A 284,492-nucleotide genomic window follows, 5' to 3' on the forward strand; every position below is an offset into this window, starting at 1 on the left:
GAGAATAAGGAAGAAGGGGGAGGAAGCGACTTTTATATAGCAGACATCGGAACGGGGGTTCAGAGTGACAGAGGGGGAGGAGAAACGGGAGGGAGGAAGGAGAGCAAAGGGGAGGGTGTAGGGAAATAGATTTGAGAGAGCGAGAGAGAAGAAGAGAGACAGAGAGAGAGAGAGAGGGAGGGAGGGAAAGCCAGACAGAGAGAGCATGTGAAGCACATTGGCAGTGCTCTCTCGGTAATGCACTGTGAACAGGGACAAGCAAAAGAGCGAGTTTCACACACACACACACACACACACACGCATCCATACATGCTGCCTCTGTCACACACCCTCACACCTTCACACTGTGTCGCTCCTTCATACACACACACACACACGTACACTCCCTCACACGTGTGCGCTGAGGCAGAGAGGTGCCTTCTTCGGGAGATACACACCCCCCTCCGTCTCTCTCGCAGACACACATGGACACACACTGTGCAGCCGGACCCAACAGAACCAGACCGGACCGCTGTCACCCACCGGTGGAGACGACTCTGGCATGAGCAGCGGCAATACAGCGCCTACCTACCGTAAGACTACCTGCCAGCCCTCCCCTCCCCTTTTCCCCTTAACCTCATCCCCACTCTCTCTCTCTCTCTCTCTCTCTCTCTCTCTCTCTCTCTCTGTCTCTCTCTGTCTGTCTCCGTTCATTCATCCCCCATTCTCCCATCTGCGAGGCAGCGTGCGTGGCTGAAGGACACATAGCGCTGCGCTCAGCTGTGGTGTAGTGCGCTGCTGAGAGAGTTGGAGAGCCCGATGCGATAGGGGGGACAGATAGACTCCCTCCCTCCCCTCTCTCCCCTCGTTCTTTCTGTGTCCCTGTCTGTCTCTCGATCCCCGCACTCTGTCGTTGATGAATGTCACCTCTATCTCTGGGAAATGCTGGATTTATCAAGCCCCCCTTGCCTTTCTCCCTTCTCCTCTCAGGGTGTGGGTGAACGAGGGTGACTCCGGGAGAGCTTGAAAGACAGCAAGGGAACAAGCCGCACTTGGTCCAGCACCGTCCATCCGCACCCCCTCATCCTCGTCCCAGCTGGCGGAGCTGATACCTCAGGTCGGACACTCTCTACTTCTTCTACTTCTCTTGCTCCGACATTGTTTCGGATGGAGGAATTTTGCAGGTGAGGGACCAAAAGAAAAGGAGCAGTGTCACTCCTGTTATTTTGGAGAGTTGACATTCAGGCGTTTTTCATCCCACTGAAAAGGTTCAGGCGTCTGAGCTGCAGGATTGAGTGGGTTAAGAGGACTAAATGTGATTTTCTTTTCTTTTTTCTGGGGGGTCTGGATTCATCATGCATCGAATGGTTCTGTGGATGAGTCTTTTCGGACAGGGTTGAGTCAAACTTAATTGGAGCTCTAGGAGGAGGGTAAGGGTACACTCAGATTGGGACAGAGGCACCAGGGCGCATTGCTGGGCTACAGTGCACTGGTTTTTGGGTGGATAACAACATGACTTGTCCCGATAGAGGAACAGTGACGTATGAAGACTTCACCTGAACCTCACTCGCTACCAGAGAACATACAACTGGAAGGACAAGGCAAACGCTCTTCGATCCGAACCTCAACGAGCCCCACTTTTCTGTTTTGGGTGGGCCTTTGAGGGATCCACCCTTATTTCCTCCATCTCTTTTTCTGCCCTTCTCCCAGCTGCTTCAGTCCATCCTCAGAAGCCCCCTCCTCCACTCTGCACCCCTCCATCCGCGGTGCTCCGTCGCCCTGGGTGAGCGGGCAGGGGGGTGGCCCACGGTACCCCCCGACACCTGGGCGCCGCCGAGCCGCCAGAGGCTGGTGAGGCGCCGGCAGGGTCAGCGCTGGGAAGATGGCCGCTCTCGCCAGCTCCCTTATTCGCCAGCGCAGGGAGGTCAAGGACCCCCAGGCAAACAGGCAGATCGCCAGCAAGCGCAAGCCCTGCCCAAAGAGCAACAAGTCGCTCTGCCAGAAGCAAATCCTCATATTAATATCGAAGGTTCGACTATGTGGCAGTCGAGGGAGAAAATTGGAAAAAAGACCAGGTGAGTTCCCTCCGGCCTTCCTATCAAACTCTCCTGTTTTACAGTCTATTCCTATTTCCTACACCTCGCTCATCTTTGCTCCATATTCTGCCTGTACTGGGTAACTGGATTTTGATGGTTGACTTGCCAGACTACGGATTAATCCTCAACTGTAAAGCCTCAATAGAGAACATCCCCAGCCTGTAATTTCTAGTGCAGGACTTAATCAGAATCTGGGAAACATCCCAGCACATCTTCCTGGTAGCTGTACACAACATGTCATGTACGTCGGGTTGGACAGGAAATGGACAGAGTCAAATCCGGCTTAATACACACAGATTTGCACCACTGACCAGAGGCACAACCTAGCCCTGTGATGTGACTGTTGTTATGACTCTGTTGAGGCGCATGTCAACACATCCCATCACACGCTGGTAATCTGCAAGCACAAGCTAGCGAGCCAGCTCCTACATACGGTGATTTACTGTCATGTAAAAATGTCAAGAGGCGCCTCATTTACAATTCTGCCGGCCATTACTCTCTTTGTGCTTCCCTCAAGGCAAGTGAAACACAGTGCGGCCTAATTTGTCTTGGGTGTTTGCATGTTAAATGTAATTGCAAAATTATTCATTGAAGCTAAATGAGACACTGACACTGTGTTAGTGCGATGAGTGTGCCTGTGCTACGTATGGTGACGGTTATTGACATGACGAGCCGTAGATGAATGGAAAAACAATGCTGGCAAAATGTCGATGCCTTTTCAGAGGTTCCGTCATCTGGGGGAAATGTGGATCTATGTGGAAATACATTTCTAAATGTAGATAAGAAGGCAGGGCTGAACAGTACAATCACACACTCACACGAGTGGACCGTCCACGAACAAATTGTACTTTTGTAGGTCAGACCACTTCTGTGCCGAGGTTTGATTTAATATTAATAATACTATAATATACTTTGAGCATTTGTCTGATATCAAATGCTCAATGGAGTAAATGATTGAATAGTAAAAAGTGAGTAGTTGGCTTTTCAGAGGAAGGTGTATTGTCTTTGATTTGATTTCAGGAAGTTATGAATAGTTTTTTAGTCTTTTTTTTAATTGAAAAAATCTATCAGTTTGTTCCGCTGTCTACCTTCTAATTGTTTGGTAAACACTGTACTATATTTGACAAAGATCTCTTATCCCTCTATACGTGTGTGTATCTTCATTTGAGCGTTCCCTCAATGAGCTTCCCCTCGCCTCAGCAGTCTGCATGTTTTCCTTTTCCCCACACCTACCTCCCTTCACTTCCATGCGCTGTGTGTGTGTGTGTGTGTGTGTGTGTGTGTGTGTGTCCGTGTCCTTGTCCGCCCCGTGCAAGTGTGCTCGTGTGTTCTGTGATATTTATTACCTCGGTGTGCCAAGTTCATCATGGTAATTACGTGGGGAACCTCTAGCGTGGGAAGTAACATCTGCCATAGAGGCGGCTGCTCTCGATATTGTAATTACGGTAGTAAAGTACGTTGGACAGGTCGTGGCATTGCCAGCTCTTTGGGAAAAGGCCACACGTGCGCCAAGCCCATTGTTGGAAACCATTTCTTTCCCAAATGGTTCCAGTGCTTCTCACACTCTGATGGATTTATTATGGTAATCGTGGGTACTGTGGTTCGAGACGCATTACCAGCTTCACCATTTCAGGTCGTGATTTACAGTGGTCCGTGATAAGTACCATGTGTGGCAGTGTGTGTCATCATCATTCTCTACGTGTGTGTGTGTGTGTGTGTGTGTGTGTGTGTGGTCAGCATAGGGAGGAAACTGCCCCTAGTAGGGCCGTCACGGTGGAGGAATTGTCCTGTGGTGATAATGATTGGCTCAACAGTGCGATATGCAGTATTATTGCCTTTTTGCAAATGACTTAATTTGCCCTGATTTTAGTGCTTTATCAATAGGCTTTGTTGTTGGGCTGTTATTAGGTGTATTGATGCTTTTGACAAACATGACAGTTTTAAAACTAATACTTGTTTATTGTTAAATGCAGAGTGTGTGGTTACTATGATATCCGCAGAAGTAAAAATGTCGGCACAAGGTACACAAGAGATCCGCTGGTCTGTGTGTGTTCATTTCTCCTCCCTTGTACTTGTTGTCCAGCACTCGTAGGACGTGGGGGTTGGTCTCTGTGGTATTTGTCCCGCCCCTCCTCCATTGTGATTGGACGGCTGGGGGAAAAAAGCGACAGTGATAGAGAGCAGCGTTTTACCCAAAGTTTAACTTTTATCAGCTCACGGAGATGAGAAGAAAAAGACCAAATGTGAAGTGCTCGACGCCTCGTGGCGCTGCTGGTGTTTAGCATTGTGTAAACATGCTGCGCTCACTTAGCAAAGAATTCAAAAAAAGAAAAAACCCAAACATAGCTGTTGTGGCGGCTGCCTGCAGTTAGCTCGTCAATAGCACGTTATTGCAATATTGAAGTTATTGCGACAGCCCTAACCCCGGGCCGTGTGTGTGTGTGTGTGTGGCTGCTCTATGTGAGTGTGTATTCTCATCATGTGTGAGTTTCTCCCTCCTTCTCTGAGCTTCAGCCCGAGGCCACAGTTGACCCCTGGCCAGGAATAAACGACTGGAATATTCCTGAGCTGTAGCCTCCTCCTCCCCCTCTTCCTCCTCCTCTTCCTCACGCTGGCAGCGCTTCAGAGCATCACTTTGCCTCCAACTGGCTTCTATTGTTTCTACTGGCATCCTTTGGCTGCTATTGGCTTATTCTGCTTCCTGTTGCTTATAGTCTCTTGCATTGTCTTGGATTTTGGTTGGTTCCCATTGTTTTCTGATGGCTTCCATTGTCACATTGGCTTCATTTGGTTTCTCTGGACTTTTATCAAGCAGAGAATCACCATTTTCATTTCTCATATGCACACACTTGAAAATAAAGGGCCGATAAATTTCTAACAAGTACCTCAGGCTTTTAGATGAATTCCACCCAGGATTCACTTCAGACAACTGATAAGAGTGTGACATATTACAGCATTAGTACTTGTACAGTCTTATAACTTACGGATGCAGCCATTAACAATCATTATCATGTTTGCATCTAGCTTGGGTGTCAAATGACATCACCGACAACCTATGCCGTCCCGCCCAAGTCAGTGTTTGTTTACTGGGCAGGCAGAGAACACACAAGTGTCACCGCCGGGTTGCAGTAGTGTGCAAAGTGTCACCAGAGGCCCGATGGTGTAACATCAGACATGTACCAGCTGTAACCTAACCTGTCCTGTGGCTTTATTGTTTTTTCCATTGTGGTTGTTTGCTGAAACAAAAAGTTGATGGAAAAAAATATGCTGATTCAAATTTCAATTTGCTTGATTTTAGAATTATTTATACAACATTTTAATGGAAGTAATATTACTGTAACTATAAGATGAAATACTGAAGTGTCAGGTTTTTCCCCACATACTTCACCTCATTGTTGTTTCTATGGGGTCCCATATATGAAGTCCAGCATGTTGTGACACTATCCACAGTTGGACTAATGGCACCTGAAACATTCAGCGTTGCTGTGTGGTGTCAATGTTGTCATGCATCGAACACAGTCTTCTTGTGCATCACTGCATTTTGACCGGATAGTTCAGGTTCCGTTCCCTTTGTGCTGCAGAACGCCATCTGAGGATATTGTAGGAGAGGAGGAGTTGTACTTAAGATCGAATACCGTGTGTGCGTGTGTGTGTGTGTGTGTGTCATGAAACATGTGCTACCTTCTTCTAAGTGACGGATGGTGAGGAGTGACGTTTTGTTTGTGTGTCCTGGCCTAACCCTAACCCCCCCATCCCCCCCACCTTCCTCCTCTTACCTCTTCTCTTATACTGTCGTCCCCCATCTCTCCCCACTCTGTCACCCCCTCACCTCTACACACATACACACCCTCTAACCCTCACCTAACCCATACTAATGATGCCCCAGCACTACAGCCCACTCAGCTTATAACAAGGTCAGCTTGCCCTGCACACACACACACACACACACACACACACACACACACACACACACACACACACACACACACACACTCAAGAGCCAGCCTTAGTAGACACCAGCATTTTCAAGTGCAGATATACACAAGTATCTATAATTACACACACTTGCATCAACATAAAAACGCGCCCACACACAGTCAGACAAACTAATAAATCAACACAAACACCAACAAAAGATAAGACTTGATAATGTAAGTAGTGAGTGTGGGAGAGAGATCATTTTGCCGCGGCTTTGCGCATGTGTGCGTTTGTGTGCGATGAGCGTGCGTGTTCGGGGCCGATATGATCTAATGACCATGTTAAGCCGCCTATTTGATATCAAAGAGAAAACCAAAATAGCTCTTGCTGTCCTCTGACTGCCTGCTGGAGCTGACTGTGGAAGCCCTCCTCTTCTGTTAACAGGGTAGAATAACACTTGGAGTTGTAACTGCAGCACGGGGCCAAGTGTTCATCCAGCCACTGCAAATTGGTTTGTGTGTGTGTGTGTGTGTGTGTGTGTGTGTGTGTGTGTGTGTGTGTGTGCGGGAGAGCGGGAAAATGCGTGCACTTTTGGGTCAGAGACAAACCACAAATGACAGTGTTCGACACACACCTCAGCCAGACCCTACGATTGTGGCCACATCAGCTCCTCTCATTAACACACTGATTTATCAATAGTGTGCGGCTGCGTTTGGAGAGCACACATTGAATGGGGCCTCGTAGACCGGACACTCCGGACAAGCTACGCCAGAGAGCTCCCTCTTTCTCTCCCTCTGTTCACATCTCTCCCTTTTATCAGCTTCCTCTCATTCCATCCTCCAACCGGCTTTTCTTCTCCTCCACAGCCTCGATCACCCCCCCCCACACCACTCACTTATCTTCTCAAGGACATCCGGCTTGCTTCTAACCGTCTCTCCCTCAGTGCGTGCCTGTCTCTCTCTTCACCCGCCGTATTTCCCCACTGTGTCTAATCATGTTGTCTTCGGGCCAGTCAGTTAGTCACTGGATGCTACAATGGCAGAGATACTGTAGGTATTGTGCCGCCATGTTACGTAACCCTGGTTCTATTGTGAATGGATCAGCAGCAAGCGTGACTCACGTCTTAATTTATGGAGTTTGTTTGCTGTTGTGCTCCTTCCCTCTCGGTGTATACGTGATGCAGCTTCGTTTTGCTATGGAGGTATCAAGGGTGTAGGTTATTTTCCAAATTGCTGTATTATTAATACACCAACATACTGACGGCTGCTACAGATTTTACCTGAGGGGTCTGGATGGGGCTGAACGTCTGCCAGATTGATCGTCGGTTGACGCTCGGTTTGAGGGGACCGGTGACGCCTGATTAATTGCCTGAGCGATCAATGATCTGGTCGTCAGATGGTCGGATGCACTTTGAGCAGGTTTGTCCAGTCTGTTTGTCCACAGGGCTGCTGTCCATCTATCTATTCTACACTCTTTTACTCAAGTAGTACTTTAAATGTTGTGACTGTTGTTCTCAGTCTGTGCCTGGATAGAAGTTAAACTGAAGTCCTCAGCAGAACAGACAAACCATATTGGCTGCATCTTAAATTCATCTGCAGTTCCATATTTTTATTTTATTTTGCTTTCTGTTAGTAGTAGATTTGCACAAAATCACGCTGCCTTTTTTTTCTTTTTTTCAGCAGTTTTCTGTAAAAGGCAAATAAGAAATGCACGCGCTTCATACACTAACCTGAACGAGTACTTCTATGCAACGGCAATTCTATGAGAGCAACCGTCCTGTTTTCTTTGCAGACTTATGGGCCTGCAAAGCCTTTCTAGATGACAGACTGTGATTTGAGGCTCTAGCTAGCTGTGGCCGTCTGCACAGCAGAAGACAGCATGACTCTCCATCGTGCAGATTTGTATCTTTTTTTTTTTTTTTTTTTTTTAACTTCCGGCCAAAACAATTTGCTGAAATGTTCCTATTTACATCTCTTGATCGCATGATGAGAACCCTGCTGATAAATACAAATGAGTATACAAATACAACTGATCCATTAAATCGATTAAAACTGACATTGTGTACTATTAAAGCATTTTTTAATGCCTCATTGATGCGGCTTTCATATCCTCAGAACACTGATACTCCCCTCTATCCATTCATAATCAAGCATATTTAGTACTTACAAACCAATTGCTATCTAAGGAATAAAGTAGTAATTGTACCATAATCCTGTAGATATTTAGAGTGAAAACAAACAGAATCAGTTCAAAGTGTTAAAGATCCCTTGAAACAGAGCAGTGAAGATGCAGAAGTGAACAGCTGTACAGTAAAACAAAGTCACTAACCTGCTACAAGCCAGTGGGCATTTTAAATTGCTTCATTACATCGTTGTTTCTGAGAGGATGCTCATGAAAGGATTTTGACCATATTCTCACTGTGGAGGTCTATAAAGATGTCCCCCATTGTATCATGTAACACCTCTGCTCTGAACCCTGCACTGCCCCTTTACTGCTGTAACATCCACAGATGACAAACAGCAGGCTGATCACACAACATGAGTGTTTAGGAGGCAATATTAGACAATATCCCAACGTAAATCATCCTGTAGTCCCAAGATACTTCCTTAATATTTTAAATAGTGCAGGCTCTTACATCTTTAGCTCATTAGCTACAGACAACAATCGATCACCAAACAGGACATGTCGCCACATGCTTTAAAGAGCGCAGCCGTCGGCCTCCGTTGTTTAGTAACGGGCTCCGCCCTCCGTCTCTGCCAGTGTGGCAGGTGTTGTGTATGAAACGGTGCCCGCAATAAATGATTTGGAGATGCTGACATTTGGCCCTGTGTGATGATCAATGTGGGCTTTCAGTGCCGCCCCTCCCAACCAATTGATTTATGGAGCGGACCACCGTTTGTTTCTGATGCGGAGCGTTTTTGTTTTTGGGATGGGCATCAATCATCATTATCAGACAAAATAGAATATTTCTGGCGCATGTGCATATGGGTGTGTTACTTGTTGTATTTCAGTGTGGCATAACAGTTTGCGTGTGTGTGAGTGCTGGTGAGGACATGTTGGGTTTAAAAAAAGGCTGCAGTGTGCCCTGGTAGGAATGAGGTGAGCTGCTTGTACTCAGCGTGGCACATTCTTGGCACGGCACGGCACCAACATGTAAAGGGAGCAGGGCAAGGATGCCGAAGGGTTTAAGATCTGGATACTCTGCTCTTCAAATGACCTCCACCTGAGACGCACACACACACACACACACACACACACACAGTGATGCATGTCTGCATGCATGCAAATATGCTCGCATTTATCTACAGCAGCGCTCAACATCTTATTTTGCATCAAACAATTTCCACTCCGCTGGGATTCACCGTCTTGAGAGCCCAAGTAACAAATGACCGGCAAGCGTCGAGTCAGCATCTCGCGCATCCCTCCCACCACCAACACAACCTTGCTTTCCTCAATGTCAAGACACCCACAGAAACAGCGCGCTGTCCCTTTTAATCAATGCCCGTAGTTAAATCGAAAAATTAACATGCTGAGGACAGTAAAGCCAGCATTAGCATTTTTGTATGCAATCAATTTGCCGCATGGTTTGTGTGCAGAGCCAACATGTGTCACATGGAGATGGCAGTTTAGGGATCCAGGACACACACACACACACACACACACACATAAACAGACACACAACAGTAAGGGAAACGGCATGAAAGCCTTCAGGCTAGAAAGGCACAGGGAGAGCCACACACACACAAAAAAAAATACACACACACACACACACACACACACACACACACACTGGTCATGCGTGGGGAGTCTGATCTCTCTCTCAGCTCAAACACAGTGTCCCTGACCGACGTGACATTGTCTCAAAGAAAGCTCAATAAATCATGTGTCATTTTAATCCACGACGCTCTCTTTCTCCGCGTATGTGTTCACCTCACACACTCACACTCACACTCACACACACATCTTTGAGAATAAATCGGCCTTGCGGGAAAAGCCCATGTGTGCATCCTTTACTGCTTGCGTCTGTATCTGATTATGTGTTCATTTACTTTGATCACAGAGTCTGTGGCACCCAAGGGTGGTGTAGGATTTACTGACAGGTGCTGTGGACCAACAGATCAGCTAACAGCAGCACAGCTGAGGCTGCACTCTGAATTGCCATTGAGTTAATATTATTTTTCTAATTTAGAGGTGATGGACAAGATAAAGTAAAGCAGTTATATGACTGAAAGTGTTCAGTAGAATTATTTAGCTACAGTGGGACTATTTTCTTCCAAAATGTATAAAAAGTTTCCAGTGAGGTCTGTGGATTATCCAGAGCTACTGGGAGATGAACCGTTTAGATTTTTTAGTCAAAGTTAAGCTCACTGCGACCTCGCGTTAGTCCCATTCTGGTGAACGCAATGTCTCCGGTACTTCTAGAGAGGGCTGCAGGAAGCAGTTCTAGAACCTGGGAATGAGTCGGCATTCTTTCACTTCCGGTTCCCTTGTCTCAGATCCCAAGATGGAAAAGCATGTCCGAAAGTACACCACTTATCCAAGCCAGAAGCTGTAAAAAACGTCATCAGATTTTCATCTTTCCGATGGTCCTTGAACACATTATGTGTGACAAATGCTTCTTTAAAAAAAAAGCAATCACAGCGAAGCCTAAAATTGTGACATTTCATCGAAAACATTTTAGTCTCATTAAAATCTCGCCCCAACTAAACCTTTTGCTTTAACCGGTTCCTGTAAGAAACATTAAGTTCTGCACTCCTCAGTGTAACTGGAAGCTGTGATTGACTCGACTGAGACCGACGGTCACGTGACAAAAATTCTGTGAAACTTCGACTGAAGTGCAGGTTGCTGAACACGGTGCGTTGAGGAGAGGAGAGCCTCCATTTGTATCCAACTTTAGTTACACTTGTGGCAACTTGAAAACTTGTATTGATAGATTCCATTGATTGCCAATTTTTGGAAAAAGAAATTATCAAAGAAATTCAACGTGTTTTTTTCTTTTTTATGATTCATGACATTGTTATCCTGCACAAAAGACATTTGTCTCTACTTCTAGCCATGGTTCTGCTGTTTCCATAGAGGTGCAGGACTTATAGGCTGTGTATAAAAATCTGCGTGACGTCACCCATTGGTTTGTGGACTGCTGCAATGAAGCATCGAGTTCGTCGCCATCTTGACATTTTGCAACCAACGAACAGAAGTTATCATATTTGGAATGTGGAGGACTGATGTAGAGACGCCGTATACGTCTCTGGTAGCGGCGGTGGCAAATCACACAGACAGGCAAGCACTTTACATTTGCAGTTGCTCACTGTGACACACACACACACACACACACACACACACACACACACACACACACACAAACATGGGTAATAAAAGGGGACACGGTGCACACACAGCTCTGATCTATACTGCATCAACCCCCCTGCAGGCATCGTGTGTGCTCTCTAAAGCACATGTGTGGATGATATGTGTTCTTTGTGTAAGGATTTGGCATCTGTTGGTTCCCTTTGAAAAAACACAATATACAAGTCAGACTGTTTACACGTCTGTGTGTGTGTGTGTGTGTGTGTGTGTGTGTGTGTGTGTGTGTGTGTGTGGGGCACCTTGCTGAATGCAGCACCCTGTCTACCTGTATGTCGTCGGTCCCCCCCGTGGTACACAAGCACAGGTGCGTGACGCGTCCTTCACTTTAATGTGCCATCAATACGTAAAGCTGGAGACGAGGCCAGAGCGCAGCCTCCCCAGTCCCCCCTGCACGGTCGCACAGCTACACACATCTGCACACATCTGCACAGTGCGTGTACTCTCCAGCGGTTCGCTGTGCTCTCATAAGAGATTCTGCGTGCAGATGAGAGGAGAACTTTCCTCCAAGTCTGGGGCTTTACCCCTGCCATTAAATTATCCATCATGCAATTAGACTCTGCAGAGAAGGGAGGGAGAGAGCGATAAAGACAGACGGAGCTCTCCCAGCCGTTCATTAAGTCAAGCAACGAGTCTAGGTAGAAAAAAGAAGCAAAACACAGTACAAAGAGACCACAAACTTTCAGACCCCTTAAGAAAAGCAGATGGACGGGCTGTGTGTGAGGTGCATGTGTCGTTTTCTGTGAATCTCTCGTCTTCCTATGGTGGAAATGACAGAATTAATATCCATGGAAATGCTATTGCTGCAAAAATGACAGCAATATGGGGTTTGCTATAATGAAAATGTACTTGTAGAACCACGAAGAACATTCATTTTGTGTTGATTTTCATCTTTGGTGGTAAATATACACATGTGTGTGTATATTTACTGAATATCGGTAGTTATCCTGTACGTATTTCTCTTACTGCACAGCCCTTGATAGAAGTCATGTTCACTGCTTATCCTCGAGATGAAAGTCCTGTGGGTTGGCGGGTGGAGTCAGTAAAAATAATTTTCATCCATTAATGTCAAACTCCGAAGATCACGGTTCCATTGCTGAATGTGTGAATCGCAGCAGCTAAAGAGCAGCGGAGAGAGAGAGAGAGAGAGGCGATGGAGCGCTGCTTGACATCCTTGCAAGTTTAGTCGCCGTAAGCCCCTTAAGGCCGTAGGGCCATGAAGGACAGCCATTCGCAGATATTTATCATCATTATTTTTAAACCGTCTCCGCTTTATTAGACGTTTTGAAGCGGTAGGTGATGGGATAGAGCGGCGGCCCGGGCGCTGACATTCACAAAGGTCCCGAGACCGGTTCCAATCCACGATGCCGTCTACCGATTGAATCAGACTGATGACATGTAGTCTACGGAACATGTACGGCTCTCTGCTTTAATTGATGTCCCGGGCATTAATGGTTACATTAACATATGTCGTCATGTTCAGTGTGTCTCGTGTGTTGTATCGAAGGGATGCTGGGATTGAAGGTGGAATTGAAGGTGGAAGCCTTAAAGCCTTATCATGAAACCAGACATTATAACTAATTCCACTCGGTTTTCATCACACATTCATGTCACACCCTTAAATCAAGGCTCTTCATTTCAGTATGTCTTATTGCAGACGATCTCATTCCAGCACTGTGTACATCAGGCTTTGTATAGTGCAGCATATCTGAGTGAAAACCATTTATATATGTTCCTCTAAAGCACTCATCATAAAACTATATGTATCAAAGTCGAATGTGGAACATGGGTCCGTGGTAGAACATGGAAGTTGGCAGCTAACGATGTAGCTGGAATGGGATGTGACAGAGAACAAGCTGGATTCAGAGAGCTGAATCACAATTAGACAGGTCCGTCACTGTAAAGGGTGTGATTCGGGTTTGTACGTTCACGGCTCATGATCTCACCGTGAGCCGCCGGCCCCGGGATGGACCAAACTCTGCCAAAGCCTCAGCCGCTCGCTCCGGAGAACACAGACTTTGTGGCAGGACGCCATCTTAGCACCCCAGCACCGACACACAGAGAGAGAGAGAGAGAGAGAGAGATCTATTTAAGCAATTGCTTGCGTCCATTCGTTTAAATTGCTTTCATTATTTGCACCTGCATCCAATTAAATCTTCGTCCAATTTCTTTTGTATTTTGGCGGTTTGCAATCAGTTTTCTTTAAATAAGCAAACTGAAACAACTCTATTCAGGCGGAACTAAAATAAAATGTTTTATACTAATGCCACAAAACATTGGACTTGGGAGATTTTTTTTCTAAGCTGCCTAGATCAGAAACATGTGATTCAACAAGCCAATCAGATTTGGCTCCCCTTCCTCTGTCACATGCAGGCTCATTGACATATACCGTCCAGGGCTTCAGAACTACCTTTGCAAAGGTGAACCCTATTTCACAAGCCAATCAGAGCAGACTGGGCTTTTCTTTAGGGAGGGGGCCTTAAAGAGACAGGCGCTAAAACGGACCGCTTCAGACAGAGGGTGAATACAGGTATATTCAGACAGACGGTATGAGTAAAAGAAAGTGTTTTTCAATGTTAAAGCATAAAATAAGGTTCTAGAAGACACCAACAATATAAGTAGGCACCTGCAAATGAGCTTAAATTCCCCTTTAAATCCCAAGCTCTGTAGACTACAACATTATAATAGTGGGTTTACCTATACATACATAAGCGAACACTATTAATGGTTTAACACAGCAGAATCTCTATGTTTAGTCATACGCAATAGAGAAACAATGGACAAAGCTAGCTTCCTACACGGCTAGCTAGTTACCTGCTGCATCCATGAGAACAATAGCAACACAAATAAATGTGTGCTTTGAGGTGAAGCATCCCCCCCCCCTCCCTCTCTCTGGGACTGAAAGTGAATTGGGAGATGGTGTGATTAGAGCAGACAAGGACAGACTGAAGCCTGACCTCTAGCTGGAGGTAACCAAGAGGAAGGAGGAGGATAGATGGAGAGAGATTTAAGTGGGATGGGTCTGTGGAAGAGAAAGAAAAGACATCATGCTAGTGTTTTTAATCTTCGTACATTACGTGACGTGTCTCCACTTTTTAGGATCACTTCGACGAGCAGGAAGTGGACAGTCTGGAGTATTTCATCGGTCAGAGGAAAAATGATTTTGGTTGTAGCTCGCCGTGTCTGGATTCCCTTGTTCTGAAGTGTGAGTGAGGGTATTGACTTTTTGTCAGGCCTTGTTCAACCAAAGAGTTTTGAAGGGGTTTTCACTTTAGACAGCTGTGATACCAGGACGTCTCTTTTTGGCTTCGGAGACTTGAAAGCATACCCAGAGCAACAGTGTGTATTCTTATCAAAACTGTCCTGAGAAAGTTTGGTCATATATGTTCACATAGCTGCTGTGATTATTCAGTGGGTGAACAGTGTGTGTGTGCATATGTTTGTACTGTATCCCTGATTATTACCTGTGTGGATATACAGTGAAGAGAATGTTAAACTGTGTATAGTGTATAAAAGTACACCTTAATACAGTCGGTTAATTAACTAATTACATTTTAAGACAGATGTTCATGGTAGAGGAAAAAGCAGATGTTTTGAACTACCTTATGCAATTTGACTGAAAAAGAAAAGGCTATCAGGACTGGTACAGCTCTGCAGGAGCTGATGAGTCAGGTGGATAGAGAATAAAGGGAGGTAAGGAGGTAAGGAAGGAAGGAGGGAGCGCACCGATATATCTTGGAAAGCCAGAGAGAGATGGACAGATAGGGGAAGAGGAGGCAGGAACTAAAAGCAGCTCTAAATTGGCGAGGAAGAGATGGTGTGATAGAGAGATGGAGGGATAAAGAGGAGAGGAGGTATGTGAGGGGTGGAAGCACGCAGGGAGGTAAAGGGGGTCACAAGCAGCGAGGAGAGATGGACCGATAGAGGAAGAAGGAAGGAATGGAGAGATGGAGGGAGGAAGATAATTGAAAAAAAACATATACCGGGACACGGTAAAGAGCGATGGAGGCGAGAGGGAGGGAAGAGATGGGCCTCGGAAAGACGAAGCTAAAAAAAGAAGTAAATTCATGACTCTCATCGGGGTCTTCATCAGATAATTTAGTCTGAAAAACACTGGTAAGTGTGTGTGTGTGTGTGTGTGTTTGAAATGAAGATTCCAGCGCTGGGTGGGAGATGCACTTAAGTTATGTGTAGAGAGTGCGTGAGAAGAGATTTATGTAAATATGTACATACTTCATGTGAGCGTAACTGAAATTGGAGTCTGGGGGCAGTGCCGGTGCTTTAGAAGAAGATAAGCAGACATAATTAAGAGGCCATTAATAAATTTGTTAATGAGTAACAGAGAGAGGGGGGGGGGGGGGGATCATGTGTAATTGTGCGCCTGCATGTGTGTGAAGCAGAGAGGGGAGGACACACTCACTGTGTGTGTGTCTCTCTCATATTGCGTATCAGGCGTATCTGCTGGCTGAGATAAGTTATCATTATGAGATATGTCCTGCCTGTGACACATACTCACTGTCATCGCCGCTCCATTTGCATAAAGAGGGCTTTTAGCGATGCCCTTGTACCCTCAATGACAGTATCTCTGCATTAGTCAATGCACGCACACACACACACACTTACCGCATCCCCACACAGGCGCATACACACACAAGCATTATGTATTAATAGCTCAACATATAGCTGTGTTTTAATGAAAGGATTTGAAAATGCAACATGAGGCCTAAATAAATAGCCTGTTTATTTGTGATAAAATAGTCTGAACTCAAGATTCACTTATAGGTTTTTCTGAAGCTTTCTACCAAGTGGTCACTTATGGTGAAGACCTCCTACACGGTGGGATGCTCCATGTCAACATGAGTCAGTGAACCCTGATTCAAGTTTGTTCGGAATTATATATTTTGACATTTGTACATGATCATCATCCCTGCTGGATTTCTGAATTTCATTTTCGGTTTAAATTGACCCCCAGACTGAAGTTAGATCATTATAGACTTTCTACCTCATCATTATTTCTCTTGCATCAAAGTCATTTCTGTTTGGAAACTTTGAAATTGTTCCAAATTATGATGTGTTTGAGGTCATAGGCATTGACTTGAATCTATAATTCCTTACTTACTTATTTTTATTGCTGGTTCTACAGGAACATATACGATTAGAAACCGTAGTTCATAGTTAATAATAATAATTATAATTCAGAGTCAGATTTGGGTGGAAAGTTGGAAAGAACTTTCAGGTAACTAAAGCAACAAAGCACAATAACCCTGCAGTCCCAATCTGTTCTCAAAGATCGGTATCGGCTATTGAGCCATGATTCTGTGTTTTCCGTCAGCTGTCATCAGGTGTTTTTACTCACGAAGCAACACAAAGAGTGTAGCTGCCGTCAACTCTCCGCAGTCCTTCTCTCCTCCACTCAGCTGAGATGTGCGTGTGTGTGTGTAAGAGCAGGGTCTGAGCCCCGCCTATGACGAAACATCACACACCATAAAACGCATTATAAGACGGTTTATTTATGCTATTTACCTTATTTACGTGCTCATTTATTTTCAGTTCAGGTAAACCAGGCAAAGGCTTCACCGAAACTACAAACACTTTTAAAAGAAGAAAGAAATTCCCTCGAGACCTCGAGGCCAAACAGATTTCTGAGAGTTTATTTTGTACTTTGTTATTTTGTAAAAAACACCATGAAGGAGCAGCTTGGATGCAGGCAAGTTTTCCTTCATGCAATGACCAAGCATAAACATCGGATTGATTTTTAAAACTTTAATGTACTTGAAGTATACGCACTGTGCAGCTGTATTATCTAGGGAAATATAAGTATTATGTCAGGACTCCTTTTTTGGCAGATACTCGATATTAAATGAGTCGGATCGGTTTCAGGGGAAAGAGACATTTAGATGCCCAATGAACGACTCAGATCCGGTCACAAAAACATGACTGTATTAAGTTAAATCTGTCTCTTTTCCTTGCATGTAGTTGTCCCCCCATGTATGACTTATAGACGTATACATTGAATATAACCTTGGGAGTAAAAATGTTTTTATATCTTAGTCATCGCTGTTCTTGCAAAACTGGAGCTTAATAAGCAGTGTCACATAAAATGAAGCCACCTTAAAGTATACCTATTACACAGCAGTATAAGCTGGGTGTAACTTATAGAGTGAGTGCTCATCCGCCTACTACATGTCAAGGTAAAGTGAACACTCTTAGAAATAGATTCAAATATTAACCAGCTTACACACACACACACACACACACACACACACACACACACACACACACACACACACACACACACACACACACACACACACACAGTTACCCTGAGGGTGGTGTTGTGTTATGTGCAGCTTTCAGCGGAAGTATAAATGTTAGATTAATGTCAGTCAGGGAGACGGGAAGTGCTTATGTCAGAGAAGGATGTGACATAGAAAGTTGAAGTGTGTGTATGTGTGTGGATCACAGTTTACATTCCAGCACGTGTCAAGTGCAGTAAGTGAAGCACTGGGACCGGGGGGGGGGGGGGGTTGCGTGCAAGGAGTCACCCGGGGAAACACTGACTGGGCAGTAAAGAAGAGGAGAGTTTACTGCTGTGAATTTATTCTGCCTCCACGGAGAGCGATTGATCCTTCCTGCGCTGCTCCATACTCAGCTACTCAGTACAGCAGCTGCCTTAAATCACAGTGTTCTTTCAAATGAAAGTTACCTTCAGCTTTTGTGGACCACAATGCCCGGGAAGTCGAAGCGGACACATGCGACTAAAAAACGTGCCGTGGAAATTGATTTTCACACTGACGCGTTTAATTTTGGTCGAATCCTTTTTAAAAGGGATTGGCATTCAATTTGAGAACACTCCCGGGTTTAACTTATAGCCTGGGACACTCCTCTGTGGAAGCCTGATGCTGCAGCGCCCATACTGTAATCTGTGATGTCAACATGATGTACAGCCTGGAGCTAGTCCACTGACAATGACTTTGTGGACTCACACAATGTTTCTCTGAATTTATACATCCAGACAGGCTTTCGGCTGTGCTATTGTAACCAGACCAAAAGCACAAGCACTTCTCACAGAGCACTGCCAGAGTCCTCCCGCCCGGCGCCAGACAGTCCAAAGAATAAATATATACATTGATAATGCAAAATGTATCTTGGCGTCCTACCCTAAATGTCCCCTATGTGTAGACTATACATTCACCGTTTTATTTGTCAGTGTGCCAGCCCACGTGTAGACAATCCACCAAAGCAAAAAAACACGAGTCGATAAGGTACACATTAAAGGAAATGTAGCAACTGGGATGCTAGTTTTTTGTTCCGTGGAGAAGAACTTAATCCTTGAAGCCCCCGCTTTGAATGTTATCGGCCATTTGAATGGCTGTAGGTGCACATGGTTTATCACGATACGAGTACAAGATGACGAAATTAGGTGCCGACCTCTAGTGGCTGTGAGAGTTATGACGGGAGCAAAGGAGGAAGTCAGGCGACGTTGAATAAAGAGAGACAAAGGCCGCGCAGGTCGGAGGTCAAGGTGGATGAAGGGGTCAAACAAACACAGGACTGTCACCCAGGTGACCGCTGTTTGTGTCCCGTGTGAAAGGCAACCCACTGTTGCTGAGTGTTTGCTATATTAGCCTGTTGGCTAGTTAGCCAGATGAAAGCTGTATTAATGTCTACTGGGGACTAATCCACTCATTGGTTTGACACAAGCAGCACTATTCGGATTATTTACCTTCTTGTAACTTTGAGCCGTGTACAGGAGGGGCTTCACTCTATCTCCGCGGCACACCACATGTTTGCTCGGTGTTTTTTTTTAGCTTTCATTCCGCCTTTAAATGTAAGCGTTTAATATCCTTTCCAGTTCCACATTCCTCAGCCTCTCGGCTCTCAATCCTCCTGCAGCCTGAAGGGGCTTTGACTTAACTGTAATTACAGAGACCCTACTCCCACATCAGCAGCAATTAGATACACAACAGAGCTGAGGATTCCTCACCTTCCCTCCTGTTAAAGGAAACGAGAGAAAGAGAGAGAGAGAGCTAAGCAACATGAGAAAGCTGATCACCTTATTGAAAACCTGCTTCTCAGCCCCCCCCCCCCCCCTTCTCCTTACCCCTCTCCTCTCTACCCCTCTAGGAGCCATCATTTATCTACACAGTAAACCTCCCAGGACCTTAGAAGGAAGCAATTAGTCCCTGTTGCATGCCAGTAATGATTGGCCTGACGATAGTCATTATGGCTTTACATGTTGGTGTGGGTTGCCAGGTCCTGTGCATACTCCTCCTTTAAACAGCAATTGAGCCGGCGACTAAAGGAAATCTCTGGATTTCTTTTAGTCTCCCACATATCGTCACATGCTCAGACACTCGCCTGTCAGGATAGATGAAGCCGTGTTAACATTGGGTCACACCAGTATTTTATTCACTTCTTGACGGACGATAATTTCCTCACACACATCACACCAGACCTGTAGGGTTAATCTGGCTAACTTCAAAAGAGCTAGCCTAGCGACACTCAGCCCACAAACGACCCATAACTGATGCTCTCTGTCGACGTCAGTGCTACAAATGTTTAGTCTTTGATTATAAGATAACTTTTTCACTAAAGCAACGTTTGCGTATATATTAAAATTCTCATAGCGAGAAAGTTTTACTGTAAAATGTCCCGAAGATGATTTAGACTTTTAGACCTCTGACTCCGTCGGGTGTGAGTGCTGGCCTGTGTCTAACGGACTCAGCCGGCCGGCTCAGACGTTATGCAGAGCACCGTTGATGGTGAGTCTAGTTGATTGTCCGATGAAGTGTGTGCATGCTTGAATGGCTTTTTTCATATTTCTTTTTTTAAAGTGTGTGTGGGATTCGCATGAATTAAAGGAGAACTGATATTTTCAGCACAATGTGTATGTGCAGTGTAGCAATGCAGGGCTGCAGTAAATCTCATTTTGCACTTGAACATCTCGGTAAATCTCTCACACATAATGTACTCGGGTCTTTCCCTTCTTCAGTAAACCTTGCTCCGTTATTTTCATCCTCCAAGGAAAAGCCTCCCCCTTAAACCCAAACGTAGCTCCGCGTGCCAACTTTTATCTCGGGGGTTCTGTACCCTCGCAGGCAGCCCCGCTCTGCTGCGGCGTAATGGAGATACACGACGGCAATAAATAGAATCACTAGCGCCGAGCCAGACGAGCTGACCCGCCGACAGAGAGGGAAGAAGAGAGGCGCTAAAGGGACGACTGGGAGAAGAAAAACGACAGATGAACAGATGTAGGAGGAGATCACCGGGGCCGGCTGGAGATAACGGGGTTGCCCGGATGGGTTTTAATGGGAGGCCCGTCTCCGTACGCATTAAAGGGAATTATCCCCGTCCAGTTCAATAAAGCAGCGTGTATAATTACAGTGCAGTTTACTAGCTGGAGGGAAATTGAATCCCTCAGAACCAGGGCGAGAACGGTGAGGGAGAAAGAAGGGGGGGGGGGTAGATAAGCAGGTGAACAAAGAGGAAATTATAAAGAGAGGAAGAGCGCGAAAGAGAGCGTACTGTGGCTTCACTTTTTTTATTATTATCTCTGTGCAGCGAATTAGACTCAGAGGCACAGGAGCTAACTGTACAAACCCTGTGTGTGTGTGTGTGTGTGTGTGTGTGTGTGTGTGTGTGTGTGTGTGTGTGTGTGTGTGTGTGTGTGCTTCCTCTTGTTTGCTGTGATTAGCTGCAGTGGGGGTTGAGAAGAAGAAGAAGAATAGAAACCCGCTGCTCTGCGAGGATAACCCCATCCCGCTCGGTTCAATTTCAGCTGACAAATGAACTGCGCGAACAGCGGCCGGCGACGATTTGACTTCAGGAACATTCTGGTTGGCGGTTTATTGTTGTGTGTCACCGATCAAAGAGCGACTGTACTGGAAGGGGAGCAGCTGCTTCAACGAGACCGGGAAATAATTAGGAGTAACATTTTGTGAACTGCGTGGCATTTCAGTTGATTGCAGAGCTGCCAACGAGAACGTAGTGGGATGAGGATATACCGCACGAGTGTGTGTGTGTGTGTGTATGTGTGTGTGTGTTTTGGTATGAGGGCATGAATGAATTGAGGACAGACTGGAAGAGAGAGTCTCGGCAAATCAGTTTAATTAAAGAGTACCGATGCATGAGATTAGATTGGGAGCCTATGGTGTAAAGGATATGATTACACAGTGAGAGAGACACAGATTGGAGATAGAGAGCGGATGGGGAATCATGGCGAGAGATTTGGGGAGAATAACACAAACCCTCGTCGCTGCAGAGGTAGTTGGTGATGCACAACATTCCGGTCCCGTGGCGCTTCTTAGGTTGCCAGGGCACCCGGGGGTGTTTTCCCTGTCTTGACGATGTGGTACCCCCCTCGGAGTGAGGTACGCAGCATGCGCCGTGAAACATCTCAGTCTGTCGCTGAGAGCCTAATTAGTAGCGTCGTTCAGAATCTGGTGACAAGACGGAACACAACTGCTGCGGGACACACCCACACACACACACACACACACACATACACACACACACACACACACACACACACACACACACACACACACACACACACACACACACACACACACACTCTACTGTATGTCCCATGTCCTTCATGAGGACATTGAGTCCCACGTTGCACTCCGAGGACAACATTTCTCAGATCCTCAGGCGCCACTTTTAATGTCATGAAATGAAAAGCATTTGCTGCATGGCCAGCTTACAATCGAGGCATTTTGAGCCAATCATGTTTGGGCTACACTGCTTTTCTGTTAAACAGTGGGTTTACAGTCACTGCTGCCTTGCTTTAACTCAAGTGGAGTGTCAGACTGAAGTTTACCAGCAGCCAGTTTAGATCAATGTCAAGTCAGCTGCAGTAAGATATTATCCTTTGACTTGTCGTGAGGTTTGTTTGCTTGTTTCTTCTTGAAAACCCTGTCCACCCTTCTAAGAAACACTTTACCTCAAAATGTTTTGTTTTCTTTACTTTCAGCATTTCTAACGAATTTGCTTTGTGCCCTTAAAGGAATACTTTGCCCCTGAACTACAGCTCCCATAATTTGGGGGCTTTGGGGTATTTAAACAGAAGGTATAATTCCATAGCCTCTGTTATTTTACATCCACCGATGTACTGACAACTGTCTCAGGATTACTTTGATACCGAAAGAAACTGTAAAGCGTGACGATTCTCAGGCAAGTTTTGGAGACATAAGGAGCATCTTCATTCTACGATTTCGAAGTGGACTTACGAATGTTCATATACGATGGACATCTGAGATAGTAAAAGTATCCTCCCAAATCTCAACTGATGTTTTAACAGCGATCTGAAAGGAAATTTTGGAGTCAGAGAGGCGATCACACTACATCACTGTTATCGTTCAACTTGCAGATGGAAATATCAGCGTCTACAATGTACATGACCGTATTGGGGATATGACCTGAAGGGAAAATAAAGCACTGCTATAGTGGTCGTTGATTTCCTCGTTTGGGAGCCGACTTAAACTATAATAGAGAGACAGAGGACGGGGTTGAGCTAGAGCTAGCGGTGCAACGGATCATAAAGCTCACGGTTCAGATCGGATCACGGATCGGATCGACACAAAATTAAAAACGAAGCAAATATAACTTTTAGAGATCCTGATCACGTTTCTTTGCCGCTGATACTAATTGCCGGTCATTGATGATCCGTATCGGCAGATACAGATCCCTTTGTTGTTTGATTATAGCAGCTGGTCTACAAGGATCCGGACTTTTTTTTTTCTTCATAAAAACACACAATGCAAATGATAAGCAAATAAAATATTGTATTTTAATGGATTAAATCAAATCTTGTCATTTGTAGTTTTAATGATGTATTATAATCTGCTGAGAGCTAGTGTAATAGTGTCATAATTCATCTCTAATATCTATTTATATTAACGTGAAAACATCTTCAAACAACTGGATCTATTCAAGTTTCTCACCAACACTACATTTTACGAGATCACACGTGAACGTTATAATTTCCCTTCAGCCAATACTCATTTTCACTGAGCAGAGCCTGAACACATCCCAATGTAAGTAAACAAAAACCTTCTTTGGTTGACCATAATCTGTGCTTACCAGCTCACCTGTCCATTCAAACACGGATTAGTTGTTTACAGTGTAACATCATCAGAGATCGGAGACTATGATGATGTCCTGGTTCTAAATTTTACAGAATATTTGCGAAAAACGATCGTCAGTAAAACTTTATTTCACACTGTGATGGTTAACGTTTAACTGTATACTTGAGGTGTACAGATCACGGATCGGCAGTGGTCACTAGTTAAGAGGCAAAGTTTGTTTGTTTTTACGGCTCCTGACACTCGTTTGACATGGTTTTCTATCTTGTGTGTGTGTGTGTGTGTGTGTGTGTGTGTGTGTGTGTGTATGTGTGTGTGTGTGTGTGTGTGTGTGTGTGTGTGTGTGTGTGTGTGAGTGAATGAGAGAGGCGTACATACAGCGAGAGCCTGATTAGCATTGTGCTCCATGTTCCACTGCTGTGGCCTGAAGAGAGAGAGAGTGAGAGAGAGCATGAGAGGGAGAGGGATGAAGGAGACAGAAGTGCTGGCTCAGTGATGTGCCAAAGGAAGAAGGAGAAGAAGAGAGGAGGAAGGAGGTGAGGGGTGTTCACTCCATATGTTTAGAGATGAATGAGAGGAGAGAACGATGTTGGAGAAGAGAGGTAATTAGGAGAAGGTAAGATGTCCTCTCTCTCGCTCTCTCATTGTCTAAAGGCCCGTGTACACCTTGTGATTTCACAGAAGAAAGCTGACAGTCGTGAGAGAAACATGCACACACACATAAACACACACACACATAAACATAGTCCCAAAGCTCACAATCTCACTTTCATTTGTCAGTCATTTTCTAAAGCAGTGCGCGTTTGCGTGCGGAAGGACACTAATAGTGATAAGCGTGCTAACCTCGACAACACTCTAACATCAACCTACAGCTTCTTACATGCTGGTCAATAACTTATCTGCAGAGTTGGGTGACAACAGATACATTAACTTATCAGAGTTAACTTGAATGCATCCTTTTTGTGCAAATTTGGTGGTCATGATCCTAACTTCGTCTTCTTCTCTGTGTTTTCTGTGGGTCGCCCAATATACTTTTACGCGTCTATTATTTAAATAAAAATAAAATAATTGGAAATAAGTGTAGAAAACACATCATAACACGACATATGGTGGGATGAAGAATAAATTGATTGCCGAACATTTTGGAATTACAATGTAACGATAAAACTTATCAATATCTGACTTTTATCTAAAAGCCATTGTCAGCCTGAAACACTGTCAAGTCGGAGCCTCGCACCGAGATATCACAATTAATTCTCCAATGACATCCTGACGTTTAAAAGCACCACACGTAGAGCTGTGAAGTGTTTCTGATAATAATGTGAAAGCAAATTGATTCGTCCTCCTCCTATCAGCGACTCTGGATGGGATCCAAGGGAAGAACTGAGCAAAGAGTCCTTCTGGGTTGTTTAACTTCGTCAACGCACGCTCTCACACACACACATACACACACACACCATCTCTTCTTGAGGACGAGAAACCCACCTGTGTGTGTGTGTGTTGCAGGGAGACAGCACTCGGTCATTAACTAATGCACGATGGGGGTACGTGTCTGCCACGACCGGCCTCGCTGAGGTCAGAGGTCGCTGACGCAACAGCACACGAGCCCCTTGTAGGGCCGACTCGGCACCATCCATCTCTGTCAGAGTCTCAGCCAAGAACACGCACAAGCATAAATGCATAGGGACGCATAGACATGCATGTCCTATGACCACACACACACACACAGACAGATGGAGCAACCTCATAGCATCTGGTGTCACTTTCACATGAATTTTGTTTGCAGTCCCATGGGAGACGACTGAAAGAGAATGACAGCAGAAAGTCTCATGACCTATTTTTGTCACGACCTGTGTGTGTGTGTGTGTGTGTGTGTGTGTGTGTGTGTGTGTGTGTGTGTGTGTGTGTTTCTCATCTTTTTTTCTAAACATCCGAGGAGTAACAGGATCTTCAGCCTCAGACTCAGATGAACGTGCACAAGACAAACATCAATAAAACATACGGGACATCTTTCTGACTGTCAGGGTTTTCTGAATACTGGTCCGTCGGAACAATGAGTGGCGTTTGTACTGATCAGAGGGAACATAGGGAACTATGATTTATGTCACAGTTCTTGCACATTCAAGTTAAACAAAAGAGGACCACACTGCATACATCCACCTCCAGTAGGCGCATGCACTAGATGCACTAGGGTTGAAATGATTCATGTATTCAAACCATTGGGGTTCGGGGGCCTTGGTCCAGTGCACGCAGCCTTATTGCAGAACACACAGTGCAGAGCGTGATGTCGTGTGTCGGCATCGCTCCGCCGTTGTAGCTCAACGCACATTCAACGGTATCGCCCAGATGTGGAGATCACAGACGATAAATACTTGGGTGCTTTGAATATTTAGATATAGCAAAGATGGAACTCTAACTTAATGCACAGGTTTTATTTTTATGAATTTTGGTATTTTTAGCTTCACAGCATTAGATGCATCTCAGTTTTATAGCCCATTTGTGTTTGAAATGTTCCTTTTTGTTTATAATGAAAGTAGTTCTTCAAAGTGAGCTAAATGCTACCTCAGTCCCCAGCGAGAGGATTTTGTCTGTCTTATTTCCACTACTGTCTGTTCAAAATACAGAATTTTATCCTTGGGGGGGGGGGGGGGTTCTGCTGTACCGAACTTGCACCGAGCCGTGACTGCTAAACTGGGGTAAGAACCGAACCGTGACTTCTGTGTACCGTTACACACCTAGCATGCACTCTATCCGCTGATCTCACATAAGGCCGGAATGCTAATTCCTCAACATGGCAGTGAGTCCCTGAAGTATCAGGACTCCAAACTCAACTTTTCTGCAAATTCTACACTTTCAGCCAATTAATAACATCAGAGTTGTACACTTTCAGAATTTGGCCAATTTGTGTCTTTTGGGGGGAATTTCTCTCATATTTGATATTTACTTCCTCCACTTGTGTGTTGCTGTGAGTTATGGCATATACTTTAAGTGTCATCTGGAGAGCGTCTATAGACAGGAAATTGGCTTGTATTTGCCTCTAATGGCTCTTAAGGGAATATTCCTATTTATCCCTGTATTGGTCAGCACTTACCAGGAAGAGGAGAAATATAGTCCGGTGTTAAAAAGCGGAACGATGTAAGGCGTCGTTAAGAGAGCAGGAAGTAGAGAGAGATAAACTGAGTGTTCAGGAGGAAGGGGGGGAGGGGTTGGGGGTGTTGAAGAGAGAAGTGTGTGGGTGGAAAGTTTGGTTCCTGGCCATTGACTCTTTTGAGTGTTACAACACCAGGGCCATTGGTGATTGATCTCTCCGCCCGCCTCCCACCCTTTCCTCTCCCTCGGCGATCGCCCTCCATCTCTTGCTGATTCACTCGCTCACTCTCTTCCCCTGCCTCTGCAAACATATTCACACGCTTTCCTTCCTTACTCCCTAAGTCCTTATTATCCCTTTTTCTTGTCTAATTCCTATTCTACTGTCCCCTCTTCCTCCATTCATCCTCTTCCTCCTTCTCTTCCTTCCTTCTTATCTCTTTAACTCCTGTCTGTAATGTCCAGCTTCCACTAACTCTCCACCCGTCGATCCTCCTCCTTCCTTCCTCTTCCCCCTCCCCAGTTTCTTCTCTCTCTCTCTCTCTTGTTCCCCCCTGGCTCATCCAGTCCTTCCTCCCTCCCCCTCAGGTGATATCAGGTCCTGGCCTGGATCCACACTGGGTGGGCGGGGTCTCCCAGCTGATCGTTAATGTAATTAACATCAGTAAAGACGGGTCCTGGGATACTGAAAACCTTTTGATTCGCTCAACTCTCTGTCTTTTCCTCCTTCCACCAGGCCTCTGCAGTGTTATGTTACAATACAAGCTTCATAATGTAAAGATAAAACACAGTTTGTTTACCTTCATGGCCAGAAAACCAGCTGCTTCCACCTTTGTGCAGGTTGACAAATAGAGAGCTGACGTCCTGTATCCCATCAGTCACCAGCTTCTGTGACCATTCAACACTTCCTGCGTTGACACTGAATGTTTGCACTGGACATCAATTATGAGGTGAAGATGTGTCCACTATGGGCATCATCTCTACTTGTACTGGTCCTGAGCTGCTGGGGCCCCATTAAGTCCAAAAACCCTCCACTGGCTTTGCATTGTGTACACCTTTTCTCATGCTTCAATACTACCTGGCCTCATGATTTGCTGCATGGTAATTTCATTTAACACATGATATAAAATAAAAATATTCCACACGTTAGCATACAACTCAAATGGTAAAGATGTTATGGCCCTTATGTCAGTGGATATAGTGCTTTAGTGATGCATACTCTTAAATGTTCAATTATAAAGCAGTCCACTCTTCCCTGGGGTTTACCATCCATACTCAAAGATACACGAGTATGTAGTGCAATCCTTGTTAAAATCATGTGACCACAAGACAGAAATATGAATATATATATATATATATATATATATATATATATATATATATATATAGCACTGACCAATGAAGCCATCTTGCAAGTAGGATGTTGGAAGACCGCAAACCTGTTTTGGACGTCCTGTCGGCACGGTCACGGTATGTTGTAGGGCCGGATCTTTTCTGTACTTCTGGAGCAGGACTCGTAAGTTCAGCTTTCTCTTCGGTGCTTCATACATTTTCTGTCCTCCTGTGTCTCTCTTCCATTCTCTTTTTGACACGAGCTCTCTCGTCCTTGTTTTCTGTCTGTGATCTAAAGCTGTGTTTTTTCTTCCTGTGGTTTGTTCTCTTCCGCTCTGATCCAGGTTAGACCTGTCTCCTTCTCTTTCAGTCATTGCTTTGCTTCTCCTCTCTCTTGGTCTCCACATCTGTCTGTTTGCCTTGTACAAACACAGCCTCCCCTACGGGTATCCTTCTTTCAGCTCTTTCTAAACTGTCGTCTTCCTGTCTTGATTTATGCCCACCGTCTTTGTCTCACCCTCTCTCCTTCTCATCCCATTTTCAATCTTGTTCTTTCTCCCCTTTCACCATCTTCCTCTCCGTATACACTCCCTCTCACTTCGGAGACAGCTGCTTTTGTTTCTGTCTCTCTGTGACTTAATTATTAGGCCATTCATTTAAGCTTTAAATCATTAAGCTTTAGTGCACAGACGGAAAAGTTCACTCGTTTGCTTTTCTAATTAATCCAACGTCTCACTCCCCCTGACCGATACGTGTGTGCCTGCTGTGTCACTTCTACTCTGAGTGTGTCTACTCGCGGACCAATGTCTGGTCCAGGTGTGGTCAGTTTCTCCAGATATCACCACATACTTGTGTATGTTTATAGTAACCAAAATAATAATTAAAAAAAACACATTGGGATGAAATGTTCCATACCAATGAACGTAATTCTGGCAATATCAGTATTGTTCTGTCAGTTGGTTGTATCCTGACAGTTATGTAATCGAAGTATTTTACACCATTGCTGTATTTAGGACTACATTGCTGTATTTAGGATTACATTGCTGTATTTAGGACTACATTGCTGTATTTAGGACTACATTGCTGTATTTAGGATTACATTGCTTTATTTTGGATTACATTGCTGTATTTAGGATTACATTGCTGTATTTAGGACTACATTGCTGTATTTAGGATTACATTGCTGTATTTAGGACTACATTGCTGTATTTAGGACTACATTGCTGTATTTAGGACTACATTTGCTGAAAGTAATTAAGCCTTTGGTCTCTCCTCATTGTAATCGCTTTACATGCATCATATTCATGTTTGTATCATGGCTTCAAAGTTGCCCATACTGTACAGACAACATGGATCAGAGCCACTAGTTTCACAATATGGTAATTGTGAGCCTTGAACATATATTCAGTATTCTTACAGCCAGAGCCCTGAGGTTGACATAAATTAAGACGAATATCCTTTCTGCGTTCCTCCATCTCGCAGCGCCGCCATTACAGCGGAGGAAAGTCGTAGTGACCCGGTGTCTGCTAACCGTGTTAACTGAGGAATCACAGCCGAACAATACGTGGTTGCTTGCAGTAACTAGATAACTAGGCGTAGATAATAAACACAGATGGGTATGTATTTAAAGTTGATTGAAGGCTTTTACGAATACTTCTAGTATTTCCAGAGTTTGTAAAAGGCAGCTCTCTTCTTCTTGTCTCTACAATTTATACTATAGCTGCTGTTTGTGTGGTGCCATTGATCTCTTTTCCAGAATACAGACTTTAATGTGTCAGAATTAGATTTTCACAGGTGTCAACTTGATCTTCCTTTACCAAGCACTTATTTTTATTCTCTACTTAAGCCAATTCCAAAGCCTCTTCTTCTCGGTCAGTCGCAGCGTTGTCAACCACGTGCACACCTTCTGTCATTTCATATTGAGAAAGAGAGAGAAGCAGTTTGTTTTGAAGGCGTCCCGCCCCTTTCTCTCTCCCCCTCCTATGAGGATGAGGCCACTGGCGGTTTGGAGATGATTGATGGGCCTTGTAAATATGGCCATTACCATGTAGGCTCTCCCTGCCTTTATACCCATTATTCACTGTCAACTGGGGCCACTGTGAGACCCTAATTTCATGCAATTTAGCTGTGCACTTAATGTGAATTGGGAAATATGAAAATATGAGAACACATACGGTGCCTTCTCATTGTTTTTTTTTAGCTTTAGAGAAGCAAAAAAAGGCTTTATTGTGGTATGAAAAGGATCTACATAGCATACTCCACTTGTTCTCATTTCAATACAGGATATGTTATTGCTTTTGTGGCATCCGTCAAGAGTTTGGATGCAATAAACGCTGGGAGATGAAATACTAGCGGTTGTAAAATCCATATGTCCGTGGATTAATAGCCTCAGGCCGCTCATGCTAGTGGTGAGAAAGACGATATTGGAGTCAGTGGGGAGTAACAAGCTTATTAACTCCGGAGAAAGCGAGAGGAGTGTTTCTAGGACCAGTGTGCAGAAGCATGGCATGTTAAGTAGCAGAAACCAAGCAGGAATGTGCCCACAGTGCTATATTTGATTAGAGGGAATTATACCGCAATGACCTTTGTCCATCGTCTGAGCAAGGAGCAGATAAAGCTCACAGTTGATTTTTAGTGCACAAGCGTTGTACAGTGGCAACAGTGCAGGCCCGGACTGGAAAGATCCCACTCCTTTACTGCACCAACGGCATGCAACTGTAAATTGCTGCCGCTCGGTTGCTCGGCCTCGAGGAGTAATTACTTGAAAAATTCAACTGTGCTTTGTTTCCATCTGTCAGGCAGCACAAAGGACAATCTGTCAGCCAGTTGACTGAGAGTTTGGTGTTACAATACGCCTGTTCAATTCTCCTCCATGGCCTACGAATGGACGAAAACAGCCTCAGCACCAGCGTTCAGTCTTCTCATGTAATGTGTAAAGTTTGTCCAAATGTTAATCTTTTGATTTTTAGTTTTAGTCTAGTTTGTTTGTCAGTGAAACTTTTTTAACTCGTGCAATTTAAAATTTGACTCACCTCAAAGCATTTTAACATACTCACTCCTTTAAAAAAGCAACAAGAAAGACTGAAAGTAACAGTAACATCACGCCCACACTAGCTCGTTATAACTTGTATAAATGCCTGCGTGTTATGGCAGTTTGTCCCAGCTGTTTTGATGGCGCTTCTTGTCTAATTGCTGGTGGATTGTAGAGGAATTCAGTCTATAAATTGGTTTCGTCCATGAACTGCTTATGCCAGAACATAACTGACAGAGACGGAGCATTATTAAATGTTACCGTTATTAACAGTGCAACAGGTCAAGCAGCCAAATCAACTTCTGAACATGGGATACTTTCAGGCTGTGGAGGACACCGTTGTACTAATCAGTGTGTGAGACCACAGATGCACGCAGGTCGTTGAACACAGGACAAGTCTGGTTTTGTTCTTGGAGAAACGGTCGTCAGTGACACACGCTACACTGGCCTGCTAGATTTGGAAGACTGAACACGGCAGTGGGCAGATCCACAGCTGTGGGAGTCCCTTCATGTTGGAACACGTGAAAGGTGAAGATAAAAAACATGTTGATTTTCAGTATGTCCAAAGGGAAACAAACCCTCTTACATTGATGCAGGGGCAACTTCAAGAAACCGAGTCTATGTCTGAAATCCATACTCCATACAAATATTATGCAGTAGCCTATTTACTGTAATACACTTGTTTTCAGTCTAATTATTAGGTCCATGTAACTAAATCTAATGAGGTCTAATGTAACATCCATGAAATTTGAAACATTGCCTGTAACAGTAGAACTAGTTGTACTTCTTTCTAACTTTCTTCTTCATAAAGTCCAGTACAGACAGGTAACTGCTATTAACTTTTTGTATCCAGTGTTACCTCCTCAACTATACCAGCAGCTCTGTTTGATGCGATTCATTTGGGGGTGCGGTGGTGCACGAAGCTGCCGATTCTCTCCGATGAAGTTTTTCCAGCTTTAACGCTGCCAAACGCTGAGACGGTTAGTGAACTACAATGGCCATAATTCATCAGTGATGTAGCACATCTGTTCTCCCCGGAGTCCGACCGCGTCGGTGCTGACACGGAGCGTTTAAGACGACGTCTCGGCAAACAGATGGAAGTATAATAATCAGCCATTGTCGCAGTGCCATCAGCCTCAAGTGGTTTGACAGACTTCAGCGCCTGGGAAAAATGTGAATTACCGTGTTTGCTAAATGAAACATCAATAACAAGTCATCAGTGTATCCCAGAGCTGCTGAAGTGAACTGACTACCTGTGGGAAACACAGAAAGGCAGAGTCTTCTTTCTTTCATCCATCTCGTCCTCGATGTCTCTATTTCATCACAATTTCCTCCTCATCATCCTCTGAACGACACGCCGCTCATTCAGAGTCTGCTGTTAACAGACGTTTTGTTGACACCACTGTTCTCTCCCGTCACCCTCCTCTGTCCACCCTCTTCTGTGCTGATTGGATCTGCATCTTTGGGATGAGACGGGGAAGAAGAGGGGGAGAGAAACGAGAGGTACTGCACAGCCAGATAAACCTGCTCGGGAGGCTCCGAATGACCCTGACCTCCACACCCATAACGGGCACACTACTTCCATGTCTGGTACTGAATGTTGGCACCGGTCATGGGTTGTGCCCTGCCGAATCGTCCAAATATGGAAGTAATTCTAGTGATACTGGGCTGCTGGACCCTAAATAGTGAGAGTACACTTGAGAGGAAAAGTAAGAAAGAGACGGATGGACAGAGGGAAGTAGACAAGAATATGTCCAATAATGTCTGTGTGTGAGATGACAGCCAGTCCTTGGCAGACCATCTTTGCTTCATCAGCCAAGCCAATTCTTTTGGAGGTGTCCAACACACACACACACACATTAAGTATTGGAGTGTGTGATGGGGGGGGGGGGGGGGATAACACTACTGCTGCCCAGTTGTCATCTGCCATGAAGCACCGGGCAGCCGGAGGGTTCAGGGTGACTTTAATGGTTGAAATTCTTCTGAAGTCAAATTAATCCTGCTCTTTATTAAGGTCACTCTTTAATTGGCATTGAATGTCTGTGGGATTGTGAGCACAAATCCTCATCATGCACGCAGACACACACACACACACACACACACACACACATCACGGTCTTGCGTTGCAGGATAGGATGCGCTCTGATAACAAATATCTTGTCTGTTGACTAATGCTGTGATATTCCCAGCATGCCTTCCAGTGTGAGGGTGTGATTGCAGTCACTACGAGCATGAATTTGTTTCAGCCTCGTGGTTTTAATGTCATTTCAGAGGCTTCTCCACTCTGCCAAGAAGACAACTGCAGGGGAGACTAGCAAAGCATTGTGGTGGTTTTGGAAAGTCAAATCCGTAGCTTTAATCCACAAATGTCAGAAGGAGCTTTCAAAAGCCTCCTTCAGTTAAACCCTATGCTGGATTCAGACTTGAACTGGACCAGCGCTTTAGCTTCCAGCCCCTTAACCCTGGATCAGAGACTTCCCTTCATCTAACCCCCCTGAAAGGGGTTTTGAATCCTACTGATTCAAAGGGCCCACCGCCTTATGAAAATATCATTTGTTCAGATCTCTGTTTCTTTGTGAAGGCTCTGCACATGCACCAGTAGTCCTGCATGTCCGAGCAGCGCGTCTCGGATCACGGCGTTGTTCTCAGACTGGGATGTGCGGAGGCGGAGTCCCGCTAAAGGTCAACCTCAGCCTCTTTCTGTGCGTTTGTTGCTCCGCTCTGTGGCAGATGTGTTGAACAGCACATGGTGTGTGGTCTGAGGCTTAATTTGGGATTAGCACTCGGGCTATTGCAGATTCCTACACTCGACGTTTGACCTGCTGTGCCTAGTCAGCCAGCGATGGATTTTTATCTTTTTAGTAGTTACAGCGACTCGATCTCGCTGCCGAGGCCAGAACCTCCAACGAACAGCTTCCAAACATGTCAGAACCAAAGGGGGGATTACACAGCAGCATTTCCTTGACTAATTCACAGACATCAAGGCTTAACTCAAATCCTAATGAGCTTCAATTCAACAACTTCTTGAGCTTTGCAGAAAGATCTGTTAGCTTTGGAGTAGAATATGTACTCAACAGTCCGTCACCTTCTATTAAAAGTGTAAAGAATCCCGTCAAATTGAGGAGATTAATATGTATGATGGAGAATGTTAAATGTTAATGTTATGCTTGCTGTTAAGGGGATTTAGTACAATAGAATATTAATACAAAATTCAGAGCCATATGGCATTGATTTAGTAAAATACATAATATAAGGCTTTCATTTAAAGGAGCACTCCAGCTGTGTAAGCCATTGAGGTCAATTTGCTGTTCATGGAAAAAGTACCACTGAGTATGTGAAAGCAGTACAATGTCCTCTGGAGGGGACTTCTGAGCGTCACATTGAAAAAGACAGGGAGGGGCTACTAAAGGTGTCAGTATGCTTCAATCAAAGACAACAAATGTGTTGAAACGTCTCACAGCTTCTGAAACTCCCTCACATTTTAATTCAAATACAAATAATCATTTCATATAATCAAAACAGAACGATACACTTTCTATAACTAAGTCTTTGAGGGGGCAAGTAAAAGACTTTACTCAAAGTAAATGACTGTATTTTACCCCGAATGATGGATAAAGACTAACATTACTCAGCAACAGGAAAATATTTCTAACATTATTATAAAATAAAAATGTTTTGAATTTTTTATTCTTATTTTCTTATTTTGTCTACATGTCTTCTAACTTTGCAAGTGCAATTCAGTCCCCTTTAAAGGCTAAATGTGGCTGCGGAATAATTATAGCACGTGTAAGTTTTCCATGTACTTCAGGGAAAATATATTTAAATTTAGGAGTGTAAAAGTTGGGGTGGATACTTTTTGCAGTGCATGTCTGTCTCTCTCTCTCTCTGTCTCACACCCCTGCTGTCAACCAAGGGCCAACTGCCAGCTGCCCCCGTACTTCTCTGTCCTCATCCATATTTGATGCATCTCATTAAAACTTGATCGTGGAAACACTTCAGCATTTTGACATTCCTTCTGATCCACTATTTAGTCTCCCTCAGCACTTCAGAAGGAAACAGCCCCCGTCGGCCCCCCCCCCCCCCCCCCCCCGTGCGGCCTGAGAAAAGAAAACAAGCACAACACAAAACACAAACACGAGGTTTGAGGAAGAAACACCTACTCATCTCTACAGCGATGCTTGGCTTGTTCACCGAGACAAATGGCAGCCTGATGCCTCCGAGTGCACTGAGTAAACGACGACAGTTGGTATTTGAGAGCCGGGTAAACAGACGATAGGAGACGGTTCATTAAACTTTCAGTATGACGGTTAAGTTGTTCTTGTTTGTTTCTTCAGCCTTTGCCATCTTACATGCAGGAAATGGAGCTCTAGATTACGGGGTGCTCGTGGGTTCATGTTTCTAGGTCCACTGATGATCACCTGCTCAGAGAAATAACTAACTTAAACTGGGGCCTGTTCACTTTCAACTATTCCTTTTTAAACTAGAAGAGCATTCGGAGATTCAGACATTTTAATTAGTGAAAAATATTGCCTGTAGCTTGAGCTTCAGCCTTCAAAAAGTCTAGTCTAGTGTGTTTGAAGTGCTCGCCCTAATGTGGAGCGGTGGGCAGCTGCTACAAGCATCCACACACACGTGCATGAGTGTAAACACACACACACACACACTGTACACACATAGTGCAGAAACATCGTGCTTGCCTCAATTGAACCCGTGAAAGATGCTTCTCTTTAGCAGAATCCCATTAATCCTGCTGAAAGCCACACACACACACACACACACATTCAAGCGCACACACTTCACTGTTTGACTATTTCACAGTGCAAATATCAAGACCTGCCACATGTTTAGTCAATGTGCATACTCAAAGGTAAGGGTGCACATTAATAAAGGTGCACTGACAGGTGTGTGTGTGTGTGTGTGTGTGTGTGTGTGTGAGATCCCAGGTTGCTAACGTGTGTTTAACCCTGTGCTTGCTCTGCAGAGCCCCAGCTGAAGGGCATCGTCACACGGCTTTACTGCAGACACGGTTTCTACCTCCAGATGCTGCCGGATGGCACCATGGAAGGCACAAAGGACGAAAGCAGCTCCTTCTGTAAGTGAACGATCAGACGGACAGAGATCAGACGGCTAGTTAGATAAAGGATTGTGTTTCACAGGTCTGTCATGTATACCACCTGCCTCCACGTTAAAGGACATTTAGTCGTATACCTCAACACCTGGACAGAATGCAGCATAACACTGCCACGCTTTCTGGTTTTATAATGATGGCATACTACCTGAATCTGTTTTTCTCCCTCCCCACAATCTCACGTTCACTGTTTTGGGGCGACTATATGCACTCAGCTTGTAACTGCAGTATTTTAAATTCACTTAATGTTAGCAGAGAATCCTCTGAGGATCTGAATCAAGACTTAAAGCTCTACCCATTAGTACAAAAACCTGCTGTGGTCTTCAGATGTACACACACACACACACACACAACAACCATGTGAACACACACTTCACTCTGCGAGGGGGGTCTTCACCCCCCATTACTGACCAAACGCATCAGATCTCCTGGACTCCCTCCAACCCTCCCAAAGAGATCAATACTGTATCAAAGGATATCCCTGATGTGGCAACACAGCATTTTTTCTTTTTCTGTCAAAACACCAGTTTGGATAAAAAAAACATGAAGCTTGCACAATTTTGGATTTATAATCTACAGAGAGGAGCAAAAAGAAATAAAATTACACTTTAGACGTTTCCTCTGTAAAGTTTATATTTCAGCGCGCCGTTGAGATGTCAGAATAGTTGTGACAGCGGTGTTACCAGGTGTGAATAACCTGGATTTAACCTGGAGACATTTGTCCCTGTGAGACAATTATGTTTTATGTGACTTACACATTGCTCGGATTGTGTCTCCTGATTGGAACCTTGCAGTTGTGTTTGTACAAAGTTCTCATTTAGATTCAAACGAGCAAAACATTTTCAAGACGGCTCTCTAACAATCCCTTGAGAAAGAGTATTATCTTGTGAGAGAGAGAGTCCTCAAACAGCTGTTAGTTTGAATTAGGCCCACGACACAGTAACTGATTAGACCTGCTCTCACTTCTCCCTCTTATGTAACAGCGCACCTACACGGAGGCAAACATTGCTGCACTGTGAACTCTAAACCGTCTCATGTCCAATCTGAAATATTCATCCCATAATACCGGAGGGCACATCCAAAGGCGGACGTGGAGACCGCCGTTGCGTAACAGCGCTCCCCGGTGTGTCGGGATAGTTACCATCAGTCAGTGGAGGTCACCCCGCAAAGTGTCTGCGTGGCTTTGACTTCTGCTTCTAACAACTATAAATCCATCAGTCCCAGGATCTGGTTTAATGCCGTCCTGGGCTCTTTGCGTTATCAAGGGGGACAGGGTCGGGGGGCTGTTTGACAGGCAAATCTCGTAAAACTCTTTATCGCACGTTGTATCCAAGTGCGCTTTATTTTATGCAATCACGCAGGAATCGCTGCGTGATTGACATCATTGTAACTGAGTATCAATCAGCAGCACAATCTTCTCCCTGACTGCGTAGAATATTGAAAGGGCAGAAACAGCTGTGTGAGCGTGTACTGTAACACACTCACTGTCGGGCTTATCTTCAGCAGTCTCCCTGGCAGCAGTGAAATGCAAACTGGCCTGGGACCAGATCGCTTTCAATTTCAGTGCATTTCCATTTCCTCTCCTTTCTTTTTTGTGCTTTTTTACAGCCAATAGCAAACATGTTGTGTGAGCTTCACTGACCACTTCCCCCTCTGTTTATTGCATGCATTCTGACCCCACTGCTGGGTGTGAATTTGATTAAATACATTAAGGAAAGTGCACCTTGTAAGCAAGATGTCAGCTTACATGCAGGTCTGAAGACTAGATGGAACACTGAATCCCTTTGTCAAGACAAATTTAAGGTAATAAAACAAGCCCTTATGTCATGTCAGTTAATATCCTGCTTTTATGGTATTCCCATATGCATTTATGATTAATCACATGACCATAAAGTACCACACAGTAAACTCTGGGCTTTTCCAGACCCTTGACATCTGGGACAGTTGGCAATTATCCAGTTGGTAATCCAGCCTTTCACCATGGTTTATTTTTCATCCCCTGTTCAATGACATGTTTAGTTTCATATGATTAGTCTTAAAGGTTTTGATGTGATTGGTATGATAACATCGTACTCACAAGACCAATTGTAAACCAGTCTATCCGGGTCATCTAAACCTTTTTTATTTAGAAGTAAAGCTGAATGTGCACTGCTGCAGCATCCGCTCGCGTGCACAGTGTTTACATTCTGTGGTAGCTCACAGAATCCCAGACGGCTGCTTTTATTTGTCTACCTCACGCAAACTATTGACGGGAAGCTGACACTGGGTCAGTGGACGCTGGATGCATTTTTGAAACAAAATAAGATCCTGAAGCATGCGACCTTAATGCAACGTGTAACCTTCCACACCCCTTCGTCTCCTCAGAATATATGTGTGTGTGCAGACATCACTGCGGTGTTCGCAGAGAAGACCAAAAAAAAAAGGCCAAATCAGCAGTAAAATGGGATAAATAATTAACAGTGTGATTCATATCTGAGGCCCTCGCCCTGATGGAGTTCATGGCTCAATGTGCGGTACTGATCTGAACGAAAAGTGGTGCAACTCAACTTGCGAATACAAAAAATCTCCAAAGTACAGTTGACCTTTTAAAGACTTCGTGCTGGAATCGCAGCCCTCTCCCCCCCCCCCCCTTTCCCCTTTGACCCTGACTGCTCCTGTGACCCGCTGTAGTGACACCAAACGACCGAGCTGCAGGTACATGGTCACACAGGAGGACTTGATACCCCTCTGACCGCCTCTCGTCACCTCCCTTTCTGGGCTACCCGGCATCACAGCAGCTGCCTTCACCTCCGGAGAGGTTGGTGTAGAGACAAAAGTTACAAAGAAGCCCGGAGGGGATGGAGCAGAACAAGAAGTGACGAGTGTTTTTTTGAACTACCTTGCAATACTTCAAAAAAACAACAACTAAGATCCCTTAGGGCTTCCATAACTAGGCGATATAGGAAGTTGTCCCAAAGCTGAAAGCGATTGTATATTAAAGCAAAAACCGACAAAAGGGAAGGAAACGGAGAATAAGAGGATCAGAGCGGAGAAGCAGAAAGAGGGCACGCTGGAATACGTCAGAGAAAACTGAGCCAGCAAGACAAGACGGGCGGGCAGAGGAAGAGAGAGGACGTGAGAGGGAGGGGAGGAATTAGAGGATGACAGAGAGAAAAGGGAGAGAGAAAGAGAGGGGGGGGGGGGGGGGGGAGCAGTAGGAGCAGCTGGCACACAGCTGATGGCTCCTCAATCACTGTGTCTCCCCCCTCTGGTGGGAGGTCAGAGGAGCTGCCACCCCCTCCTCCCGCCCTGCTCCTCTCTCCTTCTCTGCTCTTGGCTCCTCCAAGCTGTTATGTAATGAAGCTGGAAGAGGGAGGAAAGCAGGGAGACGAGGAGTTGAGATTTATATCTATGTATCTATGTATTGGGGCATTAAAGGACTATACTACGTTTGCCCGTTTCAGCACTTAATTTATCCTAAGTACTGTGAAGACTTTTTTTCTTAACACCTAAGCAGCCTTTGGTTTTAAATCATTCCAGTCCATAGTGAAATGCAGCTTTTGAAGACCTAAAAGTAATGGATTCCTCAGTGCGTGCTATATTGACTGAATGTCAGAGTCAGCCAAAACATTGTAAAATGTTTCCTCGTCCATAACATTCTCTGCTCTCATACTTTACATTACATTACATTACAGTCATTTAGCGACTTACAATTCAGATTCTATCACATTCATCCACAGCAACGGGAGCAATTTTGGGGTTAAGTGTCTCAAGGACACGTCGACATGTGGAGCCGGGGATCGAACCGTCGATCCTCTGATTGAAGGACGGCCCTGCTCTCCACTTAGCCACAGTGGCTGGGATGCCCTGTTTGCTGTTGGACATGTAGTCGGGTAGAAACTCTGCACATTGTGTCAGTAAGTTACTTTCATCATTGGAGAATATGGTTAGTGAGGTCCACAAATAAAAGCATGCTTAAAAATACCCAAAATACAGCAATAGGCATTGGAAAATGTTCTGAAAAATGTTGCTTATTTTAAAATTGAATTTCATATTTCAAAAGAATGACAACATAGGGAAATCTGAAAAACAAAAAACTGCTTATCCTGTTATATATTTCCATTTGGCCCCTTTGGAGGTTGGGAATCACAGCATTAAAGCCACTGAAAACTTGGTTTAAAATCTGAAGTTTTTCTCTATAACATTAAATATTTATGACTAAATAAACAACAATGAAAGTTGAAGTTAGGAAAAAATGTCCTTATTTAATATTTATTTTGAGTTTTGAGTGACTGACCTTCATAAGCAGACAACCACATTATGTGATTCAAATGTAGCTAAACTCCAGATGCGTGCGATAGGGCCAAATATTAGCTTAATCAAACACACTACAGATGTAGTGACAACAGCAACAAAGGTGAGTCAAGGACAGAGCAGCGGTTTGGAGGGTTCAGGCTCTAAACACATAGATTAAGAAACACAGGGAAGGAAACAGATTCCAAAGGTGCTGAAGGAAGATTAAAAAATACACAAAAGAAAAGCCCCGAGAGAATAAAGGCACCGAGCGAGCGATGAGGGATGGAGCTGCTGGTGTGATTGTCACTGGATTTGGTCTCTTTCTGAATTGTGTTATTTGTAGAGGAAGAGAGAGAGAGAAACCCAGAATGAGACAGCAAGACGGACAGTTTGACAGAGGAGAAGAAAGGGAGGGAAGAGGCGACAGAGAGGGATGAAAGCTAGTGACTCTCGCTGTGTACATTTGAAGGCCATAAGGAAAAGACTGATTTATCCTCTGTAATTACAATCTCCCACTGTCGGAGGGAAATATAACTTATCTCCTTCTCCGCTCTGGAACAATTCTGCTCTCTCTGTCCGTCTGACTTTCCCCAGTGCTCGATAACGCTCCCTCACAGAGGGCAGAGAGGAGAACAGATTCAAAGACTCCAAAGGCCAGATGAGGGGAAACTTCGCTCTGTGCATTCAAGGAGGAAGAAATGTGAACATCGAAAGCAACCGCTCTCTCAGCCAGATAATGGGGACGGGGGACGGTAAGAGTACCAGAGCCGGCTGGTGAGGATGAGAGGGAGCAGCATGAAGAATACCAAACGGGTGGAGACGCGAGGATGGAGGAGGCAGAGACGAGAAAAGGATGCAGGGTAAAATAGGACAAAGATGAATGGACACTGATGGAGAAGTATCGGCTTCACAGGGCGGGCAGAACGACAGCAGGCGACGAGGGAATTGAAAGGGAACAAATAAGGAAGAAAAATGTAGGAAAAAAACCAGAGTGAGATAAGACAAAGGTTGTTAATTCATGACAAGGGGGGGGGGGGTTAAAAGACAGAAAGCTCCGAGAAAAGAGAGGAGTAGAGGAGACAGATGGACCTAGAGGAAGACAGATAAAGGCTCAGAGGAATCGGCTCTGGAGAGGGAAGCCTGGGGGAGAAGGTGGAAGTTAAATTACAGGAGAGAGAAAGTAGTTGTCTTGTCATCAGAGTCATCGACCACGAGGGAAATCAGGCGTGAAGCTCTTCTACAAGTCGTTTAATCTACTATTGAGTCTCGCGCTCATTTTTTACAACACAAACGACAGTGTGTGAACGGAGAGTGGCTGTTTTATTTGTTGCCAATGCAGAGCAACTCTTTTGTGTTCTGACTGATCCCAGCGCAGTAGTCCGTCCTGTTTCAAGATGTAGATGTTCATTTATATTAAGGGACTGTGATGGGATCAGGGTGATGTAGGTATGAACCATGGATATCTTATATTACCTTTGCAAGCCATGGTTTTTAATATTTTGGATGCTAATTATTTATAGAACATATAGATTAATTAACCATGACGATGGGGGAAAAGGGACAACAAGTCCTCTTTCATTTATATTCATAGACATATATTACATCTTGATAGCCTTTCAATACAGATCATCTTGACATGAGCTTTGTCCCCATTCCATACTACACACTCACAATATAAGCATTCTCAAACTCAAAGTGTGCATACTAAATGGCCTTTGACTTTAAGCTTAAATGGTAGTGGAGGTCAAAGGTTTGATTGACGTTAGTTGGCGGCCATATTGCATTATTTCCCGTTGGTAATGTATGGTCACATAAAATATGTTCTCACTCCCAACTCGTCACATACGGACGCTTGGTCAGGACCCCTGGGAGTCACTTTTCAAACACACTGGGTACGTTTGACGTAATGTTTCATCATGCAGGTAGTCTGGTAGACTGATAGACTGATATGTTACTAATTGGTTAGATTTAGGAAAATCAAACCAATAAATGGGTATGTTTGGTTTAGTTTGAGTTGCTTGTTTGAACTGCGGGTAACAATACGGTGAGGAGGAGGAGGAGGCTACTGATTCCATGATCGACAGCGATCATTCACTTGGTTCAACTTGAGGAGTCTGTGTCGGCTGATGCACTGACCACCCAGTTTACAGGACACTTTCACAAGACACCGAGTCCAATAACTTCATGTTATTTAGCTTATTCGGAGAGCGAAAGACAATTCACCATCACACCACAACGCTTTCGTCCATGTCAGCTCCGTTCCAACAGGAAAGAGAATAAAGGGAACGACTGGTGCCTGTCCAGAAGTGAAACTCTGTGTGGCTTCTCACAGATGACTGTAATCCTCTTCTCATTCCAGCAGAGACCAACTGGGCTCCACACTACAGCCCTGCAGAGCGGCAGCCCAGTGTGCAGGCCTGCAGATGCCCTCTGCACAGCTTAGCTCTGTGTCCTGCTATTGCTTCTCCCCCTCCCCCGTCCTCCCTCTCTCTCGCTCTCACCCCATCTCCACTTTCTCCTTGTTTATTTATTGTGTTGATGATCTCAAGCCTCAAATTGACTCGTGGGATTGATTTGGCAACACCCTCCCCCCTCCCCTTCATTTCCCTCCTCTCCCTCTCCCTCCCTCTGTCTCTCCCTCAAAGGACTTTTGATTAATCCAGCGACCTCCTCTGTGAGTTGCAGAGGAAAAAGAGCGAGTCCAAACTGAAGGACGGAGAGAGAAGGATGAGGGGAAACGGGATCAAAAGAGTGTAGGGCTGTACCGAAAGGGGCCAAAGCTTCCAAGCCTCATTCATAACGTCGACATTGGAATTCAAAATCAACATTCGAATGATGCGGGACTTTCGCTGTTTGTATTTTTACGGGTGATGACGTCTGAAAATATGACAACAGACATTTAAAACATCATCGAAAACCTCAGGACACATTCTGAATGTTACCGAGCTAATAAAGCTAACATTAGTTTCATGGCTTGGTTGAAAGCTGGCTTTTTAATGTTTCCAGCGGACCAGTATGAAAACAAGAACCCTGCGTGTGCGTCTCGGTGTGCAGCAGGTTACGTCGGGTCACCAGCACCACAGCAAGGCTGCTGTAAGAGAGCGAGGGAACAAGAGTGAAGGGAAAGGAGGAGGGAGTCGATGTGTTCACGCCCCGCTCTATTTGTCATCCCGGCCGTGGTCTTTGGTGACACCTTGTTCATTTGCGAAAGCGACTGTTTCAGATGCAGGGATCGATCGAGCAAATAGAAGCAGGGCCCTGAAGATAGAGAGGGGGGCTGGGGGGGCACACATCACCATCTCCACTGTGTTTTGTGTCATTTATACTGCAGTGGTGGCCAGCGAACATCATCCCTGTTTCATGTGTTGAATAAAATAAATTCAACTTTCACTTCTAGACGGTTAACATTAAATTGAAGAACTTTCTTCCCTCTTAGCCCACACATTGCATTAATATAATCCAAGATTGTAAGTATTCCTCAAATACAATGCATGCTTTTTTGAAATAAAGTTTGGTTAAATACTTCACTTCAACACTCAATAGTTCTCAGGTTCTGTCATCATGGCCAGCATTGACTTTCTATCTCGATCTGATAACTTAACTTCCATCCATTATGTTGGCAGAGTTTTTGATTTGAAATTGATTTGTTTAATAGCAGCTCATGGCTCCACGAATCTAAAACATGCTCCTGAGACTTCATTTGTCATCTGTAAAAAAGAGATTCATCATTTTGACAACCCCGCTGTCACTTTAATGCATTCTTGTAATTTGTCATAAGAAAAAAAAAAAAGCATATTAAGCTGCAAACTGCATCACAGTGATGCTGGTTCGGGTATTTCTGACCAGAATTATATTAAAAGCTGATGCAAAGACAGCTTTGTCTGCTAGTGCCTTTAAAAAGTTATGGTAGCCAATTATTTATGATTTTATTATGTTGGAAGTTTGCAAACTTGTGTGTGGAGCTTTCAAACGTACTTCAGGGTCTTCATTGGCAGAGTTTTGTCATGCTCAACCTAGAATATCAAAACTATTGATTTCAAGGTCAAGAATTATTAATACTTTCAAGCTTTTAACCCAACATGTAAAAGGAATAGATGGACATTTCTGGTAACACCATTTCTTGCCGAGCATAATATGCAAAGATTGATGGCGCCCTCGTTTATTTAGCTGTCAATAAGTTAAGCTTAGCATAAACAAGTCAAGTCCTGGAGTCGGTAAAAACAAGTCACCAGAGAAAGGTTTTTACAGCAGATTTAGTCCCAAATAATTTCTTGGCTATAACTAATAAAGATGTTTCCCACAATGTTGAAATATTCCTTTAAATAGTTCAATTGTTGCTGTTCTTCTCCAGCTGTGCTCTGTGAGAGTCTTTCTCATCGCAGATCTAATCCCAGCGCCTCAGGGACTTTAATTGTGGCGCTAGCGTTTGGTCATCATGACAGTGTGACCGCAGAGCAGCTGGTGTTTTGTCAGTATCACTCAACTCCCCGTGTCACATCTTATAAAGCACTTCTGGATGGCACACACTCCAGAGGGCTGAGAGGGATGCGCGTGCACACACACACACACACACACACACACACCGGCGAGCACAGAAGCGTATTTGTACTCACGCGCATGGACGGAGGAGCACCGAACAAATGACATGCAGGCAAACCCGACTTCAGACAACAGATTCAAACACAGTGCGTGTGTGTGCCGCTCCAGTGGCTGAGTTGAAGTTAGTTTATATGGAGAGCTATGCACATAAGAAATCCAAGGTTCCATAGGAAGGGGCTTCAGCAAACTGCTGTTCACTGTGTCGGGACAGAGGGAAATGAATTCTAAGCAGGCTCAGGCGATGTCACTTTCTAATGTACTGAATTGTTAAAGCTCTCTGCTAAGCCGTGCTCTCTCTATCTGCCTCTCTCTCCAACGAGGGACTTCTCCGTACAGTCTCTCCCAGCTTTTGCCTGACCTCCAGTGTACCAGCAACCAGACTTTATACCTCCTAAATCTCCCTCCCCCTAATCCTTCCCTGCCTCGCCCTCCCTCCTTTTCACACGCACTTTCCATTCCCGCCTCTGACAGATATACTGTACAACAGGGAGGATGGAAACGGGAGACAGATGGAAAGCAATTGTCTTTTTATGCCAACGAGGAAGCACTTAGGAGAGAGAATGATCGCTCTAACACCAGTCCTCCCTTTCTGTTTTGTGTTTTTCTTTCCAGTGCAGTTCAACTTGATTCCTGTGGGGCTCAGGATAGTGGCCATCCAGAGCACCAAGACTGGGCTTTACGTTGCCATGAACAGCGAGGGCTACCTCTACACGTCGGTACGGTCAGCGCACTCAGTACAGTAAGGCTGTGAGCCTTTAAAGACTTCCATTGTGATGTGTGGTGACTAGCTCACAGCAGGAGGGAGGATGAAGCCGATATTCTCCATCGTGCGAAGTGTGAGGCCGCTGGGCTAATGCTTCACAATACAAACCACATCACCATTAATACATAGCACACTCTCCCCAGGCTGCATTCACAATACATGTGCAGTGTGTTGTGAGAATTCAAATGAAGCTGTTTAGAAACACCATTAGCTTATTAGCATCCAGATTGTAATCTATTTGGGTTTGTAAAAAAAGTAACATGACTTACAAATGTTGCGTTTTCTCTGCAGTTGTACAGCGCGGCTCTGGTTTTTAATGGTTTGTCAAACTAAACACATTATGTTGGTTTCATAGGTACTTATACATCAGATATCATAATAGCAGCGTATGCAGGTTATGCTGGCTATCACTGGGGACAGTATGAGAGTCCATATACGGTATATATTGTGGAATTCATGTCTCCGTGTACATATTATTCTATTATGTATATGTTTAACTTAACTCAAGGTCCACTTACTATTTTTTTTCTCAAGCTTTCAACCTCATCTGACCGTCTTCCTGTTCTTCTTCCTCTTTTTTTTGTCAATCTACGTTTTTAATTATCAAAATATTTTTTTATTGTAATACTGAGTGAACACTCTAATTTTATTTTGTTAATTGCACCAGGTCATTTTCATTGTCCCCTTACTATAGTATAAAGTCACCCGATGAGCAGTCCATACTAAGTGTAGGCTACTATGCTCACTACACACACAGCGTCACATGACAGGTTGAGAACCTGGTTCCCTTCTGCTCGCACACTTGACGGGCTGAGTCGGTGACGTCTGAAGCTGCTTGCCAGCTTCCCTTCACTTGTGCGCTACAACGGCTCATACGGTGCTTCCACAGAGTTGTTTCGCATTGATGTGCAGAGAGATGAGGCACACATTTGAGAGGTAGATGGAAGAATAGACAAAGACAGAGAGGGTGGATCAGAGTGCACTCTATCAGGATGCAGGGAAAAAGCTCTCTTCTTTTTTTCCAGCCTGTCTCCTCTTGGCACGCTGGCAAAGTGTGCGAGATCTTGTTTGAAGTGCATCACTGCGCTCACTTCAAAGTCCATCTAATGCTGCCTGCATGCACACTGCCAGAGACGAGGAGATACATGGTTTCTATCAGGTGGAACGATGGGAAATGAGCCTGGAAAGAACACACATACACTGGTATACACAAAGTGTGCCGCCGCCGGTACAGTATGCGAACATCATCCTACACACTGCTTAATGTCTGTCCTTAATTCTAGCAGCTTTTACCTTTGCACACCATAAATTGCAGTGAGATGTAGTAGAAGTCTTGATAGTTCAACGCCCTTCTTGTTCCAGAAATCACACAACGTGACTTAAAGTAGTTGGCAAGTCTGGCTTGAACTGAGATCTGGTTCTTGAGGTTTATGTAAGTTTTTTTGTTTCCTCATTAATGTCCAGTCTTTGAGCCTCTGCCAGAAATTCAAAATATATATATATATACATATATATATGTATAACAACAACACAGCGTCTCACAAATTTGAAATAAATCATGTAAATTTATGTTTATTTTTTGTTTAGTGAAGCCTGCTTGGCCCGAATATACAATACAGGAGCAAAGTTTTGTTTATAGTTAATCCCAAAATTGTTAACATACAAAAAGTCTTTAGTAGTGTAGTGTAGTATATTTAGAAGTAACCCCAATCCATATTTTACCTAACTCAAAACCCCAACCCAGAACCAAACGTTCCCCTAATGAGGCCCAGAGAACAGTCCTTGGACACGACTTTTTCAGGGCTCGGGACCCCCCCTAGACAGTAAAAACCTGCACACAGAATATCGAGGTTATACTTACCCAGGCACTCTCCTGACAAAAGAAAGGTGACCCATTTTCACCAAGGGAAATAACTACAGGGGAAAAGAGAGAGAGGAGGGGGGGGTGTTCGAGAAAATCCCTCTGAGATGAGAAAGGAGGGAGGACAAAGTAGAGGAGGAATCCCCCCCCACCCCCTCTCACCTGAAACTTCCTGCTCTGCTATTGTTCTGTGCAATTGTGAGCACCACAGAGAGGAAGAAGCAGAACAGAAATAGAGGCGGAAGGCATGTTTTGCGCTCGCTGCCCTCAGGGTCCGGAGAGAGGCCGAGCAGAGCCTCTAACACTGTTACGCAACCGTTAGCATGTGCAGGGAACAAGGGCCCTGCATCGTCGTCCCCTGAAGGGTGAGGGGGACTTTAGCAAGCTGTCAAAGAAATAACCTCAGTGTAAAATCTTTACTTGGACGTGTAGACATTTTCTGAAAATAGTTTGGTGCCATTTCAGGTCTCGGGGACAAGTTTCTTTTTGCTTTGTGTCGTGAAAGCCGCACATTGGGACTGTGGGAGAAGCGGGAACTCTGTTGTTGTTGTTTAATTTCTTATGTGTGCTTTCTTGAAAGATTTATGAGTCTGCGGGTGGTTTGAGGTCTGAATTGCAGGAAATAGTGGTGAAACGGACCGTAGTTGATCCGTGATCCGTACGGATACCCCCCCTGACAGATCGGAAATGCAATACTCCGGTAACACCGGGGCCTGTTTAATACGGGGTTTCGTAACGCATCCCTGTCTTTAGACAATGCAAAACGTGAAATGCTCTCACCAGAGTCGGTGTCCGTCCTGGGCTGCTGTAGAAACATGGCGGTTCAAGATGGCGGACACACACACACACACACACACACTCTGTAGATATATATGGCATTTTCTAAGCTAATGAAAACACGACGATTCTTAGTTTCAGATGATTATATACTGATTAAAACATAGCTGTGATTAAGGTTCACGAAGACGGTTATCGTCTGATCACATGATCGATCTCCGATACAAATCCAAAAAGACACCGCTGACCTCTAGTGGTCATAAAAAGCATGGCGAGAGCAACGGTGGAAGTTAGGTGACGTAGCATGAGCAGCGACAAAGCCCACGTAGGGAGGAGGTGTATATATATATATATATATATATATATATATATATATATATAAATTATAGCTAAATGATTTGCAAATACTTTCACAATGCTAAATACTTGAATTTATAGTGTTTTCCTGATTATGTTGATTCAAATTCTAATTCAGTCGTATGAAAGTAATTTCTAGTCTGACAGTTACAACCACATTTGCTCTCAGGCTCAAATCAAAGAGTATCTTCCAGCAGAAGGAACCCAAAGACATGTTACCCCGGTGTTTCCTCGTACCCTTTTTGTAGCAATAACAAAAGGCTCACCTTGGCTGCGGCAGTGTTCCAGTGGTTACTCAGCATTAATCTTTCATGGGCTTCTGTGGCAGGCGTATTCCCTCTGCATCCACACACACACACACACACACACACACACACACACACACACACACACACACACACAAGCAGATAATTACAACCCTTATTTAAAGGATTTGAAAATGAAGTACCCTGCAGCTGTACATTTGCCAGTAATGGCTCAGAGGATAGAGGAAAGTAGTTTCCCAGCGTGGCCCTCTTAAGCCCCATCGTTTATCTTTATTCATCAGTTGCATCATTCTCATTTAAAGCTCTTTGTTGTTGTTTTCTTTTTGTGTTATCTTCAGTAGTCTCTGTTTGTTCTTATTTATATTATCTACTCCTCTGCTGCCACTTCCCGAGGGTCACTGGAATTCCATCTAATCACCTAATCTAATTGAATGATGTCACCTTCTATACATATTTGTTGTGACCTCTGTTTATCTTGCGAGCTAATTAAACAACCTGAAACACGGCACATACAGTGTTTTTCCGGGAAATGTGCTTGATCATGTATTCCACTTTTCTTTTGTTGTTAAATCTAGTGTGCTGTAAATGATTCACTAAATATGGCCTCCAGGAAGAAAACAAGTGATTGAAGTCCCTTAAGCAAGATTTTCTTCTCCCTGTTTAATCCATCGGGAGGTCAGAGGTCAGGGAGAGCTACAGAACAGCAGTTCTGGAGATTTAGTTTCTTGCGCAATGACACAGCAAGGTTTTTGAAACCAGGGTCCATTAGTAGAAATATAGTTCTTAGCCTTCCATGAAATGGATGTCCAGTGGCAATCGGTGCTTCCGTTAGCAAGCTGAGGTGACCTACCAAATGCTGACTGATGTATGGGACAGTTGGCCTAAATCGCTAACAGTTGACAGTTAATGTCAGAGTAAGACATGAAGAAGTTAAAGGGCACGTCTTCTAGGAGAGGTCAGTCAACTCCTGCCATGGGAAGCACCCATCCAGAGGCCTGAAGAATTCAAAGAATTAAATTCCAGTTGGAATTAAATACACAGCAAATATCTCTGTACTTCAGTTTACAGTGGTGTTTCCCCTGCAAACACGCGGCATGAATTATTGATAATCCCCAACTCCCCTCTTTGGCTACGTTTAACCAGACACCACACTCAAACCCCCAGACATATTGAACCAGGCTGCAGCGGAAGCAGCTCCTGCCAGGACGAGGGGAAAAGAAATAAACAGGACTTACTTAACTGAAGAGGGATGAACTTTCCTCTCTCTCTCTCTCTCTCTCTCTCTGCCCTCAGTGAAGAAGCAGGCAACCACGCATCCCCGTTTAACCCCCGAGAGGTATTTAAGGATCACCCATGCAACACGTTGGTGCTTCATGGAGCACTCGGGGGAGACGGGGAAAGAAAACAACAAAGTAATCTACCGTAGAGGAAAGAGAACTCACTTCTAACTCCTTAATCTCGTCGTGGATTTGCGGGTTGGTAACTAAAGAGAGGGGAGTGAGCTCTAAATAACGGTGCGAATGTCCTCTTTGTCCTCACACAAGCCTCTTGTTTCGGGAGGATGAAACGAGATGATAATGGAGGCGAGACGGAGAGCGGGGGAGTTAGTCACTGCGAGGCATCCGTTGTTCTCCATGTACATTAAAATGTGAAGGATGGAAATGGACACCCGATGTAAAGCTGCCTCGTGTGTGTGTGTGCATGCAACACGTATATATGTGAATCTGTATTCAAGGCTCCTCAAACTCCTTGAGGATAAGAAGTGGGTGGTGGGACAAAGTGATGGACAGGACAGGCTGCATGTTACCACTATTAATAACAAACGGGGCTGATTGTAGTCGCTGTCTAGAGAGGAGCAGCAAAGGATGCTGGGACAGAGAGAGGGAGAGAAGGATGGCCTGACAGACCCAGACTGGTAGAGAACATAACGTCTCCGCTGGGAGCATGCTCCCCCCCCCCCACACTTGTACAGCTTTTACTCGCCTGTCAGTCTGTCTTGCTCCCCGTTCGGCCATTTGTGTCTGTCGGCCTCTCTGGTGGTTTGTCTTTTTCCTCTCCTCTCCACCATCACTGCTTTCCTCCTCCCTTGCTTTTTTGTGACCCTCTTCTATTCTGAATATATATCCCCGCCTCGCTGTGTCCTTTATCTGCTGCCCCTGTCCTAGCGCTGTCCTCTGCCTCTCTAGTTCTCCTTTCCCCTCTCTCACTTTGTCCTCCGCCTCCTCGTCCTAAACCCTCTCCCCCTTGCTGGCAGCCCCGCCCCTCCCACTATTTTAATTCTTCCCACTCTTTATTCCACCATTCCATTAACTGCATCCTGTCCACCGTCTCTCAACTATAATGGGACTCCATGGCACTCGGCTTGTGGAGCTCAATGGTCTTTCAATCGAAGTTCCGACATGCAACCGATCACAACAAGGTCTGTGGGTCGTCTTCTGGAGAGAGACGTTTGCTGTTGAGTTTTTCAAATGTATTTTATTGCAGTCGAGAGAAGGCCGAGAGAAACTGCTGCCTCGATTGGTTAGTTAGTTTGTGTTATTGTTTGACACACAATAACACAAACCAACCAACCAACAGTAGACCAGCCGCTCCTGTGTTCTGCGAGGTGTAATCACGGTATTTGTCATTGGAGCATGGTGGCTTTAAAGAGAGCATAGACGGATATAGCGGCTTTAGTCCGCCGTAAAGAAACTAAATACAGTGCACACTTACACTGATATTGATTCTGTTAGGTGTCTAAAACACGTTTTCCCTGCTGCCCCTGTTCACAGCAGCACTTCACTTTGCTCCCGTGCTGGTACTCCTGTCTGTTTCTCCAAACTGGGGACATGCCGACCGCCAACAACAGTGGGTAATACACTGACGATGGATGAGTACCTCAAACAACCCCACTTTAAAAAATCCAAACTCTCCCTTTAAAGTTGACCAGACTGGGGACAGCTATAGTGTGAGAGAGGAAAGACTGAGCAGCCTTTCTCTCAGATCCCCACTCAGTCCCTCTGATTGACCTACCGGTACATCTATACACTTAAACATTGCCGCAGTTCAGTGATAGTAATAACTGAAGCCTGACTCTGAGGCGGTAACGTGCAGGAACGGAAACCTTTTCACTGCAGCACTGTTTAGTCCAGCTGTAAGAGGCCAGATGGGATGTGTGTATCCATCTGTCTTCACACATCCCCAACAGCACACTCCTCTTCATCATTGCCTCTGCAGTACCTTTATTCATCTGGTCGCCGTACATTCTTTTCATACCTCACCTTCTGCATTTCTTTTCATCATGCCTGGCGCCCTACAAATCACTAAAGAGCAAATAACAATCGTTTGTGGTCACCAGTCATCTATCCACTTTGTCTCCAGGAAGTCGGGCACAATGAAGGGTCTTTGGAGGTCTCGATATTATTACTACAAGGATAAGGACCAGGTCTATGCAATAGCTGCTCAATGCTCCTGGAGCACCAGGGCACTCGGGAGTAGCTCAGCAGAGGTTAATGGTGGGGGTGGGTAGGGGGGGAGGGGACTCACTGTCATGGCTCCATTGTTTGAGGCGCTGGGACCCGCTTACCTGTGGCTTACCTCCTGAAAATTGCTTTCTGATTAAAAATAGTGCTCAGCCGCGGACCTGGCCCACTTTATTAGCCGTGTGCTCTGGAAAAGCCTGCTGGGTAGAGGGATGGCAGTGGGAGGGGGGATGTGTGGAGGAGGGTTGTGGGGATTGTGTGTTTTTTTTAAAGGTTGCCAAAGGCGTAAAAAAAGTGAACCTGTGGACACACACACACTCTCTCTCCCCTGTGCAATTTAGCCACCCTCCACATCCCCACTAGCACACATGTGCAGCCAGGTATAAACAATCTGACAGAGGCAGGCTGACATAATTGGGCCGGACTCCGATACCCGGGACCAGCTCTGGCCACACTTCACCAAGTTGACAGGGGAAAGTTGGGCAAAGTAGAACTTAAGTCCGCCGGATGACATTGTGGATCTGCACTCAGAGGATAAACAAACACACCTCCACTTACTGAGAATCATTGGTGGGGTGGAAGGGAGGCAGAAATAAAAACCCATTTGCTGCCGGTTTTTTTTGTCTCTTGTCAATTCAGGAGAGAGACAAACACAGCCACAGCAATGTGTATCCAGAGCATGTTGGGATGCCTGAGGAGAGCATTTTTAATGTATAGAATGTTATTTTCCATGTTTGAGGCACACTGATCACCATCAATACATGCAAGCGAAACGCAGGACGGCAATGGGATTTTTCCACTGAATTTTGGATAATTGCAGAAAATAAACTCTGTGGCAAGCAAACGTTTATGAAGCAAGATAATCTTCACAAATGAACTCCACTTTTACGGTTTCTGAAGCTTTAATGCAATCGTTTAAGCTTTTGTTTACCACATACCATATTTAGGGCGTCTAACCAAACACCCCTTCTAAAAACCTAGTGACTTTCAGAGGAGGGAACCGGAAGTGGAAAAATGCTGACTCATTTTCTGGCTTTACGATTGCAGCGGTCTTGAAAGCCGTCTTGGCGATGCTGACCTTTGTGGAAATGGAGAGCTCAAATTGAGTATGCTAGATTACATTTCTTCTTTTTCAATTCATAGTTTGGGTTGTTATATACGTGTTGCACTGTGCGCTTACTGAATCCTCATCTGTCAAGAGAATAAACTGCTTCTTTAAAAGAGGAAAGGTTTATGCAGATAGTTATGAGACAGGAGTTAACTTGTTGTCCCATTAGCAGCAGAGCAAACACGCTAACTGTTAACAAGCCTGTTAGTCCCCGACAGCATTCGTCCTCTTCAATAAAACTTTTTACGGGAAGTAAATGATGTACAATCCCAAGACTGTACAGTCCACAGTAAATGCAGAGGAAACAGAAAGAAGCCCGGGATGCTGTTGTGACTGAATAGTGCTAGCATGTCCCAGCTGGTTAGAGCAGTAACAGTAGTTAACCAACGACTTACATCACCAAGCTCTTCAAATGTAATATTTCCCTCATCACCTTCCTCTTCCATCTATCAAGCTACCAGTTCTCTCTCTAATTTGCTTGTTGTTCAGTCATCCTCCCTCTTCTCCTGCACCATTTGTGGCCTCGTCCATACGCTCTTCACTGGGGACTCCTTTGGGGAGGCACCAGCCGATAAACAGGGAACACCTCTGCTCACATGAGCAACCTCAGAGAGGAGGGGAAGAGGGGAGGGTGGGGGCCAGAGGAACAAGGGAAGGGAGTGATGAGGAAGGAAGGAAAGGGGAACAGGCAAAGGAAGGATGTGGGGCATCGTGAAGGAGGAGAAAGTAGAGGAGGTGAGATGAGACAGGACATCATGTCCACCTTTAAAATGCCGCAGCTACGTCCAGAGCCAACACGGCAGCCTTGCTGCTGTTTGACAAGAGTTACGGCCGGTAGAGCCCCGTACTGCATTGTGATCAGTACTAACAATAACAATCCATTAAGACACAGGGAAGAAAAGCTTCAAGTACACCCCATTCCATTTTTATTTCCCATCGGTGAAGTTGCCCTTTATTCATTTGATGCTGTGCCATTTGGCTGCCATCTTTGACAAAGCCAGTTCTTTGGGTTGGACGATCTTTGGTGGTACAGAAAGTTACCACATCCATCATCACACTGTGTTCTGAAACAGCAAGCAGTTCCTTTCTCTGAGGAGACAGGCAGAGAGGAGGTGTGTGCGTATGGGGATGGTCCCGTCACGGTATTTAGTTCAGCGGTTTTCCTGCAGAGCTATTGTGGACTAAGAGTAGGTCACAGGATTGATGCAGGGCTGAGGATATAGTTGGAGAAGTTAACTTCCCTGTTAACTTAAGAAAACAGACATTCCAAAACATTGAAGTCACATTTGTTCCATCTGTGTCCAATACCCACTCTCTTTTAGCTCTGTTTTGGTCTGCACCGACTGTAGCTGCTACATGCTCTCACTATATCCACCAGTTCGAGTGTTGCTATTGGGCGTGTAGCATGCAGTTGTGCAGCGTAAAACCAGAATAATGAACTGAAACATGCTGTAGAGCTGAGAGGACCTGCAGAGACGTAGCAGTGCACGCTTCAACGAGCAGCGGGACCACCTCCGCCCGCGCCTTGAATGCACGTTCATGAGTTAAGTTAGTTTTGTGCACATAATGTAGGTTACTACTAGTCATGCCAGTGTTATAACATGTTTCTCTAATCATGTGCCAAGAAAATATTGGACGAAATATACCGGCTAGCTAACATTAGCTAACGAGCTAACCTCAGGTTTTCTTTTTCAAACAAACCTCGTACTTGTCTACTACTAGTCTATTGTTAACGTTAATTCGCTTAACTCTAATTTTAAATATGACCCTAACCTCACAGGTTTGTTATCAGATTTAAAGTAAATTTCACCTTATTGTTAGCTGTTCAATTTACAATAGGTGAGTGTGTGTGAGTGAGAGAGTGGAAGTTGAGTAAAATCAGTGTGATCAAACAATAAGGTTTATTAAAATTAGGTTAATAACTTTTAAGCTACACTGGGTACCTTTAAGTTCAGCTAAATGCTTTCTTTTCGAGTCAATTCTAACGCAGGAACAATGAGTTCAAATTTCTGACTGTGAGCACAAGATATAAGTAACAGCAGGTTATTATGAGTACTGACCATCTGGCTTCAAAGCAGCTTCTTATGAAGAGTGCAAGTGACCTGTCCTCAGTTATCACACTGTCATTTCTGTAGATCCAACATTCCCCCATCCCTCACCACACACACACGCGCACACACACACACACACACACACACACACGCCTGACAGGTGGCAAACTGGCAATTAGTCAGTTCCCTCAACAAAGCTTTCAGCAAAGTCTTCTTACAGTATGACCTGAGAGGACCGACTACACGCACACACACACACACACACACACAACTCATCTCCTCTGACCTCCCTCTCCCGCCCATCGAATCAGAAACCGTTTGTCTATTTTTCTCTGAGTCAGCACTATTGTTTCTTTTCCTCCGCTCTCCTTCCTTTTTCTCCCTCTTTTTGCACTTTGAACGACCCCCCACACACACACACACACCTTGCATGCAGACACACGCGGCCTTGAGGAGGGAGATGGGGAGAAATGTGAAGGATGGAGGAAGACGGAGAGGATGCTGAGAGAAAGAGGGGGATGAGGAAAAGAGAGAGAGAGGAAGGGAACACAAGACAGGAAGGAGGATAAATGGAAAATGCAGTGTAGCTGGTTATCTCTGGTTCCCTTTGGAAAATCCCCAAACGCACAGCGAGGGTCTGGCAGTCAAGGTGAGAAGCAGAGGACATCCCCCCCCCCTCCTTCTCTGCTTCTTCCCCCTTGTGCACCCGCCTGCACCCTCTCCAGCTGTTCTCATTACAGTGTGTGTGTGTGTCTGCTTTTTCCCCTCCACTCATTTATCTGCGTGTGTGTTCGTGTCATATGGTTTAATGTATGTGTATGATATCTTGAACATTTGAGTATACATATGTGTTTTGGGATGTTTTTTCCCCTTGCCTTTGTGTGTGCGTGTGTGTGAGATGCCATTTAGTGTGTGTGCGCGTGTGTGTGTGTGTGTGTGTGTGTTTTCTGGACACAGCACATCAGCCCTGGTCGAGCTCCAGCGCTCCTCAGGGCGTCCCTGTAAATGCCAGAATGTTGGCACAGGCGAGGACCCCTCTCCGTCTGAACTGCTAAAAACTTTGTTCTCTTCTCTGTCGGTCAGCAGCTCACAGACACTCATGAGAGTCCACCAGAGCACAAGAGGTGCAACTCAGACAGAGAAAAGACCTTTAAAGGTTGTCGCGAGGTCTGTTTGATTCATGGCGAGCTGGGAGAACTGTCAGATCATTCAAAGATCACTGTTCCCTCAGGAGGAATGTCCAACTTGGAACATATGTTGGCTTACTTTTCAAGCCTATAGACCCAGTGTGTATCTACATTGTTTTAAGCTTGAAATCCACTATTTGGGTTCATGCTTACAGTTCTTCTGTTTATTCCCACACAAAACACCTTGAGGTTCAAAGTTGTTTAGTAGCTAAAGAGCCAAATATTTCCTCATGGGTTGGTGGGAGAGCAAAGCATCTTGGCTTGAAACTTGAGTTTATCTTCAACCTTGGAAAAACCAGTAAACGCTCTCATGAATGCATAATAAATGCATTTGATCTGCCAATGTGATCTCATCAAGAATAAGGGACAGAATAATATTACCGATTCAAGACATTTGTGCTCATCTCTCGAAATATGTTGACATTTTCTTTTTGGAAAATGGTCTTAAAGGCACAATCCCAAATATAACTGAAAACAAAGGGTTCACCAAACATCTCATCTGGATTAGAGGCTGCTGTACTCCCAAAATGATCACACACACGACGGCTACATCCAAGGAATCAATGTTATCTGATGCTGTTCATCTATCATTACTGTAAACAGTCATACATTTCAGATATGATCGATTCTGATCAATACATTTATTTGCAGCGTGCTCTCCTGTAGCAGTACAGCAGACTCACACACGGCTACAGTGAAAATGACGCCGTCGTTTGTCTGTGAACGCTTCCTAAAGGCCCTGCTTACAACTTGTCAACCAGAACAAAATGTTGCTTTTCAAACTCCGGCGAACAGGCTGTGGATGCTGGTGTTACTATTGCACTCGAAAGAGGATTTTTTTTCCCTCAATGGTTGTGGATGTTGTTTTTTTGGTTAGGTTAGCCACCAGAGAATACAATGCTGCCTCGGAAATGGAAGTTTTGATGTAGACAGCTGCTGAGTTCTCTTCCCTAAGTGCTGAGTGATGCTTTTTTTTTGTTTTCTACAAAGCGTTTGAAAAGAGCACGGCTGATGATAACGCGACAGAGAATGCCAGCGGGGCCACATGTTGTGCATAAATTAATACGTGATAATTACTCCTATCTTCAGACAATTCTTTGTGGACGCTGCTGTGATGCTTCCTCAGCTGTTTGTCTTCAATTAAAGTTGTTTTTCTGCTCATTTGCTCTGATAATAATCGCCGTACGCTGGTAAACACACTTTTGTACGGCTAACCTTGCTCTGTGTGCTTTTAGTGCTGATTCATGTCCTGCTGACAAGAGTTGCATCTGCAGGTAAATATGTCATCGTTCACTATGCACGGACAAAAAGGTCCCACTTTATTTCACTGTTATTCTCAGCATTGCAGTGCTTCATATTCAACTTCTAGGTTTATTAATTATACACGAAGAACGACTCACAGCTGTAGCATAACGTAGCATTGCACTCCTATCGACTCATCTCTGATCTTCTCAATGTATAGTTGTGATAGGAATGGCTTTACATAGAATTGCATCATGCCTGCAGTACCATGAAAAATGGTCCCGATCAGTCCAATATATATTTATTAAAACCCCAGCCGTCCCTTACAAAGAAATGTTCCCCGCAGGATACTTTAATGGCCGTTTCTTTTATTGGATGGTGAAATGAAGAGACAGGAGGGACGGGACGGAGACGGGGAGGCTGAAGATGTGATCTGACAGACCGGTCAGACGGTTCACTGACTGGAAGTTGTTGTGTAGCAAACTTTATAACGACAGGACCCTCATCCCCATGAAACAAATACAGAGCATCGCTTGTTAATATGATCTGATGTAAAACACAGATATGTGACTTATAACAAGATTTAACTGATCAATTAACACAAGGACTCTGGAGTATTTAGATATACTTGCATTGAAGAATGTTCATTTTATAGTGTTTCTGGATCAAATCACTCATTACTTTGTTTGTACTTTTAGTATTTTGACTTGAGATCCTCCGCGATGCTTTGAACCAGTCTCACAGGAGCCGATCATGTTGAGCACGTTGGAGGCCAAAGTATTTTGTTCAAGTTTTGGCAACTTTTGCAACAAAGGATGCTCCAACGTCCTTGTCGGCATCCTGAGACCCCTGGGACACGTGGACGCCCCATTTTACTGTTGTAGTTGTTTGAAGTGGACCTAATTTATTAATTTCACATGCTGTGGGGGAGATGCACACCGCATCATATTCTATAAACTCGTGACTGGTTTTCTATAAAACGTATTAATCCCCTGAATGACTAGTAACCAATATTTTCATTTGAAATGTTTAATGTAGCATTGAATGGAAATACTCAAGGAAAGTACTCATACCTCAGTATGGTACTAAAGAACAGTATTTATTGTATCTCTGTATGTACTACATCCCACCACTCCATGCAAACTAGCTCAGAAACGACACATGGGATAAACAACAAGAATACATCGCCATCAATCATTTCTGTAAATCGACTTGGCTATATCAACAAATGACTATAAGAGGCAAGGCCCCTCCCTGTCTGCTGTCCCCCGTGAGACCTTTTATGGGAAAAGATATGTAGGGTAGTCAACAACGAGAGGCAAATCATTTTTTTGATCTCGTTTGAATATGCATATGATGTTTGTCATTTCTGAAACATTTTTTACAAGTCACGAATCCGCAGTTTGTTGCGGGCTAGTCGTACTAGCATTTATTTTTGTGTGTGCTACGACTGCCTTGTGTGTGTCGGTATCAAGACGTCATGGGCCACTGCAAATTGGGACTTGACTCAGGACTTCGTAACACACACATTGTCCCACCTCAGTCTGAATATGTATCTGTCTGGTCCAGCATAAACATCTGGCTCTGGCCTACACAAGCCCATTTAGCTTGAATGAGGCCATCCATCCCCCCAGTTTGCATTTGCTGCCGGTACAACTGCAACAGAAAGCCGGTATTGATCAGGTGTACCTGCTGACACGTGTAACTGCAAACATCACTTACTGAAAGCTGTAAAACACACATCTCCTGTATTGCCCTTGTCATGTACAGTAGAACCACACACGTGAGCAAACACACAGGCCCTCTTCTACGTGTGCTCTGTCGACGATGTGAGATACGTTTGTCCTCTGGAATAAAAACCTAAACCCTCTGGATTAACCTGCAGTCGCATGATCGCGGCTTGTAAATCCTTTTAAATTCTTCATGCTCGGTTATGTCGCCGCGTCCAATCAAAGCTTAATCCGGGTTTTTTTCTGGACTAATGCCTATTGACTTGTCACAGAGGTCTTACATGGAATCAATTCCCCAGCTGGGCGCACTGGAGGCTCAATGGTTAACGGCAGCCGGAGAACGAGGCTGAATGATGTCTTTAAGTGTCAACGGATGGAAATGAGATGATGGTGTGTGTCATTACTGGAGAGTAATCCCGTCTCCTTCCTTACCTCTCATGTCGCCCCCCCCCCCCCCCCCCCTTAAACACACACACACACTTATTTATTTATTTTTCTCCCCTTCCTTTTGTTTCATCCTGCCCCCTCTCTTTCCCTCCATCCCTCTCTTTCTCTCTCCTGTCTCTGGGGGTGAATGATGAGGGAGGCAACCGGTCCATCCGTCACCGTTGATGTGATGCGAGCGTGTGTTTGTGTGTGTGTGTGTGTGTGTGTGTGTGTGTGTGTGTGTGTGTGTATGCATGTCATCTGGCGCCGGGTGGCCTCCCACTGATGTAAGAGGGATCCGTCATGTCTCTCTGTCACAACAGCAGACACGCATGAGTGGATATACACACCCTCACACACACACACACACACACAAAGGATCCTCTTGTCTCCTCTGACATGATCTGTGTGTATCAGAGGATTTTAGTATATTTAGTGTCAAAAAGTGACTGACGCTGACTTGATCTGATTAGTGAGTGTGAGTCTATGTACATATTCTTGTTTTTCTCTTTGTTTTTCTTATCTATTCTAAAAGTATTTGGATGTAAGACTGCTGAGGCCTGCACCTTCATGGAAAACTGTAGCTTTGTGTCGTGGCCAAATGAAATCAGGACCTTCTTATCTTTCTGAAGTCAGTTAAAAAACAGCCTTTTAAACCAGGGAGTCGTGCCGATGCAATGATATGCATACTGTGTCTCTGCATCCTCAATTGTATAATGCAACATGATAGAATGTTTCAGCAGATGCAGCTTAAAATGTAAAAACAACATGGAGTTTGGTGCATAAATAGCAGCACAGAAAGAAGTCCTTGTGTGTGTTTTGTGGCTGCTCTGCTACTCGAGCGGTGTTTAGCGTGCTGAAAGAGGCTCTTTGGGGAGAGCTGGGCATCATGGAGTGGCAAGTAGACACAAGTTCATTTTGGAGCATCAATAGCAGCAGGACCAGCGACAGGAGCCCCGGACTAGCCTGTGTGTTTGGAGCAGCCCCTGCTGGACACAAGAGGGACTGCAGCAGTGACGGTCCAGTCTGGTTTGAGGGGGATGAGAGTTATGGAACTCAGGTGACAGTTAGCTTTCACTGTTTGTTATTTAGACCTCAGTAGATAAAGAGCTGTAAGGAAGTCCATCCTTTACTTTGCGTTAGAGGGGAAATAATGAAGTGTGAGAGCCTGTAGCCTAGTCGGAGTGGACGCTCTGCAGACAGATGTGCGTCTGTCCCCTGTGTGTCTGCTGTGTGAATGATGCCTCGCTATAAATGACTGCTTAATAGAGTGTTATCCTATAAAGCAGCATCACTGACGGCACCCTGAGTGTGTGTTTGTGATTAAGTACATGTGGCCGTGATACATTTTGGTAATACATTTTGATATGCGATGGTTGAAAATTCCGATACAGCATTTGTTCTTCAGATATTTACAAATGTCAGATGAGAAATAAAAGTGTAATGATGAAAGGTTTTGGAAATAATTAGACCATTTTAATCAGACCAACAAAATGAATGGAGGAAATGAGCTCCCTGTATGTTTTACAGAGGGGAGTGTTCTCATGCAACCATGCATGCAAGCTTCAGTCTTTGTTTCCCTCAGAGGGAGTAGCACCATGCTAAGCATTACACTGAGTTTAAGTACATGAAATATTAAAGGAGATCATGAATGAGTGATTCTCTGAAAAGAGAACAGATTTTTGCTCATGTTTGAGGCTTTGCCGCGTCATGTGTACTGACTGGAGGTCATATTTTACCATTTTTTAACCATATCTTACCTCCACGCATGTACGATTAGACATGGATCTGTAAAGTGATGCATCGCATTCTGTCAGCCGTCTGCAAAGACAGCCAGTGTAATGTAATAAATATAAATATTCAAATTGTTTGAATGTTGTTTAATGAGAGCGATTCTACTTAACCCCTGTGTGGGGAAGTCAACACTGTAGACTCAGAGATTAACTAACCGATGAGGATTAGGGGAAATAATACATCAATAAATATGAATAAATACATTTAAAAATACATGTTGAATAAATGAAAACTAAAATCATGATCACATCAATTTAGAAAAATAAATGAATGAATGCCGCCATATTATTATTAATAATATTTATTATATTTAATGGAATATAAATGTATTTAACGAGTCATTTATTTATTATTTTGCTGTCCTCCATAGAGGTCACAGCTCGGCAAAAAATGAAAAATGACGGATAGGTTCATGTGGGTCGGATAGGTTCATTTGGTCATTTGGATGTGAAGCTATGCACAGATACAAATAAATGTGCTTAAGATTTGTATCCCATCTGTGATGAAACATTATAGGGCTCGTTTTCTCATCCAATAGTTAGTTCTGAAATGTAATAGAAAAATTTCGTACAAGTACCTAAAAAAATTGAGTGAACGTTACTCTCCACAGCTGCACCACTGATCTTGCCAATGTGACCTTCTTTAGCCTGTGAAAGGATACGAACACGCAACCTTTTCTATATATGGACTATTGTAGGAGCAGGAAACAGTGCAAATGTCCTCTCAAGGTTTTGTCTTTCGGAAAGTCAGACTTTGCCTGGTGATAGAAATCCAGCCTCTATCTCACTTCTGTTGCTCTCTAATCATGAGATCCTCTTTGCACAAGGTTGGTCATGGATTGGTAATGACACGGCCTCAACACACACTCATTAACACATGACTCATATGGCCTGATTCAGTTTAATTCATGTAATTAATCAATTCATGAACTTAAGCATGTCTTACTGTGTGTGTGTGTGTGTGTGTGTGTGTGTGTGTGTGTGTGTGTGTGCTGGCTATCAGGTTTTACAAAGCAAGTTTTAGTCCTTTAAAGTCTCCCCTCCTCACACACACACACATGCACGGGGAGAGGATGAGATGCAACACACTGCAGTGCAAACATGGTTAATGACGGCAATCTGATTGCACCTTCCAAGAGACTCCAGACCTTTGCATCCCGCTCGGTGCTATAAGAGCTACGTTAATGGGTGGGCGAGGAAATGAATGGCCGCCTAAGTGGATGGATGTGTAATTATGAAATGGGCGATACAGTCAATGTAATTAGCTTGTTTATGTGCGGCACAATGGATGGAGGCAGACGTTGGGGCCCACCGCCTGCGGTGGCAGAGAGAGAAGAGAGGGAAGACGGAGAGCAGGAGGAGAGGGTGAGAAGGGTGAGTGAGAAATGAATGAGAGAGAGAGAGAGAGAGCAAACTCCTTATTCAGGCCTTTTCTGCTCACCCGTCACATCAAGGCTCCGAATCAATCCTGCAAATTGGTTTGTTCCTCAACAAGGTTAACAAATGACGAAGGGATGGGGGGGGGGGATGAAGTGGAGAAGATGAGGCAGAATATGAGATAGAGAGGGGAATATGTGAGCGCTGTAACGAGAGGGAGACGGAGGGTGGGGTGTGTCCCGGTGTTGACGTATTGTCTAATGCTGAGCTATGCGTGTGTGTGTGTGTGTGTGTGTGTGTGTGTGTGTGTGTGTGTGTGTGTGTGTGCATGTGAGGGCTGAAGGCCAACAGTTTAACCAGAGAGGGGGGTGAAGGATCCGGGTGATTGCTGTTTGTTACAGGTAAACCGAATCGGCTGAGTTATGGCGTCCCAGCTCACAAACCACTTTGGGCATGTGGCAAATAGGCTGCTGCGTTGCACATGTTGGGATGAGTTTGTGCGCGTTTGCGCAGCGCGCCGATGCAGACACAGATTGCTCCCACACCGTAACCCCTGTCACGATGAAATGTGGGGCCCATTTCCTCCCGTTCCCAGCTGAGTCCAGGGGAATTGGAGAGTAAATATATAAATAATAGAAGAACGGATAAAGAATGGCAGAGACGCCAAATGTGTTATTCTTCTCCCCTGATCTGTCTCCCTGTGTGTGTGTGTGTCTTTCAGGAACACTTCACGCCGGAGTGTAAGTTTAAGGAGTGCGTGTTCGAGAACTACTACGTCACCTACTCGTCCATCCTGTACAGACAGACCCAGTCGGGTCGGGCGTGGTACATCGGCATCAACCGGGACGGACAGGTCATGAAAGGGAACCGGGTCAAGAAGACAAAGGGGGCTGCGCACTTCCTGCCCAAACTCATTGAAGGTACCACCGCTTAATATGTAGCCCGCTCTGCAAGCTGTACCAGAGGCAGGGGACCAGTGAGCGTTATCCTGGAAGATGCTCAGTGCTTTTTATTTCGTCACCATCTGTCGAGAACGTACAAGTCGACATCAGTTCAGTCAAGTGTTCAGTAATCATCGTGTTATGTAAATTGAAAAGAATAGACTTTGATTTAAGCATGTGGCTGTAGCAACTTGCAGTCAGATAGCGGCTCCGTCTCTGGAGTGGCCGTCTGCTCTCCTCCCGGCTGAATTATCCTAGCGGGGAGCAGCAAGGACCCAGCTCATGTTAGCTCGCTAACTAAAATTAAACAACTTAACGCGTCATCTGCACACTCTTGTCACTGCGTCGGAAAGCACATTGCTATCATTAACACTGATTCATTAGAGTCCGTGATGTGCTGATGGGCCTAATTTCAGAACACAGAAGGAAGAGAACAGACTTGTGCTGTGATGCTACAAAGTGGCGACGGAAAAAGTAAAAGCAATGGATGCGGTGGGGAGAGGCGAGGAGCTGATTCCAGGACGTTGATAATCTTTTATTTCATGATGTAGATTAGTCCCAAACGGTCAACTCCGTCTCCGAATTTGCATTGCAAGATTAGGACAGGTTTAAAACAGTAGATGGGGTTTTAAGACATTTTCAATCATTAAATGCCAGTTTTTATTAAGAATTGTCAATATCAACATCAGCATTGATGTGTTTCATCACAGTACTTTCATGTATTTTAGTTTACAGCTTAATAAACATGTTTAAGTGTGCAGTACCTCTTTAATAAGTCAGTTTTCTTTAGTGTATAATCATCTGAAAATAGAAATCGTTGTGTTTTTTGTCAGAATAAGCCCTTACATCTACATAGGAAGCGCTTGCTCTTCACAGAGTCCGTTATGTAGCACCGGATTCACTATATCTCGTTTGCAAAAGGGACAAAACGCACAATAAGCAAAGTTGATGCATTTGATCTATAGCATTATTTATTTGTCTACAGTTACAGCTCTAATTTACAGTAAACTAAATAAAGTAGTCATCTAAAAAAATGCACCTTATTTAATATTAGAAACATTATATGATAAGTGATATTAACCAAGGTTAATATAACTTCCAACCTTTATTTTAACTAACCAGGCAATGCTTTGAACTAAGTTAAAGCTGCATTCGTTGCTTGTTTTGTTTTTTACCACTTGGGGGCGGTGGAACAAGCTGTCAAAATAAAAGAGATACTGACAAATAAAGCCGACATGCAGCAACTTCTTAGTAGAGCTGACGTGAAGTGAAAAGTTCGAGATAAGCATGCTTTCATCACTATGAACAACCCCATGTTAAATTATGTTTAGTTATTTCATCCATTGCTCATATAAACATAATAATCATTGCACCTTCAAAATAAAAGCTTGGGAGTAATCCAGTGTCAGGGTCCCCATGTTTCCTCGTCTAATTGAAGCTGACTCACATTTTGAATAAATAAGTTCATGTTCACATTGTTGGATTGTGTGTGACTTGTATGACTTTGTTGACCTCCGTTGGTAGTGTCAATAAAGATACAACGGCGTAGGTCATTACTGCATATCCAAAGACACAACAAAGTGCTGAAAGCAACACATAAACTGCACCAAGGATTATCTCATTTTTACCAAAGGGGTTTAAAATGTTTATTTTTATTTATGAACCTGAAAACACCACAAGGCAATTATCCCAAGAACAAACTAAAGCAGCAGAGGAGCCAGTTCTACTGTATCAGCCACACAAGTCTGTTCCTACCCAGTCCTAACTATTGCAACCTTCTCCCTCCTCAGTGGCCATGTACCGGGAGCCCTCTCTACACGACGTCGCGTTGCAGAGTCCGCCCAGGAAAACGCCCAAGACCTCCAGTGACTCGCCCGTGCTCCAGAACGGCAAGAAGGACCCTAAATCCAAAACCAAAACCTCCTCCTCCTAGCGCTCAGAGACACGGGTGGGAGAGGAGAGGGTGGAGGACAGCTGAACGGGGTTGTTAGGGCTACACCCCCCCCGCAAACCTGCAACACTGACCCCACGTGAACTCTGCATACCACAATGCACTGGTGTACAGTTGGAGAAAAAGAAGAAAGTGGAGCTGGTCAATGAGAAGCCCCCTTTACCCTCACAGACCCCCCCATCCAGTCCAGCCCTCCACCTTCTTCCTGTATTAGATTGTGATCATCAAAGCCTGGGATACAAAAGCAATAACTCCATGAAGAGGGGAACAGTCGCCTAGCATTGTATAGCATGTCACCGCAGCGTGTTTAGAACTGGCTGGAAGGAAATCCCACACACACCCTCGAGCCATGATCGGCGACGTCCTTCCAGTCGACCAAATATCAGAGCAAAGTCTTCCTGGTTTCAACCACAACGGGTGCAGTGGTCAAATCGGTCCCTCTGCAGCACATACTTCACATATGGGTTTTCATTTCCCCGCGGGGCTCCATGCTAATGTTAGCCCGACACAGAGCCATGCTAATGCGAGGCTGTTACAGAGACCCTTGCAGACTTTTGTTCTGCAGCCATCTGCTCAGTCCACATCTTCTGTGTGCGTCAGCGACTTTGTGAGATGGCGTGGATACTTGTCAGCCCTGTTTGTGTGTGTGTGTGTGTGCGTGTGTGTGTGGGTGTGTGTGTGTGTGTGTGTGTGTGTGTGTGTGTGTGTGTGTGCGTGTGTGTGTGGGTGTGTGTGTGTGTGTGTGTGTGTTTGTGTGTGTGTTTGTGTGTGTGCGTGCGTGTGTGTGTGTTCCCTTCTTCTTCCATTCACCTTTGGCGCGATTTGATTAGTTTGTGACATGGACTCAATTTTCCACTCGGCGGCACAAGAAAACCCCTCCCGCTCCTCTCTGGCTCTGTTAATGGAGTCTGGGGCTGATCAGAATCGTTCGACCCTTAAACGAGAGGCCATGAGCTCCCTCGACACACTGCATAACCACACACACACACACACACACATATTCATTATTACACTGACATTTACCCACGCACGGAGGTGTGTGTATACTGTGTGCACACACCTTGGCGTCATGATATCCATGAGAGACAAACGCAGAAAATGATCACACGAGTTGTGACATGGCATGCATTGACACGCACACATGTGTGTGTGTGTGTGTGTGTGTGTGTGTGTGTGTGCAGGTTCTGGGAGATGATGAGGAGGTCATCAGTGAGATGGTGTACTGATGGAGCCTGACTCCGTAGCTTGGGATTGCACCGCAATAGCTTTTTTCACTGTGGCTGGCCATGCGTTGCACAAACCCACCCGAGGCCCGCACATTATCTGAGGAGCCTCTATCGCTCAATGTGCTATTCTTGTCTAGAAATACACAAAAAAATTGTTTTTATTTAATTATTCTATTTAATGCAATGTGTATATGATCTGCAGATTCACTGCTACACCCATTGCTGTCCACATGCCAGAAATATTCTGTGTACTGAATGTACAGCTAGTTTTTTAAAGTCAGTTTACAAGTCATGGGGAGTACTACCGAGCTTGGCAAAAACTGTTCCACCGAAGTGGAGGTGTGGAGTACACAGCACCACAAAGGCCTGAAACTGAGACCCAAAACCTGGGCCGTACCCGCATCTTTAAGACACGACCTGACTTAAAGGACCAGTGTGTAGGTGTTAGTGGCATCTAGCCGTAAGGTTGTAGTATGCAACCAACGGAATACCCCTCCGCTCACCCCTCCCTTTCCAAGCGGGTCAGAGAACTACGGTGGCCTTGAGGTAAAGTACAAATGTGAAAGGCCCTCTCTAGCAGCCGTGTTTAGTTTGTCTGCTCTGGGCTACAGTAGAAACATGGCAGACTGGGTCAAGAGGACCCGCTCCCTATAGATATAAAGGACTCATTCTAGGCTCATGAAAACACAACAATTCCTGGTTCCAGATGATTATACACTAGTGAAAACATAGTTATGAATATTATATTCCATTTCTACAAACAGAGCCCCCCTTAATCCTATACACTGGACCTTTAAACTGACTGGTACTGCCGCATGAACAGTCAAAGCCTATGTGTAATGCTAGTAGCGGCTTATTTACCCTCGAGTCGCTAGCCTCAAGCACAGATGAGGTACAACTTTTTGGGGGCCGAAACTGACTCATTGATCGAGTCACTTTATCAGATTAAAAACAGCTTTTTAAACATATGCAGTACTCCCCAAAGACCTGTAAACAGACTTTTTAATGTGTCAAATTGTTGAAGTTCCCAATAAAAAACAAATATATATATATATGAAAATACCCAAATCTGAACGCAACCCAAACCCACAGCTTTACACAACAATATTTATTGGATCTGGAGGCAGAACAATGAAATATGTGGATGCTTACCAGACAAGGAAGGTGTAATGGTGTAATGAAGGATGCCACAACACTGCATTAGAGGAGGAGGGGGGGGGGGGGGGGTGTAATATCAAGTGTCTTTGGAGCTTGGCTAACGTCAGGACATCTCAGCCTCTGCTGCTTTGATTTTCACCATTCTTTTTTTAATCCGTCTCCTGCGAGTCCTCTAACTTTATGAAAGTGCGATATTAAATCACTGGATCGTCCCTTTAAGTCTTCATTTACATCTGGATTAGTCAACTGAGCACCTGTGTTCATGACGTGAAACACCATGCTGACTTGACCGCACGAATCACTCGCTTGCTCAGATTTTTTTACATTTCTTATCTAAATGTTTTTAAACAATTTACCATAAATCTCTCCAGGAGACTTTGGTTATGATGCAAAGGAATTGAAGCCTTCTTTACTCGTCTAATACTACGATTGAAGGTAAATAGATTATGCTTGTCGGGACTGTATATGGCCAAAGTCATATATGAATAATGAGATTGATAGCGGTAGCACAGAAGGACGGCGATTTAAAAAAAAAAAGAGAGAAAATGGACAGATGTGTTATATTTACTTTGATCACAGTTCTTTCCTTGTTTGTCTGACAGACTCTCTCTGTAAAGAAACTATTTGAAATATTTCACAATGCTCGTTCAGGAGTGGGCTTTGTGTGTGTGTGTGTGTGTGTGTGTGTGTGTGTGTGTGTTTCCATTTGTTCTTTCCACTCAACACAGAAAGCAATCATTTTTTTCCTATCAAAGTTTTCCTGGTACAATACGCCCGGCAGGGTAATTGTTTCTGCCTAATGTTTATGTATTGTGGGAAGCGAGGAAGTCCTGCGTTCTTCAGGAGGTATGTGGCGAGGTTAGATTGATGATCAGGGCTCAGCGAGAGGGGCCGACCAAAGAAACCAAAACCTAGAGGGGGAGACATTATTCAGGGGTAAATAATTTGTGGTGACGAGCAGAAGCAAACAGAGTTTTAAGAGGGAATTATGCTAATGTGGACGGTGTTCCCTTAGCAGACACACACACACACACACACACACATTTACACACACTTCTCATTTCATGCATAATCCTCTGCTCCCCTGTAACCTGTGGTTGTAAATAATAATAGCTGATAACCCGCGCAGAATAGAGGCGAGCTGCAGAGCAAATTAATCTGCTACCTGAGACATGAAGCGAGCTTTACCTCTGTTTCCCTGTGTGGAGAAAGAGGACGGATTAGTTTACAGAGAATGAAAAGAGGAAGTTCAAAGAGGGGGGGGGGGGATTACTGAGAAGGACGAGAATTCAACAAACTATACAGGAAGGACTTGTGAGGAGCAGAAGAGAGAAAATCTCAGTTATTCCCATGATTTGTTTTGCTTTATTGAACTTGAGCTACACTTAAAACCTCACGCACACACTAACGACCTTAATTAAACTGTTAAATAGACCCTCGGGTCGGTGTGTCCGACCAGTCACCCCCTGTGGATCGCTAAATCCAGAACACAACGTTTTAAGTATTATTCACAAAGTAATTACACAAATGTTTAATTAAATGAGGCTCCTGCCCAGTAGAACAGGACGAGGACTGTGTGGAACTAGAGAGAGAGAGATGAGAGAGATTAGAGGAGACAGACATAGCCATGACTTCTGAGACAACTACTACTGTGAGTTTTAAGGGCTGGGAAATCTATGTTGCAATATTTTCTTATGTATATGTCATGGTTCTTGTTGTTTTCAGACTTTGAATCAAAAGAAAAAAAGATCTTGAAGGAGAGTTAAGGGCTAGCATTTCAGTTCAAGCCATTAATACGGACGATGGAAGTGATAAAAAAACGATATGTCTGCTGTAATGTAGATGCCATCTAGATTAGAGGTATGGACAATAAGCAATGTGATCATGCACACATGCCTGCATTACACTGGAGGTATACATGGGCATTTAGGAGGCACGGAGGGTCTCATGAAAGATGAATTGCATCATGGGGAATGTAGGATCCAGCGCTTTTGGAGCTCGACTGAAGCGTGACACTCAAAGGCTTATCGTGGCTTCTGCTGATTCAATTCTGACCATTGTCGTGTTACTCTGCCTCTGGCTAGTCCCACAACTTAATGGATGTTTTATACTATATTGCTCGAGAGGCTCTTTAACCCTAAAACAATAAATGCATATTTTCTGTTGATGCCTGTACAGATGCAAAAAAAATAATAGTACATGAGTTGGCATTTTCTAGATAAGAGGATTCAAACTTTAATTTTTTTTTTGATATTTGTAGGGCTACAATCATCTCATTTCCTGCCTCAGACTCTGTGTTAAAGTGACTTTAAAGCAACTCCAGCCAAGATGATTATGAATCCAAGCCATCAGATCTGGTGATAGTCTCCTATTGTTTTCATTCACCTCTCATCTGTAATCTAATTACTGTATTTTTTTCTCCCCAGTAGCTGTAACATAGAGTATTATCTTTTGTAGATTAAACATTAGATGGTACCTGTTATTCATAATATATTCGGGTAAGCAAGTGGGGGTGAAGAGTCTAAAAGAGGAGGCGTGAATATGTGGATCCCACTCTGTTTCACTTTGCATAACGGTAGATAACAGAATCATTTATTGTGTGTGGATGGAAACGTTTGCATGATTGCATGAGTGTGTGTGTGTGTGTGTGTGTGTGCGTCTGTGTATTGCTGCGCTGTGTGTTGTGCGGTGTTCACACGCACCCATTTGTCCCTGCTGTAAGTCCTCTGTGATGACTGAAATCAGCTCCTCTGTTCCAGCCGGCGGCCTTCAGGCTTCACTTCAAACAGGTCTGTGTGAATTACAAGATGTAAAGATTGCCGTTTATCTCGGCGGCCGTCTGTCTTCAGCGCATGTTTGATTAGCGGAGCCCTCTCCGTGGCTTAAATTACTGCTTTTAACTCACTGATGAATGTCTTTGGATTAAGCTCTGAATGTTAAATATTGGCCGTTGGGCTCGGCACATTTCTCTTGAGTATATGAAAGAAAAAAAAGATTGGGAGAGGTGTGTGTATTGATATCGGAGGGGGTTAAATGATGTATATCTGCACGCTTCACACATCACACACACACACACACACACACACTTTGATCCCTGGGGACACCCCTCCCTGCCTTTTCTCCCGAGTCAGGGCCCTCCTCCCTGCTTACTGAGCGCATTACAACTGCAGTCGAGGGTCATCCGGGGTGGTGAAGGACTGGGAGAGAGGGAGAGGGAGGGGGAAAGAGAGAGACAGAGAGAGGGAGGGGGAAAGAGAGAGGGAGAGGGAAAGAGAGAGAGAGAAGCATGTGTCACATATTGTAGTGTAGCTAACTCGTGCCCTCACCGCTTCCTTTTGAAGTTACACTTCCTCTCCCTGATCCCTTTTTCAAACACAACTTCCCTTTAACCTGGAGGCAGTGTGTGTGTGTGTGTGTGTGTGTGTGTGTGTTGGTGTATATACAGTATACGTGTGTGTTCTAGACTCACTCATCAGCTTTGGTCTTTGTGTGTAATCGTTTTGTAACTGTGATTGAATATCTCTGTATGTCCAATATGTGTGAGGGAATAAATTATCGGCAAAGAGAAAGGGAGGATAAATCTGAAGCCGAATCGATAAGTACGAGTCCTTGGGCAGAAAGCAATAAACTCCATTAACAAGGTGCAGCCACATTATCTTGGAGGGTGTGAAAAAAAAGGATTAATATTGATATACAAACCAACCATGTTTTATTAGAGCTTTTATTTTTCTTACACTTTTCCCTTTTTTGTGAGTTGGGTTGCTGTTAAAGTGTGTGTGTGTTTGAGTGTGTGTGCGTGCGTGCGTTACTTTGAGGTGGAGTCCCTTCACCATATCTGCAATGCAGCAGAAAACACAAAAAAGAGAGGGAGGAAGAGAGAGGCTCACGTGACAAAAGAGTGACGCCGTCCTCGGTCAGATTTTCTCTCTCTCTCTTTTTTTTTTTTTTTTTGTAGCTGCTTCATAAAATGTGCTTTTATACTGGAATCCAGAGCACCTAAGGTCACATCCTGTTTAGTGTTAATAACAAAACACTAACCTCATATGTAACAATCTGTCTGTGTTTCATGGAAGCACACCCACAAGGACACATCTGCATTGCACACACACACACACACACACACACACACACAGCACCCTGCACCAAGTCAGCGCAGATGTGTTTAAATGGGGTGACCTTTCCAGACAGATCATGGAGGGACTTCCCCTCTCACAAGCTAATGCACCAATAACGTTTTTGTGGTGACTTTGCAGTGTACACGATGCTAAAAGGTTTTTGTTTATCCCTTTTTTCAAGTGTTTTTTGTTTAAAAAGAAAAAAAGAAAAGTATGGATTGTGTTTCTCAGTGGAAGTACTGTGACTTTTGATGAAATGATACAAGGAATTGTGAATATTGGTATGGATCATTGTAGGTCTGTCCATGTGTGTTTGTTCATCTCGCTGTTTCAGTGCTGTGTCTGTTCTCCCGTCACATGATGTGGGATGTTGAACTCAATCTACGAAGACAGGAAAACTTCAGTAATGACAAGACTGTTAGGTCTCTAACCTCCTGATCCCCCCACGATCCCACAGCACTCGCCTGTCAATCAAAGGCCCACTGACCTTTGACCTCTAAACTCGATTTGAATTGGCCCACCGGCAGCATGTGGACTGCTCACTAACCGTCTGTCTCTCCCTCAAACACACAAACGCATCGTCTACCTGTGTGTGTGTGTCATTCTGTGACCGACCCTTGAGGGATTTTCAACTTTTTTCATGTTTATTTATTTTATTTTTTTGCTCTTCTTCGTACTGCATGGACGATCCAAGTTATTGTGACTTAAGTCTTCCAGAAAAGAAGCTACGGAAATCAGCATAATCTTACTTTCCTTCTTGTCTTCCAAATGCAAAAAGAGTGCTTCAGTCTTCCAGCTAATAAAGCCACAATGACACTATTTTTGTATTCAAACGGGGCAAAAAATATATCTATATATAAGTATATATAAATATATCCATGCAAATGTGGTTGGGGCGCAGTGACTCCCCCTGTTGCAGGCAAAGGTGGAATAACGACTACCGTACGCCATCCGAACCCACGGATCACTTGGAGAAAAGAGCTGAAAAGGACCACGGAGAGCCGGGGACTTGCAGTTTGAAACTCCTGGGTTGAGGTGGAGGATCACAGACGGGCGGGACTACAAGCATGCATGCGCCAATCATTTACTGGACACCTTTAAAGAAACAGTCTTTACCCAATATTTACTCTTTAACCCCTTAAGCCCCCATCCTCAACACTATTATCCCAAACTCTTGTCTCTGCATTTGCAATATGATCTATATTTATTTCTATAATAACTTACACAAAGTCAAGGGAGACGTATTATTGGATAAAATTCAATAAAACAAACTAATATATTTGTATGATTGTAACGCTTGTCTGCTGAGAGTTTTTTTTGGGGGGCTGGATTGTTTTGATGTAATTCCTCCAACAGAAGGCGTCGTACTGAACCAAGTTAACCCAATCTGACTCATCATGATCACATGATCTGTCATGGTTTGTGCTCCGCCCCTTTGGTTGCTGCCACACCTGTAGTTCAGTTGCTATTATTCAAGGGTGGACTCTGTCGGCCCCCCTCGGACAAAATCAACACCAACTGCGGCGTGAGAAGAGTCCTGAGAGGCGCATATATATCTATGATTTCTAGGCAGTTTTAAGAGCGTTTATTTGCGCTATATTTATTCTGATACCCCAGAAATGCGACTCGGAGAAGAAGAAGTGTGGTTTTAAAGTACCTTGAATGCCTTTTTGACAATATAATGCTTCAGACTTAATGGCAACAGTTAAGAAATGGTTTCCCCAGTTCGGTGTGGAATGAGTTGACTGGCCTCCACACACTGAGTCCCAAACCCCATCATCAGGCTTTGACATTAATTGGATTAGCTTGTCTTCCAACATCTGCGGCCTTACAAATGCTCTTGTGGCTGAATGAGAGCAAATCCCTGCAGCCGGGTTCCTAATGAACAAACCTCCCCTGGAGAGCGGATGCATTAAGATTTCCCGTGGTTTGGAACAGGACGTCCGACAGTGTAACATTAGGTTGTTAACATGCTTTGTTACAAACCTTTTGCCCACATCGTTTACTTTGATAACCTCCAATTGACGTCTCAACACTAAATTCAATTGGCAGACTTTTTAATTTGAAATCTCAGATTAGAAGAGGTTTATCTCCGTGGGGTAATTAGGTAGATAAACACTGATTACACTGATTGATTTTCAATACAATTAGTGGAATGACATATAATGAGCACCTCCAACATCGAGGTATGTTACCGCTCTAAACTTGTTTTCCAAATGACATCCACATTTTAGGTAATCTGATTACTACAATACTGTTACATGCTTGTTAACATGTAAATAACAAGTGTGGCTAAGCGATCAATCTAATTTAACTTAATTACCTCTGAATTGCGCAGCAATCTATTAGGGTTGCCCTCGGAGAGATCCCTGAATTTGAGTCGCGGCCAACAAGCTTTATATACACTCCCTCCTGACCACGGATTTGAGGTGCGACTTGACACTTGCGGCTAGCTGTTAATAGTTAGCTTCTATGGTAATTCAATTGGCGGCAGGCCAAATGGCAGTGACAGTGGATCATAAAATAGGGTGGCGCGGACGGCCGATGATTGTGAGCGAGAGCAGAGTGGCATGAAGAAAGGAGGTAATGGGATATACGGAGGATGTGCTTTTACTGCAAGGGGCCTTCGAGAAATAGTGTGGCAGTTAAACCGTTTGATCAACTTAGCGTTACTTAGCGTTTTCATTTTATCTCGTGTTTATTTTGGTAGGGACAAATACATATACATAGAGATTATCCAATGCAGTATTGTTAGCTACTGCTATTTTCTAATGCTTGTCCCCAAGGGCCTTTAAAAGAGAGAGTAATGGCTGCTGTGTCACCTATACGTCCACTCATTACAGTGGGTGACTGTACAAGAAAGCTACATTTTACACAACATTTGACAAACATTATTTCTTTCTCTATTGACGTGTATATATGGCATCACGGTCCGTTTCTTGGCTATAGGCTTTTCATATGGCTTTGCAAGAAAGCTCCATGCAGGCAGTTTATCACTCAAAGGGGGGGAGGGGGTCAGTTCAATGTGGACGTGATTCCTATTGATACTGGGCTGATGAATTGAGCATCTAGCTCAGGGGAATGAACTAAGGTGCCGGAAGGTGTCATGGTCTGGGAGCCATGGTGAGAGAGACTCTATTGTTTCCCTCGTGGTACCTGTGTTGAGAGAGAAGGAGACTGAATGAGGAAAAGGGGCGTGGTCTTTGTGTTGGACCAGTAGCGATGTAACTCCATCTGAAGCTTCACCCCGCGAGAGGGTGAACAGTGACACACACCCTCCTCCCCCCTCCTCAAGGTTGTAATTGGAGCAGACAGCAGTTGGCCAGGCCGGCCTGACTGACAGACAACAACAGTCCACACACCGACCAAACCACAACGTACACTGAGGAGTTCAAGTGAGCTGGAATTGAAAAAGAAGAAGAACCAAAAAAAAAAAGTTTGGAGTTATCGACTAAGTTTCTGCTTTGTGGAGGAGAAACCTGTTTGGTTCGGGAGGGCGCCATGAGAAGCCCGGATCTGTTCCTGCTGGCATGTTGTGTGGGCAGCCTCTGCGCATTGGGAGGTAAGGAACCAGCTGACACAATACACCATGTTATAGAGCTCCATGTCGGGATGTAACAACAGTACTTCTTAAATACTCACATGTCACATGTGGAATGCCACAATGAACAAAGAAAACAGCTGTTAATACCAGCTTTCACTACACAGACACACTATGGGTACATTTAACACATTATAACAAGACTAAAAGTCTTAGCTCTGTGCTTAACTTTAGTTAACATCAACCACTGGCGGGCCGTGCATTATATACCTGGGCCTTCACTGCTGTCCTGCAGCTGAAATACCACCTTATAACCTCATTATGACGCCACAGCTACGGTTATTATTCGTTTCTAGGGCTGTAACAATACACGTATTCGTATTAAACCTTTCGGTACGAGGCTTACAAACCGAACAATACCTTTGAATAATACTTAAATTGTAGTAAATATAATGTTTTCTGCGCTCATGTAGGAGACAACGGTCTGTGTGACCTCTGAACTGGAACAAAAAAAATCACAACAAAAAACTGCTGGAGCTCCACAAGTGTTCTGGGAGGCATATGCTAACGAGCTTAACGGGAAAACAACAGCAGCAACACGCATTCTGCTACACACTCAAGGGCCATTCAGATATTAGATGTAAAAAAACAAACGCAGTTGACTTACCAAACTCCATGCTCCTTTCTTTGTTGACAAAGAGTTTAATCCCAGTTAAATCCCAACTCACAAATCAATTTCTCCTACTTCAGCCATTGAGTGTTAAAAAAACAAAGCTAGGTAAAAATAATAATAACCAAGCAAAATGCAAAAGATTTCATAATTTCTTCCATATCTTTCAATTTGAACTCTCACTACTCCGACTAAGCCTCTGCTGTTAAGTTTCGTTTCACGATAAGTCACGTGCTCGCCCACTGACCAATCACAGCACACGCTGCACCTCACTGCAGAGCTGCACATGGAAACTGAGCTGCAGGTAATGCTGACTTAGTTGTAGGCCAGCTAGAAGTCTCTGACATGTCAAAGGATACGCCCAACATGTTAAACTAAAGATCTGATTGGTTGAAGACTATGACAATCAACAATATCGTCCCCATTCACTTAAACTGCACATGGATGCACGTGTGAGTCTGCAGGCCTCGGGCCTCTGTTCTTACCTAGAGACACAGAGGTGAAATCTGATTGGATAAAAGCTCTACTTAAAACAAGCTGCACTGGAAGCAGAGCAACTGAGGAAGATAGTAGCTGTGCAATGAGAAAATAAGATAATGGGGAAAATATTTTTATAAATTATAATACATTCAAGAAAAATTATTAAATTATAAAATAGCTATAGCTTTGTGATTCTGTTTAGGCCAGCAGAGAAGGCCTTGCAGGCCCTGACGGCCCACCACTGACTTCAACATGCTAACAAGTGTGTGCCAACATGCTAATGTTTACCAGTGTGATAGCATGCTAACATTAGCTAATTAGCACTGAACAGAGAGCACAGCTAATAGGCCCATGCTAATGCAATTTGTTTTTCAGGTATTTGGTCATAAATGACATTAGTAATGTTATTTGAATTGATTCTCTGGGGACCTTAGATATCTGTCGGCATTAAAGGTAAAGTTAGGGGATCTTTAAGGACTTATGTCATCATTCTGTCAACTAGCATGTGAATAAATAACTAACTCCAAAAACGAAATGTCATCAGAGACAGCCATAAACAATCATTATTGATTTGGAGGCCTTCAGAGAATTCAATGTCTTTCTTCTATTTCAGCAAATAATTTGGAAACCGACCATTGGTGCTTGGACCAGTGCAGTGCACCCAACCCCCTCAGAGAAAGATGTATTTCATGTCCTATCACTAATAAACAAGTGCACTCACTGGTGTTGAGTGAAGTTATGGTGCAGGATAACAGCTGGAGGCACATTTTATGTGCCTTTTTTTTAAGTAGGAGGACTTATATATGCTTCTTCTGGCTTTTATCAAAGTGACTTTAAATGGCCATTCAAATTTGCTCTGTATTGTACTGCCGTCAGTTATATTGATGGCAAGCATCCTTCAAGTCGTCTGAACTGGGCAGAGATGGGGAAGAGAATGCAAAATGGTCGCCTCCTACAACCACTTCCCATCAGCAGCCACGCTTGCCTGTGCCCATAGCTAACGGGGGGTGCCTTGCTCGGTGATCGTTGTCATTTATTCCTGTCGGGTCCGATCCCGCTGGGGCCTCGGCTATGCCAAACGTGATGAATGCTGCATCGCCAGAGCTGCTGATTATAAATGTGTCTAACCTTCCAGCACTGAGGAGGAGGAGATGGGTGGAAATGAGGCAGGAGTTATGTATGAAACTGCTGCGGAGTGTAATCGTTTGGGTTTTGGTACGTTCACAGACACTTCTAAAAGTGCTACTTTAAACACGGGGATTATGGTCTAAGGGGAATTTATTACATGGATTTTGACTTTTAATATAGCTTTCATGTGGTGAGCTATATCTGTTGAAGGGCCAGTGTGTAGCATTTGGTGGCATCTTGTGGTTTGGTTGCAGATTGCACGCAGCTAGATACCCCTCCACCCACTCTCCATGTAGATATGAAAGACTCATTTTGAGCTGATCTCAGAACCCATCAGGGGCTTTATGTCTGGGGTTCCAGTGTAGCCAGCGGATATCCGGGCCGAGACTTCCTTTTCTTTGTGTGCTTGTTGTTTACACTCACAAGTAGCCATTTTACAAGCTAATCCTAAACCAATAAAAAGCTAAATCATTGTCAGACCATAGTCGGTGGGTTCCGAGATTGCAATTCAGCCAATGTGTTTCGCCTGTTCCGCTCTCCACATGGACTGTTTACCTGCATTCAAGCGAAGCCTGCTTGAACGTGATTGTTTAATACTCCACAGACTACAAATGGAAACCAGAGCGCCTCTTGCACAAAGGTCTTGCCTACAGTTTCTGCAAATGAATGCAGAATCTGTTTCTGCAAATTGATGTTGGCACATTGTATCCTACAAGGAGAAGGTCTATGGCTGTAATCGGATATTCTTATGTTTTTCCACTGATCAGGAACACTGATACTCTGTGAAAGAACAAAGAAAACCTATTTGCCCCGTATTTGGATTGATCGATGGCTTCACCACAGCAACCTGCAACCTTTGCAGAAAGTCAAACTCGCCCAACTTCCTCCCTCCCAACTCTCCTTTGAGTTGTGTCCCTGTTGCTTTGTCTTTGCAGCCGATGTTAGTGAGTGGGCGGGCGGGGGGGGCTGAAGGGACTCTGTCTAGTTAGGAAGCATCGGGAGGATGTTCCATTGATTCCATTGACTAACACCTAACTTACAGTGGCTACAACTAATCTGGCTAATTCTGGGAAGCATCCACTCACTGTGCTCTTATCGACCACTGAGCTCGACGGTTCTTTTATTTGGTTGCACAACACACCTTGCCTGCCAACCGGTTAGCTTCGTCCTCACTTGTCACCAGAGTGTTGGATTTTGCACACAGCACCCAGCAAACAGTGTTTGAGTTAATTTTATGAATTTTAAGCTCTGAGAGAGACAGACAGCGGTTAATAGAAAAGGAAATTATTATAAAGTAGCCACGTCGTTACTATTATCGTCTGCTGATGGATTATGAACAGCTACCAATAAATGAACGATGGCAGACTAATTTGGCTGACGTCTTTCCTGACTGTTGAATGAAAATACCATAAGCAATGCATTCCTCATAGTCCATTGTTTATGAAGGCATATAAGCCTATTAAGCCTATAACCTATTTGTCCTTCAGGTGCGTCTGAGGTGGAGAAGGCTCTGCTGAAGCAACTCTTTGTCGGCTACAACCTGAAGGTGCGGCCAGCCTCCAGACCTCAAGAGAGGGTGGTGGTTCGTGTGGGTATGGTCCTGTCCTCCTTCGTTGGACTGGTGAGGCACGAGACCCTGACACTTAACGTATATTTACATACATGTACATGCACGACAAGAATGTTCACAAAACAGTGGCAGGTGTACAGGATATGACAAGAAACAGTCCTCCCATCCACCAGCTCTACGACTCTAAAACGCTCAACGCTTGATGTCAATGTTTTTACATTTGGTCAGAGCAAGTGACGTAATATATTGTGCGACCAGTGGGTGGTATAATAACGAGTTTGACCGACTACTCCACTAAGATCGGATGGGAGGGGTTGTGGGCGGGTCAAACAAACAGACTTTCACCCAGGAGACCGCGGTTTGTGTCCCATGTGAAAGGCTTGTTATGTAATATGTTGTTGCGCTTGTTATGAATTGTTACATCAGAAAGTCTGCTATGGGTGGTTGATACGACGCTGCGGTTGTTACGTTGTAGTTTTAAACACAAACCATGTTTTTTCTCACCCTTTCCAAGTAGTTTAGTTGCCTAAACCTAACCAATCCCGTGGTATTTCTGCAATACCACGAGACTGATATGAAAAGTATTTTTGGTTCAGAAACATCTACATTCATTTTATCCCTTGGTTTCCAGAAATGGTTTGGATTTCTGGGGTTTTCACGTGACAGTAAAGACACTTAATAATCTCCTGGGTATCTGCTATTGTATGGGTGTCAATACTGGGGTTCCTATGGCTCTGATAATGTCTCCGTAAAGGTATTAAGCACAGTGGTGGCTCCCCATGCTGAGGACCACTGTATATGACAGGATAACAAAACACATGTAGAGCTAAAGTTTTTAATTTAACACAGTGAATATATCTGAGAGCCATCTGGTTCTGGATTCAGCGCTTGCTGTCCTGCTGAGTCAAATGGCACACAGAGTTATGCTACTGATGCGCAGCACTGATTTCTATTCACCCATGCTGGTAAATAGGGTTTTAGCAGCCTGCACTGACTGGGCTCCTGTCTCTGTGTAACAATTGTGTACACACACACACACACATACACACGGTCACTTTATCTGTTCATTAATTTACCCCGGGCTTTCTTCTCTGTCGCACTGGCCGACACACACATTCACACAGTGTCACATTTACACATTGACTACAGCGAGCACGCTCCTTACACCTCCACTGGTGTCGCTCAGGAGAGGAGGTCACACGGGACCCTTAAGTTCTGGAGTGGAACGGTCTTGAACACTGACCCACTTCGATGCTCTGTCCGCTCATCTGCCCAGAACTAGTCAGCTGGATAACAGCGGTGTTATTATTATTAACAACCCCCCCCCCCCCCCCCCACCTAGAGTTACCTCCGGTAACGGTCACAGGAATAATAGTTGGTAAGTGATAGGTCAGTGATGAGATGTGTTTGTGTGAGGGGGTGAGAGAGAGCGAGATGGCTCAGCCTCCCTCTACGCTCTCCCCCACCCTCCCTGTTTCTGCCCCAGCTGTCTCCCTGACATTCCTCCCAGCGTCTAAAATAGCAGGCCCAGCTCAGGGGAAGCTCCACCTTCCTGCTGGATAGACAATCACACGCACAAATGCGTTCATTCATTGCCTGTAGTGGACATGAGCACGAGCTCTGTGTTGGGTGACTATGAGCTGTTTTGTCTGCGTGAGTTATGTAGCCATAATGTCATTTGTTTCATAGTCATGGTATGATCGTTAAGCAGCGGTACTGAAACTATATGTCTACATATGTACATCAACTGGGCATCAAAAGGGAAATCTGACAAATTATTATGAGCAAGAGTTAATTGTTTGGTATTGAACATATCTCTCAGCTCTGGTTTACTTCCTGAAACAAATTATAAACAAAACTTTCAAATAATCCCAAATAGTTGAGCCAAAAGTGCACGTTGGATGGTCCAGTGAGATGATTATTTAAGAGGACATTAACATTCCTTTATTTTAAAACCTACATTCTAAAGCCCCTGTTAGACATGCAGCCCTTTACATTATTCTGATGGTCTCATGTCTGATGGGGCATCCTGCTCTCTTTTACATAATAATCCCTGACAGTAATCTAGTTACATTTTCACATCCCTTCAATACCATCAGACTGATGTAAAGGCTGCAGCAGCAGAAGAGAAAGAGATACGTGGGTCTTGTTCCGCCTTCTCAGATCACTGTTTAATACCTCATTCATCATCTCTTAAGCACAAAATCTCTTTTAAACAGGAAACACTGTGAAATAGACTTAGGCTTAACTTTAAGTTGTTGAGAAGTTTGATCTTGTCCTATCAGATCAGTCTACAGAAACTATTCCCCTTGTGATGCGACTGGGCCAGAAGCTAATACATCCTCTAATGATAGATATATATTTTCAATTATTAAACAAGAGTCCCAACTAAACGATGGCCAGCACCCCTCACCCTCCCGAAGGTCATTACTGAAGGCATCAACGGAGTGATGTTGCCTGTGAGAGAAGAGAAAACACTCAATGTCCTAGATCTCCCTGCAGTAGAAACAAGGTGTGTGAAATGTTTAATGTAAAACTGAACATTATGAAATGTGGAAAGCTGTAGGATTCTCGCGCTGCTCTCTCCGTAATTCCCAAATGTTCAAAATGTTGGTGGTAAGTGAACATCCTGTAGTCAGAATGGCCAAAAGGATGAGAATAAGACTCTGCGGTAGAAATCATCACATAAAGAAGGAAGATGATTGAATGTGTGTGAATGATCATTTTCACATTTTTGTTCCAGAACATGAAAAATGAAGAGATGAGCACCGTTGTCGTCATGAATCTGGTAAGTGTGTTGAGAGAGACCTCCCTCTTTGTGCCCCTACGGAAACAACCAAGAGGGAACACTAGGAGTAGTCCTAATAAGACGGAGCATGTGCAAAATGAAAAATGATGTAAATGGTATTTTGTTATGCATATAATCCCTGTGGAATCTAATTACAGCAGTGATGAAAAATAAACTGATGAAATGACAAATTGGCTACATGTGTAAATGTAAAGTGCCCCCCCTTGTGTCCCTCTTGCCCTTTATATATATGTACACCACATAAACACAAACTCTTTCTCAACAGGAGTGGACGGATCACCGGTTGTCATGGAAGCCCAAGGAGCATGATGGGATTGAGGTGATGCGTATCCCCGCTGCGAAGGTTTGGCTGCCGGACATAGTCCTCATAAATAAGTGAGCACAAGCGCCGCACTCACGTTGACATGAATTAATCAGCGACAAAGAGTTGGGAGGAGGAACCGTTTGGTCACTTTCCTCCTTTTTAAGACAGAGAATGTGTTTATTTAGTTTGTGTCTAGGATGGGTTCTGCGTTAGGCCCTGGGGGGGCGTTTAGTGTTTACCTTCACATACACATGATGTAGCTGCTGCTCCCTCTGTGGAAAGACAATATGACAAACGTCTCGTGAGGACAAACTTTGGCACAACCTCAATAATTCCTTTTTCTTTTCTGCTGACACAGAGTTATGATCATGTTTGTCTATTTATTCAGTCTGAGTCGAGTTGTGCACTCAAGGTCATAATATTTTAGGTATTTTTAGTCTTTTGTTTGTAAGACAACGTGATGTCGAAGACACTTTAATCTGTTTAAAAGATCTTAACCCCCCGTTTTACCCCCATGACTAGTCTCTGCTGGAGACAATGCTCCAGCTATCATGACTGGAGTATCATTTTAGCAGAGAATCGTGGGATCACATATCACATAATCCATCTCGTCAGGCTGGAAGTTATGCGTTTGTGTCCGGTAAGCCGGTGCACGGACCAATCAGCGTCCCGTGAGGAGGTACTGCCAGCTCTGGCCGTGGTTTAGGTGTGTGTGTGACACAGAGAGACTGCTGTTTGTTCCTTCAAAACAAAAATGGCGGCTCCTAAAGAGGTTAGGATAGATGCTGTAATAACATCAGTTATATCAGAACTGGAGAGTATTTATTCATTGGAAGAGAGAGCAAAGAACGACACTGAAGGCTTTTCTCCATGGAAAAGATTTCCCAATGGACTGGCTTCAGCAGGAGTTTGATTGACAGGTGGTTCATCCAATCACCTGCCAAGTATTTTTGGAAAGTTTCTGCCCTTTCTAGATAGTTTCCAATGTCGGCTTCTCAGGAGGTTCTGTGTAACAAACCATGTGGCGGGGCAGGTTAGCATTTTACCGGAACCTGCTTGCATCTCTGAAGCACGAAATTAATTAGTGAATGTATTTAATTCAATTTAGTGTACATTTTAATAGTTATTGACTTATCTTTATGTATATTTAATTAAATGTTTTTTTCTTAATCCTTCAGAGTGGAGGATAAGGATTGCGACTATTTCCTCCCCACTATTAATATCAACAGAATAAAAACGATATAAGTCATTAAAACAAGTGCAGCCACAGATGATCTGTTACCGTGTTGATGGAGAATCAGCAGCAGATTGTTTGTGGTGTGATGGAGTGAGAGCACCACGCAGCTGCAACCAGTGGACATTAGGTTTAAGACCCAGGTACAGTACAGCACCTCTGTAATGGAAAACTCTCTGTCACAGCATTCAATTACAAACTGAAGATACTTGGAGTCTCTCTTTCTTACGCCCTCGCACACACTCCCATTAACACCGCTGTAAATATCCCCACTGCTCCATTCATCAACACTTTATAGGCAATTAAGCAGCATGGCTCCCTGAAAACTGAGCCGACGGAACCGCTCACACATACACACAAATGCAGAAGTGTGTATATCCTTCTGTGTGTGTGTGTGTGTGTGTGTGTGTGTGTGTGTGTGTGTGTGTGTGTGTGTGTGTGTGTGTGTGTGTGTGCGTGCGTGTGTGTGTGTGTGTGTGTGTGTGTGTGTGTGTGTGATCAATGCTGATCATTTAAGCAGCAGCAGCACCTTCACAAGGACAGGGTTTTAGGAGGGCCCGAAAAGCCTCCCCTTGTTAATGCACCAGGGCCATAAAAGCCAAACACTGCACCCTGACAGACGGCTAAATCTGTGTCTAAATGACTTGATGTCTTTGTTGTGCATCGTGTTATGAGCTTGATGGCCAAAACAGCTCTGTTTACATCCAGCTTTAGTGCTTTACACTTCGAAGTGTCCTGGGAAATGTGCAGAATTCCTCCGTTTCATCCGTGCCAATTAAAATGTTTTAGTGGGGTTCGTGCAGTACGTATCATTTCCGAGAGGCAATTCGTGACGAAGAAATTGTGGGTAAACATAAGGGACAACGTGCAGACTCTGAACAGAAAGAAGCACAACCTCAAGATAGGTCAGAGGTCCCACATGTCGTCGGTCCGCCTGCAGCGAGAGTTCCTCGCCCCCCAGTCTATGCTACCATGCTGTCATGTTTAAGCAGTGAGGCAGTGATTTACAACTATCCAAAGATGGCGCTAACGTATAGGTATAAGGAAAGAAAAGTTTCTAATAGCATTTCATTTGTGTTTGCAGTAATGACGGGGTGTTTCACGTGGCGCTGCATGTCCACGTCCAGGCTTATAGTAATGGCAGAGTAACCTGGACTCCCCCTGCACTCTACTGCAGCTCCTGTGGAGTTAAGGTAAATACATCAACACAAACTTAAACTTGGAGACACTGGGCCTCATGCATGATTCAATCTGAAATTGTGCGTGAATACAATTTAATAACTTTTGTGGCATTCATTAATGCTTGCGACCTTATTATAGATGATTAATTCTGGCCTTTAATGACCGATATGCCCCCAAACACACACACACACACACCTGTCCAATCATTAGTTATGACGTCACACACAATATGTCGGGAGTCTTCACAGTACATCAAGTAGTACGAAGTGGCAACGGCTTATTTTCCTTCTGCTCCATGCGTTGAGAAGTGAGACGATTTTAAAGATGGAGCAGATTTGTTTGCTGAGAGTGACGAGTGGCTCATAAGCCGTTTTTCGATTACCGAGGCAAATTGCCCTGGCATCCGATTTAAGAGCAAACGCAATTCATCTCATATACTCAGGTGGGTGAGAACACATTTGGCCGTTAACTCACGTTTCATGAATCCCAAGTAGGATTTTCATATTTTCCTCCTTATTGCTTTTTGCAAGAACAAACATAAGAGAAAAATAGGAAATCATTCACGAGTGAGGCTCAATGTTCTCCGTCTATTCTCATGCTTTGCATTCAATTGCCTGTTTGTTTGTTTGTTTGTGTCTAGGTCACGTATTTCCCGTTTGACTGGCAGAACTGCACCATGCAGTTCCGCTCCTACACGTACGACTCGACAGAGATCGACGTGCAGTACGCACTGGACTCAAAAGGCAAGGAGATCAAGGAGATCCAGCTGGACGAAGCTTACACTGGTGAGGATTTAGCTGGGAACACATGGATGGATGGATGGATGGATGGAACAGTGAAGGGAATAGGAGGCTTTTAGGAAGCAAGGGAAACGTTTGATGAGACATTAAGTGAGGGGCTGGTATATTCCTTTGCATGATACAGTGAATGACTTCGCTCCTCTTTTTCTAAATGTTCCCTCATTAGGCACTTTTGCATCTGCCTAATATCTGAACCATTAGTCACTAGAGTGTTTTTATGTATTTGCTGTTGGGTTTTTTGGAGATTTGCTGCCGACATTTCGCTGATCAAAGGTTTGTGAAATGTGAATGTTTCCCCAGAGGGCGGCGAGTGGCACATCACACACAAGCCGTGCAGGAAGAACATGAATGACGATCTGTACGAGGACATGACCTTCTACCTCATCATAGAGAGGAAGCCCCTGTACTACGTGTTAAACATCATCCTCCCCTGCATCCTCATCACCATCATCGCCATCTTTAACTTCTACCTGCCTCCTGACGCAGGTATGCAAATGATCCCGATCGTAACGCACACAGATTCCACGTTGATCTAGCTTGGGTTTGGATCATTAGCCTTATCGTCGCTCTCTAAAACTGCTTCTACCATCTCCTAATTGTGTTCGTGGGGTCTGGTTGAATTGGGCAATCACACATTTGTCCAATTACTGTCACAAAGGGATTCCATTTCAGATTAGATAGCTGCTTCCCGTAGAGCAGTGATTCTTAACCACGATGGGGCCGCGAACGCCACCTAGAGGGCCGCAAAAAACTTTCAGTTTTGCACCTGTGGGCCGCGAGGGCCGCGGGACCGCATAGGTTATCAATTGAAGACACCAGAGATATTACTCCATGAGATGCTCAGTTACAATACAGCTTCCCACCACCTGGTGGCGGTAATGCGTCAGTCAGTTGTTTAACAAGCTACAATAAGCAGAAGAAGACACTCAGCTAGCCGCTAGCCCAGGTATGGGCAAACTACGGCCGTTGGGCTTTTTAATCCGGCCCGTCAAATATTGGTACAAAATTGTCCAAACTATAATAAAGACTAGGGATGGGCAGTATACCGGTTTTAATTTCCCGTATGATATGAATTCTTCACACACCATTATACCGGCGCATAGCCAAAACAACTGCTGTCTGCTTTCAACAGGCAGCTAAATATATTATTTGCTGCTAATGCACAGCGGTCAGCGCTAGTTGTCTTATATGTATTGAGAGGGAACCCTAGTCATGGTCATAGCTTTATAAAATCATTTAATGAATCATAAACATTACACGATTTAACCACTAGAGGGCAGCAGTGTTAAATCATTTAATGAAGCATAAACATTACACGATTTAACCAATAGAGGGCAGCAGTGTTAAATCATTTAATGAGTAATAAACATTACACGATTTAACCACTAGAGGGCAGCAGTGTTAAATCATTTAATGAAGCATAAACATTACACGATTTAACCACTAGAGGGCAGCAGTGTTAAATCATTTAATGAGTAATAAACATTACACAATTTAACCACTAGAGGGCAGCAGTGTTAAATCATTTAATGAGTAATAAACATTACACGATTTAACCACTAGAGGGCAGCAGTGTTAAATCATTTAATGAATCATAAACATTACACGATTGAACCACTAGAGGGCAGCAGTGATAAATCATTTAATGAATCATAAACATTATATGATTTAACCACTAGAGGGCAGCAGTGTTACATCATTTAATGAATCATAAACATTATATGATTTAACCACTAGAGGGCAGCAGTGTTACATCATTTAATGAATCATAAACATTACACGATTTAACCACTAGAGGGCAGCAGTGATAAATCATTTAATGAATCATAAACATTACACGATTTAACCACTAGAGGGCAGCAGTGATAAATCATTTAATGAATCATAAACATTATATGATTTAACCACTAGAGGGCAGCAGTGATAAATCATTTAATGAATCATAAACATTATATGATTTAACCACTAGAGGGCAGCAGTGATAAATCATTTAATGAATCATAAACATTATATGATTTAACCACGAGAGGGCAGCAGTGTTACATCATTTAATGAATCATAAACATTATATGATTTAACCACTAGAGGGCAGCAGTGTTACATCATTTAATGAATCATAAACATTACACGATTGAACCACTAGAGGGCAGCAGTGTTACATCATTTAATGAATCATAAACATTATATGATTTAACCACTAGAGGGCAGCAGTGATAAATCATTTAATGAATCATAAACATTACACGATTTAACCACTAGAGGGCAGCAGTGTTAAATCATTGAATGAATCACAAACATTATATGATTTAACCACTAGAGGGCAGCAGTGATAAATCATTTAATGAATCATAAACATTATATGATTTAACCACTAGAGGGCAGCAGTGTTACATCATTTAATGAATCATCAACATTATATGATTTAACCACTAGAGGGCAGCAGTGTTACATCATTTAATGAATCATAAACATTACACGATTGAACCACTAGAGGGCAGCAGTGTTACATCATTTAATGAATCATAAACATTATATGATTTAACCACTAGAGGGCAGCAGTGATAAATCATTTAATGAATCATAAACATTACACGATTTAACCACTAGAGGGCAGCAGTGTTAAATCATTGAATGAATCACAAACATTACATGATTTAACCACTAGAGGGCAGCAGTGTTAAATCATTTAATGAATCATAAACATTACATGATTTAACCACTAGAGGGCAGCAGTGTTAAATCATTTAATGAATCATAAACATTACACGATTTAACCACTAGAGGGCAGCAGTGTTAAATCATTGAATGAATCATAAACATTACACGATTTAACCACTAGAGGGCAGCAGTGTTAAATCATTAAATGAATCATAAACATTACACGATTTAACCACTAGAGGGCAGCAGTGATAAATCATTTAATGAATCATAAACATTACACGATTTAACCACTAGAGGGCAGCAGTGATAAATCATTTAATGAATCATAAACATTATATGATTTAACCACTAGAGGGCAGCAGTGATAAATCATTTAATGAATCATAAACATTATATGATTTAACCACTAGAGGGCAGCAGTGTTACATCATTTAATGAATCATAAACATTATATGATTTAACCACTAGAGGGCAGCAGTGTTACATCATTTAATGAATCATAAACATTACACGATTGAACCACTAGAGGGCAGCAGTGTTACATCATTGAATGAATCACAAACATTACATGATTTAACCACTAGAGGGCAGCAGTGTTAAATCATTTAATGAATCATAAACATTACACGATTTAACCACTAGAGGGCAGCAGTGTTAAATCATTGAATGAATCATAAACATTACACGATTTAACCACTAGAGGGCAGCAGTGTTAAATCATTGAATGAATCATAAACATTACACGATTTAACCACTAGAGGGCAGCAGTGGTAAATCATTTAATGAATCATAAACATTACACGATTTAACCACTAGAGGGCAGCAGTGTTACATCATTTAATGAATCATAAACATTATATGATTTAACCACTAGAGGGCAGCAGTGTTACATCATTTAATGAATCATAAACATTATATGATTTAACCACTAGAGGGCATCAGTGTTACATCATTTAATGAATCATAAACATTACACGATTGAACCACTAGAGGGCAGCAGTGTTACATCATTTAATGAATCATAAACATTATATGATTTAACCACTAGAGGGCAGCAGTGATAAATCATTTAATGAATCATAAACATTACACGATTTAACCACTAGAGGGCAGCAGTGTTACATCATTGAATGAATCACAAACATTACATGATTTAACCACTAGAGGGCAGCAGTGTTAAATCATTTAATGAATCATAAACATTACACGATTTAACCACTAGAGGGCAGTAGTGTTAAATCATTGAATGAATCATAAACATTACACGATTTAACCACTAGAGGGCAGCAGTGTTAAATCATTGAATGAATCATAAACATTACACGATTTAACCACTAGAGGGCAGCAGTGTTAAATCATTGAATGAATCATAAACATTACACGATTTAACCACTAGAGGGCAGCAGTGTTAAATCATTGAATGAATCATAAACATTACATGATTTAACCACTAGAGGGCAGCAGTGTTAAATCATTTAATGAATCATAAACATTACACGATTTAACCACTAGAGGGCAGCAGTGTTACATCATTTAATGGATCATAAACATTACACGATTTAACCACTAGAAAAAATGAAGACGACAGTGGTGTCTTTGTGATCATCACATTGTATCATCTCATTGATTTGACAAGGGTTTTGCCTGTTCAACTCCGCGAGGACGCCGGCGTCCTTCCGTTCCGTTCCTACGGCTTGCTTGCGCAAACTACGTCACAAAACATGGCCGTGTTTGGTATCCCAGCATGCCCAAAACCCTCATCTTTGCAAAGAAATCATCGATTTTCTTTCATTTCATATGGATTTTTCACAAAAGGAGTCCAAACACACACTGTCCAAAGTCGCCATAACCGCTGCAAGTCGGATCTTGCAGCATTTCGACGGAAAAAGACACATTACAGACCCAACAATGTGCTAGCGGATGTTAGCATGGAGCTAGTAGCTTCAGAAAACGCTAGTACTTATACTACAAACCTTATCTTCCTCTTCTTTAAGCCGTCAACCAACGTTTAACCTTGCGTAACTGAGCTACCCTCATACTCGATCGTGCGCTCAGTCGCAGCCATTACGCACAGTAAGTCCGCTACTTACATACCACGTCTTCGACCATATATATATTGTTCTTGCAATTTGCAAAGGCTAAAAATAAAAGGAAAATAATATAATATCAAAATATAAAGGGAGAAACACCTTTAGTGTGTCAGAATATCATTTGGTTACCATGTGTCCATTTGGGTCTCCAAATATCCTTTTAGAGCTCCGCCTGGATCTCTTCATGGAAGAAACACTGTAGAATCGTCTTACTTTGTCCAATCTTCTTCAAATTTGAGGCAGTTGTTCACTGATAGTGTAGTTACAGCCCTATACTGTCATTTACCTGTACAGATACAGCCACAGGCAGTTATACTTTTTTATTTTATGCGGACAAAAATCTTCAATTTTTACTGACTCCAAAGGCCCACTGCTCTGTTTCTATATGACCTACAGGTTTTCTGACACTTTTGATGCATATAGTCACAGTGGTTCAGAAGCTACAGCCATTTTAATTTGGGTATGTCATTTTAGGCGGTTTTGCTCCAAAATAGGGGTGGAGTTGAACAGGTAACAATATAGTTATTGAATACAAATCAAACCAAGAGTGAGATCAATTAGTTAAACTAATAGTGTTAATATTTGAATGGGCCCCGGGACACTTTGTACTTGAAAAGTTGGGCCCCGAGGTCAAAAAGGTTAAGAACCCCTGCCGTAGAGCACAGCCGAATCAATAACCTCTCAAATGTAATTGTAGTAATCAGCTTTAAGACTGTACTTTGTCATGGACTTTGCATTCATTGGCTATTCAGTCTGTAGGTGTTAAACTACTGGCTACAACATACAGTAGAGTTGTGGTTCTGACCATAGCTCACAATACACAGATACTGTGTGGCCAAGAGGCCCAGAAGTGCAGCTCCTTACCACGTATATACCCCCAGGTGGTCTGTGATCAGCTGCAGGGCCGCAGACGCATCAGCAACTTGCACTAGTGGAGGCCCAAAGAATCAGAGGAGCTACACAGGCCATTTCATCCTGCAGTGTGACTCCAATAAGAACCTGCTGAGCCCTTCACACACACACACACACACACACACACACACACACTGCCTGGTGTGAAATGACTCATTTCAGCTCATAGAGGCATATAGAAACCATATAGCCTACAGCTATGGGGAAACGGTAATAACATCAGGAAGAGTTTACATTCTACAATTTCACATAAATAACACTTTTTTAAAGTTGATTCCAATGCTGTTTACATATTATCTTAGATGCTGCTCCATATTATTATTTAATACATTCGTATTTATTTAAATATATATTATATATATATCTATATTTTTACACTGTACCTCCCAGAGATCACCTGTCAACCTAAACTCTCACATTTTGAGCTCGAGGTGAAGAACAAGCCTCTTGTTTTGACAGTTACTCAGTGAGGGAGCATGCACTGCCCGAAATCAGCTTCTCATTACCCACCAACTCCAACCAATCTGTGGTAAACACAGTTTGTAAGTGACCACTAAATACACCTGGGAGGCCCGGCTCTACTGCTCTATCAGGATCACTTAGAATGGGAGATGAGTTTTCTATTAGAGTCATTACTGGTGAATTACATGGACCAGCTGCGGCTAAAATAGTACATCAGCTGAAGGAGCAACAAACCACGTCCTGGTAAAACTAGAAAGGAACGTGTTGTAATTGTAGAATAAGAGTGAAAACTATTAGCAGCCCAGTCCCCAGGAACAAAATGTTGGCATTGTAGGTTTTTGCAAACCACAATGTGTCGTCCTAATTCGTAAGAAAGTCTGCTTTTTTCCCCCCACCAGGAGAGAAGATGGGTCTGTCAATCAACGTGTTGCTCACCCTCACTGTGTTCCTGCTGCTGCTGGCGGATAAGATCCCGGAGACCTCACTGGGGGTCCCTCTCATCGTCAACTACATCATGTTCACCATGATCCTGGTCACATTTTCTGTCATCCTCAGCGTGGTCGTCCTAAACCTGCACCACCGCTCACCCAGCACCCACCTGATGCCCATGTGGGTCCGCAAGGTGAGGTCCCGGATTAGGTTACACCCTTCCTCTCCATAAAGAGACCAGCAAGTCTTTAGAGTATAAGCTTGGTATACAATGTCAAATTTAAAAGCTTTGTTCACCTAACTATATTCAACAAGAAAACCAAGACTGGTTATTAATAACAACAAGACATGAATAGACTCAAGGTAATCCAACTAATTATAGCACGAGTGACATCTAATGCAACCGTGTGCACATGTTATTGTCTTGTAGGGGCCTTCTGATGAGCACGTAAGCATGTGCAGACATGACAACGTGCTCGTGATGAAGAGGAAGAAGTCAATATACCAGAAAAGAAATGAAATAACTTAAGCACAGCATTCATTATGTATGCAGGCAACGCCTCCATCAGGCCTTTAATTAATGAATGTAATGTTAATTACGATGATAATTCTGAGATGTAGGCAATAGTAGTTTCGGTCCAGGCAGTATTAGGTCGGCAGTCCTCAACAACCTGAATGTCATGTTCTACCATTAACCCCCATCAGTGGTTGTTGCCCTCGATGTACATTATGGGAAGCGAATTACAGGCCTGAGCAGCAGCTCTATACTTTGCTCCAAGTTCTGTCACGCCTTCAGGGAATACTCACCTCCGAAAGGCTTGTATTATACACAGGTGGTTCGCATGGTTTACTGAAACTAAACTGCTTGGTACTGGATTGATGGGAGAAAAGAACATGACCGGCTCTGCTTCTTTTCACTCCTCCTCCTTCGGACGATCGGTGCCATGAACTGTGAAAAAGAAAGATTTGTACACAAAACAGACATTTTATGAATGTTCAGGTATGTGTGTATCTTGTTCCTGACCCCGGAACTCATTGTAATCCAAGGCGAAAACAAGCAACAAGTAAGAGATACTATGCACACCTAAATGTACGCTGTTAGACCCAAACCAGAAAAGTGCACTCAGCGGAGTGCAGATCTCCACCAAGTGTGTCTGCAATGACCACTGCTGTAATGGCTACCCCCTGGTTTATTACCACACAGGCTCTCCCTTCACTTTTTGCCCAGGAGATGGGAAGCAAGACACCCTAAGTTTTTGAGTATTTTTGCAGTGTTTATTCGTGGGCAGACTGTAATCTACCCTGTATGTTTACGGCCACTAGACGACCTCACTGCTCACCTTTGCTTCTGCTCCAAATGCCCCCAGCTGTCTGCCATGAGCACAGTCTCACTCTCATGCTCAACCACACACTCGCTGCACACATTTGACCCACAATCATCATGTGCATCAGTGTTGATGGGAGAATAGATCCGTTTATACGACTGATACCTAAGAGCGCAAACTGAAGCAGTTGTTGATCACTGAGAGGAATGAGGAGTCAGCAGTGTATAAAACTCACAATAAAATAGATCAAGACCAGACACTTAATCTATCCACTTTGCGCCTGGTGGGAGATGATAATAATCTCATCTATTCATACTACTAATGCAATAATTATAATCTGAAAAGTAATGGAAACATTGATTTTTCTTCTCTTAGCATTCTTTTATTCCAGGTATTGTACTTTAATGGAATCACTTAAAAGCTGGTGCTGCCATTTTTCAAATTAATCTTCACATCAATGCCAATTATCTTAAATAAGGTAGGAAAACGTCCTGCATTTTGTAATACAATGAAATAAAATGTCTTTCTAGATGAAGGGGAGCTCTCCAGGGGGAAGCCTTATAGTCACGATTAATGATGTGACGAGCTTTGGGAAGTATAGCAGGTGTCACATGGGGTCAGTGAGGAAAATGTATGAAAATGTTTTTATCCTAATGGCTGCTTTTTGTGTTGTTTTTCAATCACGTAGTCACTTCACACTGACAACATTCCCTGGATCCTCTCACAGTTGAGCAGGTGTCACAAGTGGAATATTCCAAAAGCAGAGCCAATGTTGTGGATACTGGAAGGTGCCCTGGCTAACCATTCATCAATCAGATACAATGTGGGGAGAATCACACCTGCCGGGTTCTACCTGCAGCCAGAAATTCCCCAGGCCCACAGCCAGGACTCAAGTCTCAACATCGTTTTTAGTGTTTTAATTCCTCTTTCAAATCTATTATCTCTTTTATCCATTCTTGACCAGTAGGATAGTCTAAATTTAACATGCAGAGTATCCTTTAAAAATATCCATTAAGTGTAGCCACTAGCATCGTATAACACACTCTGATGTCTTGGATCTCCCTCTGTTTGGCAGCTCTTTGTTGCTGTGATCATGTCACATGTGTGACTCACTGCTCTGCTGTCTGAGGGAAATACGACAGGTGTTGCAGTGTGCTGGGAAATGGGAGGATGCAAAGAACGGTCACATAAGGACATGGGCATGTTTGATTCTGAATGACGGCCAAGTCGTGCTTTTTCTTTGAAACGACAATGCAAGTCAAGCGGCTTCAACTCCCGTTACATTCTCCACTGAAGCTGCAGTGCAGTCTGGTCCTCGCCGGTGGGCGATTATTGACATCCATCTGTCAATACAGGCTAGCCAAGAGTTCTTTCAAAAGAAGGATATCCAATCACGTTAAAGTGTAGATAAAAGAGCCGTTAACAGAGCCAAACAGCATTTATGATATTGATCAAAACGAAGATTTGGCTCAATGGTTTAATGCTTTATCTGATTCCATTGAAAAGCAACTTCAAGTCTGACGGCCAGGGAGTACTATATTAAACATTTATCTCTGTTTTAATAACGCGCATCTGGGAGCTGCCCAGTACAACTGAAGTAAAGCTCGGTCTTTGCTGAAGAGCTCCACTGGAGTATCCACACTTAATATTTCCTCCTTTGCTCAAAGACACCTTGAGGGTAGACGTTGAGGAATTGGAAAGCATTAGCGATTAGGTTCCCCCCACCCACATCATTCAGCAGCAACTGCTCTCAAAGGTTATCTCACTGCTAAATTCAGCATTTTCACTCATTCCTCAGCCTTAATAGGCAAATACAGGGCGAGTACATTCCAGCTGTCCAGTAAATCACGAAACGGGAATCCGAACAAATCAGTTTTTATTACCAGACAAGACGATAGCATTTGGAGGTCTGGGAGAGCCAGCAAGCTATTCCCTGGAAGTGGAAACACAGTTAAATAGCACAATCAGAAGAAGTGGAAGCGCTAAGAAACTGATTATATTGTAAGTTGTTGAGCCAACTCTCTGTCTCCCTAGATCTTCATCCACCTGCTGCCTCCTTACCTGGGCATGCTAAGGCCAAAAGTTGAGACCCCCCTATCCCTGGAGATGATGCCCCGTCGAGAGAAAAAGGTGTTCACCATCAGCAAGGCGGCTGATGAATACTTCATCCGCAAGCCCGACTCCTCCATCCTGTTCCCTAAGCCCAACAGGTGAGACCACAACCCGCTGTGGAGCCTCAAGTGTATGCGTTAGTGGCTGTGCATGTGATTGCGCTTGGGTATGTTTTTTTGGTCAATACCATTGTATATGTTCAGGAGTTTTAGCCTCTACACGGCTCTCAACATGGTCATGTCTGAGATGGCAGCTCGCAGCTAACAATGCTAACGGCACTAACAACTGTGAAAGTGCTGACGGAACTAACAGTGTCTACCTGAGGGGGAACCGGAGGGGGAACCGGAGGGGGGGGGGGGCGCTGAGCTTCCATGACGGAGCCTTCGGTCGGAACGCCGTTATTGGCAGTAACTGACGTTTGAGCTCAGTGCAGAGCGGTGGCCGCGAGCTAGCCGCTGGGGCACACTCACATGCACTAACAGCATGCACGGGTAGCCCGGCTATGTAAACAAAGCAGAGAGAAGCTTGGATTACAACACACAAAGAGGGAGAGTGACTTCATGCTCTGCTCGGGTAGACATTACTCCACTATATCTTTACATAGTGAATAGTTGTCTGCTGCTATATTAATGATCTAAATATCGAATTTAGTACCTTTTTTATATATTTTAGAATTACTCAACTCCAGAATATATTGATTTTTTCGTCTTGGTTTAACAAGACAGACGTGTGACATCAAAAAATCGATATGTAATGCCATTAGGGGTGTCCCCGTCGAATTTGATCGATTGACGCTGTTTGTTGTGTGTGGGTGCATGTGTATGTGTGCTGCTGTTCGTTGTACTGAAACAGCAGACAGACAGACAGACAGACAGAACACGGTTTCATAGCCTGCTTGCTTTTCGTGGCTGTAAACGTTTGACCCTTAAACCGTTCATTACATTTCCCCCTATTGGAGCAATCCACAGACTGAAGGTAAACAATGAGTCAACGAAAGAGATGAGAGACGTTTTGCAAGTTGCAATCAGCTGTTTCTTCCCCTGCCGATTTGACAGAAAATCGTTCAATAATTCAAAATATATGAAGTGCTCTGATACTGCTACGTTCTTATCTGAGTAGCCATTCTTTTTTTTGTTATAGAGGACCTTCAGCCATGACCTCCTCTATGACCTCAGCCTATGCAATAGCATCGCACCTAAAAGCTTTAATTCCAGTGCTTATATCCACTTGTAATACATAGTTCATATCCGGATCTCTTCAACATGGGTTGTATGCAAAAGGAGTGACACGGAATGTGTTGGATAGCACTGTGAAATGAAATCCACGCGTTTACATATCGTCTTCTGTGTTCAGGAGTTTCAGGTTGAGGTCTGCGTAGGACGTTATCTTTGAAGTCAGCTGGCCAGCATTTCCTGTTTTCTGAAAGCTTGCATTTTTCTCATGAAATCCAGCTCTCAGTCTACATTAATAAACATTACTAGGCATAGCAGTTACCTCAAATCTGCAAAGACGGGAGGTTTAGTACACAATTCCACACTTCCTGCCTGTACTGCAGTCGGTGTTTAGATTTAGAAATCGAGATGCACGAAGAGCTCTAGGGTTAAGGTTACACTGAGGTCTTTGTGTAAGCACACTTCTCCTTTATGAGTCACATATCACAGGTCCTGTGTGCACATAGCACTGTGTCATGTTTTACAAGTTACAGTGTTGAAGTTATGTCAAAGATGTCTTTGTATTGTGTTGCATAGATGTCAACTGAAATGAGCATGCTAGCTAGTCCCGTCCTGTAATACCACTTGTTCCTCGAGGGGCGATAGTGAGTCACTGTAGCATCCTCGGTCCTCCATGAGAGGACGAAGAAGTGGCGCTGCCCCGAGGGATTATCCATCACGTTGAAGGTACAGGGTCTGTGTATGTTTTGATAGGTTGTTTATTGTATTCAATTCAAAATGGCAGAAACCAGAAAATGACTTCATAAGCCCTCTATCAGCCGAGTCTCTATACCTGGTTCTCAGGTAACGGCTGACCTTGCTCAGGTTAATTTGGTAGAACGAGGAACTGTACTTTCCTGGAAATCAGCGACTATGTGACACCCTTAACTATCCGGCCTCCCTGTTGCTCCATTAATACCTAAAAGCTCCTCCTCACAGTGTGTAGCTGTCGCTCCCTCTCCATCCTTCCCATCCAGAAGGGAAATATGTCTGGAGGGAAAGACGGGAGGCGGCAGAGAATCGTTGCTAAAATAATAATGACCCCTCACAAATCGACTCCGACACATCAGAGCGGGACGCTGCGTGTCTAGGTGAGAGAAGAAGGAGGGGGGGGGGGCTCTATTAGAGCAATTTGATGAGACGGCAGTATCTCTCTTGAGCCCACACATTCACACACTCCTTCTTAATTGGGTTTAGTGCATGTCTTGGCACCAGACGCAGCCAGGTTTAGTTGAATTAGTCTCCTGAATAGTCATTTACTTCTCGCTGATGAAGTGCTACTTTGAGCCACGCAGGAGAAAAAGTGTGGAGGGGTTAAAAGGCCAAATTGGGTCTCTCTCTTCCTCCCTCTCTCATCTCGCTCTCTCTCCATCTGATGAGGCTCCACCTCTCTTAGGTCTCAGCCTCTTCACCTGCCACACTCGCAGCAGCGACGGCAGCGCTGCATTGTAAACCACCAAACTGCTGCACTGAATACCAAACAGCTCCATACTCTGCCCAGTCCGTCAGGTTACCCTTCTTTTAATGGTGTCTAGTGAGAGAGATGGCGCCCTACTGCCCTCTGGTGGTGCTCTGCCGGGCCTGCAACTCATTTTATCTGAGTGTTTTTTTGTAAGGTGTTTAATATTTGAGGTGTTTCATAGGAAAACGGCAGCTGTTCCTGCAAAGAGAATAACGTTAATTGGAGTGTTATGCGTTTGGACAAAGTCGTGGCAAGGACCAAGAGCAGATGAGTTTTTAGTGACTTTATTAATTAAAGCGGAATACTGCTCAAAAAATAGAGCATTATTTATGGTTTGATATTGTTTCATACAACTTTTACAAACAGTATATGCAGGTTGACAATCAATGCCTCATAACTGTATGTGTGTTTATGGCCTAAACTAAACCAACTACAAGTAAAAAGCCACAATTATCCTTTAGCTGGGACGTCCTGCACAGCGAGCCGTGCTGTATTACTTCTTAAACTTCTATTAGAGTGTCTGACGCTCTACTGGAGGCAACCAAAAGGAAATCCATGTGTCATCTCTCAAGGACACCCTGTACGCTTATGACTTTAAATTCAGCAGGGAAATTGCCAGCAGAAAAGGTTAATGAGTGATGCTTTGAGCTTCTTCAACAGCTGCATTGTAAAAGCAAGACTACAAAGATGTTGACACAAGAAATAACTCATCCGTCCTCCTGAAAATGAAAAGTTGAATTCATAAGCAATCAGTTGCCCCTTCGTCCCTGTTCAGTACAGTCGGGGGTTTTAGCTGCTACAAGCCTCACTTGGTCAGGTATGCAAGGTTCTTTGTGATGATTTTGGTAACAAATGAAAACAACTTTTGCCATCTGTTTGACCTGTCGCGTGAAAAGTTGTGAGTGACAGCAGAGCTGCAGAGACACCCACAGCAACCGCTGGCACGCCATCGCAGCTGACGGCTGGTAACTGAGGGCAACAAGTAAACACAGCAGCACGCACACACACTCACACACTCACACACTCGCACACACACTCGCAGGGCTTTGTCAGCCGGAGCTGCCCAGTCAGCAGATGCAGAGCGGCGACTCCCACGCTGGCAGAGCGAGTCCGGGGAGCTCCTCTGACCTTCTCTTTATTCCTCTCTGAACGACAGCAAAGTAGACGTGCAGCCTGCCCCGTAAACGCTTTACTATTCCACAGCTTTTAATTAGTCTGGACCAACATCTGCTCGCGCGTTGCTCCGTTCTCCGATGGCGACACTTCACGTGCACTGACTACATCTCTCCTGTATCTATCCTGAGACCTATTTGTTGCACCAAATGTTGTGCTTTGTGGATGTTTTCCTGTGACATGACTGTTGATGTGTGCCGTCATCTAGGTATCAGCCAGAGGGTATGTGTACAGATATGAGGAAGTTCATCGACGGCCCCAGTAGCTACCTCACGCTACCTGACGAGCTCAAGACAGCCATAGAGGCCATCACATTTATCGCTAAGGCTCTGCAGGCTGCGAAGGACTACGATGCGGTAGGTTTGCCTCTCTGTGTTAGCTGTAATGCTCCTCAGTCTTCTATCGTTCTCACTTCTATTCATTTTGTTTCTTGGTTCTTTGAGGAGCAATCATTCGGTTTCTGAACTCTTCCCTGTTTTCTTTTCATCCCTTTTGTCTTTTCCCCACGCTCCACACCGCTGCTTGCTTATATCCTCACTCACTCACTTCCCATCCTCTCCTTCTTCTCCCCCCCCCATTCTGTTTGTATGTCCTCCCTTTCATCCATCCATCCATGTCCAGCTGAAAGAGGACTGGCAGTATGTGGCCATGGTGGTGGACCGCATGTTCCTCTGGATCTTCGTCGTCTTCACCACTGTGGGCACCTTGGCCATCTTTACTGACGCTAGCTTCAACCACACACCCACCGACCCCTTCAAAGCCCCCTGAAGCAGTGGGACATTTGTTCTCCTTGAGCTATACCCATCCTGATTCACCAACTCAACAAATAGGGCGGAGAAATCACTGTATTCAACTGCCAAAATGAGTCCCTGGGGTGTAGTTCAACATCCGCCAACAATTTAGAACCTCTTATATGTACGTGTTTAAATCTGTCATCAAGCACTGCCAATTTACTTTACTTTCTCTGATCCATAAGTCCTGTGCAACCAGTTCTTGTATTGTCTTCTTCAATACAGCATGATGCTGATTTAGTAACTTATGGTCCCATTTAGAACAAAATAGACGACAAAACTGGAAATGCTTTAGGGCGTGGCTACCATGTGATTGACAGGTCAACACTCAAGAATTCAAAACGGCAGTCCACCAACGGGTGACGTCATGGTGACTGCATCCCTGTTTGTAAACAGCCGATTTGCAAGTAAATGAATAGAATGAATGTCTCACCCTCAGTTCTGTTGCCTTAATCGTATGGACATGGATATTCGGACATATCTCTTGGCATAAATCATTCATTAAACTAAATCCAAACTGCGTTACGTGTATAAAGGCATTGATGATTGCATGAAATATTCTAACCAAGTCAATGTTGGCGCACCTGGCGTGTGTGTAAAGCTAAGCTACTGGTGTGTTGGTTTTGTGTGTGTGTGTGTATTAGCTACAGTAGGAATCTCGGTCTGAGTGTGGAGCCAGAGTTGGATATTCATATGTGGTGTTCACACATAAACACCAAGACAAACCAGACGCTATAACGAGCAAGCTGTATGCCTTTCATTTCCCTCCGTCACAATGTGCCGGAGTGTGGCACATGCTCCGTGGATATTTCTGCAGCCGTAGTAATCCTCTTTGTATTTTCGGCACCGGTGTGTGTATGTGTGCGTTTGCATGGTGGCTATTCTGATGTCAAAGTGCAGAGCAGCGTGCCGACTCGGTTCACCAGCTGCACCAAAAGCCTGTGGAATTCCCAATATATAGGAGACCTGTGTCTCGCTTTCTCACAGCACACGTCCGTTTCATCCCACATGACATAAACACAAACCTGCCCTTTCAATCTTTTGTCTCATTTTTTGTTTATTTAAATAAAGATCTGAAGGGAAGATATCAAAGGCTCCATCTGTTGTCACAATGCTGCCGTGAGAGTTGCGACCCTCTGCTCTGCTATGAATAATCCTACACACACACACACAGACACACTGGTAGTGGTTACCGGACACGGCTGCATGGGCTTCCCTGATATTTCTATGTGTGTAAATACACTCATGCATATATGCAGCGTGAGCTGAGAAAGTCTGCAGTCACTCTCGACAGCTCATTGTGCCGACGGTGCTGATTGAGCCTCGGTATTACAGACCCGGCAGCATTAGCGGCGCCAATTGAATTGCATTTAAATTGCATTTAAATTGCACTCATTTCTATCTTCTATCTAATACTTTGACCTTGCAGGAAACTGTAGCATTGAGAAGACAGATACACAACAACACACATTGGTCATTCTGACTGATAGCTTGCAGGAGAGGATAGTATGACCTCAGAGGCAACAGAAGGAGATAATAGTATTTACTTATCTTGTGTAACAGACAAAATAACTCCACGACCCTCGAAATACAGATATAAGCTTCATAAAAACCAACATGAAGCATCCAAGAAGCAGCAGAATCCAGAGTTCGTTCTCAGGCCTTCACCTCATCGATCATAACACTCGTATTCTTCTCGTCTCAGAACTTCCCTCACCATTTCTATGGCAACATCGTCTCTATTTTTATATCGTATTCAAAATGCTTCTCTTTCCTTGGCTCAAGCTCACCTCAAACTCCAAATCAGCGAGCCTGAGGTGTTCCTCCTCAGCTCAAATCAAGTGAATCCAGTAGGACCTCTTCAGCACTATTGACAACACCTCACTACCAAGAAGTTTAGTATTTCTGGACTCTACTTCGGCAACTTCTTCCTGGAAGTTTTCCCTTCGCAGCATCTGTGGAGCCGAGGCTTTCAGCATCCTTCATTTAAACTCACATAAATATATTGGCTGTAATGGCTTAGAGACATATTGAGTCACACCATGTCAGCTCTGCTCTGCGGAATGATGTCTTTTATGCTCCTGCAATTTCTTATGTTTTTGCTTGCAGCCAATTGCTGCTAGCGTTCTTCGATTTAATGTGACGTGTGATTGGCCAACTACCACAGCTACAACCCATACGGTCTGCGGTGTCGTCTAGGCCGGTGTATTTGACGGGGTTGGCAGTTCCGCATGCTCACCAAAACATTCACCATTATGGTTAGGCTACCACAGTACATACCTGTGGCGTTTGATAGCAATTAATACGGTGGTGGTGGCATTTTACGCAACTAAATGCTTCTGATGGGTATCAGAGGAAGTAGGGAAAAAAGGTATCAAATGAAGTTTTCTATTGGTATCTGTATCACTTAATGGGTACTTACTGTATGTTGGCTATCGTCATTTTTTAAACGATACCAGCACTAATACTTAAGATAACTGTTCTTATAGCTGTATGAAGGACTTCAAAGTGGTAGATTGAGTTCCTTCCGTAAACTAATATGACAATCAAACTCACAACCCATCAACAGCCAATTCTACCCTGAGATATATTACACTGCATGAATTCCAGCATTGTCGCCAGACACAACGCAGCCCATTGGGAATGATGTCACGGCACCAAAGGACCGAGGCAGGAGACCAATGTGTGAAGGGATGAAAGAGGTAGAGGAGCTTTTGATTGAACAGGAACAGAATAGGGGGAGAGGTCAACTACAGGATGAAGAAGCCATGGAAAGTGAAATAAGCAAGAGAACCACCTATTAACCACTTCAGCCCCAAACCGCCTCCAATCGTTTCTTAACCAGACAAAGTCAACCCCTCGGTGAACTCCGCCCACTTGTTCTCCCCCCCTAAAATATCTCCATTGTCACAGCTCATTGACATTCCTCTACCCCGTCCCACCCCCTCCACTACCTCTTCCTCCCACCCACCGTCCCAACAGTGCAAACCGCAGCACCAACAGGTGCTTGCCCCGCAGGCTTCCCAGTACAAACACATTCCGCCCTCTCGTCACTCCCAGCAATGCGCACCCAATCAGGCCGTGCTTTCACCCATGGAGCCATGGCCCCAAAGAGACGACGGGACAGGAGAGGGAGAGCTGAACAGTGTGTGCTGCTGAAGGTGCCAACTAGCTGCAGTCCTACTGAAGGTGTGCGTGTAGCTGAGAGCCAGAAAGGTGTGTCTTTTTAGGACCCATTGAGATTCCAGGTGAGGGCACGGAGGGGTCAAAGGGCCGGTATAGCAGAGAGTGGGGCTTCTGACTGAACATAAAAGTGAAAGATGTCATGACTGTCATGATGGGACAAATAAAGATGAGCACGATCATTCATGCGAGGATGAACGTATTCGTCATCGTATGCAGCTGCCTCTGTCTCACTTTTGCTGGTAAGGACATTTCATGGAATGCTTGCTGCATTTGTGTGGATTTTCCTTCATGTGAATTTGGATGTGAGGCATGTAGCCTTTGCTGGCACTAATATCAACTTCTTTTTAACTGGAAACAAACAGAAATATACTGCTGCTGTGCATTTTGAAGCAAGACGTGCATGAGGAACTGCACAGTGGCAGGGAGAGATGGAGAGAAAGGGGGAGAAAAGAATGAAAATATGTCTCACTGCATTTGACTTTAACTTTTGACCCTATATCGGGCTTGGAGAACTGCCCTGTGCTCGTTGGCTACCTGTCCTCCCATTCCCCTGTCTGTCTGTAAAATCATAATTAGAATCGATTTGGGATGGCTAGTTCTTATCAGATGATGGGCTTCGACTTTGACCTTTCGCCCCCTCAGTGGGAGTGTAAAGGAAAAGCTGCCCTGCACCGGTTGTTGACCTCCACGGGGGTTGTTGTGTATTGTCCCTCTCTGTTCGTGGGGCGATTTTATAACTATTTCCCCAAAGACAAGAGCCAACAGCAACAGAATAGAGAGAAGAAAAACACAGAGGAGAGGGGGGGGGGGGTACCATGGAAGTCCATGTCCTGTCAAAGATGTTTAACTTGATTAGCTGGAAAATCAAAAAAAAAACAAGACCGCCTTATTCCAGAACATTTAATGAATCATATTAGCACACCATTGTTTGTTAATCAGAGTCTATTTCTGTCCCCGATGGAGCCGGTATCCGAGACATGCCTTTGATGCCGTTCCCCTGCTGCATATCAATTACATTAGCTCAGTCACCTTTGCTACCCGTCGTACGCCACCAGCACCTGACCTGCTGACTGCTTCTACTGCGTGTCCTGTCTGTCCTTCTCTGTCTTTTCCACGCGTCGTTTTGTCCCATGTGACAGTCCGTCATCAGTAGGTACTAACACTTTTTTGGAAGCGGATTGCAAAATACCAAATTCTGTTGCTGAGGTTCCTCTGCAAGGTGAACAGATTCACATACTTCACATACTTCATAATTTACATACACATTCTCTTCCACATACCTTCAGTGTTCATTTCCATATCACAAAGTAATATTATATACACTATGCTATTTGCATGACACTATTAGAATCAGTCCACCCATTCTAAGTATACATGAGCATACACAGTATATTTTTAGCAGGCATCATCCCTGTAGGAATTGAACCCCTAACCACTGGAGGCCTGGCCCACTGATCCGCGTGCTCTGGTTGTGCTGCACTTTATCCCATTTTAACAGCGTTGGTCTTTTACCTTCATTTACTCTTGTCATAGCTGTTCTGCTTTAATCCACTTATTCATCAATCAATCAAACTTTATTTGTACAGCAATAATAAGACAATTTGACACGGTAAAGATTTACAATAAAACAATATGAGACACTTGCACACACAAAAAGTAACATTATAGAGATGTAGGATGTGAAATGACAGAGAATTATAAAAAAACTGACAAATACAATATTAACATAAAGACAAGAAAACTGTTTCAGTCCTAAATATATCAGTAAAACCAAACTATAATGTTCTGCTCCACTATTTGGTAGAGCACATTTAGTTTCACTATCTTATGTGTTGAACTGATTCAGCCAACTCTACCACTCAGTTTATGTCACGCAAAAAACATTCCCCTTATTGTTGCTGTGTCTTTAACTAGCGTGCCTTCTCAGTCCTTAGAGGACGGAAACAACAAAAAGTACCTCCAGATATCAGGATTAGTCTCATTTTCAATGATATGTTTTTTTTAACATATCATAGTTTCAGAGGACTTACTAAATAGAATTAATTAACTTCATACAAAACAAAGTCTAAAAAGGGGCAAACTATTTTCTAAATGCATGCTCTAATAAATTGTCCTTTTATGGTAAAGGTAGTAAAGCTAATAGAGTAATTCAAATTGACTAGAGTATTTGCCAATAAATAAAGAAACTTGTGATCATTCATTGTTTATGATACATTTAATGTTATTTCATCATATAGGCCTCATAAATATTATGTTTTACTGTCAATGAACATTGAACGTTTTTAATAGCATATGTTAAATGTTACTCAGTCTGATTTTTCACCATTGCTGAGTTGTTTTCAAAGAAGGTAAATATCTAGAATGAATACATGGGACTAATACTACTTCTGGTCATTTTACTAATTTCATGGCAACAAATTGACATGTTGGTACACCAACATATTACGAGCATAATAACAGTACATGGCTTGTATTTTACTTGTAGTCAAATGTTTTTTTGTACATTTCACATATGAGATGTTATATTTCAATCAAAACAAAGCAAAAATAAGGCTCAGCCTTTCTTCCTTTACTCTTATCAGTTTTTGTTTTTCTATTTCTTTATTGCCTTTCATTTGTTCACTCACCTTCTATTTTACGGGTGGTGGTGGCACTAGATTCATTAGGTATCTCTTTCCTCATCATCATTTCTGTCTCTTTGCGTCGGTCCTCTCATCCAGGAGCCTCAGAAATGGAGAGGAGGCTCCATCAAAAGCTGTTTGAGAACTACAACTTGAAAGTCAGACCAGCTCCTCACTGGGAGGACAAGGTGATGGTTCGAGTGGGGATGACCCTCTCACAGCTCGTCAGCCTGGTAAACACATACACACACACACACACACACACACACACACACACACACACACACACACACACACACTATTGGCCAGATCGCTGCTGGGTGCAATTAGTTTCCATAGAGCAGGATTGAAAGTAACATCACTGTCATATACAACAAGATATGGTGGCATCACTAACATATCTCCTCGTCTCTCTTTCTCTGTCTCTCTCTCTCTCTCTCGCTACAGAACGAGAAGAACGAAGAGATGACAACCAACGTGTTCATGAACCTGGTATGAGGATGAAAACATTCGTCTTCATCACTGAGCCACGCTCTGCCGCTCCAGCTCCTGTCTCCTCTCTCTCTCCGCTGCTCGCTGTCGCTCTGGTCCTCAAATGGACTTGTCACTTTTTATAACCACAAATAATTTCTTGCTTTATCTCTCTTATTCTCGGTCTCGCTCTTTCATTTCTGTCCCTCTCCCTCGCTAATTAGAATTCAGGACTGCTTGGGTGTGTGTGTGTGTGTGTGTGTATGTGACCGCGGTGTGTGAGTGGCTGTCTCGATCAGTGGGATTTAAATTACTTACCAAAGACAAGAGACACTAGGATGTAGATGACGGGGACATCGGGGCACCGTAGTAATGATTTCACCTCTTGTCTGCTCCTCTGTGCCTGTTATTCATTTTGCATGCTCTCTACTCCCTCTCTTCCTTGCTGCCTTTCTTCCGTTCTTCTTTCCTTCCTTCCTAGGCATGGATAGACTACAGGTTGTCATGGAAGCCAGAGGACTATGACAACATTGAAGTTTTGAGGATTCCTCCCAACAAAGTGTGGCGTCCGGACATCTACCTCATAAACAAGTGAGTGTCACACAGTCATCCATGTCATTCATCATGAAGTAACTCACAGAGGGCTTACCAGCAATGCAAACATGCAATAGCAGCGTGTCTCTAGAGATGTCAGTGTCCGTCTGACACTCGGTCACAGTCCAGATTGAAATATTTAAAGGGCCAGTGTGCCGGATTTAGAGGGATCTACTTTAGCAATATCAGGTTTTCACTACACGATTATCGTGTCCTATATAATTCACGTTATAGATAAAATTGCAATATCTATAGAAGACTTTGTTTATTGTGTGTATTGTCTCTTTTTGGGCAATTCAATTACACTTAAAATACGAGTATATGAAAGTGGAGAGAGTCTGGAACCATGCCTGTGTATGAAATGATTTAAGAGGTGCTTGTTATTTACATAATTTTATCATATGTGTATTATTAACATGATATTAATGTTTCATTTTTACATATCACGGTTATAGTCAATAACAGAATTACCGTGACACCCAGAGAACACAATGTGCACTATTATGTCTTCATTAGTGTATAATCACCTGAAGGTAACAGGTGTGTTCTCGTTAGAGTGAGCCCCTCATACCTACAATGGCAGTGGGTGGGACAGAGTCTGCCATTTTGCACCGCCATGTTTCTACAGTAGCCCAGAATGGACAAACCAAACACTGGCTCTCGAGACAGCCTTTCACGAGTAGCAGCTTGAATTTGGCGGCGCTCTTGGAAAGCTTTATTGTTAATTGATGTTCTAACAGCGGGTGATTTGAAACATGGAGGTGGTGACACATCTAACAGACGATCGGCCCAATATGCCCCCGTGTCATTTGCTGTTAACAATGTTAACATGTTTGTGTATGTTCATATCCACATGTATGCCCTGAATAATGTTATCGACAGTGTTCAGAAGTGATTGATTTCACATGACTGACATGTGAAATGTCATGTCACACTAACGTGTCTACAATACGAGCCTTGTCTCTCCCTACAGTAATGACGGTCAGTTCGACGTGGCTCTCTACGTCAACGTCTTGGTTTACAATGATGGGACAGTGAACTGGCTTCCACCAGCTATCTACCGCAGCTCCTGCTCTATAGAGGTAGCCTACTGTCTCTAGTTGTATGGCAAGCTAGGAAGGACAATGTATGGCCCGATTGTACTACTGTTAAATATGCAATAATACCTCAGGTTTAACTTCATCTCATATTTTCATGAAACTTCATCCGGAAGTCCATAAGTGTGAAAATTCCCCTTTCCTAATGTCCACTCCCACAGGTGTCGTACTTCCCATTTGACTGGCAGAACTGCAGCATGGTTTTCCGCTCGTACACCTATGACGCCTCTGAGGTGGAGCTGCAGTACTTTCTGGACGATGAAGGCAAAGAGATTCAGGAGATTGTTATAGACGAGAACGCTTTCACTGGTTGGTGCCTGCATTTGATTTTATCCGGAAGCTATAGCCCTGTTTTTTTTTAAAATGTCTTCATCACCATATTAATGCATGCTCAAAATATTTATAGTAATAATAATAATTCTTAGTATTGTGTCTATTTCTCCACAGAAAACGGAGAATGGGCCATCTGTCACAAACCCTCCAGAAAGAACGTCAAGGAGGACCTGTACGAGGACATCACCTTCTACCTCATCATAGAGAGGAAGCCTCTCTTCTACATCATCAACATCATCGTGCCCTGCATCCTCACCGGCGTGTTGGCTATATTTGTTTTCTACTTGCCTCCTGGAGCAGGTCAGCACATCGGACATGTTCTGATACTGTGACTCCACATCACCACCGAGATGGAATGTAGGAAGGGGCGACTGCCCATTGATACAGTGTCTAATCTCATGTCTAATACAGACTAGGCAGGGCAGCCTTTGCAGGAATGTATTGATATACTACAGATTGAACATTTGAAACATTTTTAAAGACAAAGCCAATTCATCAATTGCCACAGCAAAACGTCTCGTAATCATGTCTTAAAGTTTCCCCTCGTCAACATCAAATAGAAGCCAGCAGAGTAATATTTGCTGCTTCACTGTTCTAATGAATTCTCCCTTTATGTCTGCAGGAGAGAAGATGACTCTCTCCATTTCCGTCCTCATCGCTCTCACTGTTTTCATGCTTCTGCTGGCTGACAGGGTCCCCGAGACTTCCCTTGGCATCCCAATTATTGTCAACTACGTCATGTTCACCATGATCCTGGTCACTTTCTCTGTCATCCTCAGCGTAGTTGTCCTCAATCTGCACCACCGAACGCCCAGCACGCATATCATGCCGACCTGGGTTCGAAAGGTGAGGCTAGGTTTAACAAATTCACTGTGCACCCGTCTTTGAGAAACCTGATGTCTCTGATTTCTTTACCTCAAACGTACAGGTGTTCATTCACTTCCTGCCCAAGTACATCGGCATGGAGAGGCCAAACCCAGAGGAGCCTCTGTTGAAGGAGGAGGAGTCTGGTGATGACTCGCCCATCAGAAGCTTCAATGGCCGGCAGCCTGGAGGAGAGTACTTCTTTCGAAAGATCAACCCTGATCTCGTCATACCCTGGAGGGGCCGGTAGGTCACTCAGCTTAACCATTCGAAGTGTCTCGTTTGATCGAAATGAAAAAAGTACATTGGAAAAGCTGCGAACTGGCAATTTGTTCCGTCGATAAGGTGTTTTCCAATCACTGACTAACTGGGGAAATGTTATTCTGGTCATCTGAGGAAAGAACCAAAAACAAACAGAAGAGAATTTTGCGCGCAACACATAGAATTCTTCCCAAATTGAAACTGTAATAATGGTGTTGTGATTATATCGAACCTCTAAGGCTCCTGAGACCAAGTCTGATTGAAGGCCGTCACACGAACAGAAAGACTACAGCGTGCACAAGGGTGATACGCAGACAGAGATGTAATATAAAATGCATTTTGCTCTGCCTTCGTAAAAGCACTGTAATAAATGTGTCACATTTATTTATCATTTCTTGTGTGCGCAAAGAAAATAAAATCTGTACATAATAAACCACAAAATACTGAGAATGAGCAAAGGCTCCAGAGATGAACCCAGCTCTTGGGTTGAGTTATTGGGAGACGTTAACTGCCACAAAGGTTATCGTGCCTATATTCTTACCTGTCAAGACTGTTAAACACCACAGACCTGAAATAAAACCCATCAGAGTCATTCATCCGGATTCAGCCGCTTTCCACTGCTAAGATGTGCTGATCCTCGTTACACTATCACAAAGCTATTTCTATTAATGCTAATAAAATCCAGCGCCGGGCATGAATCTTCTTTTTAGAGTGCGCCAAAGTGTGAATGTTGTATCCGATGCCAGGTTAGCTATTATAGTAAGGCACACGGTGAGCTAGACTTGGCAGAAATACAGCCATCACCCCAGCAGCTCAGACAATCTGTGAAGACGGTAACAGTACGTGACCTTCCTTCAGCATCACAAATTGAATACAGCCACATGGAAGGTACTCTGACGGATGAGAAAGAAGGTTTAATGATTCAGCTGGATAACACCAGAAAGAAAGTTCATAATTATCGTTTAGAATTATTTATGTTGTTATTAATTTGTTTTGCTGTATTTTTTTCTTTTTAAACAAACCTGTACGCACAAGCGTGACAACAATGTTGGACCGTCATAAGTTGGTTCACCGCTTCTATTATTTGATGGATTGCCCTGACTGAATGATTGTGACTATGCTGTTCTTCTAGCACCACCATGGTGAGGTTGACATTAATGGTTTGGAACGAAATGCTTCAACAATCCAATGGATCATCACCACATTTGGTCCAGCGTGTTTAGTGCCAATAAGCAAATGTTAGCATGCTAACGTGCTAAACATTGCCTGCTAAACATCCGCATGTTTACATTGTCATTGTGAGCATGGTAGCATACTGACATTAGCATTTAGCTCAAAGTGCAGCCGTGCCTAAATGCAGCCCTGCTAGCGAGGTTTTCTTTCTCTTTCTTGAGGCCATTTTTCATGCAATTACCTCTTGTTGCTGTGTTTCTGTTCTGACTGTTTTTCAAGATCGGCTGTTAACTAAGCAGCACGTGCAGGATATCTTTTTTACTATTTTCTGTTCATGGAATTGGAGTTTCTGTAGCTGGTGATCTTTCTTTGTCTGTTCTCAGTTTTCCGCCTTGATATTCTGAACCACAGCCTGGGTGTTTAGATCACCACATAAAGGAACAGTGTACAACATTTAGGGGGATAAATGGGCAGAAATGGAATATAATAGTCATAACTATGTTGTAATCAGTGTACAATCACCTGAACTTTAAGAATCACTAGTTTACGCTTAAAAAACGCCATTTAATTATACATGGAGTATACAAGACGAGTGGGTCATCTTCCACGGGGTCCGCCATGTTGCACTGCCATGTTACTACGGCAGCCCAGAACGGACAAACTGAACACTGGTTTTTACATTATCTGAAGGTAGAGATGTGAACTGAAACCCGGTATCAAACAGGTCTCGGCGTATTGATAAGCCCAGATGTTACTGATGTTTTTATTAGTCCTAGAGCTTCTCCAGCTACGCATACACATACACGAGGCCGTGGTGGAGACAGTCAAGTGAGGATTACTGGAGTTACGGCAACTTCGCTCATTACTGTTTCTGCAATAAAACATTCACGAGTAAAAAGCCAAAACTTTATCAATGCATCTGTTCAACAAGCATGAACATGTAAATGATGGTAAAACCTAATTCAATGGGCTCTGTCCACAGTCTCCTCCACCGCCGCTATGTTTACACAAACACAGCACGCACGCTCGGCTAAACACAACATTTTACCAACAAGCTACAGAAGCTCACTGTCTGTAGTCCAACGGTTTATCTTAGTTTGTTCTTCTCTGCTGGCTGAGACCAAGCAGCCGGGAGAACAGAGGACAGGAGGAATGACTTTTATTAACGTTATTTATTTTATTTAGATTTTAGATTTGTTTCCACTGAGATATTAATGACTTTATATCATGACTCTGCTGTTGTAAACAAATACTGTTGTTGCTTTTTAGACAATATTTAGTTTTATTTAAAATATAAATAAATTCTAATCCTATTCTGAATGTATTAGTTTTTATAGAGTTATATAAATGTTTTTAAAAGCAATTACTTCGTCATGGAAAATAACCAAGTATTGATGAGAGTAGCTCCTTGTAGTAATACAATCCCAAAGATACCGCTCCCTACCTGAAGGCCACCGTAGGGAAAGGAAGGAAAAATAAATCAAGGACAAAGATGTGCAAAAGTATCAACAATAGCTTAAATACATGAGTTTTTGTTGTTGTTTTATTTTTTACTGAAGACTGCTCATATACATGTGCAGTGGTAGACAAGTAAATCCTAGTGAGGTCGACATAGTGCAATAATGCGTTGCTTACCGTGTTGTCCCTCTAACCATGCTGACTTCACTCTGGCTAATCTGCCAGTAGGCTCCAGCCTTGCCACCCAGCGCTGGCATCATAAACGGCTCCACGGTGCTCTGAAGCAGGCCCTTTGCTGGGCATCTCTCATCCCGTTCCAAAGGCATCATATTCAGCCCCAGCTAAGCCCCACACCCGCGTCCACAGTCGCCAGCCACTAAGCCTCTGTTTAGTTTGGACATTAGGGGGTAATCCCGCAGAAAGGAGGTGGAGGGAGCGTGAGCAATAGATAGGGGTAGATGAGTGGAAGGGGAGGCCGGCGATGAGTGATCGGGGCAGAGTCGTTGATTTAGTCATTGTTACTGTGGATGAGATGGTGGTCGGGCAACCATCACTAGTCCGTGTTGTGTACTCTTTACCTTCATTCATCTCTCTTTATCTTGTTATTCTGTCAGAGACCTGGTTAGAAGCCAGGTGATGTCCTTTAAAACACATTTATGAGCATGTTTGTGCGTCTCAATTGGGGCGTATTTAGTTGATATTATGAATTATTCTATTACTCAGTGCACACATGTAAATGTATACACACATATGCAGCAACAGTGCTGTGCATGTGCTGGTGTAAGGGTGTGTGTTTGTGTCGGAGTGAGAGGGGCTCCGTGTATCCGCAGTAATGAAAACAAGCCGTGGAATGTGGGTGGCATGCAGCATGTAGAGCGCCACATAGCTCAGCACTGAGCTGTGGCCACACACACACACACACACACACACACACACACACACACACACACAGCACCATTCCTACGGGAGCTCATCGGTCGCTCACTTTTATTGTGCTGCAGTCCATCTGTTGTCTCGCTGTGACTCTGATAACTTGTCCTGCTTCTTCACTGACGCCTTCCCCTCTCTGCTGACGGAGGTCCTGCGCATTAATAACATCATGCACACCCTGTATACACTACATGCAAGGACTGTAGACGTGCACTGAAGGGCCACTCCGACAGGTGCACCGTGGAGTCTGGCCAGACTCCTTCAGGAGGTGACACACAGAGTTCTATCTGCCTCTAACGTTTTTGTGTCCTTTAAAGCGTCTTGTATATTTTAACCTTGACTTAAAAGAAGGCAATATGTTGTAAAGCCTGCTTTTACTGAAATGTATTTTAAAAATGTAGAAAACTGTATTAGACGGGAACATAGACATGCAAGTGTAACAAATATGATGGATTACTCCGGTTGTAATGTAAAAGACATAAGTACGTAGTATTCAAGAGCTGCAAAACAGCCGAAATCATAGCGACTGGTCCGCTAGTTCTTACTGATCCGGCCACGATGCGAATTAAATGTTTTTAAGTTCAATTTAGTTTTGTTGTGACCAGCGCAGAGTGAAAAAACATGGCTTGCATAAACTTGTAAATCTAATTTGAAAGTACGCAAAAAATGAAGCATGAAACATGTAAAAAGTGGAGATAAAACTTTCTGCTAACACTCAGGGAATGCAAAATGCATCCACGTTTTACAAGAGGTGAGGGGTGAATGGGATGATGGGAAGCACAGGGCAGCAGGATGAAGTGGACTCTGTAAACAATTATCACTCTATTTAAGTGTTTGTTTCAACCTGTGTAACTGTGGTCAGACACCAGTGCCTGTGACCTGACCTGCTGTATAAGAACAGTGTATACTGTTGGGTCAAGGGTGCATGAATAAATAAAGGGTGAGTCTGAAGAATGACCCTTTGAACACAATCTACACACAGGCTACATATATATTCTGTGTTACTCTTTATTTCCACCCGAATTATTAGAAAATATAATTATTTTTATTATTGTTATTGTTATATTTCCACTTTCTGATTTCAAGGATACACAAATGTAGAGGTTCTTTAAATGCCTCGGGTATAATTTCCAAATCATTTATTTACGGTGGAGCAGTTCTGCTCAGAAGCATGAAGGCACTACAAGAATGCTGCCTTGAAGACTCTCACTCCTCGTATGTTTTGCTTTGTGGAGCAGCTGTGTGAGGGGAAGAATGAAGAGGTCAGAGGTCACGGCTTCACATGAATGTTGACCCAGTGTTGTGTCGGTGTCACTCCCTGCGTCAGTGCTGCTGCTGTCACTCAGCGTTCAGAGGAGCTGCATGATCTTGTCGGGACACGTGCTGTCCGCTCAGGAGCGCCGACGCTGACATCTACATCTGTACCGCGTGTCCTCCACCGGACAGCTAATGTCAGCAGGGGGGGTTGTGTCAGCGGAGGTGAACAATGCTGTGCTAGTGACTCCTGACATGCGCAGCATCAATCTGAGCTCAATGAGCATTTGTGAGGGGTGTTCTGTAACTTCTGAGCATTAGTATGACATTCTCAAAGCTCAATTTGCAATTTGTATATTTCTTATATTTTTATTTTTATTTACAGATAATAGTATAAAATACAAAAATACAATAGGATTGATTAAAATAAAAAATTAAAATAATAATAAAATAACGGGATGTAATAAAAGGAGATTTGGTGCAGCGAATGACTCATAGGTTGGCACTTACTAATAAATAATTAAAAGCATAGATGTATTAATTATGAAGTATTGTAATGACGGATGTTGTTAACAGTGATATGTTAAAGCACCAGCACATGGCGTAGGTGTAGAACATTTTTGGGAACTTGGACCGAGGTTTTAAAGACTCATTTCCTCGTTGCCCATCTTTCCACCACTGTCCCACTTGTTTTGTTTCAGGTGCGAGAGCACGGTGCACCTCCAGCGGCTCCCGGACACTGACAGCTACTGTCTGATCCTCCCTCCCAACCTGAAGTCGGCCATCTCTGCCGTGACGTACATGGCCGATCAGCTGAAGAAGCAGGACACGGACGACACGGTGAGAAACGCGCACAAACCCGCCGCGCGCTGTCAGAGCTGCTTGTTGTTCCGTCTGTCTGCAGCTCTCGAGCACAGAGTGTTCCAAACATGCCCCGACAATGTTCATGTGCCATTGCACACATACAGCACATTGCTGACTCAGTGCTTACAGTAAGTGCTTTAGTGTGTGTGTGTGTGTGTGTGTGTTTCTTCCAGATGACAGGGGACTGGCAGTACATCGCCCTCGTGGTGGACCGTCTCTTCCTGTGGTTGTTCGTCATCATCACCACTCTGGGCACCCTGGCCATGTTCTTGGACGCTAGTTTCAACTACACGCCCGACAACCCCTTCCCTTAGAAGACAAAACACAAATACTCAAACTCAGTCGGAGCTTTTGTTTGATCCATTGTTTGCTCGTCACTTCTCTCTTATTGGTGATTTCTGAGATCACCGGATTTGACTTTCCATAACACACCTATTCCATATTTCTGTGGTGAGCGTATGAAATGTTCTGTAAGGTCATATTTGCATAAAGTAGAACCATATACACACAACCTATAACAGAATCCATGTGTAGATTTATAGAAGGTAAATGTGGTGACACTCATTGGTTTTGCATTATTTTTTTTGTCTAAATCATGTATTCAACACATTGTGATACTTGTTTTTGTTTCAGTCTGAAAGCTTGAAATACATTTGTTCTCGTAAGTGACGGTGTTTGTGCCTTCTGTGCTTTGTGGAACATTGTCCTCTGCATGAACAGTGGTTACACTCAGTGGTTGTTATGTTGGGCTGTGGGCAGTAGAGGGCGGTAACATATTCATTCAAAAGAGGAGAACAGTGCTGTTGAAAGGGCTGACAAAGGTAGATATTTCTACCTATACTATATGCAGAGACAGCAATAAGTATTTGGTCAGATGATCGTAAACACCTTGAAGTCTACAATGTTCTTGTATCTTTGGGTCAATATAGCACAGACTAATCCTGGCTTAATTTTACCCAGTGTCCAAAGGTAGAGTCATCTATCAAAGTCAAGTTTGCTGCCCAAACAGCACACATCTCCATGATAGGATGGGGTGAACATCAGATGTTTTTCATCAGATTCAACAGCAGCAGAGAAATCCACAGCATGCTCCTACGATTACAAAGGAAGAGTAAAGAAGTGCAGTTGTGTTGTGTCCCTGCTCATATTGGTGTTAAAGACGATGAACAAGCAAATGCATTGGCAGAGAAGGCTGTGAAAGTATATGACAACAAAATGATTGAAGTAGCTTGTGGTAGGAGCCAAATCATGAATTAGAACAGCCGTGATCAACAGTTGGCAGAAGGAAGGGGATAAGCACAGAGAGGAGCTGGAACACATGATCATGCATTGCAATAAATATAGTTCAGAGATGGAGCATTAAGAAGTATAGAACATGAAACGGGGCAGGAGTAGAGTTTAAAAACATTTCTGAGCACAGGACAGGACTTCAGGGAAACTAGAGGGGGGTTGGTAGTTTATATAATACAGGCAGGGTTAGGAAATAGGGTGGAAGTCTTTCATTCTTAGCCTACTTTACTTACTTAACTTATTTACGTACTTACTTAATAACTTTACTTACTTTACTTACTTAACTTCCTTCCTTACTTAACTTTTCTTTCTTACTTACGTAGGCTACTTACTTACTTACCTTAGTGCCATGACTCTACACCCTCCCATACAGTAGGTGGCGGTATGCAGTTAGTTTGTGATCTAATAAAGACACAGCTGAAGAAGAAGACTAATCAACGCATCAATTGGATACATCCTGAGCTCAATAGGCTTCAGCTAACGACAACAACAACTACTCCTTTGAATACGGAAAAGCGGATAACTAATCAATCACTTGAGACATTTCTTTATTAATATTATGAACTCACTACAGAAGCCCCCGTTGTTCCAGGCTGGGTTATAGAAAGGGGACAACAGCACAGCCAAAATATACAGCCCACATGTCGAAAAAAGTCATAGCAGTAAAATGTAAATTGTGTAATCTTTTCTTCCAATCAGAGCAGTGAAATGTGCCACCCAAACAAAAATAATTTATAGAAAGACTTATTATTATTTGTCTTAACTATTATCCACCAACTAATTCAGTTCAGAACAGTTTTAAGGTCTTAAATCCATCAATTGACTAATTCCCAAACTCAGGTGCAGGTGAGATTTGGGTGTGGCTATAGTTACCACACAGTACACGGGATGCAACATATTAGCATTTGAATATGAATTTGCAAACATAGACAGCTTAACAATGTTAAAAGGATCATTTGTGGAGTAACTTGCAACAGCTTAAACTGTTGTTGTGACTTGTTGCATGTATGATTTATAATATCTGCACAGCAATAGACAAAAACATTTTTTTTTTAACATACAGTGTTGTATCATTACTGCTGATGGGTCATAATGTGTGGAGTTTAGTGAAAACTGTGCCATTGAAAACATGATGAACACTGGAATAGCAAATAGTGAATTCATAAAAGGAGACATTATCTGCCCTTGAGAATAGAACAGAACAGAATAGAATGCTGGATGGAACTGGAACACAGCAGAGTTCTCGAATAAAATAAAATGTTGGGGTGTCAACACAGCAGGGTTCTCGAATATAGGTCTCATCTTGTGTATGAAGCCAGGCGCTTGTGCAAATTAACCTCAGTATCTTCCGAAACTCCCCAGAGGACACCTGGACAGCTCCGAGGCTCTGAGGTAGGCCCCGGCAGAACCACTGGTCATAGCGTCTGCAGACAGTCAGATTTCACTCTGACGACAAAGCATGGCGCTAATGTTTTATAAAGTTATTTTATTCGACTGTGGTCAGGCTTCCTGTGGGGAAGCTCTCCAGCTATCAAGAAGTACAGTCACACGGCGCTGTGAAGTCATGGCCGAGGATTTGACACAGCGGACTGCGAGTGTTTCTCCCTGCAATTGGACGAGTCTACGGACCTAAGTGATGCAGCCCAGTTGTGCATTTTTATTCGGATGATGTTTACAGATATGATTGGAAAAGAAGAGCTGTTAACAATACTGCCCATGAAAGAACACACTCGGGGAGAGGACATTTTTCATTAAGTCCAAACACCGTTCCACCATAACTGATGATCATTTGGAAGTCTGCTTGAGGCGGGCTACCAGCAGCTACTGTCCGGACTATGCAACTCTGGCCAATTCCATTCAGTGCAAGTCATCAGAGTAAGGTAATGACCAAAAATGTACAGAATTGTATTGTGCCATAAGGGTTCATGCAGTTATGCAAGGTACGCCAACATATATTGTAAATATAAAGTATACTCAGTATATATATATAAATTAATAGATATTTAGTATTTTTAATGTTGTAGATCATTTTGACTTGGTCATTTTAAAAGTAGCTCGCAAGCCGAAATAGTGTGGGCACCCCTGATCTAGATCTTCAGCCTGCCCCTACTGTCTTCAACAACTCCACAGAAGACACCTGGAAAGCTCTGAGGCAGGCCGCGGCAAAACCACTGGTCATAGCATCTGCACAGTCAGCATGCTGCGTCTGACGACAAAGCATGGCGCCAATGATTTCTAAAGTTATTTCATTCGACTGTGGTCAGGCTTCCTGGGGGGGCTCCCACCCATCTCAGTTATGCTGGGATGGTGAACTTCTGTTGACGTGAAGGTCTATCATCTGGCTAATTGGCTCTTTGTGCTTTCTCTCCTCACAGGTTTCTATGGATCATTGTTATATCTGGACACTAGAGAGAGAGAGAGAGAGAGAGAGAGAGAGAGAGAGAGAGACAGTCGGGGAGATACAGTCCCCCGACTGTCTCTCGAGAGACAGTCGGCGAGAGTCCTGCACGGTGACATGTCGCTGTGTTGGGCTGCTGTTTCAGTAGTATCAAAAGGGGATGGCCAGTCTTCAAATCATGTGCCAACATGCGTTAGCGGTACTTCCGGTGTCCGATGTAGGATGATGGGGTAATATACTCTCACCAAACTCCTGTCCTGTAAACCAGTAGCATATCTGACCTGTAACTTTGGATTCAGAATAGACTTTGACTGCTACCACTTTTCATAATTTGGCTCAGGATGTTTGGTGCTACCATGATGATTTTAGGATCATCAAATCCCTCCTTGAATATCAAATTGTTAGCATTGATTATTTACTGAGAGTAAAGTACAGTAAAACTTAGAGAGCTTTGCTTAGAGTGATATTTTGAAATATAGTATTTATAATCATACAGTTGTAAATTAATTAACTATGTAAAGTTTACGGATTTACTCTAACCTCCTACATTAGGACAGTCTTTTTATGCTCTCATTCACTCACTCATCTCTCTGGCTCTCGCTCTCTGGCTCCTACTCTATCAGCTGACAGTGGGCGATTTCGCCACGGCCTCCCTCAGCCAATCATATATTTCCCGTCAAACTTTAAAGACCTGTTCTCTTCTGTGCAGTCAGCTGTCATTTCAGTACAAACCGATGTGACCCTCCTCCCCATTCATCATCACATCCGGTGCTCAAGGTTTCTTCCACTGAGCTCAGTGAACTCAGTCCCACTCCACATGCCATCATCGAGATCTTCAGCCGGCCCCTACTGTCTTCAACACCACCACCAGTGTCGACTCTCCAAAATTTTAACTTTACTTTGCACAATTTAATAAATGTATTTGTTCACTGTAAATTAAGTTTCTCCTGATTTAACCTGTGTCTCCCTGTATAAGTCTGTCAATTATCTTCCAGTGGCTTCAGTTCTCCTATTTATTATGTTTTTTGTGATGTATGTTGTTATTTCAAACTAATTTGCAATCATAAGAAGCGTGGTCTTTGTTGGTGAAATGTTTCTTATATACAAAGAACAATTACTTATCGTAAAACTCCAAAAATATAGTAGAGTAAAATCTTTTAGGTGTGTTTTCTATAAACTGCAGGTCTGATGAGGAAAGTGGGAACAGGTGTGTAGGTGGGAGGGGATGTCATGTGACCAGGACTGGCAGGTCTGGGGAGTGAGCAGGGGCTGGAGAGAAGGACAGAGAGCCAGGACGGGCAAAACCACCAACCCACTAGAAAGTCTCTGACCTCCCTCGAACTTCTCAGACAGTTTAAGTGGTTTGTCAACTCTTATCATTTCATAAAGAGGTCATTCTTTACCTTCAGGTTACTTTATAAGTAGTAAATCTCTTGTTGTCGGACTGTGGAGGTCCAGTTTGGTGGATAAGTCACACTCTGTCTGTGTACCTTATCAATTACTTTTTACAATCAGTTCAGTAGTTTACTCATTTAACATTACCACCATCCAGATGAAGAAAGTTGCTATACAATAGAGCGAGGAGTCACTTGGTAGCAGTAGTAAGTCATTCCCCTTAGCTCCTCAACCTCCTGCACCCCAACATCTGCTGCCATCACCCCCGGCTCCTGTGCCTCGGTCTCCAGCCACAGCAGCCTGGCATCAGGGTCTTCATCAGAGAACTGGAGCAGAGACCCTGAGCTCCGCAACACCTTCAAACACTGCTTCAGCACCAGATTGGCCTTCCATTTCCCTTCCTTAGACCTCAACAAGGCGTCTGTGGTGCCCTTATCAACTAAACATCGAACAAAAAGTTCGGAAATTCGTGTTTGGTAGATTATTTCTCTGTTGTAACAATGCTTCTTGGCAATGAATTTTATACCGTTGGAAAGCCTGTTTAGTTACCGTTCAAACGGTGCCCGATTTGTAAGGAACATGCATTTGTGGGATGAGCAGCACAGCTGAGTATGTGGGTTGCGCCCATGAACAATTTGCCAAATCTTCTCTGCCGGTGATTATCTTCACCTGTGGCCTAATTGACAGCGGCACTACGCCCCCAAGTGGTGGGAGGTTGTATGAAACAAAACAATAACAAAATGGCTCTTACAACAATACTTACTCAAACTTTGAGCCCCACATTTGAAAGTAGTGGTGACACTTCTCATTATTCTCATTTCTCACTAAACGCGGAAAGTTTGTCCGAGGTTTACAGTATAATACATTCCACAGCTATACTGTAGCCAATTTCATGCTTACTGAGGCGCAGCATAAAGCCACAGAGTCTGCCATTGTGTCCAACTCTCTTAATATATTTCTACCCTGCATGTAGCACTTGCCAAGCTCTTGGGAGAATAGTGAGTCCACAAGACCAAGAACACAATCTGTTGGTCCCGTCCTGCTGCTGCTGCACAAAAGCCAAGTATTGTTGCATAAGAAGACTAAGGGGGAAAAAGACAGGGGACATGTAGAGAGGGGCGCCATCTCCCTCATTTGTGCACTCAGAGCTTTTCAGGGAAAAGCCGTGGGCCCAGCGTGTTTTATTGCTAATGCCTCAGTGACTTCCAAGGGCACTTTAAGGACTTCAATCATTGGATTTGCACTCCACTCGCTCACTTCAGACCCAGAGGAGGCCTCAGAAATGGGAGGGAGAGCCCCCGAGAGAATGTTGTTAGTGCCCTTCTGTGGGCTGATTTAGCAGTTTTCTTTCTCCAGCTCCGATTGAGTGTTAAGCAACGGCTAAACCAGCAAGACAAATGTCTGTTTACGCTTTAAAAAAAAGAAAGTAATGAAAGGGAGCGGGGGGAAAGAGCAATGTTCTTTTTGTGTTCTTTGCAATCCAGGACCTGGGTGGAAAGGCAGCCAAACGGACATCAGATAAATCAGGTTACCTGTGGCAACAGCACTGGTGGGGCTGGGACTGCCCCTTGATCTTCTTCTTACTCGTCTTCCCGTTCTCACCCAGCGCTTTGTGCTCGCCTTTCTTCATATGTTCTTCCTCGTCGCCTTTCCTTCATCTTTCACATCCTACCTTGATCCTAACAAGTCTTTCAACCCTCACACCATCGCCGTCCTCCTCTTCCTCCTCAACCTCTGCATCAAAGTGAAACAGATTCCCTTGAGCTATGGGGTCACTCCTCCCCAGCAACAAAGGGGCATTTGTTGGCCTCAACGGCTAATGCCTATTACCCAGGCCTGGACACAGTATAGGGGAAAAGAGTTATAGTGAGAGAAGAGGTGGGTGAAGGTGGGGAGGGAGGGCAAGAATGTGAGAACATGAGAGAAGTGAGGGGGTGGAAGAGGAAAAGAGGGGTAACAGACCTGTGAGACTGAAGCCTCATTACATTCTAAATTGGAAAATCCAGCCAGTAGGTGAGCACATTCCCATTAACCTGGCAGTGGGGATAACTTCCACCCGGCTTACGGGTTATTACTTCCTCTTCCATTGCTGTAACACTATTGTTAAGCCACAGTGTGAAGTCACACACACTGCAGCGCTAAAAGGCCTGACCTCTGATGTGAACAATGCTTGCTATTGTCTCGTAGTTTTTGCCCATTCATTGCAGGAAAGGGGCTAATGAAATAAATATATTGTAAATTATTAGTCAGTAAACAAAAGGTATAAAATGCTCCAGACGTTTTGACACATAAAGCATGGATATAATTAAAATAAACAATTTTAGATCGTATGCAACTAAAGAAGTAAGCTCTTTGCATTTCTGCAAATTGTTCCGATGATGTGCGTTTCCGTTTGCACTGCAATTTGTTTTCTGTGTTTTAGATACTTAAAGCATGTTTATTGGTGTTCTTACACTGTGTCATTTGTAAATGCAAATATGTAAACTGAAAATAATGTGGAAAAAGTCACACTTTATTCAAAGTGGTCACGAATCTGCTCAGAGCCAGTGATTGGTGATCTGAGGTAAAAGGACGGTTGGGAGTTTAGTACTTTGTGCTGTGACAGGGACCTGAGTTATAGCATCAATCTGGGTCAGTGACTGTAGACTGCATTGACTATACTGTACACACACACACACACACACACACACACACACACACACACACACACACACATGTTTAAGGTAGAAAAGAAAAACTAAACTAAAGAATATTAAGAGTCACATTTGCTAAAAAGTGATTTTCTTTTTTGTGAGTTCCATAGGACAAAGAAAAACACTTAAAACCTCTTGAACCATAATCTCCCCAAAATGTCATCCTTAAATAGCCTCATAACTTATTTTTCCCTGAATTGTACATATACTGTATTAAAGCCTGTATTTTAAATGTATTTTAAGCCTGTAAATTAAATCCATGTCTTCAATGGTTTTGCAATTAAATTTAAAATGGGCATATATTTTCAGACATGCATATTTGCAGTTATAGGTATACATTTGAAGAGAATTTAAAAAGTACTAGAGAAGGAGCCACTGAAGAGCCCTTCACGGCTGAAAAGGTTAGAAAAATGTGAAAGACAGCATGCTGAGTGGAAAGACGACCTGTTGCTTTGCTGGAAGCAGAGGGAACATTTCCCAGCAGCGACCACAGAGCATTGCAACTCCATGCATCAGCAGGCATGATAATTACACACCCACTTCACACCATTACCCACAACTCGGACGCCCATCCCCGCATGAAGACCCCCGGTACACGATTCAGGACGGACACGGACAACACCAGCGCCTTTCAAAGAGACATTTCTGGAGCTTCGCGGTTTGCAATTAGAGGAGAGAGTAACAGGATCATTTAAGTTCATTTAGGGACTTTATTTGAAAACAATGGCGAACTCCGGTATTCAGCTGCTGGGATTTTTCTTGTCGTTAATTGGCATCGTTGGACTGATCATCGGGACTATTCTGCCGCAGTGGAAGATGTCCGCGTACATCGGCGACAACATCATCACAGCCGTGGCCATGTACCAGGGACTGTGGATGTCGTGCGCTTTCCAGAGCACCGGGCAGCTCCAGTGTAAAATCTACGACTCCATCCTGCAGCTCGACAGTAAGTAGTCCTCCTCCTAACTATGGTGACAGTCATCAGTGGTATTAATGCAGCAGGTGGGGTTGTGCTGCTCTTCGCACAGTGTCTTTGCTCATGCGTCTGCACCTGGAGACCCACCCGGTGCACCTGAGTGAGACCTCAACGGGCCACAGTGTTATCACGGATTACGTTTGCCACCTCAGGGTATTTACCTGCTCATCACGCCGTAATTACTAACATCAGTCACAGTCCACTGTAAGCTGTCACTACAGTGGGACGTTGTCTTCTTCAGGCTGATTCCAGGAGAAAAAAAAGTTTGAAAGAAATTGGAAAGTTTCATCTCCATAACTAAACCCCCCCCCCCCCCCCCCCCCCCCCCCCCCACACACACACACACGCACACGCACACGCAGTTACATTTTCGGAAACCCTCCCCCTCTTAGAATTTCCCAATGCACTCACATTTCAACTCATATACATACAGTAGATGATGCCATATCCAAATTTCAAGAGATGATTTAGTGCTCCTTAATATGAAATCAGGCTTCGTGTCACTATGGTGGCAAAAGGCACAACTCCGCACCTTGTTTTCCCCAGTGTAAAACAAGATCTAGGTGGCTTCATAACTTCGTACGTAGACACGCTTCTGTTCTCTCTTTCGCCACCATGAACTAGAAACTACACCGCAAACACCACAACAGCTGTTTGCTTATTACTAAAGATGTTGCCAAAGTTATCGATTTCAAACCTTCCGAGGAAGGGTGACCATGGTAACTCCAGTGCTGCAATACAGGCATCTGAATATCCTGCTGTACATCACCCAACACACACACACACACACTTTTCCCATGTAGAAATGCACATTAATTCTATGCAAACTGGGAGCTCTGGTTTTAACACGTCAGGGTCGTAGGTAATAGCAGCTGCCCAAGAATCCTGCCGACCTTCGGCCTCATTTAATGACAAATTAGAAAATAGTGTGGCTTGGGCTTTTTAAGCCATCTTTTGTAATGAACAGACACTCTTAAGTTTTATTTTTTTTAAATGTAATTGACATACTGTATCAAGCACGCTGCTGAATATAGAGTAGGCTTAATGCTGAGCTGGATTACTAACCAGTAAACAAACTTGGGCCTCAGACTCCCAGGGGCCCTCAAAGGTGCTATGTGCATCAGTCTGTGATAATGTGCTTGTGTGCACATTTGTTTTGAAACTTACAATAACATCACTGAAGACAAATATTAGTTGAAACAATGAGGGTCTATTTAAAAGAAATAGATCGTTTTACCAAAGAACCACAAACACTTTTATTTGGGACCAACAGGCGATTTACCTCGTGAGCCGTGGCGTACCTGTGGAATCATGATTGCTAAAATATTGTTGATATAGTACAAGTTGCATGTAACTGCAGCTTTACATACAGTATGTCAACATTTGTCAATGTTGTTGCAAAAGCAACAGCCGTCTCTACAACAGGGAAGTATCATAAATATAGTATTTTTAATAAGTATCTTCCTCTACAGGGATGTGCCACCTGTGTGAATCCACTGCAAAGCTGCAATAGACGGCTCAGCAGCAATGAGAGCAGTGTGATATATAACTCCAAGCCAGGATACTGTGCATCCTGCTCTCCATCTGCATTTACTATATAATCCACCTATTGTTCCCTGATGTCGCAATGTTTTATAGAGTCTCTGTCCCTCTACTCTGCACCTGCCTCCCCTCTCTCTCTCTTTCTCTCTACCCGTCCCTGCTGGAGGGTTGTTTGTTTGGGCAGGGCAGGGATGGCCTAGACTGGCACAGACTGGTTCTAGGTGGACAGAAGGGGAGAGACAAAAGAGGGGAACTCACCCTGATGGGTTTATAGGGTGAGGAGAGGGGGGGCACTGACAGATGAGGATCCGCCACGGGGAAACAGAGCGTGTGAGATGAGGTTTTTCTGTCTGTTTGTGTGTTCATGTGTATCCCATGGTTTCTCTTCCAGGAAAAGCTCACATCCAAATGTCCTGACAGGCTTGAGTGTAATTCACAACCTCTGGACACACGCATAAAGCCTCACTGATAGGTCAAGGCCGGTTTGTTAGTCTTTCCTCATCATTTACCAGTTTTTGCTTCAGAGTTTTCACTCTATATGAACTTTTTTGTTGTTGTTTTGAAGCCGCACTCCCACATTCCACAAAACAAAAGGCCGTCTGTTTACTGCCTCCCCACACAGAACCAACACACTTTACCCGTACTCCTCTCATACATAATATTATTTTCCCCCTCTAATCACTTCCCTTCTCTCTGTCTGCCCCAGGTTCACTTCAGGCCACTCGTGCCTTGATGATAGTTGGCATCATTGTGTCCGTCGCAGGTCTGGGTGTGGCTTGCATGGGAATGAAGTGCACCACCTGCGGAGGGAACGAAAAGCTGCGCAAGTCCCGCATCGCCATGACAGGGGGCATCATCCTGCTAGTGGGAGGTGAGGATGACATACGTTGAATTTGATTACATGCAGATGGATGACAAATTAAAGGGAAAACCAACATGAAGGTGTTGTTCCACTGCAGGAACAGCTTCTGCGAGTGGAACTCTACTGGAGGGATCAACAGCATCAAATGATTTTCATCAAACCATTCAAACGACCATAATACTAAAGCATGATCTGTCACTGCACCTCTGTGAGGCTTTAGTTACTTTGAGCAAATACTGTACATTGATAAAAACTGAAAAACTACATTATACTGTATATAATATATAATTTAAGTAAAGTATTACCAGGAAAGTCACTTCAAAACACTAAAACACACAAACTTGGTGTCAGTGAGGGTTTACGGATACATCAACTGGGAACCATGAATGTCTATACAGAATTCTTACCGATCCAACTTTTGCAGTAGATGTGGAGATATTCTATTCAAGGGAAAACTTTAACCTGCCGGTGGCGCTAAATGTCAGGGAATCACCAAAGTCAGGATTCATTTTCTGGGCACAATAGATATCTGTACTAAATGTTATGGCAATACGTCCTCTCTGTGTTGTGATGATTCGGTGTGGACCAACGTTGCCATCCCTAGAATTACTCCATTAGTGTTGCTGAAATGGTAATATACACAAGAAAAGGGTAGTGACCGAATTTCAGTCCAACAATTTCTGCTGAGGGGGTGAAATAGCTCACGCACAATCAACTGAAACTTGGCTGCCCACAAGCCACTGTATGGGACCTATGCTAATCTACATTATTGTCTATACACATTATAATCAATACAGACCCGGTTAGATAACGTTTCATCAAAACTCATCTCATCATCACATTTTTGCTTAGATCTTGTATACATCATACAGTAGGTGGGAGGAAGTTTGATCCCTTGTCCAAAAAGCTCTCCTACCACTCCTCTGCTGCAGCCCTCCAGAGGTCATTAGACTCAAGGAGTCCAGTACTTCTGGCACTGACTCTAACATAAGAGGTCGAACTGGCTCTGAAGAGAACAGAAAACCCTAAAAGCTAATGGTGCTGGAGTCGATAGCTAGCCGCCTGGTGACTATAAAGGGGGTAAAAGCATGTCTGCCCTCTCAGGTTTTGATGATGTGCTGATGGACTGAGTGATCTTTGTTGTTGGCTTTCTCTCCTCTCAGGGCTGTGTGCCATCGTAGCGTGCTCCTGGTTTGCTCATAATGTGATCCGGGCTTTCTATAATCCCTACACTCCAGTCAACACCAAGTAAGTAACCCCCAAAACACAGTGGGTTCAAGTCCCGTAATAGTAATGAAACACACCCTTGATCGATGTAATACACTACAGTCGAACTTGACCAGAAGCTTTTTGAGGCTAATCTTAGCTAATGCTATCAAACTTAAGATAGATATTCCTGTAGTTGACACAACTCTTATACTTCTCCACTTGTGCTACTCTGACATGGCATTTTAGCATTTAGCATTATCCCATATTCGGCACTTTTGTCTACAGTGGCTGCTATTGAGGTACAGCCTCGCTTTAAGTAAAACACCTGAGTACATCTGACCATCAACTAACTGAACGGATGAGATAGAAACATTGTCTTTGCTAAAATGGAGAAATCTAATTTTCCCAGAGGTTCAATTGTCAATGGAACTCCAAATTTGTCACTTTGAAATGACTGCCCAATATACGATGTTGTGTTCCCCAGGTTTGAGTTCGGCGCTGCCATCTTCATCGCCTGGGGCGGCTCCCTCCTAGATGTCCTGGGCGGAGCCATGTTGGCTGCTTCCTGTCCACGAAAGAAACAAGTGTCCAAGTACCCGTCCATGGCCAGTTCTCGCTCCGGTCCGCCGAGCAGCACTAAAGAATATGTCTGAAAGCTCCCCCCCCCCCCCCCCCCTACAGCTCGGGGACACCAACAGAAGCTGACAAAGACGCCCCCTCCTTGTTGCAGCAGTGGCGAGGAGTAAACCGAAGGTGTGAATCATAGAGGCAAAGAATTACTGAAATGGGACTTTCTTTTTTTATTTTCTTCAGGCAGACCTTTGGTAACCCCTTGATTATCATGTGGCACTCTCAATTGTTTCATGAATGATGTCTCTCACCCCGTCCACACATTCTACAATTGTTTACAAGTGATCTTCACAAATACATTATAATTAGATCCCCTGACTTAATAGACAAGCCCTCGGGGTGTAACCTCTTGAATTGTAGCCTAAATGGTGGATTAAAGCCAACCCTTGCACCTCCATGTTAGAACCAGCATCTATTAGTGTTTGCCATGTAATTGAAAATAATCAATTCCAGTTTGATGTCTAGGCTGCGACTCAGGGGCTCTGAACAACAGAGACACAGGGTGACAATACTGTGTTTTATATTAACGGTTGGTGGTTCTAAAATAGACGTTACGATGAGCAAGGTGTGATTTCACACACAGGGCTCAGTGTGTAGGGTGGCCGTATCACACAGGCCTTTTACTACAACACTCACTACAGGCCCTGCAGCTTTTCATACCAGTGTGTTACAAACCCAGCTCCAATATGAAATAGTTTATCATGTAGTCACTGTGCCGTAATCACTCTAATAGCTTCCATATCAGCCACTATGATATCAAACTGCCACTATTTATTTTTGACAAACCTCGGATAAGGTTTTGGCTCCTGTGTAGGTTTATATAGGAAGTAGATCCCTGTGGCCCAGTTCTAGCTCTCAGAGATTATAAAGTCATATTTTTATTAAGATGTGTTGTGCTCTGAACAGTGTCTGCTCTTTTTTTTTAAATGTCATAGTTTTATACACCTGGCTCATCGTGAAAAGTGAACGGATTTTTAACATGTCCAACAGTACTTAAATAATAAAGATATTGCAACATTCTCAATTGTGTGGTGTTCATAGTAACTAATTAGATAGTACTTCTTCTCCATTAACACAAACACTAATACCGAAATTACTTTTGCAAAACTCTCCTTAGAGTCGATAACAATAATTTACTTGTATTTTTAAAAGAGAAAACAGTCAAATCCTCATTCAGGATAGCAAAAGGAAAAACAACAAATGTGTTCATTAAAGGTCCTCTCTACGGCAGTATTGATATAGCAGCAAACAACAGCTATAGTGGAGTAATGTCTACCTGAGCAGAGAATGAAGTCACTCTCCCTCTGTGTGCTTTGTTTACATAGTCAGCCCGGCAGTGCTGGCATTTTATTGCATTTTATTGCATGTGAGCGTGCACCCACTGGAGGTCTCATGGCCGCCGCTCTGCACTGCGTCCATGCAGCAAAGCGCCCACCCGCAGTTCCCCCTCAGTTTAAGATTGATTACCTTTACATGCACACTAATATTCCACTATTATTCTGAATATGACAAAATTCCATATTTAGATTAGTGTCATGTTTGTTTTTGTCTTTGTGAACTCTGTTTTTAAAGGTGCTGTATAAATAAAGTTATTATTATTATTATGTAAACAACATATTCCGTTTGGATTATTTGATGAAGGCCTTATTCTGAATTATTCTGCATTTTCCCATTAAAACGTGGGATATGCCGATATCATTCTGGATTTAGCATTTTATGAACATGTATACAGCGCTTTCGGAATATGCGTATCACTTGTTTTTTTTTATTGCAATTGGCGACACATCTGTTTCTCATCTGTTTCCAGCTCTGTGTGTTGAACACAGACCAGCTAGCCGACAGTTTGCAGAGAGGACCCTGCATTTCTGTCCAGGAAGGAGAAACAAACCTACTCTTAACTATTGTGAAAGACTTGGATATCAACAGTCTTTTGAATATGCACAAATATTGTAACACCCACCTTTTCAAGAAGGTGGTTTGAAGGAATGAAAGAGGGAGGCTGCATTCGCACGGTCAAACAAGTCCGCCATGAATTATGTGTGCACGGCTGCATGTAAATGTTAGTGGGATGATCATTTTCATTAGACACGTAAACAGCTCAGTAGGAATATTGTATTTTTTTTAAAATAATTAATAAACCTGAAAGATCGTGTGCATGTAAATATAGTCACTGTTAGCACTGGTAGCACCGTTAGCCGTCGCCATGCTGAGAGCAGTGTAGAGGCAATAGGCAATATAATTTTAAATGTAGCACTTGTAAAGAGCATCAAAACATAAATAAAATATTTTGTTCGTCAAAAATGTACTTTAATTATTGTTGCTGTACTTGCATCTCTGAGTGCGACACTAGTCTGACACAAGAGAGTCGTTGTCATTCATCTGCTGAAGGAGGAACATTTTTAGTATTGACATACTATATTTATACATAATATGAAGTAATAACATGATGCGACACCTTGAGTACATATAGATAGAGAGAGGACTCTTCAGTAAAGTACTTCAGTAGCATTTTGAAAGAACACATATTTGCATATTCATAGATTCTGGATTTGTAAATGAGGAATCATATTATTTTTAAAAAATATCATATCAGACAAATTATTATTGAAAGCAGAGTGTGTTTTAAAAGATGTCTCTTTTAGCATGCATTATTTAACTCTGTTTACCACTCCATATTTTGCCTTTAATTTGTATTCGGTCACATCACACAACTGTAATGTGCAGCTTAAAATGCTTTAAGTGATAAACCCAGCCTTGGCAGTCGTGGTTTAATAGATAAGTGACCTAATCGGGACACAGCATGGTAAAGCGGGGACAATATTCCACATATAGTGTTTACTTAAACTGATTTAGATTTGTTTAGGTGTCTATAATACATGTTGCTGCTGCCCCCCGTCTACAGCGGTACATTGCTTTGCTCCCCTGCTGCTACTCCATCTCTTTCTCCAAACTCCCTCTAATGAGAGTATTACACTGACAATTATGTAAATGTCTTTTGAAGTTTAGGAACACAAATTGGAAACAAGTGCATCAAAACAATAAACTCCACAGAGATTCCACAAAGATTCATCTTTAATTTTCCCGAGATGCATTATGAAAAGTCGACCATTTCCATGCAAACGGTAGCAAACAACCCCAAAGACAATCTCAGAGTCAGAGAACGGGCTGTGAAATGCAGGTGCTTCCATGACGCAAAAAAAGTTAAAGTGAACGAGTAACAATTTCACAGCCAACTAAGTAACATGACATCAGCATGAGCCTCTACCGACAATAGCATGTCATTTCAAGGTCCACTGCAATCTTTAAAAAAACCAAATAACCCCCCCCCCCCCCCCCTCAAAAAGCATCAGTGTTAAGATTGTCTCAGCAGTGAGAACTAATCATAGAGAGCTGCTTGTTTTCATTATCTCATACTGTAATTGTGAAGTAAAGGTTGACATTATCTTTAAAGAGTTCACTTGAACCCGAAAGACACTCTGACACCATCTGTGTGTAGCTTAAGCAGATTACTGCTGTAAATATGAATACAAAGTAAAGTATTGTTCATCATCACATGTCTGCGTGCCAATCTATTTCAATCATCGATCTGATACAGCGTCAAATATCATTTGGCAATTGATTCAAAAGAACTAGGACTGTACATGTCTTTTATCACAGTTGTCTGGCCAACTAGGAAACCCGTCCCCTTTGAAAGCTAACAAAACCCTCCATGAATCTGTTGTTGTTTACGACATTTTACTGCTGAGTCAGCGGCCCGAGCCAACAATGAGCTCCAGGAAAACGTTGACTCTGCATGATCTAAAGAGCATAACGGTGCTTGCGGTTTTTGAAATACTTCTACATTAGCCCTTAATAACAGGATACCAGTTACATGTTTTGATGCTTTAAACAGACTCCATGCATAGAATTCTGCAACATGTCACTGCACATAACAGGCATTCCCACAAAGTGCACCATTTGGAAAACATATTAAATCTCAGTTATAGATGACTGAAGCAATTTTCCATTCAGAAACGAGTAAAAAACATTTAGAAGCCATAACAACACAACAAAGTGTTTTCTTCTCATTTTTTTTAAACAATAAATATTTAGCAGTAGTTGTATTTTTTCCTTCAGTAAATAGCGAGCTTTCGTCCACTGGATAGTATACACCACTTGCATCGGTGTGAGAGTAGAGAACGATAGTCATTGCACAACCAAAGCTTAACATTTCACCTGTGTGTTAGACACTAACAGGTCTGTGTTCCCTCACACAGCCAACCCACATACTTAGAAACCCTCACCAGAAAACAGGCAGGTGAGAAGCTGCTTTTTACCAAAACCATTTGCTCAGTGCAACTTTAGAAATGTAGCCCTTGTTAAAGAAGCTCTGAAAAATCAAGACACTTCCTTCCCTCAAGTCCTGATAATATACTGCCTACCGAGGTACAGAGTAGAGAGCGATGCAATAAAATCCATTCACAGTCTGACCAAAGGTAAGATAAATAAACACTATGTACAATCAGGGCCTAGGCTTCAGCTGCCGCTAAATGAGGCGGTTTTTTTGTGTCTGGTTTGAGCCATCAGAAGCTTCAGTCGGACACGTGACAGGATCAAGGCCAAGATCACTGACGGGGAGTTTTGGCGTCCTGGGGGATTTCTTTTTTTGGCACTTCTTGGTGAAGTTTAGGAGATGGGCGACATAGATACAGGACACTGCCCGTTGTTGTTCATGATGTCGTCCAAGTCTTCGTCGTCCAAGTCCACTGAGGAGAAAGGGTCAAAGGTCAGGCATGTGTACCTCTCAGTGAATGCGTTGATATAAGATGTTATCACAGGTATAATATGTGACCTTTATGTATTCAAATGACTAAACATAACTATGTTATATATTTTGGGAAGTTGTGGACTTAAATTTTCCCAAATATTTTCCTCCCAAAAAAACCTCCTAAAGAAGCTCCTAACCGGGAGAAGCTGACTGCAATGACGGTAATGGTCGTGAAGACAACAACTCCCATGATCCCATACTTCACGATGTCACCAAACTCTGTCTTCTGGTATTGTTTTGATTAAGAGCAGCAGAAAATTATGTATTTAATGGAATAGTTTGACATTTGAGGTTTTCATTTGATTGGCCAGGCTGTTTCCTGTCGTTTTTTTTATGCTAAGCTAAAAGAGAGCAAACAAGCATATTTCCAAAAATGTCAAACTATTCCTTTAAAGATTGTACGCCTTGTGATTACCATCCGTGCCTCAGAGGCTGGAGTATCTGCGGATCAAGTTTACCCGATACTCAATGTACTTGTACACAGCCTTGCTGACATCTAGGGATGCAACTGTCAGCTACGTTTTCAAAAATCGACCGAATATTCACCAAATATTCTTCAAGAAACTAACAATCAATGTGTGTCTTCTTGCTTTCCGAGGAAAAGCAAAGTATGAAGGTAATAAAAAATTGTGTTATTGTTATATCGTAGAAGTAGTGGTATTGCACTCCGAATGATTAGATCACCACTTCAGCTTTATAACCTTGCATGTGAAGAACTTAAGCTAACATTGAGTGCATCAGTAGGTTAATTCCTGCGTGGTCGGGGTAGATTTTTATTATAATTTTTTTATCCAAGAGGGAGATTTATTTTTACAGCCAGTACTACATAAAGGTTATTCATGGTTCAGCTTCAGAATACAACTAAAGAAGCATCTTCTAAAAATAAACTTTTGAAAGAAAATGAGCTTTTAGTCTTTGTCATTCTAACTGCGTATGTAAAGTGGCCTCGTATTTGTTTGTTCACAGTTAAGTCTGTGTCGATTTTGTTTTTTATTTGATACCATGGCATTCTAATAAATGAAGGAAGTATTTCTATGTGTGTAGCTGTTGTATGTTGTCACTGTCATGTGTCTGAACTAAACAAAGAAAACAAACAGCTTTAAGGAGAAGCCCAGCAGCCACCCACCCACCTTTCTTGGTTCGACCAATCTGTCCCAGCTTGGGTGCCCTCTGTCCGAGTCTCTGGGGATTGGCCCCGCCGCCGTCGCCGCCGTTAACCTGGGGGTGTCCCGGGTTGTACTGCCCTTCCGGACCCGGCTGCCGCGGCGGCCCGCTGGGCTGGATGAGCTCTGGGATACCTGATGCTCCGTACATCTCGAGAAGGCGCCTTCTCCTGATTGGCCGCTAGATGTCCGCACAGCCCAAGCTTTTGTGTCGTGTCGAAAAGCTTCTCACTTCCGCAATGGCATTCAACACACGACGAATGTATGAACAACACACGACAGAATGCTGGAGATAACAGACTGAAAGTCCTCGTAGCCTGTGAAAGAAAGTAAAGACGTCTGTCAGAAATAGCTCTCATGCGTCAGAGAGCGGCCAGCTCTTGGCAAGTGCGCACAAACACTTCCCCGCTGTTTATGCTGAAATAAACGATGCACTCTAATGTGTGTTGTCCCACTCTATTACAACTAGCAGGTGTAGCAAATGCCTTCCTGGGCATTACAACAGCTGAGCAGGACAATAACGTGGCTTCCGTTTGATACACTGTTATAAACTGCGCTTGTCCGCCCGCTTCTAAAATCAGCATTGACAGATCGCTTCCGCTACAATCCTTTAGGAATACTAAACACGATAGATGTGACCTCACCTCTTCTTCACCGAGGCCGCAGTAAAGAGCCCAATCTGGTAAAAGCGGCTTCTGATAAGAACAGTGTTGTTGTTGATGAGATCTCTCCCTCTGTCTGTCTCTCTCTCTCTCTCTTCTCTCTCTTCTCTCTCTCTCCCTCTCTCTCTCGGCACCACACCGAGGAAGCGTCGATTTAAAGGGGCCTCTCGTCGTTTTCTCGGCCTTGGGGATTTCCTCGTATTGTGTCTTGACTCCTAGTGACGCGGACGTCAGCGCGCGCTTGATATAAGTGACAGTGCTGACACTTCGGATTGTACAGCGGAGGTGTGCCAAAGTTTTCGAGGGGCGCAGTGCGTAATTACGCACCTTAGGTAATGAGAGAGTGACTCAGGCGCCAGGCAATGACTAGACCCTGCTTGGTAATCCCCATACACAGCACATGTAATGCTTTATGTCAGAGGCAGCAGATCACGTCAGCTCACTAACTGCAGCTCTCGTCCATATCGAAAAACATAAATATCCAACCCGTGAAGTAGATTAGTGACTTATTGGCTATAGATTATTTGCTCATTCATTCATTAGTTCTTTGTCAACAACTGCTGCTTGTTAATATGAACTCACTCTGTTTCTTCATTCATTTGAGTTCCCCCCTTCTCTGAACCTCCATCCATCCATTTTCCACCGCTTATCCGGGGTCGGGTCGCGGTGGCAGCAGGCCAAGCAGGCCTACCCAGACCTCCCTCTGGGTCGGCCTGAGTCTGAACCTTACCCGCCTAAACCAACCAGCGATCTCTGCAACACCTAACCACGACCTAATGTATCTAGACCACAGGTGGAAGCAAGTCATTTTTTAGTGTCAGCCCTTGGCACTCAAGTCCCAAGTCAGGGCTGACAAATCTTGAGTCTTTCGAAGCTTTCAAAGATACCAAACATTTCTGGCTGAATTTGGGGGAAACACACACATAGAATTCATTCAATGAAGAATAAGCTAACACAGAATTGGCCTAAGTAGAATACTGTCGGACAATGTGGAAATGTGGGATATTTGTACTCCAAAGGGTACTTCTGCAATTATCAGGGAGCTGAAAACAAGGTCTAGTAGTTAAGCTGATTTTGAAAAAAGTATTACAAGTATTACAAATTAGTATGAAGCTGATTTTAGAAGGTTATTGTCACTAAAGTCAGTAACCTTCCACCTACAATAAACCGACTGCAAAAGGATAAAGTCTTGGGTAAAAGTTCAACCCATATTTTGATGTTTTTGTTTGTACCTGTTGGGAATGTGTTATCTCTATTATCCATCACATGACTCCATGCACAGTTGAGAGATTACCTAAAATAAATACCCCCTGAGACTTGCCAAGACTGATCTGCCCGTAGATCAAACTCTGCAGACCCACACGGTTGGTATATATAATTGTCAGTGTGTCTCTTCCACTGTAGAACAATCTAACACTTTGTCGTGAGCGGAGCAAAACCCACCGCCATCATGTCCAGGATCATAAGTCTTACTCTCCTGCTCATCATTCTGGTTGACACCTTTTATGGCAGCACAGGTACATACAAAGAGAATAGATTTTGGATAAATGCATCTTATGATGCATTTATGACATCAGCGACGCAGGAAATAGGATGAGGCGGTTGATGGGTAATGTATTATTGTCGGCCATTAATGATTTCTTGCTGTTTGTCTTTTTCCACTGTGTAAAGCTTCACAAGCCGGATTTCATGTGTCCAAAGTGCACATCCGCAAGTGCAGGTGCAGAGGTGAGTGTCCCCTGGTCTTTCATACATTTTGGTTAAAGATTTGAAATGGTGAAAATCAGCATGGAAAAAGAGTGTGATCACCGGGGCTGTTAGATACTGTTAGATAAGATTGGTTTTCTGTTCTACAATACTGTACAGTCAGCAGAGAACATGGCATTAAGAGGGGTTATGATCCGAGTGTCTATGGTGCTCATTTCAATGACCACCTCTGTTTTCACTGCAGTTTTTGCCAATGGAAAAATAAAGTGTCGCTACCCACTGTTTCCCACAAACCACAAAGAGAAACAGAATCTGATCAAATGCTTCTGCAGCAAAACAAACCAACACAGTGAGTGAACTGACATTGTATGTGGGTGTGAGATGGAGAGATTTATTTTCTCTCTTCTGTGCTACTATTCAGTAAAGATGCTTAATTTGTTTCCATTTTTTTCTCTAAATGTATAGAGTTTCCAGAGTTTAAAGCAGCCTGCAGCACAGGGCTTCCTGGTTTTCCAATCTCCCTGGTATGAATCAATGGATTTCAAAGGGGGAGCAGGAGAGAAGGACCTTGAACACGACTCTTTAGGAATCATATCACAACACACAAGATCAAATCGTCATCACATGATGTCCCATTATGTCAAGTCACATAACTGTCACAACATGACATGACACACAATTAACTCCCTTATGCATCACACATCAACCTTGTAATATACTATAGATATCTGTGACCTCAAATACATTGTAAATAAAGACATTTTCTATTGCAGATACTTTGTTTTTCTCCTTTGTTTGTGTATGTTTGAACGTAAGCGGGGCTTAGCGGTAGTTTGACATTTTGGGAAATACGCTTCTTCACTTTGTAGCTGAGAGTATCGATACAACTCTCATGTCTGTACAGTGAATGTGAAGCTGCAGCCAGCAGTCAATTAGCTTAGCTTAGCACAACGACTGGAAACTGGAAGACAGCTTCACTGTCTCACATTTATGTAATGTGAACAAAAACCAAAGTGTAAAAGCAAAAATGAGCTGTATTATGGGGGTTATGTGCCAGATTACTTCTCAAATGAACTGTTCTGTTTTTTTTTTTGCTGAGCCAAGTTAACTGACTGCTTGCTACGACTTCATTTACCAAACATATGTGAGATTGGTATCAATCTTCTCATCTAACTCTTGGCTAATAAAAGCAACTATTTCCCAAAATATTGAATATTGCCCTAATTCCTTTTTTTGCTGAAACAGGTTTGAAACATTGGTTGAAACATTCATCACACTTTCAGGTATTTGTACAATGTTACATCAAGTTCTGATTGTTTTAAATAATAAATCCCAAGAATTTACTTAATTTAATATTGTAGAAATGTAATTGTCATTGTCAGTTTTGACTGTGAATGATCCGGTTCTGTATTTTTGGGTGGATGCGATACTCTCTCACCCCCCATGAATGTCCCCTTCGTTAATCCTCTGTGTGATCACCTGTGTCAGCTGCAGCCCTTATGGAAGAGGAGGCAGCTCTTGCTTGATAGGGGTAGGATTCACTCCACTGGGCCTTTCCTGTTTCAGAACAATGAGAAATCGGATGTTACAGTGAGGATTTGTTTTTTGTTTTGTTGGGCAGCTTCAAAGAAAACCCTTCTATATGATGCAATTTCAAATGGTGAAATTCCACTGCTTGTGTAAATATTATCATTTGATTTGATGTATTTTTCACCGAGCAGAATCCTAAAAAGAGCAAAATTAGCAGAGCTCACTTAAAAATAAAAATAAATAATAAGAGAATCTGTATGTCCTATTAATATTCTCAATGATATGATACACAGTTTTACCTATAAGTGCTGCGTGATGACATTTTGTGATTTCTTCGTGTCTCTTACTCAACTGGTACAGATCAGGAGTGTCCAGTGGTGTAACTCAGGCATGTTTTCAGACATCAACTTATCTGTCACCTAGGTCTCTGAACAAAACACTACAGGCCAGCAGAGTAAACTGTCATGGGAGCACATTGCCTTGTTTACCCACCTTTCCATATTTACCCCAAAACACTGCAGTCAAGCAAAGAGCACACACACACACACACACACACACACACACACACATGTGAATGTCAAAGTGAGACGAGAGACAGAGAGGAAACGTCTCATAGTACTGAACAAAAGTGGCCCGTACTTGTTTTTCCTGGGATTTTGACAACTAAACCCTCAGACGGGTAAGTCATCTATTCTTTATAAAAAATAACCCTGGTTACATATTTTCGGTTAAACTTCACTGATGTAAATCATTCTTCAGAGTACAGCAGGCTGGCTCTGAGCCACGCATGTACCAGAAAAAGGGAAAGCTCTGGAGGAACCTTGCTCTACTCTGAGTTTGGAGCTGAGGAGCAGAGCTAAAGAATAACTCGGGTCAGGAGACAGAGGCGTTTAATCCGTAGTGAGTGAGGGGCGTGGATGTTCTGAGCAAGCACCTCACTGGTTGGTTGAGCTTAACTTTTGACTGGGATAATAGGTTTCCTGTGGATGTTGGCTTTGGTCAGAATTATGGGTCACGGATGCAGAGTTTGCTGCCTTGTATCCTCTTATTTTTCTAACTGGTGTTAATGTGTAGAGTTATTTAGATCGCAGGGGCCAGATAGCAGCACTGCAGGCCGAGTACTCACTTGGATGCAAACTAGTAGATCAGATAGCAACTGAATCGTATATTAGTAGTATTAACTAATTATTTATTTTGCTAGATATGTTTTGGAGGAAACATAACTGCCTCTTCCTGGCAACCTGGTTTTTCAAAATCAGAAAGTGTCAAACAATCTAAGTGATGCATTCAAATGTACATTCAAAATAATACAATTTTGAGGTATTTGGACTGAACTTGAGGATATCAATTTCTCGCTACTTTATACTTCTCCACTACATTTACCTCCTTTCCTTCAAATGACTAAATAATAATATATTCTTGAGAATTCTAACCAAATTCAATGTATGCTGGGGGGAAATCTAAAAGGCTAACAATGTTAATACTCATTAGTTGGATATTTAGCTCTTCATTTTAAGTTGAATTCAGGGTTACATGCTCTGAATTGTCTCTGAATGTTGCCAATTTAAGACTGATGAATGCATCTAATCACACTGAATTAATGATAAAATGAGTTGATCTAATTTATTTGATTAGAAGAGTCTACAATGTTTAACCCAGAGTGGAATAAGCATTGTACATGAAAAGTACAAAATAAAAGGGCAACTCATTGGTAACTGAGGCTTTTCACAAGTTAGAATGGATGTGTTCTTTATGTGAACAAACAGTAGGAATAGCATCACAACCATAACATAACCCCCCCTCTCCTTCATGGTCGTGGATGGCCAGCTCAGCTATGTCTCGACAGGTGGTCCAGGTCCAGCCGGAGAGCAGGGTTCAGGAGAAAGGTCAATGGAGTACTGGCCTGTGTGAGTGCCATAAAGACATGGGAGACTGTAAGTGTCCAAACATTATACAGTATACAGTATGATATAAAATATGATGAGATGTATACATTTTCTGTCTATGCTGAATGCAAAAAAAATGCTTTCCTGAAATGATAAAACATTAGGTTTTTGTGTACTGTGAGTTAATCTAGTGTGTGTGTGTGTGTGTGTGTGTGTGTGTGTGTGTGTGTGTGTGTGTGTGTGTGTGTTAGGCTGCTTTGCCCTGTGCTGCCTCCCAGTGTTTACCTGTAAGGTGACCAGTGCAGTGGGCTCCTGTCCCTGCCTGCCCCTGCTGGACTGTATCGGCTGCGTACCACCGGCCTCTCTCGCCATGAGGGCGTCTGTCAGGGAACGATACGGCATACCGGTAATACAGCACAGATAGGATTTGACATCTTGTGGGGGGATGTATACCTGATTGAGACCCAAATAGATTTTTAGGCATTCTAATATCACATGGTTTATAAAATAGTGCATGCTGTAAATGGGAAAAACAATCTCAGCGAGTGAGGATGCCCCCAGACCCCCCCCCCCCCCTCCTTGGTTTGGGCTGAGACCTGAATGTTCACACATCTGGCTCCGCCCCTGCCCCCACTGTCTTTTTCCCCTCAACCTTTATGAGGATGCTGCCATCTTGTTTCAAAACTTGATTGGAATTGCCAGTGAACAAAACTGAACTTAGGTGAGGCATTTATGTCACGTTCAATCGATCAGAGAGGGTGAAGAAGAAGTGACTGTGAATAAACGAGTGTTTTGCTGAGACGTTTCTCTGTAGCTGGGGTTGGGAATGTGAGAGTTAAATGTGAGACTAAATTCTTTCAGCCAAGTGGAGTGGCCCCTGTGACTGTGATGTCGTGAACAATGCAGCAGATTGCGTACACTGTGTACCCAGCTCAATAACACAGAGCCGCTGGAGCTTTGGATAATTAGGATTGCTGCTGAGAAGACGAAGACGCTTTAGTGATGAAACACAATAACAACATGCGGGGGAAATAGCTGCAAGATCACGCAGGTGTGCCTAATGACACAGGTTATTACTTAAGCAATGCAAACAATGTTTGGAGTCTGTGACATCAGATGGAGCTAAAATATATGCTGAGGATGCAGTGAAATCAGGACACGTTTATTAAATGTATAAATCTCCTCTAGAGCCATAAATAACTAAATGAATAAACAACTAGCTGTTAGTGCATTTAAGATACAGCAAGCTGCTCAGGCTGCCCACACATGGCTTGTCCACACTAAACACTCACACACCTGCATGCACGACCACAGATCTCAATAGACATCGGGTCACTCATCACTGCACATAACCAATACCGAACAGATGTTTCGACACGCAAACAGCACATGCCGGGGCCAAGTTGTGTGAGTCTGATGTTGGATAAGCGGAGCGTTTCTGGGACAGTGAAGAGAAGAAGAGATAAGGCAGGAGGTGGGAGTGGTTGGAGGCCAGGCAGGCAGAAGCTGGAGCGCTGCCATCGGAGAGAAGGAGGTGGTTGGTAATGTTGGCTTCTCTGGAGGTGGAGTGGGCCGTGGATCGCTGTCAATACCGCAGAGCATGAGCTAGGAAGGTGCCAGAAGTTCTTATGAAAACAAGTCACAGCATGTAGGCTGTTTGTAGCGCAAACTCTCTCATGGATGGAGGGAGACAATGCTGTAACGGTGGTGTATCACGAGAATAAAACTGTGGATTCAGTCAGATTACTTCACTCATTTGCATATTCATTAAAAGTTGTTTAATGAAACAAAATATCTCAACAACTATTGGATGGAATGCCACCAAATCTTACTGATACCAATCTCGCCTCGCAGGTTTCCGTGGATCCTGGTTATACCTGGACCCTGGTCTTGCCTCCTGCCTTGGTTCTGTCATATACATTGAATGTGTTGTAACTCTGTTATGCTGTTCATTCTGTACACATGACATCTATTGCACTTCTGTCCATCCTGGGAGAGGGATATTATATACTTATTACATATTACGTAACAATAATGTTTGGACTTGACAGCGATGATGCAAGAAGTAAAACAGAGAAATCAAAAGTGACAAAAGTTGCAATGCTGAGAAGTCACATGCTGAGGCTGCACATGGATCTGCCTTCTTGGTTGTTTCTCAGACTTTATTGATTTATCAGATCTCACCCACTAACATTTCCATCTTGACATTACTGACAAGCTCTTTGTCCTGGTTGCTGTTGCTGAGAGCAAAGACTTGGCTGCACGAAACTCAGTGTCCTCAGGGAGAGGATATTAACTGAAGCAGAAGAGCTTGATTATTACTGTTACACTGACAAATACATCGCCTTCTATGAACTTCAAGCTGCCGTATTATACATTGCTAATTTTGTGTTTTGAAACATAAAAAATTTATGTTAAACTACAACTAAACTACTATTAAATTATACTCCAGATTATCTTCAAACTAACTTAATGTAATACTGCAAATTACAAAGTGTATCATAGTACAACAGGCAAATGAAACACAGATCTGCTGCATTGCATATCAGTAAAAATGTATTTTCTTTGCACCTAAATGCAAATGTTCACCTTTTGTTCGAGCCTCCCACCTGTGTTCAGGCCGCTCTGCATGTGTCTTACAGGGGGGTGTGTGGAGCGACTGCCTGTATGGATGCTGCTGCTATCCGCTATCTTGGCTCCAGATCTTCAGAGAGCTGAAGAGAAGAGCAGCATCCCACGCCTCCTCCTCTTCCTCAGCCAGATACACCGCTCTGACCTCCCTGCAGGGGGCGCACTTGGTCTAGACCATACATGCAGCACTCCTGTCTTCTGTGCTCTGCTGCAGCTTGCCCTCCAGTGTGCAGGAGTTGATTTAATCACACTTCCTCTAATCTGCAGCCACTCCCTGTTGCCTTTAGAGAATTCAGGGCCCGATCTGTCCCACAGAGAGGAAAGTTCAGATTTTCCCCAAATTAAGTGATGAAAAGTAATTTGAATATTAGACACGAGGCTACTTTCCATGTATTTTTGAGTAGCAGAATGAGCATTATTTCATCGTGGGAATTAATTAAGTACATTTGCTCATGCACTGTAGCTTTATTCTACTTTTCTACTCCTACTCTACTTCATTTCAGAGGGAACTATTGCACTTTTTACTCAGATTGACATTCATCAGATTAACATTTTACATATAAAAATAAACATTCCATTTTATAAAATACAATTCATTGTATGAACCAGTGATTCCCAACTTTTTTGCCCTGTAACATATTACACGAAGCATTGTCTAGTGGAGGCGTTTTTGTTATTATGTCAATGAGTTGTCAGTCATTTGAAAAAGGGATGGAACTTTTTGAGGCCCAAAAAGCTAAAAGATAAGAAAATCATATTGTTCAGAACAAAGCTGAAATTAGACAAAAGTCTGAAAAATGATTACAGATGTGTTTAGCATAATTCAGTTGTTTCTACTTTCTACTCCAATTAATCATCTCATGGCCCCTCAGATGTATCTTGTGACTCCTTGCTGGGGGCCAAACCCCACGCTGGGAACTACTGGATGAACATACCTCAGTACAAGCAACCAGCTAACTCCAATCTAAAAATCTCATATGTAGCTAAATATCTTTCACAGTCGCCAATTGTCGGCAGAATGAGTACTTTTACTTTTGATACTTCAGTATAATACATTTAGTTGATAATACTTCTGTACTTTGACTTCTGGAGGAGTTTGAGTGCACGACTTTTACTTGTAATGAAGTATTTGTTGTTTTATTGATGGTTAAGGCAAGGAACAGTACCACAGCACACTGATGATTACAAACAGTAGCATTACACAAAGTCTATAGAGCCTCCATCTTTAAGTTTGAACTTGCCACATGTTTACAAAGGCAAATTATTGAATGCAACTTTCTAAATATGATTAACACTTGTGCTGCCTTTCTTTTTAAGTATACTTGCTGCTCCTTTACACTTTATTTGTATCGCTACCACACTAAAAGTTGCACAGAGATTCCAAGTCATTCCAAGAATCTTTTAGCCCCCTGCATTATGACAGACGGTCAAAGAACGTGAATTTTATGGAGAAGGAAATATTGATTCTTTTCATAAAACAAAAAACAGGAGAAGTTTCTCTAATGTTATAGCGGATTTGAAATAGTTATTTAAAACAAGCAGATTAATAATGACAGGAATTTAGACATCGTGAATAAAAAAATCCAGCTCTCACTAAACTGAATTGTAACATATGGAATCCTTCAAAAATAAAACTGTAAATTGATGTGATAGTGCAGCATGTTTAAAATATGTAGTACGTCTAAAATATCCTCTTTCAGAAGCAATTTAGCAACTGATTTAGCAAGATTGTAACATAAAGGCACAGAGCTGCTGTGTGTCTCTTTTGTTCTTATCACTCACCTCTGTCTAAGAACAGAGGTGAGTGATAAGCATGTGCATTTTGTGGCACGATGACGTCTGAGATTCAAAAGGATGTGTGACGGTCAGATTATCTGATGTCTGACTGCCAAAGGTATGGACACAAGTCAGACTGGACAGACCGGTCAGTGACATGCATCCTGTGCTGTCCTGTCACGTTCACTGCTCTGCAGCGAGTCTATAAGATGCCACGCTGTTCTGCAAATCCATCCCTTCACTGAATGCCGCTCACAGTAAGGTAAAGATTTCTAATTTATTCCGAATTGTGTCGTACTTTCAGGAAAAGAAGAAACCCTGATAATAATTTACTTATTGAAACAAATTTATCATCATTATCATATGATTTCACTTCAGGAGGATTGTGTGACCTCGAAGCTGTCAGGAAATTCTGCAACCTGACTGGGATTTGTGAAACTTTTCACAGTTGAACTCCAACCTACAGACCTGTTCACGCACAAGTCTGTTTATCTTGTTACCTGAAAAGTCAAAGATATGGGGTGTTTGCTCAATAACAGCAGTGTGTAACTCTCATGACCCTGACCAGTTCAGTTTACTCCTGAGTGTGTACTTCTCTTTCCCAAAACTGAAAACCTTGGCTTAACATCAATGTTTTATGGTATATTTCTTTATCACCACAAAGATTTGGTCTTGACAGTTACTGTAATGTGTGTTTTTTGTCAGAAGCTTAAGCCATGTCTGAAAGGATGGTCATGTCCCAACCCAGGCCCTTCATCATGACCAGTGTATCCAGCCAATGGACCTCTGGCATCTGTGATTGCTTCCAAGACCTGCCGCAGTGTATGTGCCCTTCTTTTTATGCAGTCGCTGTCAGATAATACGAGATATCAAATCTCAAAGATGAAGATCTGAAACATTTTTTTCTGAAGTGCAACAATAATGTGTGTACACCTTTAAGAGGCTTTGCAGCCCAAGAAGAGATGTTTGGCCATGACCTCAGTGACTGATGTTGTCCAGCTGTGAAACCTTTTAGATGAGCACATTCCTACAGTTGAGCTTAACTGGGACTTTTATTTCAGGCTGCCTCGCCTTTTGGTGTCTTCCCTGCTTCAGCTGTAAGACAGCACATGAGGCCGGCGAGTGTGTATGTTTACCTCTGCTGGACACTTTTGGACTTATCCCTCCTATGACCACAGCCCTCAGGGTGTCAGTACGCCAACGCTATGGCATTGAGGTAATTGTATTCTTTATATAGTACTTACAAGCATCGGGTTAACCCTCATAAAAGTCATCATTCATCTGATTTTTTTATGTATACTTTAACGGGATTAATGTCAGTAGCCCAAAAATCAGCTGTATGGTATTATCCGGCCGGTCTCAGATACCGACGCATAAGGTCTTTTAGGTAACTACAATGCAAACTCATCCACGCCAGTAATGGCCGCTCAGAGCAGGTGCTTTTGCAGTTTTGTAACATAGAAGACCAGTGACCAGTAACTACCCAGTGTTAGAAAGTGACACCTAGGGCTCAGTATGTGACAAGCTGGCAATGAGAACAGGTTAGTATTATACAAAACTAGTGCAGTGCTTGGCTCCTGGTATCGCTACTTGCACGTAGAAAGAATTTGTTTTTTTCCTTTCACTGTTGCATGTCTAACCCCTCTTATCTCCTCGCCCAACCGTCCCTAACTGTGTCTCTGTCTCCACAGGGTACCATTTGCAGGGATTGTCTGTACTCCTGCTGCTGCGGGCCCTGCACCTGGTGTCAAATAGCAAGAGAGATGAAAACAAGGAAGAATCCCATCACCTTCGTCAGCATGGCCGCCAGATAAGAACAAAATGCTGAATTCACCACAGCATCATCGCTGCGTGTGATGCATTGCTGGTTCAAGCATGGCTGCCTCTGTGGAATGTCGCTGAGCAACTGATTGAACATCAGCACATGAGGGTCAAAAATGTTGCATCACTTGATGACGGAAAGAAGAGATAAGCACACACTTCACCTTTGTAAAATCCATTAACAGATACAGTATAAACGAGAACTTAACAGTGACAGTAGTGGTATGAACTGAACTGTATTTTATATAGTTTTTGGGTTACTGAGTTTGCACACAGATTTCACACATACATCTTTAAAATTATATAAGGAATGCTTTTGTTTTTTTACTTTTTACTTGTTTTTTTACTTTTTTTACTTTTTTTCCTTCACTTTCAAGATGTTTGTTTCATATGTTCCTTTTGGATAATTGATTACTTTGTCTTGGTATTTGTATTGGTTGTTATCCTTCAGAAGTATGTATATGTTCGTATATGGGCTCATTTTCACTTGTTATATGAAAAGACAAAGACGGCGGCCGTACTGAAACACAGCTCTTCACAAGATATAATGTGTAGGCATGGATTTACAGCCATGCTGGCGGCGTGGGTCAAGGGGTGACAATGTTGAACTCTCGGTCAGTCTCCCATTTTGGTCCAAACCGAGATTTCTCAACAATTATTGCATTGAAATTTGGTAGAGGGATTCATGGTCCTCAAAGGATGGATCCCTCTGACTTTGGTGAACTTCTGACTTCTCCTAAAGCGCCACCACAAGATTGACAATTTATTCTACACTTTTGACCAAATACCTGCAAAATAAATAACATTCCATCAGTCTCAGCTGCAGGCCTACTTTGTTAATATGCTAAATAACAATAGTGAACATGGTAAAACAATTACCTGCTTACAGTAACATCAGCCTGTTAGCATTGTCCCTGTGAGCATGTTAGCATTCTGAGTGTAGCCTTAAGCTCAAAGTGCTCACAGGACTGTACACTCAACACCTAGAGGTGTGCGAAGATCACTTTTCCTGAACGACTGGTTATATTGTGTTACTAACTATTAGAATATACTGTAATTCTTAGTTCCAGGAAGTTGTGCTATGGATGCATTTGTGATAAATCATACATTCTTCTTATTTATGTCCCTGAATCTTTCAGTCTGTTCCTAATATTTTTATCACATACGAGTCAATAGTGCAATAAAACTCAAAGTCTGTCTGAAGTTCAACACAATAAATCTCAGTGTGCTCTATCTTATGCATGGTATCTGCCAAGGTTAATACATGCCTAGAAGTGTTAAATGCCAGCTTTTGAGCCATGCGATCACATCGGTGTCTGACATCAGGCAAGCGTTTATTAAAATAAAGTTAAAATTAAAGAAGTACACACTGTCGCACGAGAAATATAAGAACAATAGGCTTGTAGATGAGGAGGATGTTTTGATATAATAGTGATAGTACATGCTAGGCATGTCAGTAAATGGTGTGAACACTGTCATGAGGACTGACATGAGCCACATCATGACACAGAACAATTGCAGGAAGGAAAGGTTTTGAACCAGCGAGCGTCCCAGGAGAATTGTTTAGATATTTGGGCTCGAGGTCAACTTTGAAAAGGTGCACTGAATGTAGAAAGACTCCCATGAGGGAAAACGGTAATAAATGTTTTCAATCGCAGGCCTTTCCGTCTTTGAGTTATCACCATGGCAATGCATGCATTCATCAGCGACCAGCAGCCTCAGTCTGCGACTCTGAGTGCTGTCCAGCCCAACCAGTGGGGGTGCCAGCATCTGTGGCTGCTTCCATGATTTAGATGTCTCTAAGTCTGTTATGAGGTGTTTTTGTGACACCTCCTGTGTGTTTGCCTTCCACATTGACTTTAAACTTTTGACTAGGGCTGTAGTGAAGATTTAAGTCAACGTCCAACACGAAGCAGCTCTGAGACAAATGTGAGTGAGTTCAAATGGGGTCAATTCAGTTTTTAGACTTTGTAGTCTGTTATGATTACATGTCACACTTGACCTTGCTTAACCTAGCTTCCATAAAGGAGGAGCTTAGGCGCACACAAACACACACACACACACACACACACACACACACACACACACACACACAATTCGTAAAAGATGTAACGTTGAGCGGCGCAACGTTTTGGTTCAGGTTTATACAACTCCACAGAGGCAGAGGAGAGGAGGGAAATGCTGCGGCTCACTGATATGACCGTTGAACTGTGCCTCTTGCTGTTGATGTAATCACCAATGCTCACTTTATTATTCCCTCTGCTGTGTGACCTTGCTGCTTCCTCCTTCCCTCGTTCCCTGCCACTCCCGTCTCACACACTCTGACTGTGTCCAAGTTTGGATTGTTACCCAGTTCTCCCTGAAGTTTCCTCAACAAACCGATTGTACTTGAACTTGCATGTAAGAGAATCTACAAGAAAACTGTCATCCAAAGATGTGAAATGAGCAGCGATCTGGAGCTCAGCGGGAGTAAACTGATGAGTCACTTTGCATTGAGTCACAATATGTCGATTGGGCAAAGAACAGCAATCCATCTGATAACTTTACTTTGCACAGATTTTCTCATGTCAAGAGAAAGACATTAAATGACTTGACACAATTAGGACAAATGCAAAATGTAGGATCACTCAAATTACAAATCCATTAAAATGCACTTTACCATACTTACATCATGCCTTTAAAATTGACCTTTGCTTTAATAACCCAGATACTGGACTTTGACCTGTTAGAATAGGGCCTGTGTGTAGAATTTAAGCTGTGTGGAAACACAGATCTCACACAGTATCCTGGCTCTCAGACGACGTGGAGCTGAAGCCAAACTTCTGGATTTTGATACAACAAGAACTAGGTGAGACATTTGATTAACTTTTAATTTAACAATTTAACAACAAAACACTTTTGCTAAACACATTTTATGCCACTGGCCTATTAGTATTTCATACAGGACAATATACAACATACAGTATATATGTTTCAGCCCAATTTAAAAACCCAGAATTTCCACTGTAAAATAGGTAAATATATAAATATATGAACAAAATGTATTACAAGCTAAAATCAACTCAAGTCTTTTCAGACATTAGTGACACGATGGCCGACATCCACCTTCTCTCACTGCATGTTTAACATAAGCCAAAAACTGTCATATCACAGACTACAAGGTCTGCATAAAACAAAACAAAAAAACACTGGGAAATTGGTGCAAATTACTGTCAATGCATGTGATATTACCAAAAATGTTATATATAACACAAGGTATTTTCTTTTGTTTGTCGCAATCAGGTTTAGACATACACAATATGTGAGATGTACCTTAAAGTTACTGGGTTTTACAAGTCTAATATTTTCTGTCTTGTCCCAGGAAATGTCTGGCGTGATCCCTATATTCCTGACAGGGCTCTGCTTCGTATTGCTCAGGCCCACTTGTTGCAGCGGCAGCAGGATTCTGGTAGTGCCTGTTGATGGCAGCCACTGGATCAACATGGAGTTGATCCTCCGAGAGCTGCACTCCAGAGGCCACAACATCACTGTGCTGCGCTCTGCCAAGAGCTGGTACATCCCCAGCAGTTCTTCGATTTATACCTATATTAATGTGACCATGCTGGAGGATGAGTCGGACATGAACTTCTACAATAAAATGCTACAAAATGTTATGGAATGCCGCCGGTTGCCACATTTTATAAGCACCTTCTGCCAACAGCAGTTGATCACATCCATGTTGGGAAAGGGCCATGAGATCCTTGCTAGAGCAGCTGGTACAATGTTAGATGACCCTGTTTTTATGAAGAAGCTGCAAGATGCCAAGTTTGACTTAATGTTAACGGACCCTGCTTTGACTTTAGGGGTTCTTCTGGGTAGTTATCTCAAGCTGCCGATGGTTTTCAATGTGCGCTGGATTAATAATGGGGAGGGCCATTACACCATAGCTCCCTCTCCTGTCTCCTATGTCCCTGTGTCAGGAAGCGAACTTCATGATCAGATGGATTTTCTGGAACGAACCAAGAATATGTTACATTATCTTTATAGTTCTGTTGAACACCACTTTGTCATTAACCCTCCCTACTCCGATCTGCTCCGGCGGCATTTCCCTCCTGGGACTGACCTGCTGTCGTTGGAGCGGGCAGCTGATATCTGGCTGGTGAGGACGGATTTTGTCTTTGAGTTCCCTCGACCCACCATGCCCAACGTGGTCTACATAGGGGGGTTCCAGTGCAAACAGTCCAGTCCCCTCCCCGTTGAGCTGGAGGCCTTCATGCAGAGCTCTGGGGAGCATGGAGTGGTGGTCATGTCTTTGGGGACGTTCGTCTCGTCCATGCATCGTGAGGCCATAGAGGCCATCGCTGCTGCTTTTGCTCAACTCCCTCAAAAGGTGGTGTGGAGGTTTGTGGGTGAAAGACCTTCATCCCTGGGGAACAACACCCTGCTGGTGGACTGGTTACCTCAAAGAGACCTCCTGGGACACCCCAAGACTCGCGCCTTTGTAGCCCACGGAGGAACCAATGGCATGTACGAGGCCATTTACCACGGCGTTCCCGTTCTGGGCCTGCCCCTGCTCTTTGACCAGTTTGACAACCTAGTCCGGCTAAAGGTACGCGGGGCAGCTCGGGTGGTGGAGGCCAAATCAATCACCAAAGAAGATTTCCTGGAGGCTCTCAAGGACATCATGGAGACTCCCTCATACCGTGACAACATACAGCGTCTCTCACAGCTACACCGCGACCGGCCAATGTCTCCCATGGACACCGCCATCTTTTGGATTGAGTACGTCATCCGGAACAAAGGAGCAGCCCATCTGCAGTCAGCAGGTTTTAATCTTCCTTGGTATTCCTACTTCTGCCTGGATTTGGCAGTTTTAATTATGGCCCTTATTGGAGTCTTTGTCTGGGCTTCAGTCTTCGTCTGTAAGATTCTCTGTTGCCGAAGGTCCCGGAGGAAGATGAAAGCAGAGTAACGGATTGGAACATAAGTCATGCTTAGTGACTACCCAGTGTTTGTTGGGGGAATAAACACTCAAGCATTCTCAAAAAAGACTGATTCTCATTTACAATTTTGAAACCTTTCTGTCTCATATTCTAACTATTTAAAATGAATATTATAAATGATGTTTGTTGGAAATACAGACAATCTTATAATATAAATGCTTTTGTCAGAGATGTCAAATAAATACCTACGAGAAGTCATGGCTTGTTTCAAGGAGATTCATCAGTTCTGGGGATTTATCTGGAACTGTTTTGAAATCATACAAATTTGTATAAAACATTAATCATAGTGGGCCCTTTCAAGCCTTTCTAAGCTAGTTTTCATAAACAACTGAAAAGTCACAGACAGAAATTGTGACAGCTGCTATCTGACAGCCTGATCATGTAGGAAATTTGGGGTTTAGAAGTGTGTTTTAAGAAATTATAATAGAAGTGTTTAATGATTCATAATTAAGAAATCATAATTAGAAGTATGTTGGAATACATAATTAGAAGATTCATAATTAGAAGTGTTTTAGAATTTGTAGTTAGAAGTGTATCTTAGTAGAATTGTAGCACCTTAATATTTGCTTGTGAAACTTGTGAAGGTTTTTGCCAAAAGTTGCAAATCCTAATCTTTATATAGAATGTTTACCAAAGAAGTGTTAAGCCATAAAAGACAGTCATTGAATGTATTAAACTGTGAAGAATAGCCAAGGGAAAGTCAGACTTCTAGACAGACATTTGCAGGTTGTGCCCGCGCGAGGGTTTTCGGAAGCCTGACGCCAGGAGGAGGCAACCGAAATTAGCCAATAGGAATTAAGATGGCCAAAAGGGAGGGGATTTCAAACTGTAAGAGGAAGTGCTGGAAAGGTATTCACTCTCTTGTTACTCGGCTCTCAGCGTGGAAGCATCTGTGTTTTCAGGCTGAGTCGCGAGTGAATAGCTTTTCCGCGCGGATCATATTATTATATATTTTGTTAGTAGTGTACTTCATTCTGTAATTGTATTAGCTTCAGTAGGATTAAATACTTTTAATTGTAAACCAGTTTATGGTAGATTTATTAAGAAGCAACTCTACTGTAAAATAACAGTGGAGCGTGCTCTCCGGCCTTCTCTCGGTGGGGAAGATTCAACCCTCCACAATCACCATGAGTTTCCTCACTTCCTGTATCAAACAAACACTTTGCATTAAGAGGAACCTACTGAGAGCTCACATCATGGACTGTGGAGACAAAATCTAAATCCTGAAGAAAATAATAGCACGCCATATTATCCTTTTTATACTAAATGCTTTTACCTTTTTTTGAATATCTATTCTTTTCTGCAGGGCTTTGCTGACAAAATACTTACAAACGTATGTCAGTTGTGCAATCACATTGGCCAAGAAGTTGCACGTTATAGCAAAAACAGTCTGTGCTAACATACCAACAGGATGTGTACATGATAATGGTCTACAGTCATTTTGTCATCATTCTATGAATGTAAAAAGCATGTATGAAGGGAAATGTCACACACTATACGAATGCTATACAGTACCTTTAAACAGATTGTAATTGCAAACACACATGGAGTCTTATCATGAGATCACTTCAGTGCACACCACAAACAAAATGTGAGATTGTGGTGTACACAATTGTTTTTGTGGCAGCTAAATTTGGCCAGGTCAAACAGAGGGCCTAAACACTGAGGGGGGGGAAATACTTTGATCACTAGACTGTAGCAGAGCTGAAGATCATTCAACACAGTATGGTAAAGTATCTGTTCAGTGATTGGGCAATGTTTGGTGGTGATTCAGAGCTAAAGGGACATGGAAAATGGGCTGCATATTAACATATACAGTATGCCCAGATACTGTAGTTCACACCTTATTCCACTGAGTCACCAACAGGCCCCAGATGTAGTGCTGATAATAGTCATAGTATGGTGATAATGCATTTCAAGAAGGACTAATCAAGTAGATATTAGAGGAAAGAGCAATATGTTCCTGTAGTCCTGTCTCCTGTCACCAGTAAACTGTCTTTTTGAGTGGCAGAAGGATGTTGCAATGAGGTTGCCCGTTTTCTCACTGCAGCTTCCTGTGTGTTTTTTTATTTTGCAGAACTCAGTTCTGGCACCAAGGCTTAAGGATTATTAAACCTTATAGACCCTGTTTGGCTTAGTGAGCCCTACTGGGGTTCTAATAGCCCAATACCTCAGATGGCTTCATCCCCATCTTTCTATGTACAACTCCTTGTTCCATGACAAGATATAATACAACCAGCTGATATCCGTCCCTCCATGTCCAATGTGGTGTATATATAGGAGCAAGGGGACCTTATTAATGTTGAGCTCTGGAGAGCATGAGGTGGTAGTAATGCCCCAAAGGACTGGTCAGTTTATTAGTCACAATCTTGGATTATTTAATAAATCAGGCATTGGTGACATTTTTAAAGGAAACAAAGTGAGTGATTAGACCCTCCTCCCCTTGAAACCATGTGGTAAAAATACTGCCTAACACCCATTGTCTTAACAAACCCATTCTTCCTCAAAACAATTTCAATTGTGTAAGTTTTTTAATTCCCACTGGTGCACAAGCAAAGTTCACCCTGGGTAAATTACACGTATTTACTGTCTATTACGTGGATAAATGAAATAAGTAATTTTCAAGCATTTGATTTTATACATCCACTTTTAGTGCAATGAATGTGTTTTCTTCTACAGGGTTTTTTGTATGGTTCCTCTTTCTGTGGTTCTAATCTTGTCCGTCAATCAACTCTATTCTTGTTTTTTGTCACTTAGGGGAGAGTACTTTGACTTGCATTCATTCTCTGGAGACTAACCATACTGTACTGTAAGTGACAAGCCAAACAAAAGTTGATGGTTCACTCTTTGAATCCCATACACTGACACACATTTAAAGCTAGAGTTGGTAACGTTCTTCAAAAACATTTAGCATCTTGCTTACTCTTGCTTCTGTCTCAAGTTTACCAATCTAAGCTTAAACAAGATGCATAAAATAAACATAAAATGAAATAAACTTCTCTATTCAGTTATGGAAACGAAATCTAAATCTGCTAAATTCAATTTGGAAATACTTACATAGTAAAAACACTATTCATGTGTTGAAAAGCATGTTCAAAGACAGCATAGCATAAGGGTTAATGTGTTTAATGGCACGTAGCCAGCGGCCGACACTATAAAGGGCATTAGAGGACAATACATCAGTTCCCTCCCTCACAGCTCCTGTCCATCTCAATCATCCTGTCTGCTACTGGAGTAAGAGAGCGGGAGACCGAGAGAATGAGAGAGTTTTGTTCTGGGCCAGAAAGGCTCCTGCCTCAGGATGTTGCCTTTAAAGCTGAAGAAATGGGTTTCCTGTGGAGGAAACGATCACAGAATAGACAAGGCTTGGTCGAGACACCGTGTTCCCAACATTTCTTGAACACAGGTCACCCAGCTGCAGAGCGGGCAGCACACTTTTGTGGGACATATTTGGTCTCATAGCCTTCGAGTGGTGAGTAAAAACTTCTTGTTTTGGAATATATGTTTTGCACCTGCTGATGCTAAACCATTTCAGAATGCTCTTGATTTCTGCTCTGCAGGTGTTTGTCTCGCCTGATGGATCCTGGATGCTTTGGAGATTGGTTGACTGACAGCACATAATCTGATCCTGATCTTTTCCACAGGAGAAACCATTTATAAATAATATGGAGTGGACAAATGACAAGTGGAACTAATCAGAGTTTTGCTTTGAGTGAATGAATGGGTATTTCTACACCAACTCATCATCCTGCAACTGTCAATCCATGTCTGAGTAAGGTCACCTGTAGTTTCCCATGTCAGGTGCTTTTACCAACAGAGACATGTCCAATGACAGCTGCAACCTCCCGTTGGACACGGACACGTTTGGCCTGACCTGTATCTATGGCCTGATCTTCTCTTTGGGTCTCCCCAGCAACCTGCTTTCTCTCTGGGGACTGTACCACCTGGGCCGCTCCGGTGTAGGAGGCTGCCAGCTGGTCTACATTCTCAACCTGCTGCTATCAGACCTCCTCCAGCTGCTCACCCTGCCACTGTGGATCCTTTATCTCCAAGGTGGTCACCGCTGGCCTTACAGCCAGATAACTTGCGAGCTGGTGGGCTACGTGTTTTACGTAAACGTCTATGCCAGCGTCATGTTCTTGTGCCTGATAGCGCTGGACCGCTGCCTGGCCATCGTGTACCCGCTTAGCAGCCGCAGAGTACGGACTGTCCGGGTGGCAGCGTTGTCTGGCGTGGCAGTTTGGACCCTCACCTTCCTGTTCTGTCTGAGTGGACTGCTGCCGTCCGTGTTTGACTCTGATAGACTGCTGTGTCTGGAGCAGTACCCAGTCAGCCCCAGATACGCCCGCTTCAAGATCACAACGGTGGCCCTGGGCTTCCTGCTGCCATGTGCCATACTCGGGTGAGTTAATCCCCAAGTTCCCAGTGAGGACACTCCCACATGTTGTGTTTCCAAATCTGTTCAAAGCTTCTGTGGTCAAATGAGTCGACAATTTACAATGCACAAGAACGTATTTTGTGTCAAAATACTATAAATGGTCAGAATTGTGCTACAACAGAAGGGAGACATACTATTTACCAACCTCAAGTTAAAATAATCCAATATAATGTATGAAGAGTATTGCAACATGAACTGAAATGTAGCTGAAAAAAACTATTTAGGGCCCCCTTTGTGATACAGAGCTCCTTTTCCTTGTTTATGTGTGGTACAGTTTGACAAAGGGAAATGGTATAATGTCCTTGGGGAACATTATATAATCAAGTATATTCTGATGGCTGATGTTCTCATTTGCAACTCTGCTTCCTCCCTTAGCTACACTTCAGCCCACATTGGGGTGACACTCCGACGATCTCCGTCTCTCTCTGACCATGAGCGGCACAAAATCGTGGGCATCCTCGTCGTGATCACCATCAACTTCATTGTTGTGTTTGGACCCTATCACCTCGTGGGCGGATACAGATTTGTGTCCTTGCTGCTGACTGACGAGCCATGTGGAATGGAGCGTTCCATTTTCCTCATCTATCGCCTGTGCTACGGTCTGACCAGCCTCAATACCCTGCTGAATCCCCTCTTCTATATCTTCCTGTGCCCCGATGCCCGGCTAGAGCTGCAAAGATCCTTGCCCTGTTTGGGAAGGGGGCAAAGCACGCACAAAAAGATTAGCCTCAGTACCAGAGCTCCCTCAGACAACCAGAGGGAGAGCGAAACTGGACATAATAATCTTCTAGAGCTATAACTTGGATTTTACCTCAGAGCTGAGCTCCTGGTATTTAATCAAAGCTAGTGTGCCACCAAGTGGAAGTGCATGTGTACAGTGTGTTTCAGCTCTCAGAAAATGCATTCACTTTCTTCAGGGTGCTTCAACCTCATCAGCTAAAAGACTTCCACTAGTTCAAGTTTCAGTTACTCGTCATGATCTAAATACTGTTTCAGAGGAACACAGATCTCAAAGTGCAACTGTTGCTGACATAAACTCAACACATATATAATTCAGTACAAATATGCCAAAAATCCACTCTTTTGTGATATCCAATACCATACCCAAATTATACAACCAAAATAAGATCCATCTATTTACTAGATTGGTTTTTTGACAAGTGTGGAAATGAATCAATCATTTCACAATCAAACTACGTTTTTTTACTGTCATGTTACAATTAAAAATGTATCAATTAAAAATTCATGTTCAATCATGTGTTTGCTGTCAGTCATTTTCAAAATAGAAATCTCTGCGGAAACACAAGCATGACTGTGGCTACATGATCGCAAGGGAAGTGACACACCTCAATGTTGTTCCGTTTATTAATGTTTAGAAATGTCACAGCATTAATACATATAGACTCTACATGAATGGAAATTATTACAATAATGGACATTTATGACAACAATTCTCTATTATAAGCATAATGGGCAAAAAATAAGAAGCGCATTCTGTATTTCAAAAATGTTGCCTGTGTCAGCTCCTGCTGATGACATCTAGTGAGAGACACATGTTTACAAAGCAAGCAACTAAAAAGAAGCAATAATGTATGGGTCATTCAACAAAATATACACATCAGACAAGCATCCACGTCAAAATAAGAAAAGCATGCAGAATACTGTGTGATTGTTCCAGCAGTTGTCATTAAGTACACACTGCAGAGTAATGCTGACTAAATCGCCTGTCATAATGGCTGCTGTGAAAAGGGCCTACAGGAAGCGATAGGAGGTGAATGTTAGTTGATAGTTTGTAATGATACTAAGCCAAGAAGTAAACGGAAGCCTGGCCATTATTGCAGTACGTTTTCATTCAGTTCTCAGCAGGATTAGCAAGACTTTCATTCTTCTCCTGATCCTCTCCCTTCAGACAAAAGGTTGTAATCGAATTCCTCTGCTTCAACACAATCTCGGTGGTGGAGATAGAGCTTTGAGCGGTGCTGCGGCGTCGGCCAAACTCTGCCAGATCCTCAACCAGGACACTCTCCATCACCGCACCCAGAGAATGTCTGATCTTCTTGCACAGGTCAGGGCAGCTGAACACGTACAGAATGGGGTTAAGGACACTGTTAAGGAAGCCGATGCTTGCTGAGATCGGGAGGAACTTGCCGGCAAATCTCTGGGCAGGATGCCCACTGGGAGCCATCACCTCCATAATGATGAAGAAGTGGTACGGGGCCCAGCAGAGTACGAAGCTCACCACCACGGCCACCACGAGCCGAACGAAACGGAAAGGGCGCCGGTGGCCTCTGCGTGCCAAGCTGGTATTGACGGCGGCATAGCTGAGGATGATGATCAGAAGAGGGATCAGGAAGGACAGAAAGAGCTTCATGAAGGCTAAGGCCTCTTTGCGCTGCTTACATAAAGGTCCCAGGTCAAACGGATCAGCAGGGAGGAGTCGAGCAAAATTGTAGTAACACTGGATCTTGCCGTTACGTTGATGAATGGTGTCACGGAATATGTAGAAGGGGATGGTGAAGACCACAGCCAAAGCCCAGATCACCCCACATATCCTCTCCACTACTTGGACGTTCCTGTAGTTCTGGGCCCAGACGGGTCTCAGCACCACCAGGCAGCGGTCCATAGAAATGGCCGCCAGCAGGAAACCACTGACAAACATGTTGAGAAAGAAGATGGAGGAATGGATGCGGCAGAAGGTTGAGCCCAAGGTCCAGGTGCTGCCGCGGGCCATGTAGAGGGTGAAGAAGGGCAGGGAGGAAGTGGCCAGCAGGTCTGAGGCTGCAAGGTTCAGGATCCAGACACTAATGACAGAGCGACGGACATGGAAGCCCACTACCCACAGGATGAGGAGGTTCTCCAGGATGCCAATGGAGGAGACCAAGCCATGGATGGAAATGGTGAACATGCTCAAAGAGCTCATCTTGTCTGTTTGGTTTGATGGGTGAAAAATGCTGATATTTTCCCTCAGGCTGACAGGACAGTGCACCATCTTGGAGGGTAGACGTCTTGACGTCGAACTTTAAGTTGGCCTTTTGCTTCACACTGATGTGATCTATGACAGAGATTAGAACATATACAATGAATGTCCGATTCTATGCCCATTCAGATATTTAGATAATTCTATAACAATAAATATATTTAATTCATGCAAAAACAGTTTAATGTTCATGACAAGACACATATTTGTGGTTATTCTCACTATGCATAAACTGTTTTTTGGCTAGAACACATTTTTACGTGTTTCCCAAGCACCAAGAACAAGAAACACAGCAGAGGTGTGAAAAACATGTGTTTGCTGTTTTGCATATTCGCTTGCATGCAAATGATCTGTTTCTCTGTTTCATTTGATTCTTTTGCACAACCTTCAAAACGAATACTGGAAAACTCTTCAGTCTGTAATTGGTGATTAAATTGATGATTAAACTAAGTATTTAAGCTTTAAAGATCAGTAAATTAATTTAATTAGGGTTGTCAGGTTGTGAAAAAAACACCATCCAGTCAATAGTTCACAACCTAGCAATCCAAATATTGATCTTATTGATGGATCTAACTCAGGCATTTATAAGTAATTCATTAACAATTAACTAAACAAACACTAGTTACAACAAATTTTCTTGAGGCAAGATGGCAACAACATTAGGTCAATTAGTTTATCATACGCCCGAAAAAACACCTTGATGTCAAAACCAAACTACCTCCAGACAAGAGAATCAAGGCAGAACATACAAGGATCGGACACAAGCTCACTTTAAGTACTCATTGCTTTGACATGACATCTATTGCACTTCTGCCCATCCTGGGAGAGAGATCCCTCCTATGTTGCTCTCCCTAAGACAGAGGATGTCGCATGTATACAGGTTGAGGCAAATTTGTGATTTGTGATTTTGGGCTATACAAAATAAATTGAATTGAATTGAATTAATAGCTTCACTGACCAACAACAGTCCTTCTTTGCAAACTTTGCGAAAATTGTGTTTTATTGTAAAACTATAATATACTTGCTATGTGTGAAACTTGAGTTAAAGAACAGCATTTTTCATTGCAGTTCAACAGCTGAAAGAATGTATCTTTCTGTTTGCAGACCGTGTGGTGCCATTGTGTGTCTTTGCAGTCTTATCTTTCACATTTCCCACTTCCTCTCTATAGTTCTGTTCATTGTGTAACCTTTCGACTATTTGATCATGTCACACAGCATGCAAAATATCTCTGCGTGTTGATACGTTCAAGGTATAGTAATCAACTCAAGAGGCTCACATGATTTCTGATTTCTGATGAAACACAATGCATGCTTATAAGATAAGATAAGATCATTTCCAGTGGGGAAATTTATACTGTTAAACCTGAGGCGTTCACATTTGAAATAAAAAGTGTCATTCGGAAAATGTATCACTTGTTTTCAGCCCTAAGTTAAGCAAATGTTAGTTTAGCTCGGCCATTTGTGGTTACTACTCTGTTGCAAACTCTGCAAAAGCAAAGACACATAAGAAATTACATTTTACGTCTGGTGACAGGTCTTAATAATCTAAAGGCATTTGACCCATTTCCAAAGCACATTTAATTCGTAACGAGTGAAAAAACATCTTTAAGTGGATTAAACTGTCTCCTTGCAAGATTCTTACATTTGTGAAATGCGCGCGACCCCTCGTGCTAAGCACACAGACCTCCTCCTGGAGGAAAAAAAGAATCCCTCACCTTTTCCTCTGTCCCTGGTGGGTCTGATGAGATCTCTGTCATAATGTTTCTGTATCACACGGTACGCAGCACTTGCCTCATGGGCGTATGAGCACAGAACAGAAATAGGAAGTCACAAACTTTCAAAGAAAACAAGTAGAGTGTGACACCAACCCAATTTGACTCAACCTCAAGTCAGGCTGATATTTGGTCAACTGGTTTCTGAAAAGCAACTGAGCAAGGAAATGAGTAATACAATATTTCAAAATGTTAGTAGTTGATGAATCAAGCTACTTCAGTTACCTTCCACCAGGCGTTTCTTTCCCCTGATTTATTATTTTCTTTTCTTTATTGCTTCCTTTTGCTCTGTTTTGTATGAATCTGGTTTATTTCTTGTACCTTTGCAACACAGAGCTTCGAAGTTCCTACTCTGAGCCGTACTCTTACGACCCCAGTGGCAGTAAAGGTGAATGCTATGGGCGCCATCCAGCCACAAGGCGCGCCAAATGAAGAAAAAAACATTTTTACTAATACTATTTTTAGTAACACTATTTAATAACCATTGTTTCAAACGATTGCAATAAAAGCCCACTGTAACATAACTATGAAGCCTGTTAAATTGGCCCTATTTTCTGGTTAACATCACTTACTCACATCTTGAATTCATTTGAATTGGAAAGACTATTCAGGTGCTTGGGGAATAACCTACAGCTTATTTTTTTAGAAATACAGCTTTTCTCTTAAGTGCATAACTTTGTCTCAAAGACATGAAGCTAAGCAGTGTCTGTGCGAGTGCATGAACACAATGATTGTTGAATTTGGTGGAACACTTTTCTCAGAACTGATCTTATTCATACAATCCACTGTCCTCTGGATTGTGGAGATATCCTTTTAAACTACTGGACTCTTTCCATCACAGTGTTATTCAATTCGCCACTCAAGACAACTATTGCACTCACCACAGTTATATGAAAAGGATGGATAGCCAACACTGACGTATCTATAAGGTGGAGGTTTTCTCGTCCAGGTCAAAGTGAACAACCGTGACACCAGCACATCTCAGGGTAGTTGAGCCTTAAAAGTTCTTCATACCAAATCTTAACTGGGGAGGACTGGTTTCTGGCACTATATGCAGCTCACTACTGGAGTGGACTGCAAACCAAACTGAAGACACACGTTCCTTGTTATGTGATGAGTGGCGTCTGGTCTGAGACATCCTGATTGCATAAAGCTAGAATTGCAAAGTCAAACAGGATGTCAACATACTTATGAGTTTTCAAACTCAAAATTGCTTCGAAGTAATGAAATATAAAATCCACTGGTGAAATACTTTGGATAACAGCGTACTAATTGCACATGCATGCTAGCATAGGTCTGCACGAGTTGTTTACTGTGTTCTTACCTTGGAGAAAATTCAAAATACGAGAAGATTGGTAAATGTGACACGTTCTGCTAAATCACTATTAACTCGTCACTATGGAACAAATCTGTTGGTATGAGTGGTTCTTGCCCGAGGCCCATTGTGCTTATGGTTTAGCATACCTGGTCAATAGCTAGGCTGCAGTTAGCGCTTTCAATACCTGTGCCACAAGTATCAGTTTTTGTGTCTTGGTAATTGCAACAACAACGAAAACACACTATAATACGCTTATACTTTTGTATTTCTTAAGTGCAAGGTTTATGTATGATTTATGGAGGTGCTTCACTCCTCTAAGCACCAGGAGAGAAAACACTTGAGTAAATGCTGAGAGATATGGGTTCACATTTTGCTCCTTTATCCAATATGAGGATGCACATGCCTGTGGTGTGTCAGCACAGAGCAAATACAAGCCTCAGGTTTGACAGTGTCGTGTTCTGGGCTACACTGACACCTGCTGGCGCTCTGTGGTGCTGATAAATATAGTGTTCTCAAACTTTTTCTGGCAGTTCCTTCTGGTGAGAAGCTGTCAAAGCTGCCCTAAATTTGCTGCATTTTAATGATATACCGCTTTTTCTCTCTTACTCTGTGTTGACATAATACAAATTGTGTTTTGTTTTTAAATGAGATTCTTTAAATTGACATGATGAAAGATGGTGATTAAGCAAAGGATAAAGTGCCAAGCACTTACTTCTACTTTTTGTCTCACTGCTTTGTGTGTGTGTGTGTGTGTGTGTGTGTGTGTGTGTGTGTGTGTGTGTGTGTGTGTGTGTGTGTGTGCGTGTGTGTGCGTGTGTGCGTGCGTGTGTGTGTGTGAGTGTAAGAGAGATAGAGAGAGAGAAAGAGAAAACATGGCTGTACATAGCTACTTAGACAACGACAGGACAAACCTTCCCCCTGTTGTTTTTGTAACTTTGGGAATTGCAGGTAATTTTCTTGCATTTCAGTCACCAACCACCAAACAATATAGAATAAAATTCACTCTCCTTTCCTTTGCAAATATGAAATACTTGGAATATGAAACAAATTCAAAGTAATATATATATCCATCCAAGTCAGAAAATATCCCAGAAGGTTCAGCAGCCTGCTGTGTGAGATTAGACCCACAATCGTTGTTACTCATTACTGTCAATGACAACACACCACTGACCCACGTTTCAAGCCAGTTACCTAATACAGCAGAAGGCAGTACATATTGATTTGGAGTCTTTGAATAAAACTTCAAAACTTAAATTACTCAAGACATTGAAAGGCATCACGGCAGAGAATGACATCGTTTGTTAAAATGTAGTAATACTGTGTAAAACCCCTGCTGTGTCTCAGTGGGATTTACAAAAACTTCTCCACCCATCTATCCTTAGTAGACTTGACCATTTTAGTTTACACAAGTCTTTACAGTGGCTTCCTTTGTGTCAAATAACAGAGTTTAAATAACTTCTTGTTGTTGCTTAAAGCACTGAATAGTTTAGGGCCAAAAATGCATTTTTTGATCTGCTGCTCTGTTATAAAATGTCAGATCATCTGGTACAGGTCTGCCTACTGTCCTCTAAACTTTATGGAGCAGCGTCATTTAATCTGGAACAAACTCAGAGAGATCATCTTATTTCAAAAAACGCTTGTTCGCCACTTATTCACATCTTGCCCCTTGCCGTTTTATTTTATCTTATTATTTTAGCTTATTTTATCCTAATCTTACTTTGTTAAAATCCTATTCATATGTCTCTTGTTATACTGCTTAAGGCCCCTTTTCAGTCTCATGTATTGGATTGTTGTTGAAAAGGTGCTATTCAGATGAACTTGCCCTGCCTCGTCTAGGAGAAGAGAATGCAATAGTTGACATCTCATTCTGTAATTTGCATGCACAAAAGTAGGCAGACTGTTAGTGCACTCAAGTGTGGCACAAAGACATCCAAACCACAAAATGTGTGACAAATGTCAAATAAATAAACCGCTGATGGTGTTCTAGAAAGATCTGGGTTTAGCTAGGGTCAACGGACCGATTACAATAGCTGTCGGAAATTTACAGCTTCTCACTTCCTTCAGTAGGAGCACTGACACCCACAAAATGTGCGCCACTTGGGTCACGCACAGACATTTTTCCGCTGACGGCGTAGCTGTCGTCCTCGACCCCTTTACTCATACCGCCATCACACTGTTACGGTCTGAACACCGGAGATGTTCAAATTGTACGTGCTCTTGGTTCCTGTCTTTGGAGCTTGTAAGTCACTGCGAACAATATTTTCCGTGCCTGAAAATTATATTTTTGAAACTTTTGGAATGTCTAAAGTGATGTATTGCATTCACTGGTCGTTGATTTCTATCTTTCTGTGTTTCAGATGGCGCTCTACTCTACGCTAAGCCCGGACACAACGTGACTTTACCGTGTTTCTATGTCTCCAGGGCCAACAATCTGTGCTGGTACAAGCAGGTTGCAGGGGAGCAACCTCAGATAATATCCTCGTTCTACAAACATTCACCTGACAGCAACATCTTCTACAACCAGTTTAAAGACAACAAACGCTTTTCAGTTCACACTGATGCAGGGTTCTACCATTTGAACATTTCTAATGTCCAGGACTCGGATTCAGCTATGTACTACTGCGGACATATCAGTATTGCAGCCACTGATGGCTGTAAGGAGTGAAAAAACATCTTTAAGTGGATTAAACTGTCTCCTTGCAAGATTCTTACACCCCTCGTGCTAAGCACACAGACCATCTCCTGAAAAAAAAAAAGAATCCCTCACCTTTTCCTCTGTCCCTGGTGGGTCTGATGAGATCTCTGTCATAATGTTTCTGTATCACACGGTACGCAGCATTTGCCTCATGGGCGTATGAGTACAGAACAGAAATAGGAAGTCACAAACTTTCAAAAAAAAACAAGTAGCGGTAAATGTGACACCAACCCAATTTGACCCAACCTCAAATGAGGCTGATATTTGGTCAACTGGTTTCTGAAAAGCAACTGAGCAAGGAAATGAGTGATACAATATTTTAAAAAGTTCGTAGTCGATGAATCAGCCTGTTAAATTGGCCCTATTTTCTGGTTTGCCCGCAGCATCACCCTTTCGCATCATCCTACTTGTTAGTAAATAGATAGAGTTAACATCACTTATTCACATCTTGAATTCATTTGAATTGGAAAGACTATGCAGGTGCTTGGGGAATAACATACAGCTTATTTTTTTAGAAATACAGCTTTTCTCTTAAGTGCATAACTTTGTCTCAAAGACATGAAGCTAAGCAGTGTCTGTGCGAGTGCATGAACACAATGATTGTTGAATTTGGTGGAACACTTTTCTCAGAACTGATCTTATTCATACAATCCACTGTCCTCTGGATTGTGGAGATATCCTTTTAAACTACTGGACTCTTTCCATCACAGTGTTCTTCAATTCGCCACTCAAGACAACTATTGCACTCACCACAGTTATATGAAAAGGATGGATAGCCAACACTGACGTATCTATAAGGTGGAGGTTTTCTCGTCCAGGTCAAAGTGAACAACCGTGACACCAGCACATCTCAGGGTAGTTGAGCCTTAAAAGTTATTCATACCAAATCTTAACTGACTGGTTTCTGGCACTATATGCAGCTCACTACTGGAGTGGACTGCAAACCAAACTGAAGACACACGTTCCTTGTTATGTGATGAGTGCCGTCTGGTCTGAGACATCCTGATTGCATAAAGCTTAACTAACTAAATTTTCATTTTTTGATCTGCTGCTCTGTTATAAAATGTCAGATCATCTGGTACAGGTCTGCCTACTGTCCTCTGAACTTTATGGAGCAGCGTCATTTAATCTGGAACAAACTCAGAGAGATCATCTTATTTCAAAAAACGCTTGTTCGCCACTTATTCACATCTTGCCCCTTGCCGTTTTATTTTATCTTATTATTTTAGCTTATCTTATCCTAATCTTACTTTGTTAAAATCCTATTCATATGTCTCTTGTTATACTGCTTAAGGCCCCTTTTCAGTCTCATGTATTGTATGTATTTCAGTCTCATGGATTGTTGTTGAAAAGGTGCTATTCAGATGAACTTGCCCTGCCTCGTCTAAGAGAAGAGAATGCAATAGTTGACATCTCATTCTGTAATTTGCATGCACAAAAGTAGGCAGACTGTTAGTGCACTCAAGTGTGGCACAAAGACATTCAAACCACAAAATGTGTGACAAATGTCAAATAAATAAACCGCTGATGGTGTTCTAGAAAGATCTGGGTTTAGCTAGGGTCAACGGACCGATTACAATAGCTGTCGGAAATTTACAGCTTCTCACTTCCTTCAGTAGGAGCACTGACACCCACAAAATGTGCGCCACTTGGGTCACGCACAGACATTTTTCCGCTGACGGCGTAGCTGTCGTCCTCGACCCCTTTACTCATACCGCCATCACACTGTTACGGTCTGAACACCGGAGATGTTCAAATTGTACGTGCTCTTGGTTCCTGTCTTTGGAGCTTGTAAGTCACTGCGAACAATATTTTCCGTGCCTGAAAATTATATTTTTGAAACTTTTGGAATGTCTAAAGTGATGTATTGCATTCACTGGTCGTTGATTTCTATCTTTCTGTGTTTCAGATGGCGCTCTACTCTACGCTAAGCCCGGACACAACGTGACTTTACCGTGTTTCTATGTCTCCAGGGCCAACAATCTGTGCTGGTACAAGCAGGTTGCAGGGGAGCAACCTCAGATAATATCCTCGTTCTACAAACATTCACCTGACAGCAACATCTTCTACAACCAGTTTAAAGACAACAAACGCTTTTCAGTTCACACTGATGCAGGGTTCTACCATTTGAACATTTCTAATGTCCAGGACTCGGATTCAGCTATGTACTACTGCGGACATATCAGTATTGCAGCCACTGATGGCTGTAAGGAGTGAAAAAACATCTTTAAGTGGATTAAACTGTCTCCTTGCAAGATTCTTACACCCCTCGTGCTAAGCACACAGACCATCTCCTGAAAAAAAAAAAGAATCCCTCACCTTTTCCTCTGTCCCTGGTGGGTCTGATGAGATCTCTGTCATAATGTTTCTGTATCACACGGTACGCAGCATTTGCCTCATGGGCGTATGAGTACAGAACAGAAATAGGAAGTCACAAACTTTCAAAAAAAACAAGTAGCGGTAAATGTGACACCAACCCAATTTGACCCAACCTCAAATGAGGCTGATATTTGGTCAACTGGTTTCTGAAAAGCAACTGAGCAAGGAAATGAGTGATACAATATTTTAAAAAGTTCGTAGTCGATGAATCAGCCTGTTAAATTGGCCCTATTTTCTGGTTTGCCCGCAGTATCACCCTTTCGCATCATCCTACTTGTTAGTAAATAGATAGAGTTAACATCACTTATTCACATCTTGAATTCATTTGAATTGGAAAGACTATGCAGGTGCTTGGGGAATAACATACAGCTTATTTTTTTAGAAATACAGCTTTTCTCTTAAGTGCATAACTTTGTCTCAAAGACATGAAGCTAAGCAGTGTCTGTGCGAGTGCATGAACACAATGATTGTTGAATTTGGTGGAACACTTTTCTCAGAACTGATCTTATTCATACAATCCACTGTCCTCTGGATTGTGGAGATATCCTTTTAAACTACTGGACTCTTTCCATCACAGTGTTCTTCAATTCGCCACTCAAGACAACTATTGCACTCACCACAGTTATATGAAAAGGATGGATAGCCAACACTGACGTATCTATAAGGTGGAGGTTTTCTCGTCCAGGTCAAAGTGAACAACCGTGACACCAGCACATCTCAGGGTAGTTGAGCCTTAAAAGTTATTCATACCAAATCTTAACTGACTGGTTTCTGGCACTATATGCAGCTCACTACTGGAGTGGACTGCAAACCAAACTGAAGACACACGTTCCTTGTTATGTGATGAGTGCCGTCTGGTCTGAGACATCCTGATTGCATAAAGCTTAACTAACTAAATTTTCATTTTTTGATCTGCTGCTCTGTTATAAAATGTCAGATCATCTGGTACAGGTCTGCCTACTGTCCTCTGAACTTTATGGAGCAGCGTCATTTAATCTGGAACAAACTCAGAGAGATCATCTTATTTCAAAAAACGCTTGTTCGCCACTTATTCACATCTTGCCCCTTGCCGTTTTATTTTATCTTATTATTTTAGCTTATCTTATCCTAATCTTACTTTGTTAAAATCCTATTCATATGTCTCTTGTTATACTGCTTAAGGCCCCTTTTCAGTCTCATGTATTGTATGTATTTCAGTCTCATGGATTGTTGTTGAAAAGGTGCTATTCAGATGAACTTGCCCTGCCTCGTCTAAGAGAAGAGAATGCAATAGTTGACATCTCATTCTGTAATTTGCATGCACAAAAGTAGGCAGACTGTTAGTGCACTCAAGTGTGGCACAAAGACATTCAAACCACAAAATGTGTGACAAATGTCAAATAAATAAACCGCTGATGGTGTTCTAGAAAGATCTGGGTTTAGCTAGGGTCAACGGACCGATTACAATAGCTGTCGGAAATTTACAGCTTCTCACTTCCTTCAGTAGGAGCACTGACACCCACAAAATGTGCGCCACTTGGGTCACGCACAGACATTTTTCCGCTGACGGCGTAGCTGTCGTCCTCGACCCCTTTACTCATACCGCCATCACACTGTTACGGTCTGAACACCGGAGATGTTCAAATTGTACGTGCTCTTGGTTCCTGTCTTTGGAGCTTGTAAGTCACTGCGAACAATATTTTCCGTGCCTGAAAATTATATTTTTGAAACTTTTGGAATGTCTAAAGTGATGTATTGCATTCACTGGTCGTTGATTTCTATCTTTCTGTGTTTCAGATGGCGCTCTACTCTACGCTAAGCCCGGACACAACGTGACTTTACCGTGTTTCTATGTCTCCAGGGCCAACAATCTGTGCTGGTACAAGCAGGTTGCAGGGGAGCAACCTCAGATAATATCCTCGTTCTACAAACATTCACCTGACAGCAACATCTTCTACAACCAGTTTAAAGACAACAAACGCTTTTCAGTTCACACTGATGCAGGGTTCTACCATTTGAACATTTCTAATGTCCAGGACTCGGATTCAGCTATGTACTACTGCGGACATATCAGTATTGCAGTCACTGAATTTGAAAATGGCACGTTTTTGGTTTTGAAAGGTATTTTGATTTTGATTTTGGACACACAAATCTCTCTTTCCCAGTTGATTTTCCATTTAATAACTCTTTCTATACACGTGTATTCCTCCAGAGTCCAGCCGCAGGTCTTTCCTCCAGCAGCCGGCGTCCGACTCTGTGAAGCCAGGAGGCTCTGGGACTCTGAACTGCACCGTGCACACTGGAACCAGTGACACAGAACACAGTGTGTACTGGTTCAAAAAGGAGGATTCAAGAAACTCCCACTTGGGTATTATGTACATCCACACGCACATCAGCAGTCAGTGTGTGCAGAGCCTGGAGCCTCCTGCACAGAGCTGTGTTTACAGCTTATCGAAGACAAATGTGAGCCGGTCTGATGCTGGGACGTACTACTGTGCCGTGGCTTCATGTGGAGAGATACTGTTTGGGAGCGGAACAAGACTGGACGTTGGAGGTGAGCAAAGTTTAGAGAAAAAAAATCTAAATTTAAGACACTTTTTATTTGGGCTTGTCTACATTGCTTTTTCTTTTCTCAGAGCAACAGGGTGACATTTTTCCTCTCTTGATGAAATGCTCGGTCGCAGCTCTGCTTGTGTCTGGTGTCTTGAACATCATTCTAATCGGCATCCTCTACAAAATGTCCAGGAGGAAATATCTCCATTCTCAAGGTACTACTAATTCATATTTACTAGAGAAGAAGTCAGTCTTTCTATCTCTTGTTTTAATGGGGATACAAGGAAGGATTGATCCACACAATTCTAAACCATGTTTTCATGCGTAGTGCTATCTCGCCATGCAGCCAGTTTGGGTTTTATTTTGAGGTATCTGTCTCTGAGACGTCATTTGAAAAGTACATATAATTTCTATTTTCCAGCAATAATGTCAAGGGTACTCGAGAAAATCCACAGATCTTTTTTTTTTTATCATCAATATCATCAATCATGTGAATGACTAAAGGTAATGACAAAAAAATCTGATGTTTTTCTGTTACTACAGTGCTGCAACCCCACTTGAGTGTCCCAGAAGACACCCCTGAGAGTCAGGTAAGCTCAAAAATCTTCCCAACATGTGAGCTGTATTTATATTTTGTATATAGACGCATCCCATTTCTAAATAAGTTTAGCATCAGTTATTATTAATAACTTAGTAATAACGTCTATTATTTTCTTCAGAATGAGGAATCTGATGCTCCGCAGTACGTAGCACTGGACTTCAAGAAGAGGCACGGCCAGAGCAGAGGACAGAGGAACCCAGAGGAGGAGACCATTTACGCTGGAGTTAGACTGTCACACCTGAAGTGACAACACCTTCTACACCACCCACCAACTCCTGTAATTTAAATTCCTATTATAACATTTTATTAAAAAGTTGCTTAATTTGAAACTCATGCCACTAGTAAGCAGCAAACAACTAGTTGCTATGAAAAGATATAGTGGAGTAATGTCTACCTGAGCAGAAAATGAATTCTCTCTCTCTCTATGTTGTAATTCAAGCTTCTCTGTGCTTTGCTTACGTAGCCGGTCCAGACCCGCGTGCATCCTAGTGCATGTTAGTGTACCTCCAACTGCTGAGCACCATAGAGCATTCACCAGTATGAAAATATGTATTCAATAAATGCATTCATTTTTTTTCATTCCTACAAAGTCCTCTGTCCTCATGTGCCCTGCATGTGTTTACTGTAAATCTTCCTGCTTTGATCACTCTGTGTGTATGTAACACTCTAGGTGGTTTTACCCTCTTCTATATATCTGACTGTGGCTAAAGGGGTGTTCCAACTATTTCGTATTGAAGTTCAACACTGGATTCAACATTTCACATAATGCAATTCTGCTGACAATGCAGGAGTTGTTTTTTCCAGAAGACATTATCCTAGTAGCTGTCTTCTTTCAAAATACTTTATCTCTCTTCTTGCATTATCCTAGGATGATGTCCCCTGAAAGAAGAGAGTTAGGTCCAAGAAGAGAGCTACCAGGAACTATCAGCTATCTTCTTTCAGAGGACATTATCCTGGTAGCTCTCTTCTTGACAAGTACACTGAGTGCCCCTTTAAATTCAGCATCAGGCCTTGCTTCTACTCAGTTAGTTGGGTGCAGTTAGGCTCTCAGTCGGTAGAGAGCAGCAGTCAATCTACACTCACACAAGTGCTACATCATGATGCTTATACAGTTCTACCTTTTCAAAATGATCAACACATTTTGCTTAACTCATCAAACAGTTACACGTTGCCCTGACCACCAGGCTGGAAAGATACGTTATTTAAAGTGAACACACCACAGAGACAGTGCATGAGAACATCTCAAAGACACTTGTTGGGCGTGTCCTGTTTGTTCCACCCACAGAGCGATGTGTTTGGAGGTGTTGTTGTGGTCGACTGACAGAGAGTAAATATCTCACCTCTGCCCTGAGCACCGTCAGTACCATGACACCACCATTCAATGCCATTAAAGTAATCAGAAATACTCAGTTTCATGGTTTGAGTCAAAATATACATTTATTTAGAAATTGCAGAATTTCAGCTTTACCAAATAAGTAGGTCAGCTTTTCTTCATTTTAACTACATATTATGATCATATATTATATATATATATATATATATGTGTCATTGTCACAAAAGTGTTTCTCCCATCCCTCCTCTTCCTCGATCAAGTTGAGAACTATGTAAGCTTTGGTGTTTTGTATCTCTTAACTTGATCCTCTCAAACACTCATGAAGCCAGTGATAACTTTACAAGTCCTGCAGTCAACAGAGTATTGTGAAAAGATTGAGAAAAGAAAAAAAAAACTCTGAGTTCCCGCTCTGGTCAATCTCGCATACATAAGTTCAGCCCCAGTGGTTTTGTCGCCCTCCTCTCCCCCCTGCCCCCCCCTGCCCTCCCCGCCTGACAGGATGTCTTTGTGGTCTTATTTGTGACGCTCTTTGTTTGTCCCAGTCGCTTCACAATAACGCCTCCGCTTTTTCAATTCTCCATCTCATGCATATAGTTATAAACTTACATGTGAATTAACAGGTAAAAAGCCACAAATAGAACACATAAAGTCACACTTTATACAAACAAACAAAAATGATAAAAACAAATGCATCGATACAGTACATTAAGCTGTGAGGGAGGAGGAGACAAGACTATTGGGGGCCGAGCTTTACCTTCTCTTCTCTGCAACCGCATGTTGTTCTAAAAGTTGCCTCAATGTTTCTGTATATCTTTGGGTAAGGGTAAAAAGAGACTTTAAAGTTAACTGACCTGCTTCATGTCTTAATGCCAAAAGCTCAGTGGGAAAAAAACATGTATCTGCTGCTCAATGTGGTGCTCTGACCCATTTTCAACTATTGTGACAAACAAATAGATAGCAGAAAACCTCATGTGTAAAATGTACCGTATCCTGTTGACACAGGGCAACAGGGCAGTGTCCACGTGTTGCAAACCCACTAACAACATGCTCTTTCAGTTGTGTTTGAAGAGATTGAAGTGAGATGAGAGTAATGTAGTAATTCCATGTAACTTCTCTCCGGCCAACCTAAATTGACATGAGTTTGAAATCACTCGTGGTTTGAATGTGGGACGGTCTAGTAATGATAAAACATAATGTGTAAAGTTGGTAAATCCATTATGAGATTTTATTTTTATTTCCAAATGTTCTAAATTGACTGAATCATTTCAACAACAGTCATTTGACAAATCAGCTCCAAATGACAGCTTTCTAGATATTAGCAGCCTTTCTCGCAGCAGGTCTGTGCGGCCCTTTGTGCTGTGGAACGAGACACTGCAGGTTTCCTGTCCTACAAGAAGGTCAAAAGACACGCTGCTTTCATCAGTCAAAGAAACAAAAAAATCTTGTCTCTTCAGCAGATGACCTGAGCAAAAAGGGTTCTCCACACACACGCTTTTGGGAAATTCAGCACAAAAACAAGCTCCAAATGACATTCAAAAGACATTGAAGACAAAAGAGTTTGACAAGCGGCCAAGTGCTCAACATGCAAGGCTTTTAGCGTGCAGGGCTGCTTCTTCTTCTCATTGTTTGCCACATCTGACTCACATTCTCCAGAAAAGGAGGATCTTTTTACTTGTTTGAGAAACAGCGACAATTGGGCCGTCTTATTCTGTCACTTTGCACGACTCAGGAAGTAGCTTCGGGTTGAAGGGAGAGGAGTGTTGGTCAGTAGTGACTCATCTCTACTGCGTCAACAACCGTAATGCTTTCACCTCATGTACAGACCACAAACATCAAACGACTTATTTGAATCAGACACAGTAGCCTGCCTCTGCTTGGTAAAGTCTACTGCATGAGTAGCTTTATTTTCACTATGGTGGATTATATTTCATCCGTTTTTCTGAGAATTGCAATTCGATTGCACCACACTGAAACCAACAGTCTAAAATGGTATGCTCCAGGAAATGCTGACAAAAGTTTGTATGTAATTCGTAGGCATGATAAATCATTAAGATATATTCCTTTCCAATCTTATTCATCACTTTATCTCACGTTACAGTAGTAAAATCCCCTACCTCAGCATGTAATGTGACAAGCAAAATATAATGTACAGTAGCAATGTTAGCTCTGTCACTGTCCACACCTCAAGGCACTTATATCAGTGATGTGTTGTTAGTTTAAGCCACCATAGATGGTGAAATTGTCCAATTATTGCACTAGAACTACTGTACTACTCATTACTGTGAGTTTTGAGAGTCTGGTCATTTTTAAAAACCAGATGAAAAAGAAACAGCTAATGCTAGCTAGCCCCACTCTTTTCTTAAGTGTAAGATGAACACAGCACTGATCATGCCCTGGAGACTCTTCCACAGCTTACATTGGAACATCCTAGGGCGAACCCTTAAATGGAGCTTATTTAAATCAGTAGGTCGTAAAAGTTGTAAAATGCATTAATTGCTATTTTTCTTTCTCTGTTCATGTGAATGAACCCAAGAACGAGGCTGGATCATAGACTGTGTATAAGAAGAGACGTAGTCATCGTGATGTCACACACTGGTTTGTGGATTGCCGCTTTGATGCCTTGAGTTTGGATGATTTGGCCGTCGCCATTTTAGAATACAGTCATCACCATCTTGGCTATTTGCAACCAGTGAACAGAAGTTACCATATTTGGAATGCGGAAGAGTGATGTAGAGACGCCGTATACGTCTCTGGTAGCGGCAGTGACCTGTCAATCACTGTAGGCCCGCCCTAAAGCATACAAGAACATCATGCTGTGTTGAAGAAGACTTGACACTATCAATTGAGACCATAAACTGTGTCCACAATGTTTACTTAGGGAATAAATAAAGTGAGAAGTAGGGTCATTTTCTCATAGACTTCCATACTATCAGACTTCTTCTTGTAACCAGAGGAGTCGCCCCCTGCTGACCAGTAGAGAGAATGAAAGTTGAAGACACTTCCGCATTGGCTTCACTCGTCAGAACCGGAGGTTGCCGCCTGGGCTGGACCAAGGGCTGGGAGGCGGGGTTAAAGGAAACGCTAGTGCACCTTCTCTATGGGCCCATAGATGCGGAAGATCGCCATGAAGATCTGGGTACTTTTGAACTGGAAAGTCAAACTTTTTTGGATTCATACGCCACTGAGCTACTTCCATAGGAATAGGAATGAACAAGGCCCCGCCTCCAACGCTGTATCCAGCTCTCTTTGTACATCCTACCTGCTACCGGTAGGAAGCTAGGCTAATTAGCTAGCTAGCTTCCACTTTTTGAGTGCAATACAAACTTTACAGCACAATAGCTGCTCCCAACTACTAAATCACTAATGGTATAAGGTTATGTGTGTGTAGGGGAAAAGGGGAAGAACATCAACAATCATGTCTCCTACAAATGCCAGCCCTCAACACTGGTGGTGGATGCTAACTAAGCTGCAGTATAATTTTTAGTATATATTTCCACACACAAAATATAAGGGGAATTCAAATTTCACTTTAAGTTGAGGTATGTCCCATGTGGGGCAGAAGCTAATGGGAAGCATATCAACACAGGATGTGCTATTTGTATATTTTACACATGATACAATAGGTTAAAATGAGAGCTTTTAGATGCTACCTCTTCCCTTTGTTTTTCCTCCTTTTACCAACGCTGCACTTGGCATTGACGGCTAACCATAGCATACAACATAACACCTTGAAAACAAGTTAAAAATAGTACAGTAGAGAGCAGTAAAGCAACACTGAATCAGATCCAATTCATGACTAGAAACACAGAAGAGGACAGAAAAAAAACAATGACTCTGTGCAACATTGTGGTCAGTCTTCATATGTGGTTTCCTCTAAACATTGGAACAAAGTCCACATCACTGGCATGAAGGGAGCTATAGGTTATCAAAATGTACCTAGCAAGTAAAATGTGTTGAATCACTCGACCACGATTTCTAATTTTCTTTCTACACCTCTTCCACACACTCCCTTTGAACCCACCTAACCGCAAACATTCCCAAACATACACTTCCACAAATAATTATATCTGTAATCATATAAGCACATCTGAATCTACCAAATTGAAAAAAATCCTCTCTAAGCACTGTGTATATCATGGAGAACAAACACTGATGTGCACAACGCCTCTATCCAAAAAAAAGGTCCTTTTCATGGCACACAAACATGTTGTTACAACTTCTGTCCTCCAACACTGATGTGACCAAAGAGACCAAATCAACCTAAATTACACCTCTGATCACCTGAACAGACTCAACTATTGCAAAGGGACAAATAGCAGGACTCTAAACCAAACCAGTCAGCTTAGCCAATCACAAACAGCCTCCGTCTCCTATAAGGGTTGGCTGCGTCCGTAAACACACAGGCTACAAACTGCAGAGCTTCAGGGATGATGCCACTTTGTATTTTTCTTGTGCTTCTCAGTCAAATCTGTGAGTATTTTAAACCCTTTTTCACTGTTTCTATATGCATGAATACAATTTGAAGAGAGAGAGATGAGGTTTTAAAGGCAGAGATAATATAATCGTATGCATTTTTCCTATGCAGGTCAGGTGCCAGCTGTTAACAAGACCTCAAGTATAACTCAGGACAGTGGGGTCATAACAGCTAACGTTGGGCAGAATTTGACTTTAAAGTGCTTTTGTCAGGATAATGCTGTTACTTTCCTCTCTTGGTACCAGCAAAAAATGGGAGGCAAACCTCTCATTATATCAATTGGGATGCGAAAAACAGAGATGTCCATCTCCCCCGCATATAAAAAGAGGTTTCGAGTCGCAGCACAAGGTGATGAAGGTACCAACCACCTCGTAATCGAGGATCTTCGCCTGTTGGATTCAGCAACATATTACTGTGGGTGTTTAGAATTCAACACAATTGAATTTGGACAGGGAGCTTTCCTACACGTCAAAGCATCACCATCCAACATCCGCGCTGTCGTCCATCAGCCGGCGTTGGAGCAGCTTCGGTCGGGAGACTCTGTTAATTTGAGCTGTACAGTGCATGCTGGAGCATGTGCGGGGGAGCAGAGCCTCTACTGGTTCAGACATGGTGCTGCTCAGCCTACGGTCATTTATCGCCATGCGGACGAGTGTGAATATCTCCCCAACGTCGAGCCTCACGTGAAAGATTGCACTTTGAACCTCACTTTGAAGTCTGTGAGCTCCACTGATGGAGGGATGTACTACTGTGCTCTGGCCTCCTGCGGTGAGATTGTGCTTGGCAGTGGAACGAGAGTGGAGATTGTAGGTAGGTGATAAAAGCTGATGATTGTTTGTTCCATCCTGCTCATGTTTAAAACAGACATTAAATGAACCATATTTATTGTATATCCATCAATATAAATATATCAAAAGGATATGAAATGTGTTCTCTTCACCGCATGTTAGGAGGTTCTACCAAAGTCCCTCTTCTCCAGGTGTATTGCCTGAGTGCAGCATTGGCCGTTTTCATTGCAGTGCTGCTTGTCTTGGCTTCCGCCATGTACAAGTTGAAAAAAAAGACTTGCTCTGTCTGCAAAGGTAAGACTTTCAGAATAAAAAAATTAATAAATGTATTGATCCGGCGTGATGATGGATGTCTTGATTTTCAGGAGCTGTTTCTCACCTGGCATGTTCTGCAGCTTCTGACGTCGTGGTAGGTGAAACTACTGTATGATCAAATAAATTCATAGCTATAGAATCCCTGCATACAATTTTAATAACAGATATTTCATGTTTTCTTCCAGTACTGTATGTCTCACATAATTTGTTATTTTGTCATTACCAGAACCAAGATGCAGAAATCTATTATGCTGCGCTGAATCTGAACAGAACAAGTGAACGGCACCGTCACCAGGACAACGTGGAAGATGTTTGTGTGTACTCGAGAGTAAAGAGTAGAAAACAGTGAAGTTGGACTTTGCCTTTACAGCAAATCATCTCTCTGTCCTGTCGATCACTTGCAAGACAGCATCACTTTACATGACTATATGTACAATTTAAAATAATGTTGAAAGAAAATAAAAGTTTTTTTTATGCAATGTGTGCCACTGTCACATGGATCTTCCTCCGTACATAAAGTGTAATACTGGACACAGACACAGACAGAGCACACTCATGAAAATCCCCTACGATCTATTAATATCTTCTTTTGCCAGATACGTATGTTGCACCTTTCAATCTACAGCCAGCTCTCACCATTCACCGTTCACACCTGTGGTGACGGTGGTGGGAACTACAGTATAAGTTTCCATTGGTGGAAACACGAGTCCTAGCAGAGCATGAACACAGGAAGACCGGGCCGTAGCTTCCAGGCCACAGAGTCATGCACTTCAGCGAGCCTTACATCTTACAGAACTTTGTCAAAAAACAAGCATCGTGTCTTAGATGCTGTGCATAAGAAAAACTAAAAAATGTTTACATACCTACAACTCCCAACAGTCCAGATTGATGTATTAGCTCATGCAAAGACTGGTCTCAGTGAAGCTTTAAATTCAGTCAAAGTGCTGTTTAGTCAGCGCTTTTTAAGTTTTCTGAAACTACAATTAACAGAAACTATCATCACAATCATTTTCCTGTCTCCTAGTTGCACTACATATCAATACTTGTAATTTCATCTATACCAGCGCTAAGAAATGTCTAAACAAAATATATTGTAAACATACTACTATCAGGAGATCAGAGGTCAATGTTAAGTTGCATGTGACCCAATAAGAGCAACCATTGCATTTTTGCTAAAATGTGTCTTTTATAACTGATGAATGAAAACAGTCTGTGATCAGTATGCATGTATGTATTTATTACCATAGTGCCAGGGAGTTAACACATGTGGCTAACATGTGTCTTCTATAGTCAATAAGAAACTAAATGGCTAGATAGACCAAACAGTAATGGGAGCAAGGTGAAGAGGAGGGGTATCTACAGTCCCTCCTCTTCACAACACATTCCAACCACAACTTATCTTTGACAGTGTTATCTTAAAGGGACAGAGTGTATGATTTGGTGGGATCTAGCAGTGTGGGGTATTCAACCAATTGAATACCCCTCTACTCACCCCTTTCTTTCCAAGACTGTGGTAACATCAGCCGCGAGTACAAAACGGTGGGGACGGCGTACCCCCTCACTCAGAGGCCATCCTCACCATAATAGCACTACTTTAGGAGCATCGGAAGTCAGACGGTGGCTGAAGGCGCCGCAGTTTCACAAGCGGCTCAGAGAACACTGACCATGTGGTCATTTAGAGTCCTCTCTGATTGACCAATCAAACACAGTAGAGAACATATACAGATTATCTGAAGTCACCCCGGCAATTTAAATGAGATGACTCCTCCGATGTTTGCATTGTATGTGTCATGTCTGCCCTTAGGGAGAATGGGTAAGTTGTAGGTTTTGTAAGTGCATTTTGTCTCTTTATTTTCTGCAAAGTTACACAGCTACTTACTACTGCGCAAGCAACTTTTTGATCAAATGTAATGAAAACAATGCTGTAAGCTCTGCAGATGATGAAGAATCTCTTGTTTCGGTGTGTTTCTTGAGTGGAGCTTTAGCATTCACCACCATCCTGGTTGTTTCCCTGGCTTAAGCAGTATACACAATGTTCAAGACAAACAGAAACAAATGTATGTGAAAGGGAAGAGAGCAGTAAAGAACTGAATGAGAACCATAAAATATAGTACATTTTAATAAAGGCTTTTGTTATTTTTTTTCACAACCAGACTCTCAAGATAGATCCTTAGCTGCCTCGGCTCCCAACACAGAGGTGAGTATTTTCAAAGTGTGGTTCCACTAACAGGAGGGAAAATAGAGCATGAGGATAAACAAAAAAGAGCAAAGAACAACACTTCTACAATATCCAGTTCAATGTACTACAAAGAGGACTGATTAAAGATTGTAAAACTGTGGCCGATGGTCATTGTGCAAGACTGAAGTTGGTGCTGTTGTTGTTCTGGATTTCATTATTGTTTTTTGGGGGTGGTTTCTATTATTTTGTCCACTCCTTGAAATATAAACGTCACAACAGGACACCTCTCTGATACAGTCTCAACAAAAAAAACACCTTTACGGCAATTCACTAGTTCATGTCTTATTCCCAGGGTTGCCACAACGCAATGAAAAAACAACCTCCTTTATTCTGCGTTAAGAAGGAACAAGGCCAACAGATCAACAAGACAGAGAGATGCCACCTGAGTGACTGTGGACTCCAGTGTAAGGCACCAGAGCTGGATATGTTTCATTAGTCTGTTACTAGAGGGGGCATTTTTGTCAGATTTCCCGTCCGTATCAGGTAAAGATTGACCTTGTGACAATTAAACACGTTCCTGTACAGTCAAGTCTGGTCTCTTTGATCTGATAGATGTCATTTTTCCACTCTCGCTTTACTTGTAGCCAACAATGCACAAACACCCAACCACAAATAACCGATCGTCTGTGGCGACTGTGAGCTCAGCTACCAGAGAGAGAGAGAGAGAGAGAGAGAGAGAGAGAGAGAGAAAGCCGAGAGAGCGTGCACGCCTGGAAAATGATTTTAAAAAATAAGTATCTGCTGCTAAAGGCATAAATGCCCCTGTGTTTAATGTTTCCTCCTTCAGACCACAGATGTTATTTGGTTCTTTTTTGTGATTACTTAGTGAATCAAAAGCACACCAAACTCTCAGCAACACTATATCAGAGTCAGTGGGACACACTTGGTCCAGGACGGCATTACAAACATAAAGCGTGTCCGACTCCTTCAAGTTGTGTTCATGTGTTCGGAAACATCACAGTCGGCCCTCTCACAGCAGGGCTACAGCAAGGCAACATGTCATTTATGAAGTTCGCTTTGCATGCGGCACAAACTAATGTGAGAGTAACACCCCCGAGTGTTTTTATGTCGACGTTATTCTTCACAGGCTGTTGACAGTAAATGTGCCGATTGCACACCAGACACCCAGAGATGTGAGGATCTTTTTTTAGCCTCGGTGTGGTCGGCAGTCAAAGATGATCTCTCAATGCATTTGGTCGCATACTTCTCGAGGACCCTCTGCCCTCTTTGTGGTTTCGAACAGGAAGTCTGCAGGGTTTTCATGCACGGCAGCGACACAGTACAACTCTAATGCCAAGACTTTTTCAATTAACTTACATATTAATGTGTAAACATTTAGATACTATATAACACATTTCCTATTACGATTAATCAAAGTCTGCCAGGTATTTCCAACGGATAGACAGTTGTGCTAACACACAGCCATTCTATTCACTGATGTATCAACAAAGCAGTGGCCATGACGTGTGTGTGTGTTTGGAAGGAGCTGGTGTTACAGTGAATTTACTGTTACTTACTTACTGTTACCACAAAATTAGCCAACAAAAAATATCTAATTCAAATTACTAATGTAATACGGACATACCACTGTAAAATATTTCACTATACATTTATAGTAAATTACTGGCTACTAGAGGTATTCTGAATGCAGTCGTATGTTGTGAAATGTCACAGTTAAAGCCTGTGAAGTGGTAATAATGGAAATTATTGTGAAATATTACAGATAAATATGGTGAAATCCTGGAAATAATTTATAGTGCAGGTTAAGGCAACGGACCAACATCTTCTTCCTTCTTTCGGTTAATCTTTGAGCAACCTCCTGTTGTGCCACACCATGTCCGTGTATGGTCCATGGGGAAAATTGATACATAGAATGTTGGCAAGACTTAAAGATATTATAGACACAACATTGTGTCATCACAAATGCGGGTGCTTTTTTAACACTGATGGTTTAAAAAAGACTTAAGTGAACTGAAGTGTTATGCATAAGCTGAAAGTACCTTAATGAGCTATTTTCAATAAAACTCTTACAGAACATCAACTATTAACTAGTAAGTTTCACAATAAAATACATGCAATTGCCAAAATCCCTGATCGCATATACGGAATGATAGAGTAGAGATCAGACAAATGGGACGTCTCTCTGAAGACCTGTTTGAGCTCTCTTAGAGTAATGCAATGGAGGCAGCCCTGAACATGTGTTCGTTGTTTCCAAATCAGGATTGGGCATTACTTCTTATTGGCCAATCAAACAGCGTCTTCTCTCTGAAGAGTGGAGAACGTCTTGAGATTCATTCATTCAACTTGGACTCGTGAACACGATGACATCTTCGAGGTTTGCTTTGTACCTGACTTATCTGTTCCTGGGAACAACAGGTCTGTTGTGAATGTATTTGCATTCTTCTACATTTTATATGATTACAAATGTTGCATGCAGGCATTGTGATAGACATATATCATTGAATTAAATGCGCTCTTTCTGGATCTCTCTTCTCTTCAGCTCAGATGACCAATGTGGAATCGTCAATATATGTGCGTCAAGACAGTGGTTTTTATTCGGCAGATGTTGGCGACAGCGTGACTTTGCGATGTTATTACGAAGGAATTGCAGCAAACTTTTACTGGTACAAGCAAACTCTGGGACAGAAACCGAAGTTGGTGTCTACATTTTATAAACATAAAAAAAGTGGCACTTTTCATAACGAATTTAAAAACGATCCTCGTTTCACACTCGACACAGGAAACAGTAAAAATCACATGACAATCTCCGATTTACACATTTCAGACTCAGCTACTTACTACTGTACAGGTTGCTATTCATACGATTTTGAGTTTGCAGAGGGCGCTACTGTCAGTGTAAAGGGTTCAGGTTTGAACGTCCCAGCTTTGGTCCATCAGTCAGCATCTGAGACCATCCAGCCAGGAGGCTCTGTGACTCTGAACTGTACAGTTCACACTGGGACCTGTGATGGACAACACAGTGTTTACTGGTTCAAAGACTCTGAAGAATCTCATCCAGGACTCATTTACACTGATGGAGGCAGGAATGATCAGTGTGAGAGGAAACCCAACACACAAACACACACCTGTGTCTACAACCTGCCGATGAAGAGCCTGAATCTGTCTCATGCTGGGACCTACTACTGTGCTGTTGCCTCATGTGGACACATACTGTTGACTGGAGACGAGAAAAAGTCTGACTTTGAGCGTAAGTAACATTTCATATACATCGTAGTTGTCATTACTAGCTCCTCGATGTTCTACAGCTCGGTAACATCTTCTATCATTTTGATCTGCAGATGAAGTCCACTCTTTTGTCTTGGTGTATTTCTTGAGTGGAGCTTTGGCATTCACCACCATCCTGGTTGTTTTACTGGCGTACGCAGCATTTAAAATGAACAACAGAAACCGCTGCCAATGTACAGGTAGGCTTACTGTCATTTATATTTTTAACAGTCTGTATTAATGCGCTTGATAGTGGGGCGACCATTTGAGGTTGATATGAAGAATAAAGACAACCTAATCAAGACAAGAGTGTCAGAAATCAATTACTCCCCCATGCTGATTACTACTACATACCATGAGGATATATTTATGGTTTATCCGTTGCACATCTCAAGTACAACTTCAGATTTTCAGTCATCAGTTTGAGGGAGAGTCTGTGAGATGATTGATGGAGACTTTACGCTGTTAGATGGTGCTGGTGTTACAGTATGAATTGGTTTTAGTTTGGGTCTTCATTGATTAATTTGTGTCGATAGGTACTACTCATAAAATCAATATGGTATTTTTTGTCTTTGCCAGACTCAAGATCTTCAGCTGCCTTGACTCCAAATGCAGTGGTGAGTACTTTTTAAGTATTTCAACGCTATAAATATAAATATATATATATATATATATACGACAGATATACAACAACAACAACGTATGGGGGGCTACACCTATACAAATGAATGCTATTTAGTACAATAGTTCTGAAATACAAACTGTAACTGTTTGGTCTTTTCCGCGACCTGAACTTACCCAACCATAACCTGGACTTTTAAAAAACGGTGAATCTTTGGATCTAGATTCTGCTGCATGAATTTCCACTGTGTGCACAAACCAGAACGTTTTGGAAATGTGTCACTGCATGATATAAGTGTTGCTGTTAGTGTGTTTACACATGTGTGTATTAGATAAGTGATGTGTATTGATATGGTGATTGAAAATTGAAAATATATTTCATGACCAGGATTACCAAGATTCAGACAACCTCCATTACGCCGCTTTAAGGGGACACAAGGTCAACAGATCAAGAAGACAGAGGGACGACACACAAAGTGAATGTGTGTACTCCAGTGTAAGGTGATAGAGCTGGGAATATTTCATGTCTCCCTAATTGTTGTTCAAGAGGAATGTGTCTATCAAGCTACACAAGGTCTATTATTCTGAAATAGGAGTATTGCTGTCAGATCCTTTCCTCGCAGTAAACTAATAAAACGAGTGCTTTCAAGAGCTCAACAGGTTGTGCTTCATTATTGAGAGTGTGTACATGACAGACACTGGCCACACCCGTCTGTTTAATGCCCCCTAATGACAGGGAGACGCGTCTCATTTCCTTCATTTAAACCTTGCCTCTGGTACACGGGGCACACAGGAAGATGAGCTGGAGTCATTGGGCAGCACATGCTTGTTGAAAATGAGGTTTATCGTTGTTGTTTTTTCTTGTTCAGGTGTGAGTTCTCTCTCAACCAGTGTTTCCCTCTTCACCAGATAAAAAGAAGCATTTGTCCATTTGGTCTCGGGTTTAACTAGAGGTGGAACTTTCTTTACAATAATGAGTGCGAGAGCGATAGTGCTGGAGGGTGTGCACAGGAGCAGAGAAACTAAATCTATATATTATTGGCAACAAAAATGACAACAAATTAACAAAAATGCAGGTAACATGATCATATTTCAAGTGCTTTTAACATAATATACATTCTGAAATCAGCAAGCCTCTGCAAACATCAGGCATGAATGATACGGATGGGACTTCTTCTGTTCACATGCTCAGGATCAGCAGTGCCGGCCCTCTCATCGCAGGGTGGAAACAAGACTGAATACAGACAAACCCAGAGATGTAAGGATCTTCATTTAGCCTCTGTGTGGTCGGCAGCCAAGGATTATCTCTCAATATGCTTCTGTCTCTTTGGGGTTTCAGACAGGAAGTCTCTGCAGTGCTTTCATGCACAGCAGCCTCACAGTACAACTCTAATGCCCAGACAACTCTAGTAGATTGTATCAATAAATAAATCAGAGACAAAAGGCTTGACTAGGGTTTGATCAAATAATAACTAGTAATCTACACATTACAACTCTGTATCATTAACATAGATGCCGTCAATCATGACATTGATTTTATCTGTATCATTCAGAGTGCAGTGCAACAGTGTCGACTGGCTAAGGGAGTGGCGCTTTGCTGTAAGAGTAAACTGCTCATCATGTCCTCCAACAGAAATCACTTATTTCTTGATAGAGGTAGCTGAAACAATTTACATCACTGTGCAATGGGATGAGTTACATTAACTACTTGCTGCAACAACAACAACCACTGCAAAGAAAATATTATTTTCAGCCACGCTAGTGACGTGGCTCTAGGGATGGCAATCTGGGTTGGTCGGATGATCATTTACTTTGATCCAGACTCTAATATAAGGAACTCATTTGGTGATCAAAAACAAAGGTCAAAGTTTTCACTTATCCCGTGAAATGGCTCAACATCTACTGGATGAATTGGCACAACATTTGGTGCAGACATTCATTGTCCCCAGAAGCTTTGATGGTCCCTTAACAGTTCCTTAAACAGCGTCATCGGGTCGCTTTTTAAATAATTTTTTTGCTCAATGGTTCAATTTATGACCAAATTACTCCTAAACTAATGACATTCCTAAGATATAGTAATGAGAAAAAGCTAAACTAAGATTGCTTTCAGCTTCCAGCATCACTGTTCCTAAGTACAGCCTAAAAGCCTAATGCCGCGTTCACACCAAACGCGGCGCAAATTATTCGCGTGAGTAGATTACATACAAAGTCTATGCACAGACGCGATGAGACTGGAGTGATGCGAATTTGCAATGGTGTGTTTGGCGCCCCAAACATGTGAGTTGAAATTTTTTAACTTCGGCGAAAAAATTGCGTGCCGCTGCGGCGCGATAGCCTATCAGCGTTGAGATGTTTCTCCTGTCATCACTGACGTTCTGCTGTTGTTGAATCAGGAAACAAATACTGTAGCCGTCTGTGTTCACCCAGAGCTCTACGATACCTCATATCAATAGAGATCGGACCAAACTATGTGTATAAATATGTGTGTGTGTAAACCATATGGTACAAACAATGAAAAAGACGCTGCCGTATTTATGCCGAGATGACGTTATTGTGAGTGTTGATGGAGCTGCTACAATGTTAGCATAGCCTAGCACCAATCAATCCGAGCTCCATTGAGAAAACAAGCATTTTAAAAGTTATTTGCTTGTCGTCTTGCCAATATTTTAAACAAATAAAAGTGTGGACTTCACCGGGTACGACAGGTAATACATCCTTACAAAGATCGAGTTATACCGTAGGATTTTTTTGTATCGTTTGCATCTTTCCATCAAGCCCACTTCCAGCATTCACCTTTATCACTCCTGTGACGAAGGAGGTGTGAACTAGTGAAAGCATTCCTTTTAGACGGATAATTGGCATTTCACCTGATCAAAAAAAATGTTTTGTGGATAAAGGAAATATTCACACTTGCATCAAGCTTTTCATCAATTGTTAAGAAGTGTTTATCTGGGTGCAATAGACCAAATGACATTCATACAATATCATCAGTGGGATTCAGTACTTCTGCAAATGTTTGAATTACCAAGTATTTTACTTTATTACTTTTCACTTTTCAACAATAATCTGAGAAAAAAAACATTTTGTGTCTTTGTCTCTTGGTTCTCAAAGCACTCTCTAAATACCGTAACCTGTTAGAGCTCTTTGTGCTGCTGACGTCGGCTGATGAAAGCAAGTGATCTGTGGACAAGAAAACTCTAGTTGAACTTTACTTCTCTCCACACTCCTTGTAACCAAGTTATTTCTGTTCTGAGGGATTTTATACATGAGGGTGAGAAATCATATTGTGATTCTAGTACCTCTCACCACGTGGCTTGACTCTACAGTAGAACCAATTGAATTTGCAATGGAGGGGGCACTGAATATGTGTTCACTGTTTCCAAAATAGGATATTCAGTGTCACTTCTTGTTAGCCAATCAAACGCAGTCCTCTCTCTAAGAGTAGAGAACGTATGGAGGTTCTCCACATTCATGAAGACATTTTGATCACGATGACATCTCTGAACTTTGTTTTGTATCTGACTTGTCTTTGCTTGTGGAGAATAGGTAAGTTGGATATTATGTGGATGTATTAGTATCCTCATGAATATATATTCATTGCCGCTATAATTTCAAATCATTATATAACTTCTAACACGGCATTAATTGTACTCTTTTTGGTGTCTTTTCTATTCAGCTCCGACAATTACTGACAAATTGTCTGTGCGTCAAGAGAGTGGTTTTGTATCAGCTGATGTTGGAGACAGCGTGACGTTACGGTGTTTCTATGAAGACGACGTCTTAGCTATGTTTTTCTGGTACAAGCAAACTCTGGGAAAGAAACCAAGTATCGTCTCCAGCTTCTATAAATTTGCTACAAATAGCAGTTTTAGTGATGAATTTAAAAACAATCCACGCTTCACACTGGAAACTAATAACAAGAACAATCACTTGACAATCTCAGAGTTGCGCATCTCAGACTCTGCTACTTACTTCTGCATGCGTTTCTATAAATACAAGTTTGAATTTTGCGAGGGCACTACTGTTAATGTAAAAGGTTCAGGTTTGAACGTCCCAGCTTTGGTCTACCAGTCACCATCTGAGACCATCCAGCCAGGAGGCTCTGTGACTCTGAACTGTACAGTTCACACTGGGACCTGTGATGGACAACACAGTGTTTACTGGTTCAAAGACTCTGAAGAATCTCATCCAGGACTCATTTACACGGATGGAGGCAGGAATGATCAGTGTGAGAGGAAACCCAACACACAAACACACACCTGTGTCTACAACCTGCTGATAAAGAGCCTGAATCCGTCTCATGCTGGAACCGACTACTGTGCTGTTGCCTCGTGTGGACACATACTGTTTGGAAATCGGACCAACTTAGTGAGTAAGTGATGTCAAATTCTAGCAGAGAAGAAATTATTACTATTCCCGTATCAAATGTGTATGTAAAGGCAAATGAAAACAGCAAGGAGTCCAACAGTACCATGACACAATTTTGATACGAATACCTTTGATTTGATTGAGTTTTTACTGAACGTGACAAAGTGAACTTGTCAGTGCTCTCTGGTGAACCAACTCTGCGATGGAGACACCATTTCTCAATTTCTAAACGTAGTTTGGCATCTGCCGAGATATACACCGATACTGATAAAAATGCAATAAGCTATCGGACGATTTATCAATCTAGCTCTACTGAAAGGTTTGTAATGTCTCATGATGTCTGGCTCTCTGTAGATGAGGTGGACTCTCCGGACTCTCTTGTGTATGTCCTGACTGCAGCTTTGGCATTCAACACCATCCTGGTTGTTTTACTGGCTTTCTCAGTGTACAAGATGAGCAAGAGAAGCAGCTGCCAGTGCACAGGTAACTAGGAATGTTTTCATCCAACAGCTTGTCTTCATTGAAGATGGTTTTGAAATAAAAAGCTTTTTCTGTTTCCCAACAGAGTCTCAAAGAGTTTCAGCTTTTACCGCAACAAATGCAGAGGTGACTATTATCTATTCAAAATAACTGTTTAATTCTGACACATTTAAAATCACAACAATTCATTTCTTCCATCTACTTCATTGTGATTCATATATTTAAAATTAAAATAAATGTGTTACTAGAGTTACCAAGATGCAGACAACCTCCACTATGCTGCTTTGAGGGACCACAGGGCCAACGGATCAAGAAGACAGAGAGACAACACCAAGACTGAATGTGTGTACTCCAGTGTAAGGCTGTAGAGCTGGACATGATTCATTTCTATATATATTTCTTTGTAAAACGTCATTTTGTTTATACCTGTTAACATGTTGAGATGTGATGTAGATATTTTCATATACATATAATGGAGGTAAAGCCTTGGATTGCAGTAATCTACTTCACCAACTGTGCAATGACAGTTCAGCTGTGCCAGCAAACGTGCCATATTTCCACTGTTACTATACCCGTTGTATCGGTCTCTCATGAGATGAGCAAAACCTTATCGTTGACCATGTGTACATATGTTTGTAAAAGCATCGCAGATATCAGCAACATATTTTTCTACAGTCCTCTGGTCTGAGAAATACTGTATGCCTTAAGGCCTTTATACAATAGGGGCGTATAACAAATAACAGACATGAAGATGAGAAATTATCTGCTGTGAATATTATATGACCAGGGCTTTTATTGTGAAAGGTAAGAATGGAGGGAGAGGATTAATGCTGCCATTATCAAAGATGAAAGGAGAAATACAGTTTTCCATCTTGGTTCAGACTATGGAACCTACAAAATATACTGAGGTGGAAATTATTCTCACAAAAAAAAGCAGTTTTTATAGTTTTTACTTGTTTACTTGTTTTTGCATGTTGTAACAAACTCACTGATGTAAGAATCTTTGTATAGCCTACCTTGTGGTTTGCAGTCAACAGATGAGATCTATGTATGCTTTGAGAAGGCCGGACATATGCATATTTATGAACCTATGCTCTTTGTTTTGGTGTCTGTGTGGTTTTAAGCAGAATGTCTTCACATTGTAACTTAGTTTTCTTTTCTAAAATCCATTGTTTTCAACCAAATGCTACTGTGAATCTTCATTTTCTATAATTCATGACCAATCCTTTAATCCAATCATGTCACACTCCAGTACTATTGAGCAATAACATCACAATCAGGCAACTGCTGCACGCATCTAACTTAAATCTCCAGGAGCTACCTGTAAGTTCGTTGTGTGTGCCAATGAACACACATGGAAGTGAATGCGAGTGGAAAGCCAGTCAGGGATCGAGTCCTTTTTAGTGCACTAGCTTCTTGATTACAGGTCAAAAGAAGCGGCTGGTGACAGTCAGGGGATGGCCGTCCTCCCCCTCATAAACAGAGTTAAAAGTGACAAGAACTGCAGTAAACAGGGAATGAGCGAGTGAGTGAAAAAAAAATCTAAAAATGTATTTAAGTAGAAAACTAATAAGCGTCACATTGTACAAACAGCAGGTTACAGTGAGCGTGCAGTTATATAATTTTATTGTTACAGTGTTGTCAAAATATGCCAGTTGATCAGATCTTAGTGAGGTATAATGAGGGAATAATAATGTAAAAGAAAATGGTAAAGTAATCAGGCTTTGCTCTCTGGGCCTAAGTTGGGTAAAGCCTTGTTTAAAATAGCATTGTAAATTTAGTCACTATACTTTGTCTCTGTTTCTGCTTTGAAAACAGAATTGTTGAACTTCATCCCCATACTTTCACTGCAAAGACATTTGTGGCTTTCAGCAGGATGTAGAGGTGTTTGTACTCTGAGCAGGCATTTGCCACTTAGCTACTTACTACTTTGCAAGCAGTGCGGTGGATACTATAAAAGGGTTACCACCCAGGCCAACAGTGGAGTAATCAAGGACCACAGTACAAAAGAGATTTTGGCAAATTACAGATCGAGAAGGGGGCAAATGCCAATAATTAAAAGATGAATAAATAATAATTAATTTTATCTGATCACAAGATTAAAGACATTGCAAATATTAATTAAGAAAAAAAGCTTTGAACCTGAGCTTTAAGTCCTGAGACAAAGGAAGCATGTGTGTTCACAATGACTCTGTTTAGGTTACAATGAAGCCTGTCTACCTTCTTGGCTTATGTTTTACATACTGTTGGAAGAGTTGGCCTCTGCCAGCATCTTTAAGCATCTTCATGGTCTGACTTCAAACACCTTTCTATGTATTACTTGATTGTTTTAAAAGGGCACTGGTGTAATCGCCATTATGTGATCAACTTGGCTAGCTTTGAACTATGACACTCTAGGTACCGCCCTAGCATCAGTTTGGGACGTGGCAGGGACGGCGTGTCTGTTTCCACTTGTTACATGCACACTGTCCTTTGTAAATAAAACTTCCGTCTTCACAGGAAGTTAGGTTTATGCTAACTTGACTGACTACCGAGTCACGTGACGAGCGACTCCTGTGAGTCACATGAATAACGACACTAACGACTCATGTGATGGAATGTCAACTTGTACTATTAGTTTCACACATGATACCATCAGTGGTCTCCTGGACAAAAGTTGCTGTGGACCACTGACAATCGTTGGTATTTGATAAATTGGGAGCGAGACCTTGTGGGTTATGGAACAAGGGTAGGGGGAATTGTTCCACATGTTTCTCCTTAAGACAGAGCTACAAAAGACAGGAAACTGTCCTCCCAAGAAAAACAACAGCATCAAGCATTTGAGCCCCAAAAGGACAAACACCCATTCAAGTGACAAAGCTCTGTAGCCCTCTACGACATGAGCAAGGAGGACGTAACGTGAAGTTATTATAGAACGACAAAGGGGGACGTCGGGGACAGTGTTGGAATTGAACACAGGAAATTGCTTATTGTTTCCGCAACAGTTTCCGAACCTTAACACATGGTTATAATTGTTACCATCACAACGAAGGTCATCTAACCTTAATGAAGAAGTTATTTTAACCCAAACCTTAACAAATAACTTATTTTAACACACCAATGTTGTCACCCTTCCAATACTGTAGGTGTGTCTGATCAGAAAGCGCCTCCATGTGTCGTTCTAAATAGCAGCCCCCCCCACCCAGAGGTGGCTATTCACTGTATCACCTGCGTATTCGCACCACTACACCTCTGGTTGGTAGAGGACGAACAAGGTGTCGGCCCTGACTTGACTTGGTTGTGGTTGTATTATTGGAAAACTTGTGGTGAAGAGCAAGCTGAAGTTAGAATGCTTTGCGCTGTAGGGTAGCTTTGAATACATACAATGACTAAGCATGGAAAAGCGCTTTATCTTTGTATCTCTGTCAGTGCAGCAGCTGTAGTTTTCAGCAGGATGTCTACGTGGTTGCACTGCCACATACATGCTCCTTTAGCCAAAGACCACTAAAATATCCAAGAACAGTGGAGTGCTTAGAAGTCAAACGCATTAAAGCTAATAAAACTAGTGATGGTAATTCTGAGAAGAAGAAGATTACTTAGCTGAAATACTATTTAGAGTACTACTTACAACAACATAAACAATGGATAGAATACACAAGTTGCACAGGGCATTTTGAAACATCAGAATATCACTCACTTTTCAGCCACATGTGCAGTACCTGGTGAAAAAGTTGAGGTTAAAACTGGGTTTTTATTTTCGAAATAAGCTGTGCTTTTCAACTAATGAAAAAAAGCGATTAGTTGCTGCTACTTTCTTACCTGTGTTGGACTATGGTGATCTTCTTTATATGCATGCCTCTGATAACTGTCTTCATATGGTGGACACAGCTTACCATGCTTCACTGCGGTTCATTACCAATTGTAAAGCTCTGACTCACCACTGTGAGTTATACTCTCGGGTAGGATGGCCTGCTTTGGCCACCCGTAGGCTCTGTCATTGGTACACCTTCATTTATAAGGCAATACTTGGTCTGCTCCCAAGCTACCTGTGTGTCTTCATCATGCAGAAAAGTGTCGGACAATACTCCTTGCATTCTCAGGACTTCTTTATGCTCACTGTCCCAAATGTGTGTCTTGTGTTGCTGCCTGTCTTGGCCAGGTCTCCCTTGAAAAAGAGATTTTTAATCTCAATGGGACTCACCTGGTTAAATAAAGGTTAAATTAAATTTTTTTTTTTAAATGCCAGAACGGAAATGGGAAAAAGGGCTTTTGTGTACTCTGCACCCTCATCATGGAATATGTTGCAGAATGATTTAAAACTCAAAGAACTGATACCACTTACTGCTTTTAAATCTAAAATGAAAGAAATAGAGGCAGGTTCCCAAAAATGCCAATGTTTTTTAAATTAACTCGGTGCTGATGTTTTTTTGTTTTTTTTAGGAGGGGGGGGGGTTACAGGTAAATTATCAAACCTATAATGTGTCTGTAAAGTGATGAAAATGTTTAGCTTAATTAGACTTCACTGTAAGTCATTACTAGTGTACATTACTGTATATACCTGTGATCTATTTTCCCATTATTTATATATAATACCAACATACAGAGCCATTGCTTTCTACATGTACCTCTCTCACCATGTGAATCTTTTCATGAACCAAACTTGACTCTATAGATGGAAGTGAGCGTGTGATCAGGTTTCCTAAGTAGGACGTACAGCACAGTGTCACATCAGGTTGGCCAATCAAACACAGTCTTGTCTCTAAAGAGTGGAGAAAGTATTCGATTCTCTTCATTCAACACAAGAATTTGAACACGATGACATCTCCAAGGTTTACCACCTATGCGACATGGTTGTTGTTGTGGACAATGGGTGAGTTGTGTTTTTGTGTTTCTAACTTTTCATAGATACAGACATTATATATATATATATATATACACACAATATATATATATATATATATATATATGTATATATATATATATATATATATATATACACACAATATATATATATATATATATATGTATATATATATATATATATATATATATATACACACAATATATATATATATATATATATATATATATATATATATATATGTATAATGTATAAGAAATAATTGTGTATTTACTTTGTCTCTCATTTCACTTCAGCTCATGCGACTGATCTGAAATTGTCCTCATCTCTGCGTCAAGAGAGTGGTTTTGTATCAGTTAATGTTGGAGACAAAATGACTTTGCGCTGTGTCTATAAGAGTGATGATCCAGCATGGCTTTACTGGTATAAGCAAACGCTGGGACAGAAACCAAAGCTGATCTCCACCGTCTATGTGTACGATGCAAAAGCCACTTTTTATCATGAATTCAAGAACAATTCACGCTTCAAACTGGATGCTGAAAACGGTCAAAATCACTTGACAATATTTGATTTGCACATTTCAGACTCAGCAACTTACTACTGCGCAAGTAGCACGACATTTGTGTTGACTTTTGCAGAGGGCACTTTTGTCAGTGTAAAGGGTTCAGGTTTGAAAATCCCAACTTCTGTCCATCAGTCACCATCTGAGACCATCCAGCCAGGAGGCTCTGTGACTCTGAACTGTACAGTTCACACTGGGACCTGTGATGGACAACACAGTGTTTACTGGTTCAAAGACTCTGAAGAATCTCATCCAGGACTCATTTACACGGATGGAGGCAGGAATGATCAGTGTGAGAGGAAACCCAACACACAAACACACACCTGTGTCTACAACCTGCCGATGAAGAGCCTGAATCTGTCTCATGCTGGGACCTACTACTGTGCTGTTGCCTCGTGTGGACACATACTGTTTGGAGACGGGACCAAGCTGGACTTTGAGGGTTAGTAACACTCCAGCTCATCGGATGAATAGTTGTTGTTTTTTCAATCAAACTTAACATGAAGACAGAGATAAAAAGCTGAAAGCTCCATTTCTGGTGTCTGACTCTGCAGATGAGCTGGTCTCTCTTGTCCCGGTGTATTGCTTAAGTGGAGCGTTGGCATTCACCACCATCCTGGTTGTTTTACTGGGTTTTTTGGTCTACAAGGTGAACAAGAAAAACATCTGTCAATGTTCAGGTAAGTTGTTCTGTTTGTATCTGGTAGCTTGTATTTACTAAATATAACTTTTGAATAAAGGAGTATTTCTGTCTTTCACGACCAGAGTCTCACTCAAGATCATCAGCCCCCTCCACCGCAAATACAGAGGTGAACTTTATCTAATATTTTATATTTTTATGGATATTGTTTTTAATTTCGATATCCTAATCCACTTCTTCATATTTTGTTAGCAGGGTTACCGAAACGCGGACAGCCCTCATTATGCTGCTCTAAGTGTCAACCTGCCCATGGGAACAAGGAGACAGAGGAACAACACCAATGATGAATGTGTGTACGCCAGCGTGAAGCTGTAGAACCGGTCGTGTGTCCTTTTATATGTGATGTAGATATAGAAGTAGATTTTGAGATATATTTATGGATCTTCCTTGTTGTCTACAGTAAAAAGATGCATCCCAGTATTACTAGGAATTATGTTCATATTTACACTAACACAATTTACAACCGGTGCCAACATTCAGTACCAATGCAGGAAGTGTGCCTTTTATGTAGTTAGGCGGTAAGTATGGCAAGCAATTTGGAAGTATGTGCTTTTGTATGTCCACTGTATGTTGTTAGTGATCAAATAAAGCTCATATGTGTATGTGACACTTTGATCTTGGGACAATATACTATGTGCATGTGTGTTCTGTCACTGGTAGCAATCCCCCTGGTTTATTCATTATTGAGGGGGTAAGTGGTAAAAATGTATTGTTCTGGTAAAGTATAGTGGATCAGGAGCATGCTCAGACCAGACTTTCTGGTCTGAGCATGCTCTGGTCTGAGATCTTTCACTGCTGGCTTGTTTCTTTGTGTGCATTGATCGGGTCTTAGTTGGGTCTCTTGTTGGATTGTTCAAGTTGCAGAGCTGTGTGAAGGGATCAGGCGTTACTACCACACCATTACAAGAGTGTGTCAGTTCAACCATCATATCCAAAAAATCTGTCAGACCTGTCACATTCTCAGTGTTTAAAACTGAATCAGAGAAAAGTCTCCTGTTGAGGACGCATTTTTGAACTGAAAATTACAATCATTGTCCATTTTTATGGTGACATCTTGTATGCCATTGGCTGCACCGTAAACCAGGCCTTCACCAGATTACAGTCTGCTTTTTACGACCTCCAGACCCCTTTTATGAATTCAAAGCTTTTTCTCATCTCAAAATAGGCATAAATGTGTGCATTTCACCAGAGTGAGGAGCTTTGATTTTCCTCCTCTGACCCATAGTCTTAATGGAAATATAACAGTTAAACTATAGCAATATACTTGTATCTTTCAATCAATCTCTTGCCGAAGCCAGTTGGGAGAAGAGCGAAAACATCTTTTCCATTGAGAAAAGCCTTCAGTGGCATTCTTTGCTCTTATTTCAATGAAGAAATACTCTCCACTTCTGATATAACTGACGCTATTGCACCAACTGCTCTATCCTCTTCAGGAGCCCTCATTGCTGTTAAGAACAAACAGTCGCCTCTCTGTGTCGTCCTGCACACACCTAAACCACACCTGTAGCTGTCAGTAGCTCCTCACAGGACACTGATTGGTCCCGTCTCTGGCTGACCGGGCACAAACACATTACTTGAAGCCCGACAAAATGGATTTTCATGCGATATGTGATCCGGTGATTCTAGCTTGATCTTGTGAGAATCCAGCTGCCTGCAAAATATATTAAAACCTTTTCATAACGCAAGTTATGTCACCATTTGGCTTCTTGGTAGCATTTCCTGATCCGTTCTCTCACCCCCCCATTTCTAGTCTGCCTCTAAACTGTCATATGTCCAATAAAGACCAAAATCAAAGAATACATTTATTAATCACAGCACTCACATAAGAACGTTTAGCAATAGCAGAGCGCTAAATATTTTTTCAACTTATGAACGATTCTCTGTGAAAATCATCAGCGGGAGGCCTAGAAACTCTCTGTGGATTGCAAGGGGGGTGGAACTAGGCCAGAAAGTTCAAGTTACAACCACAAAAAGCAAACAGGCTGAGAAACCAGACTAAGTGACATGTCTGTCTGTCTGTCTGTCTGTCTGTTCGTCCATCTCCTCTGCTCTGTTTCATCACGAGGGACAACGCCATGATCACTTTCACACACCTTAGAGCTGTCCAGTCCAAGCACAGTCTGATCTGCTGCCCGCTGAGCAGCTCCACCGGAGCAGTTGGGGTTAAGGGCCTTGCTCAAGGGCACCTCAGCAGTGTAAATGAGGGAGGGGCAAGCGCTGTGTATTATGTGTTTTTATCTCTTGACTGTTGTGCTGTTCTGTCATGAGCACACTCAGGCTAATTCCTAAGTCCGACCCAAAGGTATAGTTTTACACAACTCCACTGACGGACTGAGCTGCGTGTGAGTGCACGGCAGCACTAAGGCTGGTACTGACGAGGACTGCTTCTGCTGCTTTAGCCTGCAAAGCCTTATTTAGATACAATAGTTAGTGTATGCTTAAATGTTGTGTCCCTACAGTCTATGAACATACGTAGAAAAGAAGTGAAGTATGCATTGCTCTCTTTTAACCCGCCATTCTTTTTGTATTGCATCTCTTTGGGTGTTGGGTACATGTTGTGGTTTCCAGCAGGAAGTAAGGATGTTAGCACTTACATAAGAGTATCTCTGAAGTAAAACACCACTTTAGCCACTGTTTAAAGTCTGACATTCGGCTATATAAATCAGTGTAATTAGTGGAATTGAAGGGCTGATTATAGCGCTCAAAACATCAAATCTTCAATGTCACACATTATATGTGGTTTTGAATCTGTGGCGAACTCTATGTCCTTAAGTAGGACATAGAGTTCAGTGTCACCTCTGGTTGGCCAATCAAATTCAGTCTCGTCTCCAAAGAGTGGAGAAAGGGTCGACGGTCTTTTCATTTCTCACAGCAAAATGAACATGATGACATCTCCAGCGTTGGCTCTCTATCTCACATGTATGATGTGGGGGGAAATGGGTGAGTTCAAACTTCAAGTGTACGGTCACTTCTCAAACAAATGTTTCTCATATTTTAATTACGCTGAATTCTGCCACACTTTTTTAAATCTACATTTGCTTCGTCTCTTTATTTTAATCCAGCTCAGACGACCGATCTGAATTTCTCCTCGTCCGTTCAACAAGAGATTGGTTTTGTGTCGGTTAAAACCAGGGAGGACTTGACGTTGCAGTGTCTCTATACAGGCATTGTTGCTGCAAGGCTTTACTGGTACAAGCAAACGCTGGGGGAAAAACCAAAGCTCATCTCTACCTTCTATACGTATGATAAAAAGAAATATTTCTACGGTGAATTCAAGAACTCACGCTTTACATTGGATACTGAAAATGGTACCAATCACCTATCAATCACAGACTTGCACATTTCAGACTCAGCTACTTACTTCTGCGTAAGTTGCTATCTATACACATTGGACATTTCGGTGAGCATTACTGTCAGTGTAAAGGGTTCAGGTTTGAACGTCCCAGCTTTGGTCCATCAGTCAGCATCTGAGACCATCCAGCCAGGAGGCTCTGTGACTCTGAACTGTACAGTTCACACTGGGACCTGTGATGGACAACATAGTGTTTATTGGTTCAAAGACACTGAAGAATCTCATCCAGGACTCATTTACACGGATGGAGGCAGGAATGATCAGTGTGAGAGGAAACCCAACACACAAACACACACCTGTGTCTACAACCTGCCGATGAAGAGCCTGAATCCGTCTCAAGCTGGGACCTACTACTGTGCTGTTGCCTCGTGTGGACACATACTGTTTGGAGACGGGACCAAGCTGGACTTTGAGGGTGAGTGACTTGTTTAGCCGAGGTTGTTTTGTCTCATTGGTGCTTAAAAGCGACATGTTTCTGCTGTCTGTCTCTCTGCAGATGAGCTGGACTCTCTTGTCTCGATGTATCTCTTGAGTGGAGCTTTTACATTCATCACCATCCTGAGTGTTTTACTGGCTCTCTCAGTGTGCATGATGAACAAGAGAAACAGCTGCCAAAGCACAGGTAACTAGCGCTGTTTGTATCTGGCAGCTTGTGTTCACTGGATTTAGCTTTTGAATAAAAAAGATTTTTCTGTTTTACAACCAGAGTCTCACACAGGATTCCCAGCTCCCTCCACAGCAAACGCAAAGGTAAAAAAAAATGTACTTAAATTAACTGATGAATTACCATTCAGACACCTATTTTGAATAGGACAATGCATTGTTTCCTGGATATTGTTTAATCTACTAATGATCAAATTATATATGATCTGTTCCCAGGGTTACCAAAATGCAGAGATCCTGTATTATGCGTCTTTAAGTGTCAACCTGCACAACGGATCAAGAAGACAGAGGGATCAGACCTGGAGTGAATGTGTGTACTACAGCGTGAAGCAGTAGAACTGTTAAAATGATATTTGTACTTTTGAGCAAGACTGTGTTTTCTCTTTTAAAGTGTAATGGAGATTTATATCTTAGTTGGAAATCTTTAGGATTTTATATCGTCTTCGTAGTCTGCAGCCAATATTAAGTCTCTCTATTCTTCGCTAATATGCATATTTAGGATACTCATTTGTTGTCTGTGTGGTCTGAAGAAGGTTATCTTCAAACCATGTATCTTGTTCATTTTTACAAATAAATGTTTTTAGAAGCTCAGATTCACCGACCCTGTAAAAGTCACTCAAATGCTTCTAGCTTTAAGATCATCTCATACTTCATGTGTTCATCCTCATTGTTGTTTTCTATAACCTAATCACATGAAATTCATGTCATCAATGATAAAAAATAAACATATTTGAAATTTGGAGCACTTTGAGCTTGAAACAATTTGTGTGCACATGATGATTAAGAGGCTTCTTAAAACATGTTTAACAGAGAATGTGGTTGACCTCACCCACACCAACAAGTTGTGAAACTCAATTGTTCCAGCACAAGAAGGTGTTTCTTGTATTGACCTAAAAGCATGATGCCGTACTTTATGATCTTAAGTTAGGAATTGGGAGTAACACAGGCTCAGTGAAGTTGTCTTTTCTGTCCCACAAGAGGAAATAATCTTCACAGCAGGGCAGCATAAAATCATTATCATGCAAACACATTTTACCACCTCCAAACTCCAGCAAAGAGCTGCTTTGGTTCCAATGTGATCCTCGAGGAAAACACAGTCTGAAGGATCACACTGTGTTAGTGTCAGAGTCCTGTATGATCCCATAGTTCACCTTGACCATAGATCTGCTGTGGCCTCACAACAGCCCTGTTCTCATTAAACTGTCAAGTGAATTTTAAATTAACTTTTGAAATGGCGCATATAACAAATGCGAATTAGGTGGATTTCCATCAACTGCTTTGGAGCGATAAACTAGGCTGTGTAGTTTTGTCAACTTGACAAAAATTAAGAGAAGTCCTCAGGAATTAGTTTTAATTGGGCAAGTTTGAATTGTCCATGTCGACTGGTGTTGGCCATGTTTCATGTTGTTTGGTGACAAAGACAATATAAATATACATACATAAAGACGCTGACAGAAGAAACAGCTGATCAGTCATGTGAGTTAATGTTCACGACATCAGAATGTATTTGGCAAAGGTGTTTCCACATCCTATTTGCCCATCAACTCTTTTTCAACAAAGGCCAAAAACCACCTCAAGCGGGCATAACATCTTTTTGCACAATTGAGGAAGTTTTGTTATATTTTGCGTTTTTTAGACAGGATTTTCGGCTGAAGTTTTTCTGGCTTTTCTGCGTTACACGTGGTTGTACTTATGCACAATATATCGGTGGCCAATATATATTTGGCTGAAAAGGAAGATCATTTATAGTATTATTGTGTTAATAATGGTATTCCAGCTGATAACTATGATAATGAATGAAAGATGCCACAAAGCTGTTGGCCAGTTTACAGCAAAAGAGCTGCTGCCTCTCTAAACGCTGGAGTCAAACAGCAGCTGAAAGACAACACATCATGAAAAACTCTCTTGTTCAGTGCTTGTGCAAATATATTTGTGTATCTGAAGTATGAAATAAGACGTCCAGTCAGTTTTTTGTGGGCCGTCCAGATCAGAAAACATGTGATTCAACAAGCAATTCAGATTTGGCTCCACTTATACATGCAGGTTCCTCAGAATAAACCGCCCCCTATCAGAGTATCTCCACCCACGGCTTGAGAACTACCTTTACAACAGTGCTGCATATTTACCTCATGAGCCAATCAGAGCAGACTGGGCTTTACAGGAGGGGGACTTAAAGGTACAGTGCGTGGCATTTCAGGGGATCTATTAGCAGAAATGGAATATGATGATTATGACAATGTTTTTATTAATGTCTTTATTAGTCTAACATTATGTAAAGTTATTAGTTTTTGTAGCATTACACGCTAATCAATAAACTGATCAGTTCTTTCATTAATACATCTACATGTCAATATAATAAAGTAAGGTTATTGCCAGTTATTCTCTATTCTAGAGATGGTGAAGGTTCTCTAAATATGTTATGTCTATATATGCTGTTCTAAAAATACGTATTTACTTTCCTTCGTCTTTGAATCCGGTTCCAACGAGCAGACTGAACAGTGTTTTTGTCTGAACAGGGGGCGCATACAGAATATATTTGTTCCTTCTCACCATCTCTGGGATTCCTCCTCCACATTTTCGCTTATTGTTCTTGCACCACATTTCACTCAGCTGTCTAGGTATATTTACATCCATGTTCTGACCCTCCGCTTTCTGTCCACAGTTTGCCAGGTGGAGCGATACACACTTAGGGTCATACAAAGAGGCCTGATTGTTATTTTATTTTGATTGTTCGTGCAGCCTTAGAAGAATGCATTTTTTATTATGATTAATATTAAGAAAATAATCCTCTTTAATGTAACACATAGTACAGTGTTATGTCTCCATACTGCAGCTTGAAAAGAGAGCTGAGTATATCAGTATAGTATCAAGTATGGATGCTTGGATTGAACTGCTCAAAATACAGTTTGTTACCTTTCTATTAAACACAGTGATTATAACTGCACTGTCACGTCACAGATGTGTTTGTATTTGATACAAATTTCCAGTGATTTAAACTGTTATGTTCCTCATATATCTCGAAATATGTGAACCTGTTCCTCAAACAGGTTTGACTCTATAGGTTTGACTCACAGATTTGACTCTATAGGTGGCAGTGAGCATGTGATCAAGTTTCCTAAATAGGATGTAGTGTCACTTTTTGCTGGCCAATCAAACAGTCTTGTGAGTGAAACGTGTAGAAGGATCTAGATTGTTCTCATTCAACACAAGAATTTGAACACGATGATATCTCCAAAGTTTGTCTTCTATCTGACATGTTTGTTCTTGGGGAAAATGGGTGAGTTGTGTTTTTTGTGATTGCAGTTTGGATCTTTTAAAGTGTGTGAACACTCCTCGTGGCATTGCTTCTGATGTGTTGATTCATGTTATCATAAAGTGTATTTGCTTCGTCTCTCCTATCACTACAGTTCAGACGACCGATCTGAATTTCTCCTCATCTGTTCATCAAGAGAATAGTTTTCTATCAGTTCAAACTGGGGAAAACTTGACGTTGCAATGTTTCTATGAAGGCGGTTTTGCAGTAAGGCTTTACTGGTATAAACAGATTATTGGACAGAAACCACGGCACATCTCTACCTTCTATAAGTACGACACAAAAGCAACTTTTCATGATGAATTCAAGAATCCACGCTTCACATTGGACGCTGCAGTCGGTAAATATCACTTGAGGATAACAGATCTGCAAATTTCGGACTCAGCTACTTACTACTGTGCAAGTAGCTATACAGTCGACTTGGATTTCAAGGAGGGCACTACTGTCAGTGTAAAAGGTTCAGGTTTGAACGTCGCAGCTTTGGTCCATCAGTCAGCATCTGACACCATCCAGCCAGGAGGCTCTGTGACTCTGAACTGTACAGTTCACACTGGGACCTGTGATGGACAACACAGTGTTTACTGGTTCAAAGACTCTGAAGCATCTCATCCAGGACTCATTTACACTGATGGAGGCAGGAATGATCAGTGTGAGAGGAAACCCAACACACAAACACACACCTGTGTCTACAACCTGCCGATGAAGAGCCTGAATCCGTCTCATGCTGGGACCTACTACTGTGCTGTTGCCTCGTGTGGACACATACTGTTTGGAGACGGGACCAAGCTGGACTTTGAGGGTGAGAGGTTTTATTTATTATTCATATTCATATAGTCAGTATGATACTTCCACAGGCAATATACAATATATGTAAAAATATATATTGTCTTATTGTAAGTAATCAACTCGGGAAGATTCATGTTGATATATCTATTAGTTAACTTTTCACCCTATTCACCTGTTGTGTCTCCTCTTAAGACTTCAGCTCTGTAATGTCTCCTGGTGTCTGTCTCTCTACAGATGAGGAGGACTCTCTTGTCTTGGTGTATTTCTTGAGTGGAGCTTTAGCATTCACAATCATCCTGAGTGTCTTACTGGTTTTCTTACTCTGCATGATGAACAAGAGAAACCGCTGTGAATGTACAGGTACTGTAACTACTATTCTTTGTGGCTGACAGTGTGTGCTCACTTAACACGGTTTTATAGTGCGGGGCACTTTTTATTCTTTTTCAGAGTCTCATGCAAGATGTTCAGCTCCCACCACAACAAATGCAGAGGTATTTTTTGTGCAGATTATCTACTGTTTTACCATTCAAACTTTCAGGCACAGCAATGTCTCTGGACACAGTTTTTATATGTCTCTCAAGTACAATATTGTGGTTTATATTTTGTTACCAGGGTGAAAGAAATGAAGAAAACATCCATTACGCTGTTGTAAGGGAACACAGGGTCAACAGATCTAGAAGACAAAGGAACATCACAGAGACTGAATGCACGTACTCAAGTATAAAGCAGTAGAAAGTGTACATGCTTCCAAGTGTTTCCAAGCAAGCCCATGAGACACAGAAATTGTCTTATCATTATGTCTTTCTTGTGACTATGAGTTGAAGCAGCCAGTGTTACTCCTTTCCTTAAAGATGTGTTGATTCAAACTGTTACTTTAGGGCTTTGGTTTGCGTTGGCTTGGACTGAATTAACTGTATTGAATGGGAAAAAGTTAAATTAAATTAACTGATGAATTACCATTCAGACACATTTTTCAAATTGGACGATGCATTGTTTCCTGGATATTGTTTAATCTACTAATGATCAAATTATATATGATCTGTTACCAGGGTTACCAACATGCAGAAATCCTGTATTATGCGTCTTTAAGTGTCCACCTGCACAATGGATCAAGAAGACAGAGGGATCAGACCTGGAGTGAATGTGTGTACTACAGCGTGAAGCAGTAGAACTGGATATATTATATTTTTACTTTTGAGCAAGACAGTGTTTTCTCTTTTAAAGTGAAATGGAGATTTATATCTAAGTTGGAAATGAACAGGATTTTATATCGTCTTCGTCGTCTGCAGCCAATATTAAATCTTTCTATTCTTCGCTAATGTGAATATTTAGGATACTCATGTGTTGTCTGTGTGGTCTGAAGAAGGTTATCTTTTGTATCTAGATTATTTTTCATAAATAAATGTTTTTATGTCTTAACCAGTATATTTAGAAGCTCAGATTCACCAACCCTCTAAAAGTCACTCAAATGCTTCTAGCTTTAAGATCAACTTATACTTTTTGTGGTCATCGTCATTGTTGTTTTCTATAACCTAATCACATGTGGGTTTTTGTATGTGAAATTCATTTCATCAATGATAAAAAAAATAAACATCTTTCAAATTTGGAGCACTTTGAGCTTGAAACAATTTCCGTTCCTGCGTTGCTGCGTTGTTGCGTTCCGTTGCTGCGTTCCGTTGCTGCGTTCCGTTGCTGCGTTCAGTTGCTGCGTTCAGTTGCTGCGTTCAGTTGCTGCGTTGTTGCACTGCGTTGTTGCACTGCATTGCTGCATTCCGTTGTTGCGTTGCATTCCGTTGTTGCGTTCCGTTGTTGCTTGCTGTGATCCATTGCTACAATTCGTTGTTGCTTGCTGCATTGTTGCGTTGCGTTCCGTTGCCGCGTTCCGTTCCGTTGCCGCCTTCCGTTCCGTTGGCGCTTAGGGAGGGGGACAGAGGAAAGAAAACCTGGCAACCCGGTGCCTGGGTATAGGCAGAAGAAGGGTGGTGTAAGGGGACAGCGAAGGGACAGACGGGTGAATCCGGCCAGGAGGTGGGATGGAATACTGTGGAAATTGAAGGGAGGAAGCGAGAGTCGGCATCTCGTTGCCGCTATGGAAAGTTGAGTTTGCCTGAGGTAGTGGAGGCGGATGGGAGGTGACGCGCTGCAAACTGGCAACCCAGAACTTTGTGGGTTGGAGGGCGGAGCTTGGGGGTGCTTGGTGGCATCACGGTCGTTGACATTACGCCGGTGTGTTTTGGATGTAGGTACGTTTGTGTGTTTTTTTTGTTTTTTTTTAGCCTGACTTTAGGAAAGTTGTGAGGAGTTGGCACGGTTTTGCTTTGTTGCTTCGATGCTCTTAGCAGGCGGACTATGGTCCAGTTGGAGATCTCAGCTGGTGCGTCTTCGATGGAGGACCTGCTGGAGCGCAGAGGGGTGGCGGCGTCTTTGAGCGCGGCATGCCGGGTAGCCGGAGTCGTCGGAGGCTCGTTCCTGAGCTGGGTTTGGAGCGAGCGAAGGAGAGAGCTGGATTTACATTTCCGTTGTCTACATTTGGAGGTGGCAGGTCTCCCTCTGCCAACGAAATGTGAGTTATTGGAGGATGGCCGTGGGTCTGAATCTTCGTATTGTCGGATTCTGGCGGGTGGATGCAGCTGGTCGGCGTTGTGGAGATCGGCGGGTTTGGCTGCGTTGAGCTGCCTGGACCCTCTCGATGGCGGTTAGCGGCGTCTCGTGGGCGGCAGGTCGAGTGCTTCCCTGGGCTGTACGGGTGGCCTCTGGGGAGGCGAACTGGTCGTCATCGTCGGATGGCCTGATGGACGGCAGGTCCATGTTTTAGGCGAGGTAAGGTTTTTGTTTTTGTTTTCTCTGCGTGGCGTTCCGGTTGCGAGTGCGGAAAACGCGAGCAAGCCAAGGCTTAGAGTGGGTAGGTATTTATAGGAGTGTGGCCAGAAGCGGGGGTGTGGCTGAGGCGTGGCCCTGCTCCTGAAATTCAGCTAAGTTTTATCTCCAATTATTGTGTTAATAATGGTATTTCAGCTGATAACTATGATAATGACTTCATGCGCCTACGGGTTGCGGGGAGCAAGGCTCTGACTGTGGTTTGTGCTTATGCACCAAACAGCAGTTCGGAGTATCAGGCCTTCTTGGAGTCGGTGGGATGGGTCCTGGAAAGGGCACCGCCTACCGACTCCATAGTTCTCCTGGGGGACTTCAACGCTCACGTGGGCAATGACGGAGAAACCTGGCGGGGGGTGATTGGGAGGAACGGCTTGCCCGATCTGAACCCGAGTGGTGTCTCGTTATTGGACTTCTGTGCTTGCCACGGTTTGGCCATAATGAACACCATGTTCGAACATAAGGTGGCTCATAAGTGTACCTGGTACAGAACACCTTAGGCCGGAGATCAATGATCGACTTTGTAATCGTATCATTTGATTTGCGGCCGTATGTCTTGGACACTCGGGTGAAAAGAGGAGCAGAGCTGTCAACTGATCACCACCTGGTGGTGAGTTGGATCAGATGGCGGGGTAACCGGTTGGAAAGACCCGGCAAGCCCAAACATGTAGTGAGGGTCAACTGGGAACGTCTGCCAGAGGACCCTGTCCTGGAGGTCTTTAACTCCCACCTCCGGAAGAACTTCTCTCACATCCCGAGGGAGGTTGGGGACATGGAATACGAATGGACCATGTTCAAAGCCTCTATTGTGGATGCGGCCGCTAGGAGCTGTGGCCGGAAGGTCATCGGTGTCTGTCGTGGCGGCAACCCGAGAACCCGGTAGTGGACACCGGAGGTGAGGGAAGCCGTTAAGCTGAAGAAGGAGACCTTCAAGGCCTGGTTGGCCCAGGGGTCTCCTGAAGCAGCTGACAGGTACTGGCAGGCCAGAAGGGCTGCAGCTGCGGTGGTCGCGGATGCTAAAACTCGGGCATGGGAGGATTTCGGGGAGGCCATGGAGAAGGACTTTTGGTTGGTCTCAAGGAGGTTCTGGCAAACCATCCGACGGCTCAGGAAGGGAAAGCAGGGCTTACCCCAGGCTGTTCTCAGCAGGGGGGGGGGACTGCTGAACCGGACGGGGGACATCGTTGGACGGTGGAAAGAGCACTTTGAGGAACTCCTAAACCCGACCAACATGTCCTCTGCAGAGGAGGCAGCGCCTGAAGACCTAGGGGGAGGCTCACCCATATCCCTGGCAGAGGCCGCTGAGGTAGTTAAAAAGCTCCTTGGTGGCAAGGGTGGATGAGATCCGCCCTGAGATGCTGAAAGCGCTGGACATGGTTGGGCTGTCCTGGCTGACACGCCTCTTCAATGTCGCATTGGGGGTCGGGATCAGTGCCCATGGACTGGCAGACCGGGGTGGTGGTTCCCATCTTCAAAAAGGGGGACCGGAGACTGTGCTCGAATTACTGGGGTATCACACTACTCAGCCTCCCGGGGAAGGCTTATGCCAGGGTGCTGGAAAGGAGGCTCCGACCGTTTGTCGAACCTCAGATTCAAGAGGAGCAATGCGGATTCCATCCCGGCCGTGGAACAGTGGACCAGCTCTTTACCCTCGCAAGACTACTGGAGGGGTTCTGGGAGTTTGCCCAACCAGTCTACATGTGCTTTGTGGACTTGGAGAAGGCTTTCGACCGGGTCCCTCGGGGGTTCTTGTGGGAGGTGCTGCGGGAGTATGGGGTGCCGGACCCGTTACAACGGGCAATCCGGTCTCTGTACGACTGCAGTAGGAACTGTGTCCGCATTCTCGGCAATAAGTCAGACACGTTCGTGACTTTCATGGACAGGATATCTAGGCGCAGCCTGGGGACTGTACAGGCCTGTTAGCCTCCTCGGATCGTGACCTCCAGCATTCACTGGTGCGGTTTGCAGCCGAGTGTGAAGCAGCGGGGATGAGAGTTAGCACCTCCATCTGAGGCCATGGTGCTCTGCCGGAAACCGGCGGATTGCTCCCTCTGGGTGGGGACAGAGTGCCTACCTCAAGCGAAGGAGTTCAAGTATCTCGGGGTCTTGTTCACGAGTGAGGGTAAGATGGAGCGGGAGATCGACAGGCGGATCGGTGCGGCTGCAGCAGTAAAGCAGGCACTGCACCGGACCGTCTTGGTGAAGAGGGAGCTGAGCCGGAAGGCAAAGCTCTCAATTTACCAGTCGGTCTACGTTCCTACCCTCACCTATGGTCACGAACTCTGGGTCTTGACCGAAAGGACAAGGTCGCGGCTACAAATGGCCGAAATGAGTTTCCTCCTTAGGGTGGCCGGGCTCAGCCTTAGAGATAGGGTAAGGACCTCGGTCATCAGGAGGGACATTGGAGTCGAGCCGCTACTCCTTCGCGTCGAAAGGAGTCAGCTGAGGTGGTTCGGGCATCTAATTAGGATGCCTTCTGGACGCCTCCCACTGGAGGTTTTCCAGGCACGTCTAACTGGGAAGAGACCCCGGGAAAGACCCAGGACACGCTGGAGGGATTACATCTCCCAGCTGGCCTGGGAACGCCTTGGGATACCCCAGAATGAGCTGGAACATGTTGCCGGTGAGAGGGAAGTCTGGGTCAGCCTGCTTGGCCTGCTGCCACCGCGACCCGACCCCGGATAAGCGGAGGAAAATGGATGGATGGATGGAACTATGATAATGAATGAAAGATGCCACAAAGCTGTTGGCCAGTTTACAGTAAAGACCTGCTGCCTCTCTAAACGCTGGAGTCAAACAGCAGCTGAAAGACAACACATCATGAAAAACTCTCTTGTTCAGTGCTTGTGCAAATATATTTGGGTATCTGGATTATGAAATAAGACATCCAGTCAGTTCTTTGTGGGCCGTCCAGAACAGAAAACATGTGATTCAACAAGCCATTCAGATTTGGCTCCACTTACACATGCAGGTTCCTCAGAATAAATCGCCCCCCATCAGAGTATCTCCCCCCACGGCTTGAGAACTACCTTTACAACAGTGCTGCATATTTACCTCATGAGCCAATCAGAGCAGACTGGGCTTTACAGGAGGAGGGCTTAAAGGTACAGTGTGTGGCATTTCAGGGGATCTATTAGCAAAAATGGAATATGATGATTATGACAATAATTTTATTAATGTCTTTATTAGTCTCACACTATGTAAAGTTATTAGTATTTTGGTAGCATTACATGCTAATCAATAAAAAATACATATTTATTTTCCTCTTCGTCTTTGAATCCGGTTCCAACGAGCAGACTGAACAGTGTTTTTGTCTGAACAGGAGGTGCATACAGTATATATTTGTTCCTTCTCACCATCTCTGGGATTCCTCCTTCACATTTTCGCTTATTTTTCTTCCACCACATTTCACTCAGCTGTCTAGTTACATTTACATCCATGTTCTAACCCTCCTCTTCCTGTCCTCAGTTTGCCAGGTGGAGCGATACACACTTAGGGTCATACAGAGAGGCCTGATTGTTATTTTATTTTCATTGTTCGTGCAGCCTTAGAAGAATACATTTTTTATAATGATTAATAGTAAGAATATAATCCTCTTTAATGTAGCACACAGTACAGTGTTATGTCTCCTTGAAAAGAGAGCTGAGTATATCAGTATAGTATCAAGTATGGATGCTTGGATTGAACTGCTCAAAATACTGTTTTGTTACCTTTCTATTAAACACAGTGATTATAACTGCACTGTCACGTCACAGATGTGTTTATATTTGATACAAATATAAATTATTTTCCAGTGATTTAAACCGTTATGTTCCTTATATATCTCAAAATTAGTGAAACTGTTGCTCAAAAAACTAATTTGACTCTATAGGTGGCAGTGAGCATGTGATCAAGTTTCCTAAATAGGATGTAGTGTCACTTTTTGCTGGCCAATCAAACAGTCTTGTGAGTGAAACGTGTAGAAGGATCTAGATTGTTCTCATTCAACACAAGAATTTGAACATGATGACATCTCCAAAGTTTGTCTTCTGTCTGACATGTTTGTTCTTGGAGAAAATGGGTGAGTTGTATTTTTTGTGATTGCAGTTTGGATCTTTTAAAGTGTGTGAACACTCCTCGTAGCATTGCTTCTGATGTGTTGATTCATGTTACCATAAAGTGTATTTGCTTCGTCTCTCCTATCACTACAGTTCAGACAACCGATCTCAATTTCTCCTCATCTGTTCATCAAGAGAATAGTTTTCTATCGGTTCAAACTGGGGAAAACTTGACGTTGCAATGTTCCTATGAAGAGGTTTATGCATTAAAGCTTTACTGGTTTAAACAGATTATTGGACAGAAACCAAGGCTCATCTCTACCTTCTACAAGTACGACACAAAAGCAACTTTTCATGATGAATTCAAGAATCCACGCTTCACATTGGACGCTGCATTCGGTAAATATCACTTGAGGATAACAGATCTGCAAATTTCGGACACAGCTACTTACTACTGCGCAAGTAGCTATACAGTCGACTTGGATTTCAAGGGGGGGACTTTTGTCAGTGTAAAGGGTTCAGGTTTGAACGTCCCAACTTTGGTCCATCAGTCAGCATCTGAGACCATCCAGCCAGGAGGCTCTGTGACTCTGAACTGTACAGTTCACACTGGGACCTGTGATGGACAACACAGTGTTTACTGGTTCAAAGACTCTGAAGCATCTCATCCAGGACTCATTTACACGGATGGAGGCAGGAATGATCAGTGTGAGAGGAAACCTAACACACAGACACACACTTGTGTCTACAACCTGCCGATGAAGAGCCTGAATCCGTCTAATGCTGGGACCTACTACTGTGCTGTTGCCTCGTGTGGACACATACTGTTTGGAGACGGGACCAAGCTGGACTTTGAGGGTGAGTTACTTCAGAGGTTTTGTTATTTATTCATATTCATATAGTTAGTATGTTACTCCACAGGCAATATACAATATATGTAAAAATATATATTGTCTTATTGTAAGTAATCAACTCGGGAAGATTCATGTTGATATATCTATTAGTTAACTTTTGACCCTATTCACCTGTTGTGTCTCCTCTTAAGGCTTCAGCTCTGTAATGTCTCCTGGTGTCTGTCTCTCTACAGATGAGGAGGACTCTCTTGTCTTGGTGTATTTCTTGAGTGGAGCTTTAGCATTCACTATCATCCTGAGTGTCTTACTGGTTTTCTTACTCTGCATGATGAACAAGAGAAACCGCTGTGAATGTACAGGTACTGTAACTACTATTCTTTGTGGCTGACAGTGTGTGCTCACTTAACACGGTTTTATAGTGCGGGGCACTTTTTATTCTTTTTCAGAGTCTCATGCAAGATGTTCAGCTCCCACCACAACAAATGCAGAGGTATTTTTTGTGCAGATTATCTACTGTTTTACCATTCAAACTTTCAGGCACAGCAATGTTTCTGGACACAGTTTTTATATGTCTCTCAAGTACAATATTGTGGTTTATATTTTGTTACCAGGGTGAAAGAAATGAAGAAAACATCCATTACGCTGTTGTAAGGGAACACAAGGTCAACAGATCTAGAAGACAAAGGAACATCACAGAGACTGAATGCACGTACTCAAGTATAAAGCAGTAGAAAGTGTACATGCTTCCAAGTGTTTCCAAGCAAGCCCATGAGACACAGAAGTCGTCTTATCATTATGTCTTTCTTGTGACTATGAGTTGAAGCAGCCAGTGTTACTCCTTTCATAAAAGATGTGTTGATTCAAACTGTTACTTTAGGGCTTTGGTTTGCGTTGGCTTGGACTGAATTAACTGTATTAAACGGGAAAAAGTTTACAATGTTCAGTTCTCCAACAAAGTCATGTTTTAGCAAATCAGATAAATTTACAACATATGCTTCATGTTCATGCTTGTATGAAAGAGAGAACTGTATGAATGCATGTTGTTTCATAAAGGAAAGAGGAAACAGAAAGGAAAAGACAGAGAGAAGGTATGACGGAGAGAGTTACAGTTACACGACTAAAAGCAGAAAACTGACCGTCAGAACGATGAGTCGAGTTAATTTAAAGCCTTAACGTCGTCTCATTGGCACAACAACCTTTCAGACAACCTTTTTTGTTGTTGTAAACCTTAAGACCGAATAAACCTACTTTGGAAGTTTATTTTCAAAAGACATTGGATGCATGTAAAGAGCGGAACCTGACACGTCATCCTTGACAAAAAACTGGACTGATTCCAACATGCATTGGCTTTCAGATAAACTGAATCTTTAAGAGTATACATTGGCTTCAGCATTTGAAGGCCCTTTTGTTAACCAGCTTGCTACTATGAGTCGAATCCTAGACAAACTCTGACAAAGTTATAGATACAAATTAAATCAAAATATGATGCAGTTGTGGTTAAATGTGGGTAAATGTGTTCAAAAACCACACACACACACACACACATTCTTTATGAAGCAGATCAGCTGAGTTTTTTTAATTGTTAAACATGTAAATGATTCTGATTTAAAAATAATTTTGGTATGAATTTGGTATAATTGTATGAAGAAATACTGCCAGTTGCTTCAAGTGTGGTGTAATAACTTGTATGAATTGTGTGCAGTGGTAATAAATGCAGATGATTAAAAAGCAAAACTTTCTGCCTGTGAGCCTTATTATCTATAAAGTTATTTTTTATACACAAAACTTTCTGTCATGTCATTAGGTGATGTCATCTTCTGTATGTGTTGAGAAGAGATGCGGTGCATCCATTGACTGTAGATAAGAGGTGGACGTAGTCACTGTGACATCACCCACAGGTTTGAGCTCAGCATTTGGTCATCGCCATCTTGGTTTTTGGCCGTCAACATCTTGGTTTTTTTAGGCGATCAAAATGTTACAATTAGCTTTCATCAACTGAAAACACATTATGAAAGGGTTAAAGTTGTAAGACAAAAACACAGATAACACCGGGGTAGCGACCTGTCGATCACAAGGTATACATGCCCTAAAGCAGGGATTCCCAAAGTGTTGCAGAACTGCTGTGGAGAAGGAGCCGTGCTGACAAGATGATGCTGCACTTTGTGAATGTTTTCCTGCTCTGGTCTTTGAGTAAGTAAGAAAAATCCACTCCTTTTCATGAGTGCCGGCAAACACAGAGCTGATCACATCTCCGTCTGTATATTTCAGGTGCTGCACAGCTAAGTGGCATCTCTCAGCCTGTTGCGTTCCAAGCAGTGAAGCTCGGAGACTCGGCGACCATTGAATGTCACATAAAGAGTGAAATGAAAACAAGAGTGTGGTACAGATTCACTCCAGGCGAGGGACTACAGCTTGTGGCGGCATTCAATTATTTCTACAACCAGACTGTATTTGCTGATGAATCTCATTTCCGTTATTCAGTCAAGTTTGACAGAATCAACAGTCATCTGAGCATATCTGCAACAACATGGGAAGACGCTGGAACATACTTCTGCGGAGTCTGCGGAGAACATACTTCTACCCGCCCGTTTTGCTCGTCCTGTTCCCGGTTTTCCAGTCTGCCTGTTCTGCCTTTTCCTACCGGATTTCCCCCCTCGTCTTTTGTCTTGTCCCTGGATTCCCTGTTTGTTTTTGGTTCATTAAAACCTTTTTCACTACACCTGACTGTCTGTTTTTGAGTCCTCATCATGCCCCGTGACACAGCTGACTCCTTTCAACGCGAAGGAGTAGCGGCTCGACTCCAACTTCCCTCCTGATGACCGAGCTCCTTACCCTATCTCTAAGGCTGAGCCCGGCCACCCTACTGAGGAAACTCATTTCGGCCACTTGTAGCCGCGACCTTGTCCTTTCGGTCACGACCCAGAGTTCGTGACCATAGGTGAGGGTAGGAACGTAGACTGACCGGTAAATTGAGAGCTTTGCCTTCCGGCTCAGCTCCCTCTTCACCAAGACGGTCCGGTGCAGCGCCTACTTTACTGCTGCAGCCGCACCGATCCGCCTGTCGATCTCCCGCTCCATCTTACCCTCACTCGTGAACAAGACCCCGAGGTACTTGAACTCCTTCGCTTGAGGTAGGCACCCCGTCCCCACCTGGAGGGAGCAATCCACCGGTTTCCGGCAGAGCACCATGGCCTCAGATTTGGAGGTGCTAACTCTCATCCCCGCCGCTTCACACTCGGCTGCAAACCGCCCCAGTGAATGCTGGAGGTCATGATCCGAGGCAGAGGCCAACACCCACCGGGAACATGTCTGACTTATTGCCGAGAATGCGGACACAGCTCCTACTGCAGTCGTACAGAGACCGGATCGCCCGTTGTAACGGGTCCGGCACCCCATACTCCCGCAGCACCCCCCACAAGAACCCCCAAGGGACCCGGTCGAAAGCCTTCTCCAAGTCCACAGATCACATGTAGACTGGTTGGGCAAACTCCCAGAAACCCTCCAGTAGTCTTGCGAGGGTAAAGAGCTGGTCCACTGTTCCATGGCAGGGACGGAATCTGCATTGCTCCTCTTGAATGTGAGGTTCGACAAACGGTCGGAGCCTCCTTTCCAGCACCCTGGCATAAGCCTTCCCCGGGACGTTGAGTAGTGTGATACCCCGGTAATTCGAGCAGACTCTCCAGTCCCCCTTTTTGAAGATGGGAACTACCACGGGCACTGATCCCGACCCCCATGCGACATTGAAGAGGCGTGTCAGCCAGGACAGCCCAACCATGTCCAGCGCTTTCAGCATCTCAGAGCAGATCTCATCCACCCCCGGCGCCTTGCCACCAAGGAGCTTTTACCTCAGCGGCCTCTGCCAGGGATATGGGTGAGCCTCCCCCTAGGTCTTCAGGCGCTGCCTCCTCTGCAGAGGACATGTTGGTCGGGTTTAGGAGTTCCTCAAAGTGCTCTTTCCACTGCCCGACAATGTCCCCCGTCCGGGTCAGCAGTTCCCCCCCCCTGCTGAGAACAGCCTGGGGTAAGCCCTGCTTTCCCTTCCTGAGCTGTCAGATGGTTTGCCAAGACCTCCTTGAGGCCAACCGAAAGTCCTTCTCCATGGCCTCCCCGAACTCCTCCCATGCCCGAGTTTTAGCATCCGCGACCATCGCAGCTGCAGCCCTTCTGGCCTGCCAGTACCTGTCAGCTGCTTCAGGAGACCCCTGGGCCAACCAGGCCTTGAAGGTCTCCTTCTTCAGCTTGACGGCTTCCCTCACCTCCGGTGTCCACCACCAGGTTCTCGGGTTGCTGCCACGACAGGCACCGATGACCTTCCGGCCACAGCTCCTAGCAGCCGCATCCACAATAGAGGCTTTGAACATGGTCCATTCGGATTCCATGTCCCCAACCTCCCTCGGGATGTGTGAGAAGTTCTTCCGGAGGTGGGAGTTAAAGACCTCCTGGACAGGATCCACCGCCAGACGTTCCCAGTTCACCCTCACTACACGTTTGGGCTTGCCGGGTCTTTCCAACCGGTTCCCCCGCCATCTGATCAAACTCACCACCAGGTGGTGATCAGTTGACAACTCTGCTCCTCTCTTCACCCGAGTGTCCAAGACATATGGCCGCAAATCAGATGATACGATTACAAAGTCGATCATTGATCTCCAGCCTAAGGTGTTCTGGTACCAGGTACACTTATGAGCCACCTTATGTTCGAACATGGTGTTCATTATGGCCAAACCGTGGCAAGCACAGAAGTCCAATAACGAGACACCACTCGGGTTCAGATCGGGCAAGCCGTTCCTCCCAATCACCCCCCGCCAGGTTTCTCCGTCATTGCCCACGTGAGCGTTGAAGTCCCCCAGGAGAACTATGGAGTCGGTAGGCGCCGCCCTTTCCAGGACCCCTCCCACCGACTCCAAGAAGGCTGGATACTCCGAACTGCTGTTTGGTGCATAAGCACAAACCACAGTCAGAGCCTTGCTCCCCGCAACCCGTAGGCGCATGGAGGCAACCCTCTCGTTCTCCGGGGAGAACTCCAACACAGCGGCGCTCAGCCGGCGCCTCGTGAGTATCCCCACTCCCGCCCGGCGCCTCTCACCCTGGGCAACTCCGGAAAAGGACAAAGTCCAACCCCTCTCCAGGAGCTTGGTTCCAGAGCCAGTGCTGTGTGTGGAGGTGAGTCCAACTATATCAAGCTGGTATCGCTCCACCTCCTGCACCAGCTCTGGCTCTTTCTCCGCTAGCGAGGTGACGTTCCACGTCCCTAGAGCTAGTCTATGCTGCCGTCGATCGGCTCGCTTAGGCCTCCGGCCTGACCCACCGCCCGGTCTGCATTGCACCCGACCCCGATGCTTGTCCCTGTGGGTGGTGGGTCCACAGGGTGGCTGCTCCATGTTGTTTCTTCGGGCTGAGCCCGACCGGGCCCCATGGGCAAAGGCCCGACCACCAGACGCTTGCCGACGAGCTCCCCTCCTGGGTCTTGCTCCGGGAGGGTGCCCCGGTTTCCCTGGTCCGGGCGAGGTGGCTGAAGACCGTAGGCTGCTTATCATTAGGGTCATCTTAGTCTGGGCTCTCCCCTGAGACCTGTTTGCCTTGGGAGACCCTACCAGGGGCTAATGCCCCAGACAACATAGCTCCCAGGATCACTGAGCCACTCAAACTCCTCCACCACGTTAAGGTCGCGATTCGCGGAGAAGACATCACATCATGAAAAAGTCTCTTGTTCAGTGCTTGTGCAAATATATTTGTGTATCTGAAGTATGAAATAAGACATCCAGTCAGTTCTTTGTGGTCCGTCCAGATCAGAAAACATGTGATTCAACAAGTCATTCAGATTTGGCTCTATTTCCACATGCAGGTTCCTCAGAATAAACCGCCCCCCCCCCATCAGAGTATCTCCACCCACGGCTTGAGAAATACCTTTGCAACAGTGCTGCATATTTTCCTCATGAGCCAATCAGAGCAGACTGGGCTTTTCAGGAGGGGGACTTAACGGTACAGTGCGTGGCATTTCAGGGGATCTATTAGCAGAAATGGAATATGATAATTATGACAATGTTTTCATTAATGTCTTTAATTAGTCAAACAGTATGTAAAGTTATTAGTAATTGTGTAGCATTACACTGATCAGTTCTTTCATTAATAAATCTACATGTCAATATAATAAAGTAAGGTTATTCCCAGTTTTTCTCGAGAGAGATGGTGAAGGTTCTCTAAATATGTTATGTCTATAAATGCTGTTCTAAAAATATGTATTTATTTTCCTTCGTCTTTGAATCTGGTTCCAACGGGCAGACTGAACAGTGTTTTTGTCTGAACAGAGGGTGCATAAAGAATATATTTGTTCCTTCTCACCATCTCTGGGATTCCTCATCCACATTTTAACTTTTTTTTTCTTGCACCACATTTCACTCAGCTGTCTAGTTATATTTACATCCATGTTCTGACCCTCCTCTTCCTGTCCACAGTTTGCCAGGTGGAGCGATACACACTTAGGGTCACACAAAGAGGCCTGATTGTTATTTTATTTTGATTGTTCGTGCAGCCTTAGAAGAATACATTTTTTATAATGATTAATAGTAAGAATATAATCCTCTTTAATGTAGCACACAGTACAGTGTTATGTCTCCCTACTGCAGCTTGAAAAGAGAGCTGAGTATATCAGTATAGTATCAAGTATGGATGCTTGGATGGAACTGCTCAAAATACTGTTTTGTTACCTTTCTATTAAATACAGTGATTATAACTGCACTGTCACGTCACAGATGTGTTTGTATTTGATACAAATATAAATTATTTTCTAGTGATTTAAACCGTTATGTTCCTCATATATCTCAAAATTAGTGAACCTGTTGCTCAAAAAACTAATTTGACTCTATAGGTTTGACTCACAGATTTGACTCTATAGGTGGCAGTGAGCATGTGATCAAGTTTCCTAAATAGGATGTAGTGTCACTTTTTGCTGGCCAATCAAACAGTCTTGTGAGTGAAACGTGTAGAAGGATCTAGATTGTTCTCATTCAACACAAGAATTTGAACACGATGACATCTCCAAAGCTTGTCTTCTATCTGACATGTTTGTTCTTGGAGAAAATGGGTGAGTTGTGTTTTTTGTGATTGCAGTTTGGATCTTTTAAAGTGTGTGAACACTTCTCGTGGCATTGCTTCTGATGTGTTGATTCATGTTATCATGAAGTGTATTTGCTTCGTCTCTCCTATCACTACAGTTCAGACGACCGATCTGAATCTCTCCTCGTCTGTCCATCAAGAGAATAGTTTTCTATCAGTTCAAACTGGGGAAAACTTGACGTTGCAATGTCTCTATGAAGACCTTTTTGCAGTAAGGCTTTACTGGTATAAACAGATTATTGGACAGAAACCACGGCACATCTCTACCTTCTACAAGTACGACACAGAAGCAACTTTTCATGCTGAATTCAAGAATCCACGCTTCACATTGGACACTGCAGTCGGTAAATATCACTTGAGGATAACAGATCTGCAAATTTCGGACTCAGCTACTTACTACTGCGCAAGTAGATATACAGTCGACTTGGATTTCAAGAAGGGCATTACTGTCAGTGTAAAAGGTTCAGGTTTGAACATCCCAACTTTGGTCCATCAGTCAGCATCTGAGACCATCCAGCCAGGAGGCTCTGTGGCTCTGAACTGTACAGTTCACACTGGGACCTGTGATGGACAACACAGTGTTTACTGGTTCAAAGACTCTGAAGCATCTCATCCAGGACTCATTTACACTGATGGAGGCAGGAATGATCAGTGTGAGAGGAAGCCCAACACACAGACACACACCTGTGTCTACAACCTGCCGATGAAGAGCCTGAATCCGTCTCATGCTGGGACCTACTACTGTGCTGTTGCCTCGTGTGGACACATACTGTTTGGAGACGGGACCAAGCTGGACTTTGAGGGTGAGTTACTTCAGAGGTTTTGTTATTTATTCATATTCATATAGTTAGTATGATACTTCCACAGGCAATATACAATATATGTAAAAATATATATTGTCTTATTGTAAGTAATCAACTCGGGAAGATTCATGTTGATATATCTATTAGTTAACTTTTCACCCTATTCACCTGTTGGGTCTTGGTGTCTGTCTCTCTACAGATGAGGAGGACTCTCTTGTCTTGGTGTATTTCTTGAGTGGAGCTTTAGCATTCACTATCATCCTGAGTGTCTTACTGGTTTTCTTACTCTGCATGATGAACAAGAGAAACCGCTGTGAATGTACAGGTACTGTAACTACTATTCTTTGTGGCTGACAGTGTGTGCTCACTTAACACGGTTTTATAGTGTGGGGCACGTTTTATTCTTTTACAGAGTCTCATGCAAGATGTTCAGCTCCCACCACAACAAATGCAGAGGTATTCTTTGTGCAGATTATCTACTGTTCTACCATTCAAACATTCAGGCACAGCAATGTTTCTGGACACATTTTTTATATGTCTCTCAAGTACAATATTGTGGTTTATATTTTGTTACCAGGGTGAACGAAATGAAGAAAACATCCATTACGCGGTTGTAAGGGAACACAGGGTCAACAGATCTAGAAGACAAAGGAACATCACAGAGACGGAATGCACGTACTCAAGTATAAAGCAGTAGAAGTGTACATGCTTCCAAGTGTTTCCAAGCAAGCCCATGAGACACAGAGGTCGTCTTATCATTATGTCTTTCTTGTGACTATGAGTTGAAGCAGCCAGTGTTACTCCTTTCCTTAAAGATGTGTTGATTCAAACTGTTACTTTAGGGCTTTGGTTTGCATTGGCTTGGACTGAATTAACTGTATTAAACGGGAAAAAGTTTACAATGTTCAGTTCTCCAACAAAGTCATGTTTTAGCAAATCAGATAAATTTACAACATATGCTTCATGTTCATACTTGTATGAAAGAGAGAACTGTATGAATGCACACTGTTTCATAAAGGAAACAGAAAGGAAAAGACAGAGAGAAGGTATGACGGAGAGAGAACAGTTACAGGAATAAAAGCAGAAAACTGACCGTCAGAACGATGAGTCGAGGCAATTTAAAGCCTTAACGTCGTCTCATTGGCACAACAACCTTTCAGACAACCTTTTTTGTTGTTGTAAACCTTAAGACCGAATAAACCTACTTTGGAAGTTTATTTTCAAAAGACATTGGATGCATGTAAAGAGCGGAACCTGACACGTCATCCTTGACACGTCCAAAACTGATGCTGGAGGGGTGTCTAGAGTGATTGAGAGAACTTGTTGTCAAGACATTTATCACCAAAATCGAAAAGAAAAAAAAATGGACTGATTCCAACATGCATTGGCTTTAAGATAAACTGAATCTTTAAGTGGATACATTGGCTTCAGCATTTGAAGGCCCTTTTGTTAACCAGCTTGCTACTATGAGTCGAATCCTCGACAAACTCTGACAAAGTTACAACAGTTTCAGTTATTTCACATGAGAGTTTTCTGTTTGTTTCATCTGTTCTCTTCTCAGTGGTTTGAAGTGGTCGGGGCTCAGATGGGAAAAAAATGATGACACGTAATTCTGTCCACCGATCAAGCAATTTTACTACTTAATACTTGAATCAAAATATGATGCAGTTGTGGGCAAATGTGTTCAAAAACCACAGACACATATTATTTATGAACCAGATCAGCTGAGTATTTTGAGTGTTAAACATGTAAATGATTCTGATTTAAAAATAATTTTGGACATAATGTAAAATTTTCTGAAGAAATACTGCCAGTTGCTTCAAGTGTGGTGTAATAACTTCTATGAATTGTGTGCAGTGGTAATAAATGCAGATGATTAAAAAGCAAAACTTTCTGCCTGTGAGCCTTACTATATATAAAGGTTTTTTTTTAAACACAAAACTTTCTGGCATGTCATGAGGTGATGTCATCTTCTGTATGTGTTGAGAAGAGATGCGGTGCATCCATTGACTGTATATAAGAGGTGGACGTAGTCACTGTGACATCACCCACAGGTTTGAGCTCAGCATTTGGTCATCGCCATCTTGATTTGTGGCCGTCACCATCTTGGTTTTTTTTAGGCGATCAAAATGTTACAATTAACTTTCATCAACTGAAAACACATTATGAAAGGGTTAAAGTTGTAAGACAAAAACACAGACAACACCGTGGTAGCGACCTGTCGATCACAAGGTATCCATGCCCTAAAGCACACTCTATTAGCTTTAAATTACAACATAATGTACTGAATGAGCATCATGCTGGATTGAAGAAGACTTGAAACTCGAGATTGTGAGAAGTGGAGTCATTTTTACCATAGACTTCTATACACTCAGACGTTTTTTGCAACCAGAGGAGCCGTCCCCTGATGGCCATCAGAAAGAATGCAAGTTCAGGGTACTTCCGCATTCGCTTCACGTTTCAGAACCGAAAGGTTGCCGCCTGGGTGCACCCCTCAACACAACATCCTTTAAACCGGAAGACGGCGTCCTGCACTGCTTGTTTGCCTGGTTCACTTGTTTTGAAGGAGAAGAGATTCAGAATCCGGAGCCAAATGACAAACTTCTTCTGTACTGGTCAATGCTCTACACAGGCGTCAGCAAGTTGCGTTCTCTCAACTCCACCTAACTACAGAATTCACATCTCAATCAAAATAATAATCGGGACACCTGCCATTTTTCTCTGTGTGACAAAACACATTTAAAGGTCTCTACATAGGAGGAATTATCAAATACCTGATCCATTAGATGGTTTGTTACACAGAACCTCTAAGAAGCCGTCATTTGCGACTGTTTGGAAAATGGCACCTTCAAAAAAATACTTGGCAGGTGATTGGATGAACCATATGTCAATCAAACTCTAACCTCTTTAGGAGCTGCCATTTTTGTTTGGAAAGAACAAACAGTCTCTCTGTGTCGTGTCACACACACACCTAAACCACAGCCATAGCTGTCAGTAGCTCCTCCCAGGAAGCTGATTGGTCGGGGTTTTTGCAATTTTTGTCTAGAAATACTGTGCCTGTGCCCCAATGCAACAAGGTCAAAAAGTAATGATTTTTTAAAAACCACAAGAAGCATGCATTTCCAGAAATAGTGTTACAAACTTAAGCGGAACTACTTTCTACTGAAGAAGTAGTCCCTCTGAAAGCTGGGGTCAGTGTTTTGTGAAAACGAGGCTGTGGTTGAAGTTTGTTAATCTTCTAAAATGCACCCGCTTCACTTTATTCAGGTCAGTGCAACCAAGTGTTATAATACAGCTGTTCTTGGATCTGTTACCCTCACACACCTTTTTTTTCCTACCAGCATGTAGGTATGTTTCCTTATGCATGTAGACACACTTTCAGTTCGAGAACTCCTCCTTTCTTCTGGAAAGTATGCATCTAAATTGCAGTTTCCATTTTTGCCTGGCTTACATGTGTGTGTTGCCATTCAATCAACTAACATACATTCTGTTGACACAGATGTCAAAACAGGCCAAGGTTTGATTCGATTTTTTTGCCTCAATGTCATCCAGCCAACCATATTCTGCAAGGTGAGGATGACGAACCAATCAGACGTGTAGGATGTGGCAGAATGTAGGACAAGTGATGAATTTGTTGTCTGCTATTGCTTCAGTCAGAACTGCTGTGGAGAAGAAGCCGTACTTCTGAGGACAGACAGTGCTGACAAGATGATGCTGCACTTTGTGAATGTTTTCCTGCTCTGGTCTTTGAGTAAGTAAGAAAAATCCTTTTCATGAGTGCCGGCAAACACAGAGCTGACCACATCTCCGTCTATATATTTCAGGTGCTGCACAGCTAAGCGACATCTCTCAGCCTGTTGCGTTCCAAGCAGTGAAGCTCGGAGACTCGGCGACCATTGAATGTCACATAAAGAGTGAACTGAAAAAAAGAGTGTGGTACAGATTCACTCCAGGCGAGGGTCTACAGCTTGTGGCGGCATTCAATTATTTCTACAACTACACTGTATTTGCTGATGAATCTCATTTCCGTTATTCAATCAAGTTTGACAGAATCAACAGTCACCTGAGCATATCTGCAACAACATGGGAAGACGCTGGAACATACTTCTGCGGAGTCTTGCAGTTCAAAGACATTCAATTTGGATCAGGAACCTTTTTGATGCTGAAAGGTATTCATTCTCTGTATTCCAGTTAACGCAGCTTAAATGCTCACGGTAATGTGAACATAATGCTAGTTGTAAGAGCCATTTTGTATTCTTAACAGTTTTTGTGTTTTATGTTTATTGCAAAAGTATGTGTGTTATGCCCTTTAGAATGTTTACTATATAATAGAGTTAAAAGATTGGTCATGTTGTAAAATGTGCTTCAAATGTGTGTTTTTGCCCTTTGAAGATAAAGGCTTCTCTATTCTGTCCTGCTACTGGATAATTATTGGTTGACTCCTTTAAATGAGTTTTCAGTGTAAGTTAGGCTTTGATGGAGCAGGATGTGGAGCAACAATTTTTCTGACCGCAGATTATAGACTTTTTAGTTATAGCCAGCATAAGGTCAATGTTTTAGTACTCCAGTTATTACTAAGGATCTTGTTTATTTTTTAAATGGAATAAAACTACTTTTAACTAAGAGCTACGAGCCTCATCTTTGGACAGCTAGCAAGAAAAGTTTAGCCTGCAAGAGCACGTAAGTTGGACATGGTAGTCTACGCGAGTCAGAACCCTTTACATCCTGCAAGAAGTGGCCAAGAAGGACGGTAAAATAAGCTGCCACTACACTAGTGATCAAAATTCTTTGATTTCTTCACCAAGGTGCAAATGTGATGAGTGACTCTGAAGTTCAGCAGCCAGAGTCTAAATCAGTCCAGCCAGGAGGCTCTGTGACTCTGAACTGTACAGTTCACACTGGGACCTGTGATGGACAACACAGTGTTTACTGGTTCAAAGACTCTGAAGAATCTCATCCAGGACTCATTTACACTGATGGAGGCAGGAATGATCAGTGTGAGAGGAAACCCAACACACAAACACACACCTGTGTCTACAACCTGCCGATGAAGAGCCTGAATCCGTCTCATGCTGGGACCTACTACTGTGCTGTTGCCTCGTGTGGACACATACTGTTTGGAGACGGGACCAAGCTGGACTTTGAGGGTGAGTGACTTGTTTAGCCGAGGTTGTTTTGTCTCATTGGTGCTTAAAAGCGACATGTTTCTGCTGTCTGTCTCTCTGCAGATGAGCTGGACTCTCTTGTCTCCGTGTATCTCTTGAGTGGAGCTTTTACGTTCATCACCATCCTGAGTGTTTTACTGGCTCTCTCAGTGTGCATGATGAACAAGAGAAACAGCTGCCAAAGCACAGGTAACTATGCTGTTTGTAACTGGCAGCTTGTGTTCACTGAATTTAGCTTTTGAATAAAAAAGATTTTCTGTTTTACAACCAGAGTCTCACGCAGGATTCCCAGCTCCCTCCACAGCAAACGCACAGGTGAATAAAAATGTAATTAAATTAACTGATGAATTACCATTCAGACACCTTTTTTTCATTGACAATGCATTGTTTCCTGGATATTGTTTAATCTAATAATGATCAAATTATATATGATTTGTTCCCAGGGTTACCAAAACGCAGAGATCCTGTATTATGCGTCTTTAAGTGTCGACCTGCACAACGGATCAAGAAGACAGAGGGATCAGACCTGGAGTGAATGTGTGTACTACAACGTGAAGCAGTAGAACTGGACTTTTGAACAAGACAGGAGATTTATATCTAAGTTGGAAATCAATAGGATTTTATATCGTCTTCGTAGTCTGCAGCCAATATTAAATCTTTCTATTGTTCGCTAATGTGAATATTTAGGATACTCATGTGTTGTCTGTGTGGTCTGAAGAAGGTTATCTTTTGTATCTAGATTCTTTTTCATAAATAAATGTTTTTTATATCTTAACCAGTATATTTAGAAGCTCAGATTCACCGACCCTGTAAAAGTCACTCAAATGCTTCTAGCTTTAAGATCATCTCATACTTCATGTGTTCATCCTCATTGTTGTTTTCTATAACCTAATCACATGTGGGTTTTTATATGTCAAATTCATGTCATCAATGATAAAAAATAAACATATTTGAAATTTGCAGCATTTTGAGCTTGAAACTATTTCTGTGCACATGATGATTAAGGGGCTTCTTCAAACATGTATAACAGAGAATGTGGTTGACCTCACCCACACCAACAAGTTGTGAAACTTAATTGTTCCGGCACAAGAAGGTGTTTCTTTTATTGACCTAAAAGCTCAGACTGTGTTACTGTCAGAGTCCTGTATGATCCCATAGTTCACCTTGACCATAGATCTGCAGTGGCCTCACAACAGCCCTGTTCTCATTCAACTGTCAAGTGAATTTTAAATGTACTTTTGAAATGGCGCATATAACAAATGCGAATTAGGTGGATTTCCATCAACTGGTTTGGAGCGATAATCTAGGCTGTGTAGTTTTGTCAACTTGCCAAAAATTAAGAGAAGTCCTCATGAATTAGTTTCAATTGGGCAAGTTTGAATTGTCCTTCATGTCGGCTGGTGTTGGACATGTTTCATGTTGTTTGGTGACAAAAGCAATATACTGTACATCCATAAAGACGCTGACAGAAGAAACAGCTGATCAGTCATGTGAGTTAATGTTCGTGATGTCTGAATGTATTTGACAAAGGCGTTTCCATATCTATGTCAGTTTACAGTAAAAGAGCTGCTGCCTCTCTAAACGCTGGAGTCATCACATCATGAAAAACTCTCTTGTTCAGTGCTTGTGCAAATATATTTGGGTATCTGAAGTATGAAATAAGACATCCAGTCAGTTCTTTGTGGGCCGTCTAGATCACAAAACATGTGATTCAACAAGCCATTCAGATTTGGCTCCACTTCCACATGCAGGTTCCTCAGAATAAACCGCCCCCCCCATCAGAGTATCTCCACCCACGGCTTGAGAACTACCTTTACAACAGTGCTGCATATGTACCTCATGAGCCAATCAGAGCAGACTGGGCTTTACAGGAGGGGGACTTAAAGGTACAGTGCGTGGCATTTCAGGGGATCTATTAGCAGAAATGGAATATGATGATTATGACTATGTTTTTATTAATGTCTTTATTAGTCTAACACGATGTAAAGTTATTAGTTTTGGTAGCATTACATGCGAATCAATAAAAAATACATATTTAAATCTGGTTCCAACGAGCAGACTCAACAGTGTTTTTGTCTGAACAGGAGGCGCATACAGAATATATTTGTTCCTTCTCACCATCTCTGGGATTCCTCCTCCACATTTTCACTTTTTTTTCTTGCACCACATTTCACTCAGCTGTCTAGGTATATTTACATCGATGTTCTGACCCTCCTCTTCCTGCCCACAGTTTGCCAGGTGGAGCGATACACACTTAAGGTCATACAGAGAGGCCTGATTGACATTATATTTTAATTATTTGTGCAGCCTTAGATGAATACATTTTTTATTATGATTAATATTAAGAAAATAATCCTCTTTAATGTAGCACACAGTACAGTGTTATGTCTCCCTACTGCAGCTTGAAAAGAGAGCTGAGTATATCAGTATAGTATCAAGTATGGATGCTTGGATTGAACTGCTCAAAATACTGTTTGTTACCTTTCTATTAAACACAGTGATTATAACTGCACTGTCACGTCACAGATGTGTTTGTATATGATACAAATTTCTAGTGATTTAAACCGTCATGTTCCTCATATATCTTGAAATATGTGAACCTGTTCCTCAAACAGGTTCACATATTTGACTCTATAGGTTTGACTCACAGATTTGACTCTATAGGTGGCAGTGAGCATGTGATCAAGTTTCCTAAATAGGATGTCGTGTCACTTTTTGCTGGCCAATCAAACAGTCTTCTGAGTGAAACGTGTAGAAGGATCTAGATTGTTCTCATTCAACACAAGAATTTGAACACGATGACATCTCCAAAGTTTGTCTTCTATCTGACATGTTTGTTCTTGTGGAAAATGGGTGAGTTGTGTTTTTTGTGATTGCAGTTTGGATCTTTTAAAGTGTGTGAACACTCCTCGTGGCATTGCTTCTGATGTGTTGATTCATGTTATCATGAAGTGTATTTGCTTCGTCTCTCCTATCACTACAGTTCAGACGACCGATCTGAATTTCTCCTCGTCTGTTCATCAAAAGAATAGTTTTCTATCAGTTCAAACTGGGGAAAACTTGACGTTGCAATGTTTCTATGAAGACCTTTTTGCAGTAAGGCTTTACTGGTATAAACAGATTATTGGACAGAAACCAAGTCTCATCTCTACCTCCTACAAGTACGACACAAAAGCAACTTTTCATGATGAATTCAAGAATCCACGCTTCACATTGGACGCTGCAGTCGGTAAATATCAGTTGAGGATAACAGATCTGCAAATTTCGGACTCAGCTACTTACTACTGTGCAAGTAGCTATACAGTCGACTTGGATTTCAAGGAGGGCACTACTGTCAGTGTAAAAGGTTCAGGTTTGAACGTCCCAACTTTGGTCCATCAGTCAGCATCTGACACCATCCAGCCAGGAGGCTCTGTGACTCTGAACTGTACAGTTCACACTGGGACCTGTGATGGACAACACAGTGTTTACTGGTTCAAAGACTCTGAAGAATCTCATCCAGGACTCATTTACACTGATGGAGGCAGGAATGATCAGTGTGAGAGGAAACCCAACACACAAACACACACCTGTGTCTACAACCTGCCGATGAAGAGCCTGAATCCGTCTCATGCTGGGACCTACTACTGTGCTGTTGCCTCGTGTGGACACATACTGTTTGGAGACGGGACCAAGCTGGACTTTGAGGGTGAGTGACTTCAGAGGTTTTATTATTTATTCATATTCATATAGTTAGTATGTTACTTCCACAGGCAATATAAAATATATGTAAAAATATATATTGTCTTATTGTAAGTAATCAACTCGGGAAGATTCATGTTGATATATCTATTAGTTAACTTTTCATCCTATTCACCTGTTGTGTCTCCTCTTAAGACTTCAGCTCTGTAATGTCTCCTGGTGTCTGTCTCTCTACAGATGAGGAGGACTCTCTTGTCTTGGTGTATTTCTTGAGTGGAGCTTTAGCATTCACTATCATCCTGAGTGTCTTACTGGTGTTCTTACTCTGCATGATGAACAAGAGAAACCACTGTGAATGTACAGGTACTGTAACTACTATTCTTTCTGGCTGACAGTGTGTGCTCACTTAACACGGTTTTATAGTGCGGGGCACTTTTTATTCTTTTACAGAGTCTCATGCAAGATGTTCAGCTCCCACCACAACAAATGCAGAGGTATTTTTTGTGCAGATTATCTACTGATTTACCATTCAATCATTCAGGCACAGCAATGCTTCTGGACACCGTTTTTATATGTCTCTCAAGTACAATATTGTGGTTTATATTTTGTTACCAGGGTGAAAGAAATGAAGAAAACATCCATTACGCGGTTGTAAGGGAACACAAGGTCAACAGATCTAGAAGACAAAAGAACATCACAGAGACTGAATGCACGTACTCAAGTATAAAGCAGTAGAAGTCTACATGCTTCTAAGTGTTTCCAAGCAAGCCCATGAGACACAGAAGTTGTCTTATCATTATGTCTTTCTTGTGACTATGAGTTGAAGCAGCCAGTGTTACTCCTTTCATAAAAGATGTGTTGATTCAAACTGTTACTTTAGGGCTTTGGTTTGCGTTGGCTTGGACTGAATTAACTGTATTGAATGGGAAAAAGTTAAATTAAATTAACTGATGAATTACCATTCAGACACGTTTTTCAAATTGGACGATGCATTGTTTCCTAGATATTGTTTAATCTACTGATGATCAAATTATATATGATCTGTTACCAGGGTTACCAACATGCAGAAATCCTGTATTATGCGTCTTTAAGTGTCGACCTGCATAACGGATCAGGAAGACAGAGGGATCAGACCTGGAGTGAATGTGTGTACTACAGCGTGAAGCAGTAGAACTGGACATATTATATTTTTACTTTTGAGCAAGACAGTGTTTTCTCTTTTAAAGTGAAATGGAGATTTATATCTGAGTTGGAAATAAACAGGATTTTATATCGTCTTCGTAGTCTGCAGCCAATATTAAATCTTTCTATCCATCGCTAATGTGCATATTTAGGATACTCAATTGTTGTCTATGTGTTCTGAAGAAGGTTATCTTTAAACCATGTATCTTGTTCATTCTTACAAATAAATGTTTTTTATGTCTTAACCAGTATATTTAGAAGCTCAGATTCACCAACCCTGTAAAAGTCACTCAAATGCTTCTAGCTTTAAGATCAACTCATACTTTTTGTGTTCATCGTCATTGTTGTTTTCTATAACCTAATCACATGTGGGTTTTTGTATGTGAAATTCATTTCATCAAAGATAAAAAATAAACATATTTGAAATTTGGAGCACTTTGAGCTTGAAACAATTTCCGTTGCTGCGTTGCTGCGTTGCTGCGTTGCTGCGTTGCTGCATTCCGTTGTTGCGTTCCGTTGCTGCGTTCAGTTGCTGCGTTCAGTTGCTGCGTTGTTGCACTGCATTGCTGCATTCTGTTGTTGCGTTGCGTTCCGTTGTTGCGTTGCGTTCCGTTGTTGCTTGCTGTGATCCATCGATTCGTTGTTGCTTGCTGCATTGCTGCGTTGCGTTCCGTTGCCGCTTTCCGTTCCGTTGCCGCTTAGGGAGGGGGACAGAGGAAAGAAGACCTGGCAACCCGGTGCCTGGGTATAGGCAGAAGAAGGGTGGTGTAAGGGGACAGCGAAGGGACAGACGAGTGAATCCGGCCAGGAGGTGGGATGGAATACTGTGGAAATTGAAGGGAGGAAGCGAGAGTCGGCATCTCGTTGCCGCTATGGAAAGTTGAGTTTTCCTGAGGTAGTGGAGGGGGATGAGAGGTGACGCGCTGCAACCTGGCAACCCGGAACTTTGTGGGTTGGAGGGCGGAGCTTGGGGGTGCTTGGTGGCGTCACGGTCGTTGACGTTACGCCGGTGTGTTTTGGATGTAGGTACGTTTGTGTGTGTTTTTTTTTTTAGCCTGACTTTAGGAAAGTTGTGAGGAGTTGGCACGGTTTTGCTTTGTTGCTTCGATGCTCTTAGCAGGCGGACTATGGTCAAGTTGGAGATCTCAGCTGGTGCGTCTTCGATGGGGGCCCTGCTGGAGCGCAGAGGGGTGGCGGCGTTTTTGAGCGCAGCATGCCAGGTAGCCGGAGTCGTCGGAGGCTCGTTCCCGAGCTGGGTCTGGAGCGAGCGAAGAAGGAGAGAGCTGGATTTACATTTCCGTTGTCTACGTCTGGAGGTGGCAGGTCTCCCTTTGCCACCGAGATATTGATACCGTTATTGGAGGATGGCCGTGGGTCTGAATCTTCGTATTGTCGGCTTCTGGTGGGTGGATCCAGCTGGGCGGCGTGGTGGAGATCGGCGGGTTTGGCTGCGTTGAGCTGCCTGGACCCTCTCGATGGCGGTTAGCGGCGTCTCGTGGGTGGCAGGTCGAGTGCTTCCCTGGGCTGTACGGGTGGCCTCTGGGGAGGCGAACTGGTCGTCATCGTCGGATGGCCTGATGGACGGCAGGTCCATGTTTTAGGCGAGGTAAGGTTTTTGTTTTTGTTTTCTCTGTGTGGTGTTCCGGTTGCGAGTGCGGAAAACGCGAGCGAGCCGAGGCTTAGAGTGGGTAGGTATTTATAGGAGTGTGGCCGGAAGCGGGGGTGTGGCTGAGGCGTGGCCCTGCTCCTGAAATTCAGCTAAGTTTTATCTCCAATTATTGTGTTAATAATGGTATTTCAGCTGATAACTATGATAATGACTTCATGCGCCTACGGGTTGCGGTGAGCAAGGCTCTGACTGTGGTTTGTGCTTATGCACCAAACAGCAGTTCGGAGTATCCGGCCTTCTTGGAGTCGGTGGGAGGGGTCCTGGAAAGGGCGCCACCTACCGACTCCATAGTTCTCCTGGGGGACTTCAACGCTCATGTGGGCAATGACGGAGAAACCTGGCGGGGGGTGATTGGGAGGAACGGCTTGCCCGATCTGAACCCGAATGGTGTCTCGTTATAGGACTTCTGTGCTTGCCACGGTTTGGCCATAACGAACACCATGTTCGAACATAAGGTGGCTCATAAGTGTACCTGGTACCAGAACACCTTAGGCCAGAGATCAATGATCGACTTTGTAATCGTATCATTTGATTTGCGGCCGTATGTCTTGGACACTCGGGTGAAGAGAGGAGCAGAGCTGTCAACTGATCACCACCTGGTGGTGAGTTGGATCAGATGGCGGGGTAACCGGTTGGAAAGACCCGGCAAGCCCATACGTGTCGTGAGGGTGAACTGGGAACGTCTGGCGGTGGACCCTGTCCGGGAGGTCTTTAACTCCCACCTCTGGAAGAACTTCTCACACATCCTGAGGGAGGTTGGGGACATGGAATCCGAATGGACCATGTTCAAAGCCTCTATTGTGGACGTGGCCGGTAGGAGCTGTGGCCGGAAGGTCATCGGTGCCTGTCGTGGCGGCAACCCGAGAACCCGGTAGTGGACACCGGAGGTGAGGGAAGCCGTCAAGCTGAAGAAGGAGACCTTCAAGGCCTGGTTGGCCTAGGGGTCTCCTGAAGCAGCTGACAGGTACCGGCAGGCCAGAAGGGCTGCAGCTGCGGTGGTCACGAATGCTAAAACTCGGGCATGGGAGGAGTTCGGGGAGGCCATGGAGAAGGACTTTCGGTTGGCCTCAAGGAGGTTCTGGCAAACCATCCAACAGCTCAGGAAGGGAAAGCAGGGCTTACCCCAGGCTGTTCTCAGCAGGGGGGGAACTGCTGACACGGATGGGGGACATCGTCGGGCGGTGGAAAGAGCACTTTGAGGAACTCCTAAACCCGATCAACATGTCCTCTGCAGAGGAGGCAGTGCCTGAAGACCTAGGGGGGGGCTCACCCATATCCCTGGCAGAGGCCGCTGAGGTAGTTAAAAAGCTCCTTGGTGGCAAGGCGCCGGGGGTGGATGAGATCTGCTCTGAGATGCTGAAAGCGCTGGACATGGTTGGGCTGTCCTGGCTGACACGCCTCTTCAATGTCGCATGGGGGTCGGGATCAGTGCCCGTGGTAGTTCCCATCTTCAAAAAGGGGGACCGGAGAGTGTGCTCGAATTACCGGGGTATCACACTACTCAACGTCCCGGGGAAGGCTTATGCCAGGGTGCTGGAAAGGAGGCTCCGACCGTTTGTCGAACCTCACATTCAAGAGGAGCAATGCAGATTCCGTCCCTGCCATGGAACAGTGGACCAGCTCTTTACCCTCGCAAGACTACTGGAGGGTTTCTGGGAGTTTGCCCAACCAGTCTACATGTGATCTGTGGACTTGGAGAAGGCTTTCGACCGGGTCCCTTGGGGGTTCTTGTGGGGGGTGCTGCGGGAGTATGGGGTGCCGGACCCGTTACAACGGGCGATCCGGTCTCTGTACGACTGCAGTAGGAGCTGTGTCCGCATTCTCGGCAATAAGTCAGACATGTTCCCGGTGGGTGTTGGCCTCCGCCAGGGCTGCCCTTTGTCACCGGTCCTGTTCGTGACTTTCACGGACAGGATATCTAGGCGCAGCCTGGGGGCAGAGACGTCAGGTTCGGGGGTCTCGGGATCGCCTCTCTGCTGTTTGCAGATGATGTGGTCCTGTTAGCCTCCTCGGATCGTGACCTCCAGCATTCACTGGGGCGGTTTGCAGCCGAGTGTGAAGCGGCGGGGATGAGAGTTAGCGCCTCCAAATCTGAGGCCATGGTGCTCTGCCGGAAACCGGTGGATTGTTCCCTCCAGGTGGGGACGGAGTGCCTAGCTCAAGCGAAGGAGTTCAAGTATCTCGGCGTGTTGTTCACGAGTGAGGGTAAGATGGAGCGGGAGATTGACAGGCGGATCGGTGTGGCTGCAGCAGTAAAGCAGGCACTGCACCGGACCGTCTTGGTGAAGAGGGAGCTGAGCCGGAAGGCAAAGCTCTCAATTTACCAGTCGGTCTACGTTCTTACCCTCACCTATGGTCACGAACTCTGGGTCTTGACCGAAAGGACAAGGTCGCGGCTACAAGTGGCCGAAATGAGTTTCCTCCGTAGGGTGGCCGGGCTCAGCCTTAGAGATAGGGTAAGGAGCTCGGTCATCAGGAGGGAGCTTGGAGTCGAGCCGCTACTCCTTTGCGTCGAAAGGAGTCAGCTGAGGTGGTTCGGGTATCTAATTAGGATGCCTCCTGGATGCCTCCCACTGGAGGTTTTCCAGGCACGTCCAACTGGGAAGAGACCCCGGGGAAGACCCAGAACACGCTGGAGGGATTACATCTCCCAGCTGGCCTGGGAACACCTCGGGATCCCCCAGAATGAGCTGGAACATGTTGCCGGTGAGAGGGAAGTCTGGGTCAGCCTGCTTGGCCTGCTGCCACCGCGACCCGACCCCGGATAAGCGGAGGAAAATGGATGGAACTATGATAATGAATGAAAGATGCCACAAAGCTGTTGGCCAGTTTACAGTAAAAGACCTGCTACCTCTCTAAACGCTGGAGTCAAACTGCAGCTGAAAGACAACACATCATGAAAAACTCTCTTGTTCAGTGCTTGTGCAAATATATTTGGGTATCTGGATTATGAAATAAGACATCCAGTCAGTTCTTTGTGGGCCGTCCAGATCAGAAAACATGTGATTCAACAAGCCATTCAGATTTGGCTCCACTTACACATGCAGGTTCCTCAGAATAAACCACCCCCCATCAGAGTATCTCCACCCACGGCTTGAGAACTACCTTTACAACAGTGCTGCATATGTACCTCATGAGCCAATCAGAGCAGACTGGGCTTTACAGGAGGGGGACTTAAAGGTACAGTGTGTGGCATTTCAGGGGATCTATTAGCAAAAATGGAATATGATGATTATGACAATGATTTTATGAATGTCTTTATTAGTCTAACACTATGTAAAGTTATTAGTATTTTGGTAGCATTACATGCTAATCAATAAAAAATACATATTTATTTTCCTCTTCGTCTTTGAATCCGGTTCCAACGAGCAGACTGAACAGTGTTTTTGTCTGAACAGGGGGCGCATACAGTATATATTTGTTCCTTCTCACCATCTCTGGGATTCCTCCTTCACATTTTCGCTTATTTTTCTTGCACCACATTTCACTCAGCTGTCTAGGTATATTTACATCCATGTTCTGACCCTCCTCTTTCTGTCCACAGTTTGCCAGGTGGAGCGATACACACTTAGGGTCATACAGAGAGGCCTGATAGTTATTTTATTTTGATTGTTCGTGCAGCCTTAGAAGAATACATTTTTTATAATGATTAATATTAAGAAAATAATCCTCTTTAATGTAGCACACAGTACAGTGTTATGTCTCCATACTGCAGCTTGAAAAGAGAGCTGAGTATATCAGTATAGTATCAAGTATGGATGCTTGGATGGAACTGCTCAAAATACTGTTTCGTTACCTTTCTATTAAACACAGTGATTATAACTGCACTGTCACGTCACAGATGTGTTTGTATTTGATTCAAATACAAATTATTTTCCAGTGATTTAAACCGTTATGTTCCTCATATATCTCGAAATATGTGAACCTGTTCCTCAAACAGGTTCACATATTTGACTCTATAGGTTTGACTCACAGATTTGACTCTATAGGTGGCAGTGAGCATGTGATCAAGTTTCCTAAATAGGATGTCGTGTCACTTTTTGCTGGCCAATCAAACAGTCTTGTGAGTGAAACGTGTAGAAGGGATCTAGATTGTTCTCATTCAACACAAGAATTTGAACACGATGACATCTCCAAAGTTTGTCTTCTATCTGACATGTTTGTTCTTGTGGAAAATGGGTGAGTTGTGTTTTTTGTGATTGCAGTTTGGATCTTTTAAAGTGTGTGAACACTCCTCGTGGCATTGCTTCTGTTGTGTTGATTCATGTTATCATGAAGTGTATTTGCTTCGTCTCTCCTATCACTACAGTTCAGACGACCGATCTGAATTTCTCCTCGTCTGTTCATCAAGAGAATAGTTTTCTATCAGTTCAAACTGGGGAAAACTTGACGTTGCAATGTTTCTATGAAGACCTTTTTGCAGTAAAGCTTTACTGGTTTAGACAGATTATTGGACAGAAACCAAGGCACATCTCTACCTCCTACAAGTACGACACAAAAGCAACTTTTCATGATGAATTCAAGAATCCACGCTTCACATTGGACGCTGCAGTCGGTAAATATCACTTGAGGATAACAGATCTGCAAATTTCGGACTCAGCTACTTACTACTGTGCTATAAGTAGCTATACAGTCGACTTGGATTTCAAGGAGAGCACTTTTGTCAGTGTAAAGGGTTCAGGTTTGAACGTCCCAACTTCTGTCCATCAGTCAGCATCTGAGACCATCCAGCCAGGAGGCTCTGTGACTCTGAACTGTACAGTTCACACTGGGACCTGTGATGGACAACACAGTGTTTACTGGTTCAAAGACTCTGAAGCATCTCGTCCAGGACTCATTTACACTGATGGAGGAAGGAATGATCAGTGTGAGAGGAAACCCAACACACAAACACACACCTGTGTCTACAACCTGCCGATGAAGAGCCTGAATCTGTTTCATGCTGGGACCTACTACTGTCCTGTTGCCTCGTGTGGACACATACTGTTTGGAGACGGGACCAAGCTGGACTTTGAGGGTGAGTGACTTCAGAGGTTTTGTTATTTATTCATATTCATATAGTCAGTATGATACTTCCACAGGCAATATGCAATATATGTAAAAATATATATTGTCTTATTGTAAGTAATCAACTCGGGAAGATTCATGTTGATATATCTATTAGTTAACTTTTCACCCTATTCACCTGTTGGTTCTCCTCTTAAGACTTCAGCTCTGTAATGTCTCCTGGTGTCTGTCTCTCTACAGATGAGGAGGACTCTCTTGTCTTGGTGTATTTCTTGAGTGGAGCTTTAGCATTCACTATCATCCTGAGTGTCTTACTGGTTTTCTTACTCTGCATGATGAACAAGAGAAACCGCTGTGAATGTACAGGTACTGTAACTACTATTATTTGTGGCTTATTTGTGTGCTCACTTAACATGGTTTTATAGTGCGGGGCACTTTTTATTCTTTTTCAGAGTCTCATGCAAGATGTTCAGCTCCCACCACAACAAATGCAGAGGTATGTTTTGTGCAGATTAACTACTGTTTTACCATTCAAACATTCAGGCACAGCAATGCTTCTGGACACAATTTTTATGTCTCTCAAGTACAATATTGTGGTTTATATTTTGTTACCAGCGTGAAGGAAATGAAGAAAACATCCATTACGCGGTTGTAAGGGAACACAGGGTCAACAGATCTAGAAGACAAAGGAACATCACAGAGACTGAATGCACGTACTCAAGTATAAAGCAGTAGAAGTCTACATGCTTCTAAATGTTTCCAAGCAAGCCCATGAGACACAGAGGTCGTCTTATCATTATGTCTTTCTTGTGACTATGAGTTGAAGCAGCCAGTGTTACTCCTTTCATAAAAGATGTGTTGATTCAAACTGTTACTTTAGGGCTTTGGTTTGCGTTGGCTTGGACTGAATTAACTGTATTAAACGGGAAATGTTTATAATGTTCAGTTCTCCAACAAAGTCATGTTTTAGCAAATCAGATACATTTACAATATGCTTCATGTTCATGGTTGTATGAAAGAGAGAACTGTATGAACGCACACTGTTTCATAAAGGAAAAGAGGAAACAGAAAGGAAAAGACAGAGAGAAGGTATGACGGAGAGAGAACAGTTACAGGACTAAAAGCAGAAAACTGACCGTCAGAACGATGAGTCAAGGCAATTTAAAGCCTTAACGTCGTCTCATTGGCACAACAACCTTTCAGACAACCTTTTTGTTGTTGTAAACCTTAAGACCGAATAAACCTACTTCGGATGTTTATTTTCAAAAGACATTGGATGCATGTAAAGAGCGGAACCTGACACGTCATCCTTGACATGTCCAAAACTGATGCTGGAGGGGTGTCTAGAGTGATTGAGAGAACTTGTTGTCAAGACATTTATCACCAAAATCGAAAAGAAAAACAACTGGACTGATTCCAACATGCATTAGCTTTATGATAAACTGAATCTATACATTGGCTTCAGCATTTGAAGGCCCTTTTGTTAACCAGCTTGCTACTATGAGTCGAATCCTCGACAAACTCTGACAAAGTTATTGAAATAAATGATGACACGTAATTCTGTCCACCGATCAAGCAATTTTACTACTTAATACTTGAATGAAAATATGATGCAGTTGTGGGCAAATGTGTTCATAAACCACACACACACATATTCTTTAGGAAGCAGATCAGCTGAGTTTTTTTAATTTTTAAACATGTAAATGATTCTGATGTAAAAATAATTTTGGACATAATGTAAAATTATATGAAGAAATACTGCCAGTTGCTTCAAGTGTCATGTAATAACTTGTATGAATTGTGTGCAGTGGTAATAAATGCAGATGATTAAAAAGCAAAACTTTCTGCCTGTGAGCCTTACTATATATAAAGTTATTTTTTAAACATAGAACATGTCATGAGGTGATGTCATCTTCTGCCTCAGACTTTTTTTTGCAACCAGAGGAGCCGTCCCCTGATGGCCATCAGAAAGAATGCAAGTTCAGGGTACTTCCGCATTCGCTTCACGTTTCGGAACCGAAAGGTTGCCGCCTGGGTGCACCCCTCAACACAACATACCGCAAGACGGCGTCCTGCACCGCTTGTTTGCCTGGTTCACTTGTTTTGAAGGAGAAGAAATTCATAATCCGGAGCCAAATGACAAACTTCTTCTGTACTGGACAATGCTCTACACAGGAGTCAGCAAGTTGCGTTCTCTCAAAAAAATAAGCGAAAATGTGGAGGAAGAAATCCCAGAGATGGTGAGAAGGAACAAATATATACTGTATGCGCCCCCTGTTCAGACAAAAACACTGTTCAGTCTGCTCGTTGGAACCAGATTCAAAGACGAAGAGGAAAATAAATGTGTATTTTTAAAACAGCATTTATAGACATAACATATTTAGAGAACCTTCACCATCTCTAGAATAGAGAATAACTTTACTTTATTATATTGACATGTAGATTTATTAATGGCAGACCTGATCAGTTTATTGATTCGCATGTAATGCTACAAAAACGAATAACTTTACATACTGTTAGACTAATAAAGACATTAATAAAAACATAGTCATAATCATCATATTCCATTTCTGCTAATAGATCCCCTGAAATGCAACGCACTGTACCTTTAAGTCCCCCTCATGTAAAGCCCAGTCTGCTCTGATTGGCTCATGAGGTAAATATGCAGCACTGTTGTAAAGGTAGTTCTCAAGCCGTGGGTGGAGATACTCTGATGGGGGGGCGGTTTATTCTGAGGAACCTGCATGTGGAAGTGGAGCCAAATCTGAATGGCTTGTTGAATCACATGTTTTGTGATCTAGACGGCCCACAAAGAACTGACTGGATGTCTTATTTCATACTTCAGATACCCAAATATATTTGCACAAGCACTGAACAAGAGAGTTTTTCATGATGTGATGACTCCAGCGTTTAGAGAGGCAGCAGCTCTTTTGCTGTAAACTGACATAGATATGGAAACACCTTTGTCAAATACATTCTGACGTCGTGAACATTAACTCACATGACTGATCAGCTGTTTCTTCTGTCAGCGTCTTTATGGATGTATATTTATATTGTCTTTGTCACCAAACAACATGAAACATGGCCAACACCAGTCGACATCGACAATTCAAACTTGCCCAATTGAAACTAATTCATGAGGACTTCTCTTAATTTTTGCCAAGTTGACAAAACTACACAGCCTAGTTTATCGCTCCAAACCAGATTCCTCCTTCACATTTTCGCTTATTTTTCTTGCACCACATTTCACTCAGCTGTCTAGGTATATTTACATCCATGTTCTGACCCTCCTCTTTCTGTCCACAGTTTGCCAGGTGGAGCGATACACACTTAGGGTCATACAGAGAGGCCTGATAGTTATTTTATTTTGATTGTTCGTGCAGCCTTAGAAGAATACATTTTTTATAATGATTAATATTAAGAAAATAATCCTCTTTAATGTAGCACACAGTACAGTGTTATGTCTCCATACTGCAGCTTGAAAAGAGAGCTGAGTATATCAGTATAGTATCAAGTATGGATGCTTGGATGGAACTGCTCAAAATACTGTTTCGTTACCTTTCTATTAAACACAGTGATTATAACTGCACTGTCACGTCACAGATGTGTTTGTATTTGATTCAAATACAAATTATTTTCCAGTGATTTAAACCGTTATGTTCCTCATATATCTCGAAATATGTGAACCTGTTCCTCAAACAGGTTCACATATTTGACTCTATAGGTTTGACTCACAGATTTGACTCTATAGGTGGCAGTGAGCATGTGATCAAGTTTCCTAAATAGGATGTCGTGTCACTTTTTGCTGGCCAATCAAACAGTCTTGTGAGTGAAACGTGTAGAAGGATCTAGATTGTTCTCATTCAACACAAGAATTTGAACACGATGACATCTCCAAAGTTTGTCTTCTATCTGACATGTTTGTTCTTGTGGAAAATGGGTGAGTTGTGTTTTTTGTGATTGCAGTTTGGATCTTTTAAAGTGTGTGAACACTCCTCGTGGCATTGCTTCTGTTGTGTTGATTCATGTTATCATGAAGTGTATTTGCTTCGTCTCTCCTATCACTACAGTTCAGACGACCGATCTGAATTTCTCCTCGTCTGTTCATCAAGAGAATAGTTTTCTATCAGTTCAAACTGGGGAAAACTTGACGTTGCAATGTTTCTATGAAGACCTTTTTGCAGTAAAGCTTTACTGGTTTAGACAGATTATTGGACAGAAACCAAGGCACATCTCTACCTCCTACAAGTACGACACAAAAGCAACTTTTCATGATGAATTCAAGAATCCACGCTTCACATTGGACGCTGCAGTCGGTAAATATCACTTGAGGATAACAGATCTGCAAATTTCGGACTCAGCTACTTACTACTGTGCTATAAGTAGCTATACAGTCGACTTGGATTTCAAGGAGAGCACTTTTGTCAGTGTAAAGGGTTCAGGTTTGAACGTCCCAACTTCTGTCCATCAGTCAGCATCTGAGACCATCCAGCCAGGAGGCTCTGTGACTCTGAACTGTACAGTTCACACTGGGACCTGTGATGGACAACACAGTGTTTACTGGTTCAAAGACTCTGAAGCATCTCGTCCAGGACTCATTTACACTGATGGAGGAAGGAATGATCAGTGTGAGAGGAAACCCAACACACAAACACACACCTGTGTCTACAACCTGCCGATGAAGAGCCTGAATCTGTTTCATGCTGGGACCTACTACTGTCCTGTTGCCTCGTGTGGACACATACTGTTTGGAGACGGGACCAAGCTGGACTTTGAGGGTGAGTGACTTCAGAGGTTTTGTTATTTATTCATATTCATATAGTCAGTATGATACTTCCACAGGCAATATGCAATATATGTAAAAATATATATTGTCTTATTGTAAGTAATCAACTCGGGAAGATTCATGTTGATATATCTATTAGTTAACTTTTCACCCTATTCACCTGTTGGTTCTCCTCTTAAGACTTCAGCTCTGTAATGTCTCCTGGTGTCTGTCTCTCTACAGATGAGGAGGACTCTCTTGTCTTGGTGTATTTCTTGAGTGGAGCTTTAGCATTCACTATCATCCTGAGTGTCTTACTGGTTTTCTTACTCTGCATGATGAACAAGAGAAACCGCTGTGAATGTACAGGTACTGTAACTACTATTATTTGTGGCTTATTTGTGTGCTCACTTAACATGGTTTTATAGTGCGGGGCACTTTTTATTCTTTTTCAGAGTCTCATGCAAGATGTTCAGCTCCCACCACAACAAATGCAGAGGTATGTTTTGTGCAGATTAACTACTGTTTTACCATTCAAACATTCAGGCACAGCAATGCTTCTGGACACAATTTTTATGTCTCTCAAGTACAATATTGTGGTTTATATTTTGTTACCAGCGTGAAGGAAATGAAGAAAACATCCATTACGCGGTTGTAAGGGAACACAGGGTCAACAGATCTAGAAGACAAAGGAACATCACAGAGACTGAATGCACGTACTCAAGTATAAAGCAGTAGAAGTCTACATGCTTCTAAATGTTTCCAAGCAAGCCCATGAGACACAGAGGTCGTCTTATCATTATGTCTTTCTTGTGACTATGAGTTGAAGCAGCCAGTGTTACTCCTTTCATAAAAGATGTGTTGATTCAAACTGTTACTTTAGGGCTTTGGTTTGCGTTGGCTTGGACTGAATTAACTGTATTAAACGGGAAATGTTTATAATGTTCAGTTCTCCAACAAAGTCATGTTTTAGCAAATCAGATACATTTACAATATGCTTCATGTTCATGGTTGTATGAAAGAGAGAACTGTATGAACGCACACTGTTTCATAAAGGAAAAGAGGAAACAGAAAGGAAAAGACAGAGAGAAGGTATGACGGAGAGAGAACAGTTACAGGACTAAAAGCAGAAAACTGACCGTCAGAACGATGAGTCAAGGCAATTTAAAGCCTTAACGTCGTCTCATTGGCACAACAACCTTTCAGACAACCTTTTTGTTGTTGTAAACCTTAAGACCGAATAAACCTACTTCGGATGTTTATTTTCAAAAGACATTGGATGCATGTAAAGAGCGGAACCTGACACGTCATCCTTGACATGTCCAAAACTGATGCTGGAGGGGTGTCTAGAGTGATTGAGAGAACTTGTTGTCAAGACATTTATCACCAAAATCGAAAAGAAAAACAACTGGACTGATTCCAACATGCATTAGCTTTATGATAAACTGAATCTATACATTGGCTTCAGCATTTGAAGGCCCTTTTGTTAACCAGCTTGCTACTATGAGTCGAATCCTCGACAAACTCTGACAAAGTTATTGAAATAAATGATGACACGTAATTCTGTCCACCGATCAAGCAATTTTACTACTTAATACTTGAATGAAAATATGATGCAGTTGTGGGCAAATGTGTTCATAAACCACACACACACATATTCTTTAGGAAGCAGATCAGCTGAGTTTTTTTAATTTTTAAACATGTAAATGATTCTGATGTAAAAATAATTTTGGACATAATGTAAAATTATATGAAGAAATACTGCCAGTTGCTTCAAGTGTCATGTAATAACTTGTATGAATTGTGTGCAGTGGTAATAAATGCAGATGATTAAAAAGCAAAACTTTCTGCCTGTGAGCCTTACTATATATAAAGTTATTTTTTAAACATAGAACATGTCATGAGGTGATGTCATCTTCTGCCTCAGACTTTTTTTTGCAACCAGAGGAGCCGTCCCCTGATGGCCATCAGAAAGAATGCAAGTTCAGGGTACTTCCGCATTCGCTTCACGTTTCGGAACCGAAAGGTTGCCGCCTGGGTGCACCCCTCAACACAACATACCGCAAGACGGCGTCCTGCACCGCTTGTTTGCCTGGTTCACTTGTTTTGAAGGAGAAGAAATTCATAATCCGGAGCCAAATGACAAACTTCTTCTGTACTGGACAATGCTCTACACAGGAGTCAGCAAGTTGCGTTCTCTCAAAAAAATAAGCGAAAATGTGGAGGAAGAAATCCCAGAGATGGTGAGAAGGAACAAATATATACTGTATGCGCCCCCTGTTCAGACAAAAACACTGTTCAGTCTGCTCGTTGGAACCAGATTCAAAGACGAAGAGGAAAATAAATGTGTATTTTTAAAACAGCATTTATAGACATAACATATTTAGAGAACCTTCACCATCTCTAGAATAGAGAATAACTTTACTTTATTATATTGACATGTAGATTTATTAATGGCAGACCTGATCAGTTTATTGATTCGCATGTAATGCTACAAAAACGAATAACTTTACATACTGTTAGACTAATAAAGACATTAATAAAAACATAGTCATAATCATCATATTCCATTTCTGCTAATAGATCCCCTGAAATGCAACGCACTGTACCTTTAAGTCCCCCTCATGTAAAGCCCAGTCTGCTCTGATTGGCTCATGAGGTAAATATGCAGCACTGTTGTAAAGGTAGTTCTCAAGCCGTGGGTGGAGATACTCTGATGGGGGGGCGGTTTATTCTGAGGAACCTGCATGTGGAAGTGGAGCCAAATCTGAATGGCTTGTTGAATCACATGTTTTGTGATCTAGACGGCCCACAAAGAACTGACTGGATGTCTTATTTCATACTTCAGATACCCAAATATATTTGCACAAGCACTGAACAAGAGAGTTTTTCATGATGTGATGACTCCAGCGTTTAGAGAGGCAGCAGCTCTTTTGCTGTAAACTGACATAGATATGGAAACACCTTTGTCAAATACATTCTGACGTCGTGAACATTAACTCACATGACTGATCAGCTGTTTCTTCTGTCAGCGTCTTTATGGATGTATATTTATATTGTCTTTGTCACCAAACAACATGAAACATGGCCAACACCAGTCGACATCGACAATTCAAACTTGCCCAATTGAAACTAATTCATGAGGACTTCTCTTAATTTTTGCCAAGTTGACAAAACTACACAGCCTAGTTTATCGCTCCAAACCAGTTGATGGAAATCCGCCTAATTCGCATTTATTTTTTGCACATTTAAAAAGTTAATTTAAAATTTGCTTCACAGTTGAATGAGAACAGGGCTGTTGTGAGGCCACAGCAGATCTATGGTCAAGGTGAACTGTGGGATCATACAGGACTCTGACAGTAACACAGTCTGATCCTTCAGACTGTGTTTTCCTCGAGGATCACACAGGAACCAAAGCAGCTCTTTTCACCTGCTGGAGTTTGGAGGTGGAAAAATGGTGGTGGAAAAACTTCACTGAGCCTGTATTACTCCCAATTCCTAACTTAAGATCATAAAGTACGGCAACATGCTTTTAGGTCAATATAAGAAACACCTTCTTGTGCCGGAACAATTGAGTTTCACAACTTGTTGGTGTGGGTGAGGTCAACCATATTCTCTGCTAAACTTGTTTGAAGAAGCCCCTTAATCATCATGTGCACACAAATTGTTTCAAGCTCAAAGTGCTCCAAATGTCAAATATGTTTATTTTTTATCATTGATGACATGAATTTCACATATAAAAACCCACATGTGATTAGGTTATAGAAAACAACAATGACGATGAACACAAAAAGTATGAGATGATCTTAAAGCTAGAAGCATTTGAGTGACTTTTACACAGTCGGTGAATCTGATCTTCTGAATATACTGGTTAAGACATAAAAAAAAAATTCTAAAAATGATCTCGATACATGGTTATAAAGATTCATGTGTTTTCAAGTGGACTCATTTTCCCTCTCGGTGTTGACAGACAAATAAATCCGTCAGTAACAAGAACTATGCAGTCGCGTATTTCCTGGAGGGAGTGATATGAGAGTTACTACTCTGTTCATTTGTCTATCGTGTCGTTTTCATGATATGGGTAATATTGTTCCCACTGATATGAATAATAATTGAATGGCCCGTGCTCATGAGTGTGTGGCGGAATGCGTGTTTTAGCTGAATTGATTGTGACTATATGCATTGTTCGTGTAAGGATTACAGATACTTGAACCTAAAAGCACAACTCTGAGACAAAATACAAGTTTAGTTCTTTTACTTGAGTTCAGGCAGGATCAAAACCGGGAGGTCAGTCAAACAGGCGAACAAATCCAATAAGGGGCAGGCAAAAATCCAAGGTCGAAAACAGGCAGACAGGGTGAGAACAGGCAGATCAGGAACAATATAAAGGTACGCTGGAGAACTTGGCAATAACACACAAGACAATCTGGCAGGGAACAAGTGCAAGTGAGGGGACCTAAATAGTGAGGGCTAATGAGGGGATGGGCTGCAGGTGAGATGGGTGTGGAGGACCAGGTGAGGGGAATGAGAGGTGAATGGTAGGATCTGAAATGACAGGAGAGTTAATTAAACAAGCAGACAGGATGAAAACAAATTAATATGAAGGGGAATTTGTGACAGTTCGTTAATGCCGCCGCATCCCGTCATGCGGGTATTCATGTAGCTGCACTCGTAGTGTATTTGTAGGTGTTGAGCTTCATTTTTACGAGTGCAGGCCCAGGTATAAAATGCACGGCCCGCCACTGCTGTGTTATTGGAAAACTCGTGGTGAAGAGCAAGCTGAAGTTAGAATGCTTCGCGCTGTAGGGTAGCTTTGAAGACGTACAATAACTAAGCATGGAAAAGTGTTTCTGACGCTGCTGCTCCTCCTATGAATGCAGAAAATGAATAAAGCAATACATTTAGACTGTTTAACCTTCACCCCCATGCTTTATCTTCGTATCTCTGTCAGTGCAGCAGCTGTGGTTTTCAGCAGGATGTCTACGTGGTTGCACTGCCACATACATGCTCCTTTAGCCAAAGACCACTAAAATATCCAAGAACAGTGGAGTGCTTAGAAGTTAAAAGCTAATACCAATAATACTTATACTAAAGCTAAGACAACTACTGATGGTAATTCTGAGAAGAAGAAGAAGAAGATTACTTCGTTGAAATACTATTTAGAGTACTACTTACAACAACATAAACAATGGATAGAATACACAAGTTGCACAGGGCATTTTGAAACATCAGACTATAAGAAGCTGACATATAAAAATGACCATTATTATTTTTATATCTGATCTCGTATGCAGGTGATTTTAAGTCTGTTAAACTTCAGTTCAGCAAAATTCTCCAAAACCATGATATTCAGAGTCGACTCTGAGTCGGCAATCCAGGAAGATGCATCTACTCGGCTCATAGATATTCTTAATTTTACAAATGCTCACTCAACATTACTGTTGCTGATGTGTTGTTTTTTTTTGGGAGGGGGGGAGTTTACAGGTAAATTATCAGACCTACGTATATGTGTCTGTATCAGCTAATGATGAAAATGTTTAGCTTAATTAGACTCTACTGTAAGTCATTACTAGTGTACATTACTGTATATACCTGTGATCTATTTATATATAATACCAACATACAGAGCCATTGCTTTCTACATGTACCTCTCTCACCATGTGAATCTTTTCATGAACCAAACTTGACTCTATAGATGGAAGTGAGCGTGTGATCAGGTTTCCTAAGTAGGACGTACAGCACAGTGTCACATCAGGTTGGCCAATCAAACACAGTCTTGTCTCTAAAGAGTGCAGAAAGTATTCGATTCTCTTCATTCAACACAAGAATTTGAACACGATGACATCTCCAAGGTTTGCCTCCTATGCGACATGGTTGTTGTTGTGGACAATGGGTGAGTTGTGTTTTTGTGTTTCTAACTTTTCATAGATACAGACATTTTAATATATATACACAATATATATATATAATGTATAATAAATAATTGTGTATTTACTTTGTCTCTCATTTCACTTCAGCTCATGCAACTGATCTGAAATTGTCCTCATCTGTGCGTCAAGAGAGTGGTTTTGTATCAGTTAATGTTGGAGACAAAATGACTTTGCGCTGTGTCGATAAGAGTGATGATGCAGCATGGCTTTACTGGTATAAGCAAACGCTGGGACAGGAACCAAAGCTGATCTCCTCCATCTATGTGTACGATGCAAAACCCTCTTTTTATCATGAATTGAAGAACAATTCACGCTTCAAACTGGATGCTGAAAACGGTCAAAATCACTTGACAATTTTTGATTTGCACATTTCAGACTCAGCAACTTACTACTGCGCAAGTAGCACGACATTTGTGTTGACTTTTGCAGAGGGCACATTTGTCAGTGTAAAGGGTTCAGGTTTGAAAATCCCAACTTCTGTCCATCAGTCAGCATCTGAGACCATCCAGCCAGGTGGCTCTGTGACTCTGAACTGTACAGTTCACACTGGGACCTGTGATGGACAACACAGTGTTTACTGGTTCAAAGACTCTGAAGAATCTCATCCAGGACTCATTTACACGGATGGAGGCAGGAATGATCAGTGTGAGAGGAAACCCAACACACAAACACACACTTGTGTCTACAACCTGCCGATGAAGAGCCTGAATCTGTCTCATGCTGGGACCTACTACTGTGCTGTTGCCTCGTGTGGACACATACTGTTTGGAGACGGGACCAAGCTGGACTTTGAGGGTTAGTAACACTCCAGCTCATCGGATGAATAGTTGTTGTTTTTTCAATCAAACTTAACGTGAAGACAGAGATAAAAAGCTGAAAGCTCCATTTCTGGTGTCTGACTCTGCAGATGAGCTGGTCTCTCTTGTCCCGGTGTATTGCTTAAGTGGAGCGTTGGCATTCACCACCATCCTGGTTGTTTTACTGGGTTTTTTGGTCTACAAGGTGAACAAGAAAAACATCTGTCAATGTTCAGGTAAGTTGTTCTGTTTGTATCTGGTAGCTTGTATTTACTAAATATAACTTTTGAATAAAGGAGTATTTCTGTGTTTCACGACCAGAGTCTCACGCAAGATCATCAGCTCCCTCCACCGCAAATACAGAGGTGAACTTTATCTAATATTTTATATTTTTATGGATATTGTTTTTAATTTCGATATCCTAATCCACTTCTTCATATTTTGTTAGCAGGGTTACCGAAACGCGGACAGCCCTCATTATGCTGCTCTAAGTGTCAACCTGCCCATGGGAACAAGGAGACAGAGGAACAACACCAATGATGAATGTGTGTACGCCAGCGTGAAGCTGTAGAACCGGTCGTGTGTCCTTTTATATGTGATGTAGATATAGAAGTAGATTTTGAGATATATTTATGGATCTTCCTTGTTGTCTACAGTAAAAAGATGCATCCCAGTATTACTAGGAATTATGTTCATATTTACACTAACACAATTTACAACCGGTGCCAACATTCAGTACCAATGCAGGAAGTGTGCCTTTTATGTAGTTAGGCGGTAAGTATGGCAAGCAATTTGGAAATATGTGCTTTTGTATGTCCACTGTATGTTGTTAGTGATCAAATAAAGCTTATATGTGTATGTGACACTTTGATCTTGGGACAATATATTATGTGCATGTGTGTTCTCTCACTGGTAGCAATCCCCCTGGTTTATTCATTATTGAGAGGGTAAGTGGGAAACTGAAAATTACAATCATTGTCCATTTTTATGGTGACATCTTGTATGCCATTGGCTGTACCGTAAACCAGGCCTTCACCAGATTACAGTCTGCTTTTTACGCCGTCCTGAATTCAGAGCTTTTTCTAAACTCAAAATAGGCATAAATGTGTGCATTTCACAAGAGTGAGGAGCTTTGATTTCCCTCCTCTGACCCATAGTCTTAATGGAAATCTAACAGTTAAACTATAGCAATATACTTGTATCTTTCAATCAATCTCTTGCCGAAGCCAGTTGGGAGAAGAGCGAAAACATCTTTTCCATTGAGAAAAGCCTTCAGTGGCATTCTTTGCTCTTCTTTCAATGAAGAAATACTCTCCACTTCTGATATAACTGATGCTATTGTAAATGAGGGAGAGGCAAGCGTTGTGTATTATGTGTTTTTATCTCTTGACTGTTGTGCTGTTCTGTCATGAGCACACTCAGGCTAATTCCTAACAAGTCCGACCCAAAGGTATAGTTTTACACAACTCCTCTGACGGACTGAGCTGCGTCTGACTGCACGGCAGCACTAAGGCTGGTACTGACGAGGACTGCTTCTGCTGCTTTAGCCTGCAAAGCCTTATTTAGATACAATAGTTACTGTATGCTTAAATGTTGTGTCCCTACAGTCTATGAACATACGTAGAAAAAAGTGAAGTATGCATTGCTCTCTTTTTACCCGCCATTCTTTTTGTATTGTATCTCTTTGGGTGTTGGGTACATGTTGTGGTTTCCAGCAGGAAGTAAGGATGTTAGCACTTACATAAGAGTATCTCTGAAGTAAAACACCACTTTAGCCACTTGAAGCAAATGTTTAAAATCTGACATTCGACTATATAAATACAATTGATTTAACTTTTCTCAAAAACAGCACAATCTTAATTAGGTCAACTTTATATGGTGGTATTGAGTCTGTAAGACAAAAAGCCTGCCGTTTAAAAATTAAAAGCATGTCCAACTTTATGCCCAGCGGAAGTTATTAATGTAAATAGAGCTGATTCTATTGGACTTCTGCTGCCAGTCCAGTCAGTGTAATTAGTGGAATTGAAGGGCTGATTATAGCGCTCAAAACATCAAATCTTCAATGTCACACATTATATGTGGTTTTGAATCTGTGGCGAACTCTATGTCCTTAAGTAGGACATAGAGTTCAGTGTCACCTCTGGTTGGCCAATCAAATTCAGTCTCGTCTCCAAAGAGTGGAGAAAGGGTCGACGGTCTTTTCATTTCTCACAGCAAAATGAACATGATGACATCTCCAGCGCTGGCTCTCTATCTCACATGTATGATGTGGGGGGAAATGGGTGAGTTCAAACTTCAAGTGTACGGTCACTTCTCAAATAAATATTTCTCATATTTTAATTACGCTGAATTCTGCGACACTTTTTTAAATCTAAATTTGCTTAGTCTCTTTATTTTAATCCAGCTCAGACGACCGATCTGAATTTCTCCTCGTCCGTTCAACAAGAGATTGGTTTTGTGTCGGTTAAAACCGGGGACGACTTGACGTTGCAGTGTCTCTATACAGGCATTGTTGCTGCAAGGCTTTACTGGTACAAGCAAACGCTGGGAGAAAAACCAAAGCTCATCTCTACCTTCTATACGTATGATAAAAAGAAATATTGCTACGGTGAATTCAAGAACAACTCACGCTTTACATTGGATACTGAAAATGGTACCAATCACCTATCAATCACAGACTTGCACATTTCAGACTCAGCTACTTACTTCTGCGTAAGTTGCTATCTATACACATTGGACATTTCGGTGAGCATTACTGTCAGTGTAAAGGGTTCAGGTTTGAACGTCCCAGCTTTGGTCCATCAGTCAGCATCTGAGACCATCCAGCCAGGTGGCTCTGTGACTCTGAACTGTACAGTTCACACTGGGACCTGTGATGGACAACACAGTGTTTATTGGTTCAAAGACTCTGAAGAATCTCGTCCAGGACTCATTTACACCGATGGAGGCAGGAATGATCAGTGTGAGAGGAAACCCAACACACAAACACACACCTGTGTCTACAACCTGCCGATGAAGAGCCTGAATCCGTCTCATGCTGGGACCTACTACTGTGCTGTTGCCTCGTGTGGACACATACTGTTTGGAGACGGAACCAAGCTGGACTTTGAGGGTGAGTGACTTGTTTAGCCGAGGTTGTTTTGTCTCATTGGTGCTTAAAAGCGACATGTTTCTGCTGTCTGTCTCTCTGCAGATGAGCTGGACTCTCTTGTCTCTCTGTATCTCTTGAGTGGAGCTTTTACGTTCATCACCATCCTGAGTATTTTACTGGCTCTCTCAGTGTGCATGATGAACAAGACAAACAGCTGCCAAAGCACAGGTAACTATGCTGTTTGTATCTGGCAGCTTGTGTTCACTGAATTTGGCTTTTGAATGAAAAAAGATTTTTCTGTTTTACAACCAGAGTCTCACACAGGATTCCCAGCTCCCTCCACAGCAAACGCACAGGTGAATAAAAATGTAATTAAATTATCTCTTGTATAATTTGTATAATATCTTTTGTATCTAGATTATTTTTCATAAATAAATGTTTTTTATGTCTTAACCAGTATATTTAGAAGCTCAGATTCACCGATTGTGTGAAAGTCACTCAAATGCTTCTAGCTATACTTTTTGTGTTCATCCTCATTGTTGTTTTCTATAACCTAATCACATGTGGGTTTTTATATGTGAAATTCAGGTCATCAATGATAAAAAATAAACATATTTCAAATTTGCAGCATTTTGAGCTTGAAACTATTTCTGTGCACAATTAAGAGGCTTCTTCAAACATGTATAACAGAGAATGTGGTTGACCTCACCCACACCAACAAGTTGTGAAACTTAATTGTTCCGGCACAAGAAGGTGTTTCTTTTATTGACCTAAAAGCTCAGACTGTGTTACTGTCAGAGTCCTGTATGATCCCATAGTTCACCTTGACCATAGATCTGCTGTGGTCTCACAACAGCCCTGTTCTCATTCAACTGTCAAGTGAATTTTAAATTAACTTTTGAAATGGCGCATATAACAAATGTGAATTAGGCGGATTTCCATCAACTGGTTTGGAGCGATAAACTAGGCTGTGTAGTTTTGTCAACTTGACAAAAATTAAGAGAAGTCCTCAGGAATTAGTTTTAATTTCTGAGGTTTGAATTGTCCTTCATGTCGACTGGTGTTGGCCATGTTTCATGTTGTTTGGTGACAAAGACAATATAAATATACATCCATAAAGATGCTGACAGAAGAAACAGCTGATCAGTCATGTGAGTTAATGTTCGCGACGTCAGAATGTATTTGGCAAAGGTGTTTACATATCCTATTTGCCCATCAACTCTTTTACGACAAAGGCCAAAAACCACCTCAAGCGGGCATAAAAACTGTTTTGCACAAATGAGGAAGTTTTGTTGAATTTTGCCTTTTTCAGACAGGATTTTCGGCTGAAGTTTTTCTGGCTTTTAATCTGCGTTACACGTGGTTGTACTTAGGGATGCACAATATATCGGTGGCCAATATATATTTGACTGATAAGAAAGATCATTTATCTAGTATTATTGTGTTAATAATGGTATTCCAGCTGATAACTATGATAATGAATAAAAGATGCCACAAAGCTGTTGGCCAGTTTACAGTAAAAAAGCTGCTGCCTCTCTAAACGCTGGAGTCAAATAGCAGCTGAAAGACAACACATCATGAAAAACTCTCTTGTTCAGTGCTTGTGCAAATATATTTGTGTATCTGAAGTATGAAATAAGACGTCCAGTCAGTTCTTTGTGGGCCGTCCAGATCAGAAAACATGTGATTCAACAAGCCATTCAGATTTGGCTCCACTTACACATGCAGGTTCCTCAGAATAAACCGCCCCCCATCAGAGTATCTCCACCCACGGCTTGAGAACTACCTTTACAACAGTGCTGCATATGTACCTCATGAGCCAATCAGAGCAGACTGGGCTTTACAGGAGGGGGACTTAAAGGTACAGTGTGTGGCATTTCAGGGGATCTATTAGCAGAAATGGAATATGATGATTATGACAATGATTTTATTAATGTCTTTGGTAGTCTAACACTATGTAAAGTTATTAGTATTTTGGTAGCATTACATGCTAATCAATAAAAAATACATATTTATTTTCCTCTTCGTCTTTGAATCCGGTTCCAACGAGCAGACTGAACAGTGTTTTTGTCTGAACAGGGGGCGCATACAGTATATATTTGTTCCTTCTCACCATCTCTGGGATTCCTCCTTCACATTTTCGCTTATTTTTCTTCCACCACCTTTCACTCAGCTGTCTAGTTATATTTACATCCATGTCCTGACCCTCCGCTTCCTGTCCTCAGTTTGCCAGGTGGAGCGATACACACTTAGGGTCATACAGAGAGGCCTGATTGTTATTTTATTTTGATTGTTCGTGCAGCCTTAGAAGAATACATTTTTTACAATGATTAATAGTAAGAATATAATCCTCTTTAATGTAGCACCCAGTACAGTGTTATGTCTCCTTGAAAAGAGAGCTGAGTATATCAGTATAGTATCAAGTATGGATGCTTGGATTCAACTGCTCAAAATACTGTTTTGTTACCTTTCTATTAAACACAGTGATTATAACTGCACTGTCACGTCACAGATGTGTTTGTATTTGATACAAATATAAATTATTTTCTAGTGATTTAAACCGTTATGTTCCTTATATATCTCAAAATTATTGAAACTGTTGCTCAAAAAACTAATTTGACTCTATAGGCGGCAGTGAGCATGTGATCAAGTTTCCTAAATAGGATGTAGTGTCACTTTTTGCTGGCCAATCAAACAATCGTGTGAGTGAAGCGTGTAGAAGGATCTAGATTGTTCTCATTCAACACAAGAATTTGAACACGATGACATCTCCAAAGTTTGTCTTCTATCTGACATGTTTGTTCTTGTGGAAAATGGGTGAGTTGTGTTTTTTGTGATTGCAGTTTGGATCTTTTAAAGTGTGTGAACACTCCTCGTGGCATTGCTTCTGATGTGTTGATTCATGTTATCATGAAGTGTATTTGCTTCGTCTCTCCTATCACTACAGTTCAGACGACCGATCTGAATTTCTCCTCATCTGTTCATCAAGAGAATAGTTTTCTATCGGTTCAAACTGGGGAAAACTTGACGTTGCAATGTTTCTATGAAGAGGTTTTTGCAGTAAGGCTTTACTGGTTTAAACAGATTATTGGACAGAAACCAAGGCTCATCTCTACCTCCTACACGTACGACACAAAAGCAACTTTTCATGATGAATTCAAGAATCCACGCTTCACATTGGACGCTGCATTCGGTAAATATCAGTTGAGGATAACAGATCTGCAAATTTCGGACACAGCTACTTACTACTGCGCAAGTAGCTATACAGTCGACTTGGATTTCAAGGGGGGGACTTTTGTCAGTGTAAAGGGTTCAGGTTTGAACGTCCCAACTTTGGTCCATCAGTCAGCATCTGAGACCATCCAGCCAGGAGGCTCTGTGACTCTGAACTGTACAGTTCACACTGGGACCTGTGATGGACAACACAGTGTTTACTGGTTCAAAGACTCTGAAGCATCTCATCCAGGACTCATTTACACGGATGGAGGCAGGAATGATCAGTGTGAGAGGAAACCTAACACACAGACACACACCTGTGTCTACAACCTACCGATGAAGAGTCTGAATCCGTCTCATGCTGGGACCTACTACTGTGCTGTTGCCTCGTGTGGACACATACTGTTTGGAGACGGGACCAAGCTGGACTTTGAGGGTGAGTGACTTCAGAGGTTTTGTTATTTATTCATATTCATATAGTTAATATGTTACTCCACAGGCAATATACAATATATGTAAAAATATATATTGCCTTATTGTAAGTAATCAACTCGGGAAGATTCATGTTGATATATCTATTAGTTAACTTTTCACCCTATTCACCTGTTGTGTCTCCTCTTAAGGCTTCAGCTCTGTAATGTCTCCTGGTGTCTGTCTCTCTACAGATGAGGAGGACTCTCTTGTCTTGGTGTATTTCTTGACTGGAGCTTTAGCATTCACTATCATCCTGAGTGTCTTAATGGTGTTCTTACTCTGCATGATGAACAAGAGAAACCGCTGTGAATGTACAGGTACTGTAACTACTATTCTTTGTGGCTGACAGTGTGTGCTCACTTAACACGGTTTTAAAGTGCGGGGCACTTTTTTTCTTTTTCAGAGTCTCATGCAAGATGTTCAGCTCCCACCACAACAAATGCAGAGGTATTTTTTGTGCAGATGATCTACTGTTCTACCATTCAAACATTCAGGCACAGCAATGCTTCTGGACACAGTTTTTATATGTCTCTCAAGTACAATATTGTGGTTTATATTTTGCTACCAGGGTGAAGGAAATGAAGAAAACATCCATTACGCGGTTGTAAGGGAACACAGGGTCAACAGATCTAGAAGACAAAGGAACATCACAGAGACTGAATGCACGTACTCAAGTATAAAGCAGTAGAAGTGTACATGCTTCCAAATGTTTCCAAGCAAGCCCATGAGACACAGAGGTCGTCTTATCATTATGTCTTTCTTGTGACTATAAGTTGAAGCAGCCAGTGTTACTCCTTTCATAAAAGATGTGTTGATTCAAACTGTTACTTTAGGGCTTTGGTTTGCATTGGCTTGGACTGAATTAACTGTATTAAACGGGAAAAGTTTACAATGTTCAGTTCTCCAACAAAGTCATGTTTTAGCAAATCAGATAAATTTACAACATATGCTTCATGTTCATGCTTGTATGAAAGAGAGAACTGTATGAATGCACGCTGTTTCATAAAGGAAAAAAGGAAACAGAAAGGAAAAGACAGAGAGAAGGTATGACGGAGAGAGTTACAGTTACAGGACTAAAAGCAGAAAACTGACCGTCAGAACGATGAGTCGAGTTAATTTAAAGCCTTAACGTCTTCTCATTGGCACAACAACCTTTCAGACAACCTTTTTTGTTGTTGTAAACCTTAAGACCGAATAAACCTACTTCGGAAGTTTATTCTCAAAAGACATTGGATGCATGTAAAGAGCGGAACCTGACACGTCATCCTTGACACGTCCAAAACTGATGCTGGAGGGGTGTCTAGAGTGATTGAGAGAACTTGTTGTCAAGACATTTATCACCAAAATCGAAAAGAAAAAAAACTGGACTGATTCCAACATGCATTGGCTTTATGATAAACTGAATCTTTAAGAGTATACATTGGCTTCAGCATTTGAAGGCCCTTTTGTTAACCAGCTTGCTACTATGAGTCGAATCCTCGACAAACTCTGACAAAGTTATAGAAAAAAATGAAATCAAAATATGATGCAGTTGTGGGTAAATGTGGGTAAATGTGTTCAAAAACCACACACACACACACATATTCTTTATGAAGCAGATCAGCTGAGTTTTTTTAATTGTTAAACATGTAAATGATTCTGATGTAAAAATAATTTTGGTCATAATGTTAAATTCTATGAAGAAATACTGCCAGTTGCTTCAAGTGTGGTGTAATAACTTGACACTGTGATGTCACTGTGACATCACCCAGAGGTTTGAGCTCAGCATTTGGCCGTCACCATCTTGGTTTTTTAGGCGATCAAAATGTTACAATTAACTTTCATCAACTGAAAACACATTATGAAAGGGTTAAAGTTGTAAGACAAAAACACAGACAACACCGTGGTAGCGACCTGTCAATCACAAGGTATCCATGCCCTAAAGCACACTCTATTTGCTTTAAATTACAACATCATTTACTGAATGAGCATCATGCTGTATTGAAGAAGACTTGAAACTAGAGATTGAGACGATAAAGTCATGTTTACAATGTTTGCTCAGGTAATAATCAAGTGAGGAGTAGAGTCATTTTATATTTTATCATAGACTTCTTTTTTTTTCCAACCAGCCTTTTGTATTACACACTTTCAGTTTGAGAACTCCTCCGTTCTTCTGGAAAGTATGCATCTAAATTGCAGTTTCCATTTTTGCCTCAGACTTTTTTTTGCAACCAGAGGAGCCGTCCCCTGATGGCCAATAGAAAGAATGCCAGTTCAGGGTACTTCCGCATTCACTTCACGTTTCAGAACCGAAAGGTTGCCGCCTGGGTGCACCCCTCAACACAACATACACAACATAATTATCAAATACCTGATCCATTAGATGGTTTGTTACACAGAACCTCTAAGAAGCCGTCATTTGCGACTGTTTGGAAAATGGCACCTTCAAAAAAAATACTTGGCAGGTGATTGGATGAACCATATGTCAATCAAACTCTAACCTCTTTAGGAGCTGCCATTTTTGTTTGGAAAGAACAAACAGTCGCCTCTCTGTGTCGTGTCACACGCACACCTAAACCACAGCCATAGCTGTCAGTTGCTCCTCCAAGGAAGCTGATTGGTCGGAGTTTTTGCAATTTTTGTCTAGAAATACTGTGCCTGTGCCCCAATGCAACAAGGTCAAAAAGTAATGATTTTTTTAAAGTCACAAGAAGCATGCATTTCCAGAAATAGTGTTACAGGCTTAAGCGGAACTACTTTCTACTGAAGAAATAGTCCCTCTAATAAGCTGGGGTCAGTGTTTCGGGAAAGCGAGGCTGTGGTTGAGATTTTTGAATCTTCTAAAATGCACCCGCTTCACTTTATGGGGGCGACCATGGCTTACTGGGTAGAGAGGGTTGTCCGCCAACCGAAAGGTCACCGGTTTGATCCTCGGCTGCATCGTGTCCTGTGTTGAAGTGTCCCTGAGCAAGACATTGTACCCCTAACTGCTCCCTGGGCGCCTGTCATTGGCAGCCCATTGCTCCCTATATACAGGGATGGGTCAAATGCAGAGAATAATTTCCCCACTGTGGGACTAATAAAGGAATGTTTCTTCTTTTCTTCTTCTTCTTCTTTATTCAGGTCATTGCAACCAAGTGTTATAATACAGCTGTTCTTGGATCTGTTACCCTCACCCACTTTTTTTTTCCCTACCAGCCTTATGCATGTAGACACACTTTCAGTTCGAGAACTCCTCCGTTCTTCTGGAAAGTATGCATCTAAATTGCAGTTTCCATTTTTGCCTGGCTTACATGTGTGTGTTGCCATTCAATCAACTAGCATACATTCTGTTGACACAGACGTCAATGTCATCCAGCCAACCATGTTCTGTAAGGTGAGGATGACGAACGAATCAGACCTGTAGGATGTGGCAGACTGTAGGACAAGTGATGAATTTGTTGTCTTTAGAGAACCTTCACCATCTCTAGAATAGAGAATAACTGGCAATAACCTTACTTTATTATATTGACATGTAGATGTATTAATGACAGACCTGATCAGTTTATTGATTATCATGTAATGCTACAAAAACTAATAACTTCACATAGTGTTAGACTAATAAAGACATTAATAAACACATAGTCATAATCATCATATTCCATTTTTGCTAATAGATCCCCTGAAATGCCACGCACTGTACCTTTAAGTCCCCCTCCTGTAAAGCCCAGTCTGCTCTGATTGGCTCATGAGGTAAATATGCAGCACTGTTGTAAAGGTAGTTCTCAAGCCGTGGGTGGAGATACTCTGATGGGGGGGCGGTTTATTCTGAGGAACCTGCATGTGGAAGTGGAGCCAAATCTGAATGGCTTGTTGAATCACATGTTTTCTGATCTGGACGGCCCACAAAGAACTGACTGGATGTCTTATGTCATACTTCAAATACCCAAATATATTTGCACAAGCACTGAATAAGAGAATTTTTCATGATGGATGAGTCCAGCGTTTAGAGAGGCAGCAACTCTTTTACTGTAAACTGACATAGATATGGAAACACCTTTGTCAACTACATTCTGACGTCGCGAACATTAACTCACATGACTGATCAGCTGTTTCTTCTGTCAGCGTCTTTATGGATGTACAGTATAATGCTTTTGTCACCAAACAACATGAAACATGGCCAACACCAGTCGACATGGACAATTCAAACTTGCCCAATTGAAACTAATTCATGAGGACTTCTCTTAATTTTTGCCAAGTTGACAAAACTACACAGCCTAGTTTATCGCTCCAAACCAGTTGATGGAAATCCGCCTAATTCGCATTTATTTTTTGCACATTTAAAAAGTTAATTTAAAATTTGCTTCACAGTTGAATGAGAACAGGGCTGTTGTGAGGCCACAGCAGATCTATGGTCAAGGTGAACTGTGGGATCATACAGGACTCTGACAGTAACACAGTCTGATCCTTCAGATGGTGTTTTCCTCGAGGATCACACAGGAGCCAAAGCAGCTCTTTTCACCTGCTGGAGTTTGGAGGTGGAAAAATGGTGGTGGAAAAACTTCACTGAGCCTGTATTACTCCCAATTCCTAACTTAAGATCATAAAGTACGGCAACATGCTTTTAGGTCAATATAAGAAACACCTTCTTGTGCCGGGACAATTGAGTTTCACAACTTGTTGGTGTGGGTGAGGTCAACCATATTCTCTGCTAAACTTGTTTGAAGAAGCCCCTTAATCATCATGTGCACACAAATTGTTTCAAGCTCAAATTGCTCCAAATGTCAAATATGTTTATTTTTTATCATTGATGAAATGAATTTCACATATAAAAACCCACATGTGATTAGGTTATAGAAAACAACAATGACGATGAACACACAAAGTATGAGATGATCTTAAAGCTAGAAGAATTTGAGTGACTTTTACACAGTCGGTGAATCTGAGCTTCTGAATATACTGGTTAAGACATAAAAAAAAAATTGTAAAAATGATCTCGATACATGGTTTAAAGATTCATGTGTTTTCAAGTGGACTCATTTTCCCTCTCGGTGTTGACAGACGAATAAATCCGTCAGTAACAAGAACTATGCAGTCGTGTATTTCCTGGAGGGAGTGATATGAGAGTTACTACTCTGTTCATTTGTCTATCGTGTCGTTTTCATGATATGGGTAATATTGTTCCCTCTGATATGAATAATATTTGAATGGCCCGTGCTCTTGAGTGTGTGGCGGAATTCATGTTTTAGCTGAATTGATTGTGACTATATGCATTGTTCGTGTAAGGATTACAGATACTTGAACCCAAAAGCACAACTCTGAGACAAAATACAAGTTTAGTTCTTTTACGTGAGTTCAGGCAGGATCAAAACCGGGAGGTCAGTCAAACAGGCGAACAAATCCAATAAGGGGCAGGCAAAAATCCAAGGTCGAAAACAGGCAGACAGGGTGGGAACAGGCAGATCAGGAACAATATAAAGGTATGCTGGAGAACTTGGCAATAACACACAAGACAATCTGGCAGGGAACAAGTGCAAGTGAGGGGACCTAAACAGTGAGGGCTAATGAGGGGATGGGCTGCAGGTGAGATGGGTGTGGAGGACCAGGTGAGGGGAATGAGAGGTGAATGGTAGGATCTGAAATGACAGGAGAGTTAATTAAACAAGCAGACAGGATGAAAACAAATGAATATGAAGGGGAATTTGTGACAGTTCGTTAATGCCGCCGCATCCCGTCATGCGGGTATTCATGTAGCTGCACTCGTAGTGTATTTGTAGGTGTTGAGCTTCATTTTTACGAGTGCAGGCCCAGGTATAAAATGCACGGCCCGCCACTGCTGTGTTATTGGAAAACTTGTGGTGAAGAGCAAGCTGAAGTTAGAATGCTTCGCGCTGTAGGGTAGCTTTGAAGACGTACAATAACTAAGCATGGAAAAGTGTTTCTGACGATGCTGCTCCTCCTATGAATGCAGAAAATGAATAAAGCAATACATTTAGACTGTTTAACCTTCACCCCCATGCTTTATCTTCGTATCTCTGTCAGTGCAGCAGCTGTGGTTTTCAGCAGGATGTCTACGTGGTTGCACTGCCACATACATGCTCCTTTAGCCAAAGACCACTAAAATATCCAAGAACAGTGGAGTGCTTAGAAGTTAAAAGCTAATACCAATAATACTTATACTAAAGCTAAGACAACTACTGATGGTAATTCTGAGAAGAAGAAGAAGAAGAAGATTACTTCGTTGAAATACTATTTAGAGTACTACTTACAACAACATAAACAATGGATAGAATACACAAGTTGCACAGGGCATTTTGAAACATCAGACTATAAGAAGCTGACATATAAAAATGACCATTATTATTTTTATATCTGATCTCGTATGCAGGTGATTTTAAGTCTGTTAAACTTCAGTTCAGCAAAATTCTCCAAAACCATGATATTCAGAGTCGACTCTGAGTCGGCAATCCAGGAAGATGCATCTACTCGGCTCATAGATATTCTTAATTTTACAAATGCTCACTCAACATTACTGTTGCTGATATGTTGTTTTTTTTTGGGAGGGGGGAGTTTACAGGTAAATTATCAGACCTACGTATATGTGTCTGTATCAGCTAATGATGAAAATGTTTAGCTTAATTAGACTCTACTGTAAGTCATTACTAGTGTACATTACTGTATATACCTGTGATCTATTTATATATAATACCAACATACAGAGCCATTGCTTTCTACATGTACCTCTCTCACCATGTGAATCTTTTCATGAACCAAACTTGACTCTATAGATGGAAGTGAGCGTGTGATCAGGTTTCCTAAGTAGGACGTACAGCACAGTGTCACATCAGGTTGGCCAATCAAACACAGTCTTGTCTCTAAAGAGTGGAGAAAGTATTCGATTCTCTTCATTCAACACAAGAATTTGAACACGATGACATCTCCAAGGTTTACCACCTATGCGACATGGTTGTTGTTGTGGACAATGGGTGAGTTGTGTTTTTGTGTTTCTAACTTTTCATAGATACAGACATTATATATATATATATATATGTATAATGTCATGTCATAACTGCACTGTCATGTCACAGATGTGTTTGTATTTGATTCAAATACAAATTATTTTCCAGTGATTTAATCCGTTATGTTCCTCATATACTGTATCTCGAAATATGTGAACCTGTTCCTCAAAGAGGTTCACTAATTTGACTCTATAGGTTTGACACAGATTTGACTCTATAGGTGGCAGTGAGCATGTGATCAAGTTTCCTAAATAGGATGTAGTGTCACTTTTTGCTGGCCAATCAAACAGTCTTGTGAGTGAAACGTGTAGAAGGATCTAGATTGTTCTCATTCAACACAAGAATTTGAACATGATGACATCTCCAAAGTTTGTCTTCTATCTGACATGTTTGTTCTTGCAGAAAATAGGTGAGTTGTGTTTTTTGTGATTGCAGTTTGGATCTTTTAACTCGTGGCATTGCTTCTGATGTGTTGATTCATGTTACCATGAAGTGTATTTGCTTCGTCTCTCCTATCACTACAGTTCAGACGACCGATCTGAATCTCTCCTCATCTGTTCATCAAGAGAATAGTTTTCTATCAGTTCAAACTGGGGAAAACTTGACGTTGCAATGTTCCTATGAAGACGGTTTTGCAGTAAGGCTTTACTGGTATAAACAGATTATTGGACAGAAACCAAGGCTCATCTCTACCTCCTACAAGTACGACACAAAAGCAACTTTTCATGATGAATTCAAGAATCCACGCTTCACATTGGACACTGCAGTCGGTAAATATCACTTGAGGATAACAGATTTGCAAATTTCGGACTCAGCTACTTACTACTGTGCAAGTAGCTATACAGTCAACTTGGATTTCAAGGAGGGCACTACTGTCAGTGTAAAGGGTTCAGGTTTGAACATCCCAACTTTGGTCCATCAGTCAGCATCTGAGACCATCCAGCCAGGTGGCTCTGTGACTCTGAACTGTACAGTTCACACTGGGACCTGTGATGGACAACACAGTGTTTACTGGTTCAAAGACTCTGAAGAATCTCATCCAGGACTCATTTACACTGATGGAGGCAGGAATGATCAGTGTGAGAGGAAACCCAACACACAAACACACACCTGTGTCTACAACCTGCCGATGAAGAGCCTGAATCCGTCTCATGCTGGGACCTACTACTGTGCTGTTGCCTCGTGTGGACACATACTGTTTGGAGACGGGACCAAGCTGGACTTTGAGGGTGAGTGACTTGTTTAGCCGAGGTTGTTTTGTCTCATTGTTGCTTAAAAGCGACATGTTTCTGCTGTCTGTCTCTCTGCAGATGAGCTGGACTCTCTTGTCTCGATGTATCTCTTGAGTGGAGCTTTTACGTTCATCACCATCCTGAGTGTTTTACTGGCTCTCTCAGTGTGCATGATGAACAAGAGAAACAGCTGCCAAAGCACAGGTAACTATGCTGTTTGTATCTGACAGCTTGTGTTCACTGAATTGGGCTTTTGACTGAAAAAGATTTTTCTGTTTTACAACCAGAGTCTCACGCAGGATTCCCAGCTCCTTCCACAGCAAACGCAAAGGTAAATAAAAATGTAATTAAATTAACTGATGAATTACCATTCAGACACCTTTTTTTCATTGACAATGCATTGTTTCCTGGATATTGTTTAATCTAATAATCTGTTCCCAGGGTTGCCAAAATGCAGAGATCCTGTATTATGCGTCTTTAAGTGTCGACCTGCACAACGGATCAAGAAGACAGAGGGATCAGACCTGGAGTGAATGTGTGTACTACAGCGTGAAGCAGTAGAACTGGACAAATTACATTTGTACTTTTGAGCAAGACAGTGTTTTCTCTTTTAAAGTGAAATGGAGATTTATATCTTAGTTGGAAATCAATAGGATTTTATATCGTCTTCGTAGTCTGCAGCCAATATTAAATCTTTCTATTCTTCGCTAATGTGCATATTTAGGATACTCATGTGTTGTCTGTGTGGTCTGAAGCAGGTTATCTTTAAACCATGTATCTTGTTCATTTTTACAAATAAATGTTTTTTATGTCTTAACCAGTATATTTAGAAGCTCAGATTCACCGACCGTGTAAAAGTCACTCAAATGCTTCTAGCTTTAAGATCAACTCATACTTTTTGTGTTCATCCTCATTGTTGTTTTCTATAACCTAATCACATGTGGGTTTTTATATGTGAAATTCATGTCATCAATGATAAAAAGATGAAAAGAACTGCTTTGGTTCCAGTGTGATCCTCGAGGAAAACACAGTCTGAAGGATCAGACTGTGTTAGTGTCAGAGTCCTGTATGATCCCATAGTTCACCTTGACCATAGATCTGCTGTGGCCTCACAACAGCCCTGTTCTCATTCAACTGTCAAGTCAATTTTAAATGAACTTTTGAAATGGCGCATATAACAAATGTGAATTAGGCGGATTTCCATCAACTGGTTTGGAGCGATAAACTAGGCTGTGTAGTTTTGTCAACTTGACAAAAATTAAGAGAGGTCCTCATGAATTAGTTTTAATTTCTGAGGTGTGAATTGTCGGCTTGTGTTGGCCATGCTGTGAATATTATATGACCAGGGCTTTTATTGTGAAAGGTAAGAATGGAGGGAGAGGATCTGGTCTATGCTGCCATTACCAAAGATGAAAGGAGAAATACTTTCATCATCATTTCATTCAGTCACGTGAGGCTGATCATTCCTGAGTGTCTGGTTTGATGAGTTATGTAATTTAAGAGAAACCATAATCATGTTCTTGGTTATTTAATAATGACGTCACAATCTGAATTTCAAAACGTACAGACGCATTCTGCCGGTAGAAATCGATCCTGCACTTATAAACAGGACAAAGTTTGTTAAAGAGGTAACAGACTACAGAGAGAAAACACCTACAGTGATTATAACTGTGTGTCTTTATTAGTTATTAGTGTTATTAGTTACTATTATTAAGTACTAGTGATCATGTGTACAGACACAAACTTATCAAAAGTCTCTCCAGCTGTTAAAGTCGACTGACAGCTGATCCAGCTGTGATCAGCGGCCGCCGTCATCAATAACAGACGTCGCTTCACGTGACGCAACTGAGGAAAGGACGTCTCGTGTCTCCTAAAACATATTTCCTCGTGTCCTCTCTCCTCGCATGGTTTCCTCCATGCATCCCTGGTGGGAGGGACTAAGACGCAAGGAAAGGACCCAAGTGAGGGAAACGAGGATGCAATTAAGAGACTTGGAATGTACCCTTGCACACTGTCTTTTGAAAAGAAAACTTCTATCTTCACAGGAAGTTAGGTTTATGTTAACTTGATTGACTAACGAGTCACGTGACAAGCGACTCCATTTGCTTATTACCATTCAGACACCTTTTTTTAATTGACAATGCATTGTTTCCTGGATATTGTTTAATCTAATAATGATCAAATTATATAGTACAGATACATGAATACGCCGAGAGTGCGTATCCTCTCTTCTCTGACTGCAGCTGGGACTGCTGTGCGAGGCAGTTTTCAGAGTCAACATGCATTGGCTTTAAGATAAACTGAATCTTTAAGTGGATACATTGGCTTCAGCATTTGAAGGCCCTTCTGTTAACCAGCTTCCTACTATGAGTAGTGAAATCCTAGACAAACTCTGACAAAGTTAAAACAGTTTCAGTTATTTCACATGAGTTTTGTGTCTGTTCCGTCTGTGTCCGTTTGTGTCTGTCATTTTTATACACAAAACTTTCTGGCATGTCATGAGGTGATGTAATCGTCTGTATTTGTTGAGAAGAGATGCTAGAGAAACTATTTTTTGCAACCAGAGGAGCCGTCCCCTGATGGCCATCAGAAAGAATGCAAATTCAAGGTACTTCCGCATTGGGTTCACTTTTCAGAAAGGTTGCCGCCTGGATGCACCCCTCAACACAACATCCTTAAAACCACAAGACAGCGTCCTGCACTGCTTGTTTGCCTGGTTTACTTGTTTTGAAGGAGAAGAAATTCAGAATCCGGAGCCAAATGACAAACTTCTTCTGTACTGGTCAATGCTCTACACAGGCGTCAGCAAGTTGCGTTCTCTCAACTCCACCTAACTACAGAAATCACATCTCAATCAAAATAATAATCGGGACACCTGCCATTTTTCTCTGTGTGACAAAAAACATTTAAAACTCTCTACATAGGAGTAGTTATCAAGTACCTGATCCATTAGATGGTTTGTTACACAGAACCTCTAAGAAGCCGTCATTTGCGACTGTTTGGAAAACGGCACAACAGTCGCCTCTCTGTGTTGCGTCACACGCACCTAAACCACGGCCATAGCTATCAGTAGCTCCTCAGAGGACGCTGATTGGTCCAGTTTTGCAATTTCTGTATCTAAGTACTCTGCCTGCGTAATTATTTTTTTTAAATCAACAGAAGCATGCATTTCCCGAAATAGTGTCCATGTTACAGGCTTAGGCGGAACTACTTTCTACTGAATAGTCTACTGAATAGTCCCTCTAATAAGCTGGGGTCAGTGTTTTGGGAAAGCGAGGCTGTGGTTGAGGTTTTTTAATCTTCTAAAATGCACCCGCTTCACTTTATTCAGGTCAGTGCAACCAAGTGTTATAATACAGCTGTCCTTGGATCTGTTACCCTCACCCACATTTTTTTTCCACCAGCCTTATGCATGTAGACACACTTTCAGTTCGAACTGCAAGGTGAGGATGACGAACCAATCAGACCTGTAGGATGTGGCAGAATGTAGGACAAGTGATGAATTTGTTGTCTGCTGTTGCTTCAGTCAGAACTGCTGTGGAGAAGGAGCCGTGCTGACAAGATGATGCTGCACTTTGTGAATGTTTTCCTGCTCTGGTCTTTGAGTAAGTAAGAAAAATCCTTTTCATGAGTGCCGGCAAACACAGAGCTGACCACATCTCCATCTGTATATTTCAGGTGCTGCACAGCTAAGTGACATCTCTCAGCCTGTTGCGTTCCAAGCAGTGAAGCTCGGAGACTCGGCGACCATTGAATGTGACATAAAGAGTGAACTGAAAAAAAGAGTGTGGTACAGATTCACTCCAGGCGAGGGACTACAGCTTGTGGCGGCATTCAATTATTTCTACAACCACACTGTATTTGCTGATGAATCTCATTTCCGTTATTCAGTCAAGTTTGACAGAATCAACAGTCACCTGAGCATATCTGCAACAACATGGGAAGACGCTGGAACATACTTCTGCGGAGTCTTGCAGTTCAAAGACATTCAATTTGGATCAGGAACCTTTTTGATGCTGAAAGGTATTCATTCTCTGTATTCCAGTTAACACACCTTAATTGCGGTAACATAATCATAATGCTAATGATCAAGATTCTTTGATTTCTTCCCCAAGGTGCAAACGTGATGAGTGAATCCAAATCAGTCCAGCCAGGAGACTCTGTGTCTCTCAGCTGTTCCGTTCAAACTGGCCGCTGTGCAGCACAACACACTAGTCATCACTCGGCTCCACAATTGATGTACTCCTCTGGAGAGAAGACCGTTCAGAGTGAAGGGACTACCTGCCTGTACAGCCATCTTATGAGGAACTGTAGCTCCGATGACGCTGGAACCTACTTCTGTATTGTGACTTCATGTGGACAGACACTGCTTGGAAATGGGACCAGGATTAATATTCACAGTAAGACAGAAATGGTCACTATACACGTACAGTTTTAGTCCATCGTGCTTCCAATTCATAGCAAATAACAGAAATCGTAAACACAGATTCTATTTATGGCTTAGTATCAAAAAATGCTGTGAAACCCAAGATTAAGTCCAAAGCCAGCTAGAGCTGAAAGGATTAGTTGATTGTTACTGAAGTGAAATGTGAAAATTGACTAATTGGTCATTGTCATATTTCAATCAAAGATTCTAAACATTTGTCCGTGTTTTCTGACGTTTTATAGACTGAATCATTAAAAGATAATCAGCAGATTCATAAAAAAAACAAAAAGAGGAATTGTTATTTGTAGCCCTAAAGCCAACGTTTTCAAGATTTTGCATTCTTTGTATTGGGTGGTGACAGATATCCTAAATAAACCAAAACTATTTGTATGGCTAGATACGATATGTTCTTGCACAGCTAGTTATTTGTAAAATGATATCAATCACTGTTGGTATAATTTCCTCTCCAGACAATGCTGTCACCAAACCAGCTGAGCTGAGTCCAGCAGTTATTGCTCTGATGCTGTCAAACATCATTCTGGGGATTGTGACACTCGTCCTTACATGGACACTATGCAAGAGTCGGAGAAAATATTCCTCAGGTATTTAAAACCATATTGATCGGCTGTATGTCTGCAGCAGAGTCAGATCCATGTTCTGTTACATGTTGCTGTAACTGGAGTTGACTGTAGTTATCTCTTTGTTTCTTCAGAGGCAACTGATGGGTCTTCTGAAGGCCACCAGGTAAGAGTTCATCTCAGCACCTACAGCGTCATTTTTAAGCTGAATATAATTTTTCTGTTTGATATCCTATGGCCATCTTTGAGAACAAGCCTTAATCATTTTAATCCCAATTCTCACAGACGGGTGATGCACTTATCTATGCACCTGTGTGTTTGGTCCCCAGAAGCCTCCCGCCCACTCAAGCTTCAGTGAAATACAGTGGAGACTCTGTCATTTATTCTGACATCAGACACTGTCAAAGGAACCAAAAGGTTTCATCTCTGCAATGCAGACAAACCAGGGATATTGAAGACTGATGGAGTAGGAACTGCTGAGCTGTACATAAACAAGAAAAACACGACCACCAAGGAGCTCTGTATCTATGTATATGTATATGAACAAGTCAGTTTAGCACTTCCTCATGTCTGCAATGTAAGGCCAGTCAGTGGAATATTGTCCATACTATCTTCACATGGAAATAATAAAGTGCTTTCATACATGTATTGGTGGGGCTGCTTCCTCTGTACAAATAACTGAAAGGCTTTACTGAATTTGTCTGGTGTGAATAAGTGTTGTTGTTTTGAATTTAATACGCATTTGAATCGTCTAAGTTCTCTTTGACCTGCTTTTCTCTGACATCAATGGGTAAACTATTTGGCAAGATTACAAGTCAAGCGACCACCGGGTGTTGGAGGCAGCTGTAGTGCGGTACTGGCCAGGAGTGAAATGAGGCCCTCGTAAGGCTGCCAGAGTAGGTGACGGGAGGCTGCCACCAGTCCAGTATGGAGTGAGTGCACTATATATTTTCTATTCCTTTAGTCTAAAGACGTTCAAATAAAAAAATGAAAATAAATATACAGCATTGGATGCAGACATAAGCAGAACATGCTCGAAAATCCCCTCTGGTCTGTTAATAACTTCTTCTAACCAGAAATGTAAGCGGGGGGTGCAACCTTCAAAACTAGCCAGCTCTCTGCATTCTCTTGTTCTGACTGCTGTGGTAAATAAGGTGTGAAGTGCTGTGAACCGGTTTCCGCTGGTGGAAACTTCAGTCCTCGCTTGAGCACAGGAAGACTGGCCCAGTCAGAAACCAAGAACAAAGAGAAGTCATTTTATGAGGGCAGCTCTGTAAAATGAGGGTCATGTCTTAAATGCAAATATAGGAAATGCAATCTCACTGAACAAACTGCAATAATACAGTGGGGGGTATCATCTTAGGCTCTGGTGCCTATTATGTAATAAAACAACTCAAATAATGTAGTGGTTTCAGACAATGTTGTATGAGCCATAAACTACTCATCTATCAACCAGACAGCATCCGTGTGATTTTAAATCCCCAAGGAAACCACTGCAAACAACTTAGGATGAACGTCATGCGCCTTTATGCATTTGCCAGTTCATAATCTCTATAAACACAATCTGCACAGTCTGTATGCAGCTGGGCAAGATTGGTATCGGAAGCATTCTGGTTTCTGTTTGTAGCATTGACCAATCACGTAAGAGGAGGTTTTGGTTAAATTAAGGTAAACACTCTATGTTGAGGGCAAAAGAGGTGGATCACATTGGCTGAAATGCAATCTGGTAACCCATCAGCTATCATCCGACAATGATTTAACTTTTTATTTCTTTAAAATGAACTTGTAAGCTTGTTACTTGTGAAACAATCCGGTCCTATATGTCACATCTCAACTCCAACTACAAGTGTTGTATCTCAAGTTGCTAATCGGAGTGGAAACAACGAGCAGATCACAGAAAATGAAGTATTGGCCCGGATATCCTCTGGCTACACCGGAAGCCCAGAAATACATCCCCTAGCCACCAGAGGCCTCTCCGTCATCAGACCAATAGCCAAGGGTTCCGAGATCCAGTTTATTATTGATCACTCATTATGCACACGTTTATTTTTGTGTATTGCTTTAGTTTGATTTTATTTTTCATTTGCCAGATTTGTAGGCCAAAGGTATTGCTCATTTTCTGTGCGTTCTCCTAAGAGTGACCAGCAACACGAGCGGGCCGCTGCAGTGCAGAACCTGTCTAGGCAACAAAACCACTTGGTTATCTGTAGGAAAAGATCGTGGTTTGGTTCAAGAATAGTTTGTTACATATGTGGCGTAATTAACGTAACAAAAGTAAGGTTAAAGTGATCTCCTCTGGTGAGAGTCCGATGCTTGTTTGACCCATGTATCTACCCCGACCTCCTCCTCACATGGACTTAGTCGCTCTTTTTACACTGCGTCACCTGACTTCATAGAAGCAGCCCTGACGTCCTGGCTCAGGACTACGTAGAGTTTATACAGATTACATACAGAGTGTTTTCTCAGGCATACGTACAAACAGTGAAGGGGAACAGCCTATACATACTTTCACGTGTCACATCGTACTGCACATGTATATCAGACCATGTTGAACTGTTGCTGTCTACTTCTAGTTGTATGTGACCATCAATACCTTCAGTTGCTGCTAAAAATGTTGTCTTACGACACCACAGATAACTCTCTCGGTGTTTGGACTAAAGGAAAAGTCATTCATGTCCTTAACTGTGAATCAAACAGCAGAACGCCAAAGCAACATTTGAAAGTGGTGAATGTTCTTGAATGTTTGTTATCTTGAAAATGATTCTTGAAAATGATTCCTTCCAAGCCGTTTGCTATACATGCTATATGTGGCAAGTAGCTATCAAATAATCAATGCTACGCACTTACAACTGTGGTTAGTATTTTGCACACGCTGTGGATGAGACTCTTCTTAAGACCAACAAAACCGAAGTAGGGGCCGCTGAACATGTGTTCACTGTTTGTCAAAATAGGACATCTAATCTGATTGGCCGATCAAACACAGTCTCCTCTGTGAAGAGGGAAGAACATACAGAGATACACTTCATTCATCACAGCATTTGAAGCACAATGACACCTTCAAGCTTGGCATTGTATATCACATGTCTGATCTTGACGGATATGGGTAAGTTGTATTTTGTTATTGCCTGTTGTTTGCTTTAAACTGTGTTTGTTTGTGACATGTTTTCATGCATCTTTACATACTAGCATAAATTACTTGTGTATTTGTTTGCCTCCTCAGCTGCTATGGGAACTTTAAATCAATCCTTGTTATATTTTCTATCGGATGATGTTGGGGGAAATGTGACTCTGCCGTGCGTCTGTGATGATGCAGGGTTGGTTTTTTACTGGTATAAGCAAACGCTGGGACAGAAACCAAAGCTGATTGCTGCATTCTATACGTATAACCGTAATTGCACCTTCCACGGTGAATTTAAGAACAATCCACGTTTCTCATTGGATACTGAAAGCGGTAAAAGTCACATGAAGATTTCAGATCTGCAAATTTCAGACTCAGCCACTTACTACTGCATAGGGAGCAATTTGATTGACTTTAAATTTTGCGATGGCACTACTGTCAGTGTAAAGGGTTCAGGTTTGAACGTCCCAGCTTTGGTCCATCAGTCAGCATCTGAGACCATCCAGCCAGGAGGCTCTGTGACTCTGAACTGTACAGTTCACACTGGGACCTGTGATGGACAACACAGTGTTTACTGGTTCAAAGACTCTGAAGCATCTCGTCCAGGACTCATTTACACTGATGGAGGCAGGAATGATCAGTGTGAGAGGAAACCCAACACACAAACACACACCTGTGTCTACAACCTGCCGATGAAGAGTCTGAATCCGTCTCATGCTGGGACCTACTACTGTGCTGTTGCCTCGTGTGGACACATACTGTTTGGAGACGGGACCAAGCTGGACTTTGAGGGTTAGTAACACTAGCAAAGGTTGTCTCACTTAATAAATTGTGATCATAACTGCTGAAAGGATAGTCTAAAAGTCTGCCTAAAACTGATACTCACTTGCCAATAGTAATTACTGGTCACTGTAATCATTTCTTTTGTCATCTGGTCATAAAGTGATTCCTCCGCTGTGGGAGACAGTAGACAAAATCTAACACAGCGTATTTTCTCCCCTAGTTTGTTACAGCAGTCGTGCTTTGGCAGATACTTCACTGGGTCGTGAAACGTTGACCAATGTGTCTTTCAATTGGCATGTGGTCTCTGAGTATTGTGTTTGCAGGCAACCCAGTCACCAAAACAAAACGATGGTATTTTACATTTCTGCAAACCACGGATACGTTGAATCTCGACATTTCTGAAGCAAAAATACGTTCATATCAACAATACTAAATACGCCTGTTTCAAAACTAAAAATAGTAATTCGGGAGAAATTTTTGGTTCCTAAACGTTATTGATAATGCATTTCGGGATATGGGAGTATAATTCCTCTGCTGAAAGACACCAATTTGATTTGTCCAAATCAGACTGCTGAAGCCTTGTGTCAATTAAATTACTTAAATTGAAAAAGCTTTAGGAAGGAACATTCTACTATGACCAGTAATCCTTTCAGTTGTACAAATGGGCATGTCAGTATTCATTTTTCAGATATACTTGAGAGAATGCAACTAGTCCTTTAAATCAACATTAAAAATCCCTATAATGTCTCCTGATATCTGTTTCTGTTCAGGTGACGGGGACTCTCTGGTTTTGGTGTATTTCTTGAGTGCAGCTTGGGCATTGACCACCATGCTGGTTGTTTTACTGGCTTTCTCACTGTATAAGAGCAACCAAAGAAACCGCCAAAGTGCAGGTAACTGTTACTCTTTGAATACGACAGTAGGTATTGAGTACATATTCCATTTGAATAACATGGCTTTCATTTTGTGTGTCACAACCAGAGAGTAATGAAACATTTTCAGAAAATTCTCCTCCGAATACAGCCGTAAGTATCACTATTTTTAATCATGCAGCAATATCTTTATATTCTTTACATGTCGGCTGCTGCTATAACGTATGCGCAACATACAGTTAGCAAGTTGTCAATATAATTTATATTGACAACTTGACAATTATGTTTTCTTGACAAATGTTTAATTCAAGAGCATTAATGTGATTTTTTTCCGCATGTCTCTCTTGTGCTATATTGTTTATTATAGCGATTGATAATTTATTTTATATTTTGTTCCCAGCTATGTGTAGACGCAGAGAACCTCCATTACGCTGCTTTAAGGGATCACAACTGCAACAGATCAAGAAGACAGACGGCCAACACCCAGCAAGAATGTGTGTACTCCAGCGTAAGGCCGTAGGGCCGGAGATGATTCTGTGTACCAAGACATCTGCTATTGTTTCTGAAACACGAACACTTTATTAAATAAATATAAGGGCTTGCCTTGGAAGAAAAGATGTTCCACTGAAAAAAACACTGCAAGACTGATTATTACAATTGTTAAAGAACTACACTCACAGGTCTGCTGGTGTCGTTGTCTACTCTGAAAGTTTCCACAATTCTAACCAGCACTTCATCTCTTACATCACATACTCAGTGAGGACAAAGCCACCACAGAACATTCTTTGCAGGTTGTTTATTGTGCATGCTGCCACAAAGCCGGTGTGTGTAACAAGCTTTTTGCTGTTCGGAGTAAAGAGAGGAGATCTCAAAGCATCTTGTGTCTTTGTCTCTGTGGTTACAGGCAGGATGTCACTTCATCACTGCTACTTTATTTCTCTCCCTATATGCTAAGGTGGGTCTGTTGCGTGACAAGCACTGTTGCATAATGTTACGGTTTTCTTTTGCCCTGACGTGATATAACTAGATGGAAAAAGAGCTTTGCATCTTAACTATAGATCCTATGCAGATCTAATCTAAGCAGGTCTTTGACAGGAAAGGTGTTTAGGTCCTTTACAAAGTTAGAAGCGGAGATGCCACAATGTTAGTGTAAGTATTACATTTACAGGGGAACGTGTGAAGATGAGTGAGATCGAGAGCAGTACTAATCAGCCTGATTTACCAGGTAGTCTGAGTCTAAGGAAAAAGATGCTATTGAGGTGCAATGTGGAAAATGTAGGAGCTGGATATACAGTGTTGACTAACATCTCATCTTCACAGGAGACGTTTTGTCCGTGTTGGAGCTTTAATTTACCCCAAATACTTAAAGTAAGAGTTGCGCACCGGAGAGGAGAATAATAATTTTTCTAAAAACCTGTCACTTTGACATGAGAAGGTCCAACAAAGAAAAGGAAGTCCATAGCCACATCCGAGCAGGTCACAGAGATATTTGAACACGTTTAATCCAAACCCACTCCATCAGCACACTTCCAGCAGCACATTGTTGCCCAGGGAACTCAGGGAAATCCAGCCGATTCTTGGAACAACTTCCACTCTGTTTACTTTTATATATGGCACTATCGGTCTTTCTTTGTAGCAAAGATTTCCAGAAACTGGATTACATTTTCAGTGATCCTTTAGCCACTCGCCCTCCTCTTTCTGTTCGCCTCCACGCTTTGTTCGTTTTTTTCCCCCTGCTCCCCCAGCTCACAGGTGTGTCCCATTTATCACTTTCCCCACCTTCCCTTCCTGTCAAGGTTGAAAAGGGCTATTCCATACTTTTTCTTTTCACCCTGTCGACCCGTCCACATTTCACTTTAGGTTCACACACACAACTGCGGCCCAAAGCGGGGTTTAGGCTTCAGCACTCTTAGTTTATAACTAAATAAACTTAACTTGAACCTGCTACATTTGATCGACGTTGTACATGTTTGGACTGCAGGCCAGACCCGTAACATGAGAAGGTCCAACAAAGGTCTTAATTTGTTCACCTGAACAGCTCCTCGTGGTGCAGACCAATTACTGATGTAACTAGTTCTCAAGTTCACATTTGAGTGTTGAGTGTCTTTTATTTGTCTTTCAAAAGCTACATTTTTAGATAATTATAATTTGCAAATTAAAAATAAACAATACCCGAGAATCCTTGCCGTACATATGCAGTTGTATGTGGAATAAAACCAAATATATGGTTTTATTCAGTATACGCAGAATAAAATCATTTTACTATTAATCATAGTAGTAGTAGTAGTAGTAGTAGTAGTAGTAGTAGTAGTAGTAGTATGTCAATGATAATGGTCTCAGCATGTAGTCCAGTCGGACAAATTAGTAAAAGAAGCAGCACAAAAGAACAACATGATGAAGTAAATCAGAAACACGACTATTTTTACACAATCATGATGAGGTTGGTTAAATTTAAAAGTAGTGAGACAATTAAAGAAAAACTACAATTCTTTGTAGAATTGTTACGAAAACTACGACCATCCAAAACAAACCATTGCATCCCTCACAGATTTAGCATCAGTGGTAACACTGTTGCATGTAACTAAACTGCACTACATTAATATAAAGTATTCAGACTATTGAGTATTTAGTTATTCATCAACTGAAAACAACGGAACATATTTCTTATCATTTGTCGTACCTTAAATTTTGTTTGTGTGAAAGTCCCGGAAAAACGAGTGTGTCATTATGTAAATTCCCTCAGTGAGAATATTATTCTGTATATTTTTGTCTTGTTTCATGTTCAATGACATTCCAGCTTCATCACAGAAAGCAGGCCGCACCTTTCACAATCAGTATCTTTTCACAGTCTTGTAGTCGTCAGATGAGACATTTCTATAAATTCTCTATAAAAGAGTCCAGTGCCTCTGAAAGACCCTGTGTCCTTGTGTTTGTGTACCGGTGGTTTCAAGCAGGATGTCCTCATTTTGTTGCAAGTAACCTTGTGTAGCTCCACCACTAAGACTTTCAGTGGATCACAGGGACCTATCTTTGTGATCAAACTATATGTTTAGAAGCAGCAGTTCAGTGATGTTCCATAACAGTGTGATTCTCTGTGTTTAACCACACACAGGTTGTGAGTAAAAAACACAGATGTTATGTTGCGCTGTGGTTAGAAAAACCTGAACAAAGTTTAAGAGTTAATAAGACAATAGATTCAAAGTATTTTCACTGCTGGGTTTGTGCAGCTAATTTGCATTTCACTGTGTAACGCCTCATGCCGACTGTTTAACGCTCCGGTCCTGCTGTGCCTTTAGCTCCATTAGCTGTTAGCTCTGTTAGCCAAACACACCGTAGGATTCCAACCAGCTGCTAACAGCTAACTAGCTCTCCTCCTACCGACACAATAAGAAAATAAATGTCATAAGAAAAGTAGGGAGGAGTCAGCAGTAGTCAATAAAATATATTTTCAAAAAGTGTGAATCACCACAACCACACGAGGTCCATGAGCCATAAATAAGCACAACAAATATTAGGCTGATGGGTCGAGCAGTATAAAGAAAGATGCACAAAGATGCATAATCTCCACCTACAAACAGTAGTCAAAGTGTTTTATTTAGAAAATTGTAATACAGTCAAACAACAAAATGTGTGTAAAACCTTTTTATTTTTTAGTGATAGCATACATTTTACAAAGATACTGAGCTGAGATATTTTGAGCCAAACTCTTTAAGACTTCACCAGCTCTTACCGATGTAAACCAGGAGACAAATAGATACTAAGAACAAGAGAATCACAGTTCTAACGATGGAGAGCCAGACTAAGGTTGTCATCTGTGCTATTTGGTCTTTTCCATCAACTTTGATGAGCAGCTCGCTTCCATTACCGAACAGCACCTCCCCGCAGGAGGCCACAGCACAGTGATAGGTTCCAGCATCTGAGGAGCTCAGGTTCACCTTCTGCAAATGGTAGACGCAGCTCTGTGAAGGATACCCTGGAGGTGTGGAGACGTGTTTACACTGATCCCCGTGCGTCTGAAGGACGCCTTGGCGAGATCCGTGTCGGAACCAGTAAACGCTGTGTTCTCCATCACAGGTCCCAGAGTGTATGGTACAGTTGAAAGTCACAGTGCCACCTGGCTGGATGGTCTCAGATACTGGCCACTGGACTATTTCTTTGAGGTTGGCTCCTACAATCCACAGAAAATTAGGCTTTATTTATGTCTCATTTTTGGAGACATAAAGTGTAAGTAGGGCCTTTAACTTTTCTTTTCTTTTCTTTTTTTTAAAGGGGTTTAATATGAGAATTAGCCTCTTTTGGATCCAGTTATTTTTCTGTGAAAATATATGAAAACTTCAAAGGAACAGCATATTTTAGTTCGACAAGTGTTGATTGGAAAGATAAATATCAAGAGTTACATGATGATATGTTACATATGATGCATATCTGCTTGTTTAACAACTATAAGCAAATGAACAGTGACAATTTAGCAAATACATGAGGTGATTGAAAAAAACTTAAATCAGATGATATGCTACCTCTGTCTGTTATCTAAAGTAAAAGCCAATGAAAAATAATACCTTTGACGCTTAGAAAGACCCCGTCTCCAAATTCCGCCATGTTGGAGTGTGTGCTTCCACAGAAGTATGTGGCTGAATCTGATAAACGGACGTCAGAGATGTTTAAATGATTCATCCCTTCCTTCCTTTGCACAGAGAAACGAGGGTTCTTCTCCAACCAGTGGAAGACTTTGGATGGTTCATCATACTTGTAAAAATTAGACAGGAGCTCGGGTCCACTTCCTATGGTTTGTCGGTACCAGGAGAAGTGCATTGCCACTTGGGTATTGTAGAAACAATGTAAAATCACATTGTCCCCGATGCTGGCAGATACAACCCCAGTGTCCTGTTTCACTGCTGCCGACTGGATCCCTGCCGACAGGTGAACTAGGTCAACAAAGAGACAATGTTATAGAAGCATAAACTCACATTTAATTTTTGGGCCTTAATTAGACACTCATACACTGAAAATATTTCATACGAAGAAACTTACAGACTCCGCAGATGATCATATACAGGTGCATCTCAGAGGTCTCAAGAACAAAAAGGTTTGATCGACGGAGCAGAAACCAGCTCAAAATGGGGTTACGTTTGATTGGTTGCTAAGAGGGTCAAACTGTGTGACACTTCAAAACATCCGTGTTGGCGTCAGTGGAAAATGAATGAACATATTAGGATTGCAAAACATGTAAAATGCAGTTCTCAGCTTCTCTTCAATGCAGGTTTGACAGTTTACAGAAAGTGAGATTAGAGATTATAACTTCTTCTGAAGCCACACTTGATGATATTATCCCAACATCTTTATGTTCTCGTTATATTTCACTTTGAGCCACCCACCCAAAAGCATCATTTGAGGATATCTCTTACTATTACCAGAATAGTGTCACTTGTATAAAAAGGTAATTTTTGGTTTGATTTTTCCTTTTTTTTAACAGTAAGACTGTTATAGAGTGGCTATGAGGTTTCATAAAACAGTAAATTTGCTCCAATTATAATTATAATACCTGCTTATTATTTATTTCTTGTTTTTTTTGTGACGCAAAACAGATTTTGTTTTTATTCCGTTTAAAATCAGACTCAATCAAGCAGGTTCACCAGAACCACATTCAGACTCCAGCGAGGCGTCCGGCAGAAAACCAGCCCAGCTGCGGACCAACACAGCTTTGCTGCCACCTTCGACCTGCTGTCCTCTGCTCCCAGCAACAGCGTCTCCTTCTCTGGCCAGGAGCAGAGCTTTACTACGCTGCTCCACAGTTCCCTGCTGGGAGCTGACACCAGGCCATATTGCTGGGCCCGCTGGAGGGAAGGGAGGCACGTGAGAACCAGAACCAGGACTGCGGGGGGGGGGGCCAGACTGTCACGCCCTCCTGTGGTAAAATGAGAAGTTTTCTAAATGGATGCTGGTGGTCGGAAACACGGTCACCTTTGACCAGAGGGAACGCTGAAATCAACACAATATGAAAGGTCCTCGTAGTAGCTTCAAAAAGAAATCTACGGTGACCACAAAGGAACTTCCCTCCTACGGCAGATAAATGTGAAAACAACCTCTTGTCTTTCTGCAAAGTGAAGCTCAAACATCTAACTGAAATAAGATTAGCCAAAACAGAGCTTAGAGTGTTTATTTCTATGGGAAAGACAGAGCAGGCCATCTTGGTAGACAGAGACCTGTATTGCCACCTCGAGGGGACAAGTTGAACTTGTGTGGTGAGCAGGAGTCAACTGATGACACAAGAAGAGAGAGAATGGTCGTGTGCACATGAGCAGTGGCTCCTCTGAACTGATAAAAGCAGCTGTGGGTACTTAACATGCTGTCTGTGTCTGCTCGTTCTACCCATCTTGTCAACACCTCCCTTGAATTTGACAGACACAACACATTGTGGCAATAGGCTACATCTCCAGCTCCATCATGCTGATCCTTGGTGCAACACATTCTCACTCCCAGCTCGTCAAACAGCGACAGCTTGGTCAGGGTTACATGCATAGTGTCTTTTCAAAATACACTTCTAATGGATGTTTACTCATTTTTTAGGTTTACATGGTTAGGTGTAGGCAACAAAAGTATGGTTGTTACGTAACTTACATGCGTGGCGTTAGTTAAGTGTGTAAGCTACATAAAAACATGGCATTAACTTGGTATCACTCGAGACACAAAGGACGGTCTCCTGGGTGAAAGTCCTGTGTTTGTTCAACCCAAACATGCACTGAGTCTAACCGTCTGAGTTGTCGCATCAGACAGCTCAAATTGCCTCTGGTACAGATATCAGGTGGTGAAAAATTTGAGCTTCCTTGCATGAGCTATTCATTACCCCGCCCCTTTCCAATGAAAGCACAGTGATATAATGGGTACTTGCTGTGACAAGGTTAACCGCAGGAGAGCTTCACCTTAATAACAGCTTTGCTTCTCGGCAGCCTTAGTAAGTACTGATATTGAATTGTTCTGAGCAGCAAATACTATTTTAATCTCTATTTTCCAGAAACCCATCTTTATTTTCTTTTGTACTTGCAAATTGGTGGTATTGATCTGATTTAGGTGTTTTGATTTTTCATAGCTGAAGAGTGAATCTGTTGTTGTCTCTGCTGTCTGTTCAGTATCTTATGGGTACTTTATAGGTGTATAGAAGATGCATAACCCAAGTATAATAATATAACAGTAATATCACAGCTATGACTGACACAATATAACATGCTTAACAAAATAATAAATAAGTAGAAATAAGTAGCATGAGATTGCTGATATACACTTCAAGCACTCCCTTCTTCCTAAAAGTGATGTTTGAACAACCTCAGTTTCAATCAGTAAACTGCTTTCTTCTTTGTTTTAATCTCAATTCTTCAACACAGGATTTGATTTTGTTGTGTTAAACTCAGATTGTGTGTGTTTGATACAGTGTGTGACTCTTATTTACAGGATCTGGGCTCAGATGACCTGAACTACATAGCTCTAAGTATGAAACCAAAAAGAAACCGCAGGCCTGCATGTGAGGGAGAGCTGGAGCCAAATGTTGTGTATGCTGCCACCAGATAGACTAAGGTGGCAACTGGAACTTCTGCTTTGTCACATTAATCAAATGTGGGTATTAGGTGGAAGGAGCCAGTGGCAACAAATACATTTTGAATAATGATTCTGTATTTTCACGCTCGTGTTTCTTTATTTTGTGTGAGAGTGAAAAGAGTGTGATTAATGTGTGATGGAGGAGGAGTCAGAAAGGACACTGACTTGGTTGGTGGAGGGAGGGACATAAACATCACTTGTTTGACAGGAAGAGACAGAACAGTGTGGTTTGATAACCACTGAGGTTATAATCATCTGAAGTCACGGCTCTGTGGAAACCATGAGGGGAAGCTGAGAAAACTGCCCAACTTGTTAAAAACAAAATTAAATTAGCTACAGCATTTAGACTTTTGTGAGGAATAGTGGAGAAAGAAAGATAACAATGGAATAATCCAGCCAAACACTGTCAAGTTTACATGCACAAAATATTCTGGTTTCTGCCATTATTCTGAAAAACAGACAAATATTCCTACTAAACTTTTTCCATGGCTAAAGAAAATGAAAAGTCCACCAATATATCTGTTTATATGCAGCTGTATATACTCAGATTAACGGAAAACGCCCCTATGACATTTTATTACGATATGCACAAACCTGTTGATATCTATGTCTTTCATAATTTCAAAAAAATAGGTGTGTTCTTCTTCCCGACCAGAAACGTGGGGTTTCTTTGGCCATGCATCTCTACCTCAGCCCTGCAAACTGATTGCTAGTTGGTTTGGAGAGAATAGACTAGTTTGGTCAGAAGTTGGCGGCATGGGCTACGATTTATGCATGTCTCTAATCCGCCAGTAAATGGAGTAGAAGAAAGGCGTTGGTGTGAACTAGTATTCACCAGTACGGATTCTGTGCTGGCTTCTGAAAAACGTAGTTACGTTGTGTGAGATACAGCATGTGACTGTAAATACTTTATTGATTTTCAGGATCTGAGCTGTGAGGACCTGAACTCTGCAGAGCTGAGGTTCCTTCCAAAGTCAATAAGAAGCAGGAGGCCTGCATCCGAGAGAGAAGTGGAGACTCGCGTTATTTATGCTGCCAGCAAATAGACTCTTGAAGACTCTGTAACTGTAGAGCTGATGCTTTATCATGGTAATCTATGTATTGTGCTCATGGTCAGATTGCATTGTTTTCCTTGTGTGTCTTTCTGTCTTGCTCTCTGCAAAAAGTGTCTGTCTTGATCAAATCTGACTTACTCATATAGAGAGTGAGATACCAATCATCACTTTACAGGAAGAGACGGCCGAGTGTGGTCTGAGCACAACTAACACACATGTCAGGAGGCCTCTAAAGTCAAAGCTTAGCAAAGTATAAAGAGAAAAAACTGCAAACTGACCTGCTTGTTTTAAGAAATAAAACCAGCTAAGGTATTTGTACAGAGGAAATGAGTCAAAAACTAAAAAAGTCTCCATCACAGGAAAGTTTCAGTCATGACAAAAAAAACTTCTAATGACTTTTTGTTTCCAAAGACCAACAATAAGGAAAGTCAACACTTCATTAGTGCCTATTTTACAAGCCCTGTAGTACAGTATAGTGTTTGTAGCAAAGGTTGTGTAGCCTGCATTAGACTTAAGCTTAAAGGATAACTGCTGTTCATATCATTACTTTCAGTCTAAATTTAGACTTCCATCAGTACGGATTTATATCCAGTGACCACAGAAATAGAGATGCTATGTCTGCTGAAGAAGTGAGGCCTCCAACAGCACCTGCATACATTTCTGCTACAGTAGGTATGCAGTGTAATCAGCCTAGGGAATTCAGGTCACTTTGTCTAAGATCTCATTTTTTTTTTAAAAGATTCAATATTAAAGTAATTGTATTATCTTCTTTTGATCGCGGTAGACTGTATTTTCCTCAAATTGACAGGATATACTGACTTTTAAAGATTTTAGACTCTATTGCGAACTGACGAAGGGAAAGTGTACATTAAAAATACAGAGGGGTAGCTTTCTGCCCTGGCGGTGTTTGCATGCACATGTGGGCAACAACAAGTCGTGTGGCTCCTCCCCCCCCCCCTGTCATTTTCCACTGCGGTGAACACTTTGTGTATTAGCGAAAGCCACAGGAAGACTGGCCTTCAGCTCTCGGCAATAAAACCACAAGCAAACAAAAGCTTTAATACTTTCTTTAAAAATGTGAAGATGAATCAGACAGCATCTCAATCTCTTCTCAAACTGTCCCCTTCTTTGCCGACGACACTGACCAATTTCCTCACACTTGTTTTGTTCTTTCACCCACATCAGCATCCTGCTTGCAGAAAAAGTGCCTTGAGCAGCCTCATACTTGTAGGGCCAGATGACAGTGTCATCCTCATTTAGCTGAGCCTACAAATGTACTTCCCAGCTCAACACAACTTACACTGTTAGGGCCCTCAAATGACCGTGTACCATTCATCTATTGGCATGTGGGCTTCTCCCCTTCCATTTGGTGATTCCCAAACAGCTCAGTGAGTCTTTCTCAACAGAAACAGTCTGGAAGAAGGTGATACAGCAAGAGCCTCATCAAAGTAGAGTAAAGACAGAAACTCACAGGATCAGAGCAGGACTGTCTTCAATTCATCAGCATGGAGGATGTTGTTTTTTTGAGTGTGCATTACAACAAACAGCATCATCAGCAAATCAGTGATTAGCAAGATGAACATAGAAAAACTCGCCTTCCTCTTTAACCCTCCTTCCTGGAGCTAAGCGATTTTAAGCTCCATTGCAATAAGACGATGATACGCACAATGATGAGCTTCACTATAACAGCTACACTTCTCTGCAGCCTAAGTAAGTACTGGCATTAGTTCAATACTGAATCGACAACAGCTGTTACCACAGTTGTTTATGGGCCTTGTTATCCGTTTGTTGCATTATCAGCTGAGAACTAAATCTCTTTGCTTTTTGTCCCAGGCTGGATCTTGATCTCAGTCTCTCAGTCTCAGACTGTCACACTGCTGTGCTCCAACTTCTCCAGTTCTCCCACCATGATAATCCGGTTCACACTTGTCAGCAGCACACAGGCCCGCTGCATCTCCTCCATGTAAAGTTCCAGTGAGTCCGCTTCATTCGACAATGCGGTTGAAAGTGGCAAATATAAAATGGCATCCAACATCTCCGCTGTCTTTCTCAAAAATATGCACGTGGGTTTGTCTGACTCTGGCCTGTATTTTTGTTTATTTCACATAAACAGATACACAGTAATTATCAGTGCGACATCTTTAAAGGTTCGAGGTAAGAATGTTGTTAAGTGTCATTTAGCTACTAACACAAAGAAAACATGTGTATCTTGTCAAAATAAGAGAAATACGGTGAATCATTTTTCCATCATCATGTGTAAAGGCAGTGGTGAACCTCATGTTTTAACTTACTGGGGTTCACAGAATGTCGAGCTGACAAATCTGCTACCTTTGAATCCGTGCCTTAATAAACTGGGCTGCTCCAACTGCAAATCAAAGATTATAATAGATGTCTTTATGGAATACCATTGTAGTAGTAGTAGTAGTAGAAGTAGCGTAGAACAACCCCCCATGACAATGTAAGGGCGGCAATATTGATCATTGTTCAATAGAATCTTATTGAATCATCTTTCTTGTAGAACAGCCTGGTGAAACAAACCTGACGACTGTGATCCTGAGCGCTGTGACTGTTCTCACTTAGGTCATCATTTGCCTTGTTGTCAGAATGATGCAACTCCAGACAGGTGCTGTCTGAGGACTGTCCTCGGTTTCGTTTATTCTGCTTTTGCACATCCTCTTGTCAGTATTCTCTGATTCTTATTTGCAGAATCTGGACTCTGAAAGACTCAAGTTTCCATCCAAAAACTGAAGTGGGAGCTCGACCTTTTTACTGCAACCGTCCTGATAGCGATACCTGGGCTTTGTGTACCGAAGTCTAATCCGATACCAGTGTTTAATCAACTGGCTGCATGCCTCACTGTGTGGAAGTGACTGGGATCATTCTTTTATGTGTAAGGCAACAGCTATTTGAGTCAGTATCAAACCGATATCCGTTATCCATATCAGTATCGGTGCATCTCTAGTTCAAATCAGACAGAAAAAAAACATAAATTTGAAATCAAAATGCAATGGCGTCGACAAGGTAACGTGTTATGCCGTTGCAAAGTGCTGTCCCATTCATATTTATACCATTTCAAGCCCTTGCAGCCTTTCACGCTCAACAATTTACCTGGTGAGGTCAGTTAAGGGACAAGGGCAGGCTGCAGCGTATCATTCGCTCTGCCGAGAGGGTGATTGGCTGCAATCTGCCGTCCCTCCAGGACTTGTTCGCTTCAAGGACCCTGAATCGAGCAAGAAAGATTGTAGCCGTCCCCGCTCACCCTGGACACAAACTGTTCGTGCTCCTTCCATCTGTCAGGAGGCTGCGCTCCATCAGGACCAAGACCTCACGCCACATGAACAGCTTTTTCCCCGTCTTCAGTTGGGCTCATCAACAAAGCCTGACTCTGTCATCCCCAGGACAATTTCCTACCGGTCACTCCCCTGCAAATCCCTTCTATGTTTCTTATTTAAATACACTCGACACTTTCACATTACACTTACATCTCATTTGTTATAGTATGGTATACTGTTATCTGTTTGTTTGTGATGACCAATACACTGCATGGAAGGACCACATGTCCACTTGGAAGTTTAGATTCCGATGAAAGTATTCTAGCTTTTGGTTTCAAAGCATCAAAACAGATTCAATATTTGCACATAATTATTTATGATTTATATCTCCACATCCTCATTCTGTTCATGTCATTGTAGTTTAATGAACTGTCTGAACCACAAGACAGTGTCAACTACAGAATATGGCGATCACTTTTCAATAATTTGCAGTAAATGAAAGGACTTGTTATACAACTCAAAGTTCTATGTTGCAAATAGAACGGGAATTTCATCTTGTTTTATCTCGACAATGATATGAATCAATTTGTAGAAACATGATTGACGCACAGACATCTCCATCATGACTTGTTTTTCTCCAGAATATTAACGAGCAACTTCGGGGAGAATAAACATCTGTTCCCATCGCATTATTTTTGCTTTCCTGAATAACGCTTCGGATACGTCTCTAGTCTTGTTGCTTCTTTAACTCTTTTCTATCACCTTGCCTAGTGAAGGAATGAGTGAGGTACACATCACATGTCTGACAGGAAGAAGAGGTGTCTGAACAAGACTGAGGTGAGAATGAAGCCGAAAGAGAACAAATAAACAACTAGAGTATAACACCTAGCATTGGTCATAAAGGAAAGACGAAGACAAAGTGTAGATGCTAACCAGCACCCAATAATAGCAACAGTAAAGCCTCGACCACAGGAAGGTTTTCAGCCATAACCACACACATCAAAGGCCTGGCAGTTTTTAAACATTAAGAATGATGCTACTTAATAAGTTTCCAATGTAT

General features: G+C 42.6%; 28 protein-coding genes across 28 annotated transcripts; 26 read left to right on the forward strand and 2 right to left on the reverse strand.

Annotated features, from left to right (window-relative positions):
• Positions 1-1,861: 1,861 nt before the first annotated feature.
• Positions 1,862-66,171, forward strand: fgf11a (fibroblast growth factor 11a). Its single transcript, XM_076086824.1, has 5 exons — positions 1,862-2,054; positions 35,878-35,988; positions 45,511-45,614; positions 64,019-64,217; positions 66,029-66,171. Exons 1-5 carry the CDS (start codon positions 1,862-1,864, stop codon positions 66,169-66,171), a joined length of 750 nt encoding a protein of 249 aa, XP_075942939.1.
• A 10,018-nt stretch (positions 66,172-76,189) lies between these two features.
• On the forward strand, positions 76,190-101,011 carry chrnb1 (cholinergic receptor, nicotinic, beta 1 (muscle)). Its single transcript, XM_076086825.1, has 11 exons — positions 76,190-76,250; positions 79,995-80,128; positions 82,821-82,865; positions 83,152-83,261; positions 85,509-85,617; positions 86,247-86,391; positions 86,707-86,892; positions 92,930-93,153; positions 96,320-96,495; positions 100,452-100,599; positions 100,865-101,011. Exons 1-11 carry the CDS (start codon positions 76,190-76,192, stop codon positions 101,009-101,011), a joined length of 1,485 nt encoding a protein of 494 aa, XP_075942940.1.
• A 3,348-nt stretch (positions 101,012-104,359) lies between these two features.
• On the forward strand, positions 104,360-116,454 carry chrnb1l (cholinergic receptor, nicotinic, beta 1 (muscle) like). Its single transcript, XM_076086827.1, has 11 exons — positions 104,360-104,459; positions 106,941-107,074; positions 107,289-107,333; positions 107,794-107,903; positions 108,880-108,988; positions 109,165-109,312; positions 109,451-109,636; positions 109,959-110,182; positions 110,265-110,446; positions 115,978-116,116; positions 116,314-116,454. Exons 1-11 carry the CDS (start codon positions 104,360-104,362, stop codon positions 116,452-116,454), a joined length of 1,518 nt encoding a protein of 505 aa, XP_075942942.1.
• Positions 116,455-124,639: 8,185 nt separating this feature from the next.
• cldn7a (claudin 7a) lies at positions 124,640-129,158 on the forward strand. Its single transcript, XM_076086828.1, has 4 exons — positions 124,640-124,862; positions 127,141-127,305; positions 128,460-128,544; positions 128,990-129,158. The coding sequence occupies exons 1-4, from the start codon at positions 124,640-124,642 to the stop codon at positions 129,156-129,158; spliced, it is 642 nt and encodes a 213-aa protein (XP_075942943.1).
• A 16,855-nt stretch (positions 129,159-146,013) lies between these two features.
• Positions 146,014-148,072, forward strand: LOC142945893 (cornifelin homolog A-like). Its single transcript, XM_076086830.1, has 3 exons — positions 146,014-146,119; positions 146,359-146,513; positions 146,989-148,072. The coding sequence occupies exons 1-3, from the start codon at positions 146,014-146,016 to the stop codon at positions 147,109-147,111; spliced, it is 384 nt and encodes a 127-aa protein (XP_075942945.1). The 3' UTR covers positions 147,112-148,072.
• Positions 148,073-150,482: 2,410 nt separating this feature from the next.
• On the forward strand, positions 150,483-152,069 carry ugt5g1 (UDP glucuronosyltransferase 5 family, polypeptide G1). The gene has a single exon (XM_076086829.1). The coding sequence runs from the start codon at positions 150,483-150,485 to the stop codon at positions 152,067-152,069; it is 1,587 nt and encodes a 528-aa protein (XP_075942944.1).
• Positions 152,070-155,921: 3,852 nt separating this feature from the next.
• Positions 155,922-157,337, forward strand: LOC142945970 (G-protein coupled receptor 4). Its single transcript, XM_076086910.1, has 2 exons — positions 155,922-156,502; positions 156,914-157,337. Exons 1-2 carry the CDS (start codon positions 155,922-155,924, stop codon positions 157,335-157,337), a joined length of 1,005 nt encoding a protein of 334 aa, XP_075943025.1.
• A 548-nt stretch (positions 157,338-157,885) lies between these two features.
• Positions 157,886-161,271, reverse strand: LOC142945894 (prostaglandin D2 receptor 2-like). Its single transcript, XM_076086831.1, has 2 exons — positions 161,231-161,271; positions 157,886-159,590 (listed from the first exon to the last, which is right to left on the reverse strand). The coding sequence occupies exon 2, from the start codon at positions 159,525-159,527 to the stop codon at positions 158,391-158,393; it is 1,137 nt and encodes a 378-aa protein (XP_075942946.1). The 5' UTR covers positions 159,528-159,590; positions 161,231-161,271; the 3' UTR covers positions 157,886-158,390.
• Positions 161,272-164,801: 3,530 nt separating this feature from the next.
• LOC142945948 (uncharacterized) lies at positions 164,802-171,391 on the forward strand. The gene is made up of 6 exons (XM_076086886.1): positions 164,802-164,844; positions 164,963-165,259; positions 167,210-167,506; positions 169,456-169,782; positions 169,868-170,212; positions 171,215-171,391. Exons 1-6 carry the CDS (start codon positions 164,802-164,804, stop codon positions 171,370-171,372), a joined length of 1,467 nt encoding a protein of 488 aa, XP_075943001.1. The 3' UTR covers positions 171,373-171,391.
• A 5,181-nt stretch (positions 171,392-176,572) lies between these two features.
• Positions 176,573-178,150, forward strand: LOC142945895 (uncharacterized). Its single transcript, XM_076086832.1, has 5 exons — positions 176,573-176,606; positions 176,731-177,429; positions 177,570-177,701; positions 177,773-177,831; positions 177,949-178,150. The coding sequence occupies exons 1-5, from the start codon at positions 176,573-176,575 to the stop codon at positions 178,069-178,071; spliced, it is 1,047 nt and encodes a 348-aa protein (XP_075942947.1). The 3' UTR covers positions 178,072-178,150.
• A 4,132-nt stretch (positions 178,151-182,282) lies between these two features.
• Positions 182,283-184,438, forward strand: LOC142945896 (immunoglobulin kappa light chain-like). The gene is made up of 5 exons (XM_076086833.1): positions 182,283-182,337; positions 182,462-183,169; positions 183,261-183,386; positions 183,766-183,803; positions 184,196-184,438. Exons 1-5 carry the CDS (start codon positions 182,283-182,285, stop codon positions 184,310-184,312), a joined length of 1,044 nt encoding a protein of 347 aa, XP_075942948.1. The 3' UTR covers positions 184,313-184,438.
• Positions 184,439-187,298: 2,860 nt separating this feature from the next.
• LOC142945949 (uncharacterized) lies at positions 187,299-189,023 on the forward strand. The gene is made up of 5 exons (XM_076086887.1): positions 187,299-187,353; positions 187,484-188,179; positions 188,530-188,658; positions 188,741-188,781; positions 188,904-189,023. Exons 1-5 carry the CDS (start codon positions 187,299-187,301, stop codon positions 189,021-189,023), a joined length of 1,041 nt encoding a protein of 346 aa, XP_075943002.1.
• Positions 189,024-192,819: 3,796 nt separating this feature from the next.
• Positions 192,820-195,364, forward strand: LOC142945898 (immunoglobulin kappa light chain-like). Its single transcript, XM_076086834.1, has 5 exons — positions 192,820-193,504; positions 193,792-194,499; positions 194,612-194,737; positions 194,823-194,866; positions 194,953-195,364. Exons 1-5 carry the CDS (start codon positions 193,450-193,452, stop codon positions 195,070-195,072), a joined length of 1,053 nt encoding a protein of 350 aa, XP_075942949.1. The 5' UTR covers positions 192,820-193,449; the 3' UTR covers positions 195,073-195,364.
• A 2,275-nt stretch (positions 195,365-197,639) lies between these two features.
• LOC142945899 (uncharacterized) lies at positions 197,640-199,461 on the forward strand. The gene is made up of 5 exons (XM_076086835.1): positions 197,640-197,697; positions 197,820-198,524; positions 198,606-198,731; positions 198,816-198,859; positions 198,989-199,461. Exons 1-5 carry the CDS (start codon positions 197,640-197,642, stop codon positions 199,106-199,108), a joined length of 1,053 nt encoding a protein of 350 aa, XP_075942950.1. The 3' UTR covers positions 199,109-199,461.
• A 2,533-nt stretch (positions 199,462-201,994) lies between these two features.
• LOC142945900 (uncharacterized) lies at positions 201,995-204,040 on the forward strand. The gene is made up of 5 exons (XM_076086836.1): positions 201,995-202,049; positions 202,180-202,884; positions 203,106-203,231; positions 203,319-203,362; positions 203,921-204,040. The coding sequence occupies exons 1-5, from the start codon at positions 201,995-201,997 to the stop codon at positions 204,038-204,040; spliced, it is 1,050 nt and encodes a 349-aa protein (XP_075942951.1).
• Positions 204,041-209,747: 5,707 nt separating this feature from the next.
• Positions 209,748-211,367, forward strand: LOC142945901 (immunoglobulin kappa light chain-like). The gene is made up of 5 exons (XM_076086838.1): positions 209,748-209,805; positions 209,936-210,640; positions 210,870-210,995; positions 211,083-211,126; positions 211,248-211,367. Exons 1-5 carry the CDS (start codon positions 209,748-209,750, stop codon positions 211,365-211,367), a joined length of 1,053 nt encoding a protein of 350 aa, XP_075942953.1.
• A 6,295-nt stretch (positions 211,368-217,662) lies between these two features.
• LOC142945902 (uncharacterized) lies at positions 217,663-219,249 on the forward strand. The gene is made up of 5 exons (XM_076086839.1): positions 217,663-217,717; positions 217,848-218,552; positions 218,752-218,877; positions 218,965-219,008; positions 219,130-219,249. The coding sequence occupies exons 1-5, from the start codon at positions 217,663-217,665 to the stop codon at positions 219,247-219,249; spliced, it is 1,050 nt and encodes a 349-aa protein (XP_075942954.1).
• Positions 219,250-222,260: 3,011 nt separating this feature from the next.
• Positions 222,261-224,280, forward strand: LOC142945903 (uncharacterized). The gene is made up of 6 exons (XM_076086840.1): positions 222,261-222,303; positions 222,377-222,721; positions 223,358-223,699; positions 223,781-223,906; positions 223,989-224,032; positions 224,161-224,280. Exons 1-6 carry the CDS (start codon positions 222,261-222,263, stop codon positions 224,278-224,280), a joined length of 1,020 nt encoding a protein of 339 aa, XP_075942955.1.
• Positions 224,281-226,515: 2,235 nt separating this feature from the next.
• LOC142945905 (uncharacterized) lies at positions 226,516-228,569 on the forward strand. Its single transcript, XM_076086842.1, has 5 exons — positions 226,516-226,570; positions 226,701-227,405; positions 227,636-227,761; positions 227,849-227,892; positions 228,450-228,569. The coding sequence occupies exons 1-5, from the start codon at positions 226,516-226,518 to the stop codon at positions 228,567-228,569; spliced, it is 1,050 nt and encodes a 349-aa protein (XP_075942957.1).
• Positions 228,570-234,373: 5,804 nt separating this feature from the next.
• LOC142945904 (uncharacterized) lies at positions 234,374-235,991 on the forward strand. The gene is made up of 5 exons (XM_076086841.1): positions 234,374-234,428; positions 234,559-235,266; positions 235,497-235,622; positions 235,709-235,752; positions 235,872-235,991. The coding sequence occupies exons 1-5, from the start codon at positions 234,374-234,376 to the stop codon at positions 235,989-235,991; spliced, it is 1,053 nt and encodes a 350-aa protein (XP_075942956.1).
• A 3,150-nt stretch (positions 235,992-239,141) lies between these two features.
• On the forward strand, positions 239,142-240,759 carry LOC142945906 (uncharacterized). Its single transcript, XM_076086843.1, has 5 exons — positions 239,142-239,196; positions 239,327-240,034; positions 240,265-240,390; positions 240,477-240,520; positions 240,640-240,759. Exons 1-5 carry the CDS (start codon positions 239,142-239,144, stop codon positions 240,757-240,759), a joined length of 1,053 nt encoding a protein of 350 aa, XP_075942958.1.
• A 5,100-nt stretch (positions 240,760-245,859) lies between these two features.
• Positions 245,860-247,611, forward strand: LOC142945907 (immunoglobulin kappa light chain-like). The gene is made up of 5 exons (XM_076086844.1): positions 245,860-245,914; positions 246,039-246,746; positions 246,859-246,984; positions 247,070-247,113; positions 247,200-247,611. The coding sequence occupies exons 1-5, from the start codon at positions 245,860-245,862 to the stop codon at positions 247,317-247,319; spliced, it is 1,053 nt and encodes a 350-aa protein (XP_075942959.1). The 3' UTR covers positions 247,320-247,611.
• A 1,361-nt stretch (positions 247,612-248,972) lies between these two features.
• On the forward strand, positions 248,973-250,305 carry LOC142945950 (uncharacterized). Its single transcript, XM_076086889.1, has 5 exons — positions 248,973-249,030; positions 249,153-249,860; positions 249,942-250,067; positions 250,152-250,207; positions 250,297-250,305. Exons 1-5 carry the CDS (start codon positions 248,973-248,975, stop codon positions 250,303-250,305), a joined length of 957 nt encoding a protein of 318 aa, XP_075943004.1.
• Positions 250,306-252,601: 2,296 nt separating this feature from the next.
• Positions 252,602-254,217, forward strand: LOC142945909 (uncharacterized). Its single transcript, XM_076086845.1, has 5 exons — positions 252,602-252,656; positions 252,787-253,491; positions 253,721-253,846; positions 253,933-253,976; positions 254,098-254,217. Exons 1-5 carry the CDS (start codon positions 252,602-252,604, stop codon positions 254,215-254,217), a joined length of 1,050 nt encoding a protein of 349 aa, XP_075942960.1.
• A 6,640-nt stretch (positions 254,218-260,857) lies between these two features.
• On the forward strand, positions 260,858-262,639 carry LOC142945910 (immunoglobulin kappa light chain-like). The gene is made up of 5 exons (XM_076086846.1): positions 260,858-260,915; positions 261,031-261,735; positions 261,817-261,942; positions 262,026-262,069; positions 262,180-262,639. Exons 1-5 carry the CDS (start codon positions 260,858-260,860, stop codon positions 262,297-262,299), a joined length of 1,053 nt encoding a protein of 350 aa, XP_075942961.1. The 3' UTR covers positions 262,300-262,639.
• Positions 262,640-265,300: 2,661 nt separating this feature from the next.
• On the forward strand, positions 265,301-267,204 carry LOC142945951 (uncharacterized). Its single transcript, XM_076086890.1, has 6 exons — positions 265,301-265,343; positions 265,417-265,761; positions 265,854-266,138; positions 266,635-266,766; positions 266,877-266,908; positions 267,028-267,204. The coding sequence occupies exons 1-6, from the start codon at positions 265,301-265,303 to the stop codon at positions 267,202-267,204; spliced, it is 1,014 nt and encodes a 337-aa protein (XP_075943005.1).
• Positions 267,205-269,790: 2,586 nt separating this feature from the next.
• Positions 269,791-272,391, forward strand: LOC142945952 (uncharacterized). The gene is made up of 4 exons (XM_076086891.1): positions 269,791-269,845; positions 269,963-270,652; positions 271,414-271,562; positions 271,916-272,391. Exons 1-4 carry the CDS (start codon positions 269,791-269,793, stop codon positions 272,033-272,035), a joined length of 1,014 nt encoding a protein of 337 aa, XP_075943006.1. The 3' UTR covers positions 272,036-272,391.
• A 2,840-nt stretch (positions 272,392-275,231) lies between these two features.
• LOC142945953 (uncharacterized) lies at positions 275,232-278,034 on the reverse strand. The gene is made up of 6 exons (XM_076086892.1): positions 277,990-278,034; positions 277,885-277,903; positions 277,719-277,772; positions 277,149-277,349; positions 276,075-276,440; positions 275,232-275,683 (listed from the first exon to the last, which is right to left on the reverse strand). The coding sequence occupies exons 1-6, from the start codon at positions 278,032-278,034 to the stop codon at positions 275,232-275,234; spliced, it is 1,137 nt and encodes a 378-aa protein (XP_075943007.1).
• Positions 278,035-284,492: the final 6,458 nt, after the last annotated feature.

This window comes from Anarhichas minor, unplaced genomic scaffold, assembly GCF_050575085.1.
Source record: "Anarhichas minor isolate MPS153535 unplaced genomic scaffold, ASM5057508v1 ptg000009l, whole genome shotgun sequence".
In the NCBI taxonomy this organism is placed as follows: domain Eukaryota; kingdom Metazoa; phylum Chordata; class Actinopteri; order Perciformes; family Anarhichadidae; genus Anarhichas; species Anarhichas minor.

Coding starts and splice junctions, on each gene's coding strand:
- LOC142945905 (XM_076086842.1), top strand. CDS start 226,516: ATGACATCTCCAAAGTTTGTCTTCTATCTGACATGTTTGTTCTTGTGG. Junction 226,571..226,700: donor TTTGTTCTTGTGGAAAATGG/GTGAGTTGTGTT, acceptor CTATCACTACAG/TTCAGACGACCGATCTGAAT. Junction 227,893..228,449: donor CCACCACAACAAATGCAGAG/GTATTTTTTGTG, acceptor ATCTGTTACCAG/GGTTACCAACATGCAGAAAT.
- LOC142945899 (XM_076086835.1), top strand. CDS start 197,640: ATGATGACATCTCCAGCGTTGGCTCTCTATCTCACATGTATGATGTGG. Junction 198,732..198,815: donor AAACAGCTGCCAAAGCACAG/GTAACTAGCGCT, acceptor TTTTACAACCAG/AGTCTCACACAGGATTCCCA. Junction 198,860..198,988: donor CCTCCACAGCAAACGCAAAG/GTAAAAAAAAAT, acceptor ATCTGTTCCCAG/GGTTACCAAAATGCAGAGAT.
- LOC142945948 (XM_076086886.1), top strand. CDS start 164,802: ATGTTCAAATTGTACGTGCTCTTGGTTCCTGTCTTTGGAGCTT. Junction 164,845..164,962: donor GGTTCCTGTCTTTGGAGCTT/GTAAGTCACTGC, acceptor TCTGTGTTTCAG/ATGGCGCTCTACTCTACGCT. Junction 169,783..169,867: donor GTTTTTGGTTTTGAAAGGTA/TTTTGATTTTGA, acceptor CGTGTATTCCTC/CAGAGTCCAGCCGCAGGTCT.
- chrnb1l (XM_076086827.1), top strand. CDS start 104,360: ATGACTGTCATGATGGGACAAATAAAGATGAGCACGATCATTCATGCG. Junction 109,313..109,450: donor AGACGAGAACGCTTTCACTG/GTTGGTGCCTGC, acceptor ATTTCTCCACAG/AAAACGGAGAATGGGCCATC. Junction 116,117..116,313: donor AGCAGGACACGGACGACACG/GTGAGAAACGCG, acceptor TGTTTCTTCCAG/ATGACAGGGGACTGGCAGTA.
- LOC142945949 (XM_076086887.1), top strand. CDS start 187,299: ATGACATCTCTGAACTTTGTTTTGTATCTGACTTGTCTTTGCTTGTGG. Junction 187,354..187,483: donor TCTTTGCTTGTGGAGAATAG/GTAAGTTGGATA, acceptor TTTTCTATTCAG/CTCCGACAATTACTGACAAA. Junction 188,782..188,903: donor TTACCGCAACAAATGCAGAG/GTGACTATTATC, acceptor ATGTGTTACTAG/AGTTACCAAGATGCAGACAA.
- LOC142945970 (XM_076086910.1), top strand. CDS start 155,922: ATGTCCAATGACAGCTGCAACCTCCCGTTGGACACGGACACGTTTGGC. Junction 156,503..156,913: donor CTGCCATGTGCCATACTCGG/GTGAGTTAATCC, acceptor TTCCTCCCTTAG/CTACACTTCAGCCCACATTG.
- LOC142945894 (XM_076086831.1), bottom strand. CDS start 159,527: ATGGTGCACTGTCCTGTCAGCCTGAGGGAAAATATCAGCATTTTTCAC.
- chrnb1 (XM_076086825.1), top strand. CDS start 76,190: ATGAGAAGCCCGGATCTGTTCCTGCTGGCATGTTGTGTGGGCAGCCTC. Junction 80,129..82,820: donor TGTCCTCCTTCGTTGGACTG/GTGAGGCACGAG, acceptor TTTTTGTTCCAG/AACATGAAAAATGAAGAGAT. Junction 83,262..85,508: donor GACATAGTCCTCATAAATAA/GTGAGCACAAGC, acceptor TTGTGTTTGCAG/TAATGACGGGGTGTTTCACG.
- LOC142945902 (XM_076086839.1), top strand. CDS start 217,663: ATGACATCTCCAAAGCTTGTCTTCTATCTGACATGTTTGTTCTTGGAG. Junction 218,878..218,964: donor AAACCGCTGTGAATGTACAG/GTACTGTAACTA, acceptor ATTCTTTTACAG/AGTCTCATGCAAGATGTTCA. Junction 219,009..219,129: donor CCACCACAACAAATGCAGAG/GTATTCTTTGTG, acceptor TTTTGTTACCAG/GGTGAACGAAATGAAGAAAA.
- LOC142945906 (XM_076086843.1), top strand. CDS start 239,142: ATGACATCTCCAAAGTTTGTCTTCTATCTGACATGTTTGTTCTTGTGG. Junction 239,197..239,326: donor TTTGTTCTTGTGGAAAATGG/GTGAGTTGTGTT, acceptor CTATCACTACAG/TTCAGACGACCGATCTGAAT. Junction 240,391..240,476: donor AAACCGCTGTGAATGTACAG/GTACTGTAACTA, acceptor ATTCTTTTTCAG/AGTCTCATGCAAGATGTTCA.
- LOC142945895 (XM_076086832.1), top strand. CDS start 176,573: ATGATGCCACTTTGTATTTTTCTTGTGCTTCTCA. Junction 176,607..176,730: donor TATTTTTCTTGTGCTTCTCA/GTCAAATCTGTG, acceptor TTTCCTATGCAG/GTCAGGTGCCAGCTGTTAAC. Junction 177,832..177,948: donor TCGTGGTAGGTGAAACTACT/GTATGATCAAAT, acceptor TGTCATTACCAG/AACCAAGATGCAGAAATCTA.
- LOC142945907 (XM_076086844.1), top strand. CDS start 245,860: ATGACATCTCCAAGGTTTGCCTCCTATGCGACATGGTTGTTGTTGTGG. Junction 245,915..246,038: donor GTTGTTGTTGTGGACAATGG/GTGAGTTGTGTT, acceptor ATTTCACTTCAG/CTCATGCAACTGATCTGAAA. Junction 246,985..247,069: donor AAACATCTGTCAATGTTCAG/GTAAGTTGTTCT, acceptor TTTCACGACCAG/AGTCTCACGCAAGATCATCA.
- cldn7a (XM_076086828.1), top strand. CDS start 124,640: ATGGCGAACTCCGGTATTCAGCTGCTGGGATTTTTCTTGTCGTTAATT. Junction 124,863..127,140: donor CTCCATCCTGCAGCTCGACA/GTAAGTAGTCCT, acceptor TGTCTGCCCCAG/GTTCACTTCAGGCCACTCGT. Junction 127,306..128,459: donor CATCATCCTGCTAGTGGGAG/GTGAGGATGACA, acceptor CTCTCCTCTCAG/GGCTGTGTGCCATCGTAGCG.
- LOC142945952 (XM_076086891.1), top strand. CDS start 269,791: ATGACACCTTCAAGCTTGGCATTGTATATCACATGTCTGATCTTGACG. Junction 269,846..269,962: donor TCTGATCTTGACGGATATGG/GTAAGTTGTATT, acceptor TTGCCTCCTCAG/CTGCTATGGGAACTTTAAAT. Junction 270,653..271,413: donor GACCAAGCTGGACTTTGAGG/GTTAGTAACACT, acceptor GTTTCTGTTCAG/GTGACGGGGACTCTCTGGTT.
- LOC142945904 (XM_076086841.1), top strand. CDS start 234,374: ATGACATCTCCAAAGTTTGTCTTCTATCTGACATGTTTGTTCTTGTGG. Junction 234,429..234,558: donor TTTGTTCTTGTGGAAAATGG/GTGAGTTGTGTT, acceptor CTATCACTACAG/TTCAGACGACCGATCTGAAT. Junction 235,623..235,708: donor AAACCGCTGTGAATGTACAG/GTACTGTAACTA, acceptor ATTCTTTTTCAG/AGTCTCATGCAAGATGTTCA.
- LOC142945900 (XM_076086836.1), top strand. CDS start 201,995: ATGATATCTCCAAAGTTTGTCTTCTATCTGACATGTTTGTTCTTGGGG. Junction 202,885..203,105: donor GACCAAGCTGGACTTTGAGG/GTGAGAGGTTTT, acceptor GTCTCTCTACAG/ATGAGGAGGACTCTCTTGTC. Junction 203,363..203,920: donor CCACCACAACAAATGCAGAG/GTATTTTTTGTG, acceptor ATCTGTTACCAG/GGTTACCAACATGCAGAAAT.
- LOC142945953 (XM_076086892.1), bottom strand. CDS start 278,034: ATGCATGTAACCCTGACCAAGCTGTCGCTGTTTGACGAGCTGGGA. Junction 276,441..277,148: donor GGAGTCTGAATGTGGTTCTG/GTGAACCTGCTT, acceptor TTGTTGACCTAG/TTCACCTGTCGGCAGGGATC. Junction 275,684..276,074: donor GGTCTTTCTAAGCGTCAAAG/GTATTATTTTTC, acceptor TGTGGATTGTAG/GAGCCAACCTCAAAGAAATA.
- LOC142945898 (XM_076086834.1), top strand. CDS start 193,450: ATGACATCTCCAAGGTTTACCACCTATGCGACATGGTTGTTGTTGTGG. Junction 194,500..194,611: donor GACCAAGCTGGACTTTGAGG/GTTAGTAACACT, acceptor CTGACTCTGCAG/ATGAGCTGGTCTCTCTTGTC. Junction 194,738..194,822: donor AAACATCTGTCAATGTTCAG/GTAAGTTGTTCT, acceptor TTTCACGACCAG/AGTCTCACTCAAGATCATCA.
- LOC142945903 (XM_076086840.1), top strand. CDS start 222,261: ATGATGCTGCACTTTGTGAATGTTTTCCTGCTCTGGTCTTTGA. Junction 223,700..223,780: donor GACCAAGCTGGACTTTGAGG/GTGAGTGACTTG, acceptor GTCTCTCTGCAG/ATGAGCTGGACTCTCTTGTC. Junction 223,907..223,988: donor AAACAGCTGCCAAAGCACAG/GTAACTATGCTG, acceptor TTTTACAACCAG/AGTCTCACGCAGGATTCCCA.
- LOC142945950 (XM_076086889.1), top strand. CDS start 248,973: ATGATGACATCTCCAGCGCTGGCTCTCTATCTCACATGTATGATGTGG. Junction 249,031..249,152: donor TATGATGTGGGGGGAAATGG/GTGAGTTCAAAC, acceptor ATTTTAATCCAG/CTCAGACGACCGATCTGAAT. Junction 250,068..250,151: donor AAACAGCTGCCAAAGCACAG/GTAACTATGCTG, acceptor TTTTACAACCAG/AGTCTCACACAGGATTCCCA.
- LOC142945901 (XM_076086838.1), top strand. CDS start 209,748: ATGATGACATCTCCAAAGTTTGTCTTCTGTCTGACATGTTTGTTCTTG. Junction 209,806..209,935: donor TTTGTTCTTGGAGAAAATGG/GTGAGTTGTATT, acceptor CTATCACTACAG/TTCAGACAACCGATCTCAAT. Junction 210,641..210,869: donor GACCAAGCTGGACTTTGAGG/GTGAGTTACTTC, acceptor GTCTCTCTACAG/ATGAGGAGGACTCTCTTGTC.
- LOC142945951 (XM_076086890.1), top strand. CDS start 265,301: ATGATGCTGCACTTTGTGAATGTTTTCCTGCTCTGGTCTTTGA. Junction 265,344..265,416: donor TTTCCTGCTCTGGTCTTTGA/GTAAGTAAGAAA, acceptor TGTATATTTCAG/GTGCTGCACAGCTAAGTGAC. Junction 266,767..266,876: donor TCGGAGAAAATATTCCTCAG/GTATTTAAAACC, acceptor TTGTTTCTTCAG/AGGCAACTGATGGGTCTTCT.
- ugt5g1 (XM_076086829.1), top strand. CDS start 150,483: ATGTCTGGCGTGATCCCTATATTCCTGACAGGGCTCTGCTTCGTATTG.
- LOC142945896 (XM_076086833.1), top strand. CDS start 182,283: ATGACATCTTCGAGGTTTGCTTTGTACCTGACTTATCTGTTCCTGGGA. Junction 182,338..182,461: donor TCTGTTCCTGGGAACAACAG/GTCTGTTGTGAA, acceptor TCTTCTCTTCAG/CTCAGATGACCAATGTGGAA. Junction 183,804..184,195: donor CCTTGACTCCAAATGCAGTG/GTGAGTACTTTT, acceptor TTTCATGACCAG/GATTACCAAGATTCAGACAA.
- LOC142945893 (XM_076086830.1), top strand. CDS start 146,014: ATGTCTGAAAGGATGGTCATGTCCCAACCCAGGCCCTTCATCATGACC. Junction 146,120..146,358: donor CTTCCAAGACCTGCCGCAGT/GTATGTGCCCTT, acceptor CTTTTATTTCAG/GCTGCCTCGCCTTTTGGTGT. Junction 146,514..146,988: donor GCCAACGCTATGGCATTGAG/GTAATTGTATTC, acceptor CTGTCTCCACAG/GGTACCATTTGCAGGGATTG.
- LOC142945910 (XM_076086846.1), top strand. CDS start 260,858: ATGATGACATCTCCAAAGTTTGTCTTCTATCTGACATGTTTGTTCTTG. Junction 261,736..261,816: donor GACCAAGCTGGACTTTGAGG/GTGAGTGACTTG, acceptor GTCTCTCTGCAG/ATGAGCTGGACTCTCTTGTC. Junction 262,070..262,179: donor CTTCCACAGCAAACGCAAAG/GTAAATAAAAAT, acceptor ATCTGTTCCCAG/GGTTGCCAAAATGCAGAGAT.
- LOC142945909 (XM_076086845.1), top strand. CDS start 252,602: ATGACATCTCCAAAGTTTGTCTTCTATCTGACATGTTTGTTCTTGTGG. Junction 252,657..252,786: donor TTTGTTCTTGTGGAAAATGG/GTGAGTTGTGTT, acceptor CTATCACTACAG/TTCAGACGACCGATCTGAAT. Junction 253,847..253,932: donor AAACCGCTGTGAATGTACAG/GTACTGTAACTA, acceptor TTTCTTTTTCAG/AGTCTCATGCAAGATGTTCA.
- fgf11a (XM_076086824.1), top strand. CDS start 1,862: ATGGCCGCTCTCGCCAGCTCCCTTATTCGCCAGCGCAGGGAGGTCAAG. Junction 45,615..64,018: donor AGGGCTACCTCTACACGTCG/GTACGGTCAGCG, acceptor TGTGTCTTTCAG/GAACACTTCACGCCGGAGTG. Junction 64,218..66,028: donor CCTGCCCAAACTCATTGAAG/GTACCACCGCTT, acceptor CTCCCTCCTCAG/TGGCCATGTACCGGGAGCCC.